The following is a 288,358-nucleotide window of genomic DNA, read 5'->3' on the forward strand; positions in this document are numbered from 1 at the left end:
GGCTACTCGGGGACGGGCCTTCTCCGCTTCTGCCCCGAGGCTTTGGAATGCGCTCCCTAGTGAAATAAGAGCCTCCACATCTCTGACAGCTTTTAAAAAGTCTTTAAAGACACATCTTTTCACTCAGGCTTTTAGCTGATATTATTTTGATTATTTTTAATGTTGTTTTAGAATATTGTTTTAAAATTTTTAAATTGTTATGTTTTAAATTTTTTCTTTTTGTTTTTAACTAATGTTTTACCTTTGTTTTTATCTTGTTGTAAACCGCCCAGAGATGTAAGTTTTGGGCAGTATAAAAATATGTGAAATTAAACAAACAAACAATCTTTTAACGTTTATGAACTCACTGGCCAACATCCAGACTAACCCTGCACCAATGCACCAGGGTTTTTCCCCCCATGAAGTTATGTGGTGTGCAACATTTGGCAATCTCCCCTTTCTTCTGCAGTTTCCTGTGCTTTCTGGAACTATTTCCCTCAGGGTTCCCCAATGCTCAGGGATAAAGTTTCAGGAAGCACAGACAGCTGTAGTGGGGAAAGGAGATTGCCAAAAACCACACTACCCCCACTCATATAATGGAAAACCCTGGCATGTTGGCAGAGTGTTGGTCTGGATGTCAGCAACTGTGAGTTTTCAGTGCAGTTGACCAAGATTTCCTTTAAATGTAAATTTGAATTTAATGGGACCCATTTACAAAATGCACAAGCTGCCCTCCTCTTTGGAAGTAGAGCAGGCTTCATCTAATCTGACTGTGCAAACATATGCATTTTATTCAGATGTAAGTACTGTTGAGTTCCATGGGATTTACTCCTAGGTAAGCGTGCATAGGACTGCAGCTCATCAAATGGCTGCTGTGCACCTCTCAGGCATTTCTGGGTAAATTGTGCTGTGCCTGCAAATAGGAGAGAAGCAAGGTTGGCCCCAGACTCCAAGGATTAAAAATAATTAAGAGAGAAGTGTCTTGAGGAATGGCAAAGGATCTCAGAGGGAGGTTAATAAAACAGAAATCAATATGCACTCTGCTCCCCTCCCTGCCCTACCATGAAACAACTTGAGGCAAAAGATTAGGGGGCAGCAAATGTACCCTGCCTCCCCTCCCCACCCCATTTGTTGCCCTGTGCCTTCTATTCCTCCCTCTTCTGCTTGGAGGAGGTGGGGGGAGCACATCAGTTGCATGAAGTGGCTGACATATTTTCTCCCCTCCGGCAACAACCACAAGGGGAACTGGGCGGGGAGGGGGGAGGAATTGGTTAGCTTAGTCATCACTGGGGCAAGTTGGTAGGGAGACAGCAGCAGAATGCTCTTGCCCTGCTGCTCTTCTGCTCACCACCACTGCAGGGCGGGCCTGCTTAGAATAGCCACCTGCCTCTCTCCGCTTTCCCCATATGGCTCGCAGGAGGTGCACACCACACTGTAGTGTAGGACCACCTGATTGAATGTATCTCTCGCGTAAGGCAGGCGGTGGTGGGGACCCTGATAATTACGTACAGAACAGTGTTTTCAACTTGCATTGCTAGATGCATGGTTGCGCAACATGAATTATATCCCAATTACCCCTTCAGTTCCCCCTCTTTAAGCACACTTCCAGGGGCCCAGCTCACTTCACATTAACTTGGACTGAATGTTATCTGCCATTGTGTGGCCTATTCACCTTGGAAAGCTCTTTCTGAAGCTCTGCTTTGGATTGCATCATTCTGAATAATTTGGTGTCATTTAATTGCTCACCCTTGACTCTGAATCATTTATGAATAAGTTGAAGTACCAGTTTTAACACAGATCCTTGGTGAATCCCTCCACTGTGAAAGCTGTTCATTTATTCCTGTCTTTTGCCTCTTGTTCTTAAACCTGTTACTTTGCAGCGGGGAAGCAACTTGCCTAGGGAGCAGGAGGCTGTCAGCTCAAATCCCCGCTGGTATCAAGGGCGGAGCCACCATTGGGCCAATGGGTTCAAAGAACCCGGGCCACACCCAATCAGGGGCCACGCCTTGTGGCCCCGACATTCCCCACGTGTCTGACCTCAGACGCGGGGATGCTTGTTTAGCTCCTGAGCAGGGGCCACCCAGCCCCTTCGGGAGCTAAACTAAGGCTGGTGCTGAGAACACAGCGCCAGCCTAAGTAGCTCCTGAAGGGGCCGCGTGGCCCCTTCAGGAGTTAAACTGGGGCTGGCACTGTGTTCGCAGCGCAGCCAGGAGCAGCTTTTCCCTGCAGGGAAGAGCCACTCCTGGCTGTGCTGCAAGAGCAGTGCCAGCCTCAGTTTAACTCCTGAAGGGGCCACGTGGCCCCTTCGGCAGTTGAACTCCAACTCCCGAACGGAGCCTCAAGTTTCTGTTTGGGAGCCAGACCACGCCCCCCGCATCTGACGTCAGATGCAAGGGGCGGGGTCAGCAGGGCCGCCGCCTTGGCCGCACACAGGCCGCCAGCGGTCAGGCTCTGCACCTGGCTGGTATGTTTCCCAGATTATGGGAAACAGCTAGATCAGGCAGCAGCGATATAGGAAGATGCTGAAAGGCATCAGCTCATACTGTGTGAGAAATGGCAATGGTAAACCCTTCCTGTATTCTACCGAAGTCAACCACTGGGCTCTGTGATCACCAGGAGTCAACACTGACTCGACGGCATAATCTTTCCTTTTTTCTTTTTCTCTAAGAGGAACTATTTTATTCCATGACTATTAAGTTGACTTAAACTCTGTAGGTGAGGGCCAGTGTCAAAAAGGCTTTATGGAAGCCCCCGTACATAATGCCTCCTGTCTCACCCCTGTCTCCATGTCTATTGCACTCACAATTTCTAAAAGTATTGGTGGAGCAGGACTTCTCCTTCCCTTTGCTTCATCCTCAGCAAGATTTGTTTATCTAAATTTAACAATACAAACTTTAATAATGCTTTCTGTCAATTCACCTGGAACAGACATTAAACTGAGAGACCTGTAGATGCAGCTAAGATCCACTTTGAAAACTGATGTTGCATTGGTTAGTAAGGGGGCTGATTTTAATGAGTTGTGTATTTTCATTAAAAATGCAGTAATTTCACATTTGAATTATTTAGAAATTCTTGGATTAATGTCACCTGGTTGTGGTGTCTTGTTAATTTGTCAATTGGCTCCAGAACTTTATCCTCCATCACCTCTGACATAGTTCCTGAAAACAAGTATTCTAATTTGGGTCTTTCTCCATCATCATTCACAGAGAAGACTGATGCAAACAATTCATTTAGCTTCTGTGAACTCATTTATTTATTTATTTACCACATATCTATCTATCGGTTGATAGACAGACAGTGTACATAATCCAAGTTAAAACACACTTCCACAGAATAAAAACAATTAACAATTCACAGAGTAAAACAATTAAACAATTTAAAATTAGTTTTAATTAAAAGCCTGAGAAAACAGGTGTGTCTTAAGGGTTGCTTAAAAAGCAATCGGAGATGGAAAAGCTCTTATTTTGACAGGGAGTACATTCCAAAGCCCTGGGGCAGCAACAGAGAAGACACAGTCCCAAGTTACCACCAGACGAGCAGGTGACTCCCCAGATTATCTTAAAAGGCAGCAGGGTTCATAACAAAGAGGTGCTTTCTTAAGCTGTTCAGGGCTTTATAGGTAATGACCACCATTTTGCTTCATGCTCAAAAACATATCCGCAGCCAGTGCAATTCTTTCAGAATCAGTGTTATATGGTCCCTTCAGGTTGTTCCAGAGACCAACCTGCCTGCTATGTTCTGTACCAGTTGTAGTTCCTGCACAATATAAAAAAGCAGTGCCACTAGAATGTATGTAGAGTGTAATGTAGAGTACATTATAATAGTCAAGCTTGGAGATTACCAGCATATGTCCTGTTTTAAGGTCGTTTATCTAGACCTATTTACTGGCTTTAGAGCTGGCTATGGGGTTGAGACAGTGTTGGTCAGCCTGATGGATGACCTCTAACGGGGAATCGACAGAGGGAGCGTGACTCTGCTGGTTTTTCTGGATCTTTTGGTGGCGTTCGATACCATCACCCATCGTATCCTTCTGGATCTCCTGGGGGAGTTGGGCATAAGAGGCATTGCTTTGCATTGGTTCTGCTCCTATCTCTCAGGTAAATTCCAGATGGTGGAGCTTGGTGACAGTTGCTCCTCAAAACAGGAGCTGTTATATGGAGTCCCTCAGGGCTCCATTCTGTCACCAACACTTTTTAATATCTACATGAAACTGCTGGGTGAGGTCATCAGGAGTTTTGGTGCTGGGTGTTATCAGTATGCTGATGACATCCAAATCTACTTCTCCTTTTTATCTTCATCATCAGGAAATGGCATTCGTTCCCTAAATGACTGCCTACAGGCAGTAATGGGTTGGATGAGGGATAACAAATTGAAACTGAATCCAAGCAAGATGGAGGTGATCATTGTAGGGGCTCAGAATTTGAGGGATGAGTTAGAGCTTCACATGCTGGATGGGGTTACAGTCCCCTGGAAGGAGTAGGCATGCAATTTGGGAGTATTCCTGAACTGACACCTCACCCTGGTATCTCAGGTGGAGGCTATGGCCAGGAGTGCTTTCTATCAGCTTCGGTTGATTCGACAGCTACGTCCATTCCTTGAATCTGGGTGTCATCAGTATATTGATAACACCCTGCACAAAACCTCCTGATGATCTCTCCCAGTGGTTTAATGTAGATGTTAAAGAGCATTGGAGACAGTATGGAGCCTTGTGGAACTCCATACAGTAGCTCATGCTTTGCAGAGCAGCAGTCTCTAAAGGACACCATCTGGAATCTTCCTGAGAGGTAGGAATGCAACCACTGTAGAACAGTGCCACCTAATCCCACCTCTCTCAGGCGACCCAGAAGGATACTACGGTCGATGGTACCGAAAGCCACTGAGAGATCCAAAAGGATCAGCAGAGTCACACTCCCTCTGTCAATAGCTAATTGGATATCATCCATCAGGTTGACCAAGGCAGTCTCAACCCTATAGCCCACTTGAAAGCCAGTTTGAAATAGGTCTAGATAATCAGTTTCCCCCAACACCACCCTCTCAATTACCTTGCCCAACAATGGGAGATGAGAGACGGGCCTATACTTACTGAACTCCAAGGGGTCCAATGTAGGTATCCCTCCCCCCACCCCGCCCAAGTAGAGTCTAATGACCACTTCCTTAAGACAAGAAGGCATCCTATCCTCTCTCGGAGAAGCATTTATTATGTTTACCAGACCCTCTCCAATAGGGTGCAGTTATCTACCTCTTCGCTTCAGCTCCCGTAATTCTGCTGAATACCACAGGGCTAATTTTGAAGCACGTCAGAGAGGATGCTTACAAGTGATTGTGTCAACTGCTCTAGTGAGTTTGTTATTCCAAGTTTGCACCAGAGCACTGGCAGAATCATCGGCAGAGCCAATTCGAAACCCTTCCAAGGCTTCTTAGAATCCTATTGGATACAATAACTTTTCAACAAATACTATATTTACAACTCATATGACATCTGTGCTAAGCCTGTTATGGACGTGGGGACAATGAGTTGAGCACCCGTGGAATCATACATGCATCATACCTTCTTTTCATAGGAAATCCTCCGGCATACACTGCTTGGCAGCAAAGCATATGGAAGGTCCGATAGAGATACAGCACAGCTGGATCCAAGAATGGGGTTTCAGACCCTACCCAAAGGGGACATGCATACAAAGCTAGCTTGGTGTTGGTTATTCCAAACTCTAACTTTTAGATCATTAACGCTCAGAGGTTTTTCATAATCTCTTGAGTTGTCTGACAGCTTCCTCAGCCTTAAGCTGCTGGTTCTGATTCAGACGGAGTAATGTTCTGTGGTTGCTCTTTGTCAGAAAGATCAGAAAGAGCATTGTAATAGTACCAGGGGAGTGAAATCACCGAGCTCTTTGGATTTTTCTTTTGCCCAAAACAATCATGTTTTGGTTTTCAGTTTTTGATTTGCTTTTGTCAGGTGCTCTGTCTCTAGGTCGTGGCAAGACCAGGCAGTGGAAAGGTTGAAGCAGCAGAAATGGATGGAAGGGAACAGCTGCAAAGCCTCTGGGCAAGCAAAAGAGCTTGCCCAGAAAAGCAACACAGAGGAGCAGCCCAAAGAAGCTGAAGTGAAGTATTGTGAAGCAGGCAAAGGGGATATCTGGCAGGTACAAAGAGTCATGGCCTTTCTCAGCAACAAGCTGCTCAGGTTGAAGAGGAGCAGCAGACCCGCAAGGTTATATACTAGGAGATGGGAAACGGTTTCCCATTGTCACCTGACTCAAGAGGGTTCTGCTCCGAAATTTCTGATGATCTGCCTGAAGTGCTTCCATTTCCCTTTTCTGACCATCTGTTCTGGTTACACAGTGGAAGAACAGATACCTGACCCTTGGAGTTCCTAGTTTAACCTCTGAGTAGATATGTGCATGAAACAGACTTTGCATTTTGTTGTGAGCTCAAAACAAAATGCAGACAGCTGAAATGTTTAGTTGAAACATCGGTTGACCCAGTTGTTTAGACTGAACAGAACTCAAAATGTTGAGTGTTTCAGCCATAGGGAACAATGGGGAAATTCAAAACACCCCACTGTTCCCCGTGGGTAGCTCCTAGGGACACCAAAGTGGGTTGGATGGTAGGGCCTGATGTGTGCTACCTACCACCCAACTCACAAAAGAAATCGGCAAGCATTGGCAAACCTTTCCTAAGAACATAAGAACAGCCCTGCTGGATCAGACCCAAGGCCTATCTAGTCTAGCATCCCTTTTAACACAGTGGCCCACCAGATGCCTCTGGGGTACCCACAGTTAAGAGGTGAGGGCATGCCCTCTCACCTGCTGTTGCTCCCCTGCAACTGGTATTAAGAGGAATCGTGCTTCTGAGGCTGGAGGTGGTCCACAGCCACCAGACTAGTAGCCACTGATAGACCTGTCCTCCATGAATTTGTCCAAGCCCCTTTTAAAGCCTTCCAAGCTAGTGGCCATGACCATATGTTGTGGCAGAGAATTCCATTAATTATGTGTTGTGTGAAGAAGTTCTTCCTTTTGTCAGTCCTATATTTCCCAGCCTTCAGTTCTATGGGATGACTCCTGGTTCTAGTGTGAAAGAGAAAGAAAAATTTTCTGCCCACTCTGTTCACTCCATGCATAATTTTATACACCTCAATCATGTCTCCCCTGAGTTGCCTCTTTTCCCAATGTAAAGAGCCTCAGATGCTGTAGCTTAGCATCACAAAGGTGGTGCTCCAGGCCCCTGATCATCTTGGTTGTCCACTTTTGCACCTTTTCCAGTTCTACAATGTCCTTCTTAAGATACGGTGACCAAAATTGTACACAGTACTCCAGATGTGGCAGCACTATAGATTTGTATAAGGGCAGCATGGTATAGTGGTTAGAGTGCTGGACTAGGACCGGGGAGATCCGAGTTCAAATCCCCATTCAGCCATGAAACTAGCTGGGTGACTCTGGGCCAGTCACTTCTCTCTCAGCCTAACCTACTTCACAGGGTTGTTGTGAAAGAGAAACTCAAGTATGTAGTACACCGCTCTGGGCTCCTTGGAGGAAGAGCGGGATATAAATGTAAAAATAATAATTATTATTATTATTATATTAGCATTTTTATTTTCAATCCCCTTCCTAAAGATCCCACCCCCCACCCTCTGCTTTTAACAGGCTCTCACAGGATAGGAGCTCTACATTTTGAAACTCCCTCCTTTTTGCTCCCCCCCCAGCCAATGGGGTCACAGTTTCCCATGACAACACTTGATTTGTATGCTAACTAGCCAACGAACCAGCAAGGAGATCGCAAGCCAATTGAAAGCCAGTGCCAGAAAACCAACCAGCAAGGGGAAAATGGGCAGCCAAAATGGCGTTGGAAACATTTCAAACCGAAACAGGGTTGTTTTGTTCCAAGCTCAAAACAGGCCCTTTATTTGTTTCAAGCTTGACACTCAAAGCATCCCATTTCGACATCGAAGCGTTTGGTACATCCCTACCTCTGAGGGGACTCGAACAAAGTCATAACAAGTGAATAGCAAATAATTGTACTGGAAGTACATTTTCCCTGACACGCCTCCCTCCCCCCCCCGCTTAGTCGGGGTAGTCTTTATGCCAGCTTAAATCTTTCAACCCAGGTAGTTGTCAGTGTGCAAAAAAGCAGAGGCTTGGGGGGTTGGGGGGGGGAGGGAGAGAGAGAGAGAGTGCGCACACACATACAGAAGGCAACAATATGCAGGTTCATCCCCCACTCCATATGAGTGCACGTTGCACCCTTCGTGAGACTGCCTTTGAAGAATATTCAGAAACTATAGCTAGTGCAAAATGTGGTACTAGCTAGTATTTTATCTAGAGTTGCCCATTGGGACCATATTATGCACATTCTGAAAGAGCTACATTGGCTGCCAATTTGTTCCCAGGTCCAATTCAAGGTGCCGTTTTTGACCTTTAAAACCCTTAATGGTTTGGGCCCTGGATATCTGAAGGACCAACTACTCCCAAAGGTTTCTGCCCACTTGACAAGATCACTGGAGGGGGCTCTGCTCAGAGTGCCAATATGAGGTAGGCTCGGCTGTAATGCACATGGGACATGCATGCTGTCACACACTCCTCCTCAGTCATTGCCCTGAGGCTTTGGAATGCTCTCCAGGCAGGCACATTCACTCCTCAGCTTCCATGACAACTTCTAGAAAGCAAGTACAAGCATGGCTTTTGACCCAGGCTTTTAGTTGAGTCATGTTCTGCTGCTGTAGATATTGTTGTGCTCTGTTTTATTGTGTATATTTTTAACCAATTTGTACTATATTTTATTGTTCTAAGTGTTTAATATAGTTATATTGTTTTGAAGATACTGTAACCCATCTTGGGATTATTATTTTTTTAAATGAAAGGTGGTGTGCAAATCTGACAATAAATAAATAAAATTATAGAACCAAGAGCCTCACCAGTTCCCAATTCAAATAAGGATGGAGATGTCTGCTTTGAAGAATTGGCGGAACTTACAAAAAAAATACTTCGAATTTGTAGAGCCAGCCGATGACCCCAGTTAAGGATTGCCCCTCTCTTATCCTAAAACCCACTGAAAAGATCTCTCATAAAACTGATAGCCTTTGTACTAGTTGCATGACAACACAGACTCACCCCAGCCTAGTAAGGGGAATCCACACTTGAACCCAGGCTTGCAGCTAAGTAATGCAGATGCTCATCTGCAGTGCATCCACATTATTACATTCATGGCAGTGACCTCCATAGTTCAGATTGAATGTGACTTTTGATATGGATATGCATCCTCATCTGGAGCCACAAGGTGCATGTGAACAGTGCTGGAATTGTGCTACTGTCTTTTAAGGTGCATGCTCAAGATAAGTTAACATGGTTAGTTTCCCCTTCCTGAGTGAAAGTCCCCCTTTCAGTGGGGAATTCTGGCATTCATTATCATCATTCCAAGTATGAAATCAGAGAATAGGAATTACTTTGGATTGATGCCAAGTACAAGGGCGTGATCTGGTGCACAAGAGAATGTCTGTACATCAAGCCCTACCCAGCCATCAACCAGATGTGGTTCTTTTATGTTCAAAGTTGTCCCTCCCTTTTGCTGATCACGTACATGTGCTTTGGTTCCATCAACCAGTCCCTATCAGAGACAGTTTTCAATTGATTTGGTAGCTCAGCAGGGGCGTAACTTTAATTGGGCAAGGGGAGACAGTTGTCTGGGGGCCCACTGCCTTGCCCCCACCAGAGGCAAGTCACATGACCGACTCCCCCAGCCGCGCACCCGCCCGGGCTTCCTTCAGTTGTATTCATCCTCCGAAATTGATGTGAGAGTTAAGACCTGGAGCTACCAGAACAGCATGCCTTTCTCTAGTACCTTTAAATGACTTGCATCATCCACAATTTACAAAACCTTTTAAAAAATAATTTAGGATGATGTTCTATTGTGGCAAATAGGTGTTTTTATCTATCTATCTATCTACACACACACTATGCTTTTTGTTACCACTATTCAGCCTAATTTAAGATTTCTTAACTTCATGAGCTGAGCTTCAGTGAGGGGGCCTAGAACCTGAACTATGCTTGTAATCAACTGTGGGGCCAGAAGAAAATGTCATGTATATGCCCAACTATCCCTACAGATTTTTGCTAAAATAGGCAAAGAGGCCTATTTCAAAGTGGTGGCTCTCTTATATTTAGCGGGGGAGGGGGGGCGACAACTGTCCAGTCTAACATAGTGTCTCCCCCAGTGGCTGTTGCTGGCATTTCCCTGGTGTGTGTGTTTTTTAAATGTTCAGCCGCTTTGGGTCTGGGAACCATTTTCTTATACCATTTTCAATCATCATCGTCGTCGTCATCATCATCATCCCCATAACAAATTGTTCTTTGGGCAGCTCACAACAAAGGATTAAACCATACATTAAAGCATAACAGACAAAAAACAGTGAAAAGAAAAATACAAAATACAATACAGAGCATCTTAAAAACATATTTTAAAATTAGTTAAAAATCAGAACAAATTTGAAAACCCGAATTTAAATGGCCTGAGTGAACAAAAAGGTCTTTACCTGCCATCTAAAAGAACAAAGTGATGAAGCTCACTGGGGAGGTTATTCCATAAATTGAATATATAAACTACTTTTTAAAAAATTGAAAAGCAGTAAACACAACATTATTGAATCTTTGCAATGGATTATAACAATGTTAAGCTGTTTTGAGAGTCAATGTTGGTTGAAAAGCCAAGTCTAAATCCAAGCCAACAGTCCAACACACATAAAAAGCTGAGTATTTAATTTGAACTCCTGAGATTTCCCACATCCAAACCCCATTCTGTAGCTACTGTACAGAACAGTTCAGTAAGAGGCAATTGAGAACTGATACAGCTTGCGTCCATCACCTCTGAAAAACCGTTACCTGTACAGGAGCTCCATGGTGATGCAGTCGCACCAGGAAAAGTTCTTGACCAGATGTACAGGTCCTAACCTTTGCAGGTTTGCATACCACTAATCCTTGGTTCAGGAGACTGCTCCTCACACATGAGCTGGAGCTCAGGGTATGAAACTTTAAGACATAACATCAGCTATGTGAGGAGAACTGGTCTTGTGGCAGCAAGCATAAATTGTCCCCTTTGCTAAGCAAGGTCCACCCTGGTTTGCATTGGAATGGGAGATTTGTGAGCACTGTAAGATATTCCCCTCAGGGAATGGGGCCACTCTGCCAGTAGACAATACTGAGCTAGATGGACCAATGACCGGACTTCCTTTAAGGCAGCTTCCTTTGTTCCTATAAGCAGTAAGAGCAGGGATCCTTCTCATATGGTGGCTTTCTACCATGCAAGATAAGCTTGTGGGTTTTACATGGAGAATTCCCTCCAGGGACGATGTTTTGGGGAGCACTTTAGAGGAAAGAATGTGTACACAAGCTCTTAGAGAGAAAGAGTACCTCAGAAATTACCAGCAGCACAAAAAGGGGAAATACCTTTGAGTAGTGTTTGGAAGAATTAAGAACATAAGAACAGCCCTGCTGGATCAGGCCCAAGGCCCATCTAGTCCAGCATCCTGTTTCACACAGTGGCCCACCAGATGCCGCTGGAAGCCACAGGCAGGAGTTGAGGGCATGCCCTCTCTCCTGCTGTTACTCCCTGCAACTGGTACTCAGAGGCATCTTGCCTTTAAAAAAAAAAACATTTATATCCTGCTCTTCCTCCAAGGAGCCCAGAGCGGTGTACTACATACTTGAGTTTCTCTTTCACAACAACCCTGTGAAGTAGGTTAGGCTGAGAGAGAAGTGACTGGCCCAGAGTCACCCAGTTTCATGGCTGAATGGGGATTTGAACTCTGGTCTCCCCAGTCCTAGCCCAGCACTCTAACCACTACACCACGCTGTCTCTCCTTTGAGGCTGGAGGTGGCCTTTAGCCCTCCAACTAGTAGCCAGTGATAGACCTCTTCTCCATGAAGTTATCCAAACCCCTCTTAAAGCCATCCAGGTTGTTGGCTGTTGCCAACTATTTAAATATTTGTTTTCTCCAATCACTCTGTGGCATTTCACATAGGCATTTTTCACTGTAACTAAAGCAGTGAGGCCCAAAGTTCAATTCATTCTAATAAAACATCCATCATTTTTATTCCGTCCTGCACAAGATATTTCACCATGTGTACAGATTATAGGAAAGCTGGGGCTAATTATGATTTCCCATCCAATGTTCATGTCCCTCCTATGTGGCTGGTGACACCAATGGCAAACAGTACCAGCACTCCTCCTAGCAAGCCACCGGCCTCAGTGCTGTCCCCTTGTCTCCAAAATGGGGATAATAATATTACAAGGCAGTTGCAAGGATTGCTGAGATGATGTACAAGATGTGCTTCAGACACTCAAAATGTGCACTTGCAAGCTTCAGGCACTTCTTCAGATGGAAACCCTTTCCATGTAGGCAATACATAATGTGTGCGGGGCCTTCAAGACAGTACTAGAAAGGATAAATGCTGTCATTGTGGTATTGAATATAGATCCAAGCCTATTGCAAACACCCCATGGCTAAAAATACTTGTCATTAGCACTTATGACCTACTCAGTCACTACCTGCCTGCTCAGATAAAACCGTCTCAGGAACTCTTTTCCTCAGGCTTAGGCTGAAGTCAAATTCCATTCCTCCAGGGGCTGCGGCAGATCAGTAAAGAGCCACACCCTGCCGCTCAGCTCCAGTGAGCAAGCTAGGCGAGGCACATGTGGCGAGACAGTGGCTGAGGTGTCAGCTACACAGGGAAGTACAGTCACACTTGGCCTTGTCCAGTCCACATCCTCTCTCTGCAGGGCCGCTCCCCTCCTTCCCGCCCTCCCAAGTTTGAATAATCTGTCTTGGATCCTCGGCATCCAATTTCACTTTCCTTTCCGATCCAGTCCCTTTTAGTCCTTCTGCTGTGGGGGTCAGCAGGGGAACATCCACGGAATTCCTTAACATTCCTAGCATTTCCAGAATTTTCTCTCAACTCATGGACTGCTGAAGGAGTTTTCACATAAGAGTACATTTCTCAGACAATTGCTGGCACACACTCCAGCAGGTCCAGGCAGAAGTTGTGCAGTTGGGGAGCGCAAAGATTATACTGGGATGGTGGTCCCCCATCACATGGGTCCAAAGCAAGCACAGTCTCTCTCTCTATCCGTTCAGTCGTGTCCGACTCTCGGTCACTCTATGTAGACACAGGCACAGTAGTTAGTGCATAGATAAATAATGTAGTATATGAAGCAATGCAAATGTTTCTAGTAGGGCTACAATGATCAGGTAATTAATTGGGTTAGATTGTTCTTTGCCATTTAAAACATTCCAAGATGACTAAAAGCCTGGCTTAAGAAAATTTGTCTTAAGGGCTCTTTTAAAGGCTGCTAAAGATGTTAAACCATTAATGTTTATAGTAAGCACATTCTCGGTTGCTGCTGCCAGGGACACCTCGTGGGTTATCCTCCTCCACTAGCTCAGAGGCAGGACAGATCTGATTTGATAGAAAAACAAGGCTACGCCCCCTCAGGGCTGAGGGGATAACCCCGCCCCAGTTCTTTCTGTCCTAGCTCACTTCCAGTCAGCAGATTTCTTCTCTCAGCGTTTTTCGTCCTTTCTAAAGTGTTTTGTCTTTGTGAGTCTTTGCAATTTCCTGCTCTTTCACTCCTCTGTCTCCTCTATTCTTCTCTATACCTGTGTGTAAAAAAAACAACAAACAAAAAAACACCACTTAGTGTTTCCCCCAGCTTCTCCTCCCCCCACCCCCACCGCCTTCCTCCGCTCTTCTCCTTCTCTGTTGTATGGAGCGTGAGCATGGGAGGGGGAAAATAGTTTTAGTGCCCCGAGGGTCCCGCCAAGTGATTTTCGGCCCCGGCACCTCCAAGCCCTACGGCCGGCCCGCAGCCTGCAATCCAGTTCCGCTCTGTTCCAAAGCAGCACCGGCACTTGGCGAAACGCTACCACCCTTTCCAGCCGCAGCCACAGCCTCTGCAGCTCCCCAGCCCACCCCGAGTCTCCTGCCTCCAGGCCGCAAGACTTGTGCATCGGCGGCCAGGCACTACCTCCTGTCGGCCTTCTAGAGCACAGCCAGATTGGGTCTCTGCGGATTCCCTTCACCAACCCGCCCCCGACTTCAGTGGAGATCCGGGCTATTTCTCTAGCGCAGCAGGTGTGAAATGGCGGCTGAGCACCCAAAAATGGCGTGAAAGGAGAGTGAGGCCGCCATTTTTGAGGAGGACTACTAGCTCTCTGCAGGGACCTCGCGCACTGAGACTCCATTGAGAGAGGTAACTGGGGAGACTCGGGTTTCCTAAAAAACTAATGTCATGTCTGCTGTGGTGGCAGGGGATCATGTCCCTTCTAGTGCCGGTCCTTCCCTAGCTATCCCTAAAGCAGTGCCACCTGAATGGCAGGCATGGTTCAAAAACGCTATCATAGACACGATTTATCAAGTTAGACCTGCTAAAAAAGACAAGAAAAAATATAAGAAAAGAAAAAGGGCTGTGTCCACCTCTGAGAGTTCTTCTCCCAGTGAGGCTAGGAGTCCCTCCCCTAAAAAAGTCAAAGCAAAGAAAAAGCACCTGAAGAGTACAAAGGTGCCTCTGGGAAAAAGGGATGCAAATTCCTGCCCCCATTCACCTGACATATCTGAACATGACTCTGGGGACCCATTTCCCTCTAATCCCAGACCTCTCTCAAAAGAGGGTGCAATTCCATCCTGTGCTACTGATTCTGATGTAGGAAATAGCCCCGCCAACCCTGGGGGCTTGCCCCAGGATCCTGAACTTCCCGATCAGAAGGAAGGAGAGTGGTCAGGAGGGGAGGACAATGAGGCCACTTCGGTTTCCCAAAGGCTATTTGTAGCCACTGATGTCTCGGATCATAAAGACAATAGGGCTTCACCATAGCATGAGCGCTGACTCTTCCACTTCAGATAAGGGGGATCTAGTTTTCCCAAGAGCCTTGCCTGACCTCTTCGCTGAGGTAGTTAAACAGGAATGGTTGCTTCCAGCAGCAAATAGGAAGCCAATGACTGTGACTAACGAATTCTACTCTTATCAGCAGGAGCCTACTGATGTACTGAAACCCCCCTGCACAGATGCTCCCATTGCCCAGTTGGTCTCAAATTAGCTTGTTCCAGGGGACGGTGAAGTCACTCTGAAGGACCCAGCTAATAAAAAAGCTGAGTTAGCATTTAAAAGAACACACAATAACTCATTTCTCTCCACTCGAGCAGCTGCGACAGCGAGGGCCTCTCTGTTGTGGTTAGATGATCTCTTAAATGATACTTCCTCAGATCCAGTGAAACTGAGGCAGCAATTGGTCAAAGTGCAGAAGGCACAAGCCTTTATAGCAGATGCCACCCTGGACTCTATTAGGTTCACATCTCGGGTGGTTGCGGCATCAGTCCTGGGACGCCACCACCTGTGGTTAAAAAACTGGTCAGTGGACAATAACTCCAAAAATAATCTCACTGCAGTGCCATATGATTCAACCAAGCTCTTTGTAGAGGCCGCCCTAAAGGACGTCCTGGTTGAGTCAACAGACAAACGCAAGACCATGCCCTCAGCAGGGCGCAAACCTGACCAACCCTTTAAGAAAAAATTTCAACAGTCTCAGCCCTTTCGGAGTTTCCGGCCCTTCAGGGGTCGGGACAGAGAAACCAGGCAACAAAGGGGCTACTGGGGTCGACAGCGTCCCTCCTACAGGGGTTGGGGGGGTTTCAGCCTGCTCCTGCTAAGCAAAAACCACATAAATGACTCTCAGTCAACCTTACTGGGAGACCGCCTAATGGGCTTCCTTCCCGCTTGGGAATCTTCAGTAACAGACAATTGGGTTCTAAAGATTATCAGGAATGGATATAGAATAGAATTGGATGCCCCCCCCCCGAGATTCCTTCCCACCCCAAGGTCTTGCTCATGGACAAAGCATTCCGAAGTGTCCCAAGCCATTCATCACTTACTAAAAATCGGAGCGGTGGAACCAGTCCCCTCCCCTCAGGGAGGAACCAGTCCCCTCCCCTATTCTATTCTATTCACCGTCCCCAAAAGGGACGGGTCCAGACGAGCGGTTCTGGATTTAAAATTTGTAAATGAATGGGTCAAGCGGGAACACTTCTGCATGGAGACTTTAAGGCTCATGGCAGAGGCCCTGCAACATCTGGACTTCTTAGCGTCAATTGACCTCAAGGAGGCATATTTACATGTTCCGATCCACCCGGACAGCAGAAGTTTGCTTCGCTTCAAGGATGCTGGCTTCCATTATCAGTACGCTGCTCTCCCATTTGGGCTGTCATCCACTCCCAGAGTGTTTATCAAGATCATGGCACCCTTGGTGGCACATCTCCGGCTCCAGGGGGTCCGGGTATTCTCCTACTTAGACAATTTGCTCATACAGTCGCGTTCCAGTCTAGAGGCCCAACACGATCTGGCACTAACCATCTCGGAGTTAGATCATCATGGATTTGTGATAAACCATCAAAAGAGCCAGCTTGTACCAAGCCACCAGCTGCGTCACCTGAGCATTGTCATAAACACAGCAGATCATCTCTTCTTGCCACAAGACTACTACAAAACTATCAGGGGAGAAATACAGGCTATTCTGGCTATGTCGACAGCTCTTGTTTCATCCCTGGCAAGGCTCCTAGGTCTGATGGTGTCAACCATAGAGATCGTGCCATGGGCCCGTCTACATCTACGACCTCTACAATGGTTTTTGCTTGCACAACAGGAGGTCATTGCACAAAAGAAAAGGATTTGGTTGCATTTCCCATTTCATTGGTGGCTGTCACCAGAAAACCTTTTTTGAGCAAAGGAGTTTCTGGACCCCCCCCGAGATTCATCGTGACCAGCAATGCCAGCGACAGGGGCTGGGGGGCTCACTGTCTCCACCTAACAGCCCAGGGTCTGTGGGACGATCAGGAGAGACGGCACAGCATAAACTGGCAAGAACTCCATGCCATTTGCCTCGCGCTGGAAGCTTTCCAATCCACAGTCCAGGATCGTCACATCTTAATAAAGACAGACAACACCACCGCAAAAGCGCAAGTAAATCGACAAGGGGGAACCCGCTCCACATCCTTGCACTAGGAGGCGAGTCTCCTCCTTTCTTGGGCAGAGGCAAATGTCAGTTCAGTGACAGCTCATCATGTCAAGGGCGAGCTAAACATAGTAGCAGACTGGCTCAGCAGGGAGGACCTCCATCCAGGGGAGTGGTCACTAAATCTGAAAATATTCCACGAAATCACAAGGAGTTTGGGCACTCCCGTGGTCGATCTGTTCGCCACTCTGCAAAACGCACAACTGACTCTCTTCATGACCCGGTTCCCCTGCAGGGAAGCAATCGTCGTGGATGCACTATCGACCCAGTGGCCGGAAGGTCTTTTGTATGCCTACCCTCCAACTCCCTTGCTGGCCAGAGTACTGAGGAGAGTGTGCCTGCTTCGAGCTCAGGCCATCCTCATAGCCCCATTCTGGGCCCGGCGGCCTTGGTTCCCGGAGCTCCTGCACCTGTCAATGAAACCTCCATGGGAACTCCTAGTCAGTCCCAACCTTCTGTCGTAGGGACCTGTGCATTACCCCGATCCGGGCTGGTTAAGGCTTGCCGCATGGAGACTGAGCAGCGAACCTTGAAGCAGTTTGGATATTCGGCAAACATCCTCAAGACCATGCTGGAATCTTGCAGGCCCTCCACTAATCGTATTTATCAATGTACCTGGAGGGCCTTTCTGCATTGGTCGGTGCGTCACTCCGTTCCTAGGGGAAGCACCAAGTTGAAACATCTCCTTCTATTTCTCCAAGAAGGACTGGAAAAGGGCCTGAGACCGAATACCTTAAAGCGCCAAGCAGCTTCACTCATAGGTCTCATCTCAGGGAACCCGAACACATGGCAAACGTATCCACACCTCAAACGTTTTCTGAGAGGGGCTACCCTATTGTCACCTTCAACTGTTCACAGATTCCCATTGTGGGACCTTCATGTGGTACTGAGGGCTCTTCAGAAGTCCCTGTTCGAGCCCATCTCCACCATCCCGCTCAAGGTCTTGTCCTTCAAACTGGCCTTCCTGGTAGCAATTACCTCAGCCAGGCGGGTCTCAGAACTTAGGGCTTTATCTGTGGATAAGTCGTTCTGTGTTTTTTAAAGGAGGCCTTCAGGCTGATTCTTTGTTAGGCCAAAAGCCACCTCAGTTTTCCACCAGTCCCAAGACATTTTCTACCATCCTTTTGCCCTCACCCAGTACACAAGAGGGAAAAGTTATGGCACAAGTTAGATGCAGATGTCTAAAGAAATATATAAAGTGGGCTGCATCCTTTCATTCTACAGACAAAATGTTTGTCTCCTTTCATCCCAGATCAATGGGCACAGCCGTAACTTCCTCGACAATTGCTAGGTGGATCCGGGCATGTATTGTTATGGCATACGAGGTGCAATGGATGAGACCTCCATCTCACATAACGGCACACTCCACAAGAGCTGCAGCTACCACGGCTGCTTTCTCCTCTAACGCACCAGGACAAGACATTTGCAGAGCCGCAACCTGGTCTGCACCTTCAACTTTCACCAGGCACTATAAGATAGAACCCCATGCCACACTTCAAGCCGCTTTTGGCAGGAGGGTCCTTCAGCGGGTTCTCCCTCAGGAATAGGCTAGAGCACTCCCGCCCTATTGGCCAAGGTGTGGTATGACCCATGAGGTGTGCCTGGCAGCAGCAACCGAGAACGGAGCATTGGTTTCACTTACCATGAAGGCGTCTTCTGGTTGCTGTTGCCAGGGACACCTTGGCCCACCCAGTTTGGCGCTCCTTGCCTCTTCCCAATCGGGGTCACCTGGCTCCTGACTCTCAGCCTCTGGAGTACACTTCTCATTCTTACAGGAGTCATGGTTCACCTTTGTACCTATAATTGTTTTATGTACCTTTAATTATTTTACATGCCTTCTAAAGTCATGCTGCCATGCCAGATGGTGTGAAGTCCAGTTCACTGTACGTGTTTTGTTGCTTATTGTTACATGGTTTTTTCACCTGTTTATCTCATGCTGCTTTCATGTGTCTCAGCCCGAAAGAACTGGGGCGGGGTTATCCCCTCAGCCCCAAGGGGGCGTAGCCCATGAGGTGTCCCTGGCAACAGCAACCAGAAGAAGCCTTCACAGTAAGTGAAACCAATGTTCCATTCCATAACACAGGAGCAACTACAGAAAAGGCCTGTTCCTGAGTCACCACCAGACGAGATGGTGGCATCTGGAGACTGACCTCTCTATGACCTTCATGTATGGTGGGGTAGGGATGTGCATGGAACCAGGTGGGGGTGGTTCAAAGGCAGGAGGTGTCAGACTAAGGGTGGTGGAAGGTGCACTTACGCCTCCCTCCACTTTCCCCTCACCAGCGCTTGGTTTTTGTAAAGTCCTTCGGGCAGCATACCTCTGCCGCCCAATCCCCTCTTCGGCCAGAAGTACCTGGTGCATGTGTGTGTACGCCAGGTACTTCTGGACACTTCCAGCTGAAGAGGGGATGAGGTGGCCTCAAATGACTTTATAAAAACCGAGTGCTAGTGGGGGGGGGGGAAGCAGAGGGAGGGTTATGTGCACCCTCCCCCGCACTTCGAACCTCCCAATGTTTTTTATGGGCTTCCAAACAGATTCGTACACATCCCTATGGTGGGGATCATGCAGAAGGTGGCATTCTCCTAGGTAACCCAGTCCTAAGCCATTTAGGGCTTTAAAAAGGTAACTAGCTGGGCTCACGCAGAGTATCTGCATACTAGTTCTCCGGCTGATCCATCCTCCCCTGCCCTAAGCTACCCCCTGCACATGCACAGAGACAGGCAAAATAGGAGGACTCACGGAAAGAGCTTTCGCCGCCTTCATCTCCCCTCTCCAATGTGGGGGTTGGCCAGATGCTGATACCTCCTGCTCCGGCCCCTCATAGTATCACTGCCACCTTGCCAGTGTCCTGATTGGTTTAGCACTGCGGGGGGGGGGGGGCGCAATTGTTTTAAAATAGGCATAATAAGGTCTCTCTGAGAAACCCCAGAGACCAATCTAGCTGCTGCATTTTGGATGAACTGGAGTTTCAAAACTACACACAAAGGCAGCCCCACATAGAGCACATTGCAGTAGTCAAGCCTAGAGGTGACCAGAGAGTGCACCACAATTAGGAGACCATTATATTCAAGAATCCAATGCAGCTATTGTATCAAATGAATTGAATTGGTAAAAGTTGCTCCTGGCCATAGCCTCAACCTGAGAAACCAGAGTGATGCCTGGGTCCGGATACATTCCCAAGTTATGCACCTGATTCTTCAGCGGGAGTGCAACCTCATCCAGAACATGAAGATCTATCATGTCCCTCCAAGTATGACCCCCTACCATGAGTACATCTGTCTTGCTTAGATTCTGTTTCAATTTAGTATCCCTCATCTAGTCCATTACTGCTTGCAGACAGGCATTTAGGGGAGGTTGATCTCAGCCAACAGCTTCATGTAGATGTTAAAATGCATCGGAGATAGGATGGAGCCCTGAGGGATACCATACAATACTAGCTCTCAATTCAGAGAGCAATCTCCAAGCAACACCATCTGGAATCTACTACCAGAGTGATAGGAACGGAGCCACTGCAAAGCATGTTGGAGTATGTATATAAATTAATAACTTGCTATAAAATACTTTGAATGGTTGCACAAAGAACAAACAAATAAAATGATCTATAAGGAACACACATTTTTCTGACAAGTATGTTCTGAAGGAAAATTTAAACAAAGTTTTGGAACATGGTAGAGAAGGATTGAGAAAGGAAACTTGGGGGACAGGTGACAATTTTCCTTCAGAACATACTTGCTCACTTTCTGATCCTTGCTTATGTCTTCACTGTTAGGTAGGAATATTTGTACTTCTTCAAAATGTTGGAACTTGATCCACACAACAAAATTCCATACCTGATATTTTCAACATAGAAGCCAAAGACACCTTGCTATTGAAATACGTTCTGCACCCACTTACACAGCAGATAACCTACACCTCACCTGCAGATAAATCCCAAGTCCAGTTACCTGAAAGTATGTTCCATTGACTGGCACTTGCTCCTTCATAAAAGTTCAAATTTGAATTGGAACGGAGCTTCCTTTGGATTTAGAAGTAAGTAGTGCTGTGAACATCGCCCTAAGAACACACCAACTGCAGACAGGGTTTTGCAACAGCAGCCTCCCATGCAAAGTCAGCATCACTCCTCACTAGTCCAAGCCTCTGATCATAAAAACACAACTTGTAATTAATGAAAACCACAGACAATTGGCAGCAGCAGGAGTGATTTCTTAGTCCACACCCCCTCCCCACCCCAGGCTTGTAATCCAGAACATTCCAAGTGTGAATCTACTCCAAGCATATCCAGTCTTTGCTCATAGTGTGGTTTTGATGCAGTGGAGATGCTCTTCGATGGGCTTATTCAACAATGTTGCAGTCAATATTGAAAAATCTGCCACTACTGGGATAAAGTATTTTTACTACATGAGTCTTTGCAGCAAAATTGTCACTTGGCTGAGAGCAGGAACAATTGGATTGTTCTGTTGAACACAGGTGTCTGCATTTGTTCCTTTTCAGTACAGAGAGCCCAAACAATGGAACCCAAAAGCCATAATGTACTAAATAAGATAATGCAGAGTTAAAATACCTTCCAGCACTTCACCAATGGGGACATGCCTGTGAGAGTAAAAAGGGCATGGTCAAGCAACCTGGGAGGCATGGCTTACTATTTTGAACAAACTGTGCCGCAAATGGAAAGAAGGTAATGAAGTGTATGCAGAGAATAATATTCCAGATTACCAAACTTGTACACTCCAATATTTTGCAGATGAAAATAGGGAGAGACACACTTGACAACTAATTATCCCCAAGATTACTGCCCACACCTCACCTGCAATTACACATTGCTGGAGACTAGACTCCATCTGCTAGATGCTTTGTGCTGTGTAGTGCCTTAGCATTACACACCCATTGTTATGCAGTTGCACTAGAGGCATAGTACATCCACTCACCACTGGGAGATTTAATTTCCAGAGACTTTAGGAAGAGAGCTGAATCCCGGTGGCGGGGTGGGATGAACATTGTATCTCCAAGAGACGGGGGTGAGGGGAAGTGAAAACAGAAAATCAAGAGGTGTGTGCAGACAGGGATTTGAACAGACTTTCTGTCTGTTGAGAGTATGTTCAGTATAAAGCCCAAACATCCAGAAAACACCAGATGAACAAGAGACAGGAAGTCTCAAATTCGTACTAGCAAATGAACCTGAAGTGGAAGCTTCTTCACTAGGGGACCTTCAGTTGCACTTCTTAGAATTGCTAATTAGCAAAACTATATGATTTATAGGTGGCAACTTCCACAGGGTTGCCAAAGCCCATCATATAAGCTTCATGACTGATCAGGATTTGAATGTGCGTCTCACGACATTCAAACTAAGCATTCCAGCCACTACCAGAAGGGTCTGTTTCCCAAGAGTTAATTGTGGAACCACATCTTGGAGGCCATTTAAAGATGTGTGCAATGCACATGCTAAAATACTTTTTGGGTCCTCAGAAAAGGTGGCAAGCTGGAATCAAGCCATTCTCCCACTTGCCCAGCAATCCTGCTTAGGAGGAACCAATACTGTAGTCAACATTGATCAGAGGCTTGTCTGGGAAGAGGGGAGAATTGTTTGGAGCATGAAATGTTCAAGTAAGAGGAAGGGGGTTGAGAATACTGGGAGGATGAAATGCTTGGAAAATGACTGTTGAGATTTGGGGGCAGTTATTTTGTGACACTAGGTCCATTTACACATTATGTTCAACACTCATACAAATGTTATGTTGACTGCAGGTACAGAAGTACACTTCCCATCTGTACCAAGTATTTGAAGGGCCTCTATCCAGGTTCACTTTTTAAAAACCAACACAAGTACATTCATTCACACAAGCACATGTACAAGTACAGACAACTGTACATTCATACCGTAGTCTAAATCGGACTTGAATCTTGACACTTGGGATGTGAGTAGATCAGATTGTTGGGGTTAGGAACCTGTTAGAAGCGATATTCATGAGATAAAATATAAACATACACCTGAATAAGTATAATAGGCACATTAGGGGACACTGTGTTTTTTTGATCTGTACACAATAAAATAAGTAAGGCATGTCATCTGGTATGTTTGCCGAAGACCCACATATCTTCAAGGTTTGAAATCTACTCAGAGATCTGAAGCAGGTGTTGCTAGGCTGTAACAATTTAGACTGTGTGAGTCAGTGATACCCTCCCCACAAAGTAAATACTCAAGAATCCAGCATATGAGGGGTTACAAATATTCCGACTTTATTATAAATAAGAAATACTGTTTTATACATAAAAACTGCCAAGTGTTGCATTTGTTTTTTGTTCACTGCCCCCAGACAGCAAGACCACAGATTTAAGGCAAAAACTGGAGTGAAGGCACATACGGAGGTGCTCACAGTCAGGAAAAAACAAGCATGCGCGGACAGGTGTCTCTTGTGCACCTGCATGGGTGTTTGTGAGCAGCTGCTGTTGCATCATTGTGTTAAGCAAAGAAATAACTTGGACCTATACAAATGCAATAATGGCTGTTAACGCAGTATTTGTAGTTAAAAGGATTCATATAAAGGTCTTTTTATTTATTTATTTAAAAATAAAAAAATCTGTTAAAACTTGCTTTTAAGAAAAGGGGAATACTAGAAAGACAGGGAATCTTATGGCCAGAAGCACAAAAAGTGAGTGTGTGTCATCATCACCCTCTTTTTTCTTGTTGTTGGCCAAGAGGAGATAATTGTTAAAACGTATTCATCTGATCAGCTTGGCCAGATGAAAAATACTGATGTCAAGTGTGACATGTATCAGCAAAGAAGTCACTTCCAGATAATGGCTTCAGATTTGTACTTAGGTGAGTCGGTTTCATGTAAACTGTTAAGTCCTATGGGTAAGAGGAGGGAGATGAAGAACTGGTCAGAACCTTTCTCTGGGCTTGGAAAATGGTAGCCCCCAATGCTACAAAAACCAAGACCCAAACTGAGCTCCTGTTTTTCTACACAATCGTAGGCCACAGTTTTGAGTCTACAGACCTGCTACTGAACCTACAATGGCCCAGTTTTCACTGAGGTAGTATGTAGGTGTCTGGGCTGTACCACTTCAGACTGCAGAGAGGGGCTCACTTGATGAGTACTCTTCCAGACAAAAGAAAACTAGATGTCTGGGGAAGCGGTCCAAGCCTTGCCTGCTTTCTGACATGCTAGCATTCTATGTAGAGGGAAATAGAGGTGAGGTGGGGTATGAAAGAGTGGTACAGCCCAGACACAGGTTTACTAGCTCAGTAAGAACTAGGTCAGTGTTACATTTCATCTACAAACACAGCAAGAAGCCTATAACCATTCATAAAATCAAATGCGCTCATACATACATAGTGGGATAGTTCAGGCAATACCCCGAACTGGCCCATTTCAACACATGGGGAAAGAGCATGGCCATGCACATCTATCCTTGCAGCACACTGTCTGGCTGTCATCTAACAGCATGCGTGTGTGTGTGTAGGGGGTTTCATCTAAAAGTGTGAATACATAATTTTCTGTATTAGCAGTTAGACAGCAGCAGGATGGCACACTGGGCAACGGAAGAGAAGATATGCAAGTCCACCCTCCTCACTCACACATTTAAATAGGCCTGTTTGGCATATTATCTGAAGAGACCCAAATCAGAGACAAGGGGCCTAGTTAAGGTGATACTTTGACCTCAGAGTGAGACTGGGAGTGGGCCTCAGGCCCATGCGCTTCCTCCCACCCACCCCTCACCACAGGTAGAAGACAGCAAGCAACTTGGGAAACAAATGCAGGATCTCCTGCTTCTCCAATTACCTTTTGTGCACAGTGAAAAAAGCAGGGGAAGGGCAGAGAAAGGAGTACACAGATTTGAGGCCTGCTCTCCATCTCACCCAGGCAGAATCTGAGGGGGCAAAATATCAACTGAAAAGGCTCAAAGAATGCAAATTCTTCATGAGCTACACCTCTCCAAATCCTTTAGGCATCAGTGCTGGCTTTAGAAGAGGAAACAGACAACTTGTCCCTCATCTGACTATACAGGGCAAGCAGGATGATGTTTATACCACAGAATGTTAACTACCACCAACATGGAAGCATACAGAAGCAAGCCTGGGCAAAGAAAATATCTGTCCTGTCCCCCAACCCCAAAAGGAATAACTAACTGATGGGGGGGGGGGGGTAGAATGTGTGTAATATGGTGGTTAAGAGGGAGCAAAGGGAAAACAGTGCCACTCTGGAAACAATATCAAGCATATTTACATGGGGGAAGCGAGTGAAGGGGGGAGAAATAGACTTTTCCTCACACTATAATCATGATTTTAAAAAAGACACAAAAAACACCCACATTCACACAAAAATATAAATTTGAAATAATTAATAGCACCAGTGTGTGTGTCAGGTAATAAATTTCTTCCCCTCTACGCAAACATATAAAGTTGCATAGTGTTTAAGGGTAGGTATAAATGGATTGCAAAAGGCAGGGGGGTGGAAGCATCAGAACAATTTATGGAGGAAGCTGCAGAGGCAGACCACTTCCTCTAGTCCAGGCCTGCTCAACTTAGGCCCCCCAGCTGTTTTTGGACTACAACTCCCATAATCCCCAGCCACAGTGGCCAATAGCCAGAGATAATGGGAATTGTAGGCCAACATCTGCAGGAGGGCCGAAGTTGAGCAGCCCTGCTCTAGTCCAAGATCTGGAGTTTGTGGGAGAGGAGGTGACATGTGCCATCTGCTCCCCAAAAGGAAGCTTCATTTAACGTGGGAGAGGGGGAAATCTCAAATGGGGCACAAGCTGATACTGAGTAAACAGCTCAGTTTGTAGATACTGCAACTCTAAGTTATTTGTCCCTAGAATTAGGCCTTAGCAATTTTTTATTTTTTGCTATAAGAATTGGGTCAACTGTGTTTTGGGACTTCTTCTTTCCAGACAAAAGGTTAAGCCTACCATGTGAAATGAACATAATAACTCGCCCGGGGGGTGGTGGAGTGGGGATTTCACAGACCTCTTCCCCCCCCCCCCCACCAGAGAAGATTATGCCTTCTTAAAAATTTCACAGGCAAGCTTAGCAAGCAAAGCTCTCTCTGGGTGGCTGGTTTCTTTCCTTCAAAAAAGAAAAAAAAGGTTTGTTTCACTTATTGCAGGAACACAGAGAGAGAGAGAGAGAGAGAGAGAGAGAGAGAGAGAGAGAGAGAGAGAGAGAATCATCTGTATTAACCCAGCTGCCCCTGGAAGGTATCTTCTGGAAATTCCTAATGACTGGCTGGTGAAAGGAACAATTCTGACCACAAGCAGGTTCTTCCAGCTTGAAGAATTGAACTTCTGCCTTTGTTCTCACAGGCTGCAGAAGACACAGCTGCTTTACAGGCCAAGGTATAGCACCATGGAGACCTAATGCACCATTCATTTCCCATGACTCCCCAAAAATGTTTCTGAGAAGCTGCATCTTAGACACATGATATTCATACACATATTGCACTAGAAAGGTTCTTAAAAAATGACTGCTGGCTACCAAAGTGATGGTTTGATTGGCCACTAATTTATAAATAAGGTTGGCTTTCCCCCCTTGCTTTAAAGTCTGGCTATTGTCAAGGCCAGCAGTGTTTCTTAAAAGTGTGGCTATACTGGCCATTACTATTTAATACTTTGGTAGCCAAACTTTTTCCTTCATAGAAAAAAACAAACCAGAACAGATAATTTGACAGGGTGGGGTGGGGTGAAATAGGGAATGAAGAAAAAGCCTGTGATTGCCCTCACTGCACATCAGTTTCCATGGTCACTTCTGCAATTCAATACGGCAGTCCAGAATATTTCACATCATTGTGTAAAACAAAGGGTTGTGTTTTGAGAGGGAGTGGGGGAGTAAATGGAGTGTGAGCAAAAACAACTGCATATATTTTATGTCTCAAAACCCTTTTGATTCCCAAAAGGCTGATAATTAATTTGCTTGTCATTCAGAAGCTTTCGTAACCACCCCACCTTTGAATTGGGAAAGAATGAACAACTGAGAGCTGTGTGGGAGGTGAGGTGGGGGGGTCCTGAAGAAGGTAATCTAGGAATTAAGGCACTCCACAGCCCAAAGAACTGCTCCACCAGTCACTGAGGGAATGCCCCCCTGCCCTTTGCACACCCTTAGGGTTTCTCAATGGCCGGGGTGTTGAAACAGCCGGTTGGCAAGGACTTCTTTATGTCCTCTAGATTGCGAATGTCTTTCAAAATGGTGTTAATGTCCCTGTTGTATTCATCAATGGCGCTGGCTTGTTTTGCGGCTGCCTTCTCTAGATCAGACACTTTCTGGTCCAGATTGTTGTCCCTCATCTGGTTTTTGGCAGTATTTAAGGTCTCCTCAATCTTGCTCAGCTTATTCAAGTCTACAGGCTCCACACGCCCTGCAACATGAATAAAAAAATCAGAATGGCAGTCTATCTCATTATCTGTTGTTCTAGTAATAAACGTTTAATTGATGCTTTGCATGCCCATGCTTCCAAAAAAGTTAATAAAATGTTAAATAGAAAATGTTTGTTTATCAGGTTACACTTCATTCTGTTATATAACCAAATTTTGCTCAAACAAATTCAAAACAGGAGGTGGGATTTCTTATAGCAAAATAAATTAAGTGCATTAGGTCCATTTGCACTTTTTCCAGTACAGATATTTCTAGGCTGCCAAGTTAGTTCTAGATTGGAAATAATTTTCATGTTGCATTCCATTATGAAATTTTAATTTTTAATTTTGACAACTTGTGTCAACACTCTGATGTTATGAACTTGAATTGTCATGCATTCCCAGATTTGCTTTCAATTCAGTGGCGTAGACCAAACCATATGGCAAACTTTTTTTCAGTCTTCCATCAGTTTCAAAAGCCTTTTGCCATGCTGCTGCTCAAAGTCAAAAACTCCCTTTGGCTCACAATTCTAGTTTCATGGTTCTCTGGATACTGGCAAGTGAAATTTCTATCGACAGGCATCATAAGCACGCTTGACACCTGGACTTCTGTCAACATCAATTGTGGTGTCATTTTTGAATGAGCTTACTATGGGATCATTGTAATTGATATGAAATAAGTTACTAGCCCTAGAACAATTGTTTTTCTACATTATCTATACTGTATATTCAATGCATGAAAATTGCTACATATTTTGTATACATAGAACATATAATACATAATATGCAGGAGGTACCATATTTTTACACTGTTAAAATTTGTGCCTATTGTCTATCAGATATTCATTTATGTCAGCTCAAACCACTGGGCACAATTGCATAAATCAACCTTGCAACTAAGTCCAAAGAAGTTACAAAACATTTCACATGCCCTCATAAACCTATGTTAGCCGTTTATGGCACAACAATGGCCTGAAAGAATTAACAAAGAAGCAGCTAGTTCATAGAAGATTACCACCCTCAGGCAATATTCCAGTGAATCCCATTCACTCTCATTCAGGGTGAGAGAGCAGAACTTGGTACCAATTTAGCAGTGAAGGAAAACTTGTGAAGAAGATACATACCAAGCTTCTTGAGAAGGTCATCAATCATGTTGAGCAAGCTGGTAACAGAGTTCTTGGCTTTCCTTGCATTTTCCTCTGCTTCCTGAGCAGCTTGTGAAGCCTGTGAAAGAGGCAACATGCAAGGAGAAGTGATGCATATGTGAGAATTCAGTTATATCACTCCATGCCCAATGACATGCTACTGAACCACTGCTATTGAATGACACAGCACTGCGTGGCAATATGAAGCGTCTGCCTGTGGCATTTGACTTGTCTCAGCTGCTCTAACACTAGTCCGAGGTTGATGCAGAATTTGTCAAGTGAGAAAACATGCATGTGTGAATTCATCTTCTGACACAACAGTATCATACAATGCCATTTCCACAAAACAAGGGTGAGAGGGAGGCAGAAAGCAGGAAAATTATTCTTGAATGGTTAGGGACATCTGTGAAGGAGAGATACTCCCGCTTTATCTTCTCTTTAAAACAGATGTGCTGATGTTTATTTATTTATTTAAATTTTCTTATATACCACCTCCTCCAAAGACTTCAGAAAGATAAGATCTTCCAAAGATATGCAGATAAGCATTTGTCCTTTCATGTACTCTTCATAAAACAGTAATGCACAATATGCAATCTACACTGGATGAGTGTCTTGTAAACATCAATAATAATAGCATTAAAAAGTGATTAAATGCAGCCCAAGTAACTTACCATTCCAGCCATCATCATATCTTGGTCTGCACTTTCCTGTTTCCTCCTCAACTCTTTCTCTGCTTCCTCCAGTTGTTGCAACATGTCATCTACTTCTTTGTCCAACTCAGCAACAGTGGAGAAAGTCTTGTCAGCATCAGCCTTTGCTTCAGCAGCATTCTAGGATTGCCAGAAACCAAAGGGTATAAAAATCAGGGCAAAATAAACATGTAAACTAATCAAGCGTCAGACCACTGGTCCATGCTGCCAAGTACAAGGTCTCATGCATGGTCTTCCTGGTCTTACTACCTGAGATCATTTACCTGGAGATCCTGGAGATGCTGGGATGAATCCTAGAACCATCATATAACACAAGGGATCCCAACCTGTGGTACTCCAGATGTGGCTGAACTCCCATTATACCCAGCTACAATTTATTTGTAGCTGGGGGTGATGGGAGTTGTAGTTCACAACATCTGGAGTGCCACAGGTTGGGAATCACTGACATAACACATGTACTCTACTACTGATTTATGGGCCCAGCCCCACAATAACTGGACAGGGGGGAAATGGATTGTCACAATAATTGGCCCTTCTATCTCTCAGAAATGTTCTCTCCACTCTGGGTGATGTGGAATCAAACACAGAATTGAGAACAAGATCGCTGAATGTGCTTCTTTATCCATCTTTTGTTAGTAGAGGAATACAGGGTTTTAATTTTTATTCACTTGAAAGTTTTAATTAAAAAATTGTGAGTCAAAATACTGCCTTCTGAATAAACAAATATATTCAATGGAAGGTAACATCTTGTCTATTGTACATCACTTAGAGCTGATATAGTCAGAACCATGTTATGCAGCTTTTTCTGGGACTGTACCATTTTCAGACTGTAGATTGATTGCCTCCTCCCACACAGTACAAGACGATGCCTTTCAATATCTTCCTATATCACTGCTGCCCAATATAGTGCCAGCGGGGATTCGAACCGGCAACCTTGTGCTTGTTAGTCAAGCATTTCCCCACAGCGCCATTAGGTTGCTTCTGCTATGTGTGATTGATTGAGTGCTGTCAAGACAATGTTGACTCTTAGAGACCACATAAATACTCTCCAGGATGATCTGTCTTCAGCTTGGCCTTTAAGGTCTCTCAGTGGTGCATTCATTGCTGTTGTAATTGCGTCCAACCACCTTGCTGCTGGCTATCCTCTTCTTCTCTTTCGTTCAACTTTCCTCTGCATTTTGGACTTCTTCAGGGAGCTGGATCTTCGCATAATGTGTCCGAAGTATGATAGTTTGAGTCTGGTCATTTGTGCCTCAGGTGAAAATTCTGGATTGATTTGTTCTATGATCCATTTATTTGTTTTCCTGGCTATCCATGGTATCCTTAAAAGTCTTCTCCAGCACCAAAGTTCAAAAGCATCAATGTTTCTTCAAAGTCCAACTTTCGCATCCATAGAGTGTCACGGGGAAAACTATTGTCCAGATGATTCTAATCTTTGTAGGTGTAGACACGTCACAGCATTCAAATATCCTTTCCAAGGCCTTCATTGCAATTCTACCAAGTGCTAGTCTGTGGTGTATTTCTTGCCTGCTGGAATCTTTATTGTTGACGGTCAATCCTAAAAGGCAGAAGCTATCCACCACTTCAATGACTTCGTTGTCGATTCTGTGGCTGGTTGTTATACCAGTTGTCATTAGTTTAGTCTTCTTTACGTTTAGTCGTAGTCCCATTTTTTTACTGTGCTCCTTGACTTTCATTACTAGAGCTTGCAGATCATCCGCATTCTCAGCTATCAGAGTGGTGTCATCAGTGTAGCGTAGGTTATTGATGTTTCTTCCTCCAACCACGCTCATCTTCTTCCAATCCCGCTTCTCTCAGTATATGTTCAGCATATAAATTGAATAAATAAGGAGAAAGTATACAGCCTTGTCTTACTCCTTTGCCTATCTGGAACCAGTCTGTTTTACCATGTTCTCTCTGGACTGTGGCTTCTTGTCCTGTGCATAGGTTTCTCATGAGAACAATGAGGTGTTCTGGGATGCCCATTTTCCTAAGGATATTCCACAACGTAACATGGTCAACACAATAGAAGGCTTTTCTGCAGCCAAAGCACATATTGACTTTTTTCTGGTATTCTTTGGCTTTCTCAATTATCCAGCGTGCATCAGCAATAATGTCTCTTGTTCCCCAGCCTTTTCTGAAGCCAGCTTGAAATCTGGCATTTCCCTTTCCATATAAGACTCTAATCTGTGTTGGATGATCCTGATCATTATTTTGCTAGCATGTGAAATTAAGGATATTGTGTGATGGTTTGTGCAATCTGTTAAGTCTCCGTTCTTTGGTATGGGTATATAGACTGACCTCTTCCAATCTGTTGGCCACTGTGTTGTTCTCCAAATTTGCTGGCAGAGTTTGGTTAGAGCCTTGACTGATTCTTCTTCTGTTGCCTGCCATATTTCTGTAGCTATTCCATCAATTCCTGTAGCCTCTGACTTGGTAATGTCCGGAGTGCTAATCTAACGTCATCTTCCCATACTAGAGGTTCTTGCAAGTAGGGAATATCTTCTAGAGTATCTTGGATGTTGACGTCCCTGCTGTACATATTTTCAGTATACTCCTTCCATCTCTGTTTGATCTTCTCAGAATCAGTTACTATCTGTCCTTTGGCATCCCTTAACATACCAATTCGAGGTTGGAACCTCCCTCTGAGTTCAGAGATCTTTTGTAAAACTTGCCTTGATTTTCCAAAAGATCTCTGAACTCAGAGGGTGGTTCCAACCTCGAATTGGTATGTTAAGGGATGCCAAAGGACAGTGAGTAACTGATGCCAAATGACAGATAGTAACTCTCCTCTTTTTGGCAATTTCCACTGTCTGTTCTGACATTCATTTTGCTTTCTTCTTTTTCTTGGTCTTTGGTAGTCTCTTCACATTTGTCCTTAACAACCTCTTTGATTTCATTCCACAGTTCCTCTGGTTCCCTATCAATGAGGTTCAGAACTTCAAAGCGGTTCTTGATGTTCTCCTTGAAAATGGTGGGTACATTCTCAAGATCATATCGTGGAAGCTGGATAGCTTTGTTTTTCCGCTTTAGCTTGACTTGGAACTTGCACATGAGCAGTTTGTGATCTGTTCCACCGTTGGCCCCCATTCATGTCTTTGCTGTTATAACTGACTTCCACCTGCTTGCACCAATAATGTAATCAATTTGATTTCTATGTGCTCCATCTGGTGATGTCCATGTGTATAGGTGCTGCTTTGGTTGTTTGAATAATGTGTTAGCAATGAAGAGATCACAAGCTTAGGAGAGACTAATAAGTCATTCTCCTGCTTCGTTTCTGTTTCCTAGGCCATACAATCCGACTGTGTTTTCCTCCTTACCTTTTCCAACTTTGGCATTCCAGTCTCCAACAACCACCAGCACATCTTGCTTGCATGTTCTGTCAGTTTCAGACTGAACTTGAGCATAAAACTCATCAACTTCCTCTTCTTCTGCATCAGTCATTGGGGCATAGACTTGAAGAATTGTCATGTTAAAGGATTGTCCACGAAATCTAACTGATATTAGTCGGTCACTGACCGCATTGTACCCATTATACTGTCATTGCTATATCCTTCCTGACTATGAAAGCCACACCATTCCTTCTTTGTTTCTCGTGTCCTGAGTAGCAAGTGGTATGATTTCCTGAGTGAAAGTGTCCCATTCCTATCCATTTTAATTCACTAATGCCCAAGATGTCAATCTGTAGTAGATTCATTTCATCTTTCACTGTGTTGAGCTTTCCCATATTCATGCTTCTTACGTTACACGTTCCCATTGTAATTCTGTCTTTACAGCTTTGGATTTTCTTTTCCCGCACGGCAATGTCACCTGCTAGATGTCCAAAAGGCTTTAGTCTAACAGCATCGGTACTCTGAGAGATCCTCAGCTCTTCCTCAGTAGCTTGTTGAGTACCATCTGACCTGAGGGGCCCATCATCTGGCACTACATCGACAATCATTCTATTTTGTCTATCCATGTGGTTTTCTTGGTAAAATACAGGAGTGGTATACCATTGCCTTCTCCTGCACTGTATGAAATGATGCCTTTGTTGTTGTCACTGAAGTGATTGTCCACCTCCAGCACCTTCCTATATCGCTGCTGCCTAATATAGGTGCCTGCTTGCTTTAGCTTGGCAGCTGGGATGATCTTCTCACTTTGGGTGACCCTAGTGGGAGTATATCTCCTGGCGTACTTTGATCATCCCTCCCAGGAACACCCCACCCCTCACTTCCACGATGAGGCAGCATAGCAGGACTTGGGTGGGGGCTGCTATGTGTAGGTTTGTTTATATCAGTACTCTCTGAAATACAGTAGCTTTTGTGTTACAAGCATCACTTCACAAGCAGGGAACATACACGTTCAGAGAATTTTGGATCAGCAAGACATTTCATTCTCACTACTCCATGGAGGGACATTTGAATATATGAAGCTGCCTTATATACTATTAAATCTCTGGCCCATCTAGCCCAGCACAATAATCTCCTCTTGACTGGCAAAGGCTCTCAAAAGCCTCAACCTAGACAGGCTGAGATCCTTTTAATGCAAGTCTGAACCTGTAACCTTATGCATGCAAAACATGTACTTTACCACCAAACTACGGTCCTCCCAACACTCACTTTTTGTACAGAACCAGCAGTTTTCTCAGCATCATCAGCTTTGTTCTTTGCCTCCCTGGCATCAGCAGCAGCATTGCCCAGTGCAATTTCTGCTTGCCGTGTCTTATTGTTGGCCTCCACAATGATCTGAGTAATGGCAGGGATTTTCTTGAGAGCATCTTCAGCCGCAGTCTTGTTATCATTCACACGCTTATCAAAGTCTGAAAGAACATAAAAACCACTTGATTTTCTATGCAGAGGCCTTTGTTTTGTTTTGACATATAGCAGCATTCAGTCATGGGACTGTTCTACTATCGTCCGACACCCCAGCACAGTTTTACCACCACACTAAGATCTAGGCCATAGTCCAAGTCCTTTGAGAAGTGGGAAAACTGCTGGTACGCACACTGCTCCCAGGTCCAATTCAATACACATCTAGCCAAATCTACTCAGACTACTGTCTATTTGGCAGAAAGAAAAATGTACCATTGACAACAAATTGTGTATACATGTTCAGCAGCAGCTTAGAGCGTCTTGGACTGGAAAGACCAGTCCAAATATCTGCACAACTATGAAGCTTTCTAGGTGACCTAACATGCCTACAAGGTGAATTTGGGCCAGTTAGGCTCAGCAGAGAGGGTTGTGAGTGGGAGGTGGGATAACTACAGGTATTCAGTTCTTGAAGGGTGATCCATCAATGTCTCCCTCCAAACGTACACACAGCAAAATATTAGGAGGTAAGAGTGCTGTAGGACACATACAAGCACACTACATGATGAAAATGTTGCTTCACTTTTTACTTTGTTTTAATTTGTCTTGTCTTGTTGTATTTGCATTGTCTTCTTGTACTGATTTGTATTGCCCAGAGATGTCAGTTTTGGGCGGTATACAAATGTGCTAAATAAATAACTCAGTAATAAAACAGAGCTGCACAACTTCGGCCCTCCAGCTACAACTTGAACTACAACTCCCATCATCCCCAGCCACAGTGGCCAATAGGGATGATCTAGGAGTTGCGCGCAGGTGGACCAAAGTTGTACAGCCCTGTTCTAAAACATGAAATTAGCTCGTTACTATTCAAGGGCCTGTGATTGGACTACTAATGAGGTATGGTGAAGCAGAAGTAGCCAGTCAATCACTTCCACTGGTTCACTGCCTCACCAACTGCTTCATCGGTGGGCAGGTGATTGCCTCTACTGCCCTGCTGCCGCCGCCAACCTCCTTCAGTTCATCTATTCCACTCCTAGATGTTTGAAGAGGCAGGGGCAGGACACAGAGCAAGGGGAAATGGGGGAGCGGGGGAGGAGAACCATGTGTGGCAGCAGTGGTAACTGCCACTACCTTGGGATAGGGGATGGGGACAGAGAGATTGGGAGGAATCTGGTGAATAGTATGCTTTGTTTGACATGGGGGTGGGGGCTCATCAAGCTGCCTCAGGCACAAAAGGGGCTTGGATTGGACCTGTAAAAGACCAGCCAAGATGTGACTGAGAACCAAGAGGAGGGGCTTTAATTTCAGAAATAAAAAGAAAGCAGATTTAAACAAGACATTAGGAGGAATTTTCTAATTGTATGAGCTGTTTGACAGTGAAACCACCTGCCTTGCACAGTAGCAGGCTCTCATACATTGGAAGCTTTTCGAACAGAGACTGGACAGCCATCTGTCGGGATGCTTTCGTGCTTTCCTGCACTGAGCAGGAGGCTAGACGAGAAGAGCTCCAAGGTCCCTTCCAACTCGGAAATTCTATGACTTCTACCTTCAGTGCAGCTTACAGATCCCTGTTCCTTGTATGCCACCATCCCCAATCTGAACAGGCCCAGACTGACTGCTGGGAACAGAGGCTTCAGGTTCAGCACCTCACACAGCACTCTGCACTACAAAACAAAAAGTTTTGAGGCCTAGGCAATCTCGATTCTGTGTCAGGAAATTTGTGCTTTCCCTGGCACTTTCAGGCACAGTTCTATAGCCACAATGGCTATGCCTTTAAAAACAAAAAACCCACTAGTCACACATGTATAAAAGCTACAAATAATTATGAAGTGGCCTCATATTCAGCCAGACCTTTGGACTATTTCCGAGAACATTGTCTATTCTGACTGGCCATCTAGGACATACTGCATGCAAAGCATATGCAACCAACAGGCGATTGCCCCTTCCCCGGAAGCACACACACACACCCCGACACCTCCTTGGGAAGCTGCATTCTACACTCCCACAGAAGCATGACAGACACATAGCCCTGGAAACACACATGATTGAAAGTGTTACAGCAGCACTGTTGGTAGTAATTGGGACAAGACATTTTGTGGAAGAATATCCTGACTCCCACTCAAAGAGAGGAAGCCCGAGTTACTCAAGGAGGACAGCCTGTCACTTTGCAAAATGACTCATTGGGAAGTCATGCCACCTACCTTTCAAATTGCTGAGAATGTCATTGGCCTCCTGGAGTGTGTTGTTCCCCTTCTTGGCAGCTTCTTCAGCCAGAGCCTTGGCAGCATCTGCTCGAGCTAAGAGCTGATCAGCCGTCTAAGCAAACACACAGCACATCATAGCATGCTCTGTCCCTCCTGCTCGGCCATGCCCTTATCTAGCCACAATAGACAGCACTAAACTAGACAATACACAGCATTAAACTATACAGTTGATTTCAGCCCCTTTCTTATTTATAGCCTCTCCCCTCCCAAAGGCAGAGGGTGGGTGCCAAAAGCAAAAGCTAGAATAAGGATTAATCTAATTCAACACATCTAATTCAATGACATTACGTTGCCTTTTCCACCTTAGTTCTGAGGCACCCCAAGACTGGCTCAAACACGATTTTGCAAAGAGGCCCTGACAATCTCTGCTCCCCAAACCATTGTGGTAAGGTGGCAAACTAGTCTGTATAACCTAGAGCATGTATAACTGTTATAACTGGAGCACCATGGACCCCCAGTACCACACTTGACCATGCTTGACTTCTCCCCACCAAAAGGGGGAATGTAGCATCCGCCTGGTGAGAGACCAAGCAAAACTTTGTGACTAATTCCAAGACTAGACCAAACACTCACCCCTTATTTGTGGTGGCCTGGGTGGGGCAAATCTCCCAGCATTGACAGGAAAGGGGAGTTTGGGAAAACCACTGAAGAGTAAAGTATTCCCCCCAGAAGAAAACAGAGATGGCCTCAGGAATGGGGTGGGTCTACAGCACTTTCATTCTGCATTCAGTGTACAACATTTTATATAAGAATTTGTCTCATCCTTTAACACTGTGCTCACCAATACCTACATCTTCCATTTATAGGGATAATTTCTCCCATGCTTGCTACTCAATGCCCAGCTGTCCCTTCAGCATTTCCATCTCCTAAGCATTTACCCAGGGTCCTAGGGCCCACACTGTTCCCCTTCCACATGTTGGCACAGCTACACCACAGACATGCACTCACGATCTTAAAGTAACATTGCCACGAAGAGTCCTAAATACCTGGCCATCCCACTTCTCCAAGACATGATAAAGTATGCCATCCCTGCTCTCACATAATGTTATAGTTTCCAACAGAGGTGAGAGTCAATACAAAAGTTGAACTGACCTGCTGTTCAGTCTTGCCTTTCTCCAAAAGGTTCTTGACTTCCAGCTCTTTCCCTTTCATGTCTTCTCTCAAGACCTCATAATCCTTCAGCTTCCTGTTAATTAGCTGATCCAGATCTCTGGCTTCTTTCTTGATCTTATTTGCTTCATTCTGTACATAGAGAAGAAACAGGAAGATGAACAGCTTCCATGAAAGTGGCAAAGTGACTGAACTGGGACTGCACAGTATATTTTCAAGTGACTGCAATTATAAATCTAACATTCAATTACCTAATTGGCTCCTTCTTTTAAAAAAGGACTCCAAAGCAGGAACAGATCATTTTGCAGAACACCCTCCAGATGCTTGGCAAAAGAATCCAAATTCCAAAGTAAGTGTTGAGTGGATTGGACTTCACTGCAATGTCAATACAAGATCTCCTTGTCACTTCCCCTTCCTCCTAATTTATTGAGATGGTGGGAGGGGTTCTTGGGTGTTGCAGCAGAGCCTCTGTTAGGCACTGGATGCTGCCATGAATGTGCCCAGCAGCACCCAAAGATAATGGCAACCACCCAAAGACAATAGCAACCACATGCCCAGCAGCACCCAAAAGGCAATGGTACCCAGAAAGGGATACCAGAAGACAGGCACAGAAATACAACCCCTCCAGCAAGGGGAATCTTTGGGTAATTTATAGTAGAATTTCCATGTCTGTGAATGTGCTTTGTTCTGTGTAATTTAAAATACCCAAGGGATGTATGTTTGTGTTTTTAATCTACTGTGCGTTCTTTCTTCTTGTTCAGATTTGTCAAAATGGATGTATTTTTTAAAAAAATCAAATTGTCTCTTAGCTAAAGTTAAAAACTTGAACCATTACTTCCAGGGTCGCCTACATAAGGGTGTTAGAACAAGCCATGGCAATTGTTGGATCAAAGGTTGGCCAGACATAATGTCTGACGCACTGTTCAAGATGCTTAACTCAACATACCTCTAGCTCCTCAGCATCTATAAGTGGTACTTTGGTGAGGTTAGCATAGATCTTCAGAGCTTTTTCCCCAGCTTCTTGTGCTTCCATATGGACCTTGTCTGCCTGCTTTTCTAGATCTCGGGAAATGTCTTTTGCTTGATTATACCTAGGAAGCAAGATAATCCAATTAATATTCCTGCCTGCCTGACCTGTTGGTCTAAAAGGTATAATTTCCTGCCTTAGGCAACACTGTTTGAAAGGCAATTCAGAAGTTTCAAAAGTAAAAGTTAATGCAGAGGACACTCTGGAATAAAGCATGGTCACTGCTGCTTTTCATTTCAGACTTACTTTCTGTTAAGGTCACCAATATCATTCCCTGTTTTATTCTCTCCTGCCAGAGCATCCAAAAGCAGTTTATATGCCTGCGATGATGTATCATTTGCATCTTTGGCTATCTGCACAATATCATCAGCTTCCTGCTTGTGCCTAGAGCAACATTAGAAAGGAAAAGCAAGTGATTAGAAAACTGTCACTGTTTCTTGTTTTCCTTTCCAAGCATCATTTCTTGAGGTCTAAATATGAGGCACTTTTCAAAGCAACTGACAATGTGTCATCATTCTTCAGTTTCAACAGCATTGCTTGAATGGCCTCTGAACATTTAGCCACCACAGACTAATCCTAAACCAGGGATAGCCAGCATTTTTGGCAGTGCACCGCACAGCAAGTTCCACGTATGACACAGAACCACTCTAATACATGCTACAGCAGATAGACAATCCTGTGGCTTGGGCTGGTTTATACCTCTTGTCTACTGAGCTGCAAAGCAAGCAAGGTGCAGAAACAGATCTAGAAAAGCAGGCAGACAAGTCTGACTCTGTGCCATAGCCAGGCCCACTGGGCCTTCCTGCTGCCACCCAGGAGTGCTGCAAACTCTCATTGCCAGTGCCATCTTGTAAAACCACAGCCACAGGTTAGTTGTCCATGTGCTAAACTCTGTAGATGACTGTACTCCACCTGTTGGGAAGGACTGATGCAACTATTCCCTCCCATGTCTTGCAGAAAACTGAGTCTTTCCCACTAGTCAACAAGAGGGCTCAAACAGGAAGTGACTAATATAACAAAGAGGGGACAATGCTTGAGGCCTACTGCTAGCTGATACATGCCAATGTTATCAGACTGGAGGACAAGAGGACCAACTGATGATACACTCCTTTCAAGTAGCTAGTACATACAAGTTTAACCAACTGGAACACTGGGATTAGGACAAAGACATGCTGCATATTGAGGCTGGGCTCTTGCACCCTTCAGGGCCAATTAGAAATCTTTCTGAAGTCAAGTTCAGATATATGCGAGCATGAAATACATACACAAGAGTTATGAAGCTTTTGTGTGAGTTTAAATAATGCATTTCCCCTTTAAAATAAACACAGCTGGGGGCCTGAACCTTTCCCAGTTGACACACATATTTTAAAGAGCTACTATTTGCCCTTTCGGATAGGGAAGTGCCCTTTCATAATCAACATAGTGCTGTACGTATTGTGTATTCTGTACTGCGGTCAAGATAAACATGCCCTCAAAGAAGCAGCTGACAAATACTTGAATAAAAGTAGAAGCATCAATCCAATAAGCATAGGAGTATGTTTTGTGACTGCTTCAGTATTAGGCCCCAGTTTCTATCACTGACAGCTCTTCTTAAAGCAGGAGGAGAGATGAGAAGCAAGGGAAGGGTGCAGCGCTCTGGGGGATGGTAAACAAAGAGGAAATTGAGGGGTTGGGGAGCTGTTCCCACGAAGGAGTGAGCAAGTGTTTGCATATGGGGTGTGGGCTGTGCAGTAAGGTAGGCATTGGCGGGAGATAAATGTGAGAATAAAAGGGGGAGACAACCAAAGTGGAAGGAGAAAGGGCAGTCTTGTGTTTTCTGATGATGTTTCACCATACATTGTTAGGGTTCCCATTGAGTGTCCCCACCAAACACACTGCCTGAAAGGCTATAATGGGTCTCACCGTGCAGCTAACTGACGGGCCTCTTCTGCCAGGAGAGTCATGTTGTTGGGGTCGCTGGTTGATGTCGGAGGAGTAATAGACTAAGGAAGGAGCCAAATGTACTTTCATGAGTCACATATTACATCTGATTTAATGCTAAACAAAAAATACAAGTAATTGTTAACTCATACATTTAGAGCATATTGGTTTAAGAAACAACAGTAAATTCTTAGTTTGGCCATGCATATGCTTCTAAAAACTTGAATAGCAGCTGGGTTAGGATTGGGGGTTGGTTAGGATTGTGTCCACAACACGGGGGGTGGGGCTTTAACCCTTTGCCTCCATCCCACCATGGTCCTAATCTGAACTGCAGCTCTTCTCCTGTGGCTGCTTTTTGTTCTGACAGGTGTTCTTAACTTTTCTGTACCTACGGACCACCTAGATCAGGGGTAAGTAAGCAGCTGTTGCTGAACTACAGCTTCCACCATCTCCAGCTACAATTTATTGTGGCTGAGGATGATGCGAATTGTAGTTCAACAACAGCTGGAGGGCAAAGGTTGGCTACCTAGATCCTCAAGTATTACACATGGATCACCACCCCATTTATATTTTAATATAAGCTCCCATAAAGATCAGAGAAAAAAGTATACATAATTCTCCTGACCTAATTTGATCATTTTTATTAAAGGAGTGTTTCAAGACTGTTCTGTTTCTATAGTAAAAGGGTATTGTCATGCTGTTCATTCTTATTGCAGAGAAAAACTAGTGAGGGTGGAGGGGAGAAGATACGTGCAGCCAAGGCTAATCATATTGGCTTGGAAGTTGAATGCCACTGAGTTCACTAGGGAATACCTTCAGGTTAAATGTGCACAGGACTGCAGTCTTAGGGAAAGCTCTTTGACTGAATCTTTATATTTCACATAACCAGCTGATCCTGCTTGCTATGGAGAGGGGCAAGCCTCTACTAGACTAATGGAAATCATATTCAGCACACTGTTTGGCTTCTGCAATTTAACTAGAAGTTGCTTATACCCTCTGAAGCAGAAATTTCAGAATCCAAAGGGCTAGTAGCATGCCTTTCCCACCTCCAAAGCCACGATTCATCTACGAGTAAGCAGAATTGCTGAATACACATAGCCTTTCCCATTTCAAGTCTAAAAGTGTGAACCTTTAGTACAGAGCACAAGAACCACTCACCACATTGGCAACTGCCACTCTTGCTGCATGCAGCATATTTGAAGCTGATTCAATTAGTCCCTCTGTGTCGTCCATCCGAGCTCGGGCCTGTTCAGCAAGGTTTTCAGTCTCTCCCACTGTGTCCTGGATATTCCTTAGTCGGCCAAGTTGACTGGACAGGGTTCTGTTAATGTCCTGGAGACGATCCATCAGGCCCTGATCCACATCTGAGACAGGCAACATGAAAAGAGGAGAGAGTTTTTTAAATTAATTAATTTCACGCAAAGATCGACAATCATAAGAATAAAGCAGTGTCTCTCAAAATGCTTTACTGATAAGATGAAAATGTCAGAAATGCAAGAAGGAGGAAGATGCAAGTTTCCAAGAGTTTGCTGGGATACAGGCATTTGCCAAAATCTTGGAAATGGTCAACTTGAAAGAATTCAGAATTATGAAAAAGTGTTTCAAGGTTTCTTTACAAGCAACAACTCTATCGGGACCATATACAATGCCATTAAATCAGAATTCCTCAATTCCTTCACCAAACCTCTTCTGTGAAGCCCTTAGCTCTCCTCATCCCCAACTGGAAAAGCATTTGTCCCGTTACCATTTCCTCTCTCTTTCCCTCTTTTTGCTTTCCCCCCCTTTTTCTTCTGCTTTAAAAAGCAACCCACCCACCTGTGGTGCTACAGCACCACCACCTACTACTACTACTACAAATTAAAAGGGTGGCTTTTGTTCAACTTCTTCCAACTGCTCACAGGGCTAGGGATAAAAAACAATCTGACACAGACACACAAAAATGCTTGGCAATTCCCACAGCTTCTGAGATGACAATGTGTGAATAAGATAGCGAACCAAGTAGAATAACGCCATCATTTGCCTTCAGTGAAAAACACAAAGTATTCTGTGTTGCAGGGACATCAAACAATAAATTGTCCTTCATGGATTTCTTTGTATTAGAGCACTTTTTAAATATTTGGTGCCTCACATATAAGCAAACAACAATAATACTGTCATCACCCCGACTCCGAAGCATAGATCCATCAATATTATTTTCAAAGATCCCACCTCTTCTGAAAGACATTAAAGGCTAATAAAGGGTAAATAAATGGTAAAAGGTGCTCTTGGGACAGGGCAAAGAAGCCTGTCCCATGGCATCCACCTACCTTTGCTGTTTTGGGCATCCCGGAGCAAGTTCATGACATCTCTCTCTGCTTCTTTCAACCTGTCTTCAAAGGCCTGGTCCGTTATAGTTTCCTCACCAGTTCCAATACTGGCTATAAGATTTTCCAGGTCTCTCAGTCTCTCCCGCTGTTCTGCCACCTAAACAAGGAGGACAAAAGGTTAAGGAAAGAGGTTTCTATCCAAGCAATGTCAAGGCAGGCCAAGTACAAAGCATCTAAAACTGAAGGAGGAGTCACTTCGTGGTCATCAGTGTGCCTTCCAAGCAGGGTGGATAAAAATCAATGATTTTTTTAAAAAAATCAAAAATATTGGATTTTTTTTATTTAAATCAGATTTTTTTTATTTAAATCAGATTTTTTTAAAATAAAATGCTTTTTGAGGAAAATATATTACCATCCAAAGGTTATTCCATCATGAAATAAAGATTAGTTTTTTTAATTATGTAGAATAAGGCTGTATATGTTTAATTTTTTTGGTAAATAAATTCCATTAATCCATTCACAATGTCATGCTCTTCCAGAGGTTTTTGTAAGATTATTGGGCAGTTTCTCTGCCTACAAGATATTATCACAGATGCTTGGTTTACTTTTGCAGTTCTCAAAACTGAATTTGACTCAGCAGAGATCACTTGCCTCTTCTTCACAGCAAAAATGTTATGACATGAACAGAGTTGAGAAAAAGACCTTAATCCTATTGTTCTACAAACCTATGAATACAGAATCAACCCCTTCAGTGCTAATTTTCAAGAAGTTCAGTGAAATAGAATAGAAACAATATTTTTCTGATTGTTTGGAGTGGAATAGATCTGCACAAGAAGAAAGTGAAACTAAGTGTGAGGAGGGAGGGGCAAGCAGACAAGCAGTACAAAATGGAAGTGAAACTTTCTGAGCACAATACTGCATAGCCACAGACAGACAAGTCTTTGGATCTTTTTGTGTGTATGACCTGAGGTTTATCACATTCTTTCCTTGGAGGAAAAATCCTATAATGGCAGCAGGCCGTAAGAGAGACCCAGTTTGGCAATATTTTAATGAAGTTCCTTTACCTATTGGTAAGGCAGGCATGCGTGCAAAATGCAAACATTGCAACAAAGAAATGCAAGGCCTGGTGGCCCGAATGAGGCAACATCATGAGAAGTGCTGTGATGAAGATGACCAAAGAAACACATTTGAACAGGCAAGATCTTCAGGTTGGTAAACATTTTTATTGAATCATATAATATTTCTAAAGACTGCCTTGAACTGTCATGTTTGAGCAAAATTATATTTCTTATTGTTACTGCATGTTACTGTCATTTGGTACAGTTATGAAGAAAAGCAAATATTCCTTTTGGGGCAGTGCTGTGTACAATAAGCAGAAATTGTATAAACAATAAAATAACAGCATTGACTTTTTTGTTTAGGGGAATTCATGGATTCTGGAAACTATTCACCTTCAAGATCACCATCCTCCTGTTCTACAGTTTCAGAGTTATCCATCCAGGATAGTGCTTCATTAGCATCATCATCAGACACCCACAGCCACATATCACTATCACCTAAAAAAAAGAAAAAATCCTTCCCTCCTGGAACCACCATAGATAAGTTTGTGATAAAAACTAGCAGATTAGAAAAAGAGTTAATTGATGAAAAAATTGCCCAGTTTGTTTATGCAACGAACTCTTCTTTCCGTCTGACTGAGAACCCACATTTCATTAATATGGTTCAGTCACTGAGACCAGGATACAGTCCACCCAGCAGAGCAGATGTTGCAGGGAAACTGCTGGATAAAGTGTATGACAGAGAAATGGAGCAATGTGCAACAGCTCTGGAGGGTAGAATTGTTAACCTAAGTATTGATGGGTGGAGTAATGTCCACAATGATCCTATTGTATGTGCTTGTATAACAATTGAAGAAGGGAAAGTCTTCCTTGCACAAACAATTGATACGTCAGGAAATGCACACACAGCAGAATACTTACAAGAAGTGGCAGTAAAAGCTATAATAACATGTGAACAAAAATTCAAATGTCTAGTACGCAGTTTGGTCACAGACAATGCTGCAAATGTATCCAAGATGAGAAGAAATTTAGAAGAGCAGGAAGGGAATACAAAGCTAATAACATATGGTTGCAGTGCTCATTTGCTGCACCTCTTAGCCAAAGACTTAAGTGTTCCAGAAATAAAGACTAATGTTGAAATTGCTAAATACTTCCGTAACAATCACTTTGCTGCAGCAGCTCTGAAAAGGATGGGTGGAACCAAGCTAACGCTCCCACAAGATGTTAGATGGAACTCTGTGGTGGACTGTTTTGAGCAGTATATAAATAACTGGCCTATTCTGATGACAGTTTGTGAACAAAATCGAGATAAAATAGATGGCACTGTCACGGCCAAAATCCTCAACATTGGGCTTAAGAGAAATGTTGAACATATGCTGAGCATCCTGAAACCCATCTCTGAATCTTTAAATAAAATACAGAAAAATAGCTGTTTTATTGCTGATGCTGTTGAAATTTGGAAGGAACTGAGTGAACACTTAAAAACAGAACTACACATGGACAGAATTAAATTACAAGCATTAAAAAAAAGAATGGGACAAGTACTGTCTCCAGCTCATTTTTTGGCAAATATTGTCAATATCCAGTACCAGGGTCAAAACTTAAGTGCTGAGGAAGAGGAGTTAGTTATGACATGGGTATCCAGCAATCATCCATCTGTAATGCCAACTATAATAAACTTCAAAGCTAAGGGGGAACCATTCAAGAAATATATGTTTGCTGAAGATATTTTAAAGAAAGTCACACCAGTGAACTGGTGGAAGTCACTTAAGCACTTGGATTTAGAGACTGTTCAAGTAATGATTTCACTTTTAACAGCAGTTAAAATAAAGGACCCGATAAAGCAGGAAAGCTTGTTTTTCTTTTCCAGATTATGAACAAAGAAGAAGATGAAGATGACGAGTGAGCTACAGAGGACAGTATTTAAGTTTTTCATGTGTAGGCTGGGCTGACAGTCTAAGTTTCTTAAAATATATATTTTTTGTTTAGCCAAATTAGTTAACAAACATGGATGTTTGTTTAAGCAAATAACATATGCTGTAATGTTATTGTTTCAGTTGAATAAATCTATTTAAATTGTTATTATTAAGGTAATGATTATTTTTCTCCTTCCTAAGTACAACAGAAAAGTTGTCCAAATATGAATGATTAACCTATTAAACTGGGGATAAAAAAATATGAAAAGTTGTTATTCTAAAAATCTTCATCTACTTGCATATTAAAGTTATACCAGCAAGAATTAGTCTTTATGTAGAAAACTATGATTTAAATCAAGCCTTACTGACTAGTGATTTAAATCGTGAATTAAATCAGTTTGATTTAAATCAAATCCACCCTGCTTCCAAGGTGTGCGCAAATGCATGAGCTCAGAAGTTTTTTGTGTGTCTGCTCAGTCCATTTTAGATCTCACTCAGGTTGAATCAGGAAGGCCCGACTGAATGTACATGTGCGCGCACAGATTGCCTTGATACTGCCTCCCAGAACAAAACCCATTCGGCACACAGATGAAAGAAACAGAGAACACTGACTGTCATGCACGAGGGCTCTACAGAAATGAATAGGGACAGGAAAAATATGATTCTTTGTGGTTGCGATAGTTGCATCTTTAAACATGTTTCTGATTAAGTTAGTGGATCCTAAGAATGTCATCTTCTCGGGTTTCTTGTACCCATGCCTGCGATGAAAAAAATCTTAGAGCATTCTGACAGTTTCTGACAAAATGCAGAGATATTGCATTCTAGGAGGGGAATTCAGTGGAAATGCAATCACTTGATAGAGCTCCTAGTAACTTGCAATGGCCTCTAGACGAATTGATCTTCTCTTTCCACAACTGTCAAACCTTTTCCAAACTAATCAAAGACAAACATGTATAAAGCCTCAAAAGTACAACAAAACATACAACTGGGCAAATATATTATGAATTTCTGAGAGTGACCATAATATAGGAGCTAACAGACTGAGCTATGAACCAGTCCCCAGTTCAAATCTCAAACCTGCCATAAAAGGGAAGAGTAAAATGCTTCTGGAGAGAGAGCATCCAATTCACAAAGCATGGTTTGCAAGGACCTAACATTTAATTTGCATAGAGGAAAAATTAACAGAATTCAAGAGTTAAAACCACATGCTGAAATTGTTCCTATCAAAAGGCTGGGGTGAGATAAAACATTTTGACAGCACTGAAGTTGCTTGGTGGGCCAATATGTAATAGTTAAGGAAATCTGAGAACTGAGATTGCCCATGTGGGTTTTGTATAGCACGGAACTCATGTTCTCCTGGCCCCTGCTTGTACCTTAGCCCCCTCCCCTGACTGGCTTCCCTGCCTACAAAAGTAAATAAGCCATAAACACACAATTTTTCTTGTAGGTCTGACCTTATCTTTCACCAGTCTGTAACATGCAGGACACTCTTGACAGCTTGGCCGGGAACGGTTGTAGAAATAGTTCTCTTCACACTGGTCACAGCGGTTCCCCACAAATCCTTCTTTACACTCACAACGACCATCCTCTTTGCACTGAAGAGAACGAGAACCCTCAGGGTCACAGTCACAGGCTGAGGAAAAACAAGGTGTAAGAATCATGATGTGATAGAGGGAAATGAAAAGCAAAACCAACCTGTGTGGACTTATTCCAGGATATACATAAACAAAAATGTCTTGTGGAACTTTGAAGATAAATGAATTAACATATTTAAAGATGTCACAGGATTAACAAATTAGCATGCATTAGTTTTCAAGGAATCACAGGATGTTAGTGTTTTGTAGCAAAATTAATGCACACGGCTACTTATCTAGAAATAGTGCATTCTCACAAACAGCAATTGGTAATAACCCTGTGCCTGGACTGTACCATTTCATATGCCAGGTGAGGACTTGCAACACTGAATACTGTTCCACAGAGCTGGTATGAACCTATTGAGGGCACTTTTGTCCTTTTTCTAGATGGCAAAGATGGTGGGGGGAGGGGTGCGTACAAAACTTTCAAACATTTTCAGGGGATGGCTACCAGCAACAGTGCTTATTCTATCTTTTTCTGAAGACGCCGCAGTTTCTGTGGGTGGCAGGAGTAGCACTTGAAGCACTGCTGTCCTCCCAATGGCTAGCTATTGCCAACAATAGTTTCCCACTGTCCACCATTTTCACAATTGGCAGAAATGGGATGTGTGAATGATCAGGCCAACACTATGGTGCAGCATTCAATTATGCACATCTCCTACCTGCAATATGAAGTGGTACAGTCCAGACACAGGTTTACCATCTCAGCTACTATTTCTGAAAACAGGGCCACATAAAGAGAGTTTGAGAGCTGCTTCTCATGCCAGGTTTTCAAGAATGAAATCCATTCACATGAGGTCATATCCATGTTTAACTGTATAAGACACAAATGTAAGCCAACATTGGTATTTTATTCTACATTTCTACATTTCCATTTTATAGCCCGCTCGTCCTCCAAGGAGCCCAGAGCGGTGTACTACATACTTAAGTTTCTCCTCACAACAACCCTGTGAAGTAGGTTGGGCTGAGAGAGAAGTGACTGGCCCAGAGTCACCCAGCAAGTATCCTGGCTGAATGGGGACTTGAACTCGGGTCTCCCCAGTCCTAGTGCAGCACTCTAACCACTATACCATGCTGTCTCTTCATTTAGAGTATCATGGCTGAAGTCAGGTCTCCCCAGTTGTAGTCCAGCACGCTAACCACACCACCACACTGGCTAATTCATGTTTTAGGTATATTTTCACACTTAAATATACTTACCATTGCAACAGTGTGTCTCCTCACTGGCCCCAATGCTGGATCCATCAAAGCCATGGTTTCTGTACCGGGAGCCAACCACAAGAGTGCGTGCTCTCTCCCACCCACAGAGCAATTCTCCAATCTGCCCTTGGTACAGGCAACTAAACTATGGCTTCAATCTCTAGTTTGCATATAAACTATTGTCTTCATCAGTGCATGTGTCAACACAAAAATGTGGTTAATCCTGGGAAAGGAGGAAGTGGTGAAATTGCTCTGGAGAGGAAAGGATGCAGCAGAGCAGTCACACTAAGGCTGGTTCCCAGTACACAAAACCCTGTTTTGCAGGCAGCCATCATTACATCATCTACTACTACTATAGGCAGCCAGCACTACATCATCATCAGTGGTCCCTCTAATTTTTTTCATCTCTGTACGGAATGAGTTTTGTTCTGGGTGGCAGTATCAAAGCAGTGTGTGTGTGCGCATGTGCATTCAGAATGGGGCCTTCCTGATTCAACCTGAGTGGGATCTAAATTGAACTGAATGGACATCCAAAAACTTGTGAACGCATGCACGCCTTAGAGAGAACAGTGATCATCATCATCATATACTACTACACTGCTTTTATTGTTATTGTTATTTTCAATGGATGTTCTCAAAGCAATTTACATAGGAAAAGAATGATAAGGAGAAGATGGTTCCCTGTCCTCAAAGGCCTCATAGTCTACAAGAAACATAAGGGAGACACTGGCAACAGCCACTGGATCAATGCTGTGCTGGGGATGAATAGGTCTCCACTGGACCATGGGTGGATATGGCACTAGCCATATCCACCCATTAGTAAAATTTAATTTGTTCTTCAAGTATTAGGGAAACAGAGATGGGAGGATTTAGATACATTCCTATTTATGTCCCAATTTTACACACTTTGCATGTTCTCAAGCCTGATTTAGCAGCTAAAGGCCACATTCCAGAGTAAAGGCGTGGGAGTATAACAGCCAGAAAACAGGTCAGTTCTGTGACAAAATTCAGAGCAAGTGTTTATGACGAAGAGCAGCAGATGGTCTACGAGTATATGCAATTGCAGTGCCCTAGAGGTGGAAAGCAAGATTTGTACAACTTGAAAAACATCCTCACTGGACTTGAAATACACAACGTGCAGGAAGCAGACAAAGGGGAGTGGGTGGGAGAGAACCTCTTGTGACATCCAATGCAAAGACACTAATGGTGACAAGCAAAACAAGCAGATTCTCCATACAGAGGGAAAGGGCAGTAAGGCAGATGCAAGTTGAGTGATGGGACAGAAAAAATTATGCTCCCCACTCCCCCTTACGTTTGCAGCCTTCAGGCCCAAATCCAAAATGGTTGGCCTCACACCTCTCACAACGCTGGCCAGTGATGCCTGGCTGGCACTCGCACTGCCCAGTCTGTATGTCACAGTGGCCATCAGTGGAACCCAATGAATGGCAGTTACACCTAGAAGAGAAGGAAGGAACAATATATATGTTTTTTTATTTCTTTTAACATCAATGCACACAGTTAAGGCAACGAGATTGCATGCAACTGTCACATTTGATTTCTGCACAGTGCAATGAGATTCATGCCTTCCATGAGATGTTTCCAACAATGCTACACCTACTGTGAAAGTATGGGATACAAGACAAATGGCGTTTGACTATGAAATCTCTAGCAACACATACATTTGATCAAAAAGGAACTCTTTCTCTCTCACACACACACAGTGTCTAACCAATGGTCTAAACTTAATGCCATGTGTTACATGACTATAACATGTAGATTTTAAACATATTAGTACCTTTCAAGTCCTACACAACAAACAGAATGGAGCATCTCCTTGAGTAGATTATGCTTCTCCATGTGGCTCTTTAAGGCAAGGCAATGTAAATTAGAGTATTTAAGAGGGGGAGGAGCATAGCCCCACCCAGTTCTTTTAGGCTACGTATTGCTGCTGCAATACAAGGGTGTCTCCACAGCCCTATACCCAACCTGGGGGGAACACCCCTTCCTACTCCGAAGGAAGCACCTGTTGGAGCACTCGCCTCCCAAAGGCTGCTTGGATGGAGGCAAATGAATCCAAATTATAATAATGCCTAGTAAAGGTCAAGGGGGCCTTCCAAGTGGCTGCCCTACAAATATCCAGGACCGGGACATTAGTAGAAAAAGCAGCCGAAGTGGCTGCTGCCCTAGTGGAGTGAGCAAGCACCTTTGTGGGAAACCTAAGGTTCTGAGATCCATAAGGTAAGGCTATACATGCCTTGAGCCACCTAGCTATGGTGGTTGTGGTAACTGCCTGACCGATGATTTATAGTAGCTGCCCCTTTAGGAACTGTGGGTTGGGTAGACCATCTGAGGAACACCCTCCAGGTGTTTTGATAAATCCTGATTGTGGAAGAACGTCTAGAGACCAGCATCATGTCGAGCACTCTTGGAGAGTAGCCATGCTGCTTTAGGAGGCACCGTTCAGTCTCCAGGTGGCTAGCTGTAAACAGCTGGGATCTGGGTGATGTATTGTGCCATGCTGAAGAAAGCCAACCTTGACTGGTAGCATCAGGTGTTCTGAGATGGTGAGTTCTGCAAACCAGGGTCTCTGGGGCCAGAACGGTGCCACTAAGATGATGTGAGCCCTGAGGAGCTTTATTCTTTGGAGAACCCGAGAGAGTAGTGGCATTGCGGCGGGTGGGGGGGACATACAGGAGATCCACTAGTGATGGAGTTGACAGTGCATCCATTGCTTCTGCTTGTGGGCAAGGAAACCTGGTGAAGAATTGTTGCACCTGAGCGTTGGCCAGAGTGATGAAGAGGTCTACTGACGGCTGACCGAAGTGCCTCATGACCAATTGGAAGTTCTCCGGATCCACTCTCCACTCCCCTGGGAGGAGCTCCTGTCTGCTGAGCCGGTCTGCCCCCGTGTTCAGATTGGCCTGTACCTGATGGGCTGTTATGTATGCCATTTGTTGTTCAGGCCACCGAAATAGGAGAACCGCTTTTGCCTGTAGAGACTTTGACTGTGTTCCGCCCGGATGATTCACACGTGCTTTAGCCGTGGGGTTGTCTGTGCGTATCAGCACGTTTGTGGATAATAGGTTGGAATGCCAGGAGTGCCATCTGAATTGCCCTGAGCTCCAGCCAGTTCATGCTGTGCTGTCTTTTGGCAACTGATCACCTTCCTTGAGCCAAATGGTGAGAGCAGTGGATGCCCCGTCCTTGCTTGCTGGCATCTGTGGTGATGGTGACCTGTGGCAGGTCGAGAAACTCCTTTCCCACTGAGAGGTGTCATCAAATCAACATAGGGATTATACTATGTCTCCACACTGGAGACAGTATGGGCACTTGTCTCTTGGTCTTCACTGAGATCTCCAGGTGAAAAGTGAGCAGGAACCACTGTAAGGGTCTCAGATGGAAGCCAACCCACGGAACTAATTCCAAGGATGCCACCATTACTCCCAGGATCCCGGAGAGGGAGAGGAATGGTAGCAATTTCCTTACCAGGGCCTGTTGAACCTCGTTCTCCAGTGTGCCTCTGCACTCTGGTAGGAGGAACAGTTTGTCCTTCTGTGTATCTATCATGATGCCCAGGTGTAATAATTGGTGAGACGGGTAGAGCTGTTTTTTCTCTTTGTTGATCAGGAAGCTGTGGTTCTCCAGGACCTGTAAGGTGGTCCCGAGGTCCTTCTGGACAGTCTGCAGGGGCGGAGCTTTGATCAACAAATCTTCTAGATAGATAAGGGAAAATCCTGAGAAGGGGCTGAAAGGAAGTGCCCTGTATTGGTAAAGTACCCCTGCATAGAGGAAGTGCAATGGGAGCAACTGTCTAGGTGTGTGGGGATGTGTAGGTAGGCCTCCTTTAGATCTATTGAGGCTAGGAAGTCAAGATGGTGCAGGGCCTCCGCAATCGACCTGAGAGACTCCATGCGCAACATTCTCTTTTTTATGAAGCAGTTGAGATACTTTAAGTCCAGTACCGCTCGCGGGAACCATCCTTTTTGGGCACAGTGAAGATGATGGAGTAGATGCCTGCTCCCTGCTGTTCCGATTGACAGGAGAGATTGTATTGCCACCTTGAGACCCTTGTGTTTTGAGGAGAAATGGGAGATTGGGGTGGGTAAGAAGCGGGGGGGGGGGGTTGTGACCAGCTCTATAGAGTAACCTGTCTTGATCACAGCAAGTACCCAGCAGTCTGAGGTGGTGCCCCCCCGCCCAGAGGCACCCTGCTCAAGTCAGGATTGGTGTTGTGTTTTGTTTGTTCTGGGCTGTGAAAGCTGCCCTATTTCCAACCCCCTTTCTGGGGGGTCTGGATCTGTTCCAGTAGGCTCATTGGGATCTGAAGCCTCAATCTCTGCCCCCAAAGGAAAATCAAAGGAATGAAAAGGTTGGAAGTACTGCCTCCCCTGGGGGTCCTGATTCCACCAAAATCTCTTTTAAGGCCTCATCCTCAAAAGGTTTTTCCCCATCAAAAGGTTCAGAAGCCAGGTTCGTCTTAAGAGCTGGCATCCACCTGCCAGTTCTTTAGCCACAGGTTTCGGTGGCCTAGCACAGCAATCAATCCTGCCCTGGATGCAGATCTAAGCGAGAAGGGTGGAATCATAGATAAAAGCCTGTGCTTTATGTAATCTGAGCTGGGTTTGCTTCAAGTGAGTAGGGTCTGCGGTGGGGTCCTGTATTAAGTCATCTAGCCACACGAGAGATGCCCTGGCCACCATGGAGGCAGCAGCTGAAGCCCTCATCACTAAGGCTGCTATGTCATGTGATTTTTAAAGAGACCCTTTCATGCATTTGTCAGTGGGGTCTTTTAGGGCTGATTCCCCATCCCAAGATAGGATGGAACGGCAGGCGCATCCGTGGGGGGGTTGTATTTCTCCCCCTTATTGCTGGAAGCAATAAAGTTTGTTGGCTATTGCCACTGCCTTTCTATTCGATGTGGAAAAATTCCATTCCCCTTTGGCAACCTCCACAAATTTAGGAATTGGGAGTGCCATATTGCTTGCTCTTGGACTGGGGAAAACCAGCATCCTTTTGCTCAGAGTTTGGGATTCTTGAGTGGTAGGAGGGTTCAGACCCAATACATGTATAGTTGTGGAAATCAGGGGCACAAAGTCTAACAGATAGAAAAGTCTCTGGGGAGCTTCTGGACCCTCCAGTTCCTGTCCATCTGACCATTCCCCCTCCTCCCTGTCTGCTTGCTCAGGTACAGTCTCCAGGAGATCTACCAGGTTTTCTGAGGGTATTCCCTAGGAATAGGTTCCTTATTTAAAGGAATAATTGGACCCTGGGGAAGTAAAGGTCTGTTTGGTGGCTGCTGAGGAGTCCTGCCTGGGGACTTTCTAGGTGTGGACCCTCTGGGATCTGGATAGCCATGATATGAGAGTTCGAGGAATGGGCATGCTTTTCCCTCTGCTTAGACTTAGACCCCCTCCCCCCCCCCTTTTTTGGGCCTTTTTAACATGCTTGTGCTTCCTCTTTGCCTTTTTAGGAACTGGGGCCTCAGATATGGATGACAAAGCACTTGAAGAGGAGGATGCTTCCCTCCTATGCTGCTTTTTCTTTTTTGATTTTAGTTTGTCGTAACTCTCAAAAGAACATGCCAACATATCTTCAAACCATGAGCGCCAGGTAGGTGGCATATCAGAGGGCATTTGGTTAAGTGCTTGAAGGGCTGAAGTGGACTGGGACAGGCCAGGAGCCCCCGAGGGCCCTGGGGTGTGTGTGGGGGCGGTTAGAAGAGTCAGAATCACTGTTTGTGCTCCTGTTCCTGCTGTTTTGCTCCTGATGACCACAGTCCAGGCAGCAGTGGTCAATCTGGCTGTTCCTGGGTCCAATCCTGCCTTTCCTGATGACATTGAGCGCTGTGAGGTGGTCCGGTGTTTATTGGGCACTGCGCTCTGTAGGCCTATGGTTGAGGCCATTGTAAACAGCGGGGGGTTGGGCCCAGCTGTCGTGTGCTCACAGAATGGCAGAAGAAGTGGTGCTGAAGGAATCAAGGGCACTTGACCCGGAGAACTGGTGGATGGCAGAAGTGAGGACAGGTCATGGTCCCCTGCACTGAGAAACAGCCAACAGAGCTAGCACTGCCTGTGAGACACCGCCTATCAGCTGTTGAACGGGGCGCATGTTCTTAGGGCTCTCTTTCTTTTTGGTCCGTGCGGCTTCGTGGCCTCAGGGGCGGCTTGCCAGCTGTCTTCAGGGCCTTTGGCAGGCCTTCTTGGTGTCTCCCTTTAGGAAGTGTAACATGGATCACTCTCCTAGTGTGGTCCATACAGTGGAGGCCAGAAAAAAAGCCGAAAATAGCCCAGCGAGGCTACCACAAGGGTGGAAGGGAGTAGAGACAGAGCGGAGGTTGAGAAATGAAAGTTGAAAGAAAAAACAAGATGACAAGGACTTTTAAAAAGTGTTAACAAGGGTACAGCAGGGAGAAGGGTGAGAAAAATAAAATATCCAACAAGGAAGGGATCTGAAGAGATGAAAGGAAGGATTAGTCAGAGATAGCTGAGAAGATAGTGCCTTGGAGCCATGCAAGACTAAAAGAACTGGATTGGGCTATGTTCCTCCCCTAACTAATTTACATAGTCCTGCCTTAAATAGTCACGTGGAGAAGCATAACTCATTCAAGGAGATGCCCTTGTATTGCAGCAGCAGAGAACCTGCAAATTTGTGTCAATAAGTACATTATAAGAACATAATTACAGCCCTGCTGGATCAGGCCCAAGGCCCTCTAGTCCAGTGTCGTGTTCCACACAGTGGCCCACCAGATGCTGCTGGAAGCCACAGGCAGGAGTTAAGGGCATGCCCTTTCTCCTGCTGTTACTCCCCTGCAATTGGTACTCAGAGGCATCCTGCCTTTGAGGCTGGAGGTGGCCTATAGACCTCCAACTAGTAGCCGTTGATAGACCTCTCCTCCATGAAGTTATCCAAATTCCTCTTAAATAGTGATGAGTGCAGACCATTCCAGAGGCCATTCTACAGGCCTCCGGACCGGTCCTGATATGGGCGGTTCGGGTGATTCGGGGGGGGGGAGTGTCTTTAAGAGCGAGGGGAGGGTTTACTTACCCCTCCCGCCGCTTTCCTCCTCCGGCGCCCATAGTTCTGTTAATAATTGGGGCGGTCCTGCCACCCCAATTATTAACAGAACTACAGGCACCGGAGGGGGAAAGAGGCAGGAGGGGTAAGTAAACCCTTCCCCGCTCTTAAAGGAACCCCTCAGCCCAGCGCCGGACTGCAGTTCCGTGCACACCCCTACTCTTAAAGCCATCCAGGTTGTTGGCTGTCTCCACATCTTGTGGCAGAGAATTCCACAAGTTGATTATAGTACTTCCATTTGTCGGTCCTAAATTTCCTGGCAATCAATTCCATGGGATGACCCCTGGTTCTAATGTTATGTGAGAGGGAGAAGAATTTCTCCATATCCACTTTCTCCAAACCATGCATGATTTTATGGACCTGTATCATGTCACCCCGCAGTCATCTTTTTTCTAAACTAAATAGCCCCAGGTGTTGTAGGCTTGACTCATAAGAAAGGTGCTGTAGGCCCCTGATCATCTTGGTTGCCCTCTTCTGCACCTTTTCCAGTTCTACAATGTCCTTTTTCAGATGTGGTGATCAGAAGTGTATGCAGTACTTCAGGTGTGGCTGTACCATAGTGTTGGATAAGGGCATTATAATATTAGCAGTTTTATTTTCAATCTTCTTCCTAATGATCCCTAGCAAGGAATTGGCCTTTTTCACAGCTGCCGCACATTGAGTGGACACTTCCATTATGAAACTCCTGGTCTCTTTTATCCTCCCCTTTCAGCCCCAGATAAATATTTTCATTTTATCATCAGGGCTCCTTGCTCCATCTGCATTGCCTTGGAAGTTTTAACCGCACAACCTGGTCATACAGTATATTTGGAATAGTGAACACCTCTCTTTGGCTCATAACCACCTTTGTGTGCTTCTGTTTGCTTTTATTCATGTTATTTTACGGGAAAGAAAACAGTAAACAACAAAACAAATAAATAACCAACACTACAACTACACTATCATGTGTATTATTATAGCAAGGTTGCAAGGAAGAATGGGGAGCATAAGGTCCTTTTTCCTCAGTGGAACTCAATTTATTAAAAGTGCCCTTTGAGGTATCTACTCTCTGTGGCCACCCTCCTGTCCATCCAGGCCACCATTCCTCCCCAAAGAGCTACTGTGCCAATGCCAGAGTAGAGAGAGCTGCTCACCTCTCACAGCCATGCCCACTTTGCAGGTTGTAGAAACCAGGCTCACAGGAGCTGCAGTCCCTCTCTGTGACGCGAGGAAGACATTCACACTGCCCTGTTACTTGATTGCAGCTTGTCTGCCGGCTCACTGTGCCATATGGATTACAACTGCAAGCTGTAAGAGCAAATGGAGATGGTCAATGTGCATGCTTTGGTTAACAAACATTCAGAAAGCAGATTTAGACAGGTTAGTGCTACAGGAAGGCCCAAGAAGAAGACCACCTTGAGCTTCCTACCTCCATGTTTCTGCATCATGTCAGAAATAGAAACGTCACATTTCCCTTGCAGAGCTGGGAGGGGTAAATGAAGTGGTCTCCCACAGGGGAGAGAGGGGGAATTTTGCATTTCAGTTTTTTTGTTATTCAAAAACTCATTACATAGATGTGCAAGAAAAGGGCATGGGGGAAAAAATCCCAGTCAAAATAAAATATTAAATGAGTACAGAACACTGTTTATTTTTTAATTATTTGTTTATAAAGATGAATTAAGGGACCCACTGAATTTTGAAAACATCTCAGGTTTGGCCAGTCTGTCTCATTCTGAGATGGTAAATCAATCTGACTACCTTTGTAACCTCCTAGACTTTCTGCAGCTATTTACCAGTGGAGGGAGTCCTTGACTTCCTCCATGCTCATCTTTGCTCTTATTAATGTTAACTCTTTCTTACTTATTAGCGCTTTCAAACATATCTAGAAATCTGTCAAAGATGCCTCAAGAGAAGTGTCAGAGGACCATACTGTACTAAGATCATTAAATTCATACTATTACATTAGTTGCCACTACCAAGGTTTCACTCCTTACAAAGCACTGTAGGCTATGTCGACTAAGAACAGACACAATGGAAATGTGGGGAAACATTTTCTGTCTCTCTCTTATACCATCACATGCAGCCTGACTCTCCTAAAGATCTACGTCCCTTTGAATCATAGTCGACTGTCCAAGCATCCTGGCTTTAATATACCCATGTACACCTCACACAGGAAAGAAGCTTACCTTTGCATTTGTCCTCTGGATTCTGAGCTAAGGGATTCCCAAAGAATCCATCTTTGCACCGGTCACAATAGAAACCAGCTGTGTTATAGATGCACTTGAGACACTCTCCTGTCAAGCGATTGCAGTTCCCAACAGCATTGGGGTCAATGTTATCACTGCACTGGCAAAGGCGGCACAGCCTGACAGGGCCATTCTCGCCAAGAGGATCTCCAAAATAGCTGTCATCACACAATTCACACCGTTTACCTGCAAGGGCACAGCATATATGCACATTAGAAAATATCATGATCAGAGTTATTTTAAATACTATTGGTTCATGCAGGGCATATATAGATGTTTTCTGGAAAAGTGAAAGGATTCAGCTGGCAATGAACACCAAGGATTTGGCAGTAACAGAGAAAGGGCAAAGATGGGAAACAGGTGTTTTGATAAGAAGAAAACCAGACAAAGATTGTGGAGGAGAGTAAAGAGAAAGCAGAGTTGAAGTAATGCATGCAGTCTTAAACTGAATCAAAGAGAGAAAGGAGCAAAATGCAAAGGAGAAAGACATGATTAAACTGACAATCCAGAAAGAAAAACTATATATAGAACAGGGGAGGAGGAAATAGTTTTAACAAGGCAAGAATGAAGACCAGTCAACAGAGAACTTTGGTACATGAACCTAGATCAGGATGGAACCATGCCATGCTACATTTGAAAATCATGTGTAGCTTAGAAGACGGACTAGGAGTTTATGTTCCCTCATTTTTGTATTTATGTTGGCAAGAAATGCACTTCCCAAGTATCAACTGAAATGCTCAGCTAAGAAAAGCTTCAAGAAAGCTGCTTCTGCTCCACAGTAAATTCATTCATTTAGCTTCTGCTATATTTCCGCAAACCCAGCACTGACTAGTTATTGTACATCTATCCATCATTTGATCATGGCAGGACTAAAGCTAAGCAAAAGCTGAATTTCAGATAAACAAGATTCCAAGTCTGCATAGTGGCTGTTCAGACTAAGGAGAGAAGGGGAACCTCCACAAATCGAGCATTCAGAAACAGTGTAAAATTTCTTTTGTGCATGTCTGCATAACTCCTACAAGCTGAGACAGAAAACTTGAACAATTATTCAGAGGCTGTCTTCTGTGAGGCTGAATCATTAGACAAGAATGGCAAATGTTTACACATCTGGGGTCCAACTTTAACTGAGCAGCAAGTCACGAAGACAACAGGGACTGCATGTATGCAAACTCTTTGACTTGATGCAGTGGCCAATAGGGTAAAGTACCCCACCCCCTCAAGGAACATTCCTTATTTTCAATGCACATTTCCTTTTGGATCCCTGCCACCCCCAGTTCTTCAAGCAGGACTGTCACACTCAAAATGGGCTGGAAGGCCAAATTCCCCAGTCAACAAATACACATATTCCCATCAGAATTCACTCATGCTCTGCACTCCACTCTTAAAGTACTCATTGACCTCATCTTCTAATTTACAGGGCAAAAGGGCAGGATGGGAGTAAGCAGGTTCAACAATTTGTGCTGTGTCAGAGATGCCCGAAGGGCCAGGTAAAGCCCCTGGTCGTTAGATGCAGGCCCACATGATCTTGCACTCTCCCCTTTTGTCTTGTTTCTAGATCTGGCATGAGAATCTACACTTCCAGTTTGGCTGCATACTATGATTATTAATTATTAACTTTGGAAAGACAAGTCGTTTTTCTTTTTGCATTTGAGAGGCTCAATATAAATATTCATAAAGCCCAGGGGTAGATACATTAAACAAAAGTCATATGGAACATGGGTCACCATTTCGCCTTACTCCCCTACCACATAGCACAAAAGGCCTCTGGCAAGTCACATGGGAATGAACATAATGCAAGTTCCACATAAGGCAACATACCTGTGGTCCCAGTAGGACAATTAGTGCACACCACCTCCCTGGTTTTGGGCACTATGGCACAGCTTGAGCCCCCTGGACATGGGCATGGCTGGCAGTCTGAGGAAGTGCCCACTGTCGCATCTCCATAATAACCATCAGTGCACTTCTCACAGTGAGGACCTGCTGTGTTGTCCCTGCAGTCACAGGCTCCTGTATTTGGTCATGAAAAAAATGAGGTTTATTCCCCAACATGATACAGTCATGCTTCAGGGAAGGCTGCTGATCTACAGCAGCCTTCCCTGATCTAGCCTTATAGTTAAGCATGTGGTTGTATCTAGAAGTGGGATGGGGAAAGGGATGGTCTAAGTAAGCAGAAGTTACTCTGAGTAGGAATAGTCTTAGGCAGGCTGCTTGTGTTATGCCTTTGTAAGGTGCCAAGTTCTTGAACCAGGAATTCCTGAAACCAGACCTAGGCACCTTATTCTCTGTACCACTGTAGCAGCTGGCCAGAAGAGGGAGCTACCGGTTTATTCTCTGCAGTCAGGCATTGCCAGTGCAGCTGGGCACAAGACAATTTTGTAGCTACCAGTTTCAGCAGTTATCAGGAGACATGAGCATCCAAGACTAGGGCCTACCTGGCCCTAGACGGTCTCAGATTCAGTTGCCAAGGTAGGAGGCAAGTTTTGGATACAAGGAGATCTCTTGGGCAAGCACCACATTCATTTTGTTTCTATGCTTAATGACTACACTAGAACAAAGTACAGTGCCCTCTGTACACTTGAGGTCTCTCTTACCAGATTCAGGGTCGCAGGTCTCACTGTGTCCATTGCAAAAACATGGGACACATGGACTATATGGCCCAAGACTAGGGGTCTCCCTCCGGTAGCCCAGGGCACATCGTTCACAGAACTGGCCGAGATACCCTGTCGGACACGTACATCTCTCCACCCAGGTTGCTGTGATCCCAGGCCCAGGTCGAGCACTCACAATAGTGACATCATCAAGATATCCAGCACCTGGAAAAGTTGCAGAAAAGCTCATGTCAATGTACATGAATATAATTAAGACAAACATTTATTTGAGATGTAGAGGTTTGGAAGAGTCAACAGAGAATTGTCATGGAAGCACAGAACCTCAGTCATATCAAGTACATAGAGCGGGAGAAGGTTTATCTCCTTTCTCCAAGGGCCTAATTAGTAACCAGTTTCCCTTGAGAGTCGTATGGGGGGCCAGCATGTCAAGTTCCACTCTCTAGAATTGTCCATCAACAAATGTGGTTGCCACTGATGCCATTTTCTTTGCACCCTAAGTTGGCAGATGGATGTGGAAGTGAGGGCCTGTCTAATCTAATAACATAACAACTAGGGATGTGCACAAAACCACCTGGCCTGGTTTGGTTTGAGTACTTCGAACAGAGCTCGAACTGCACCGGGCTAGTTTGGTTTTGGCCCCCTTCGAACCCCTACCCCCACCTAGTTCAGTGGGGGGGGGGCGGTTCAAACATTTCTTTTTAAGAAAAACATTAACATAACCCAGCCATGCATGGTCCCACTGTGCCAAAGAATAGACACAGAAAGGGTTGAAGGCACCTGAACCGGGTGATTTCTAATAGAAGGAAGGCTGGCAGGGGGGGTGGGGACCTCCATGGACACCACCCCCGCAGCCACCTTGGAGAAGTCCCCCGGAGAAAACAAAGGAAGAATTATTTTTTTAAATGTTCATTGAACCCCCAAACTGGGTGTGTGTGTTCGGTTCAGGGTCGAGCCGAACTGGGGATGGTTCTGCTCGACCCCGAACCTTTGAACCAAACTGGTTCAATGTCAAACCAGTTTGGATTCAAGACTGTATGCATACCCCTAAAAAGAACACTGTTTCCTCTAAGGTGTGCACACTCACAAGTTGGTGTTTTTTTTTAATGTCCGCTCAGTTAATTTTAGATCCTGCTCAGGTTGAATCAGGAAGGGCCCCCTCTGAATGCATGTGTGCGCACACTACCTTGATACTGCCACCCAGAACAAAACTCATTCCGCACACAGATGAAAAAAAATTAGAGTGAACACTGAACAAGAACAGACCTGCAGGATCAGGTCCAAGGCCCATTTAGTCCAGTATCCTGTTTCACACAGTAGCCCACCAGATGCCTCTGAGAAGCCCACAGGCAAGAGATGGGGGCATGCCCTCTCTCTTGCTGTTGCTCCCCTGAAATTGGTATTTAGAGGCATCTTGCCCCTGAGGCTGCAGGTGTCCCATAGCCACTAGACTAGTAGCCATTGATAGGCCTGTCCTTTTATGTATTTGTCTAAGACCCTTTTAAAGCCACCCAAGCTAGTGGGCATAATCATAGCCCATGGCAGAGAATTCTGTAGATTAATTATACACTGTGTGAAAAACTACTTCCTTTTGTTGGTCCTAAATTTCCTGACCTTCAGTTTTATGGATGACCCCTGCTTTTAGTATTGTGAGAGGGAGAAAGATTTCTCTTTGCCCACTCTCGATGTGCATAATTTTATACACCTCTATCATGTTTCCCCATAGTCACCTCTTTTCCAAACTAAAGAGCCCCAGATGTTGTAGCCTTGCCTCATAAGGAAGGTGCTCCAGGCCCCTGATCATCTTGGTTGCCCTCTTCTGCACCTTTTCCAGTTCTACAATGTCCTTCTTAAGATACAGTGACCAGAACGGTACGCAATACTCCAAATGTGGCTGCACCATAGATTTGTATAAGAGTATCGTAATATTAGCATTTTCATTTTCAATCACCTTCCTAATGATCCCTAGCATGGAATTGGACTTTTTCACAGCTGCCACACACCAAGTCAACACTTTCAATGAGCTGTCCTCCACAACCCCAAGATCTCTCTCCTGGTCAGTCAGTCACTGACAGCTTATACCACATCAGTGTACATGTGAAGTTGGGGTTGTTGTGTATGTAGAATAGAACCACTTCCTCTCCTTAATCAACTAGCCTTGACGGCACAATGGTAGTATGTATCACTTTACACTTGCTTACATCGAACCACATCTGCCATTTTGTCACCCACTCACCCAGTTTTGGGAGATCCTTTTGGAGCTCTTAATAATCTGTTGTGAATTTCACTATCCTAAATAGTTTAATGTCATTTGTAAGTGTGGCCACTTCGCTGCTTACTCCAATTTCTAGATCATTTATGAACAAGTTTTTTAAAAAGATGGATCTTATCTATGGGCAAAATGGGCGGTGCTCACCTTAAATTTCTCATTCAGCCATGTTGTCTCTGCCTCCATTTTGTGTGCCTACTGCCTCGCCCTTTAAGAGTTGTGAGGTGGTTGACAGTAGCATCAACCTCAAAGAATAAATGAAACGTTTATATAGCTTTATATCCTCAGATGTAAAGATGTTTATCTTAATGGTGATCCAGTATCCTTCACAATGTGGGCAAATAGCGAGCTCTCCTTGAAAGGAGGTGGCTCTAAAGCTACAGAAACTTTTAAAATACAGCCCACAAAAAACCAACCTCAGCCAGAGAGCAGATGACCAGGGCATAGTGTTTTACAAAAGCCATGTTGAAAAACCAGATAGCAGCTTTCCATATTTCAGAAAAGGCAATGCTGGATAAGTGAGAAGCAGAGGTGGCCCTGGTGGAATGGGCTTTGGTGGTCTTAGAAGGCTCGACACCTCGCTTGTCAGAGCAGATAGAGGTTAGTTAGACCAGCCATTCATAAAGAGTTTGACAAGATATAGGTTGGCCCTTGACAAGATATAGGTTGGCAACCTTCGAAGGGTTCAAGTCTATTGAGATTTTCTAAAACTTTTTGTCCTATCCAGGTAGAAGAGGAGCACCCTTCAAACATCCAAGGAATGCAGAGAGCACTCCAGGGGGTGACAGGTTTCATGAAAAAAGTGGGAGGAACAATGTCCTGGTTAAGGTGGAAATCTGAGACCACTTTAGGTAGAAAGGTGGGGTCGGTCCACATCATAACTTTATGGGGGGGGCACACAGTAAATGGAATATCAGCTCATAGAGCGGTGAATTTGCTAACCCTTCAAGCAGTAGTAATGGCAATTAGGAAAGCCATTTTAAACAAGAACAGTTTTAGAAGCTGAGGGGGCTTCAATGAGGGGCTTCAAAGGGGGCTTCGATGAGGGTGGCGAGCACTAACAAGACACTCCAGGGTTCAAATAGTTTCTTAAAGGGGGGGGAGAGGAGAGGAGAGAAGGGTTGAGGCCTTTTAGAACTCTTTTGCAGCTGGGATGCAAAAATAAGGTTTTAGAGTTCCATCCTTATTGAAAATTGAGAGTTGGGTAATGATGGTGTTCATGCATTTGGTGAAGACATGTGGGACCATGGAGAGGCCAAATGGGAAGACTGTATATTGGTAGACTTCATCCCCCATGGTGAAGCAGAGATATTTCCTGTAACTCAGTCAGATGCCCATGTGAAAAGATGCAGCTTTGAGCTCCAGCATAGCAAGCCATTCTTCTTCTGCTAAGAGAAGAAGGAGTTGCTTTGAGCATTCAAAATTTCTGTGTGTGGATAAAATTGTTGAGGGAACATAGGTCTAGTCTGGGTCAGAGACCACCATCCCTTTTGGATACCTGGAAGTACCTGGAATAGAAAGACCTGTCCATTGGTCCATCTCTGAAACTGGCTCTATTGCCCCCTTGGACAACAGTATTTGCATTTCTGTTAGTAGGGTAGGAATAGCCAGATGTGTTTTATCCAGAGGGAAGGGGGAGTTTTATGCAACTCTATGGTATAGCCAGTGGAGAAGATACTTAGCACCAATGTGTCAAATGTGATAAGATGGCCAGGTGGAAAGGAAGAGTGCTAGTTTGATGGGGACAGAAGTTATGACAGATAGAAGGACCTGGAAGTCAAAGATTCTGTTTGGCTTGATCCTGATGTTACTCCTGTTAGGGAAAAAACATTTCTGAGAGTACTGGAAGGACATTCTGTTATCCCTTTGGACAGATTGGTTGTACTGGTATCGAGATCTATTATCTTAATCTCTTAAACCTCTGGAGTAGAGGAGGATGTGAAGATTCTAGCTGTAAGCTTTGGCCTTTTCATCCGTTGCAGTTTTGTCTGAGAACTGAAGAGGCCTTCAAAGAGAAGAGATTCAAATTTTGCTTCATATAACAGGTTGCAGAGAGGACAAATGGAGCCAGGCATGTTCCTGTAGAGAGCTGACGCTAGCCAAGGTGTGGGATTCTGTTTCCCTACAATGTCTGGTGGTACTTAAGGTATTTGGAATACAATATCTGCTGATTTTGAAAGTAGTTCTCTGAACCTAGTTTTGACTGCTTCAGGAACGTCCTTTAGGTAATCTCTGAATCCCTCCCAGACCGAATAATGAAATTTAGCCATGCAGGCCAGATAGTTAGCTATGTTCATGGAGAGAGATGAAGACGAATAAATCTTCCAGCCAACGGAATCCAGCTTTCTGCCTTCTTTGTCAGTGGGAGCAGAATGGACTTTTGGCTGCTCATTGAATAGTCCACAACAAGCAAATCTGGTGGAAAGTGTTTAAATAGAAACTTGCAATCATCCTCCTGGACTGTGTAGAAATTTAAGCCTTTGGGGAGGTAGATGTGGCAGTAGATGGAACATCCCACGTAGATTCCCCCCCCCCCTCGTTAGTGACTTTAGTTTATTTAGAATGTAATTTTAATGCTGTCTTGTTTTGCATGTTTTTATACACCGCCCAGAGTCTTTGGAATGGGCAGTATATCAAATGTTTCTAATAAATAAATAAATAAATAAATAAATAAATAAATAAATAAATAAATAAATTTTGCTGAATTAATCAGTACTGGCAGCGTGGGAAATGTCATGGACTAAGAGTTTGTAGCAGAGGCAACAAAATCAAAGACTGGATCCTTATCAGCTGGGGCTGGAGGTTTTAGTTCCAAGCAAGAAGTTTAGTCATTTTGGCTATTTGGATATGACTTTGTCTCCTCAGTTGGAGAGTTGGGTTATTTGGCACGTTGTCATCAGGGGAGGGATCTGATGGGTTTTCTGTATGTATGGATTCAGTGTCTGAGTCAGAGGAAGAAGTGTATTCAAAATTGGACAATTACTTTTCCTGAATAGCAGATGCCCCCACAGTGCTTGTAGAGGGCGTAGCTAGCTTAGCAGGAGAAGCTAAAATGGATTGGTTCCATAGGTAGTGGCGAAACTAAGTCAAAGGGGGTTGTGGTGTGGTGTGGGGTGAGGGTTCAGTGGGCATCTGACATAGTCAAATAGGATCCTGAGGAGGAACACTAAGCATCCGTTAACATCTGCCAATTCTCCCCTGCAAATGCCCCCTCACCTACATATTATTGTTACAGGGCAAAATAAAACTGTATGTGCCCTGCTTACTGAGCAAAGAGTCACCTTTTAAAGTGATTATTATTTTATATTTAGCAGGGATGGGAGAGAAACTGGCCCTATCCAACCCTAGCAAAGCATCCCTCTAGTGGCTGTTGCTTGTATCTGCCTTATGTTTCTTTTTAGACTGTGAGCCCTTTGGGGACAAGGGACCATCTTATTTATGTATTTATTTTTCCTATGTAAACTGCTTTGTGAACTTGGGTTGAAGAGTGGTATATAAATATTCATAGTAGTAGCCGCTTCCGAGTGCTACAAAGAGCTTGAAGTCCTTCCACAGGGACTATTGCACTGGTGCAAAGCCCACGTCGTGAACGATATCAAAACACCATTAAGATCTGCAAGGTAATACTGTTTGATGTGATTATGACTGAATGTCAAAAAAGTTTTCTCAGGTAACGGGAGGGTGAGTTATTTCCTACTCAGTGACAAACAGCAGCCACGTTTAGGGCCAGGAACAAATCTTATCCAGTTTGGCTAACTGGGGGGTGGGGGAGAGAACTGCCCTCTTTGATAGCATATAACTTAACCTGATTCCTTCAACTATCTAAATTGGTCTTAATATGCTGCAGAGCATTGCTACTTGCACTCTCTGTAATGTACTAAACAGGTTAATTTATGTAAGATCTTTTATTAGGAAAGATAGTTGGGGTATAAAACCTTCAATACCTTTCGGCCTCTGACACAAATCCTCTTTGATACCATCAACAAGTATAGCAAAATTTCTGCATGAGGTATCTATTACGCAATGTCTAAGAGAAAGATTGCATAATAGTTTTAACAAGAGCTATTATTACTGCTTGGATGGCTGTGGAAAAAGGGAGTTGAGGCTGACACAGATTTAATGCTGACTTCACACACACACACACACACACACACACACACACACACACACACACACGTACGTTTGAATTTTGGAACCTGGCCTTAAAAATGCATGCTGCCCTCTCTATCTCCTCCACTTTCCGGGGTGATTTTCCTCTTTCCATTTCCAGCATTCCATGGTTCCACATTAGATGTGCACCAAAACACACCACGGCTAATGCAAACCATGGTATACAAAGCTACTTCAGAACTTGGTTTCAATTTCTGTTTTGTGAAAATACTATGACAGGCATCAGTAGATCTGAAATGTGAAATCATGGTTAAAGTACAGGGGGGATTACTCAAGGTGGGTGGTGAAGGAATGTATATTCCCAAGGCTGGCTCCTGATTTGCAAGCTATGGTATGCAGGAAGCCAACTTTCTCTCTGCATGTAATGTCAAGATGCCAAAGCCCTTTGGACAGCAGGGCTAAGAGACATGCAGATGGCAATTAGCCAAACATCCTCCTTGTAAAAGCATGGGAGTGGGTAAAGAATGCAGCTTTTACTACCATAAAAATGTATTTGCACACATCATTCTTTCTGCATATATGGTTAGGAAAGAACCCAGAATAACTCTGACCTCAGAACAGCTCAAACCCCTTCATTCCTCAGTCCAAACTAACTAGATTTTTAATACAGTGGTCCCTCGACTTACAAACTACTCGACATAAGTATTTTTCGAGTTACAAACAGCAGTTTTAGATCCGGTTTTAGATGCGGTTTCCTCGACTTACAAATTTTTAGATGGGGTTTCCTCGACTTACAAATTTTTAGATGGGGTTTCCTCGACTTACAAATTTTACATGCGGTTTCCTTGACTTGCCTGCCTGTTTACTGCCTGTTTATTCTTGAAAAGAAATGTTCCTGTGCAGTTTGCAAGCCTTACTGGGGGTCTGGGTCTTTTTTCTAGGCTCCGGAACGCATTAATCCGTTCCCAATGCATTCCTATGGGAAACCGCTTTTCGACTTACGAATTTTTCGACTTACAAATGTGCATTCGGAACGGATTAATTTCGTAAGTAGAGGGACCACTGTACAGGCTTTATATATGTATATTGTGGGCCCTCCAGTAAAGACATTTTCCTAGATAAAAGAATAGAGGAAGAAATTCTTCACTCACACAGATTCATGAATCTCCTCCAAATGGACCTGCCATTCACACTCTAGTAATTGCTCTTAGGAAGGGCTCTGCTTCCTGCACACAGCAATCTTTATGAGGTTATATGTTGATGTAAGGATGTTTACATTTTGGGTATCAACATGACTCCAGTTACAATCCCAGGCACCCCTATGTGTTAGTAATGAAAGGAATGTTAATTGCACTACTTTCTTTCTGCATTTTCCCTCCCTCAGTAAAGTAATTCCCCTGAAGTATGTGTAACTTCGCAACACTTGCCAAAATTCCATACATTTTAGAAATATTTAGCTTTTCACATTACAACATTATGCATGTTATGGAAAATTTCCATTTCCATCAGTTGATTAATCCACATTTAATTCAGAAAGTTCTCCACTTTATGTGGGGAAGCAGGAAAGTGTTGGTTGAAGTCAGAATTATCTTTTAAAATCTGTTACACCTCGGATTTTAATGCACGCAAGTTGGTCTATCTGATCTGGATAACTAAATCCACATATGCATTATCAACATGGTCAGGTAACTATGTTTTGTTCAGGCTCACGTGCAGAAGAGATGAACCTATCACTGCAGCTTTCCTAACTCTTGTATAATTCATTGAGGGTCCAGAGGTATCTTGTCTAGCACTGTGCCTGCCTCCATTTTTCTGTCTCCATTTGTCGTTCACGACGAGTGAAAAACATGAAGGTGTCACTTATGTAAATGCTTCTTGCATCTCCCCTCACATTCAGAGTTCTGGGAAGAAGACTGTCTGGTTCCACATTTTTTAATTGTATCCAGTCCATCCTAGTTCACATACGTTTGTGTCAGAGCTGAATAAAATTAAAAGCTAGTATTTTGAAAGATCACAAAAAAAGAAAAAAGTAAGGCTATTTCACACATTATGCAGAGGCAGAGCTGCTGATAATCATAGCCTCTTTACCAGTAGGAAAAATGTGCACCCCATTCACACTTTAGGTTTTCAGGCACATACCTAGAAGATTTAATGAGAGATTGGCTCACAATGGGTCTCTTGTTTGTTTGTTCTTCCTTCCTTTCTTGGTCCATATTAAACAAATAGAAAGCTGGAAGGAAGCCCTCCATCATTGGCCTTTGCTGATGATTTTTGGAAATGAAGTCTCATAAAAGATATGTACAGAGCCAGAGTTCACTGACTGGATCCTATCATGTATATGTAACAGCAAATTTCAGAATCTTGGTGAATGTTGATGTTTACTGGTAATTCTTAAAATTTTAAGTCCAGTAGGAAGGATCAGAAATGTGTGTGTGTGTGTCATGAGGCCTCTTTCTGACATTTGTACCTGTAGCATGGAAAACTTCCTTTACCAGTAAAGAAAACAGATGGAAATGAGAACTTCTGGGCATTTACTCATTTGGCTTTAAAACTGACTGGTAAACATTAAAAGACTGAACTAATGACAACGGGCATAGCAACCAGCCTCAGGATTGATAATGAAGACAATGCAGTGGTGGGTGGCTTCTGCTTTTTAGGATAGACCATCAACAATAAAGGATCCAGCAGTCAAGCAATATGCCGCAGACTCGCATTTGGTAGGGTTGCAATGAAGGCCTTGGAAAGAATATTTAGATGTTGTGATGTGTCTATACCTACAAAGATTAGAATCGTTTGGACAATGGTTTTTCCCCATGACACTCTATGGATGCGAAAGCTGGACTTCGAAGAAGCAAGATAGAAAAAGTATTGACGCTTTTGAACTTTGGTGCTGGAGAAGACTTTTGAGGATACCATGGACAGCCAGGAAAACAACAAATGGATTGTAGAATAAATCAATCCAGAATTTTCACTTGAGGCACAAATGACCAGGCTCAAACTATCATATTTCGGACACATTATGCGAAGACCCAGCTCCCTTGAGAAGTCCATAATCCTGGGAAAAGTTGAAGTAAAGAGAAGAAGAGAGCAAGGTGGTTGGACTCAATTATGACAGCAATGAATGCACCATTGAGAGACCTTAAATGCCAAGTTGAAGACAGATCATCCTGGAGAGAATCGATCTATGCGGTCGTTAAGAGTCTACACCAACTTGTCATCACTTAATCACACACTTTCTTCTGGGCCTCTTCATACCTTAAGAATTACTGAGTTGGGGGGAGGGGAGGCAGGAATCAACATTCACCAAATCACCATATACAAGCCACTGTCATCCTGCAAGAATATAAAGCCTGACATACATTCAGCCTGATCACGCAACTATTGTGCTGACTTACTCCTCTCACTGTAAGTCCCACGAATCTTGATTGATGTTAAGTTATTGAGCAGCTTCTGGAACTCAAATGAGGTGAGATGCGGCCTCCAGGGGTAATCAGTTTCTTCATGGAGCCTATGGAAAGAAGCATAACACATGTTGAAACCTCTAAAGAATTAGATGTGTGAAGGTCATGTTTCAACAGACCAGCTCAAGGAGCTACGTGATGTCACTGTGCTGAGGCACCTGTTTACAATTCCCAGGGAAGGAAGGGTGGGGCTGTGGTTGTCCATTGCTTCTACACCCTCCAATCAGGTCAACAGGTTCAGGAACCTTCATCTGTGTTCTCCTGCTCCCTCCCCGCCCCCCAGTGTTGGCAGCCCAACAATCCTTTAACAGGGTTACAATCACTGCAGCCTCTCCAGGAAAGCTATAAGCTTGGCCATGCCTTCAAGAAACCCTGCCCAAAGCCACCCAAATGCAGTAGTGCCACAGGAAGTCCCAACAAGCCTCCGCAATCATTGACTTCCCATCATCCCTCAAAGCACCCTTGTAGCAAGTGCCAATAGGCATGTGTTTGAAATTCTGCTGGCCTGTGACCGTACAGCAAAATGTCACATCTAGATCTGAATTATATACATGCAGGGCAAGACTATTTGCACCTTTTGCTCTAATTTACTGCATTTATATACCACCTAAACAAAACAAAAAAATCTCAAGACAGTTTTCAAGATTTTTAAAAAATTCCAATACTACAATTAACACAAATCAATTGTACCTTTAATATGCATAGATGAAGAGGAAGGAGGGACATTAGAGACCAAAGGACAGGACATGTTAAAAGCATAGGATGGGACAAGGAACTATATGCAATGAAAGAATTAGCCACACAATAGGCTGAAGACCAGGATGCAAGTTTTGTTGCTGAAGATAAGTAGAACTCAACATGTAAGCTGCCTGGATGGGAGACCACCTGGGAACCCCTAGATGAGGTGCTTTGAGCTCTTCAGAGGAAGAACAGGTTATACAAGTTATAAAATATGAAGCCATCATGTCTCCTAATCTAGGGCCACTGCCCTTCAACTCTTCTAGTTAGGCTTTAAATTTTAAGAATACAGACTGCACATTTTCCAGTCTTTATGCATAACTACATGAGTCAGAAACCTTCGTCCATTTAAAAAACAAAAATTTGACTGTTGGTTCTAAAGCAGAGCTAAGCACTTTGAAGTATTATTGGTTTAAACTGGAAAGTTAAACCACCACACTGCTAATTCTGTCCCATTAAAACCATTAGGACTTCAAAGTGCTTAACTTTGGCAGGATAGCAGCTCCCTCCTTTTTCCTTTTTGCTGGCCACAAAGCTTAGCATTTTTAGCACAAGACTCTACAGCAGTGATGTCACTGTTTAGGTGGCAGGGGATGCCGGTGCAGACCTCTCTCATCGCCAGCACGCCCCACCCCATCCCTTCTGTTGAAGGCCTGAACTTGGCCCAGGGCCCCCTCAGTGGTACAAACCCCAGTGGTGAGGGGAGAAGGCATGCACTGAAGGTGCTGGCCAAGCATCTTCTAGTCTTCCCCTCTTCCTGCTGCTGCTTAGAAGCAGAAGGTGCGCGGGAGTGCGCACACCTTGTTGGCAGGAGCTGGCGAGGCAAGTCAGGGGCTACCAGATTGTGGCTCTAATTCTCCTAGTTATAGTCACATACCATTGTTAGGGCTTCAGTTTTAGAAGTTAATGGGTAAGTTTAATTGGTTATTGAGATGTGCCAATTAATTGGCAGCAGATATTTTAAAATAAGGATTCAAGAATAAAAATATGTGTAAGAACAGTAGGCAGCTGGAGTCATCTACATAAGAACAGCCCTGCTGGATCAGGCTCAAGGCCGATCTAGTCCAGCATTCTATTTCATACAGTGGCCCACCAGATGCCTCTGGGGCGCCCACAGGCAAGAGGTATGTGCATGCTCTCTCTCCTGCTCCCCTGCAACTGGTATTGAGAGGCATTGTGCCTATGAGGCTGGAGTTGGCCCACAGCCACCAGACTAGTAGCCATTGATAGACCTGTCCACCATGAATCTGTGTAAGCCCCTTTTAAAACCATCCAAGCTAGTGGCCATCACCACATTGTGAAGCAAGGAATTCCATAGATTAATTATGCGCTGTGTGAAAAATTACTTCCTGTTGTTGGTCCTAAATTTCCTGCCCTTCAGTTTCATGGGGTGCCCCCTGCTTCTAGTGTTGTAAGAGGGAGAAAAATTTATCTGTCCAATCTCTCCACTCTATGCATAATTGTATACACATCAGTCATGTATCCCCTTAGTCACCACTTTTCCAAGGTAAAGAGCCACAGATACTGTAGCTTAACCTCATAAGGAAGGTGCTCCAGGGCCCTGGTAATTTTGTTTGCCTTCTTCTGCATCTTTTCTAGTTCTACAATATCCTTCTTAAGATACGGTGACCAAAGCTGTATGATGTGACCGTACCATAGATTTGTATAAGGGCATTATAATATTCGCCGTTTTATTTTCAATGATTTGAAAATAAAATCATTGAAAATAAATGATCTATTTTAAAATATAAAATAAAAAGAAATCATTGAAAATAAATGATTTCCCCCTTTCTAATGATTCCTAGCATGGAATTAGCCTTTTTCACAGCTGCCGCGCACTGAGACGACACTTTCAACGAGCTGTCTATCACGACCTCTCAAGATCTCTCTCCTGGTCAGTCACCAACAGCTCAGATCCCATCAGCATATATGTGAAGTTGGTGTTTTTTGCCCCAATGTGCATCACTTTACACTTGCTTACACTGAATCGCATTTGCCATTTTGTTGCCCTCTCACCCAGTTTGGAGAGATCTTTTTGGAGTTCCTCACAATCCGCTGTGGATTTCACTACCCTAAACAGTTTAGTGTTATCTGCAAATTTGGCCACTTCACTGGTCACCTCAACTTCTAGATCATTTATGAACAAGAGCATTGGTCCCAGTACCAATCCCTGGGGGACTCCACTTCCTACCTTCCTCCATTGTGAAAATTGTCCATTTATTCCTTCTCTGTTTCCTTCAACCAGTTAGCAATCCACACATGAACCTGTCCCCTTATTCCATGATTGCTAAGTTTACTCAAGAGCCTTTGGTGTGGAACTCTATCAAAAGCTTTTTGGAAGTCCAAATATACTATATCAACCAGATCACCTTTATCCACATTCCTGTTGACACTCTCAAAGAACTCCAAAAGGTTAGTGAGACAAGACTTTCCCTTGCAGAAGCCATGCTGGTTCTCCTTCAACAAGGCCTTTTCTTCTATATGCTTAACAATTTTGTCCTTAAGTATGCCTTCTATCAATTTACCCAGCACCAAGTTAAGCTGACACACCTGTAATTTCCCAGATCCCCCTGGATCCCTTTTTGAAAATTAGAGATTCACACTGGCTACATTTTTGCTAGGAGAGCGGCAATTTCACATTTGAGTTCCTTCAGAACTCTTGGGTGGATGCCACTCAGGATTAAATCCAAAGTCGCCATCACTTTGGTTGGTTCAGCTACTAACTGTTCTAAGGCACAGTCATTTAGCATGTCTAGAAATTTGGCCCCTCTTTCATTACCTGAATGTGAATTTACCTAGTCTATGTGTGGGTAGCTGAAGTCAAAGTCACCCATTATCACTGCTGTCTCTCTTTGATGCCTCTCATTTGTTTCTCCAACTCCAGGTCACACTCAGCGCTTTGATCCGGAGGGTGATAGCATGTCCCTAGTAACATTTCCTTTCAATCCTTGTAATGTTACCCATGATGATTCTGTGGAGGACTCCAGTCCACCTAGGTTTTCTAGCTTATTGGAATCTATCCCTTCTTTGATATACAGTGCCACTCCTCCCCCAATCCTCCCCTCCCTTTCCCTTCTTGAGTTTTTATATCCAGGAATAATCATGTCGCACTGGTTCTCACCATTCCACCAGGTTTCCGTTACATTACACCCACTATATCTATGTTTTCATTAGTAACCAAGTACTCCAGCTCATCTTAGAAGAGTCATTGCCTTCTCTCTCTCTCTCTCTCTCTCTCTCTCACACACACACACACACACACACACACACACACACACACACACACACACCTCTTCTATGATACAGCACACTGCCTTCATCCAACTCCACAATACAATTCCAAAGCAGCATTATGAGAACAGGCCCATATCCTCGAAATGAACTGGCCATGCACAATAGCCACAAGCCAGTTTTGACCTCTTGAAACACGCCATTTTGTCCCTGAGCATTTGCAGATGCGGTTTGCAAACGCCAGCTCATTTACAATTTGAGTTGAGGACATTTTTGTGCATCTTTAGACATAGCTAGAATTCCAATCACAAGAGCAAGCTTTTGCTATTTGTTAGATTCTGGTTCAAGTAGTTTACTTCTCCTTCAGACAACCCCAAATTTTCTCAAGATTAGTACACGAAACTCACACACACACTCACCTAAAAGCATATTTCAGTGCATTGTCACTGGGATAAGAATTGCCTTGAGCAATTAGAGGTACGGACACTCTCAGTCCATCACCTTCAAGGACTACATCCTCAGCAGAAAGGCGGGTGTCTCGTCTATCAACCCGAAAGGAGAATGTCAGATTTTGGCCGTAACTCAAGATTTGATTTCCAAGGAACTTGCCTAAAAGGAAATGGGAAAGGCAGATAGTTTAATGGCAAATAAGGATATACTACTCATGCATGAAAATAACCACACCACTTTAACTATATACTTGGTGCAATGAAGTAGATGGGGAAAGGTGTGTCAGAGATCACCGATATCTCTTGGGTGTTAGCAATCCACTGGACTGAGATTTCAGATCCATCCTGCTGTTCTGCATGCCACTCTTCCTTTCCTGAAAGCCACAAAAAGCAACATGTCATGGGTGAAGTAGCCTGCATTATATGCATTGCTAAGGAAACACTTATTGCAGTTTGATATATTAGCACATTAATCTGCTTTATAAAGCCCATGATATGACAGAGGAGTGGACCTCAATGGCTACCAGGAAACTGAGCAAAACATGCTGTGGTACAATCTATTTCAGGTTAGAGCAAAGAGGCAGCAAAGGGACAAGCTAGATGCTGTTGGAGGCAACCATGTTTGCTTATACAGATGAAACTCGGAAAATTAGAATATCGTGCAAAAGTCCATTAATTTCAGTAATGCAAATTAAAAGGTGAAACTGATATATGAGACAGATGCATTACATGCAAAGCGAGATAAGTCAAGCCTTAATTTGTTATAATTGTGATGATCATGGCGTACAGCTCATGAAAACCCCAAATCCACAATCCCAGAAAATTAGAATATTACATGGAACCAAGAAGACAAGGATTGAAGAATAGAACAATATCGGACCTCTGAAAAGTATAAGCATGCATATGTATTCAGTACTTGGTTTGGGCCCCTTTTGCAGCAATTACTGCCTCAATGCGGCATGGCATGGATGCTATCAGCCTGTGGCACTGCTGAGGTATTATGGAAGACCAGGATGCTTCATTAGCGGCCTTCAGCAATTCTGCATTGTTTGGTCTCATGTCTCTCATCCTTCTCTTGGCAATGCCCCATAGATTCTCTATGGGGTCAGGTCAGGCGAGTTTGCTGGCCAATCAAGCACAGTACACTGTATACTTTTCAGAGGTCCGATATTGTTCTATTCTTCAATCCTTGTCTTCTTGGTTCCATGTAATATTCTAATTTTCCTGAGATTGTGGATTTGGGGTTTTCATGAGCTGTACGCCATGATCATCACAATTATAACAAATTAAGGCTTGACTTATCTCACTTTGCATGTAATGCGTCTGTCTCATATATCAGTTTCACCTTTTAATTTGCATTACTGAAATTAATGGACTTTTGCACGATATTCTAATTTTCCGAGTTTCACCTGTACATGTGCCTCTCCCATTCATGTATGACGCATCAGTGGGTTGGATCTAATTTTTACTAATAAAAGGTGTGGAGAGGTGGGTGAGGAGAACTGAACCTTCCCCACCCACCCTTAACTCCCTCTTCTCCATAGGAAGAAAACACTTCCATAGTGGAGACAAAGTTCTTTAGCTTCTATAGCGGAGTCAAATTGGAAGAAAAGTGACAAATGACGGGTCATGGACCCCTCCTCGCATCTGTATACCCCTCTTGATAAAATTAGATCCTCTTCTCCCAGTTTATATGTGATTGAGGCAGTCACATGCACAACCAGCACGTCTAGTATGGTCCAAAGTTTATTAATTTCTGCCACCAGGCAAAGTCATTTTTTGCTGTATACCAGGATTAACAGACCTATCATGAAGAGGTGCTTTAATCCAAAACATTTTGGGTTACAGCATTTTCCAACATGTTTTCTTCCACCTGTTGAGGTCTTCTTCTCATCCCACCCACCCCCACTCACTGATAGAGCTGTCCATTTTTAATTATTAAAAAGTCTACTAAACACAGGAGTAAAGGATTCCTACTTTTAATGAAGTTAAACACATGCATGCTATTCTCAACTTTGTAACATCTGCATAGGGCAAGATAATACTTCAATTTTGTTTTTAAAATTTAGTGTTATAGGTTTTGAATCTATAAGGGCTTCCAAGCTGATCCACAATATAGTTCTAGCACAAATACAATACTTAAACTAACCCAAAAACCAGCAGTGCCAAAATAGTAGCATTAAGAACAACCAGATAAAATCTACTGATCCCCTTTAAACCTCTCTAGATCTCCTGTAGAATAAAAAAAGTTTTATTGCCATTCTAAAATGCTTTAGGGAGCAAGCCTGATGAGTCTCCTGGGTTGGTGAGAAAGGTCCTCTGAAAATCACCTATTCATTGTAACCACCAGCCTGGATTCAGGAAGTGAAGCAGGGCTCCACTCATGCTAATCATCAACTGGAGGGCAGTAATACTGTCATTTGTTACTTGCTTAATCATCAGTTCCTTGGAAAGGGAAAGCTATAAAGGCTGTGTGGTGTCCTGTTTTACTGGGGAACATCAACATTTATGGAAATGCATCTGTTGCACAGTTCATTCCACTTCCAAGAAGATTCAGTTCCCTGCATAGCACCTTGCACCCGTCTGTTGTGAGGACAGAATAAGTAGAATTAAACAAATTTGCTTAACTCTGCTTAAGTAAGTTATGCAAAATTTGCTTAAACTTGTACAGGTTGCAGAATTTTGCTTCTCTTGGCACAGAATTTCAATTTCTTTAGTAGCACAGAACAACAACAGTCTTGCTTATTATGAGTGAAGAACTTGACATGTATAATGGGGGTGGGGGAGAAAAGAGAACAAGCTATCTGTAGTTAGACAGATCCTGGGCAAACACAGTTGAGCCAGGAATGGCTAACTTCTGCATTCTCAACAGCCACTCGGATCTCCAAACAGAAGTCCACGGGTCAAAACTCTCCAACGCTGAAGGGTGGTCAGCTCAATAATAAAAGTTGGCACTAGAAGGGGATCAGATGAGCGCGACATCCCTGATTATGGTGAAGCGGGGTGGGGAAGTGCTGCAGACCAAAAGGCCTTCCTGAAAGATGCCCTCAAGAGACAGACTGGCAGTAGTCCTTTACCTTACCGCAAAGAGCATGAGAAAGGCAATGCAATGAAATGCATATGAAATATACAGGTGATTAGTTGGTTCTTTTCTCTACAAAGTAAAACTGAAATTTGATTTCCACAACTTGATCAAAATGTGACAAGTCAGATAAAGCTGCTTGGGACGGGGGTGAATTCAGCTCACATTTGACCAATCCTAACTTAAGTTATTAAGAAATCTAAACTGAAAGTTGAAAGCTGCAAAATTCAACCAATTTCAATGAAGAGTTGGCTAAAGTTATGGCAGGTTTTTTAATTAAAGCGCAGCTCATTAAAGTGTATAAATTATGTGGTACTCCCAATTGCTTAACAAATTGAGTTTACTGAAATTAACATTGCCAGATTAATTTGCTGCAAAGCCTAAGCTATTCATGTTGCCATCTTATCAACGTATACTTTATCTTGACTTGATTTATGTTACTGGAACATCGTAGTACAGATGGAATGCAGCACTGCTCCTGTATTAAGTGATGATAAATTATTTAAAAACTTTGTGGCCTGCACAGTATAAAAAAACGGTTTTGTTCAAGTCAGCCTGAACTTACCAATCTGGAAGCTGGAAGTAATTCTGTAAATACTGTAGCCAATGTCATTGGTACAGACAGACGAGTGCCCATAACAGAAGCAGGGAGTACATCCCTTAGGATTGGCTGGATCCATATTAAAAAAACCAGGTTTGCACCTAAAAACAAGAACAATGAATTTTGATAATCCATTTCCCACAACTCATCTTCTGCCTCTTCATCTATGGTCAAACTTTTAGGAAAATCTCATTTAACTGGGCTAGACCACTCATTTAACTGGGCTAGTGTGGAAAAGTGCCGCACCGTAACTCCACAGCACTTCCCTCCATGTAAAGTAACAAGCCAGCATCCTAGAAGAATAAAAGGTGAAACTGAGATGAGAGAGAGGTTGCCCTTTCCCTGTGCTATTGTTGCTATGGGACTGGACTTCGGCCAGAAAATCTGGGTTCAAATCACAAAAGAGGCTCCTCGCTTTATAATCAATTGTGTATGGTTATTAACTATTTGTCATACACAGCTGTGGATGCTGAATATAAAGTAAAGTTGTGCTGTCAAGTCGGTGTAGATTCCTGGTGACCACAGAGCCCTGTGCTTTTCTTTGGTAGAATACAGGAGCCCAACCTGCACACAAATATATGAATAGTAATTTCCACAGACATGTGCTTTTCATAAATAGCTAAATTCACACTTTATGTCTGCTGTAGGAAACACTGATACTATCCCACTATTGTCACAGAAACACAGTGGATGAGGTGATAACCCTCTTTTTGAGTGGTACCACTCCAAAATGCAGGTGGAACCTCACGTGACTGAATTTTCCTTTATATAAATACATGTCCTGCACATAGAAAAATGGAATGCCAGACAAAAGGTTCAGTCTTCAGCAAACTTGTTTGTATGGAGGAGCATTCTACTGAGAGCCCCGCCATGTGATATGGTACAACCCAGACACAGGTGTGCTACCTCGTCTGCTGTTTGCAAAGAGGAAGGAAGTCAAAGCGTGGAACTACTCTCAGCTATGAAGCTCACTGTCTTGGACAAATCACCACCTCTCAGCCTAACCTTCCTTACAGGACTTTTGTAAAAATAAAACTTGAAAATGTGTTGTCTGCCCTGAACTCCTTGGGAGTAAGCATACAATACAAACATGCAACACTGATAGACATAATGCAAAATGCATAACACAAACAAATTACCTCTCACAGTTGAACCCTTCTACATGGTCTTTGCAAGTGCAGCGTCCTGTTTCCATGTTGCACTCATCTGTGCTGCCAGCAGGATCGCAGGAGCACCGCCTGAGGGAGAACAAAGAAGCCTGGTCACAGACTAGAGTAGAATGATTTCTACAAAAGTTGGCATTTGTTGGGGTGTGTGTGCGTGTAAATTATTTATTTAACATATTTTTATATCACCTGACATGGATATCTCCAGGCAGTGATGTTAGGAAATTAGTGGCAATCAGGTGTTTTCTAGATGCTTTATCTAGACCAGACTATCAGAACACTTGGGGAGAAGTGGGGAAACTATGTTCACCCTTGATGCGCTATTTTTTTCATTTATGGGAGCAATTAATGTTTACCTGCAACCAGCCTCTGTGAGAGAGTGGAAGCCAGGTTGACACCTATCACATTTGTCACCCATCACACCGGGTTTACAACTGCACCGTCCATAGTTGTCACACTGTGTGCTGAGGGAGCCTGTGGAAACAAATAAGATACTGTTTTAAAATGCACACACACACACCCAGTCTACCGTTCTCAAGTGCTGTAAAGAGTGAGGATAAGGATGCAGAGTAGTCAGAGAAGATCACACTAGCATATTTCTTACATGATGGCAAGGACTAGAGTGATATTATCTAGGTTAAACAAGCTGAAGCACAATTTGCAGCAGTGCATAGTGTACCAAGTGTTACAGGTCTTACCAGTGAACATAAGAACAGCCCTGCTGGATCAGGCCCAAGGCCCATCTAGTCCAGCATCCTGTTTTACACAGTGGCCCACCAGATGCCACTGGAAGCCCATAGGCAGCAGTTGAGGCACAGCCTCACTCCAGCTCTTACTCCCCCACAACTTGTACTCAGAGGCATCCTGCCTTTGAGGCTGGAGATGGCCTATAGCCCTCCCACTAGTAGCTGTTGATAGACCACTCCTTCGTGAACTTATCCAAACCCCTCTTAAAGCCATCCAGGTTGTTGGTTGTCATCAAGCTACCTCCATTTACTGTTCCTAAATTTCCCAGCAATCAGTTTCATGGGATGACCCCTGGTTCTAGTGCTACTCAAAAAAAACCAGGCCAGTTGCTACATTCATGCTGTGACCACCTGATATTCAACACTTTGCATGTGTGTAGTGCTTTAGAGTGTTCAAAATAGGGCACATGCATTTAAATGCAAAGTACTAACATTCTGGCTCTCTACTTGCTCTCTCTTCATCTCCATTTTACTGCCAGTGCCATCTAACTTGCATCTGAGACCTCATAGCAGGTCATGGCCCTGTATGCTTATTTGCAGTTCTGCTCCTCAGGCAGAACACAGAGACATGTTGTTTAATTTTCCTTGATTTACCACTTTACTGCTTAACATTTGGCACCTCAATCCTTCTACAGCTAAGAAATCTTAAAAGCCCATGAGAAAAGGGTATTTGTATTAATGGTACTGTCTCCCAGGAAACCATCCAGTCATCTGCTACATTGAACTCAGAGAAATTTCTATATGCAACAATATGTTTTTCTTTTATGGAGGATCATTCTGTCACATGAGCTCCCACCTGAAGTGGTATACCTAACCCTAGTTTTGCCTGCTCAGTGAGAACTAGGCCAAGCAACACACCAATAGCACCAGCAGGTTCACCAGTCCAAAAAGGTTAACACAGGAAGGATTGGGATCTATTTCCCCCCCTAAACACGAAAGGTCAACTGTCAGACTTCACCTGGGAGTTTATTCTATAGCCTCAGAAGATGGAATGGAACTCTGATTATCTCAACAGGTTTTGTGAGAGGCACTTTTTGAAACAACACTGGTGCCAATCTGTTAAAGCACGGGTCATTGTGAGTTTTCCTAGAGGGCTACTTTGATAAGTGACCATGGGGTGATGGACCACTGTCTCACCCATCTCCTGAATTGTTTCGCCAGTAAGTAAGTAAGTTTTATTTATGGTCTTAGACCAGCAAAGCAAAAAACAGTGAACTCAATTGCTGTGGTTTGGCTGGCACAAGGGAGTTATTTGCACTTGGCTTCAGGGTAAATGTTGAGCGAAGCCACTTCGAACTACACTCGTGGCATTGAGGGAAGTAGCCCCTCCCCTCTGTTCCCGGTTTTCTTTTGAAACAAGTCCACATGCAGGTGTCAGTGTTTTCCGTCTAGCCAATGGTGTGTGTGTGTGTGTGTGTAGATCTGCATTTGTAAAGAGAGCATGCCTCCTACACTCTCTTGTTCTACGTCAGTGCCTCTCCCTGTTTGCTCCAGGGTTTTCAGAAAAAGTAGCTTAAAGTCAGCATTTTTAAAATCCAGAAATACCTCGAGATAAGCTAGAATTTGCAAGACAAAGCCTGACTTGTGTGTAGAGTGAGTTCAAGAATCTCGACAGAACTTCAGGGTAAGTTTGGCCTGTTTGTGAACCCACACACTCTCTCCCGAAGGAGATTCGGGGCAGAAGCCCTATGTGTAAAGCCTCCCGGGGATTAGGCAGCTCCTGTAAGGGGCTGGATATGGCCCAAGGGCTTCCAATTACAAACGCCTACATTAGAGCTTTGCAAATCAAAACCAGCTGAATAGAACCCAGAAGCTAACTGGCATCTAATGCATGGATATCAAGGGTGCCTTCAAACCAATTTAGCTTTTCAAGCAGGAGGATAGCTGAAACCAGCCTTTCCTTACAGCAAGAATTTACTTCATTTTTAGGCTAGAAAAAGACTGAGGGAACAAATCCAAAAGCTTAAAGAGGATTAAACAAAGCGAGATAGTTTAGAAACAAAGAGCTCGCAAGAGCCTTTACCATATACAGTTAACATTCTTCCATCTAGTCTATAATTATTTAGAAACAATTACTCAGATAAAAACATCTTAATACACACAGACACACACACTATACACTGGTTGCCTGTGTGTCACTGGATATTTATTTTATTACCACATTTTTATATAACCCCTTACACAAGTCCCTGGGCAGTTCATAATCTAAACACACAATTAAAACCTTAATACAACTAGAACAGTTTAAAATAAAAATTAAAACCTCTAAAACTTTAAACTTTAAAACTATAAACTAAAAGCCTAACTAAACAGGTATGTTTTCAGGTCCTTCTTAAAAACATCCAGAGAAAGGGAGGCCCTAATTTCATTAGGAAGTAAATATCAAACTCCTGGGGCAACCCTAGAAAAAGCCAAGTTTTGAGTCGCCACCAGCCAACCCAGTGGCAAAGGCATCCGGACCCCTCCAGATTATCTCTCACTACCTCCCTTAATAGGCAGTGGGGTACATGAAGGCGTTTTCTTAAATACCTTGGACTCAAGTCATTCAGGGCTTTATAGCTAATAACCAGCACTTTGTATTTTGCCTGGAAACTTATTGGCAGCCAGTGTAGTTCTTTTAAAATGGCTGAAATATGATCTCTTCGAGTAACCCCAGAGACCAACCTGGCTGTGACATTTTGTACCAATTGCTGTTTCCAGTCTACATACAAAAGCAGCCTAATGTAGAGCACTTTGCAGTAGTCAAGTCTGGATGTTACCAGCAGATGCACCACTGTTAAGATCATTTATCTCCAGAAACGGACATAGCTGGTGTATCAGCTGATGCTGACAGAAAGCCCTCCTGGTCATTGCCTCAACCTGGGAGAGGTTTGGGTCCAGAAGTATTCCCAGACTATGTACCTGCTCTTTCTGAGGGAGAGCAACCCCAACCATATCAGGCAGATCTAAGCCACTTCCTAAGCTGACATGGAGAAATACATTTGGGCATCATCAACTTATTGATAACACCCTGCACCAAATGCCCTGATCATTCCCAGCGGTTTCATGTAGATGTTAAAAAACATTGGAGATAGAATGGAACCCTGCGGGACCCCATACAATAGCTCTTGATTTGAAGAGGAACAATCTCCAAGAGACACCATCTGGAACCTACCCAGGAGACAGGAGTAGAACCAGAACCACTGCAAAGCAGTGCCTCCCACGCCAACCGAGTCACACTCCCCCGTCGACACCTAATTGGAGAACACCAACAGGCTGACCAAAGCTGGAAGAGGATACACTACAAAGTTTTAATACTGCTTATCAGGCCTTCTAAATTTACTCTCAAATACTGTACCTGAGCTTTCAACTTTCATTGCTGTGACTCAATGTGACATTTATACTTGGTAAGGTTTTGCCTCACCTATCAGAAGGCACAAGGGAAATGTAGGAATGAGACTAGGCGAGAGAGAACAGTAGGAAGCCTTTCTGAGTAAAGGGCTCCTAATTTTGGGAAACCCAGTGCAAAAGCAAACAAACATAGCACAAGGACAGGGAGGAAGAGTCCTGAAACACCTCCAGTCTGTTTGAGAAACATTTCACAGCTTACATTAATGTATGAATGTGCACACCTCACCTTTATCTCCTGTACAGAACTTATAGCTCAAAAATGATCACTGCATAGGTGAATGCAAATCTGCTTAACATGAACATTTTGTTTTAATTTTTTAACCACAATTATATTTATATATTACTTTATGTCCAACAGAGAAATTCTTTTTCTAAGTCACACTCATGTGACTAAAAAAATAGAATGGCTAAAGCTGTCCCTAGCATCATTTTACCCAGGAGTAGACAGCAAGTTAAATTAACCCCCATTCCCAATGGAAGTTGTAAAGTGTTGTACTTGGGGACACTGTTGCCTCTTCCAAGAGCTGCCTTCCACCCAGTCACACTAACAAGGACCATATGCAAGGGTGTGCAAGCAAGAGGTCTGCATCCTCTTCCCCATCCCCTGGGACCCATGGCGGATACCTGCTAAAATTTTAACATGATACACATACATCCTATAAATTACTTCCCCATACCATTTCAAGGCATGATGCATTACTACCCACACCCCTCTGTGAAAACAGAGAGATTCAGCATCTCTACCACTCACCAACAGGGTTGCAATTGCATGGCAGACATGATTCTTCACTTCCAAGACGGTAAAAGTTCTCCCGACACCTCTCACAGCTGGGCCCAGCAGTGTTACCAAAACAGCCTGTACAATGGCCACCATGGCCCGTGGAACGGTACAGCTCAGAATCAAAGTAACACTCCTGCGATCGTCCGTTGCAGTTGCAGGCTATAAAAAAACACAAATACAAAAAGCATGTTCATTTATAACCCACCACTACATCTTCACCACAACAGTTCAGAACTAAATACTACAAAGATTATAATGCTGTAAGACAAGTTGTTCAGTCCAGGCACATAGAATAATATAAAAAGCAAAAGCAAATGTCTGAGGAATTACGAATGGGGTAGGGATGATGAAGAGGAACCAAAAATTAAGCAATTATTTCTGTCTGTCTGGGGGAAATCAAGTTAAGAGTTTGTTTTCTGTATAGTAAAGATGGAATCTTATCTGAACCAGGGGTGGGGTGGAGGGGACACCAATCTATACAATCTTCCTTTCTAGTCTACCCTTTAAAGAAAAAAGCCAGTAGAGAATTGCCAAGGAAGTCTAACATGGACATTTTGGACTTCAGAAGAGGTAACCTCTCTAAAATGAGGAGTTGGGTGAAAAGAAAGCTGAAAGGGAAAAATCAGGAGGGTCAATTTGCTCCAGAATGCATGGAGTTTATTTAAAATCACAATAAAAGAAGCTCAGAATGTATACCAAAAAGGAAAGATACCACAAAGTCCAGAAGAATGCTAGTGTGGCTAACAAGTGCAGTCAGTGAAGCTATAAAAGGGAGGGAGGGAGGGAGATAGACAGATAGATATTGGGGTGGGGGACTCCTTGTCCCAAAGGGCTCATAATTTAAAACAGAAACAGCCACTGGAGGGATGTTGTGCTGGGGATGGATAGGGCCAGTTGCTCCAAAAGGATCTCTCCAAACTGGACAAGTGGGCAACAATATGGCAAATGTGGTTTGATGTAACTAAGTGTAAAGTGATGCACACTGGGGCCCAAACAAACCCAACTTCACATATACAGTGATGGGGTCTAAGCTGTTGGTGACTGACCAGGAGAAGGATCTTAGGGTTGTGGTGGACAGCTCAATGAAACTGTCGACTCAGTGTGCAGCAGCTGTTAAAATGCATATTCCATGCTCAGGATCATTAGAATGGGATTGAAAATAAAGCTGTAATATTGTAATGCCCTTATACAAATCTATGGTATGATCCCATCTGGAGTATTGTTTACAGTTTCTGGTCTCCATATCTCAAGAGGGACATTGTAGAAGTGGAAAAGGTGCAGAAGAGGATGACCAAGATGATTGGGGCCTGGAGCACCTTTCTTATGAGGCAAGGCTACAATATCTGTGACTTTTTAGTTTAGGAAAAAAATGATGACTAAGAAGAGACATGATAGAGATCTATAAAATTATGTATGGTGCAGAGAGAGTGGGTAGAGAGAAATTCTTCTCCCTCACTAACACTAAACCGCCCTGAGCCATTTTGGAAGGGCGGTATATAAATCTAATAAATGAATAATAAATAATAAAACCAAAACTGATGTCCAGGAAATTTAGGACTGACAAAAGTACTTGTTCCATACAACACATAATTAATCTTTGGAATTCTATGCCATGGGCTATAATGATGGCCACCAGCTTGGATGGCTTTAAAAAGGGGCTTAGACAAATGTATGGAGGATAGGTCTATCAGTGGCTACTAATCTTGATGGTTATAGGCTACCTCCAGGCTCAGAGGCAAGAAGCCTCTAAATAACAGTTGCAGGGGAGCGACAGCAGGAGAGGGGGCATGCCTTCATCTCTTGCCTGTGAGCTTCCCAGGAGGTAGCTGGGGTGAGGTACTGTGGGGAACAGGATGCTGGACTAGATAGGCCTTGGGTCTGATCTTGCAAGTTGAACTCAGGTCTTTCCCAGTCAAGGTCCAACCTTCTTCAAACTCAGTGAGCTTCACTATTCTTTTTCAAGCAGGGGTCACTTTGGTTAAAAAAAACAAAACCCAACCCTTCAATATGAGAGCCATTTCCCACTGTACTGACCTCCACACAGCACTGCACTCTTCTCAGTTCTCGGAGGGGCCTCTCAGAGACACAGAGCACTCTTAAGAGCTCAATGAGGAAAGCCGGGGAAGGGCAACACATCCCTTGCATTCTATGCACACCTTCCAAGATGCTGCAGGCAAGAGAACTCAGTTTCCCTTAAAGAAGCCCCCCACCACAGACCCCCAGGGCTGGACAAAGTGCAGCACTGCACAGTGACAATGGACATCTCCCCATTATGTCAAGGGGATTGTGCAGAATATTCAACTTTGCCCGAAAGTTCACTCAGGCCCAGTAAACCATTAGTCAGGGAGCTGAAGAGGGACACCACTGAACTCAAGGCTTTACAATAGAGAACGCTGCTCTAACTGCTACATGATGCTGGCTCTCCCTGACCCCCATACTCCTACTCACCTCTAATGTAAGGTCAAAGCCACCCCAAAACAAGGGAAGGAGTGAGAGCCATGATTGTACCAGAATGGCAGTCTGTAGGACTGACTTGTGGCTCATTTGCCATGCAAGGTTGGCCACCACTGTTCTAGTAAGTGGAAGCAGCCTTTGGAAAACAGGGACAAAGCAGTGAGATTGAGATAGCAGACAGTGTACTAGGATTTTCCACCTGGCTGTCTTTCCAGCTGTGCTCCAGCCTTCCCACAGCCCTCCCACACAGTTATGCTGCTCTTTGGCATGCAAACGGCAGGAAAAGATAACGGTGAGACCAGCCTCCCCCAGCTGCATCCTGTGTGAGAGAGAAAAGTTTCTGCTTTCCTAAACACAGACGGACCTAATTGCTCATGTCTAGGATGCAAGGCAGAACAAGAGGCATCAGTTTTGTCAGGCCTTCGACTCAAACTACAGATTCACATGGACAGCTGAGAACGTTTGGGTATGTGTTAAAGTTAGGAAGAAGGACTGTATTTTGAAGACACTCCTCCCCTCTTTCCAGACAATTAGCTGCTGATTCCAACATTGCATGACAGAACACACTAGTATGCAATAAGAGGGGCTGAACTGTGGCTTCAAAAATCAAGCCAGGATGTTGGTTGCACCTATCCATCTATGCCCCTCACAGTGGGGAATCTCTGTGAAACACTCATTCTGCACAGTCTGTGTTGCATGCCAGCATATAATCTCAAGTATGGTACAAAGGACACAGCAGGATTTTCTGATGCAGCCTGTGCTACAGCTAAGAGATGTGGGGGGAATCCCAGAAACAAAAACACTGCTAAGAAAACATAGTCCCCCATTCCTCACCAACTGGGCACAGAGAAATGCAGAATCCTGTGAGTGATCCCACAGTTATAATACATTCCAGCTGATCTCAAATCTGATAGAGAGTGAGAATATAATATAATTATATTCAAATGTATGTATGTATGTATACCTATATCGCTCTCCTTGAATGCAAGAGTGATGTGTGTCTCCAACTTGAAAGTTGGGGAAACAAACCCAGAAAAGATTGGGGAAAGACTGCCACAAGCGAATGGAAATAGCCATTTCATACTGGTAGGATAAGCAGGCAGGTTACTTTATGCATTATATTTATACCTTAAGCTTTACTCAAGACTCCACCCAAAGTACCTTACAGTTTTTGAATCCTCCTGCCAAACCTACTTTACCTTCCAGCAACTGTCTACCTCCCCACATCTCAGTCCAAGCAAACTCTCTTTGCAGTGTGTGTGCAAGTTCTGACAGGCCACTATGTGCAGTCTCTTACTGCAAGCGAAAACCTCTGGACTGCAGTGAAGATCATTTTAGCAAAAGTACTCTCTTATTCTCCTCACCCCCATCCCTTTGCCTGGCAAAAAGCTATTCTAGACATTGACTGAAGGGTTGATACCAAGCTGCTCCCTTCTTCCAGCTGTTTGTGGTGGATACAGTCACTCTGGAATCTTTGAGCTAGCACAAATCTAAGCTATCTTGAAGGAGGTTGTTTGCTCTGTATCAGCCAAGATGGGTATGGGTACTAGGGCTATTTTTGATAACCATTTCCAATCTCAACAGTATCATTTTTACCCAACCCACCTTAAGACCAGGAAATGTTTTTCCAGTGTCCGGTTCACAGCAGTTCCTTGGGTGACAGCAGGACCTTGCTCTGATGATTAAGGCCCAAGTCTCTAGACCTCACTTCTCATTGGGAGTAAATAAATCCAGATTACTGCCCTTTTCTCAGACTGCCTCAAAAGCTACATTTTGGAATAATTACCAAGGCTGGGTATGCACCAAAATTCTGCAAGAGCTTAGACAAATCAGAGGCTGTAACTTCATGCAGGATTCGGCTTCCTAAAGATCTCAGTTTTCATTTAAAAAGCAAACCCACACTTGTGGCTGCAAAGGTGTGCTTGAAAAGGGGACAATACCAGGGAAAGACTCAGAAGCTAAAATAATTCTATTTCAGAAGCTGAAATAGAATTTCCAAATGTCAGAGGACAAGGTTTCAGTGCCTTCTACATAGTTCTGTACCACTTCCCCATAATTAAGAGTAGAATTATGGCAATTTAGAGAAGTGAGCAAATATGCATTATTTTGCACAATCCGTGTAGGTTGCAGGGGGTCATTCTGGCACAGATTATTTTAGCATACAAGAGTCATGGTCCTGGTACTAATTAGTTGAGTCTACAGTACTACACTAAATTAATGATGCATGAGAGAGAAATACGTTTTTCAGCTTGGTAAACATCTAGGAATGCCAACAATAATCATAGATAATAAACCAATAGCAGCCAATGTAATATGGAACTGAGACAGAAGAATTGCTCCAGCCCCTGCAGGATGAAATACATTTCTACCACGTTTTATGTGTCGAGCAATAACATGAATGCCAAGACACTGGGGGCAAGTTTAAAAATGTGTTAGGCTCCTGCATTAATGCAGGATGGCAGAGACAAGAAGCAACTGGAGCTTGCCAGGAGGAAAAGGGAAGACATACAACATACTGAAGGGAATCTTAAAATTGGCTACCACCCACTTGACAGTAGGAGGTGGTGAAATAATTGGCAGAGTGTTTTTTTGTTTTTTCTTGGACAAAGCCAGATTATTTAAGAACAACCCCAACACACACTTACGCAAACATTCGCTGGCACTCTCTGCTGTTGCTCTTCGCCAAGGCCGGTCGTTGTAAAAAGGGAGGCACTTTTCACAGTCAACCCCGAAGGTATTGTGCTTGCAACTGCAAGAGAGCTTTCCATATTCATTCTTCACACACTCGCTCGCGTGGCCGTTACACTTGCATCTGGAAGGCAGGAACAGACTTCAGACAAACTGTACATCTTGTGCCTCAAACAAGTCCAAGCCTCCTACGCAACCCCAGACGGATTCAAATCCCACAGAGGAGGGATTCCTGGGATCTGGCTGTTCCTTCTAAGAGGGAGGAGACCCTGAAGCAGTGGAAATTACTCTAACAACAAAGGAAGTAATCTTATTTTATCAAAACAACTTATAAACACCCAGTACTATAAGACAGCAATTTGATGTTTTTAAAAGGAGGAAAATCCTAGTGCATTTCAGCTGAGGATTGAGATTCTTTTTACGTTCCCTAATGAAGAATGGCAACCAGCAAGACCACAGATGGCAACCAGCAAGATGGCAACCAGCAAGACCACAGGCCCAATCTAGCCTCCAGTGGTGTACACCCATCGCCCAGGCCCTGCCTTATGTAATCACATCTGATATCTCCTAAGCTAAGACATTGGCCAATGGCTCTAACCACCTTCTCCACAGTATGAATGCTGACAGAAGTTTTGACAGAGCCCTGCCACTATGCACCTCATCTGCTCACACTGAGACACAGACAAAGCATTCCTTCACTCCACAATTCCTGCCCTGAACAAATTAGTGTTGGGATGTAACTCCCAATGTAACTGTAAGAGTTATCCACTTACCAGGAAAAACTACTGGCCCTCTCTCTCTCTCTCTCTCTCTCTCTCACACGCACGACCAAGACACACAGAAGTGAGGAGCTGAAGTACGTAAAAATGCTGACCAAGGCTCTGAGGGGGAAGCTGCTTAATGGGTCTTTAGGCATTGCCCTAGTTCATGAAGGAGTGAGCCAGTGGATGGAACCAATGCTGCTGGCACTTCCAACCTTGCTCACCTCCAAAAAGGGCAACATTTTAAAGATAGCTGCTGACCTGGGATGCACATTGAGACTTTTTTTAAAAAAGTCCTTTAAAATTGTTAAGCCAGCCAACTCTGCCACTGATAGAGCTACCTATCATTTACACAGCATTTTAGAAACATTTCAAGTGCTTTACAGTCTTAGTTGTGTTTGCCTTCACAACTTTGTGTGAGAGAGATCACTAGTATTTTTGTTTCACAGACAGGGGAACACAGACTGAAGGACTATGACATACAGATACGGGATGCTACCTTATCTGAAAATAAAGGAACTACTTGCTGGGAGAACAAACATGATGAAATCATAAAACAACTTCAAATTAAAAGTGCTACATAAAACACTACTACCTCTACTAGTAGTGCTAAAAGTTTAAGAGATGGTGCTGCAAGAGTCAGAAAAATCAACTTTATTTTACTGGTGACCTTACACAAACCATTCTCTCAACATTAGTCCCAACATTAAAACAAAATTACACGGATAAAGTTACTAGCCTACTTTATAAGGTTATTGTGAAAATTACTGACTATTTTGAACAATTTTGAAAAGCACTGTATTAAACACAAGTATTCCTATGATATTGTTAAGCTTCCAAAAGCTGTTGTCTATGAATCAAAGAGAGCAAGAATTATGGTAGACATGAAGTTGCAATTTAAACCTTCTCCCAATCTAGCAAGACATTTTTATTTTTCTTGGAACTGTTACATGGTCACATAATTGTCATCACATAATTGTGATGAAGAGTAAATTCACACGGCCATGTTTTTCATCCACTGACAACCTGTCTTCTTTCACAGACAAGCCTTTCACAAAATGCAATTAGGAGAGGCATATTTGCACTCAAACACACCACATGAGCTTGTGGTGTAAATCCACTGCAAATGAAGTTGAAAGATGAATTAATAATTTTGGAAAACTCCTTGGGCCTGTTAAATATCTGTGTATGGATCAATAGGTTCAGTAAGTATGCTCCCATTTTAAACTACTTTTTTAAAAAAGGCACAGGCTCATCATAGAAAAGCAGCCAGTGCCTTCAGCAAATAACTAAGCTACTCAAATTAAGGGTGGTTTAATACTTACCTGCCACCCACAGCAAAGTCAGAAATGGCATAATAGTAAGACTTGAGAACTTTGGGGTCATTAAAAACTTCATCTCCAAAGGTGTTCAGGCGATTGAGGCTCACTCTGATATCAGTAGCGGTTACCCATTCCTTAAAAAGAAAACAGAAGTGAAATCATGCCACGCTAGGCACATAAGAAAAGTCACAAACTCAATATGCATAACATGTCAAGGCTTTCCAAGGGTGAGAGAGACAGGGGCATTTAACTAAGGAAAGTGTGAGCAAAGGCGAGTAATAAAAAGGCAAAGACAGACACAAAGCAAATGACAGGATGATGACCAGTCTCCTCGGATGGCATGGGAGAAAATTATGTATAGAGAGAACTCCTTCTGAACACAGTTAAAAGTTGTTACCAATATTAACAGAGACTTTTAAAACTGGGGTGTTCACAGTGTGTCATCCTATTTCAAGCAATTATGTTCAACTATGGTGTTGCGGATTAATGCTTTTATCTCAGAGCAAGCTCACGTGAGGGAAGGAAATGCTGAATCATCCCTGCTGAGCTGCCTGGCTAGGCTTCTCTCCTAAAACTATTCTGCGTTGTTGTTAAGTTCAAAATGCTGCCGCCACCACCCCTTTTGTCTACAGAAACTCTCTGGGATTGGGGTGGAGTAACCCAGAAAAACACTCTTAACTGACTCTTGGACAAGTACAAAAACCTTCCATGTGCAAGCTGACATGTGGTGAGAAAACCTATAGTGGCTGAATGTTTGAGGACATGTTTGCATCAGAGCAATCCCCCCACCCCTTTTCCTGAGTTAAAAACACAACTCAGAGGCTTGTAAAAAGAAAACAAAAAACCCAGTTTTATTCAATTACTATAGACTGCTTCCGTCTGAGGCTCTCTCAGCTTTTAGATACACTTAAGAATACTTAATCGGATTACAAAGATAGGTTGTCTTAATGCATGCTTAAAGGTTTACAGAGGCTTTTGCAATGCCCTAAGTGTGTTGAGCGTAGGCTAGTGTTTCTTATTTCAATTATGTTGCAGGTAAACAATACTAGGACAGTATCAGGGATATACAAAGCACACATACAAAGAAATATAAGTTTCTAACGCAAAGTTTGACTAAAACGTTCCCCTAAATTAATCTTCCCAAAGCCCAAGCCCTGGCTCCTTGCCTTGAACTCACCAAACTCCTGATGATAATTCAAACTTCCTGCCCTCCTGTCTTTCAAGGATCTGCAGAGTTATTCTCCGGCAGCCAGTCTCCAAGGCCACATGTCCTCCTGTGCTCCTCCAGCACTGAACTTCCTTTTTTGTTCCCAGAATTCCCAGCATCAGATCTCTAGGTCCCACCCACCCCCAGTGGACTAATTGGGCAATCTCTGTAGGTCACCAGCCCGTCAGTCAAGACAAGGGTTCACTTCTGGTTAACTCTTTAGAGGGAGAAGAGACTGATCACTACATATGGACATGAACTTTAGATGTCAAATCACTTTGTTTTGGAAGTAAAAATAAATGTGAAAATTTATTATGTATTCCTAAGGTTGTAAGATCTCAAAAAGTTCTTATTTTAAATCAGCCACTAACTAGCATGAACAAGCACTGTGATAAAGCAGCTAAAAAAGTGAATGTTGTTTTAGGTTGCATAAACAGAGGCATAGTGTTAAATCACGAGGAGTAACACTTCCATGCTAATCTGTGTGGAGATTAGAGTGGAGCACTGTACCATAGTACTCCACTCAGGGTCAGGGGTGTAGCAAGGTTGGAGTGGGCTCAGAGACAAGATTGTAAAATGCCCCCACCCCCACCCCCACCCCAGCTCATGAAGTAAAGAAATCTTAAATGAGGCTGAATAGTGGTAACAAAAAGCAGTGTGTGTGTGTGTGTGTGTGTGTGTGTGTGTGTGTGTGTGTGTGTATAAAAAACACATTTTTGTAAATTGTGGACGATGCAAGTCCCTTATTGGTACTAGAAAAAGACATGCTGTTCTGGTAGCTCCAGGTCTTAACACTCACATCAATTTTGGAGGATGAATACAACTGAAGGAAGCCCAGGCGGGTGCGTGGCTGGGGGAGTCAGTCATGTGAGTTGCCTCTAGGGGTCACCCAAGGCAGTGGGGCCCCAGACAACTGTCTCTCCTTGCCCTATTATAGTTTCGCCCCTGCTCAGGGTACCACACTCAGGATACCACATTTTGAGAATGTTGTAAAACTACAACAGATTCAAAGGAGGGCAACAAAAACAGTGAGGGATCTGGAAACTAAATTCTATGAGGAACAGTTAAGTGAGCTGGGTATATTTCACCTGGAGATGAAATGAAAATCTGAGGAGTTGTCCCACAGAAGGAACAGCAGCTTTATTCTCTACAGCTTCTGAGAGCAACCAATGGGCTGAAATCACAAGGAAGCAGATTCAGGACAGAAAGTTCTCAGACAGAGGCTGAATGGCCATCTTGCAGAGATGTGGTAGCAGATTCCTACACTAAACTGGACTAGAAGACTTCCAAGGTCCCTTCCAACTAACATAACATTCTATGATTCTCTGAACCAAGGAAAAGCACTACAACTGATCTCTATTTGGCAGAAGCATTCATCATGAGACCTGCTTCTCTAAAGAAAAATGGCCACCATTAGAGTTAGCAGGCTGCATCACTATATATATGCACTGTAGATTGGAGGTGGTGAGATGCTGGACACATCTGCATACAATATGCTGCTGCATGTTGCATGCAGCTGGTGGGCTACTGTGTGATAGTTACTGGTGGGCCACTGTGTGAAACAGGATGCTGGACTAGATGGACCTTGGACCTGATCCAGCAGGGCTGTTCTTATGTTTACATATAGCACTACAAAGTGGGGCACCATGGGTATTGCCCTGAGCTCACTGCAGGAGAAGCAGAATAAAAAAATGTATGGACTAAGAACTGATGACGCTTGAGAGCCCTAAGAAGCTACCACAGGGGAGGCCGACTGCTGTCTCTCTTAATGGTCTGCTGTTCTGTATTGCCTGCTTCCAGTCACCTAATCAGGAGGCATTCCCAGACCAGTGGCTCACACATAAATACAGATGTGGGTGGACTCTTCAAAGTGTAAGGTGTTCATAATCCAATACACTCGAAAAGTAAGCCTTTTTGGATGTAAAACTTGCCTCCAAATGCAAGTTTGTTTTTTAAGCCCCTCAGACATCATTGGGCATTTGAACATGAAATTCTCATGGCTCTGCAAATCTATCAACAGAGTGAGAGGGTTCAGGGGAAGAGACTCCCATGTCCAAACATGCCCAGCCTAGCCCACTGGATACTTCTTATATATGGTAAAAAGTGTTGCAAGGAAGCGCAAGACTTTCACTAGGTTGGAAGCCTGTGCATTAAAACGGCCAATTCTGATAAACGTGTATCACCACCCCAGTGGTGTGCAGTTGCGTGCACCCAGCTCTGCTCAGAACCTGTCATTTCCAGTGCCTGGGATGCCCCTTTTATAGAACCAGAGCCCATAGGGATTTCAGGAAAGTGTAGTTCCCCTCTCCCAGTGCTTTGTCCCTGCATGCCTTCCCAGCTGTCCCACAGCCTCTGAGTCCATAAAAGCCCCACCTCACCCTGAGTTCCAGAAACAGCAGGTATTGCATAGAGCTAGCCATGCTGGTAGTGCCTGCTTCTACACAGCACTGAGGAAGTGACAAAATACATTTTATCAGAATCTCACAGTCTGAAGCACGGACCTACTAGGTTGAGATTCCTCCCAGGAAAAAGTAACAAGTGAACAAGGCCTTAGAACACCAATAAATGTTTTATAACACCTTTATTTACTATAACATCTTCTCTTTTCCTTTAGAATAAAATCTTCAGCTCATCTGAAGTCATCCCCACCCCATTTTCTTAACTAGGACCAAGTCTCTATTCTAATGCTACTTTTTATTTTTGAAATACAATTCATTCATATCAATAAGCTGTGACCAGAGATATTTTCAGCACCTGGGGCTGAAAATATCATATGGGGCCTTCCAATTCTGTATTATTATTACCTTATGAATTCAGCTCATTCATCACATTTCCCCACTTTCTTATTAGGTCCTACTACAGATGAGGGCTTAAGAAGTCGATTTGAATAACGTTTACAAAATCCTAAATCAACTGTGCATTCCTTCTCCAGTCAACCCATGTTGCTACTGCTCAGTGCTATCAAAGCCATAAAGTTACAAATTCAACAGATAAAAACAATGTGCAAGAGAAAGTATGAGTGCACATGTGTGTGGGGGGGCGGGGGGAGGGAAGCTTGTGTGTGTTAACATCCCCAACTTTGGCAAGGAACCTAGATGACATGTGTTCATTTGAAAAGTTATACAATGAGACTGGAGAATGGGTTTAGTTTGTAATCATACATATCCAGATATAGAAGGTCGGGGGGGGGGACCACACACACACACTTTTCTGTGTGTGAATGTGTCTGGAAAGGAGAGGCAGACGGAAAGACAAGAAGATGTCATTTAGCTCAATAGCTTTTCATATCTATGTTGCACCTCCCAATACCATATCCTAACTTTAGCCAGAGTCATAAATCATACTGCAGAGACTGTTCTGAAAAGCGAGAGCTAAAGTGTGGGGTTCCACAAGGCACCATACTGTCTCCAATGCTTTTTAACATCTACATGAAACCGCTGGGAGAGATCGTTAGGAGGTTTGGACTGGGATGCTATCAATATGCTGATGACCCCCAGCTCTATTTCTCCATACCAACTTCATCAGGAAATAGCATGACCCCCCTAAGTGCCTGCCTGGAGGCGATATTGGGCTGGACGAGGGATAACAGACTGAAGCTGAATCCAAACAAGATGGAGATACTGTCTGTAGGGGGTCAGGATCCAAGAGATGGTTTAAATCTGCCTGTTCTGGAAGGGGTTACACTGCCCCTAAGAGATCAGGTTCGTAGTCTGGGAGTGCTCCTGAATCCCAAACTCTCTCTGGTTTCTCAGGTTGAGGCTGTGGCCAGGAATGCTTTTTATCAGCTTTGGCTGATACGCCAGATATGTCCATTTCTGGAGCAAATGACCTTAAAATAGTAGTACATATGATGGTAACCTCTAGGCTTAACTACTGTAATGCACTCTACATGGAGCTGCCTTTGTGCATAGTTCAGAAATTACAATTGGTACAGAAGGCGGCAGCTAGATTGGTCTCTGGGTTTACCCGAAGGGACCATATAACACTGATTCTAAAAGAACTGCACTGGCTGCCAATATATTTCTGAACAAAAGTGCTGTTTATTATCTATAAAGCCCATAACGGCTTAGGTCCAGGGTACTTAAGAGAGCGCCTTCTCTGTTGTGAACCCTGTCACATATTAAGATCATCTGCAGAGGTATGGTTAAGGTTGCTGCCAACTTGTTTGGTGGCAACTTGGGACTGGGCTTTCTCTGTGGTTGCCCCAGAGCTTTGGAATGCACTCCCTGCTGAAATAAGAGCATCTCTTTCTCCGTTTGTTTTTAGGAGGACCCTGAAGACATACCTACTTACCCAGGCTTTTAACTGAAATCTAATTAAAGTTTTAATGTGTTTTTATCTATTGTGATTTTTATCTGTTTTATGAATTTTAAATGTATTATATTTTATATTATGTTTTAATCTGTACACCACCTAGAGTAGAGTTTTCTATATTCGGCGGTATAGAACTTCAATAAAAAACTAACTAACTAACTAAATACTTCATATCAATCAAAAACTGAAGTTGGCCTTAATTCACTTTTCTTCTATCCTGCAAACCGTTTTCTGTCTCCTCAAAGACCAGCACAACCAACATATGGATGCAAAAGCATATATAACTGGGAAGCAAGCTCAGCAGAGCCAGGGAAATGCATGCTGTACATTTCTATGGATTTGCCATATAAGCGCAGAATTTACTGTCTGACATACAATTCAATTAATGGGTTCAGATACAATGCCAAGCCATGGTTTGGCATTATTGCCGGAGCTTGGTTGGACCCTCAAACTTGTATGCTTCTCGCCTTCTCACATATGGCGATCTCCTAAGTACTTTCCTGGTTTGAGTGGGGGGTAGGTGACTACAAGCTATGGTTTGCCTCAGATCAAGAAATGTAATGCCAATCCAAGGATTAGAATTACATTTAAATCCCAATATCTCAACTTTCATATAAAAAACCAAAACAAGTTATAACCCTCATGGATGCAAGAATATCTTGGGAGTTGTCTATGCCACTGTTTCTCAATGATTTTGGAGTCATGGACTGGTACATTATTCATGTGCAGTTTCTGGGACCAATCGTTAGTAAGGGGGTCACCCCCTTCATCCCCAACCCTACACCCCCAAAAACAATTTTGGGCAGCTGTCCAGAGCTCATTTCCAGGCAGCCCTCACTGCTGGATAATTTTTATTTCGAGGAAGTGAAATGAATGTTATCCAGCAGCGAGCGCTGCCTGGAAATGAGTTCCAGAGAGCTCCCGGTGGCCACCGCTGGCTCAAAATTGCTTTTTGGTGGGGGTGATTTTTATAAGTGATGCCTCATGGACCGGTACCCAACGCCTCGCGGATCGGCACCAGTCCACAGACCAGTGGTTGAGAAACACTGGTCTAGGCCATACCTCTCACTCCTTTCCTTTCAAATCATTTGGAATGTTTTGTAAATCTGATTATAGGAAGCAGGGGAAAATGTAAAAGTTCAACAAAGCATGCATATGTGTTTAGGTTGCAAGATGCTTCCCAATCTCAGAACCAGCTGAGCTTGTAGAATACAGACAATGTGCCATATCATAAACTCCCATCACACAAGGGAAACAAGCATAGCTTCTCCAGAAGAGATTTCCACCCACAATGTTCCTTGCCTTACAGAACCAAAAGTCAAATTTGGCTTCGTTTTCCACTGCTAAAGGCTGCATTCACTTACATGATGATAGGGGAGACATTATGAATAACCATCACTGTAGTCATAATGGTCATAGAACCCAACATTTTCCTGTTCATTTCATGTAAAAATGGTTTAACACCATGCTGATCGTACTTTGAAAAGAAAGCAGGTGAATCCCATGCGGGGCGCAGGGTGGGGGACAAACACCCCAGGCAATGCAAATGCCTCTGCTTTATTTCCCTTAAAAGGAAAATGTCTGGCTTCCTCTTTAGAAATGTGAGACAATTTTACTGGCGAGAACAGCAGCAGTTTCCCCTTCTAAAGAATGGCAAAGGCTGTATTGTGAACCATGGTAGCCATTAGGACAAATTCCCAAGCTCGCTCTCATTGTAGCTTTTAATAATTGTGTGATAAGCATAATGAAGAACAATGCATCCCATTCCTTCCTCCCATTAATATGGACTGCATAAGATAACTTGCTAATAGATTGTGCCTAATGGTCCAGATCTCTGTTCCTACTCTGCCCTTAAACCACACATACTTCTTTGTAGTACTTCTTCATGCTGCCTTGTGCAAGAGTTGCAACTGGCTGGCTGTTAAGAACAAACCACAGAAAGTTCCTGAACAACTAGGCCATAGAGAATTTCACCAGCTAAAGAAAGCCGAAGCAGTCAGAAATCCAAATACAAGTAACCAGAGAAAGATAGAAGAGAAGAAGTCTGGTGTCTAGTTATATTTGAAATGGACTTGGGAGCCTTGGAAACTAAGAATCAAGGCACGTTTGTTACAAACTCTTAGCCAGAACTGACTCACCTGTAAGACAGGGCTGTTATCAAAGTTATAAGCGCTGGGTCTGCCCTCCAGCGTTGAAAAGGCCACGTTGCCTCCGGTGAGTGGAGAGATGTCACTGAACTCATCTGTGCAAAGTGCTTGCTGTTCATCCTCCCCAGTCCTGATAAAACCCCGATTGGATTTGCGGTAGGTGTTCTCACAGGATCCACTATAGTACTGGTAAGGCACCCATGGACCATCCTCCTGAGTGCGCTTGTAGATGGCAAAGCTCTCTGGCCGGCTTGTATGGAATTTCAAGCGTACATATGTAATATCAAAGGCCTTTCCTGTAAATAAGATAATAAAAGCAAGTTGAAGAGGTGACACCCAAGCATTTGAATGTAGAACATTATTTGTTCTTTCAAAAGCCACCCTCATAGGCAGCAGGAATATTTTTAAACCAGTCATTTGAAATGATTCTACTTTTATTAAACTGGATTGAAGAGCTGTGTTCATCACACTGCACACTTGCAAACAGTCACTCTATATCCTTGTGGAGAGCTAGAGAAGTTTTTGTAAGCTGGATTTTTCTCCCCACACACACCTAGGCTGTGGATGGGTCACAAATGCTTTACACTACAATGTATACACAAATGGGTTAGTAACCTTCATCAACTCATGTACAAGGCTGGACTATTACATAATTTAAAATTAATCATGAAGAACAGCATGACTTACCAGGGTATAGAAAGACTGACTTTTTAAACATCTTTTTTTAAAAAAAATCAAATCAGATGCAAAACAAACGTGAATAAAATGCTAAATTTCTCACTTAACACACATAAGTTAAATGTCATCACAAACATGCAACACCTACATTTACGATCTCTTAAATATGAATTAATGGTTCTCTCATACACATAGCGTTACCTACTAAACACAGGCATTCGTTTCAGTTCCATCTCATGAAAATGGCTCTAGTCTGCCGGGTACTGCCCAGTAACTACAAGCTCTTGTTTCTGGAAATTTCTGGGCTTTTCATTTCTGCTTCTAAGCAGGCCAAAGCCACATGTGCAAAGAAACACACAGGCTAGATAGTAGGATTGTTTGTGGTGGGACTAAGCCAAGGCAGAGGAGTTAGCCGAGACAGAGAAATAATATAAAAAAGGAGGCAGAGTAGAAAGCAACAGTGGGAAGCAAAGAGGGAAATGTTCAGTAAAATTACCATGGGAGTGGGGGTGAGAATTAAGTTCTGAAGTTTTTAAGGGCAACTTTTAGTGCTGTGATGACTTGTCAGAGTTAACATTTGAAAGTAAAGGGGGAACAGAGGCAATTCAGGAGACCGCTGTGACTGCAAATGTTGAACATGTTAATATTTGAGATTATTTCATTCAGGGGCTCCCAACCCTTTTAAAACAAGTGTACCCTTTCTGTAAGCCACATAATGGCACAGTGGGGAAATGATTTTACTAGCAAGCCAGAGGTTGCCGGTTCGAATCCCCACTGGTATGTTTCCCAGACTATGGGAAACATCAATATCGGGCAGCAGTGATACAGGAAGATGCTGAAAGGCATTATCTCATACTGCGCAGAAGGAGTCAGTTAGGGGTGTGCACAGAACCGCCACACTGCGGTCCGGCACTGGGGTGGGGGGTAGCTTTAAGAGCAGCGGGAGGGTTTACTTACCCCTCCCGCCGCTTTCCCTCTCTGGCACCGTAAAGTTCAGAGTAATTGGGGCAGCAGGATACCTCCCTGCCGCCCCTTCCTTGCTGCTCCTCTGCAAACTTCCCAATAGTCCTCTGCGCATGCGGATGATGGGAGTTGTAGTTGCTATTCCTTGCTATGCGCGCGCGCAAAGGACTATTGGGAAGTTTGCAGAGGGGCAGCGGGGAAGGGGCGGCAGGGAGGTATCCTGCCGCCCCAATTACTCTGAACTTTACGGCGCCAGAGAGGGAAAGCGGCGGGAGGGGTAAGTAAACCCTCCCGCTGCTCTTAAAGCTACCCCCCACCCCCGAACTGAACCACCAAGGTCCAGACCGGTCCGGAGGCCTTTTCAATGGCCTCCAGACCGGTCCGGGCCCATCCCTAGAGTCAGTGGTAAACCCCTCCTGAATTCTACCCAAGACAAACACAAGGCTGTACAGCCCTGTACTCGACACTGGCTCAAGGGCACATTTACTCAGTGCTAATTTTCTGAAGCTTGTCAGACAGTCTGAGATGACTGGTACACTCAGCTTCAGGATATACGTAGCCAATCAGGAGCAGAGAAAGAGAGTCTTCACCCAACTCTCTCCCCATCTTGGGCAGGCATATTGCTGAGGATGCATCTGCTTCAAGCTGGTAAGTCTCAGATGGGGAACAAATAGCACGGTTGCAGCCTAGGGAGGCAGGAGATCTTTTGAGTGCCCCTACTGGGAACACCCGATTACCACTTTTTCAATGTCTGCATAAGCAAGTTTTCAAACCAATATTATATACAATATATCCACGGGCTATAGTAGAACATATATAGTAGAACATCTACTATAAAGCCACATTTTTACAAAAGCCTTAACTATTGTCAATAGTATCTGAAAAGTATGCAAAATACGTCAGTAACAGAACTAGAATTTTTTGGACATTCTTTCCTCCACTTAATGCAATTATATGCATATGCGGCCCAATGCACAATCTTAGACAACTATTTTTTCCTGTAGCCTATGGCGTCCCAGCCCTGTACTCAAGTTGTAATATCCTCTCTAAGTAAACAGGCATACTCAAGATCATGAGGAATGTCATCTGCTTTAAGAGCCACATGATGTGAAGGTGGCAGGATTTGGAAGCAGGGAGAGGTGGGAGGAGAAAGCAAAAGGAAAGAGAAGAACACGACTGTGATTCACTCAATGGCACAAAGGCAAGGAATTCTGCTGAAGTCTCTTGACTTAGAGAACCATTTTAACAGCTTCAAGATCTGTCTGTGGGGGTGGAAAAAAAGGATTTTCTGAACTGGAAATGAAATGAGTGTTCATAAGCCTCACTGTTCAAGAACACTAGCACTTCTGTTAAGAGACGCCTCGAGGAATCTTCAGCAAGGACTTGCGAGACAGCCTCTCCCCGCCCTCCGCCACCCCCCTACAGTGAAGCAACAGGGGACAGTGCTTATCTTTTTCAAGTTTCACAGTGATGCAAGATGGAGCTTCCTTGCCCTCAACCTAGGTTTAAGAGCAGAAAATATTTTTGACCAATAGCCTTCCTAATGCTTAAGGCAAATGTTTTGTGTGCTACTCACAGCCCACTAGGTGGTCAGCTTCCAAACAGGCTCCCTTATCATTATGTCCTGGTGACATCAGAAAGAACGACAGGACAGTGAATCTGCCCAGTAGCTGCCTCTGGGGTGCCTGAAGCAGTTAACTGAAATTACAACGGTGGGAAGAGCCTGTAAAATGCTTCAAGTCACCTTCCTCTCAAGGCTTCTTGGCTACGAGAAAAGTTCCCAGGAGGAGGTGTACAGCTGCACACCAGCTGTTATTTTTTCACCTCAGTGGGCAGGATTGTATGCACGCGTGCACACACACACACAGTCTCACCATAATCAATGTGTTCCACAGCCAGGCAATCACACACAGAGAAGAAAATGCTGTTTGTCCAACACGAGAGCAGGCAGGAGACTTCTAAAGGCACTATGCAAAACAAAAAACGAATAACTCTGTTTAGAGTACGGCTGTCAGCACAAGCTGCATTAACTTAGACTTTGAACAATATTTTTAGTCACCTGACAGATCATATCTCTTACTACTGTGAGCTACTACCAAGCACTTTTTCTAAGGGAAAACCAGATTTCAGCAAAACACAACAGAATCTTGTAGCTCCTTAAAATCTTAAGAGAAATATTTATGTAAGTTGACATGTGGCAAAGTTGTCTTAATGACTGCAGAAAGGATTTTGCCTTCTTAGAAGCCACATACACGACACAGCACTGGCTGAATACCAAGGACACTATTTACTATAAACATACTGGTGAATTTCCTACATGCTAATGTCCTCAAGCTTACCACTTGCCTGCATTCACATGATGGAAGCAAACTGTCTCTGTAGCGACAATTATACATAAACACACACACACTTTCAATTTGCATGGTATTTTCTCCATCAAGTACACTTAGGCAATAGAGTGGCAATGTGAGACTGGCCCATATCAGACATGTACTGAAGCCACGATAGTATGGAAGTCCAGACTGCATTGTGTGACAGAAGTAATGCTTACAATAGGAACAGTATGATCACCAAGTCAATCATTTACGGCACAGAACTAAACTGCAAGCCACAGGTCAGCCTTCAAATAAGGACAGCTTCATGCTTCCTGGTTTTTGCTTCTGTTGGGTTAGCTGCCCTGGAAAAAGGGTATATCAAAGGCAGGGTATAAACGTGACACACACTCAATATAAACTGGTTAATCAAATACTATAGGCTAAGATGCAATGGGCTGCACATACAAAGGGGCTTTTTGACCTCCCTTTCTCAGCAGCAGCCTCCATTTCCCCTTGAAAACCTTCTGCAGAGGTTGTGTGAGTCCCTGGAACAGTATATGATCAGGTATGGACAGACTGACATTGAGAAAGAAGATGATCACCATGCACACACCATGACATGTACCAGTGTGGAAACTGTGTACATAAGTTTCTCTAGATTCTGGACACTTATTAGAACCAGGGTTCATAATGTAGTATACAGAAGCTTTCAAAAAAAATATCTTTTTTTAATAAGTCATTGAGACTTTACATGACTTTACAAAGCTTTCTGCCTTCAGGAACCTTTTCTATGCTGACCTTTCTTCTGCGGAACCCCTTCACACTGTGCAAGATTCACATGAGGCTCTTGTCAGGCCTTCTCTGTTGCTATGCACTAAGGCCCTCCTGGTGATGTTGGACAACTTCCATAATCTCTGACAGTTGGCCTCTGGGGCTGGGGATGATGGGAGTTGTAGTCAAACAACAGCTGGAGGGTAGAGGTTGTATAGCCCTGCTCTGCTTCTTAGAACTCCAAAACCTCCCTGGAAGAGAGTCTAAAACTCTGAAAACCTCTGATTTATGGCAGATCACAAGAATGTAAAAGCAAACTGACTTATTGGACTGTGCTAAAAAATAAATAAACCCCACAAACCCCAATATTAAAATTTGAAGTCGGAAGGCAGCAAGAGGGAAATTCAGTCTAATAACTAAGACAGTTTGCTGTAACCTTGTTTGACTTCCCATTGTTATTACAAGGATACAGCTGATACCACCTTAGTGAAAGGATGTAAGAGAAACAAGCATCTTGGCAGTGAGGAGTACAAACATCTGTTTTAGAGAAACCATTATCCTAGTAAAAGGTGATGAGTTTAAAAACAGGGTTTAAAGAACAGAAGGTATTCATCCTGCAAAGCTATTATTAATATAATGCGGAAATCATCCAGTGGTCCAGGACAAGAACACAGGCTTAAATATATAAAAGGCAGTAAACAAGCAAGAACAGAAGAGTTTATAATGAAACCTGAAAAATGGATTTGAGGTATTGTTTAGCAGCTTAATCACAGAAGTCGGGCAATCCAAAAGGTCTAAAGCGAGCTGTGCTGCTAAATGACTGTCAAGAAAGTCATTCAAAACTCGGTTTTTCCTCTCCTATATGCACCACCGGATCTTGGAAAAATAGCAGAATAAATTAACATTGCTAGAATGCTTTGAAGTTTGCTGTTTGGTGATTACTGGTGAGAATAAAATAAATAAGCTTTCTACTCCCACACACAATTCCCTAAAAGCCAACTTCTGACAAAAGTGGGATTAGTAGCTTGCTCTAGAAATATTACCCATTGACAAAAAGATGAAAGGATTTTCATTAAGGATCAGATTAAGGATCAAATGATACAATCCTTAACACACATGGTTTATTTAAAAAAAAACCTGGAGAGCTGCCAGATTGCTCCCCTGCAGATGAGCATCAGTGGTGGCCTTTTAACCTTATGCCCCTCCCTGCCACCTTCAGATCATTTCCCTCCACCCAGCAATTAGCATAATGGGCAGCCCCAATCCAGACCTTGGAGGGATGTAGGAGGAAAGGTCCCAATTTGCAGGAAGCCTGATCCAGATGTTATTTAATCTTAAAACCTCAAATCTGTAGTTTGCTTTTCATGCATAGTCTGGCGACTATATCTGATAAAGAATTTGGTAAACCTTTGTGCATCACTCCAGGACAGACAACTGATGTGCAACTTCTTCTCATCTACCTTATATAGCAATTGCCTATGTTTCTTTAGCCTGTTCTGCCCTGTCCTTTGGGAACATTGAAACATGGGGAAACACCAAATACTGATTCCCAGTCAGTAAAATGGCTTATAATCATTTGCCAGGGTATTCTGGTATGGCAATAATTCATTCTGGAATACAATTTTATTTGCTGTGCCAAGAAAATTAAGCTGTTGAATAAAGGCACCAGCATTCATTAAACATTTAGATTTTCTTGTCTCAGCCAATGAACAGCTCTAGTTATAAATACACAATTATACAATGTATATACTACGCAACTTTCCCCCCTCATCCATCTATTCACTTGTTGACCTGTGGTTTAGCTTGTCAGATTCACAAGCCACTTTGGGTCCCCAAACCAGTGTTCTCTCTAATTTTTTTCCATCCATGTGCAGAATGAGTTTTGTTCTGGGCGGCAGTATCAAGGCAATGTGTGCACGCACATGCATTCAGAGAGGGGCTTTCTTGACTAAACGCGAGCGGGATCTAGAACTGACTTAGCAGACATCAAAAGACATGTGAGCACACATGTGCATGCTAGAGGGAACACTGCTCTGAACCAGGGGCAAAGCTACTGAATAAGGAATGGGGGTGAGGGAGAGAGAAATGTCCCTGAGGGAGATGGGCCCTCCAGCTAAGCAACAGCTTGCTCTTCAATCCCCACCTCCCACCTCTCCAAGGAAGGATGCAGGGGCCCATCTTCACTTTTTGTCCCAGCATCCACGCCAACCTTGCTATGCCTCTGTTCGGAACATGTTACCATTGAGTAGATATCAAGAAGTCAGTTGCTCCTGAACTAAACATGGCTTCATCAGAATTCTTATTTAGCTCCTTGGTTTCAACTAGGCTAGAGGAATATCTTGGGGGTACTACTTTTAAAGAGTACTTTTTGGTGCAGAGAAATGGTGTCCTACCACACACTACTACAGCCAAGAAGTTGGCCCATCAGTAACGTTTGTTGCTGTCCAGCATTCCAAAAGGAATTACTTTCACACAAGTCCCTTGACAAACCATTATATACCATTTTACCCACATATGGCCAGTATCTGGTGTTCACTTTCAAAGTAAACCTAGCTGCTGACACATTTAATCCAGCCAGTAGGTGCAAGACTCACTTGCTATCTCCTAATGAGCCTCCAGGGAGGTTGTCTCTAACCCTTTTTTAAACTACTGCAGGAAACCTGGTCAAACCTCACCTAATTTGCTTGTAGAAAGAGCCTAATGGGACCAGTTTGTGGCAATTTTCACAACAATAGACATTAGCAGAGCAAGGAAGCTGTAAACACAGTCATTTTATGGATGGAGTAAAATAAAACAAGTGCCAAAAAGGCAACAAAATGAAGGCTATCCATTTCTGCTAATATGTTGAGTAAGAATTTGCAGCTCTCAACTTTGAAGCGTCTACTGCTATGAGCAACAGTTTTATCTATTTTATTTTCTTGGGAAGCAATACCAAGACAGATGGAGAAACTGCTATGAGCTGAAAATTATAAACTTATTTTAATATTAACGAATTCAAACACGACAATGATTTAAGGCTGTGATCCTAGGCTACAAACCATTTAAACATAGCCAACACATTCTTTTCCAAATTGACATTTGGAAACAGAAGGAATATAAAGGGTCTAACTACATGTTATATGCAAATGCATGAAATCTCTCAACAGCATCACTTTTTAGGAAAAGCCATTTGGGAAGCAACTTGGAACAGAGGAGTGAGACGTGAGGAAAGGGTTAGCAACACGTACACATCACTTTCCAATAAAAGTTGCTCCCTCCCAAAGCAGTTTCTCCTAAGGGGGGGGGGGGGCGCTATCAGAATTCTGTTCCATGAGTTTGCATTAACATGTAGCTGAGCTATAAGGGTTGAAATACACACGATACTAGTAGACATGTTTATCAAATAAGTGTCTGTGGGCTACTGTGAGTGCAGGGGCTAGGGGCATTAACAGAGGTGTGTGTGTGTGTGTGTGTGTGTGTGTGTGTGTGTGTGTGTGTGTGTACACACACCTACCTCTTACCATGCAGATGGATTGATTCCAATCATCCACTGTATTTTCGCACACATACCTAGTGGGTGAGTTATACTAGCATGCGGAGTATATTCATGAAAATATAGTGGTCCTAATGATAAAGCACAATCTGCAAGAGGTTTGCTATAGACTGAAGGGCTGCAGGTAATAGTGGCATGGATATACTAGTCAGAACTGCTGATATCTTAAAGGGTTGCTTTGTTACATACTCCACTTTGTCAGACTACAATATAGAGGCAATAAGGGGGCAAGGTAATATACACATTTCCCCTTACTCTAGAGTAAGAATCTAAGTGTTCTTATTATGGAATAAGGAGGAATCCTTGCTCTGAAGCAAGTTTCCATGTTCCGAAGTACGGGAAAGGAACATTGGACTTATGGTAAAGTGTTCTTTTCCCCTGTGACTGGAGCTCATCAGTACGTGTTGTACACTGAGCATGCTCAAGAGACAGGACCAAAACAAGTGAGGCTAGTTTCCTGTTGCCAGAGGGTGCTATATCCCCAGTTCTGGGACTGCAGCGTAGAGTGTGACACATGTAGAAAGAGAGAAATAGCCTAGAAAGGCAACAGGTTAAATACATAAGAATCACGGAGGACACATACTAACGCTGTTATGTTCTGGAAGGTGGCTCCATCCAAGATACGAAGAACCAACCCCAGTAACTATATACATCTGGAGGTGGGCCTGATGAGCTCCAGTCACAGGGGAAAAGAACCCTTTATGGTAAGTCCAATGTTCCTTCCCCCCCCCATGCTGGAACTAATCAGTATGGGACATGCCCAAGCAGTATGCAAAAGAACAGCTGGGAGGGAAGGATATATTCAAAACTACTTGTAGGAGGACCATGCGCCCAAAGGTCACCTGTGGTGTCTACAATGAGAATATTTATAGTGATGAATAAGGAGAGAAATGGAAGAGCAGAATGGCTGCTATACCGTATCCAAGGAGTGTGTGCCAAGAAGGCCGCTGTGGCTGCCCTGGGCGTAGAGAGAGCTGTAATCCTTCTAGAACAGGTATTGAAGGAGACAAAGGGAGGTCAGATATGTGAAATACCTGACCCATAGTGAGCCTGATATAAACGTGTAGAGCCCAGCAAATGTGTAAGCCAAGTCTTTCTCTGTGGTGAGGTAGGGAAGGACAAGGTCATAAGGAAGGAGGAATCAGGTTTAAGTACCATGTAGTCAAATTGGACATTCAGAGTCCTTATGTATAATAAAGCAGTCAGCACAGACACTGTGCGGGACAAAGATAAAGCAACTGCAATGACCTAGTATGGCAGAAACTAGAGAGAGGAAGAAGATTCAGGTTTGAATGGTGGCAAGGGAATGGCATTAAAGGCCGCATTCAAGTACCCTGATAGTAAAAAACGCTGGCAATAGGGGAAGCCAATCAGAGGCCCATTAGAGAAAAAATGGGCGCTGTGGGGAAGTTGGACAGAATTACTGTGCTCTGAAAAGCTCAGGATCAAGGCCAGAACAAAGATATGGCATTTGAGAGAACTGGAACGCAGACCAAAACTCTAGACTGGTGGAGGCAAGGACTTCGGCAACTCCAGTGGCCAGTGGGTTGGTCATTTTCTATTTTCAGAAGCTGTCCATGTCGTCCTAAGGGCTAGATGGTAGATGGATGCTGGGAAGTCAAGATGGAATGATGTGCAGCATGTGAGTAGCCCTCAACCCCCAGATGTATAGTTAGAGCCATACTGGGACAGATGGGCAAGAGGCCCTTAAAGAAGAGGATCCTTGTGGTGGGGGAGACACCAGGGGAGGTACACCAGTTGTGAGAACCCAGCCCTCTGGAGCCTATGGGATGCCAGTAGGATCAACTCTGACTGCTGTAAGAACACTCCTCTGAGGATCTTATGAGGATCGGGCTCCACCATTCAGGTTCGTGATCTGGACCTGGCATGCATGTTTGTGAGTGACTCTGTGAGTATTGTTGTCTGAATGTATTAACACATGATGGCCCTAGAGGAGAGGTGGAATTGGATGAGGGCCAGGCGGGGTGCCTCTAGTTCTAGCCAGTTGAAACATGTTATTTCTTGGTGGTAGAGGAGACCAAAGATCTCGTGCTTATTGGGTTTTGTAGTGAGTGCCCCACCCTTTCGGGCTGGCATCCGTGATAACTGTGTGTCTTGGCGGTTCTGTTAGAGGGGAGCCTCTGCTGAAGTTGGGGAAAGCCCCCATAACAGGGAGTGGGAAGCAATGGGAGAGAACCAAATCTGATTGTGAGTGGCCACCTAGATGAGAGCCTGCAACAGAGCAGAAGCCATTGAAGAGATGGGAGTGACATCTCGGTCAGGGAATGCACTCCATATACAATACCATCAATCTCCTAGATATGGGAGAGAAGCCTGAGGTCTGTGGGGTGACAACGTGAAAAAGGCCAGGTGAGCACAGAGACTGTGACCCTCTTTTCCTGGGGAGCAACATGAATGAATGAGTGGTATAGAAAGTCCTCCCAGGTAGAGACTAAGACAAGCAAAGATGGCCCTTCTCTGTGTGATGGTGAATCATAAGTACATGTCCAGTGGCATTGGAAGATGCTTTCATGCTTTCCGGAAGATGGAAGGTCTGATCAAGGATTGTGGGGTGTATGTATCTGCTCTACAGGTGGGAGGTACATTGAGTGTCACCATTACCTGCAGAAATACACGGGGGACAGATGACAGTCCAAACTGGAGCATGGTGTACTGGTAATACAGATGGCTGTGCGAGCATCTTAGGAATCTCCTGTGATCTGAACGAATTGAGAAGTAGTAACAGATTTCCGAGATGTCCACTGATGCCGTGAATACACTCGCGCAAGTAGTCACCTATATGGCATGAGGTCCTTTCTGATGAACTTGTTGAATTTCTAGAGGTCTAGAACTGCCTCCAAAGAGTCATTTTCTTCGAGGCGATGAATAAGACAACACTTCAACATATTTCTGTCGAGGGTACTGATTCGATTATCCAAGTCTGTAGGTGATGACAGATGGTTAGAATATCTGGAGGAGTGGCAAGAAGGAACAGGGAATAGGCCTGAGAATGGTGATTATGACCCAGACACCTTGGGTGGTGGGCAAACATGTGGAAGCAAAGTTGAGGAGTCTGCTTACTACTGGGTTGGAGACATAGTGTCCCATTTTGCTGCGGATTGGGATGACCGTGAGAGACTCTTGTATCCTAGAAGCCTTCTATAGCTTGTTCCCACAGGGAGCACCCCAACTCCCTGAATCTGGTGCCCCGGTAGAAATAGTTGCCTGAGATGGGTAGGCTTTTATTTTATCTTATTTTACTTAAAATCCCTACCATGGTCTCTACCATGATCGGGTCCAGAAATGGTTTGAGGAGCTTGGCACCTGCCAAGGGAGAGGACATAAGTGCAAGTATGGACTTTGTGTCAACCTTCCAGAGTGCTAGCCAGATAGAGCTGTGTACCGTCAGTCCGGGTGCTAAAGGCTTGGAGGCATTTTGTATACAATTTTAGGCTGGAGTCTGCCATCAGTGCTGCTGCTTTTGCCAAATATTGATTCCTTGGAGAAGCTCAGAGTTCTCAGACAAAACAAGAGAAGTGAGTTCCTATGCACCAGAATTGAGATTCTCGCAAGGAAGGAGTTAGTGGTGTTTGACAAAAGTAGTGGATGCCTTGTGGGCATTCCCAAGGAGTAAGTTGCAATTTCTGTTCCCTAGCAGCTCCAGCAGGTATTGCCCTTTGGAGCCGAAGGGTGATCCTGAGGCCAATTGTTCACCAAGGGTGTCATCATGGGGAATGGTGAGGAGAGCCATAACCTCTGGCAAAAGTGTGTCATGTCTCCCAGGGAACTCTCAACCAACCCAGAGGGGCCGGGTTGTTACCATGCTGCCAACAAGACCCTGTGAAAGAGGGGTAAGGGACGGTGGCAGTAGGGACAGAAGAGGAAGGAAAGAAAGGTTTGATCAAGTCCTGTTGATATAAACACAAAAACCACAACTGACTTACATATGTAGTCTCCCATCCAAATGCAAACCAGGGGAAAAACCTGCTCAGCAAGAGAAGCAACCCATGCCTGCCACCACAAAACTGGCTCTCCTAGTTGAGCATTTTTAATGGAGAGATGTTAATAACCACCTACTTAGCTTGGTAAGTTAGATCCCAAATGAGAGAAATAGGAAGGGAGAGGAAAAGATATTGTTCAACTACCTCCTCTTCAGGTAACACTCCTTCCTCCCACAGGATTGTTTGGGTTCAAGGAGCAAACTGCGAGGCTTCAGGATCAGATGCAAGTAGCCGGTTGCTCACATGCGAACTCCTATGCAAATGCACATCGGGGGACCCTGCTCAGCAAAGATGACAATTCATACTAGCTGCCACAAGACCAGCTCTCTTCCTGTGGCAGGCTTTGAGCAGATAAGGAGAAAATGGGGATAATGCAGTGGCAGATGGGGGAAACAGAGGAGCAGGCAGGAACAACTGCAGAGTTATATTGTAATCTCCCATTCCATGCAACCAAGGTTAATCCTGCTAGCGAGGAACAAACCATGCCCGCCACAGGAGATCAACCCACCCTCCTTGGGTGCAACACAGAAGCATCTGGTTGCTAGTTCTGTTGGGCAACAGAGAGATGCCTCAGAGGGGAGGAATGTTAAACCCTCTGTGTTTAAAATCAGAACTCCTGGGTGCTAAATGGCCATGCTCCAAAATGGAAATGGCCTCTCCTCAAGGACTGTAGCCTGGGAAGGAGGAGGGCAGTCGCCTAGCAGAGTGTCAGGTTCTGAGAGAAAGAAAGGAGCAATGAGAGGAGGTGTTGGGGGTGGGGTGGGTGCGTTACGCTTATGCTGACACTACCCGGCCAAGAATTTTGGTCCAGTTGGCTGCGCCTGGTGGAATACAGTGGTATTGAGCCCAAATGTGAGAGGGAGGCATTACTTACAGGCTGCGCTGGGTAGGTTCGCCACAATGGTTTCCAGCAGGCTCCTGTGGTAGAGAGCTTGCCCTTATGAGTCGTGGGCTGCATGGGCTCAAAGGGGGCCAGCTGGAACAATCAGGAGTGCTGGGATCGGCAGTGGGGGTGGGCAGGAGGCACGGACCAGCCAGTTCCCCCTCAACTGCCATTGCTGTTTGTGTGGTTTGCTTAGATGCCAATAGTTCGCCCAAAGGATGATGGTCGTCATTTTCTCCATGCCCTGCTCCACTGAGGGGCAAGGAAGACAGCAAGAAGAGAAATAAAAGTATAAAAATGGAAAATGAGAAACTAGCCTGTCTTCTTTCTAAAAAATGCTGGAGAGCTTTCACAGCCCTGTTACCTCGAGCAAGACAGGACCGGAACTGGGGATATGGCGCCCTCTGGCAACAGGAAACTAGCCTCACATGTTTTGGTTCTGTCTCTCAAGCATGCTCAGTGAACAACTCATACTGATGAGCTCTAGCACAGGGGGGAAATTGTATGTCACCCACTGCTTTTTACGTTAAATAGGAAATGTGTTGAAATCCAGGTTAGTAATTAAGTATAGGTTAGTCTGTGTAAAGTCCATCTCCCTAAACGGTCATTAAGAAACAAAATCAAATTACACTTACACTACTTTAAAGTCCTATTTTGTCCCTTTGTTTTATGCGAACCTTGCTTATTTAAGTTACAGCCTACACAGAAGACTCCTCAGCCACAGAATCCAACTAGGGTAGATTTCTGCCTGTTACACAGTTGCTATGGACTAAGTTACAAACACAGAAGGTAAGGGTGTTGATGGAACTGTCCAATGCACTCCTCCTCTTGCTGCAACACTTAAATACATGCTGCCCAAGATTCAATTCACACCTTCTTTTAAGCCCACTTATTTCACAGACCTTTCTTTCAAAGGAATCCTTCCCCCTCTACACTGCTCATGATTTTAACATAAAAGTCATGGACAGGTGAAACTGGATCCAAGACAGCATAACACCACAACTTTAATTATCTGTTAAATAAAAATCAAAGAACAATGCTATTATATCAAAATGTCAACATGTCAGAAAGCCTTTAAAATAATGGTCTATTTCAAAACTGCAGCAGAGGTCATTACCTCCTTTGCGCCTTTAGTCAATTGCCAAAAATATTAAGGTTGGGTCAAGGATGGGCTGAGTTTATACTACAAAAATGAAGTTTCAAGTTTTATACAAGTACAGTATGCTCTGTCTCAGTACTGGCCGCACGTACACCTCCCTTTTTCACACAAGATACTGAAGCATAGAAAGCAGCACACGCAGCTCACGCTTCCACTATCACCACTTCTGTAGACTGCAATAAGGCTACAAACATATTCCTAAAGTCATGGCCAAAGGCTAGAGCTCACAAGTCTTTGCAAAATCAAATCCAAGCTCTGTCACTGCTGCTTTAGAGACCACCTTGAAGAACACAATTACAAATGTCTCTGCTTAGGACCCTACAGAATAGAAAATTGGAACAGAATAATGGTTTGTCTAGTCAAGCACCCTCTTGACACAGACATGCTTCTGAATAAGTCGGTTATCATTGTGTATTTCAACTACTTTTTCCTTTTACCTTCTCTCCCCTCCAACATCCTCCTCCTCTTGTCTCATGTTTGTTTTTTTTTAATTAAGGCTTAGTCTATGGGTAGGAACTTGTGGTTGTTTTTTTGCATATTACCTGGAAAAAAAATTAACTGCTTTTATAAAGGAGGAGTGGTCATGGTTCGGCTTCATAATTAGCATCACCTAACAGTAAGGGCTCCATAAAACTGAACACACATGAAGCATCACATACAAAACCCAAAGACAGATGTAGCATGAAGGATGAACTGTTTCTATCTCTTAACACTTTTTCTTTTTGGTGGAGGGAGTATTCCCTTTTTCTTACAAGTGAAACTAATCAAAGTAACATTTTACCTCACATCTTGATTTAAATCTGGTATGTTGCCAGCGGCCAGTTAAACTGGGCCAGGTACAGCCCACAAACTGATCATTATCCCAGCTCTAGAGTTTACCAAAAATATTTGCATTTTAACCATAAGCTGCTTGGAACTAGTGCAGAATTTAATAATTTGTTATTTGGGATGTGAATGTGAGGGCTGTTCTGGTGGGGACACACTTAGTGACAAACAGCAGCAAACTAGTATACATTCAGGTGGGACTCCTAGTATTGTGTGAAAAGTGTATTCAAACAGGGACCAACACAAGGACTGTTCTGGAAAGTTCTAAACCTGCATTGGCTTGTAACTCAATTCTACATATTACACCTGCTTTGCCATAAGGTGTCTAAAACAGTCTTCAGTAGCAAAGAATGCTGGATTGAAATGAGGGAGGAGGTTTCAGTCATGTTCATCTTTCTGAATAAATACTAGCAAAATTAACAAAGTGCTACAGCCTTGAATCTATGAATACACAGAGAAAGGAAATAGTAAGTAGAGGCCATTTAAGTAACTAAAAGGGGGAAGCCCCTCCCTTGTCCTCAAAGTACAAAAGCCCCCTTTGTCCTTTTGCTCTTCAGAACGGATGGCTAATTTATATCACAAAATCTCTCTGCCAGCTGGCACTCCTGCTACAAGTGCCAGATTTGTAAGATTGCCTTGATGTGGACTTCAGTGTGGACTGAAATTCTCTCACTGACTCCTTTCTCTGTATCTGAAAAACTTTGGAATTTTCACATCCTCTCTCAGTATCCAATGTACCCAATATAGTACAGTTGCTAACTCTCTCTTGGGGTAATAAAGCACATCCAAGGACATATGGGCAACAGGAGTGGATATATGGTGTGTGGGGGCGGGGAGGAAGAATGTTCCCTTGTTAAAAGAACATCCAACAAAAAGCTTCCTGTTCACTCAGTGCAGCATGTTAGCACACAACCAAAAGCAAAGGAAGTGTCCCTGAGAAACGCAGACATCTTCCTTTTCTCTTTCCCCAACGTCAGCCATAAAGTTTCCATGGCTTTCCTACAATTGGCTCTGTTAGATATAGGATTGACTGGGGATAAACATGAGTTGCAGCCCAGTTTGCATTGGTGGAAAACAGCATGCACTCCCTAAAATAATCATGCAAATTCCCACTCAAATACAAAAATTAATAACCTGATTAATAGCTCCAAAAGGCAAGCTGGCAACAAGTTTACAGCAAATAATGCCTCCAAAGACACAGGAAAGCTTCCCATCTATTCACACATTTGGTAAAACCGTGTGTGTGTGTGTGTGTGTGTGTGTGTGTATAAAAAACTTTTCTATACAAGATGCATAAATTGATTTCCAGAAAAAGCAAAAAGGATATATAAAAACACACACACAATATTAACACACAAATCACGTAATAAATGAACCACTGTGAACAGCAGACAAATTTCCGTCTCCAGTTACCAGCGGTACATCTGATGGCGACTCAGAAACGGGCCTTCTCTGTAGTTGCTCCTGGCCTATGGAATGCACTCCCAGCAGATATCCGCAGCTTAGGCTTGCCATTGGCCTTTAAGAGAGCCCTAAAGACTTACTTGTTTGGTTGGGCTTTCCAACTTTTAAAAATTGTTTTAAAGTATTTAAAAGCAGCAGGCGGATGCAGCCCATTTTGAAGGTGGAGGCGGAAGCTCCTTCCCCCATCCCTCCACCCTCCTTCTCAAATGAGCTATTATGAAACGACTGTCCCATCCATTTGGGGGACAGGCCAGCGGGGATGGTGGAGGCGGTGATGGGAGCTCCTTCCCCCATCCCTCCACCTTCCCAAATGATTGCTCTGGTCAGTTGCAGCCCATTTTGGGGCCTCTCTGTGGACGTGCTCTTCATTCCGCGCTGCAGAGTGGCACATTTTAAAGGGTTTAAAAAAAAAAAAAGACTAAGAACTTTCCTTCCCCGCCACCCACCAGCCCTGCTGAAGGGAAATCCTTCTCTGGGGACAGAGAGGAGTGACCAGTCTTTCATTGCCTATAGGCAGCAGAAAGCTTAATCCGCCCCTGTGTGTAGTGGAATCAGTAGTGGGGGAACAAGCACAAAGGAAGGGGTGTGCTGAGAGATAAATTCAGGTAAGTAGGACAAGAAGTGGGTAGCCACCCTCTGAAAAGTTGTAACACTGCCATGACACTTGGATACAATGTTGGTTACAAGACCATTTTTCAACTGTGAATTCATTGACTAAACAAAGAAACTTCTCTTCTGTAAGTCATACCACATCCTTTCATTCAGGAAAAGCACTGTAATTTCTCAAGCCCCAACAAAAATGTTCTATGCCTGACCATAGCAACAAGACACATTTTACCTCTCTGGGTTTTTTTAATTGTTTATTTTTGGATCACAGCCAAAGAACATCCCCTCCTTCCTTTAATCTGCTGCCAAAGATCTAAAATTTCCACCTACTGATGCAGGAATCCCCTAGGGAGTCAGATCCCATTTGGGAAATGAAGGACTAGATGAGAGTTCAAATAAGGTTCACCTGGTAGGTTGTCCTCAAAGTCGCACCCATCAAACTAAATAATCCTGGTCTATTAGTGTCACCATTCTGATTACAGCATATGTATTATTAGCTGATAAAAAGCACATTCGTCCCCTCTCTATTATTTCTTGTGTTGACTACTACACTGCTTTGTACTCCAGAGCTCTGGGGATGTTATGTGGGATCAGGCTTAATCCTAGTTCCAAACTGCATCTGAACCAGTGGGCAGAAAAATGTCAACTGTTCACAGAAACATCTAGATTATAGTTGGTGAAAATTCAGTTCACTTGGAACATTCAACTCACATGTTTATAAAGTGCTGTTCCCAAAGAAAGGTTACCACACTCCTATGAATAAGTGTGTCTAACATTTCTAGTGAGTCAAGTGCTTCACTTGTTGTTGCTCCTCACAACCAGTGTGCCCTCTAACAGGGATTCCCAGATGTTGTTGACGACAACTCCCAGAATCCCCAGCTGCAATGGCTTTTGTTTCAGGATTATGGGAGTTGTAGTCAACAAGATCTGGGAATTCCTTTATTTATTTATTTTTTAATACTGCCCCAAACTCACATCTCTGAGCGGTTTATAACAGGCAAACAAAAACTTAAAACAGTAGTTAAAATAAAATAAATGATATAGTAAATGTTAAAACATTACAACTCAAATTCAAACAATGCTAAAACTGTTAAAACAATATTTAATTAAAAGCCTGGGTGAATAGGTGTATCTTTAAAGACTTTTTAAAAGTTGTCAGAGATGGGACGGCTCTTATTTCAGCAGGGAGCATGTTCCAAAGCTTAGGAGCAGCAGGAGAGAAGGCCCGTCCCCTAGTAGCCACTAGACAAGCTGGTGGCAACTGCAGACAGACCTCTCCTGCTGATCTCAGTGGGCGGTGAGGTTCATAATGAAGATGTTCTCTTAAATACCCAGGGCCCAAGCCATTTAGGGCTTTATAGGTTACAACCAGCAACTTGTATTTTGCCCAGAAACCTATCGGCAGCCAGTGTAGATCTTTCAATACAGGAGTAATACGGTCTCTCCAAGATGACCCAGAGACCAACCTGGGTGCCACATTCTGTACCAACTCCAGTTTCTGGACTACATACAAAGGCAGCCACACATAGAGCGCATTGCAGTAGTCAAGTCTGAAAGTTACCAGCATATGTACCACTGTTCTGAGGTCATTTATCTTAAAAAATGGATGCAGCTGGTATATCAGCCGAAGCCGATATAAGGCACTTTTGGCCACTGCCTCAACCTGGGACACCAGGAAGATGCTTGGATCCAGAGGCACCCCCAGACTGTGGACCTGTTCCTTCCGGAGAAGTGTGGCCCCATCCAGAACAGGCAGATCAAAATCATCTCCCAAGTTTCAACCCCGCACAATGAGTACCTCCGTCTTATCTGGATTCAGTCTCAGTTTGTTATCCCTCATCCAGCCCATTACCGCCTCCAGGCAGGCATTTAGGGAGGTTATGCCCTCTCCCAATGATGTTGACATGGAGACGTCGATTTGGGTGTCATCAGCATACTGATAGCACCCTGCACCAAATCTCCTGATTATCACTCCAGCAGTTTCATTTAGATGTTGAACATCGGAGATAATACAGAGCCCTGAGAAACACCATACAAAAGTTCAGATTTCGAAGAACAGTCTCCAAGGAACACCATCTGAAACCTGCCCAAGAGGTAGGAGTGGAACCACCGCAAAGCAGTGCCTCCAACTCCCAATCCCCTCAGATGCTCCAGAAGGATACTATGGTCGATAGTATTGAAAGCCACCGAGAGGTCCAAAAGGACCAAGAGAGTCACAACTTCCTCTGTCAATTCCCAATTGGAAATCATCCATCAGGCAGACCAAGGCAGTCTCCACCCTATAGCCCACTCAAAGGCCAGTTTGAAATGGGTCTAGAAGATAATCAGTTTCTTCCAAGACTGTCTGGAGCTGGGAGGCCACCACCCTCTCAGTTACCTTGCCCAGCTATGGAAGGTTGGAAACAGGCCTGTAGTTGCTCAACTCTGAGGGATCCAAGGTAGGCTTCTTCCGAAGTGATCTAATAATTGCCTCCTTAAGGCAAGGAGGCATCCTGCCTTCGCTCAGAGATGCATTTATAATATTTACCAGGCCTTCTACAACAACCCCCCTGCCAGATAGTATAAGCCATGTCGGGCAAGGGTCAAGAGAACAAGTGGTAGGTTGCACCATTCCAATCAGCTCATTCACATCCTCAGGAGTCATAAACTGGAACTGATCCAACCTAACCACACAAGAGTCATCACTGGACACCTCCACATCAGACATTGAAGTAATTGTGGAGACAGAGTCTAAATTGGCCCGAATACAAGAGATTCCCCCCACAAAAATTTCATTAAACGTGCCACAGCAGATAATCAATGGTTCCAGAGTCTGATTCAAGTGAGGAGGGGCACATACTAATCCTCTCACAACCCTAAATAACTCTGCCAGACGCGAACTTGCGGATGCAACAGAGGCAGAGCATAGATCTTCAAATGTTGTAATCTGTTAGATTAGAGTCTAGTCTTTCTCCATGTGCGCTCCAGTTGTCTACCTTGTCGCGTCAGCCCCCGTAGTTCTTCCATATACCAAGGGGCCAGTTTTGAAGCAGGTCAGAGGGGACGCTTAGGAGTGATCATGTCTACTGCCCCGGTGAGTTTGCTGTTCCAGTTTTCCGCAAGGGCATCAAGAGGATCGCCGGCAGAGCCAACAGTAAATCCCTCCAAGGCTTCTTGAAATCCTATTGGAACCAATAACTTTCTTGGGTGGACCATCCTAACAGGTCCCTCACCCCTGTGAAGGTGGGAAGTGACTGAGATTCCAACCTTAACCAGATGGTGGTCTGTCCATGACAATGGGAAGATCGCCCGAGTCCCCACTCACAGAACATCACCCTGATCAGAGTGAAAGACCAAATCAAGCGTGTGACCAGCAATGTATGTCAGTCCCGAGACAACTTGGGATAGGTCCATCGTCTTCATGGCCACTATGAGCTCCTGAGGTGCCCTAGACAAATTGGGCCTGAAATGAACATTGAAGTCTCCCAGCACCACAAGCCTGCAGGACTCCAACTCCAAGCCCGAGACCAAGTCCATCAGCTCAGCTAGGGACTCTTGAGCAGCGAGGCAATCGATACTCCAACAGAAGTCCCAGTCTATCCCTGGTCCCCAAACTTAAGTACACACATTTGATATGGTCTGACACTTCAACAAGGATCCTGGTAAGGGAGATATTATTCTTATAGACCACAGTCACTCAAACTCCCCACCCACGGTCCTTCACCTGCTCCTTAAGAGAGTACCATGGAGAAAGAAGCTGGGACCAGACCGGGCCACCAGCCTTCCCCAACCAGGTCTCTATAATACATACCAGGTCAGCTCCTGCATCCAGAATCAGATCATAGATGGTTTCTGATTTTTTCTGGCCCGACCTGGCATTACAGAGGAGCAAGGTGAGGTTTTAAGGGTGTCTGCATTGCTCCCCAAGGTCAAAGAGCTTGCAGGACATCCAGAATGGGAAACAGCTATTAGATTTCTAATTCCCCTTCCCCTTTAATGGCCCGCTGACTTGCCAAAGTTACTTCTTCTGTTCCCCACCATCACCGGAATTGCTGCCCCGCAATTAGTGGATACACCTCCTGTCTCTCCATCGCCAGGTAAGTCCAGACACATTCTAAAACAATCTCACCCAGGACTAATTAAAACAGAAGCCCCACTATTAAATACCCACCCACATGCAAATTCTTGGGCCAGGAAACCTGGCCCTCGCTGTCCCCAGAAGTGGTTCCCCCAAAGGGGCAACTCCCTTTGGTGTCATCCCTTCAGTGGTGACCCCGCCGCCACGGGCAGCAGCCTAAATAGCCGTGAGCAGCAAGCTCTGGCAGATCGAGGAAACTGCCAAGTCACCCCCTGGGAGCCAGTCCTGTAAAGCCTCGCCACAATTCGGCAGCCAGTCCTGAGCAGCAGAAGGAGATGTAGACAGGCAAACACCCAGTCTCCCACCCTGGGGTCTGCCTGGGAGCAGATGTTGTTCCTCCTCTTCTCTCTCCTACAGGCTTCCGTGTTAGAGGGAACACTACTCACAACAGTATGACCCGGGCAGTTTTACAAATCAGGAAGAACTATAGTGATTTTTCCAGTATCATTCAATATAAGCCCATATATAACAGGTATGTTAGATCAGGACTAGCATCCAAGATTCTACTCACCAGACCCAGATCGGCATATAGCATTCCTCAGCAATTCCTCTACAGCAATCAAGACACAGAAGAGTACCCCTTAACAGCCAATTCCTTTTTTAAGAAGATCCTTGTATTTTGGCTACTATAAGGTCTCAGAGGATTGAACAACATGCTGTTCTCACCCCAGGGTTGCTGTGGGGGGGGAGGGGAGCCCTAGGGAATTAAGAACAAGCCACAACTCCCAATTACATCTGAACTTGGAACTGTGGTTTGATCTCTCCAACTTGTCCCAGCTATAGTTTGTTAGCAAGCCACAGTTCCTTGGGTTCAGGTGAAAGTGGAAACTTTCACTCTCCTCATGTAAAAGGGAGGAGGAAGAGGTGAGCAGGGGGCTCCTTTAGGTGAGGCTGTTCATAGGGGGCGCAGGGACCAGGACAAACAAGGGCGCTGTGGGCCAAATGGGTCATTCCAAATTTAAAGGCCCACATGCCTTTGTCCCTCCCTAGCATGAGGTGCCCCTGGCCCTGGCCAGGCAAAACGACAGAGATTCTTGCCTGGGGTCACCCCACCACAGCTGACCCTAGGGCATGGAGGCCACTGTGGCAGCTGCACTCTGATCCAACAAGGCCCCTACAGTGTGCTCCGTTCAGCTGCACACAGCAGCTAGTCTGCACTCCTCTCTAGGCAAACATGGAAGAAAACCTTGCCTGGAAAGGAGTGCAGTCCAGCCAGAGCTATCACTGTGGGCAACTGTGAGCACGTCTCAGGGGACTGACTGGGGTGGAGAGCAGCTGTTCCAATGAGAGCCATGCTACGGGGCCAGCCACAGTGGTGTGACTCCAGGAATCTTTGAACCACTGACACTAGTCACTCTGAGCAACTGGGGAAGCCCCAGACAGAGGGGGTATGATATACAGGGCTTGGCAATGGCCCCAATTCATCACCACCATCCAGAAGAAAAACCCAAAACCAGGTTTGTCCTTGGGCTCATTAATGTAGCACTAAACCATATATCTGAATGGGGCCTGCAGAGTGGCGTAAAAGATTATAATACAGAAATGATGCAAACAGTAATGATACAGGGTTGCCATTTGGGCTGAACTACACATTACACTCAAAAAGTTTCATCAAATTTCTGTCACTTGCTAATGTATAAATTAATGTTTAACACACTGCAATAGAAGTGGCATTTGCTCAATTGCAGGGCAGAGAGTTTTTTTAATATACCTAATAACTTCAAAAATAGTTTTAAAGGCATAAAATATTTGTACTAGAATAGTATTTGACAGAACAAACTTTTTAAACTAATTTCATCTAACAATAAGTTCCATCTGGTAAGGACATTTCCCCTTTAAAAAAATAATCCTAATAGTTTATTTGTCTGATCAATTCCAGGTCTTCGTGTGAAGACATTATAGATATAAAGTTTCTTCCAGAGCAGTTTTCAAACAAGGTTTAAATTAATTACTTCACCAATTTGCATGTTTTCTTGCCCCTGAAGTCAATCACCACACATTTGGCATGTTCAGCATCTCAATAAATCTTATTTCCTAGGTTTCTGCTGATGCTGCTCCTTTGATGGAGAAGATGGTCAGGACAATGAATCTATAAACAACTGCACAAGGAGATAAGACTCTACACAATCCTTAGTACTTAAGAGATAGCAAAGGTTTAACAGCACAACTGCACAAATATATTCAGCTTTTTCAAGCTACAGTAGAAAAAAAGACAGCAGTTATTTTGCATAAGGCAGGCATCTTTGGAATACAGCAAAGAAGAAAATATTGGGCAGCATCCAGACTAGCTCTGCTTGTACAAGAAGCATTTCTCACGCAAAAAAGAGAAGGGCGATTTTCACCTATTCCTCCTTCCCTCTGCTACCTGCGGCATGCATCCTCCAAGAACATGTCCCTGAGGATTGGGGGACCGTTAGGGGTCAGGAATGACCAAATCAAGTCACCCCTTCTCCCTTGCACAAGCAGAAGTACTAGTTTGGATGCTGCACATTAGTTCTGGAGGGCAGAGTCCCAGCACAGCATCTCTTTAGTGGTTGTTGCTGGAGTCTGTCTTTAGATTGTGAGCCCTTTTGGGACAGGGGACCATCAGTATTTATTATTTACTGTTCTATGTAAATCATTTTGAGTACTCTTGCTGAAAAGTGGTATATAAATAGCTGTTGCAGCAGCAAGGGCAGGTATGCATTATTAAATAGGTACCTTTATTTCACTGCACTGGTAATTAGCTATAGTAACAAAGTCACACCAAGATTTAAATTAGAGGGCTTTTTTTCATATTTCAAATGTAATTCCCAGCTGGTATTTAAGCTTTCCACACCCAAATCACACTTTATGCTGATAATTATCCCCTCCCCTCCATGCTTTCCCACTCTGATGCATGGACAATCTTGTCCAGCAACAGCTTCAGGATATTTTATTTTATGTACCTCTGCATATGAAATAAAAGAGAACAGAAGGGGACAAGATTCTCTACCATATTTGATCTGCAAAAATACAAGTGCAATCTTGCAAAGTGCCCTCAAAGTTAGTAGCCCAGAATATTTTAAGTTAGCCAGTCTACCCACACATTTGCCATTTGTGAGATAAGTGTGGGTTTTTTTAAAAAAAGAACACACTTTACAGAGTTTTCCTGCCTAATAGCCTGCTTCCACACTTCTCACTTGCCACAGGTGACCAAGTAAGCAGTTATTTGCAAGCATGCAACTCATAATTGTGCTAGAGGAATTTTTTCAAAAACTGGTAAAAGACAGAACACCACTAATGATATTCTGGGAATAGTACCACCCTATTTCAGCACAAGATGCAAGTTGCTGAAAAACAAGCAGGCATTGCTCTCCTTTGGGAAACAACAACCGCATGCATCTAGATAAGGAATCCTTATGGTTCAGAGCAGAGCCTGTACTATCTACAAGTTCTGCAACAAGGAAGGGTGCATGAAATATTAGGACCCTCTGGGAAATTTAGCAAGGCTTTTAACACACTGGAACTAAGCTAAACTCCCACCACCCCATTAGCTCATGCATTCTTGTAATGCAGCCTGGAACAAAGACCCTATTGATTTCTGTATGTAGGCGGCCCAAGACAGCACATGGCTATGTAACATATTATTCAGTAAAAGTCTCATACAAGGCTAAGCTACTGATTCTAGCCACTTTTTCTTACAAGTGCCTTTTACTGTTACACACTAAAAGGGCTGCCTAGCTCCATTCATAGAAACACGCTCTCTCTCTCTTCTCTCTCTCTCTCACACACACACTTTAAAAGCCATGAAACAGCCACTAGGGAAATGGAGAGAAGCAAGCTTTTAATTTCCGTATCTTTGATTTTTAAACATCTTACTATATAGGAGGAAACTCCCAACAAATCACCCATGTTTATTCGCCAGAGATTAGCAAGATAAGCAGCAAAATGTGTAGGATGCTTTTAACAAAAAGGAACTCATCTATCATATCTGAATTCTAAGAGACAGATGATTTCACTTTACAAATGGTGTCTGTAACTAGACGGCAGCCAATCAGGAATCTGGAACACAGAGGGCGTGGAGAAGAGGGACTTTCATCAATACAAGGATGAACATTATGTTAGCAGAATGGTTGCAAATATACCAATCGGCTTCCCAACAAATGTCCTTAGGACAGAGGTTGGTTTATCCTTCACATTACAGTACAAATAATTTCCATGTAATAACAAACATCTTCCTGCAGGAATATTACCACTTGGCTAGGGGCAGGGGTAGGAAGAAGGGCTGAAGCATAAGCCAACTCTTTATACAGACTTAAATGATCAGTTCACACACTCACACAACTTTCTCTTTTAGACTTTTCAGACAACACCAAGATATTCCTTTTGTGCTCCTCCAATCCTGTTGCAGTATTTTTATGAATTAGCAGGCAAAAACAAATAAACATAATACCAAGCAGATTAAAACCCTTCCCCAGTCATAAAAACTTAAACACACACACAAAGAACTTTGTATTATACAGCTAAAATTTCCTCACAATTTTTACCTTATAAACTGGATAAGTGAATGAAATGTTTTAAAGATATTCCCTTATAAAGGTATTCACTTAATTTATCTTGGAAAATTACCAGGTCTTCTATCCACACATCTACATGGCTGGTCCTATGCATGTTTACTTAGAAGTCCCATTTAGTAAAATGGAATTTACTCTTGGACAAGGGAATATTAGAATTGCAGCTCCATTTGGGGCACACTGTTAGCCCTGAAGTGCAACAGGGAGAGACCCTCAATACCTCCTCTTTTCCAGTTTACACAACTTTCCCTGGCTTGCTTCAGGCATTATGCTTCGAGAGATCAGAAACTAGCATTGTGCTTGCATGCTCCCTTTCCTTCCTTCGTGCTTAGCTTAAAAAGTAACTTCCTGGCTTGATCAAAACAAGTTATGGTACCCAGACCAGTAAACTATGGTTTGTGAAAGGCCTCCAAACCAGGCTTGCTTGCCACAGTTCAATTCTTGTTTTGAGCACTGACAAATATCAGTCTGCCATAAGCACAGGGCTTGTTCTGAGGACTGCATATGTCTGAACCATCCCTCCGCCTAGTAGCCTAGAAGCCATCATCACTTGGAACAAGCAACTAGTGAAACACCTTTTACAAGCCTGCCTTAAAACTGACTAAACAAAATACAGATTTTCCAGCAGCAGATTCACACTTACTGGCAGAGACAAGAGAGACATGTTTTCAGATTAAGATGGCATATTTTATTCAAGGATATGAGGTTTTATTTTACTTGGGGCTAGCAGGCACCTCTGTAGCATGACTGGCCACACCTGAAGCAAACAGTGTGGTTGCAAGTACTATAAGGTCATCAATAACAGGGGCTAGAACACACACCCGGGCCAAACCCAAGATTAAAGTTGGGGAGATAGATGGTTTGACCTCAGATCAAACAGACACTTCCATTCTCAGAGGGACTCCATGTCTGATCTTCCAGAGATCATGCCTGTCTGAAAGCACCAACCCATTCACATTTTTCACTTCCTGGGACTTGAAGGACTTGGATTGCAGCCAAAAACCCATGTACTTAACTAACCCCATTGTGGGGAGCCACCTGAAAAAATCCATATGGCATAATATGTGATGAGAGAGGGGCCACTAGTAGGGTTGGGTGCTGAGAGCATCCATGGATCACATTAGGGCTGCATCCTCTAAGGAACTATGTCTTCTGCAGCCCCTGTCAGATTTTGCTAACTCATTTCGTGATTATCTAGCCAACTCCTTGTTCACTATTAAGAAAGCACTATCCCTTTAAAATAAACATCAGTTTCCAGGCTTAAGGAGGAAAGAAGAATTATGACTTCAGAGGAAAGTTTTTTTAAAGGCAAATAATTAAATGCAAGTCTTATCTTGAGTCACTGATATCACTTAGTATCTAGAGCAAACAAGCTGCTATCACTATACAGCACGAAAGACCAGACCTGGCAGGCGTCATGCTTGGGGAATTTCATTTCCAACATTAACAATGAATCACACCAATACAACATCAATGCCTTGAGTCTCATCTTATCCTCTGAGCCCAAATGGAACTTCTTATAGATTCACATCACTTGCAGGTTTCTGAGTCCTCAGAGTGCCAAGCACACACCTACCCCCCGCCACCACAAATCATATGTTTGTGAATCTAAATGAATGAATGAATAAATGAATAAGAGTTTTCAGATATGGTCACCAATTATCCATTTTTTGCAAATACACATTAGTTGGGGGGGGGAGCATAAGAACTCTGATTCCTTCTGTTAGAGAGCCTTATGTACACACATATTGCAACATGATGGAGCACCAACAGGGCTATAATTCCTCTCTCTAGTGGATTCATGACGATACCATGGAATACTGGAATTCATCTTCACTCTGCCTCACTAAGTGCAAGGTGGACTAGGATTTCTCTTGAGCCCAGCAGGGGTTAGAATTGCATGACTACCAGCACCATAGCTTATGGCAGCAGCATGGCAGAATCATTGTTATTCATGCATTTGGATAATAACAGTATATTTCAGTGAATATTCAGAATCTGGAGAACTTCAGCATTCAAGTGGGAACATTAACAATCCTAGATGAACTCAAAAGTACAGATATAATGGGGATTTTCAGTCACTTAAATAGAATTGAACAAGGGGAAGGCAAGGTAGGATGTGAGCAAATACACTTCTATGTGGTGAGGCTGTATCAGTCAGGCATGAGGACTAAAGGGTTAAGACACAGGATTCAAGGAAGAGGTGAAGAGGGATTTGATGTTATCAAGCAGATCTGAAGTCACCAAGCCACCACAACTCCATGGTTTGGTCTAATGTTACTCTGGTAACAGATTTTATCTGCAGAAATACTTAACCACCACAAAACCAAATACATGAAATAAAACAGAGCCAGCTGGGATTGACTATTATAAAACATTTCTAGGGACATAACTGTGGAGCAGTAATGTTTCCTTTTTGGTTTTGGTTTTATTCCTTCTTTGAGTTTGTTTTCATCAGCGTTTCTTTTTCCTCCCCTTCTTGGTTAACCATCAGACTATTTCAGCTACTTCCTGTCTCTGCTCTTTTCTTTAGTTGCCCCATCTTCGGAATTAATTGCCAGTCAACATTTAATTTGTTGAATCCTTCCCACTGTTTAAAATGAACATCCTTAGGACATGTTTGTTGAGGTTCTTCACAATTTGTCTTTATTTCACTCTCCTTTCCCGAGTTTTTGTTCTAGATTGTGAGTCTGTGGGATTTTATCTTTTGTACGGCATAACATTGTAGATACCTAATAACACAACTTGATACAGCCTGACCATATTCACCATAACAACTTGCAGGATTACTTGATCTCCTTCACATGTTACTTGACCACAATACAAGAGTAGTTTGTGCACCCAATGGCTTCAATGGGATTACATACATTTATTAATCACTCCCTAGGCAACATAAAGGAGACTGCAGCATATGGTCGCAAAATGCCCTTTAAAGGAACAGATGCTATTTATTAAATTCAAACTGTAGTGGACCCTCTTTTGATTACCTTCTACATGGCAACTCTTACTACAATAAGAATACATTAATAAACAGTCTTGACGTAACAGTTTCACATGTTTCAGTTTTAACCAGGGGTGGGTTTGTTTGTTTTTTAAATTATTTTGTTTTAGAATGCAACTTTACTAGTACTGGAATCTAATCTATCAGTCACACACAGCTTTGGCATTCCCATTCATTTGAACATGGTTGTAACCTATATATGTATTTTTTTGTAAATTCAAGAACATACAAGCTTCATCTATCATGCATAGCATGAAGATAGCCATCCAGATGCAAGACAAAGGGAAGCCCGTTCCAAGTTTCTAACCCCTTTCCCAAAATTAGAAAGCTGCAGCAACTCATACCATACAGAAAAGAGTTTATTGGGTGCAGGATCTTCAAAAATTCCCTGCATTCTATAGCTTGGAGCAATGAGAACTAGAATTAGATGTGCTGTAATACAGGAAAGAGCAAGACCAGTTGCAACATGCTACGATGAGGAGGTTCATTCACATGAAAGAAAATCCATCTCCATTAGCATTCTACATTCTAAGGGATTAAAAGGTAGAAGTGCGTCCTCGAGTCTATTTTGACTCCTGGTGCCCACAGAGTCCAGTGATTGTCTCTGGTAGAATACAGGAGGAGTTTACCATTGCCTCCTCCCACGGTGTGAGATGATGCCTTTCAGCATCTTCCTATATCACTGCTACCCAATATACAGTGGGTATAGGAAAGAATCACCCCCTTTGATAGACCTTAAATTCTGGTTCCCTTACATCCTGAAATGTAAACACAAAGAAAATTCCCTTCACCAGCTGTACTTATCCAATGCAACCTATAACATCCAACTGAAAAACATCACAATTACAGTCCAGAAAAAGTGTCAGAAATAAAAAACAAGAATTACTGAGATTGAAAAAGGATCACCCCCCCAATGTCAATATTTTGTTGAACCACCTTTTGCTTTAATAACAGCCTTGAGTCTGTTGGGATACTTCTCTATCAACCTTGCACATCTAGACAGAGCAATATTTGCCCACTCCTCCGTACAGAACTGTTCAAGTTCGGTCACATTGGATGGTAGGTGTTGGTGGACTGCTATCTTCAAATCTCTCCACAGACTTCCTATGGGATTTAGGTCTGGGCTCTGACTGGGCCACATGAGGACGTTCACTTTTTTCTCCTTCAACCACTGTGTGGTCAATTTTGCTGTGTGCTTCGGATCGTTGTCATGTTGAAAGGTGAATCTTCTGCCCATCCTCAACTGTCAGGCAGAGGGTAGCAGGTTTTCTTCCAGAATCTGACGGTATTTTGCCCCATCCATTTTTCCTTCTACCCTAACGAGAGCCCCAGTCCCTGAGGCAGAGAAACACCCCCACAACAGGATGCTGCCACCTCCATGCTTCACTGTAGGTATGGTGTGTTGTGGATGGTGAGCTGCGTTGGATTTACATCAGGTGTACTGTTTGGTGTTGAGGCCAAATAGTTCAATCTTGGTCTCTTCTGACCATAAGACCTTTTTCCATTTGGCATCAGAATCTTCAAGGTGCCTTCTGGCAAAGCTCAAACGAGCTTTAATGTGGCCTTTCTTGAGAAGTGGCTTTCTCCTTGCGACCCTCCTGAACAAGCCACATCTGTGGAGCGCTCGTGAAATTGTTGTCACATGCACAGAACAACCACTCTTTGCCATGAAGTCCTTTAACTCCTTCAGAGTGGCCATTGGCCTCTTGGTTACCTCTCTTACCAGTTTCCTCCTTGCTCTTCCATCCAGTTTGGAGGACCGACCGGATCCAGGGAGGATAGCAGTCCACCAACACCTACCATCCAATGTGACCGAACTTGAACAGTTCTGTATGGAGGAGTGGGCAAATATTGCTCCGTCTAGATGTGCATGGTTGATAGAGAAGTATCCCAACAGACTCAAGGCTGTTATTAAAGCAAAAGGTGGTTCAACAAAATATTGACATTGGGGTGGGGTGATCCTTTTTCAATCTCAGTAATTCTTGTTTTTTATTTCTGACACTTTTTCTGGACTGTAATTGTGATGTTTTTCAGTTGGATGTTATAGGTTGCATTGGATAAGTACAGCTGGTGAAGGGAATTTTCTTTGTGTTTACATTTCAGGATGTAAGGGAACCAGAATTTAAGGTCTATCAAAGGGGGTGATTCTTTCCTATACCCACTGTAGGTGTTTCCCATAGTCTGGGAAACATACCAGCGGGAATTTGAACCGGCAACCTCTGGCTTGATAATCAAGTCATTTCCCCACTTAGCCAACTATATTACTTATAACAGATTACGACATAGAGCACATTTAAAAATCTATGCTCAGGCAATACGTGTGACAAAGAAGCAGTTCTTTTCTGCCCGTATTGCCTCTGCGAGTTCATGTCCTGTGGAGTTGTTTAGGGTTGTGAGTGGACTAGTATCTGCCCCCATCCCTTGAACCAGAATTTGGAGTCATCAGTTACCCACTGCGATGTGTTTTAATAATTTTTCACAGATAAAATCTCTCGGATTCGGGCCGACTTAGATGGAGACTCCAGAATTAATTTGATGTCTGAACTGGAGGTGTCCGACAACTCCTCTTATGTGACTCGACTGGATCGGTTTCAGTTTGTGACTCCTGAGGATGTGGACAAGCTGCTTGGGGTGGTGAGGCCTATCACTTGCTCTCTTGACCCATGGCCAACATGGCTTGTTCTATCTAGCAGGGAGGCTGCTGTAGGCGGCCTGCTAGAAATCATAAATGCCTCTCTGAGGAAGAACAAGATGCCTCCTTGTCTTAAGGAGACAATTATTAGACCTCTTCTAAAGAAGCCTGCATTCGATCCCTCAGAGTTGAGCAATTATAGGCCTATTTCCAACCTCCCATTGCTGGGCAAGGTAATTGAGAGGGTGGTGGCCTCTCAGCTCCAAGCGGTCTTGGAGGAAACTGATTATCTAGACCAGTGTTTCTCAACCGCCGGTCCGCGCCTTTGCGAGTGCAAGTGCAACAGTAACTAGATATCGCTTGGCTTATTTGCGCGGTAATTAGATGGGGAGGGGGAAGAGCCCAGAGACCCTGCTTTCATAAGCTACCTCAGAGTTTACTGCGAGGCAAGAGGAGAGGACGGAGCTCGACTACGAGGTTCGGGCCATTAACACGTAAAACTGGGGGCGAAGGGAGCGGAAGAGGCCGAACCTTCTTCCCTGATCCTCATCCTGTTCGCGTTCCTGCAATCAGCAGAGGCGTGTCCCGTTAGGGCCGCCGTATCTCCTATCGATGTGGCCTGCGCTCGGAGTGCTTCCACGTCAGCTGGAGCAGGCAGCGGAGCCAGGAGGACCAGGAAGGCGGTGGGGGGACGAGCCACCCCGGTGAGTTTAGGAGGTGGCCGCGAGGAGTCAGTGACCGTCTTTCGAGTCCAGGACGCCGCGCTGAGGTAGCTCCCTGTGCCTGAAATCCGCTTGCGCGCCTGGGTCGCGCATTCGGTTCTAGCGGGGCAGGGGGCAGGAGCAATGCGGGGCCCAGGAGGCGCCTGGCCGCTGGGGGCGGGGAGTCCTCCCGGGGCTCCAGTTGGGCAACGACAAGGGTGACAACAAGGCGGAGAAGGCCTCCTCAGCGCCCTTCTAATCAGGTCTTCTTCGCTCAAGTTCAACTTTTCCCGGATAGCGGCACAGACTCAGGAGGAGGCACCCTGAATCATTCCATGGGGACTGCTGGCTAAACAGTGGAGGTTGAGACTGGACCCCTTTCTTGAGAAGATTAGCTCAAGAAGGAAGAGACTAGTTGCTTGCTCCAATCCTCCTATCCACCAGGTACCCTGTTGTCCTGAGTGGGGTCCCTGTTGCCACACTTTCTGTCTGTGCATACTTGGCCAAATGGATATTTTGCTATTCGTTAGGCGTTTTGCATACAGAAGCTTGTGAGATGGGATTTGCTGGATTAATTAAATCAATACACAGTGCACTGTCATGAACATAGGTTAACTCCAATCTCTCTCACCTCTGCAGGCCCCAGCCACATGCATCTCACTTACATACCCATTTTCTCTCTGGCCTTCTCCCCCTGCCCCCCGCCCTTCTTCGACTGCTTCCTCAGCTTAACATCCTTTCCTAGGCCTGTCAATTCCCTTGTTGCCTACACAGGCTCCTGCCTAATTTTGCTTTTTCTATGCCTCTTTACCTAGCTCCTTCTGCAAGATCTGAGCAGCTTATAGAGACTTTCTCTCTCCCCCTCAAGCCAAACCTACCTATCCTCTTTCCATTTCTTTCTTTTTTAGCTTTTTCTCTTTCTTTCTCTCCCTCTCTCCCTTCAAGCCTGCTCCATCCTCTTTTCCTTTTTCCATCCCTCTGTCTCTCTCTCTCAAGCCAAGCCTGCCCCATGCTCTTCCTCAAGCCAAGCCTGCCCTATTCTTTCCCTCTTTCTTTCCCCGTCTCACTTTTCTCTTTCCTTCTTATAAAAGCCTGTGTGGTGAAGGATCAAAGTATAATCTTATCAAAAATTAAGAGAAAAACTTATCTAATTTTTTCCTTAGAAGTGCTCTGTGTTAAGTGTGATGATTTGGCAGAGGTTGAAAGAAAGAACAATACATTTTATTATTATGTATTTTGTACAGATTGTATTGTATTTATTTTATTAGAATTTTTAATTCAATTTATTTTATTTTAATTAAAATTAATCTTGGCCTGCTAGAACTTCAAAAATTAAATTTTGATTAAATTCATTTTAATTATTTTCACTTAAATTAAATTAAATTAATTGATTGATATTAAGTATTACTTTAATAATCAGAACCCTAAAAATTGACGTCACACCCCATGAGCCAAGTCACGATCAGTTTTGGCCCACCAGGTCATTTGAGTTGTGCATGCCTGTAATATAGTACTAATAGATAAACTTGAAAGCCCTTTACTAAATGCTGGTCCGGGAAACTGTGCATGAAGAATGTAGCGGTCCTTGAAACTCTGCACGAGGGATGGTCCTTGACTCCAAAAAGGTTGAGAAACACTGATCTAGACCCATTTCAAACTGGTTTTTGGGCGGGCTATGGGGTGGGGACTGCCTTGGTCGGCCTGATGGATGATCTCCAATTGGCAATTGACAGAGGAAGTGTGACTCCGTTGGTCCTTTTGAATCCCTTGGCAGCTTTCGATACTATCAACCATAGTATCTTTCTGGAATGTCTGCGAGTGTTGGGGGTGGGAGGCACTGTTTTACAGTGGTTCCGCTCCTACCTCTCAGACAGATTGCAGATGGTGTCTATTGGAGATTGTTGCTCTTCAAAACCTGAGCTTAAGTATGGTGTCCCTCAAGGCTCCGTACTTTCTCCAATGCTTTTTAATATCTACATGAAACCGCTGGGAGATATCAGGGGATTTGGAGCTGGGTGTTACCAGTATACTGATGACACCCAGATCTACTTCTCCATGTCAGCTTCTTCAGGAGCTGGCATATACTCCCTAAATGCCTCCCTGGAAACAGTAATGGGCTCGATGAGGGAGAATAAACTGAAGCTAAATCCAGATAAGACAGAGGTACTTATTGTGCGGGGCCAGAATTCTAGAGATGATTTTGATCTGCTTGCTCTAGATGGGGGCACACTTCCCCAAAAGGAACAGGTTTGCAGTCTGGGAGTACTTCTGGATCCACACGTCTTCCTGGTATCTTAGGCTGAGGCGGTGGCCAGGGGTGCTTTCTATCAGCTCCGGCTGATACACCAGCTGCGCCTGTTTCTCGAGATCAATGACCTCAAAACAGTGGTACATTTGTTGGTAACCTCCAGATTTGACTTCTGTAATGCGCTCTACGTGGGGCTGCCTTTGTACGTAGTCCGGAAACTTCAGCTGGTTCAGAATGTGGCAGCCAGGTTGGTCTCTGGGTCATCTCAGAGAGACCACATTACACCTCTGCTGATGGAGTTACACTGGCTGCCTATAGGTTACCGGTCAAAATATAAAGTGCTAGTTATAACTTATAAAGCCCTAAACGGCTTAGGCCCTGGGTATCTAAGAAAACGTCTTCTTCACTACGAGCCTCACCGTCCATTGCGGTTGTCTCTGGAGGTCCGTTCCACTTGCCGCCAGTTTGTCTGGTGGCCACACGGAGATGGGCCTTCTCGGTTGCTGCCCCGGGACTATGGAATGCACTCTCTATTGAGATATGATCCTCCCCATCTCTGACAATTTTAAAAAAATATTTAAAAACCCATCTTTTTACTCAGGCTTTTTCAGCTTCTTAATAATGTATAGGTCTTTAATTCTGTGATTGATTTTTAAATTGTTAGTTTTAAATTGTTTTATGTGTTTTTATATGTGTTTTAACTGTTTTATCATTGTGAACTGCCCAGACACATGTTTGGGGGGGGTGTATAAAAGTGTAATAAACAAACAAACCTCAATCTACAGCAGAGACTGCTGGATTATCCATGCAATCCTAAAAAGCACTCCCCCCCCCCAAACACACCCAAACCATTTTCTTCCTTTGTATCACAGCCTTATCAGTTTTGCTTTCAAGAACAGTGAAGGGAAGCTGACACGGATTTTAAAAAAACAAACTCAGAGGGGATTCATACTCAAGTAAATGTGGGCATCAAGAAAGTATTTTTTTAAATAAATGATAAAAAGAAGTGTATCAAATGATGGGAAGCACACACAGAGTGAGCAAGAAGTTTGCTGGTGTTAAACTGTCCTGTTTTAAAGGGCCTACATATTAATACGAAAGGAAAGTACTCATTTTAAATATTTTATCAACAATTAAACATGTTGCAATGTTCCATATGATGCAATATGTCCTCAATTATAAACTATCCAAAATGAAAAATGTTATGTAAGCTTCATATCACGTTTTTATCAGTTAACCTCAACTCAATTATTTAATTAAGTCCATCTCTCAATGAGCTTCTGACATGAACCCTGTCACCTATTAAGATCATCTGGAGAGGTTCGGTTACGGTTGCCGCCAACCTCTTTTGTTGGCAACTCAGGCCAGGCCTTCTCTGTGGCTGCCCCAGGGCTCTGGAATACACTCCCTGTTGAAATAAGAGCATCTCCTGCTTTGCTTGCTTTTCAGAAGACCCTCAAGATGTACCTGTTTTCCCAGGCTTTTAACTAAAATTAAAATTCTAATGTTTTTATTCACTGAGATTGTTTTATCTGTTTTATGAATTATTTGACCAATTTATACAGTTAAAAACAGTGAATTTGCCCTCACTGTATCTCTAAAATCTTTCAAGTAGCCAAGGAGAAATTAGACATGGAAAATATTCTACAGAAAAATAAAGGTGCCTCGCCCCACGCCCACAGGTTTTCCACCCCACAATTCTACAACAGAGGCATGTAATATCACCAACTATACCATCTGTATGCCACAACACTAAAAATTTGTTCTTAGCAGCTGCCATCATCATCAGCTGCCCCAAAACAGAACATCCATTAATTTGCATTCCCTTACATTGCAAAGTCAGCATTGTGATGTGACTATTTAGCATATCCCATATGAATTGGAATGTAACGGTTTCAATTGTACTGTATTACTTATACTTTACTGGGTTGAAGCAACACAACTTTAGTTAACAGCTCAGTCAGTACTGAACAAGTACTGGGTTGGAACAAGTTTGACTCCCTGTTTTGAATACATATTGAGATTAGTGGGTCTTATACCGAGGAAGTATTTGTAAGCTAATATTTAATTGAACTTAAGTGAAACAAGCTGATGTTCCTGGTGAGATGGTTCTTTTATATGTTTATGCCAAATTTCAAAGATTCTTTAAGTAAAGCATTTTAATTATTTTCCGGTCCATTTGTTGGCCAATAGACCAGATAACAAGACTCAGTCTTAAAGCCACAAATAAATCCCTGACCAAAGCCTCTCTCTACCATCCCATGTTTGAAGAGCTCACTTCCTCTAAAAATTCTCACGCAGCTCATCTTTAAACAGACATATGGGAATGCAACCCAATCCTCTTCCCAGACACCTTTGCATGCAAAACAAGGAACTCTGGAAGAGGAAGAGCCTCAACAGGAGAGAGAAAAGTGTCCCCACTGCCTTGGAATGTGCAAAGCAAGCACAGAAGCTTACTATTTCCACATTCACTCCTGAACAAGCAGCTTAAAAGATTTAAAGAGTTGTGCAAACATATGTAACTGACTCCATTAGGTATACATTGTACTTCACACATAGTGCATAATTAGCATCCAGAATTCATGGGCAGAGGGTGCTGCAATGGCCAATGGCATAAATAAAATACTTTAAGGCTTTTTCTTTTAAAAAAGAAAAGAAATAATCAGCTATTGTTAATAGAGTCAGAAACACGATTTCCCTGTTCCAGGAAGGTATATCTTTAGCTACCAGATGCTGCCAAGTGGAATGCATATTGCTATCTAGTCTCAATTATTAATTTCCTTTATACTAGCCACAGCTTGAGACACAATGCTAAGTTAGAGGGAACACTGCCATGCTGGATCAACCATCGTTCTACAAGTCTTCAATTCCCTCAATAAAAATGCCTCCAGTCTTGTCCCATTCTGTCATTTTTATCTATCAAATCTGTACACTGCCCCAAACATTCATCTCTGGGCAGTTAACAAAAACATAAAACAAGTTAGAACATATTAAAAAAAAAAACTTACAACAATTTAACAATTTAAAAATCATCCACAAATTAAAACCTTAAAATTTTAAGGAACTGAAAAAGCTTGGGTGAAGAGGTGGATTTTCAAATGCTTTTAAAAAATTGATTCCACAGTCTTGGGGCAGCAACCGAGAAAGCCTGTCCCCATGTGGCCACCAACCAAGCTGGTGGCAACTGGAGACGGATCTCTCCGGATGACCTCAATGGGCGGTGGGGCTCATAATGCAGAAGACGTTTTCTTAGATACCCAGGGCCTAAGCCATTTAGGGCTTTATAAGTTATAACTAGCACTTTGTATTTTGCCCGGAAGCCTACTGGCAGCCAGTGTAGCTCCATCAGCAAAGGAGTGTTGTGGTCTCTCCAAGATGACCCAGAGACCAACCTGGCTGCCACATTCTGTACTAACTGAAGCTTCCGGACAATGTACAAAGGCACACATAGTACAATGTACAAATGTACACATAGAGAACACTGCAGAAGTCAAGTCTGGAGGTTACCAACAGATGTACCACTGTTTTGAGGTCCTTCATCTCAAGAAATAGACTCAGCTGGCGTGTCAGCCAAAGCTGATAGCAAGTCCCTCTGGCCACCGCCTCAGCCAAAGATACTAGGGAGACGTGTGGATCCAGAAGTACTCCCAGACTGCAAACCTGTTCCTTTTGGGGAAGTGTGACCCCATCTAGAACAGGGAGATCAAAATAGTCTCTGGAATTCTGACCACGCACAATAAGTACCTCTGTCTTATCTGGATTCAGTTTATTCTCCCTCATCGAGCCCATTACTGCATCCAGGCAAGCATTTAGAGAAGTTATGCCATCTCCTGAAGAAGTTGACATGGAGAAGTAGATCTGGGTGATAGCATACTGATAACACCCCGCTCCAAATCCCCTGATGATATCTCCCAGTGGTTTCATGTTAAAGAGCACTGGAGAAAGTATGGAGCCTTGAGGGACACCATACTTAAGCTCAGATTTCGAAGAGCAACAGTGTCCAATCGACACCATCTGGAATCTTTCTGAGAGGTAGGAGCGGAATCACTGTAAAACAGTACCTCCCACTCCCAACAACCTCAGACGTTCCAGAAGGATACTATGGTCGATAGTACTGAAAGCCACCAAGAGATCCAAAAGGACCAACGGAGTCACACTTCCTCTGTCAATTCCCAACTAGATCATCCATCAGGCTGACCAAGGCAGTCTCCACTCCATAGCCCGCCCAAAAGCCAGTTTGAAATGGGTCTTGATAATCTGTTTCCTGGAGCTGAGAAGCCACCACCCTCTCAATTACCTTGCCCAGCCATGGGAGATTGGAAACAGGCCTATAATTGCTCAACTCTGACGGATCGAATGCAGGCTTCTTTAGAAGAGCCTCCTTAAGACAAGGAGACATCCTGCCGTCCCTCAGAGAAGCATTTATGATTTCTACCAGGCCTCCTACAACAGCCTCCCTGCTAGAAAGAACAAGCCATGTTGGACAAGCGTCAAGAGAGCAAGTGGTAGGCCTCACCATTCCGAGCAGCTTGTCCACATCCTCAGGAGTCACAAACTGAAACCGATCCAGTCAAACCACATAAGAGGAGTTGCTGGACACCTCCAGTTCAGACATCAAATTAATTGTGGTCTTCATCTAAGTTGGCCCGAATCCGAGAAATTTTATCCGCAAAATATTTAAACACATCACAGATGGTAACTGACGGCTCCAAATTCTGATTCAAGGAAGTGGGGGCACATACTAGCCCCCACAAACCCCGGAATGGAGAACTGGACGTGAACTCACAGATGCAATACAGGCATAAAAGAACCGCTTCTTTGCCACACAAATTGCCTGAGCATAGATCTTTAAATGTGCTCTATGTCGCAATCTGTTGGATTCGAGTAGAGTCTTTCTCCACTTGCGCTCCAGTCGCCTACCTTGCTGCTTCTGCCCCCGTAGATCTTCCATATACCAAGGGGCCAGTTTTGAAGCGGGTCAGAGGGGACTCTTAGGAGCAATTGTGTCTACTGCCCTGGTGAGCATGTTATTACAGTTTTCCATCAAGGCATCAACAGGATCACTGATCAGAGACAACATTAAATCTCTCCAAGGCTTCTTGGAATCCTATTGGATCCAATAACCTCTTCAGGCAGACCATTCTAATAGGCCCCTCACCCCTGCAGAGGTGAAAAGTGGTTGTAAGCCTAACCTTAACCAGATGGTGGTCCGTCCATGACAATGGGGAGATCACAGGAGTCGCCACCCACAGAACACCACCCAGAGTAAAGGACCAAATCAAGAGTGTGATCTGCAATGTGCATCGGTCCGGAGACCACTTGGGATAGGCCTATAGTTGTCAGGGCCACTATGAACTCCTGAGCTATCCTGGACAAACTGGTCCTGTAATGAACACTGAAGTCCCTGAGCACCAAAAGTCTGGGAGACTCCAACGCGAGTTCCACAACCAAGTCTGTGAGCTCAGTAAGGGATTCCGTCAGGCAGCAGGGCTATCAGTACACTAACAGAAGTCTCAATCTATCCCTGGTCCCCAAACTCAAGTACACACATTCAATATGGTCTGCTACCCTAACAGGGACCCTTGTAAGGGTGATGTTATCCTTATAGACCACAGCCACTCCACATCCCCACCCAAGTCTCCTCACCTGCTCCTCTACAGAGTATCCTGGTGGGAGAAGCTGGGACCAGACTGGACCACTAGCCTCCCCCAACCAAGTCTCAGTGATACATGCCAGGTCAGCCCCTTCATCCATAATCAAATCATGGATGAGTTCTGGTTTATTTTGGACTGACCTGGCATTGCAGAAGAGCAAGGCGAGGCTATGTAGGTTGTTGGCAGTGCTACGCGAGGTTACAGAGCTGGCAGGACATCCGGAAGGGGAGACAGCTTTTAAATTTCTGACTACCCTTCCCATGGAACAGCCTACTGACCTGCCATGTTATTACTTCTATTCCCCACCACCACTGGAACAGCTGCCACACATTCAATGAAGGTACTCCCTGTCTCCCCATCTCTAGACAAACCCAGACATATTACAACTACTTCAACCTAATCTAATCAACAGCCACCTGCATGACCTACGCTGCACCATTTTACCTCTTGCAATCACAAGAACATTTGTTTTGTCAACTCTCCTGTTCTCCCCTGGTGCTCCCTATGGCTGGAGTTCTCTCACCCCAGACACTTGTGTTCTTTCCCCCATTGGGCCCATAGAAGCAGGGCTTTCTCCAGCTTACTGGAATGACTTCTCCCAAGAAGTCATTTCATTCTTGGGAGAAGTCCCTCCCTCTTGGCCTTTACACTTCTATGTAAGACTCGTCTGTTTAGAATGGAGTCTTGAATAGATGGGTAGAGAAATAGGCAGTCTTTTCTCTAATTTGTAGGGATGCATAGATCCTCCTCCTCTGGTGAGGGACATTCAGCAGCTCACACCCCTTCTCCAAGCTCTCACATGCACTAATGTTCAGAGACCTTAAGAAACCTCAGGAGAGACTCCTGCTGTGTCTTACTCTCTTCATACCCAAAGAACAAGCAAGAGAGAACTCCTTGCCTCTCCATCGTGCCCTGTGCACATGGCCAGAGGGAGAGGGTTTGTGGCGATCATAAATAGTAGCTGGCTAGCAAACCAAGTGAATATTTATGGGCCTTTGCTCATTGGCTGGTTTAGGTTGCTGTTTGTGGTTTGTTTTTATGAGTTTGTTTTACTGGATCATTTAAGTTTCAGATAATGTAAAAGCTGCCTTGAGAAAGCCAAACTAAAAAACATCAAACTATAAGTAGGTGGTGCAACTGTCCTATTTGTCTGGGTGGAAGCAACTTTCTCCTCCTCTTCACCACCCATTCATCATTGGGACCATTTACAAGACCACTTTTTAAAAAGGGTTTTTTTTAAAAAAGCTATAGTTCAAATTGTGTAACTGATCTTTTCAACAAGATATAGAAGGTAAAGTGAATATAGAGAAACACAATAGGTCAACAAAAATTAAACAAATTACATCCAATTTTGAAACAAATATGTAGCAAAATAGGAAGCGAAGGTTACTATATAAATTAAACATCAAGCCCATAGAAATATGTTTGGGCAAATGTGCCCTTCCCAAAAGGCTGATGGGCTAAAGGAGGCTTAGAAAGAGAATGGTCATGATTAATGGCTTCTGCTATGTAAGCCAGTGAGAACTTCTTGCTGAAAAACCAACAGGGATACCAAACATAACATAAAACACCAGGTTTTATCAAGTCTCTGGTAAGAAGTAACACAACATTGTTCAAAGGATGTTAATGAGAAAAACCCGTCTTCACAGGTGCACAAACCATGGGTGGGACTTTTCCACAGAAGGACTGCCAAGCTCTTACTCTTATTAACAGAGCTGCTACATCTGTTTGCTGGCCTAATATCTGGACATCTGATAAAGCACAAATTGTCCTCTTATTTTCCTACTTGGTATGTGCGCGTGTGGTTTTATTTCCCCCTGTTTTTTGGGTATCACAGCTGCAGCTAGAAAATGCTCTCTCACTGTAGAAATCCCAGTGGGCATTGGGCTGAACACCACCATGGAAAGTACATCTCATTGTCCTTCCCACCTCAGGCAGTCACATGAACATGTTACAAAACACACATCCCTATCCATGAACTCAAAAGCCCTAAGCCTAAGAGGATAGCAAAACAAAACAAGCAAAACATATTTTTATGGGTTTTTTCCTTTTTCACACAGTGGCCCACCAGATGCCTCTGAGAAGCCCACAGGCAAGAGGTGAGGGCACGCTCTATCTCCTACTGTTGAGAGACGGCATGCGACCTTAAAAATTACCTGTTACACCCCTGAACTTTAAGAGGCACACATTTTTCAGACCTCTCACAAGGCGGATACATTTTGGACCCATTCCAGCCAAATGGCAAGCAGTGTGAGGCCCCATTGACTTCAGTGAAAGGGATTTAACTACTTGCTTAACTTTCCCACTGAGAATCAATGAGATTTCAAAGTGCTTAATTTTGGCTGGAATGTGTCCTTAATATACAACCAGAAGCCTAAAATCCACAATTGTGGCTTAAATGTGTGAACTACAGTGCAAAACAAGGTGGCAGACAGGGCCAGCACTTCCTAGCTTCAGAACTAGTATGAGTGAGGTCTTGGAGAAAAGTTGGGCTGGAACTAACTTCCCTCAGAAGACATGCATACCAGGCAAAGACTACTCTTTGGGGGTACAGACCTGTGGCTCCAGAACTGGCTAATAACCACCATTATATGTTTTTATTAACCAAAATAATTGGTTAATAAAAATCATATTAGTCTTATTCAATACCCTTAAAGTCTACCCTGATCAAGGATGACTATTTTAAGAGTAGCTGTGGTGGCAGTTATTGTGCCACCACAGCCCTAGTTTGTCAATTATAAACAGTCAAGATTTGTTCATCATCTCTGCTTGCTGAGGTCCAGTGTGACAACAGAGCAAAATCAGCCAGTGACATCAATGGAGGTAAGGCAGGCAGAAACATTGAGGCAACAGCTGAAGTAGGAGAATAAGGATCTGGGTACAGGAACATGAGAGAGAAATTAAACATGCTTAAACATATTCTGAGTTGTTCATACAAGACACACAGGTCTATAGGCTATGAACAAGTTAATATAAGCAGACAGCAAGCTTTTCAATTACACCACTGATGTGAACATCCTGAATAAAGAATTCACATTTGATAGGCACAAGAGGCTAATTCACATACATTCATCACTTGATGACTGCAAAATCTAGTAATTACTTGCATGTGCGAATGCACCACCCACAGAGAGTGTTCCTATTATCAGATATCACCAAACACAATTCTTTTCAGAGGAGTCATATTTAGCTGCCAATAATCAAGTATGTGCAAACTAGGTCAAAGAGCTCCATGGATCCAAGGAGTTAAATCAAAATGATCATCAGTCAAACTGCAGCACTGAAACCAGCAGCAATAATGAGAGTCTTGTGATTATCCTTGAGGGCAAAAATTAAAAGTGGAAAGATTGGAGAAATTAAAATTAAAATGAAATTAAAATGTGCATGCACATCCAGCTAGGGCAGTTTATCCTGCACTGATATTTTTAAAAGCAAAAAAGCTGCGAGGACTACAAATAAAACAGAACAGAATTCAATTCCAAATCCAGACCAAAAAAGGCAGAGTACATATTTAGCTTATGTGCCAACAATATTTGAGAACAAGACTGAATGCTAGGGTGATCCTGCCCTCAGGAATGAGCAATGTCACAACAACTCACCCAACTCCTCCTCATACTCTGGCAACACTGAAGAATATTAATTTTTTAAAAAGAAAGAAGAAGCAGCCTTATACAAACCATTTCTCTTAATGCCTATCCATAGTCAGACAGCAGAGAGTGTTAAGTCATTGATCCTTAAGGGTTCCTTTAAATACCCCTACAGGGTATGAGAGTCATTACAGCTTTGCTCCTTCACACTTTCCCACAGAGGCGTATCTAGGGAAAATAGCGCCTAGGGCAGGCATCCCCAAACTGCGGCCCTCCAAATGTTACTGAACTACAATTTCCAGCATACCCAGCCACAAAAAATTGTGTCTAGGGATGCTGGGAGTTGTAGTTCAGCAACATCTGGAGGGCCGCAGTTTGGGGATGCCTGGCCTAGGGCAAGCACTGAAATTGCACCCCCTGTCCAAACATCTGACACCCATCTTTCAGATAACTTTACTATAATATCAGCTGAAAAATATAAGTCAAGCTCATTAATCTTTTAAAATTTCAAAAACTATTTAGCAGTGGACGTAACCAGACCAAAAAATGCTGGGAAACTACAAATTTCAGTATGCTGGGGCTCATGAAATACCCAAATACTATGTGGAGGTGTACTTGGAAAACTAAACAGAAGTGCCTGTCTAATTCTCTACTATGCATTGTAGCATCACTATTACATAAGTTTTAAAAATAAATGGAGAATTTGGCTTTTCCCAGATACTCTGAAAATAATTAAAGGATATGCAGAGTAAACTCTGTCACTGCTTGGAATATATTCTAGTATTTCAGAAAGACAGTTAAAATGAGAGAAAGAGAGCAAGCAACTCCCAGTGGGCCTTAATACTAAGGATTTCACACTGATTCAAAGACAAACTCACCATTAATAACCATATTATTAAGACACCACATTTAACTCACTTATAAGAAGCAAAGTAAGAGTAAATGAATACAATCCTAGCTCATAAGCTTCAGCTCAGTATTCACAAGCCTTGATTCTCTGTACATAGTGCCAAACTGAATATGTGTACAGTGACTTATATTAAATTAATTTTTTTAACCTGTAGCCCCTTTGGGGCGCTTCCTATAGGCTGGGGGGGGTCTGCAAAGGTTACCTCTCCCATCGCTGGCCTCTAGGGCCTCGCAGAGACCATTTGAGCATGTGCAGTGGCTATTTTTTAAAATAATTGTTGTTGTTTTTTAAATGGCCGTGGAAAACAAAATGGCCACCACGCATGCTCAAATGGCCTCTGCGAGGCCTGGCATGGCCTAGGGCCTCACAGAGGCCATTTGAGCATGTGCAGTGGCCATTTTGTTTTTAGTGGCCTTTTAAAAAAAATTAATTTTAAGAATTTGCGCCCCCTTCAAGTGGCGCCCAGGGCACGTGCCCTGCCTGCCCTACCCTAGATACGCCCCTGCTTTCCCAAGAAAGGTATCAGCATTGATCCTGCTTCTAAGTGTCACTGGCATGGAAAAGGACTCTGCTGGTGGCCCCTCTTACATTATTTGAGCCTCCAGCACTACCTCAAGTAGCAACGGAGAGAGCTATGCTGCAGTAGTTGACACACCCCTGGAACAACTCTGAAGGGAATCTCTAGAAGTATATCAATGATTTCTAGTGTCTCAGGAAGGGGGTCTTTCTCAAGTCCCCCTACCCAAGCCTATTTTAACTGGAGATGCCAGGAACTGAACCTAGAAGCTTTCATAGCAAACCATGAGCTTTTCTAATAAGCTATGGACGCCCAAGCTTCACCTTCCTCTTTCTGCCAAAGCCATGGGTAGTCATTATATAGCCCACAAAACCACAAGACAATGTTTGGCAGACTGCATAACAGAATCATGCACCACATAATAAATGCTGCTATTTTAACATGTGGCCCAAATCGTTTTGCTAAGAAACATTTGTTTTACCCGACCATCCACCTGTGGGTGCAATTATTGTTCCCATAGCTCTGGCCTATCATACAAGCAGGGCAGCTTCTCATTTCCTTTTTACATACAAATGGCTATAGATGTTGCATAACAGCAAAGACATGGCCGGGGGCCGACTGTAGAATCGATCATGAACTGCTCATGTGCAAGTTCCAAGTCAGGCTAAAGTGGAAAAACAAAGCTATCCAACTTCCACGATATGATCTTGAGAATGTAACCACCATTCCCAAGGAGAACATCAGGAACCGTTTTGAAGTTCTGAACCTCATTGATAGGGAACCAGAGGAACTGTGGAATGAAATCAAAGAGGTTGTTAAGGACGAATGTAAAAAGAGACTGCCAAAGACCAAGAAACAGAAGAAAGCAAAATGGATGTCAGAACAGATGGTGGAAATTCTCAAGAGAAGGAGAGAAGCCAAAGTCAAGAGAGATAAAGACCTGATAAAGGAACTTAACAGGGAATTTCAGAAAGCTGTTAGAAGAGACAAGGAGAAATACTACAATGACATCTGTAAAGACCTTGAGGATGGAAATAGACACGGAAAAACAAGGCAAGTTTTCTAAAAGATCTCTGAACTCAGAGGGAGGTTCCAACCTCGAATTGGTATGTTAAGAAATGCCAAAGGATATATAGTAACTGACTCAGAGAAGATCAAACAGAGATGGAAGGAGTATACTGAAAATCTGTACAGCAGGGACGTCAACATCCAAGATACTCTAGAAGATATTCCCTAGCAAGAACCTCTAGTACGGGAAGATCAAGTTAGATCAGCACTCCAGTCATTACCAAGTCGGAAGGCTACAGGAATTTATGGAATAGCTACAGAAATATGGCAGGCAGCAGAAGAAAAATCAGTCAAGGCTCTAAACAAATTCTGCCAGCAAATTTAAGAAAGGAGACTTAACAGATTACACAAACCATCACACAATATCGTTAATTTCACATGCTAGCAAAATAATGCTCAGGATCATCCAATGCAGATTAGAGCCCTATGTGGAAAGGGAAATGCTGGATGTTCAAGCTGATTTCAGAAAAGTCCGAGGAACAAGAGACATCATTGCTGATGCACGCTGGATAATTGAGAAAGCCAAAAAATACCAGAAAGAAGTCAATATGTGCTTTATTGACTACAGAAAAGTCTTCGATTGCATGGACCATGTCAACCTGTGGAATATCCTTAGGAAAATGGGCATCCCGGAACATCTCTGTTCTCGTGAGAAATCTATACACAGGACAGGAAGCCATAGTCCAGACGGAACATGGTGAAACAGACTGGTTCCAGATCGGCAAAGGAGTAAGACAAGACTATATACTTTCTCCTTTATTCAATTTATATGCTGAACATATACTGAGAGAAGCTGGATTTGAAGAAGATGAGCGTGGTTGGAGGAAGAAACATCAATAACCTGCGCTATGCTGATGACTCCACTCTGATAGGTGAGAATGCGGATGATCTGCAAGCTCTAGTAATGAAAGTCAAGAAACACAGTGAAAAAATGGGACAACTAAATGTCAAGAAAACTAAAGTAATGACAACGGGTACAGCAGCCAGCCTCAGAATCGACAATGAAGTCATTGAAGTGGTAGACAGCTTCTGTCTTTTAGGATTGACCATCAACAGTAAAGCATTCAGAAGTCAAGAAATACTCCACAGACTAGTACTTGGTAGGGTTGCAATGAAGGCCTTGGAAAGGATATTTAGATGTCATGATGTGTCTACACCTACAAAGACTGGAATTGTTCAGACAATGGTTTTCCCTGTGACACTCTAAGGATGCAAAAGCTGGACTTTGAAGAAGCAAGATAGAAAAAGCATTAACGCTCTTGAACTTTGGTTCTGGAGAAGACTTTTGAGGATACCATGGACTGCCAGGAAAACAAACAAATGGATCATAGAACAACTCAATCCAGAATTTTCACTCGAGGCACAAATGAGCAGGCTCAAACTATCATACTTTGGACACATTATGCAAAGATCCAGCTCCCTTGAGAAGTCCATAATGCAGAGGAAAGTTGAAGGAAAGAGAAGAGGACGACCATCAGCAAGGTGGATGGACTTGATTACGACAGTAATGAATGCACCACTGAGAGACCTTAAAGTCCAAGTTGAAGACAGATCACCCTGGAGAGAATCTATCTATGTGGTAGACAAGAGTCGACAACGACTTGACGGAACTTAATCAATCAATAGATGTTGCATAGGACTGAAAAACATGAATCATGGTTAAGTGATCATGTTTTTAACTTTTCTTAGTTGTTCAATGGATGGTGTGGCCTTCTCCATTAAACACTACTAGCTAAGCAGACCATTCAAAAGAACAGTATTTTGGATGCAACAGGATTACCACCAGAGGCATTTCAAGCCTATTCTTTACAGTTAGGATGAAACAGAAAAGCTGCCTCACTATCTCCTTCTTACAACGGAATACTTGACTCAGCAAAAGTTATGCGCAAAAGTTATGCACATTAGGCGCAAACACACAGCAGATAGTTTGGCTGGCAAGGTAAAAACTGGAGAAAATGCAACAGCTAATGATGCAGAACCATAATAATTTGAAGGGTGGAGGGAGGTGTCTACTGTCATTTCATCACTTATCAGAGTGGGGGATAAAAAAAACAGATTTCAAAAGAACTGATTGAACAGGACACTGAAACTAAGAAGCAAGGATTTCAGAGTCTTATTTCACACTAGTAGAATCAACAAAAAGGACTTGAGTGCCAGTCAAGTAATTGAGTGCTATTCAAGTAGTGAATTGGCCACCTGTTTGTGGGCAAAGCTTGTCAATCCTATGAAGTCAAGCATGCTCTTGGATAAATGGTAGTCTCCTTTTTTAATTGCATCATAGTGTTAACTAACAGAAATAGACCTGAAGGATCAAGGTTGCACACCTTATATAGGAACAAATGAGCCTGCCCACATTCTCCAGGAAGTTTCAGCCTCCTTCACTCCCACTTATCCTACAGGGCCTAGCTTTTCCTATTGGCCATCTGCTGTAACTGCAAGCATCTCTGGAAAAGAGAACAGGGTTCAAGGGGGAAGCAAACATATTCAAGTCATCATCACACTTGGTAGAACAATCTCCCCTGAGCCCTTATGGTCTAAACCTGAAATTGTTTTACACTCAAGCATCTGACGCAAAGCATATAGGGTTTTTCACAAGAGCCACTTTGGCCAAATAAATAATAATAATAATAATAATAAATCTTCTATCCAAGAGCCATTCCCCCACTGCACTAAACTCTGCACAGTGTTGCGCTTTCCCCAGTGCTGGGGTAGTGCCTTTACAGGAAACATGGCCCAGTTGAGCCCCAGCCATACAGCTCTAGGGAAAGCACTGGAAACGACAACACTTCCCAATGCTCTGTGCACACCTTCCCAGATGTCACTGGGGCCTGACAAGGCTCCATTGTGCTTAAAGCCCCTTCGCCCCAGCACTAGGAAAAGTACAGAACTCTGCACAGTGCTGGTGGGGGGCAGTGTAGCATATTTGGCTTTGGCCAAACCTTTTCACAGTCTTAATAAACCATTTGTCAGGGACTGTACTTAGGGTTGATGGGAATCACTACCAGCTCCAAGACTGTTCAATTAAGAAAATACTACTGGGGTAGTGTATTCTCTGCAGCCTAGAGATGCATATATCAGGTGGGAAGGAAGAAGAACGCGCGCGTGAGAAAGAGAGAGAGAGAGAGAGCGCGAGATGCCACTCTACAACCATACTGAATAATGAACAACGATGGCTTTTCATTTTTTACTGCAGTTTAGGCTGCATAATCACTAATCACTTATTAGTGATTAGCCCCTGGTGGCGCAGTGGTAAAACTGCCGCCCTGTAACCAGAAGGTTACAAGTTCGATCCTGACCAGGGGCTCAAGGTTGACTCAGCCTTCCATCCTTCTGAGGTCGGTAAAATGAGTACCCAGAATGTTGGGGGCAATATGCTAAATCATTGTAAACCGCTTAGAGATCTTCGGCTATAAAGTGGTATATAAATGTAAGTGCTATTGCTACTATTGCTATAATCCCTTGCTTTAAAGAAATAAAAATGCTACATTCCTTGACTAGAACACACAACTATTTTATAGATGAAATATTTTATGCCAATTAGACCAAGTTCCAGAAATGTATTTGGTGATAGTTTAGATTTAGGTGGAGTACACATCTTAAAAAACAGAGAAGATAAACATTTGTCACCACTTATTTCAGTTGCATAGTATGTTTGGATAAGCATGTTGAAGCATTTGATATTAATCCAATTTTGCATTTTTAAAAATAGCACATAATAATTTAGACTTGTTCAGTAATGTGGGACAATAATGTATAGAGTTTAAGGGACATGGGTGGGAGAACATGGAAAAGAACCAAGATCTGTGCTAGATAAAGTAGTAGTAGTAATAAGTAATAATAATAATACACTTTGTTAGCTGCCCCATTACAAATTATTCTCTGGGCACAACAAGAAATAAAAACCAACACCTTATATCATAACAGACCAAAAAGCTACTCTTTGGCTGTTGGAAGCTCTGCACAGCAATCCACAATTGGATTCCAACTGTAGAAGTCCATTTTTACATAAATACCCACCACAGCAAGAATTAAAAGACCATTAATGCCATACTGGAAACATATGGGGACAATGGTCACTAGACTGGATGCTGCAAAGACATAGTTGTGTAGAGAAGCATTTACACTGAATGGAACAAAAAATCTGCCTAAAAACTGCTTGCCGTGTTTTTAATACTTTGACGTAGCTCCTGTAATGCTACCCACTGCCCCCGTACAAACCACAAGTAGTCTGAGCTGCTGTTTCAAATGTACATTCTGCTACCGTGTCACACTGCCAAGCATGCAGCTCATAACTGTAAGACCAGTAGCTTGAGAGCCACGAAATGCATGCTGAACACTGTATTTGAACACTCATTAGGTTACAAAGGAAGTGTGCTTCTAGAGGTAACCCCATCTACCCCTGTTTATAGGATACTCAGTTTCAAAAGCACTGTCAGCCTTACTCACTAGTGCTACAGAGTAAACAGTCCTGTAAATACAACTGAACGTAATTGCTATTAAAAGCTCTGGGGGTGTGTGAGCACATGTTATTTGAGGTTTATGCTACATCAGCTACCCCACACATTAATCCCACTCACACTGGGATAGGGCTTCCTTGTTCTCTCTGCTCTACAACATTTATTTAAAGGCGCACTACTGTTCTGTGGCATATTTTCGGGCAATTTACTTCCTTACAGAATCCTATTAAATTCTCAGGTGTATGAGCACTAAAAAGAGTTATCCTTCATCTTCAATCTGAAGTGGTATAGTTTTCTACCTCAGTCTAACTATGCCATGACCCAAGCAGTAATCTTACCACAAGTGGTAAACACAAGTCCAAATCACTTCTCCACATTCAAGTTAGAGAAGTTTTAGTATTAATACATATTTTGATTAATCTGGTTGGTTCTTTCTCCAGGAGCTCAGAATTCCCATCCAAGTAGTGGCCAAGCCTTGATGAGATTTACTCCTACATGTACACCACTTAATGACTCACAGGTGAATGTGTGAACTATTGAGAACATTACAGTAAAAGATAAATCAAAGATCCACCACTTGATATTGCAGTCAGACAATAAGCATATTTGTGTGAACCAGTCCTTAGGAACTATATCAGGCACCCTAAACTCATTCATAGACCAGGACTTGACAATTGTGCTTTGGATCTAGGATCCCACCAATAGACTCTAGGACAAAACTATCAGTTTTAGGAATGCATGTTGTAGAGGGGGAGGGTACATGGGCTTCTCTTTATCCCGTTTAACAGAACAGAAACAAGGCTGCTGCCTGGGACAAATAAAGACTTGAGGAAGTGGGTGGGACTGGGGAAAGGGGAAGCATTTGCAGACTGTTGCCCCTATTATCAGCTAACAAATTGGAAACTGCTCCTGCTGTCTGTCTGTTCCCCAGGTATACAAGGGTGTGGCCTACAAAGCAGCACATTGACATTGTGCTTGGAGGTGGCTAGGAGGCCAAGGAGAAGACCTCTGAACCAGTGTTCCCTCCAAGGCATGTACACATGTGCCCGCTCACAAGTTTTTTTATGTCTGCTCAACTAATTTTAGATCCCACTCAGGCTGAATCAGGAAGGCCCCACTCTGAATGTACATGTGTGTAGACTGCCTTGATACTGCTGCCCAAAACAAAACTCATTCCGCACACAGATGAAAAAAATTACAGGGAACACTGGTCTGAACTAAGAGTGTCAAGATACTGAGACACTGCGACATTGTTAGGATTATCCCCTGGTTGCTGTGCGGCATTTTGTTTTGCAGCAACTGTGGAGTCGAGTAACCTGGAATGGCCTTGTAATAACTTTATCTAGGTTTTGAGATTGGTAAGGTTGGTATGGGTAGGAAAATAAGTTGACAAAAATAATAATTCCATACATCAGGTTGCTGTTCCTTTGAAAAAGCAACCAAGAATAGAAACATTTCCTAATGAGGGAAACAATATATCTGTAGTGCAAGTGTCAGTGAGTAATACATTGCAAGCTTTGAATCAAATTAGAATTAGAGGAGGGTCAGGCTGCTTGCTTAATCCAAGATGGCAGAAAGGAGGGTAAGCATGTACAGGATATATCCTTTACTCCCATTTGGAAGGTTTAGGTTTTCAACATAAACTGATGGGTCAGTCAGTAGAGTTGACTTGGCAAACTTTTGCTGAAATGAAGAATAAACTTAAGATTCTGGGCAAGGAGATAGTTAAAACCGTGGGTCATCTTGAAGATTAGAAAGTGAGATCTTGGTATTTTTCCTCCTGCTGGCTGTTTGTCATCCCATAAGCCTAGTCTTGATCACCCGACAGGCGAAAAGCCACATGAGTATGAGAACTCAGGCTAGTTTAGAGGAGGGTAGGGTTGGTTAAGGGGAAGATTTTTGACCTGTCCAACAGAACATTTATAGATTACTTTTTATTTTATTTTTTAAAAAACACAGCCATACTTCTGAATACCCTAGTCTAGGTGCCACAGTTAAATTTCTGTCTTCTGGGCACCTAGGATTTGTAAAGCCCTGTTCATAGATAGGAGCAGCTATGTTTTCACAGATCTGTATATATTCCACATTAAAGCTAAATCATTCAGATCCCTCAAGAAGTGTTCAAGCAACATGAATGGACATAGTTTTAACCTATTACTAAATATTCTTTCCTCCTAAATTGTAAAGATGCAATACATGTTAGCCCATATATCTTCCAGATGATGAACTAACTGATTCCTTGACTGCATCTGAATGAAAAAAGCAGTCAAGGAACAAATTAATTAGAAAAATACTAACACTAGGAAAAGAAAAGGACAGATCTAGATCCATGAAGCCCAAAAGACCTGGATAGTACCCCACATAAAGTGTGTGCACCCTGTAAGACACGCCGCAGAATCTCTTGCAATGCTCAGGGTTTTGCAGCAGATGCTCTGGGATACTTTGTCAGAGATCAACCTAGAAAGTGCTCACCATGGGTGGAAAATTTCACACACAAAATATTTTCAGAGTCACCAATAATCAGATGGACATAAGCAACTATCTGTGTCAAGGAAAGACAAATGTTGTATCAAAAAAGTTAAATCTTGTTCTGTAGAATGTCACAAGTGTATGGGAGTCTATTTTGCTGGTAGATAACATGGGTTATGAATTCAGTTTACTTACGTATTAGTAGCCTGCTCAGGGTGGCGTACTGGATTACAATATTCCTTGTGAAACAGGATAGGCTGAAATGTAGTGCACAACATCACCTAGTAAGGCTTATGATTGTGCAGAAGTTCAACAAGGGGGTGCTTAAATTTTTTTTTAAAAAGAAGATGCCCTGCTCTTCCTCTAGAGAGCTCAGAAGTGCTTATGTCCAGCTCCCAGATCATCTCCCATCCAGGCCGTTTACTGGACCAGATCTGTTTGGGTTCAGAACAGCAGCACTACGTGCCTTCAGGCCGTTCTCTAGATCCCCACACCCTACTCCAATACTTCAGCCACTTCACAACATTTGTGTCATTTGCAGACTTTATCACTCTTCTCTCAGCGTGTTGTTTTTTTTAAATCATGTGACAGCAAGAGAAATTGCACGGAGCAAGAGGAAATAGGTATGGTAAGTATTCATCTAAAGAACACTGAAGCCCAGATCAGAGAAAATATGGGGATTTTTTTTTCAGATTTCCCATGTTTAAGCCTAGTTTTCAAAGCACTCATATCTTCCCCGTGCTAAACTGGAGCAGGCAATGGTACAGAGTGTAACTCTCTCACCCCCATACAGTTTCCTATGCAAGTGGTCCTCCTCCCTGCCACTCAGCTGTCATTCACCACACTGCAAAGTTTTTCTCAAACAGAGCAAATACTCCAGCAACTTTAGAAGGTGGATTTAAGCTGGGAAGAGGGGGGTTAAGTTTCTGCCTCAAAGCTGCTGTGCCATTCCAATTTGTTGCCCTGACCAGTGTTCCCTCTAAGGTGTTCACGTGTACACATGCAAGTTTGAGCCTGCTCAGTTAATTTTAGATCCCAGGAAGACTGAATCAGGAAGGCCACATTCTGAATGCACGTGTGTGCACACACTGCCTTGATAATGCCACCCAGAACAAAACTTATTCTGTGCACAAGTGAAATTAGAGAAAACACTGCCCCTGATCAACACATAAATGGCAATTTTTAAACTAAAACATAAACATGTCTCATGTTTCATATGTGTTGATTACAAGGCTTTTTGCAAATGTGGCTTATAACCCTACAGCCACAAGTGTCATACAACTTGCTCATAGGGATCTGCATCAGAAATTAAACCAAATAAAGCAATCACGTCTATTCCTAGACCAACACACCAATTTTAAATGCAGACTTTGACCCAGTAAAGGAGAGATCATAATGTGTGTCTGGTGAATTAATCACATTTATAATAATTAGCTACGTGAGTTTTCTGGAAAATTAAAGCCTCAGAAAATTTTCCTGTTCATAAACAAGTTATGGTCTCATGTGGGATATTTGACACATATATAGTAAACATCACTTTAAATACGTTAATTTTATGTGCTGCATAACGATATAAAATATTTTTCAATAGCCATAGGTTTTTGAACTGAAATATCTGATTAGACAAAAATGCAATAAAGCACATTTAAATGTGGTTTAAATTCAAATAAATCCAAAACACTGGTGGTGGTATTTTTTTACAGGAATATGTGGGAAAGTTTAAAGACACCAAATAGTGTTTTCAACAAAGACTTCCAATCTTCGCAGCTCAAAAAAAGAAATAAGACACTGCTCTGTGCATTTCACTGCAAGTGAAAGCAAAACTAAAACTGTGACTCATTTTGGTTTCACTCCCAGCAGCAGTGGGAAATGTTTTTAGCTTTGTTTTAATGTGACTTCCACAACCATTCTAGTGAATTCAGAATGATATTTGACTTGGATTATTTTTGGTCGGTTCAAATGTCATGTAGAACTATGGTTAAACCTTGGTTCAGCAAGACATCCCCGTGCCTCGGGAGCACATGCTTTCCTCTTTCCTGCTTACGTGAGCCTCATAGGAATTCTACTTACAACTGTGCTGAAAAATAAAATAAACCAAGATCAATTGCAGTATCTGAACCTACCAATATTGGTTTATTCCAAGAATAAACCAAGATTGGTCAGTTCAGATATCACAACCTTGGCTGAAATAAGCCAAGATAAAACCACATAAAACCTAAATTTCAGATCTCTGTTTAGTTCAAGTGTTAGCATAAACCAAGATTGGCCAATAAGGACATCACAACTGACTGTAGTTTGTTTCTAACTGGAATTGGAAGCACAAGGCTCATGTAGGCAGACAAGGGAGGAGTACACATTCCAAGGCTAGGATAACTTCTTGAAAGACATCAGAAGCAGAAAACCTGCCAAGGGACTGTTCTGAGTGACGTTATACTATGTTACATTTCCCACTAAATTCTATAGCTTTATTGCAACTCCCAGTCTGGGACAGATTTCGTTTTTTAGAAAGAGAACTTCAGATTATGAATGAGACTAGAGTGAGTGGCAAGTCTACAATGTGCACAATGATGTAACTGTGGGTTAATTACTTTAGGCTTTGACAAAAAAAAATTGGATCTAGGAGCCAGCCCAAATGTTTGAGAGCTAGACAATGGACACTTGACAGAACTACACAACTTACTGATAGACATTGTGGAGGTAGAGGGTAATTGTGCTTTTCTTTATCTCCTTTACCAGTAACATGCTTGTAACAAAACAGAAACAGCAGGGCTGCCTGGGGCCAATAAAAATCTTACTAAATAACTCTACCTCTGAATAGTCTAGTCTAGGTGGAACAGTAACACTTCTAGGTGCCATGGCTCCCCGGCGCTTAAGATTTGTCAAGCCCTGACATTTGTTTAGATTAACTAGTTGAATTTTTAAAAATCAAGGTCAAAAATACCAAACTTAATAACTTATCAGTATTTCCCTATGTTTTCCATTTTAAAATACAAAGGGAGGATATGACACAACACAGAATCCAACTCTTATCACCCTCCTGTTCCATTTGCATATATCTGTGTTTACAGTCAGAGCCAATATTCATCTTCTGTACCAAGTCAGCAAAATCAGTTGAGATTCCCACTGTGTGCAGAGGACTATAGACAGGAAGCAATACTGACTTCAGATGTGGGTTTTAAGCCTCAGATGTGGATTTGCAAGAGAACAATTTTTTAAAATGCTCGGAGCCAGAAGATCATGCATGTATGTGCACAACCTTTAAATTAGAAGCCACATTAATTCAATGTTTGGGGGATTAATCAGATATCAAATACAGGAGACAAGCAAGCATCAATAATAAGACACCTACTAGCCCCCCCCTCATGAAGGAGTCCTAGGTTTATGTACAGATCAATTTAATAGATCTCTCTCACACTGTGTTCAATTTGTGCCCAATACTAGGGTTTACCTTTTGGCTTGCTCAATGTTAGCTAATGAAGGATAATGCTAGCAAAAGCAGGGATATAAAATATTTATACCCCGCTCTTCCAGCACACTACTGCTCGGAGTGGCTCACAATAAAATAGATACAATATACAATAAAAGTAATAAGATTAACCACATTGGGTAAACAAGTTAAAAGTCAGGTTAAAATCCACAATAATAATAATAATAATAATAATAATAATAATAATAATAATAATTCAATTTCTATACTGCCCTTCCAAAAATTGCTCAGGGTGGTTTACAAAGAGAAATAACAAACAAATAAGATGGCTCCCTGTCCCCAAAGGGCTCACATTCTAAAAAGAAACATAAGACACACACCAGCAACAGTCACTGGAAGTACTGTGCTGGGGGTGGATGGGGCCAGTTACTCTCCCCCTGCTAAATAAAGAGAATCACCATGGTAAAAGGTGCCTCTTTGCACAGTTAGCAGGGGATAATTAGTATCAAGTTCAAATTAAAAAGTATTTTAAAAGCGAAGAACAGAGTTATAAAAACTAAAAGAACCTACCAGATATAACCAAAAATGGAGCATTAAAAAGCCTCCTTTAAAAGGTGTGTTTTAAGTTGTTTTTTAAAAACACAGGAGCATGGCGAAGCTCTTCAGGGAGGGCATTCCAAAGCTGAGGGGCCGCAACCCAAAAGGCCCTGGTTTTAGTCCCCACCAACTGGATTTCTGTTAGTGGCAGGGCCGTGAGCAGGGCCTGAGACAATGAACGGAGGACCCTGGCAGATTCATATGGGCGAATGTGGTCCAAAAGGCACCCCGGCCCCAAGCCGTGTAGAGCTTTAAAGGTCAAGACCAGCACCTTGAATCTAGCCCAGAAGTGGACCGGTAACCAATGAAGCTGCTGCAGGATGGGTGTGATACTCATGAAATGACTTGCACCCACAAGCATCCTTACAGCAGCATTCTGGACCAGCTGGAGCTTCTGAACAGTCTTCAAAGGCAGCCCCACGTAGAGCGCATTGCAGTAGTCCAATTTGGATGTTGCCAACGCATGAGTGAATGAGGTCAGGTCTGACTTCTCCAAGTAGGGTTGCAGCTGGCAAACCAACCGTAGTTGGTAAAAGGCGCTTCTGCACACCATCGTCACCTGAGCGTCCAAGGACCAGAAACACCCCCAAGCTGCGGACTTTGTCTTTCATAGGGAGTGTGACCCAGCCCAAGTCCAGATTTACCTCATTACTTCGATGATCAGTTCTACCAAACCAGAGCACTTCTGTCTTATCTGGATTAAATTTCAGCTTGTTTGCCTCTATCCAGACCAGTCTTTATAACATCCATGTTTGTAATAAAAATACTGTATGCCATATAAGAGCGAGAGCAGTGCAGTGGATAGGAGCATTAGTTTTAGATCAGGAAGAACCAGATTCAACTGAGCACTCAGCCATGATGCTCACTAGGTGACCTTGTGCTAGTCACCCTTTCTTGGGCTGATCCACCTCACAAGGTTGTTGCAAGGATAAAATGGGGTGGAGGGTAGGGAAACCATGCACACAGTCCTGAACTTTCTGGAGGCAGAATGGAATACAATAAATGAGAATGGAGGAAAGGGGGGAGTAAACATAATTTTAACCTAATGAATTGGAAATATGAACCTCACTTAAATCCCATGCATGAACAACTGTTCTTGATTAATATGATGCTTGGGGGCAGGACAGCACTGCTCAGCTGATCCCAGAGCAGGCATATGAGGGTATTTTTCCAGCTTCTCCCAGATCCCAACCACCCCAGCAATTTCAGACAAGACATTCCATTGCCAGCATTGTGCAGGGGAGAATCAGCTCATCTTATTTGAGAACTGGATCCTGAAACTTTGTAACTACATGTTGCATTCTTAAAAACAGTCAAAGTAGGAGAGCAAGATAACTAAAATTATGTAAACATCTATAGCATCTGTGAAAACATGCTCAGTTGTGGAGATGCCTTTCCCAGACAAGAGCAATTCCCCCTTCCTGTGGAGAATTTTAGGCCAGAAGCCGCAGTAACTGAATGATGTGGTTTGCAGCGTCAGAAAATAAAGCAACAAAAAAGCAAGCAAGCAAGCAAGCAAGCAAGAAAGAAAAGATCAATGCATCACATAGTGGTTAGTGCCAGAGCAGGCTGGGAGACCCAGATTCGAATTTCTATTTAGTTATGAGACTCACTGCCTACAGTTTAGCTATTCCAGTGGTTTAGCAGTTTTGCATGAAGCAAAGCCATATTTAGATAATATCCAGGGTGGGGATGGGGAGCAGGAAGACCTGGATCATTTAACAGCTGAACAAGATTTAGAGAGGAAACTTTGCATCCAAAAGCAAAATAGTCAACAACCAGGATTTTGGATTCTTCCCCAGAAAGTAAGTGTTTCTTCAACCTAAGCTCCCTGCAGAGGGGAAAGTCACATGATTGTATAACCAAAGGAAGGACATTCACCACAATGTGTGTTATACATTCCCCTCCATCCTTGAGAAACCTCCCTCCTCCCAGAGTCAAGTAACATTAAAAAGGTACATATTGTACCTGCCACCCGCATAGCAGAAGCAGCTTGGAGTCACGTAATGAACACCAGCCAGGCAGAAATGCTCACTGAAGCCATGGATTCCTTTCATGAACAGTCACTTGGGTTGGAATTCCTGCCCTACTGCCTACTCTGCAAAAAGAAAAAGTGTAGCTCAGGGGTGTTCCTCCTCCTTTTCCTATCATTATGCAGACAGGGAAGGGCGTAAAGGAAAGGTTAGCTACGGTAAAGACCGCCTCAGGTGTTCTCCATCTGCTATTCCATGCCTCAAGGACAGCCAACAGATTTATTCACAGCTTCCACAGGGCTGCCCATCAGAGAAACTGTATGGTCAAAGGGTGCTTCAGAAGTAAACTAAAAATAGTTTTACACCTTGTCTGAACATTCTAAGTTTCGCTGTACTAGTTAGAAGTTGCCAACGCAAGCAGAATTCTCATCTAGAAAAGAAAAAGGATTTACAATACAGACAACTCACAATTGCTCAAATTACATGCCTTTATTAAAAAACCATAATGAAAGGACTCAGTGATTGACCTTTTCTTTTTTGTTTGTCATATACATGACATTTGTAAGGATCACCAATACGGCTATATTCCATAATTAACGTAATTCAGTGAGAACAATACCAATAGACTTCAACTTAGCAGCATCCAAAGTGTTTGCTTCTCCCGCACAATGTTCTTTCCACAAGATGTAAACATTTTAAAATAACTATCTGTTGGGGGGAAAGATGTCATTTTATCACCCATTCTAATATAATCTGTCTCCATAGATATAGATAGAGTGAGTGAGTGGCTTAGCTGCAAGCCAGAAGTTCCCCATTCAAATCTTACTTCAACCATTACCTCACATAGGTCTAGTTCTAAGTGAGGTGGAAACTTGCATCTGGGCTGTACCACTTCAGAATACAGATGGGAACTCACATAACAAAATACCTTTTCATACAAAAAAGCCCTTCAAATAGAAACCTAGCATGCCAGGGAAACATTCGGGTGTACAAAGTTCTTAGTGAGAATAAAGTCAGAGTGACCTTAGACAAGTTACTCTCTCAGCCCACTACCTCTAAGGGTTGTGCTATGCAAGAGTTTCAGCACACGATGGTCACAGGAAAAGCCTAACCCTCCTGTCAATTGCTACTTTTCCTGGAGGACCACTATGAGAAGTGAGTGGTGGTGGTGGTAGGCCAGATCATCAATTCCCACCCCCGAAAGTACCCTATCAGCAACATGTCTTCCATCTACAGGCTGCCTACCATGTGACAAACAAGAGGGGCCAAATTTCACTCACTCGCCCTCCCCCCCCCACAGCTCACTCGCTCTCCCCTCCCCCCCGCAGCTCTCCACCGCCGCCTTCCACCTCCTCCTCCCTGCTGGTAGGGCTTTGTCCACCATCTGCCCACCTCCTCGCCACCGCCATTATTTCTCCCTGCCACCGCCTCCTCTTCCTGGCCAGTGGGGCTTCTCCTGCCATCCACCCACCTCTTCTGGCCGGAGGAGCTTCGCCTGCCGTCCCTCCACCTCTGCATCCTGACAGCCGCCATTATTTCTCTCTGCTTCAATGCTGGAACTCTTGCATGCTCGAGCATCTGCGCGTTATCGGCCGAAGCTGCAGCTGCCTATACCCAGAGACCTCCCCAGCCTCACCCGAGCCCCGCTCCTGCTCCTCCCCCAGGAGCAGCAGCGGTGGTTGACCGGGCCGTTCCTCGCTACTGCCACCACCATGGCCTCTCATTCCCCTCAGGCCGCTGACAGACCTGGGCCCATCCCTTTGTCTGCCTCCCTCTGACAATGGCCTCGGTAGCCCCAAACAGCAGCAGTGGTTGACTTGGCCCTTCCTTGCTGCTAGTGCATGGCCGCTCGTTCCCCTCAGGCTGCTGACTGGCTCGGGCCTGTCCCTTGCCCTTCCTTATGTCTCTCTTCCCCCTCCCTTTTTCTCTTTCTCTCTCCTCCACTCGCTCTTCCCCACTCTTTCTTTCCACTCTCTTCATGTTTTTTATCTCTCTTCCTCCCTCCCTGAGTTAACAAATTTTGTTCATCTTGTTTCCTCATTTAATTCACACAACAGCATCCTCCTTCTCCTGAAGAGGCTCCTCCCTCCCTCAGGACCCAACCTTTTGCAGACCCCTGCCTGCTATCCTTTTATATATATAGATTCCTCTCTACAATCAAGAACATCTTCCGACCAGTAACAGTTGCATTTCAACTGACCTTAACCATCATAGGCTCCTCCTCCTTATCTGCATAGGGAATCCCCACTACCCAATCACCACAGTGCCACAGGCTCCTCTTCCCTATCTGCATATGGAATCCCCACTGCCCAATCAGGTGCTTCTGCTTGCAAACTGTCAGCCAATCACTTCCTTTCTACCACGTCCCCACACATGGCCCATCTTGGAGAATTAATAACATAGATGGTTCATAGCTGCAGCAAGCATCATTGAAAAACCTGTGATTTTTAGCATACTTTCCAGTAGACTTATGAGATCACACAGCATTCTGTGTGCATGCCCATATGTGTGTGTGCCCCCCCCATCAACTTCGCAATGCCTGAACCAATATGAACCAAATTGGGTACATTTGGAGGGACACATAGCGACACCTCAACAGTGTAGTTTGTGAGGTCATCCACTCAAATTCAAAATGGCATACTTGTAAACATTTGAGACATAAATGGGCTAACCGATTTGAACCAAATTTGGTAGAGTTGTAGGGATGGTGAAAGGAAAGTAGGCAGACTAGTTCTTACTAGAACAACTTGCTCTATTATTTATGTATGCAGTTTTTAAATAGGCAGGCAGAGCTGTCCTTATAAACTTCAGAATGCATTTGTTCTCCACATCTGTGGCTAGTCTATTTTACCTGTGGGTTATATAGATGTATTTGCTTTTATATGTATAGCCTGTGCTTCCTCCAAGAAGCCCAGTGTGGTGCACATGGTTACATTAATCCTCCCAACAGCCCCATGAAGAAGGTTATGCTGAGAAATAAGTGACTGTCCCAGGATCACCAATTTTCATAGATGAATGAGGATTTAAACTTTTGATTTCCTGAGTCTAGTCCAGCATGCCAACCACTATACTACTATGGCTCTGAGTTCCTTCTTGTCGTTAGTAGTAGTAGTGTATTCATTTTTTAAATAATCAGGCACAGAGCTGCCCTGGCGACTTCTGAATGCATTTACTCTCCACAGAAGCAACCTTTTGTAGCTGGTCTGTGCTTTACAGTTGTGTGTGTGTACGTTTGTGTATTGATCCTTCCGTGTCAGACACAGATCTACGCACTACTGTAGTCTTGTTAAGCACTATAAAACAACTGATGTTAGGAGAGGAGAGCTGGTCTTGTGGTAGTAAGCATGACTTGGCCCCTTAGCTAAGCAGGGTCTGCCCTGGTTGCATATGAAAGGGAGACTAGAAGTATGAGCACTGTAAGATATTCCCCTCAGGGGATACAGCTGCTCTGAGAAGAGCAGAAGGTTCCAAGTTCCCTCCCTGGCTTCTCCAAGATAGGGCTAAGAGAGATTCCTGCCTGCAACCTTGGAGAAGCTGCTGCCAGTCTGTGAAGACAATACTGATTGAGATTGACCTATGGTCTGACTCAGTATATGGCAGCTTCCTATGTTCCATATTTCTCTGTATCTCTGCTGATGAGCAACTGAAGTGAGTGAGTGAGAGAGAGAGAGTGTGTGTGTGTGTCTCGATACCACTCGTATCTCGATCCCACTCCCACCCCAAATATATACTTTGCCAGTTATTGCTAAGGCACCTGCCTAGTTCTGGCTCCACCTCCACAGCTGCCCACAGTTAGCACCACCTCTCACTACCCTTGGCTCCATCCATCACCTGCCCTGCCTAGCACCCCTTCCCGCCCCCATCCCAGAGACTACCAGCCACCACTGGCTACAAGATGAATTTGGCAAGTGGAAGTGCGCACACACCCGACTCAATGCTGGGGTGAATGACTTGCAGTTTCAGTATAGGCTTTTCTATACTTGTTGAAGCCATCGTGTAAACCAGCCCATAGTTGATTCAAAGTTCCACTGCATCTGTGGTTTCAGATGTTCTGAAGCAACAGGACAGTAAACCCAGAAGCAAGCTACAATTCCTCTGCTCACATTTCTGGCACCATGTATGAAAAATAATTTTCAGAGTTTAAATGGGTAAGCAGTTTCTGTACTGTGTGCTTGCACTTTTAAACTCTGCAAGTTCTTTTTCATAAGTTGTGCCAAAAGTGTGGGCTGAGGAACTGTAAAGGCAGATGCATTTATTTGAATCATCCAAAGCTCCCTCACTGAATTAGGAGATATGAACTCTAGGTTTGTTAAATTCGACAGAGAAAGGTAGCAGTGGGGTTGTTGTTTTTTTAAGATGTTCCATTATCATTTTGTGAGACACTTTATACGCCCCTTGTTACAGAATAAAAATCAGGCCAAGTTCCAAATACTTGGCTTAAGTATGAGACCCTAGTTCTATGGGCGTATGCAGGCATTATTCTGGATTTCTCTCAAACAACTGCCCCCATGCCCAAGGCTGGCATTAGCATATGACACCCTCAGGCATGAGTTAGAGCCCAAGTATTCTACTGCTGATGCCTGTCCTGGCTCCTGGGAAGGATAGCCATAGTAGTGGTGTGATGGTGGTAGTAGTAGTGCCACCTCTGGCAGCAATAGACCACAGCAGTATTCTAGATGCCTCCATGTTTTTCTGCTATAATGCCCCCATACCATCATACGTGGTGCATAACCATACAGGTGAAACTCGGAAAATTAGAATATCGTGCAAAAGTCCATTAATTTCAGTAATGTAAATTAAAAGGTGAAACTGATATATGAGACAGACGCATTACATGCAAAGCGAGATAAGTCAAGCCTTAATTTGTTATAATTGTGATGATCATGGCATACAGCTCATGAAAACCCCAAATCCACAATCTCAGAAAATTAGAATATTACATGGAACCAATAAGACAAGGATTGAAGAATAGAACAATATCGGGCCTCTGAAAAGTATACAGTGTACTGTGCTTGACTGGCCAGCAAACTCGCCTGACCTGACCCCATAGAGAATCTATGGGGCATTGCCAAGAGAAGGATGAGAGACATGAGACCAAACAATGCAGAATTGCTGAAGGCCGCTAATGAAGCATCCTGGTCTTCCATAATACCTCAGCAGTGCCACAGGCTGATATCATCCATGCCACGCCGCATTGAGGCAGTAATTACTGCAAAAGGGGCCCAAACCAAGTACTGAATACATATGCATGCTTATACTTTTCAGAGGTCCGAGCCTAGGGCGATGAAGCAACTCGGACGACGGCTAGAACGACGCTGGAGGAAGAGTCATCACGAATCCGACCGAACACGGGCTAGAGCCCATTTTAGGGACTACTCCGTGGCGGTGGGGGCGGCGAAGAAATGCTTTTTCTCCGCCTCCATTGCGTCTGCTCAGTGCAGACAAACAGAGCTGTTTCGTGTGGTGAAAACCTTGCTCCACACATCCCCCCGGACAATGGGGGAGGAGCCATCTACAGCTCTTTGTGATCGGTTTGCCTGTCACTTTGCAGATAAAGTCACTTGCATCCGTGCTGACCTGGACTCCAGAGTTTTGGCAGTTCCGGCAGACGTGCCTTTGGTACCATCTGGTCCCGTTGTGTTGAATTCTTTTCAGTTGGTGCGGCCTGAGGATGTGGACAAGATCCTGGGCAGTGTGCGGGCGACTTCGTGCGCGCTTGACCCTTCATGGCTAATAAAAGCTGCCAGGGAGGGAACAGGTAGATGGTTGGAGGTGATCGTTAATGCTTCATTAAGGGAGGGCAGGATGCCATTGTGCCTTAAGGAGGCGGTGGTAAGACCTCTATTAAAAAAGCCCTCCCTTGATCCCTCCAACCTGGACAACTATAGAACTGTGTCTAACCTCCCCTTTTTGGGCAAGGTGACAGAGCGTGTGGTGGCGTCCCAGCTGCAGAGGGTCTTGGATGATACGGATTATCTGGACCCTTTTCAATCTGGCTTCCGCCCTGGATATGGGACTGAGACTGCCTTGGTCGCTCTAGTGGATGACCTACGCTGGGAACTAGACAGGGGGAGTGCGTCCCTGTTGGTTCTGCTGGACCTCTCAGCGGCGTTCGATACCATCGACCATGGTGTCCTTCTGGGCCGCCTCTCGAGTATGGGAATCGGAGGCACTGCGTTGCAGTGGTTTCGGTCCTTTCTTGAGGGGAGGGTTCAGAAGGTGGTGCTGGGGGACTACTGCTCGGCCCCGTGGCCGTTGGCCTGTGGGGTCCCGCAGGGATCGGTCTTGTCCCCCATGCTGTTTAACATCTACATGAAGCCGCTGGGAGAGGTCATCTGGAGATTTGGACTGAGTTGTCAGCAATATGTGGATGACACTCAGCTCTATCTCTCCTTGTCATCTGATCCTAGGGAGGTGGTGGATGTCCTTAATCGGGGGCTGGAGGCCGTGATGGGTTGGATGTGGGCTAACAAACTGAAATTTAATCCGGATAAGACAGAGGTACTGTTGGTCAGTAGGAGAGCCAATCGGGATGAGGAGATTCTACCGGTTCTGGATGGGGTTGCACTCCCCTTGAAGGAGCAAGTACGCAGCTTGGGGGTACTACTGGACCCAGCTCTGCTTTTGGAAGCTCAGGTGGAGGCGGTGGCCAGGGGTGCCTTTGCACGGCTTCGGCTGGTGCGCCAGCTGCGTCCCTTTCTCGAGAAGGCAGATCTGGCCACGGTTACCCACGCCTTAGTCACGTTGCGGCTGGATTACTGTAATGCACTCTACGTGGGGCTGCCCTTGAAGAATATCCAGAAACTGCAGCTAGTGCAAAACGCGACAGGGAGGGTTTTATCCGAAGCTGCCCATTGGGAACATATCACCCCCATTTTGAAAGAGCTGCACTGGCTGCCGGTTCGTTTCCAGGTCCAATTCAAGGTGCTGGTTTTGACCTTTAAAGCCCTAAACGGTTTGGGCCCGGGGTATCTGAGGGACCGCCTGCTCCCAAGGGTTGCTGCCCGCTTGACAAGGACATCTGAGGGGGCCCTGCTCCGGGTGCCGACAATGAGGGAGGCCCGGCTGTCGTGCACTCGGGACAGGGCCTTCTCTGCTGCTGCCCCCAGACTCTGGAATGCTCTCCCAGTGGCCATTCGTTCCTCGGACTCCATCACGGCTTTTAGAAAGCTTTTAAAGACTTGGCTTTTTACCCAGGCTTTTACATGATCGTTTTCTACTGCGGCTTCTGTGTTTTTATTTGTTGTATTTGTTGCATTGTTTTTATGCCTGTTTTTATATGTTTTTATACTTTTAACTTGATGTTTTTATTGTCTTTTTATTGTATGTTTTTAACTTTTGTAAACCGCCTTGGGGTTATCTTTTTAACGAAAGGCGGTATATAAATGCAAAAATAAATAAATAAATTAAAAATATGTCAGATGTCCAATCTAGTGTAGGTAGGGTCCACAAACCTCCATGCTTGTGGAAAAAATGTGGCTTGTTCGGGAGGGTCGCAAGGAGAAAGCCACTTCTCAAGAAAGGCCACATTAATGCTCGTTTGAGCTTTGCCAGAAAGCACCTTGAAGATTCTGATGCCAAATGGAAAAAGGTCTTATGGTCAGATGAGACCAAGATTGAACTATTTGGCCTCAACACCAAACAGTACACCTGATGTAAATCCAACGCAGCTCACCATCCACAACACACCATACCTACAGTGAAGCATGGAGGTGGCAGCATCCTGTTGTGGGGGTGTTTCTCTGCCTCAGGGACTGGGGCTCTCGTTAGGGTAGAAGGAAAAATGGATGGGGCAAAATACCGTCAGATTCTGGAAGAAAACCTGCTACTGGTGGTGCAGTGGTAAAACTGCCCCTGGTGGTAAAAGAGCCCCTGGTGGCGCAGTGGTAAAACTGCCGCCCTGTAACCAGAAGGTTGCAAGTTCGATCCTGACCAGGGGCTCAAGGTTGACTCAGCCTTCCATCCTTCCGAGGTCGGTAAAATGAGTACCCAGAATGTTGGGGGCAATATGCTAAATCATTGTAAACCGCTTAGAGAGCTCCGGCTATAGAGCGGTATATAAATGTAAGTGCTATTGCTATTGCTATTGCTATTGCTACCCTCTGCCCGACAGTTGAGGATGGGCAGAAGATTCACCTTTCAACATGACAACGATCCGAAGCACACAGCAAAATTGACCACACAGTGGCTGAAGGAGAAAAAAGTGAACGTCCTCATGTGGCTCAGTCAGAGCCCAGACCTAAATCCCATAGAAAATCTGTGGAGAGATTTGAAGATAGCAGTCCACCAACACCTACCATCCAATGTGACCGAACTTGAACAGTTCTGTATGGAGGAGTGGGCAAATATTGCTCCATCTAGATGTGCAAAGTTGATAGAGAAGTATCCCAACAGTCTCAAGGCTGTTATTAAAGCAAAAGGTGGTTCAACAAAATATTGACATTGGGGTGTGTGTGTGTGTGTGTGTGTGATCCTTTTTCAATCTCATTAATTCTTGTTTTTTATTTCTGACACTTTTTCTGGACTGTAATTGTGATGTTTTTCAGTTGGATGTTATAGGTTGCATTGGATAATTACAGCTGGTGAAGGGAATTTTCTTTGTGTTTTCATTTCAGGATGTAAGGGAACCAGAATTTAAGGTCTATCAAAGGGGGTGATTCTTTTCAATACCCACTGTACAGAACTGGTAGTTGCATTTAGTTTGGCTAGTCAAAAGTTGTACAACTCTGACCCAAGCAAAGCTTTAGATTCCTACATATCTTATGTTGAGGGCAAAGTAATATATAGGCTGTATAAAAGCACATACTACCTCCCTCTCCCTAAAGCAGGGCTTAACAAATCCCAGGTGATAAGGAGCCACAGCACCTAAAAATATAATTATTGCACCCTAGACTAAAATATTCAGGGGAAGAGTTATTTAATAGAATATTTGTCCCAAGCAGCCTTGTTTCTGTTCCAAGTAGGTTACTTGTAAAGGGGATAAAGTAAGCCCGTTTAATCTCCCCCTCCATCATATCCATCACTAAATCTGGCAATTTTGTCAACTGTCAATTGTCTGACTTCTAAATTTGGGGGCTGGCTGCTAGATCCAAAGAAAATTTTTCAAGGTCTGCTCTAAAGGTTTAGATGGGAATAGTGTGCCCTTAAGGATGAATATGAGAAGCAAATAGTTCATCTAGTCTATGCCTTACAATTAGTGCACAACCCAGGGGGCCGATAGCTATGGTGTTGCTGACCACTCAAGATGGCATCCGCTCATGCTCCAATGCCATTTCTGTGATGATGGTGCCCCGAGCACTGCTTGGAGCAGCCCTGCGGGATGGCGCTTAATACCAACAGCACCGCACTGGGGTGGCAGAGGGGCCTTGGAGGAGCAGGAAAGACCTGCTTTTCTCCTCTTCAAGTGCTAGCTTGCCCCCACCAAAACAATTCGGCAAGGCAAGCTCGAAGCATTTTGGCACCTCAAAACAGAGATGCCGAAATGCTTTGTGCACATCCCTACTTATAACAGCATTTCTTGCAATAGTGGAGGCACTCCCCCCCACCCTTGAATTAGGAGCAGAGGCATATTTCACTGTTACAACTGAATAAATCCATTTTCGAGGATATGAATAAAAATCACGTAAACCAAATGAAGTTCCATCTACTATGGGGTCTGCACAAGAGTTATGGTCACACCTCATAAGAAGAAAGCAAGGTTAGGAGTAATTTAGATATAGAGAGAATGAGTGACTTATTTAGGACACATTCTCACAATCAGGAATCCCCAAGCTACACACATTCCCACAGAACACATTGTCTGAATCCAGTGTTTTACTGGGAATCTAGATCCGCCACTGCAGGAACCCAGATCAAGCCCAGATCAGATCCTAGATTAGGGCTCAATCCAGGTTCACCACAGCAGCGAATTTGGATCCCTGGTAAAATGTCAGGTTCTCAGAACATGCACTACAAGAGTGTTTGTGGCTCAGGGATCCTAGATCTCTACTTCAACTTACATCATTCTGATCATGGCAATACGCTCACAGAAAGACAAAGGTGGATAATTCTGCTCTCTAGAGCAGTCACTCCCAACACAATCACATGCAGTTGAAACAATGCTTCAGAATTACCCTTTTCCAAAGGAAGCTGATAGGAAGGAAGCAAAACTAGAGCAGCTAATCACATGGAGATGCAGCAGGTAGTTCCTTCCAACGAGGTGGGGGGGAGGTATTTAAGTCACTGATGCTGTTAATTATTTCTAATAGCTGTTGCCTCATCAGTTTGAGAATGATTGTCTTAGAAAGAAGATAGGGTTATCAATTTCAGTTAATACAACTCTATATGGGGAGGCGGCAAATGCAACACAACGTTTTTCTTGCACAGAGGCAGAGGGCAAACTTGATACTATTGTTAAAAAAGTTGTGAGCTAGCTTGCTTTGTTAATGAGCAGGAACCACCTAGATAGCTTCAGAGTTTTTATCTGTCTTCTCTGGCTATCTTTTAAAACTCTTATGCAACAGATGCCTGCCACCCAAGCTGGTTTATATCTCACTCATCACTACAGGGGGGAAAATACTAATCCATTAAGAAAACTTAGAGCCTCGTTTTTCAAAGCTTGATGATGAAAGCAGATCACCCACTAACACTAAGCATCAGGGTTGGAAGAGCCTTCCTTTATTCTGAAGTATAATTTTTTTTTAAACTTAAGATGAATGGCTGTATGAAGTTTGCCAAAGTGCAAAGTTTAAAATTATGCCATTTGAACATGCTACCAAATTGACATAGACCTAAAAGCTTCTTAAGTAATCAAAGAATACCAACTTAGGGTACAACTAGACACAGAAGAATGGAGGAAATCCAATTGAGAACACAGCACTAGGGGAGAGAAACAATATCCCAAAGGTAACTGCCTCTTCCAAAGCAATTTGCCCTGTAGGGCAAAAGGGATATGTATTTGTGTACAACTTGCCCTGTAAAGCAAGTAACAACCTGGCAGGGGCAATGTTCAACTGAAAAAATGAAACTTGGACGGGGGGGGGGGCGAACAGGAGAGTTATACGCTCTCTCCAAAGCTACTGTTTTCATAGTTGACCTCCCAGGCCCATGTGCAACCTGCCCTCCCCCATGTGACATTTCCCCCCTTCCTTTTTTTTGTCTACATTAACCATAGGGCAGTATCATGTGTCTAAGCTGGTCTAAGGACCATAATAAACTTACTATTACTGACTACTGTCATAATTAATTGGTTTGCAAACTATAGTTTAAAGCAGGGCTGCTCACAACTTTGGCACTCCATCTGATTTTGGACTACAGCTCCCATAATCCCCAGACACAGCAGTGAATAAATAGCCAGGGATTATGGGAATTGTAGGTCAACATCTGAATGAGGGCCAAAGTTGAGCAGCCTCAGTTTAAAGTGAGCTAGTTAGTTTCTGTACAGATGAGACACTGCACCATAGTTCATGACAGGGTGGATTTGATTTAAATCAAACTGATTTAAATCACGATTTAAATTACTAGCAGGGTGGATAAAAATAAAAAAAATCCGATTTAAATTAAAAAAAATGATTTAAAAATGATTTTTGATTTAAATCGGATTTTTTTTTATTTTTATCCACCCTGCTAGTAATTTAAATCATGATTTAAATTGTGATTTAAATCAGTTTGATTTAAATCAAATCCACCCTGGTTCATGATGACAAGAGAAGGAGGGGGGAGGGCCTTAACCATAGCCACTAGATTCAGAAAATGTTACACTTCCACCATGCTCAGGGGAGTGGTGTAGTGGATGGAGTGGTCAACCTGCAACAGAGGATGACCTGCATTTAAAGCTCTTTTAGTCATGAAGCTCACTAGGCGACATTGGGACAAATGTCATATTACAGCCTAGCCAAATTACAGGGCTGTTGTGAAACCCAAGCAGGGTAATTCCCTATGAACTTGGCACAAAAGGATACAAACGTGACAATATAAAGAGAAATTTTGACAATCCCATAGCCACATATGAAAACAAGTATAGCCATCTCTTTAGTTGAAGCACTTGCTAGTGCGGCAAGAATATCAGCTCACGTAAGTCTACACCAGGCCTGCTCAATTTAGCCCCCACCCCCATATCCCCAGCCACAGCAGCCAATAGCCAGGGATTATGAGAGTTGTAGGCCAACATCTGCAGGGGGGCAAAGTTGAGCAGCCCTGGTCTACACCAAGAGAAAGCAGCCCAACGAATACAATCACCTCTTTGCTATGGCATTTTCTAAGAGCAGCATGGCAACAACTGTTTACACACGTAATTACCATGCAACCGAAGCTATTTAGTATCTGGATACCAACATGACAGATTTAAAATGTTACTTCTCTTTTACAACTCAACAGCAATTATAAAGCTTTACTGAGATTACTGTGCATTTAGCATACCATGGATATTCATTCCTGGGCAGAAACAGATCCAGGACCCCTGGGTGGAGCACAAAGCCCTCTTTTCTCTCACATTAGACAACAAGCCTGATTAGTACTTCACCTGCACAGAGTGTTCATCTCACAATATACTTCCGAATCCTCTGCAACATGCTGGGGGGTTCCCTGGCAGATAAGCTGATGTGCAAAGAATTTCCTGAAGATAGGAAGTTTGAGAATTGCTGCTCTGGAGGACAGGCTGCATAATGTTGTCTGCAAGAATCTATACATCAGGTCAAGGAGGAGGAAACTTTTCTCTTCCCCCATCTGTCTCTCTTCTTTAAAGCAGGGGAAAACTTCCAGACAACAATGCTTTGGGTCAACTGTGCATTTGCAAGGATAAAAGGAAGGGGAGTTTCACTGCTGTGAAGAGGGCCTGCTATATAGTCAAGCACAACTTAAAACATCCTAACACACATTGCTAGCAACAGATCAACTCACAAATCTCTGTTCATTCTGCTACATACAATCAGCCCTTTCCACACCCTGCAAGCAAACAAGGTAGAAACCTGTTTACTTTTGTGCCACTTAGAAGCATCTCTTTGTAATAACAGTAGAAATCACTTAAGGCTGTTTAAAAAACCCAAGACATTTTCATCATGTGAAACACATGTATTTCAATTTTACTGAATGTACATGCAGCAAGACAAAGACTTGTGCATTTTGTCACATGTTATGAGCTACAAATAGGAGTCCACAGAGTTTCCTACATGGAAATGGTTTATATGTAGGAAATTTCATCTTGTCTGAAGCAGCCCTTAGGCTGCCATTTGAAGCACACACATATCTGGAAGGGAAACAGCAGAACTTCCAAAGAAGTAAATTTAGCACCCAAGAGCCAGACACACTTATGAGAGTTATGCTAAGCCTTCTCTTAGAATTCCTACCCCAAACAGATAATAATCAGAAATATCCAGCAAGAAATCCATGCTAAAAGCAGCAGCAGATTCCTTGCTAACAAAAACATGTCCAAGGGGCATACTAGTTTGTTAATGCTATGGGGCGATTGTACAATTGTGTGCCCCAAAGTAGTCAACAGATGGGGGTTTTTTAAAGCAGACAAGTGCAGTTACACTGGGCAACTAGGATGGAAAGAGAGGGGCAAAACATTGACCAAGCTCATGTAATATATTGAAAGTTTTTAAGCTAACAATTCTATATTGCTTTTTTATTAATATAGATTAAGCATATTTGCTTAAAGTCAGAAATCAGCTAGCTAAAAGGCATAGTGCGCCAGGCCAGAGAAGCAACATTACATCTCATTAGTTTTGTGCCTGCAACCTAACACAGTAAAGCACACCCAGCCACTGAACACTGCCGACAGGGGAGAAGAAGATCTGAGACATGCATCATTGTACATATCAGCAGCCATCAGCTTCTTTTTTCCCCCCCTTTGCACAGATTTTGAGCAAGAACAGCCTGAAGAGGAGAACTTGGAATTTGGAGCAAGAGTGTTTTAAGTCCAAAGCATTCTTGATTCACTCTGGTGCTAGTTTCTGGAAGGGAGGAGGGGGGAAAAAAGACTCAGGCCTCTACCAAGAACACTGAAATGACGGGTTGCAGCAATGACACTGGGGAAGGGAAGGGTTAAGTCAGAACATGTTCAAATAGAGTTAAACTATTCTGACTCAAATGCACCATGTCAATGTCCTCTACAAAACTATGTCAAATCTACACCAGAGAACCAGCAAGGACTTGCAAAATAGTTCTGTAAGGCTTGTAAACAAAACACCAAGTTTCCAACAGCAATTGCAATACCATAAACAGATATTCCTGCAGCTGCATCACAGCTGATCCAAACAACTTTCAGATTCCACTGTCAGGCACAATGTGTTACAAGAACTCCACAAAAGTTCCCTCATATAAATCTGTGCATTTTAAATACCACAATGCAGGTCTAATCCTCATCTCCTTGATGTTCATCTGCTTTTCACTGTCCTGTCCATTAACCACAGCATACAAATCCAACAGCTTCCGTTTTAGTGAAAACAGGGTGGGGGGCAAAGCAGTTCACTGAACTCAAAAGTATGCAAGCTGGTGATAAATTACCCCTTCACTATTATGCCACTGTGTTGGGGAGAAGCTTCTCATATTTTCATATAACACAAAAAAAGCTACTAACAATATAATATCTATATTTAGCAATGGGGGGGGAGGGCTAATAAGCCAATAGGTCTCCAAGGGAGTGTGGTATTCAACTAACTCAGTAAGTTATTTCCTGGAATTTTGTAATTTCTTGAAATAATACAGATGTTAGCTGCTAAGAGAGCAGCTAGAAATCAGCTTTGAAGAAAATAACTATTTGTTCAAACTATAATCCAAACACCACAACTTTCTCATGGTCTAATATGTTTCAGCAACCATTATTTCTTCCATCAGTGGGGTCGAGTGTGTGTGTGGTGGTGGTGGGGAGGCAATTACAATTTACTCAAGATCTACAGAGTACATTCGGGGTTGTATGTGCTCTGCAACAAAATAAAAAGTATGTACACTCAGGAGATCCAAAATACCATATTTACCTGAATAGGAGACTCTGAATTTAAGAAGATGCTTTAAAAGACAGAGGTTAAATACAAGTTTTACCTGTATTACCTAAAAGAAAGAGAACTCTCAATTTACAATGACCCCCTCCATATTTCCCCCAGGAAAGAACCGGGGGGGTGGGGGGGGGGGAAGAGAGAAATCTCATCTTAGATTTGGGTAAATATGGTATGCATAAAGAAAAGTAGACTTTTGCAGCCTGTATAAGTTATGCAAGGTAAAGTGTGTCATAGTGATGTGCCCGGACTGGTCTGGAGGCCATCCTACAGGCCTTCGGACCGGTCCGGATAAGAGAGGTTCAGGGTTCGGATGGATTGGGGTGGGGTGTTCCTTTAAGGGGGGGAGGGTTTACTTACCGCTCCTGCCGCTTTCCCCCCTCCGGCGTGCATATTTTCGTTAGTAATCAGGGCGGCAGGATACCTCCCAGCCGCCCCTTTCCCTGCTTGGCTGCAAAAAACACGTGCAACGTGCGCATGCGCAAAAGGCTTCTTGAAGCCTTTTGCAGGAAAGCAGGGAAAGGGGAGGCAGGGAGGTATCCTGCTGCCCCGATTACTAACGAGAATACACGCGCTGGAGGGGGGAAAGCGGCGGGAGGGGTAAGTAAACCCTCCCCCCACCCTGAAAGGAACCCCCCACCCCAGTGCCAGACCGCAGCTCCACGGTTCCGTGCACACCCCTAGTGTGCCATCGAGCCAGTGTTGACTCCTGGCAACCACAGAGCCCTGTGGTTGTCTTTGGTAGAATACAGGAGGGGCTTACCATTGCCATTTCCCTGTGCAGTATGAGATGATGCTTTTCAGCATCTTCCTATATCGCTGCTGCCCGATATAAGTGTTACCCATAGTTTGGGAAACATACCAGTGGCGATTCGAATTGGCAACCTCTGGCTTACTAGTCAAGTCATTTCCCGCTGCACCATTAGGTGACTCATAAATTATGCAAACTTTGAAGATAATTGAATTTGCATAATTTATTCTGTTTTTGCTAGTTATGTAAATCCACAGCTATGGGAAATTCTTATTCAAGCCACATATATTCGAGTGTTTCTTTGTGGATATGAAGAAAGGCTAGAAATGTAGGTGTTTTTTTTAACAAACCAACCTAGCATTATCTCCCTTAACAGTGTTTTATTTTAACTCAAAAATCCAAAACAAGGATTTATTGGGAGATATCCAATTTTGGATAAGTTATGATCTCTGCACTTTTAGATAAGTTAAGACCTACCTCCAGGGAGGGAAATTAAATCATATTCTCAAATTAAGTAGTAGATGGGAAATAATAAACCTTGAGTTCAATATTGTTAAATTAGACATATAATACAGATGCTCATTAGATGTTATGGTGTTCCTCATAAGCTTACCAATTATGAATCTATGCTTTCAAACACACAAGAGGGTGGGGCTAAGTCACATATACAAATCACTGACTAACCTTGACACAAGCAGACACCAATATATGTTTAATTTTGATAACGCCTTTCACAAGACATCCCAAGGTGGTTTATAAAAGTTAAGATACACTAAAACTCCATAAAGATCACACTTAAAACCTTAAAAACATTTTAAACAAAAACCTCAACACCCCCCAAAAAACCCATATCAAATCAAGTGGGAAGCAGATATAGATCTTATTATACTAGAGGCAACATGGACTTGGTTGTGGAAAGTACCTAATTTTCCATAAGTGTGAATTTAAAAGAATTATTAATGCACTCATATGCAACTCCCAGAAGATGACATTATATTTATCTAGCATGTACCAATCAGTGCGGGAGATGTGGAAAGTATATGCGCCAATTTAATTCATATGTTTCAGCAATGCCCAGTAGTGGCTGGATTTCGCAAACCAATTGTTACCAGCATTAGTGACATTATGGGTTATTTTTGATCCACTGACCATCCTGTGCCGCAATATCAAATCACCAGTATACCCTGAAGACAGGGAAATTGTCCTATATCGTTTAACTGCTGCTAGATTGATAAATCAGTAAAAACTAGAAAACCCCTACCTCACCAACCTGGCAAGATAGGATTATTAAACTTTGGGGCATTGTGGTTTGTACGAATTTAGCTGTAGTAAGTGGCAAGGTAGTGTCTGGCTGGAAGACAGATTTATTCATAACTGGAGTTTATTTGTAGTATGCTGGGATAATCAAGTATCAGATCATATCCACCCTTTTTGGGTTCTTGGCATGATACACATTTATGTGCTGTATGTTGCCAGAAAACTGAGGTGTAGACTTCAAGGTTAGATTTAGGAAGGTTTATTCATTATTTTGTTGTAAACCACCCAGATATGTGAGTTTGGGGTGGCATACAAAATATAAGTTAATAAATACATATTCGATTGTGCTGCTCTATGCTTCCCCCCTTTTAATTATGATTTTAACACTATCATTACCAATATATTTTCCCAACAATGTGTTGTTTAATACTGTTAAATTCTGTAAAATTGTTTTTTGAAAACTAAAAAGCTGAGTATATATGCTCCAGTCTTATTTTTCATGCTCATGGAAGAGGGGCATACAGGCATGGTCCTGAGTATATTCTCTCTCAAACACAGACACAGAGTTGGTACTAGATGTACTCCAGAACTAACTGAAAGAGTACTTGTACTATACCGTTTTCCAAGACAGCCCCTTCCAGAAGTAATTAAAAGCCACTTTTGCTTTTCTCCCAAATCTCACTAAAGTGGTTAACCCTTGTTTGGGCTGTACCATTTCAGACTGCAGGTGAGAGTTCACATGTTGGAATGTTCCTTCATAACAAAAAAATCCCTCCGCACAGAAAACGAGTAAGTCGGGGCGGTGGGGGAAGGGAACATTTTACCATGAAAGCACTCCATGATACACTCAATCACTGCTCTGGAATGCTTTTAGACAAAGTTCAGTTTCACATTCAGTTACAAATCTCACTGGATGTCTTTAGGCTAGCTGGCCACACTCAACCCAATTTTAATATATGTGACTATAGATCGTTTTTGTCCCACCTTTTTTCCATCAGGAGCTCAGGGCAACATACATGGTTGCCTCCCCAACTCCCATTTTATACCTAGAAGCTTGTGAGGCAAGTTAAACTAAAAGTTAGTGACTAGCCCAACATCAGCCAGAGCGTTTCACAGCTGAATTTATAACTGAACCAACTCTATCTGGTTTAAGGCCAACATATTCCACCACATCACACTGGTTCCTCAACAATACATTCATGACATATCACATCTCTTCAGTGCTCTTTAGAACCAGACAGGTATCATACAAGGTGCACTGGTATGCCATCTATGCACCATGTAAGAGACATACAGAGTAGGGATGTGCATGGAAGCATCCATCATTCCATTCTAATAGTGCTGAACCAGTTCCGGCAACCGGTGTTCAAACTCATTTGGAGGGGGTGGGGTTGCTTTAAGGGGCAAGGAAAGCACTACCTACATGTGAGCCCCCACCCCGCTGCTTCCCCCCCGCTGGCGCTCTTCCAAAAAGCAGGCACACAGGGCTGCAGTGTGCCTTCTTGCAGCTGGAAGATGGTTGACGTGCATGCTGCAGCCCCGCGTGCCTGCCTTTCGGAAGAGAGTTGGCGGTGGGGGAAGCAGCAGAGCAAGGGCTGGCAGGTAGGTAGCATCTTCCCTGCCCCTTAAAGCGACCCCCTCCGTCCTCCCGGGAGTGGACGGAACTGGTTACACGCACATCCCTAATACAGACAAGTGTTTCCAGTGGCTGCACCTCAACTGTGGAATTCTCTTTACTTCGGGACTCTCAACAGCAGGGCTGCTCAACTTTGGACCTCCTGCAGATGTTGGCCTACAACTCCTATAATCCCTGGCTATTGGCTTGGGATTGTGGGAGCCTAGGTGCATGGGATGAAGCAGAATCTAATTAAATAATAAATATCCAAGATACAATAGGACGAAGGGGCAAAGGAAGTAATCAACATCATGCAAGAGCTGTCAACATTGTAGAATTCCCCTCTCATCAGAAGCACATTTCTCTAATCCCAACTTTCTACCAGGAGAATTACAGGAACTTCCTGTCAATGGGCTAAATCTTGTATGGTTTATCGTGTGAAATGGCAGGGTAAGAGAAGGCTTAAGAATTTAAATCTTATTTATGCATTTCTGACTTTTACTATGTTGTAATCTAGCAGAGTAAGACAGAAATTAAATGTTGCCATGCCACTACAGAGGCCCATCTCATCCTAAATGGATTAAAGCCTGAAAAACTCAACTTTTTTTGTTCCAACGTGGATGAACTGATCTTTTTCTCTCCACTTCCATTTGTATAGCCTTTTTTAATTCCCAGATGCTCCACCTACATTATCTTGCTGCAATATTTACACCAAGCCTGAAAAGACAGGTCAGTTCCCATGTTGTAGATGGGTGGGTTAGGGTTGTCTATTGAGTTATGGCAGAAGTGATAAATTTGAAGGCTACTTAGTTCATAGTTTGGACTCTTGACCACTGAACGACACCAGCTAATAATAAACACATCAGAATAAAAGTGAAGGACTGAAACTAAGATTTACTGAAAACCAGCTCTAAGTCTGAAAAGTAACCATTCTTCCTGGCACTGGATTTTATTCTAAACAAACAAGGCATTTTGTTTTGTTTTTGCTAAATAGACGTAATTATTATTTGTTTCAAGTCATCACATTATACCACTATTTTCCATTTAATTTTTTAAGGAAGGGGAACTATTTGAGAAATATATTTTTTAAATGATATACTTAATGCATTTTCAAACATCAGCATCCCCATCTACCAAAGTAAAAGGTTGCTGTTTGTCCCACATGGCTTTTGTAACAGAAGTTTGAATATGCGACTGATAAGACCTAAAATCCCTTTTGGTCCTTCTATAAAACACCATGCTCTCTAACCTACATTATAAGCCTCTGAAAACATTGACACACTAAGCCTAAAGAGAATCCTACACAGCAAGGAACAAGACCAAGTATGTGAGAAAAAGGTTTCTCAGGGTGTGAGAAAGTAGCTATCTGTATGTACAGATGTATATATAACCAGCCTGCTTAAAAAGCAGAGGAGCAATGATTCGTGTAATTTAATTTAATAAGTTAACTCATGCTTGCAGAGAATGCTGGGGACGGGCGGTGGGGGGGGGTCAACCACTATTTCAGAGCCCTAGGCCCCACATGTGACCAAAAAGCACTGATATATATTCTTCCCTGGTTATGTATACAGAGTTCTAAACTTCACTTGACGCACATTATAAAGCTGCAACATTTTGCTCACTAATCAACTAAGATAATCGATTACAACTTTTGAACAGTTAAAGAGTTGGCTCCGTGACTGGGTAACAGGATGTGTTTTTGCTTCAAATTTAAGTGCTTACCAAACAGTAGAGGTGGGAGATAGACAGCCTCCAGCTTAGGAGAGGTATTCCTCCTTCCCACTTACCCACATACACTGGAGGAAATGCTTCTATTATATTGTGATGCTTGCTGTGACATGTGCAGGAATTATCTAAAAATCAAACGAGTATTTTTCCCTTCAGATTTATTCTAAAGGATTTATTTAATAATAGATGTATTTTCTAAGCCAATTAACTATTAACACTTAACCAATTAAGGGTTTTTATTAAAAAAAAATTGGGTGATTGCCCTAAAATAATTAAGCATAGCCTGAACACCAGATGCACCACACTCAAACTGGGTTGGCAGATCAAATTAATCTAGAGACCACATCCATAATTGTTTGGTGAGGAAAGTATCAGTAAGATACTAAAATTAGAAAAGAGAACTGTTAAAAATATTAGACATTCTTAGACATTAACATAATCCAAAAGTGTCATGCACATATACCAGGCCTTGACAAATTCTCTTTGGATCTAGCAGCCAGCTCAAAAAATTAGGAGAAAACAATGGACATTTGGCAAAATTGCCAGACTTGGTGATGGGAGCTGGGAAGGGGGCAGAAAGAGGAGGTAGACAGACTTCTCTTTATCTGCTTTAAAGAATGGAAACAGGGCTGCCTCGCACAAATTCAAATTTTATTACATGATTCTGTCTCTGAATATCCTAGTCTTGGCACCACAGTTAAATTTCTAGGCACCATGATGCCAGGAATTTGTCAAGTTCTGACATACACATTTGCTTTGACCCCAAGACAAGCATTCCCACCTTGCAGAAGCCAGTTAACAAAACTCACCAATGGCTAGTGCAACATATAGTAAGCTATTGGCAAAACCATTCCTTTTGCCCCACATTTTCCTAGTTCTGACGGTGGTTCAGTGAACAAGGTAAGACTGCTGCAAACCAGACTGGAAAGCCCTTATGTTTGGCATCTCTCTCTTTACAGGAATACTCGAGTGTTAGCATATTGTAGAGTCAGTGCCAGTCTGCTCTACACACAAACACACACACTCATTCAGTCTATTCAGATACAGGAGCACTGCAATGAGAGAACTCCAAACTTACAAGAACAGTTTTCCTCCCCTTCAAGCCTGCCGCCATGCATATCATTGGAACCAACTCAGAGTGGCTAAGAATGTTAGCTGGGAAGACCCTGGTTCATATGCAGTCTATTACCTTATGTCAGGGCTGCTCAACTTTGGCCCTCCAGCTGTTTTTGGACTACAACTCCCATAATCCCTAGCCACAGTGGCCAATCAAGGATTATGAGAGTTGTAGGCCAACATCCGCAGGAGGGCTGAAGTTGAGCAGCCCTGCCTTAGGTGGATGGTAGAAGGGAAGGCACATGACCACCCTGCACACCTAAGGATTGTCATCCAGTTAGTACAGGAACTGGGCCAGAATTCTGCTATTATGTCAGCATCATGGTACAGCCAGACGTGTTACCAAACTGCAAAGGGGCGGGGGGGGGGGGTTGCTGAAGTAACAAAGCATATTAAACAAACCATACATGTTTAACTTAACTTTATTAGTCTTATTTTTACATTGTATCTATTTTATTAATGTTGTAAGCTGCTCTGAGCAGTAGTGTACTGGAGGGACGGGGTATAAATATTTTAAATAAATAAATCTCTCATAAAATTGTTCTCCAATTTAAATGATGTTCCATGCTCTAACTAGAACAAACAAAGCCACAAAGGCCCATTATACAACATACCCACAGATTAAATGAAGAGACTGAACTGAGACATTATGTCTGACTGTCAAAAAAGACTGCCATGTTTAATACTGTATAATGAGCTCCCACACATATAAATAATCTGAAGCCACCAGCTGCTTTGCAGATGCCTTTGGAGTGTAATGCACATTTTTGTCTCCTGCTATCTTTGTGGCATGTTATGAGTCATGAACGATGTCCAAAGGAACATTTGGTCCAGTCTAGTCTTAGAAGGAAACCATGGCTTACCATTACATTGGATTCATGGTCCCCTCCCTTCCTCTTAGAGCAGGAGATTTAAAGCTTCCACTTTCCATTTGAACTAAGTCATTAGTTCCCTTTTCCTTACAAACTTGGAAACACTAGCTTAGTCAACCACTGTTGGATAACAAACCAGTATCCAAAAATCATGACTTAATTCTGGTTTTGCTTGTCAAGTAAGCCACTGTTCCCAAGTTCATTCATAAATAAGAGCCTGTAATTCAGTTCAGATTGGAAGCTTTAACTCTGTTCCTCTCCCACATGAAAGAGGGGAGGGAGAGGGCATTGTTATTGCCATAGTACACTCACAGCTCTCCAAGGCTCATTCTCATAGTGACAAACCCGAACATCCAAACCAGACCTATGAGTCTACATGGTTAAAAATATTGGAGGGAACCACACAAATGCTCACACATACACACACACCCCTTTTCTTCACTGCTACCCACCCTCTGTCCCACCCTGTCTTGCACCTGAAATCTTCAAAACTCCTGAAGCTGGCCAGACTACCAGTATTGCAAGTTTCCCCTGCAGCTAGGAATATGACCACTACTTCCATCTTGTAATGAAATAAGAAAGTGTTCTGAGGAGCAGGAAATTTTAACAGGAACCCAGCAAAAGGAACAGGATGGCTATGTGCTCTTTATGCTGTGAAACTCTTAATTAAGGCCCACCAGGGTTTCTTCTCCATAGTTTACTTAGCCTAATTCAAGAAGTCCAAGTCATAAGAGAATTATTTTCAAGTTTAACAGCCACTCATCACAATGTGAAGAAAAAAACTATTTAATGTTTTTTACAGTTCCTTACACAGTACCTAGACCTCCATACACCTTTGGACAACATGAAGCAAAAAGCAAAAGTCAAATAGCATGCAGATCCCTAGTTACCCAAGAAAGCTGCTTCTTTTGTAGTCCTCTTCCTCCTGTCTCACCTCTCGGGTGTTGTGCCCTGTGAGGAGATAGATGGCCATGATGGCCACTGGAGCTGTGGTTGCAGCTGTTCCCAGTAAGGCTCCCTCCTGGCCTAGCCGTGGTCTGCAGTGGAACAGGAAGCGAACCTCTCCCACTCTTTTCTTTTTTTATTTTATTTATTTATTTGATTTATATACTGCCCTTCCAAAATGGCTCAGGGCGGTTTACAGTTAAAACAAACCACTAAAACAGTAAAGAGCTAAAACAAATTAAACACAATATAACTAACGATTTAATAACATTTTAAAACAATTAAACAATTACAGTAATTTAAACCGCCAAAATTAGGTTTTAAATTTTAAATAAAACAGATTTTTAAAAACCCCAAAATGTAAGATGCTAAGTAAGCATGGGTGAAGAGGTGGGTTTTCAGGTGTTTTTTGAAAATTGCCAGAGATGGAGAGGATCGTATCTCAGCAGGGAGCGCATTCCACAATCTCGGGGCAGCGACCGAAAAGGCCCGTCTCTGTGTAGCCACCAAACGAGTCAGAGGTAACTAGAGACGGATCTCCTCAGATGACCTCAATGAGCGGTGGGGCTTGTAATGAAGAAGACGCTCTCTTAGATACCCAAGGCCCAAGCCGCATAAGGCTTTGTAAGTTATAACCAGCACTTTGTATTTTGTCCGGAAACCTATTTGCAGCCAGTGTAACTCTCTCAGTAAAGGAGTAACATGGTCTCTCCGAGATGACCCAGAGACCAACTTGGCTGCTGCATTCTGAACCAGCTGAAGTTTCCGGACTACGTACAAAGGCAGCCCCACGTAGAATTACAGAAGTAATTCTATGCATTACAGAAGACCAGTTTGGAGGTTACCAACAGATGTACCACAGTTTTGAGGTCACTGATCTCGAGAAACCGGCGCAGCTGGCGTATCAGCCGGAGCTGATAGAAAGCACCCCTGGCCACCGCCTCAACCTGAGAAACCAGGGAGAGGTATGAAACCAGAAGTACTCCCAGACTACGAACCTGTTCCTTTTGGGGAAGTGTGACCCCATCTGGAACAGGTAGATCAAAATCGTCTCTAGAGTTCTGACCCCGCACAATAAGTACCTCCGTCTTATCTGGATTCAGCTTCAGTTTATTCTCCCTCATTCAGCCCATTACTGCTTCCAGGCAGGCATTTAGGGAGGATATGCCAGCTCTTGAAGAAGTTGACATGGAGAAGTAGATCTGGGTGTCTTCAGCATACTGGTAACACCCAGCTCCAAATCCCCTGATGCTCTCTCCCAGTGGTTTCATGTTGATGTTAAAAAGCATTGGAGAAAGTACAGAGCCTTGAGGGACACCATACTTAAGCTCAGATCTCGAACAGCAACAGTCTCCAATCGACACCATCTGGAATCTGTCCAAGGGGTAGGAGCGGAACCACTGTAAAACAGTGCCTCCCACCCCCAACACTCTCAGGCATTCCAGAAAGATACTATGGTCAACAGTATTGAAAACCACAGAGAGATCCAAAAGGACCAACAGAGTCACACCTCCTCTGTCAATTGCCAATTGGAGATCATCCATCAGGCCCACCAAGGCAGTCTCCACCCCATAGCCTGCCCGAAAACCAGTTTGAAATGGGTCTAGATAATCAGTTTCCTCCAAGACTGCCAGGAGCTGAGAGGCCACCACCCTCTCAATTACCTTGTCCAGCCATGGGAGATTGGAAACAGGCCTATAATTGCTCAACTCTGAGGAATCTAATGCAGGCTTCTTTAGAAGAGGTCTAAGGATTGCCTCCTTAAGACAAGGAGGCATCCTGCCTTCCCTCAGAGAAGCATTTATGATTTCTACCAGGCTGTCTACAACAGCCTCCCTGCTAGATAGAACAAGCCATGTTGGAAGGGTCAAGAGAACAAGTGGTAGGCCTCACCGCCCCAAGCAGCTTGTCCACATCCTCAGGAGTCACAAACTGAAACCGATTGTGTAGAATCGCATAAGAGGAGTTGCTGGACACCTCCAGTTCAGGCATCAAATTAACTTTGGAGTCTCCATCTAGATCGTCCCGAATCCGAGAGATTTTATCTGCAAAAAACTCTTTAAACACATCACAGCGGGTAACTGGTGACTCCAAATTCTGTTTGGGGGGGGCGGCGGATACCAGTACCCTCACAACCCTGAACAACTCCGCTGGGCGTGAACTCGCAGAGGCAATACGGGCAGAAAAGAAGCACTTCTTTGCAGTACGTATTGCCTGAGCATAGATCTTTAAATGTGCTCTATTTCGTCGTCTGTCGGATTCAAGTCAGGTCCTCCTCCAATTGCACTCCAGTCGCCTACCTTGCCACTTCAACCCCCACAGATCTTCCATATACCAAGAGGCCAGTTTTGAAGCAGGTCAGAGGGGACGCTTGGGGGCAATCGTGTCTATTGCCCTGGTGAGCAAGTTGTTCCAATTCTCAACCAGGGCATCAACAGGATCACCAGCAAAGCCAACAGTGAATCCCTCCAAGGCTTTCTTGGAATCTTACTGGATCCAATAACCTCTTCGGGCGGACCATTCTAATAGGCCCCTCGCCCCTGCAGAGGTGGAAAGTGGTTGTAAGTCCCACCTTAACCAGATGGTGGTCCGTCCATGACAACAGGGAGATCAAAGGAGTCCCCACCCAAGGAACACCACCCTGATCAGAGTAGAAGACCAAATCAAGTGTGTGACCTGCAATATGTGTCGGTCCAGAGACCGCTTGGGATAGGCCCATAGTTGTCATGGCCGCTATGAACTCCTGAGCTGCCCCGGACAAATTGGTCCCAAAAAGAACACTGAAGTCCCCCAGCACCAAAAGTCTGGAAGACTCCAACACAAGTTCCGTGACCAAGTCCATGAACTCAGTAAGGGATTCCGTTGGGCAGTGGGGCAATCGATACACCAAAAGAAGTCCCAATCTATCCCTGGTCCCCAAATTTAAGTACACACATTCAATATGGTCCGATACCCTAACAGGGACCCTAGTGAGGGAGATGTTATACTTATAGACCACAGCCACTCCACCTGCCTGCCCATGTCTCCTCACCTGCTCCTCTACAGAATATCCTGGAGGAAGAAGCTGGGACCAAACTGGACCACTAGCCTCCTCCAACGTAGTCTCGCTAATATATACCAGGTTGGCTCCCTCATCCATAATCAAATCATGGATGACCTCAGGTTTATTTTGGACAGACCTGGCATTGCACAGGAGCAAGGTAAGGCTAAGTGTGTTGTTGGCAGTGCTCCCCGAGGTCAAAGAGCTGGCAGGACAGCCGGAAGGAGAGACAGCTAATACATTTCTCACTACCCTTCCCCTGGAGCAACCTGCTGACCTGCCAACGTTTCTTCTTCTATTACCCACCACCACAGGAATAGCTGCCCCATAGTCAACGAATGTGCCCCGTTTCCCCATCTCCAGATGAACCCAAACACATTGCAGCAACTTCAACCCAATTCCCAAACAGCTAAACCTAATTAAACAGAAGCCCTCTAGCCCTCACCCTCGTTCTCGCCATAAGTGGCTCCCCCAAAGGGGCGACTCCCTTTGGTGGCAACCCCGCTGGTGGCGGGCCCACCACCATAAGCAGGCTCCTATAAAGCCCAAGACTGAGCAGATGACCCGAGGAACAGCTGAGTCAATCAGGGGCTGGTCCTAGTCCTGCACTCACTCCCCACAGACGTTACCTACAGGCAACAGCCCCACAGGGGAAGCAGGAGTAGGCAGGCAGGCAGCAGCAGAAGCCCCCAAGCCCCACCTGGTCTCACCTTGTTGCACCTTGAAGGCTCAGTAAGTTCCTTCTGAAGGGCTCAGTTGCCTCCCCACCCACCCACCCCACCCCACCCCACCCACCCCTACTGTCCTCATCAACAGCCAGGTAGCACTGGTTGGAGCAACGCTGTCAAACGTCTGCACCACCTGCCACTCAAAATTTAAACAGCTATGGGATAATAATTCTGACTTATCTTACAAGGTGGTGGTGGTTGTTTTTGCAAGGATTACTGAGCTAATTTACATGAAAAGCTTTGACCTATCTAAAGCATTATTATTTATTCTCCATTTGTACCATGAAGTGTAAAAAAAAAACACAGTATCTCAAGAGGAATCTGAGCTAAGCTGGATAGTGGGCAGGGGACTTCGAAGAGAGGCGTCATGAGGGAGGAAAGAGCCCCTTCAGGAGAAGGAGTCTGCCACTGTATGAATTAGATGAAGAAACAAAATGGACAAGATCTGTTAACTCAGGAAGGAGGAAAGAGTGAAAGAAAGAAAAAGAGGGAGAGAAAGAAAGAGAGAAAGAGTAAAAAAGGGAGGGGAAGAGAGAAAGAATGAAGGGTGAGGGGCGGGCCCGGGCCTGTCAGCGGCCTGAGGGGAATGAGCAGCCGTGGCAATAGTGAGCAAGGGCCCGGTCAATCACTGCTGCTGCTGCTCCTCCTGTGGGGAGGAGCAAGAGTGGGGAGGTCTCTGGGGTTAGGGGGCTGCAGCTTGGCCAATAGGCACCAGCAACGCTGCAGCTGCAACCAAGAGGGGTGAGGGGGATAGTAGCAACCAGATGGAGGAGGAGGAGCAGGAACACAGCTCAGGTGAGGGTGGAGAGATCTCTTAGGTGAGGGGGGCTGTGGCAGGGGATGAGGGGAGCAATCAAGTTCTAGCTCGCAGATGCTCTGGATGGGTTAAACTAGTATCCATTATTTTAGCTGGCTCATTGGCAGAACCTGGCAATAAACAGAAATACATCAATTATTTCTTTAACACACAGTGTACCAGATGTTACTAGGGTGGGGTTTTTTTGGGGGGGGGGTAGGGAGAACTGTGCTTCAGTCATAGGAGCTAGGCCATTTTATGTTCTTAGTTTTTTTAAAGTTTACAAGTCTGCTTCAAATCTAAGTTTATTTTATTTATTTATCAAATTTGTTTAGCGCCCCAAACTTATGTCTGTGGACGGCTTACAACAACATAGTTAACAGCAACCTAAGTTAACAGCAACTTGCTTGAAGTGAGGAGTAATCCTCTCCAAGCAACGAAGTAGGTTGTCATCGTATCAGAGGATAATGGGTGTATCATCCCCCTTTGGGCCACTAAAGTTAGTCATTTGCAGCAGACCAGATTGGCTGGTATGATCCCAAGGTGACCAGAATAACTCATACCGGTTTGGAGGTGCTGTTGGGGAGAAGACAAGAAAAAGTTTAGAACTCGTTGTGTGGAATTTGGCTAATTGACCTTGAAGAGGGACTGAAGTGAACCATGGACAAACTGAAGGAAAAAGAATGCGTGGCCTGAAGAACTGAAGGCAGCCCAGACTGCTGTTGCCTTTGGATGCATTAAATAGGCCGATCTCTCCCATAAGAGAATCAATGATATTTTCTTTCTTTCTTTCAGCATTACACCTGTGCTTTGGCAGTATTGAAGCTGGATACTTTGCACTGGATACTTTTAACCACGCAAAGGCAGCCACTCACAGCACAACGCCGTGTGTTTCCGATGCAGGAAGCGGGCTGGTTTACAAAAAGCAGAGCCCCGGCAGTGATGGCTGGGACTGCATGCAGGGAGTTCTGGAAGGATTACCTCTCCCATGCTCCCTGGATACCTCTCCCACCATGCCACCCGCCACAAGCATACTTGTTGGGGCAGTATGGGGGTCTGCATCTCATGAAGGAGCCCCCCACCCCATGCCCCAGAAATGCACAGTACAGTGCAGAGATGGCCAGGCTACAAGCCACCACCACATGGTACCAAAACAACAGTGCAGCTTATTTGGCTTCAGCACTGCCCAAGTACAGGTCTGTCAGGCAGCTATGGTCTGGTACACAAGCTAGGAAAAATGTTGGCAGCAGCTAGGTTTATAAACAAAGGTAGGTTTATAAACAAAGCTGGCTTGGAAGTATTTTCAAGGCTCTGGTTAGTATTAGACATAGTTAAGGCTAGCTCCAACATAAATCTTAAACATCATTAAGACAAGTAGAATAAGGGCATCCGGAAGAGAAGGAAATGGTAGGAGAGAGTATACAGTGCAGAGGCCAGTCTCAGTCTGCCTTCCTTTTAACTGTGTCTAAGAGAGCCTCACTTTGCTTCAATTCAGGTATCACACTAAATCCTGGATAAGGAAACCGAATCATTACTTGGAAGGACACCTCAGTTGACAAGGCATGGCTTTCAGCTAACCAGCAAGTCAGAATCGAGAGCTATAATTTGAAGTAACTACGATTTGGCATTATTTCTGAATTGACAAGTCATAGCTCCATGTCTACAGTGCAATAGAAATGTGAGTGCTGAGCAGACAGAAATAAAAGCAAAACAAACTACTGTAACACATGAGTTCTGAACGAGGGTTAGCACAAACCATGGTCTGGTGTGAAATCTGAAATGAGCCTTGTCTTCATTGGCCCAAAGTATCATATTTGTTATACACAACCAGAGCCTCAAGCCCTCTGCATAAATCACAAAAGTATTAAGAGCAGGCAATAACTAAATACTAAAAACTGCAGATGAGACTGCTAGAAAGCACCAGCGCCAATGGTAAATCCCTTCATGACAAGTCTGTCCAAGACCACAAATAGCAGCTATTTTGTATAGCAAAATGCCACACAGTCCCCAACTCCTTCTATCCCTTAAAATAAATACTCAGCCATGTATAGTATTCCCAAGTGTCTCCTACAGTGGCACCAGTGCTGCAGAAAAGGGATGCAGGGAGAAAGGAATTAGGTTTTCCTCTGAGAGTTTAAGAAGAGTAAAGGGTGGTGATAAAGAGCTTTACAGCAGCTTTATATAACTGTGCTGAACAACTGCTGGTCATTAAAAAACTGATCTCTTAACTACTCAAGTTGAAACCTGCAAAATGTAAATCAAGCCTTTGTGAGAGACTAACTAAAATAGAGTCCCCTCAGGGCTCCACAAATACCACAGTGAAGTCACTGAAGTGTTCAGCAAGGTATTCCCAGGCCTTGATTTAACAAAGTCCTGAAAGGATTTCCTGACAAATTGCACAGTTAGAGTCACAGTTCTCAGCCAAGAGATTTCTTCCAGATTATTTAATCTTCATTTTGAAGGGATCTATAAAAAAGTATCTATTGACAAGGTGACACAATTTGCCTATTAAAGCACAGAAGCCAGCATTACAGCTAGGTGTCTCACCTTAGCCAAAAAGAACTGTCACTTTTCTGGAATTTCCACAAATACAGAACACCATCACAAGCAAATTGTATATTCATTTAAAACCTCAGCGTTTTATGTCAATACAAGTCCCTGGTCCTCAGTTTTGTGTGAAGATGCATGTGAAAAACTATGATGGATCCAACATGTGGGGTGCCAGAATAGTTGGTTGTTCTACTTATTTACAAACTGTGACCATATCCCCTCTTTCTTCTGCCCCAAACCTGCCACCACACTACTACTATAAAATTTGCCAAACTGATTATGACAAAAGAACTATGCAAGTTTATACATTAAAAGCTGCTGTCAATAGTGACCTGTTCAGAACCAACAGAAGGCTATAGAAGTAGAAATGTCTATGAAAACAGGAGGCAGAAGAAACAGGATCCAAAGGAAAAAGAGAAGGAAAGGACCTGACAGAGGAACAGGCCAAGAAAAGCAGAAAGGCCTACGAGTCGGGATGGTCCAGATAAATGAGGGGAAAGGAGACTGCTAAAGAGTGGGATCTGTAAGAAGTATTAGAACAAGGAAACTGTGAGTGGACAGAAGGGGGGAAAGCTTAAGTTCAAAGACTGATTTGGAAGAACTATCTAAATAATTGGCTGAACGCCTGTAGTAAAGTAGGAACATAGGAAGCTGCTTTATACCATCAGACTATTGTCCATCTAACTCAGTATTGTCTACTCTGACTGGCAGCAGCTTCTCCAAAATTTCAGGCAGGAGTCTCTCCCATCCCTGTCTGGCAATGCCAGGGAATGATGGGTCCAGGGTTTTTTTAAAATATTATTCAAAGAGAAAAGGTACAATCTCTCTATGTGGGTTTATATCTATGTTCTATCCTTCTTATAAGGCTATAATTCTGAAAATATCAGGAGGGCCTTCCGAAGAAGACGTGAGCCATTACTTGGGCAGCTTCAAGAAACCAGGTTTGTTATCCTGAGCTGCTTGGAGGAAGGGTGGATAAGAATGAAATAATTTTCACACAATTTTTACTCCAAGAAACTCAGAGCAGCGCACGTGCTTTATTGATAGTTAAAGTGTTCTGAACTCTAAACTCTTGTAAATGTTAAGTATGATTAAGGGGAGCCAAAATATTCTTAAGACTACCTTTGATTCTGCCTCCCTCACCACATACCTGTCACAGCTAGAAATCCCAAGCTACAGAAGGGCTTATACCCTTGCCTGTTGTCATGCCCTTCTCTCTGTAGTAAATGTAAAGTGTGCCGTCAAGTTAATTTTGACTGGAAGGCAAATTCAGAAAGAACCCAATTACAGAAAAACTTTGTCCTTGTGACACTGGGGAGGCAGAAACCACAGAACATGTACTCCTTTTTTGCCCCTTTTACGGAGACATTCAGACTAGGTTTATATTTCCGCTATTTTGCAAGTAACCTGGCAGCTCAAACCATGACTATACCAGGTTGCTGCTCTCAGATGAAGATCCGCTCTTCACGTATAACACTGCCAAGTTATGCATGGCAGCGTGAAGGATCCACCAGGTCTTAACTGCCAGGCCATTTCCCTGTATCAGCTCTGCACAGTTTTTCTCTCCTATTGCCATAGCATAGAAAATTATTTAGGTGGGCCAACAGACCCACAGTTGATAGACAGTGGTTTATCAACAGTTTGTGAATTCAGACAGAACATGTGGTTTGCAAACCAACTTCAAGCCATGGGTTCAGTCACAGTTTGTCAGTCTACAATAAACCATGGTTTGATGACCAGAACCGGTTCAGAAGTTGTGCATAACCCCAGTTAGAGTGAAGGCTTCATACAACATTCCTAAGCCTTGGGAACACTTGCTCCCTTCTCTCATCCTTGTGCAAACGTCTACTTCCTATCTAGGTTAAATTAAGCCAGGATTTGTGGATTCAGACAATACAACCAATCTCAACATTCTAATCTAATTGATTCAAATAGCCTATACACAAGGTTCAAGGCGAGTTACAGATATTGTAGCCTAGATAGGAAGCAGACATTCACACAGGGAACAGGAAGGGAGCGCACATTCCTCAAGCTCTGGGACATCACATGGAGCCTGGGTCTAGCCCAGGTCTAACCCAGGTTTCACATGACATTCAAAGTAATTAAAGTTAGACCAAAAAACCATGGCTCCCAAGATATGTCTTAATCAGCCAACTGTGTTGTACTGTAGGGAAGGTAGAAGACCTTCCACCCCAACATGGAGTCAGCGTGGTGTAGTGGTTAGAGTGGTGGACTAGGACCAGGGAGACCCGAGTTCAAATCCCCATTCAGCCATGAGACTTGCTGGGTGACTCTGGGCCAGTCACTTCTCTCTCAGCCTAACCTACTTCACAGGGTTGTTGTGAGGAGAAACCTAAGTATGTAGTACATCGCTCTGAGCTCCTTGGAGGAAGAGCGGGATATAAACGTAATTAACAAACAAACAATCCTCTGGTTTTATCTCAGAATTTCCATAATGCCTTTTCTGTCACCATGTGTGTGAATCACACACACGGATGGTTATATATCTGCTTATAATACAAGAAATGCACACGGTTCTTGAACTCTGCATCCTAGAGTCCTCAAAATAAAGAAGTCACCTGAATTGAAACAGAGAGGGTCAACTGCAGTCACGTGAAACATTTTGCCTCAAGAGCTCTGGGATCTATATTTGTAGTTGAGCTATGCCTATCTCAATATTGCACGTTTTCTATAGTTCTAACCTAGAATAATAATCACAATAGCAGAACAGAGTTTCCAGGCAACACCAAGCCCATTGAGGACAGATCTGCCTCCACTATTCATTTTCTACCATGAAGACAATCAATTTGTTAACCTGTACACATAGCTACTGTGGATATTGTTACAGTGAGCTACTCCTCCTGCCCTTCACAACTTATTTTATCCTGCCTTTCAGTTTTAAGATAATTCACAAGTCATTCAAAGATAGGTATAGCATGTCACACAAGATATTAACATTAAAAATAAAAGTTTGAATATCCCATTTCTGATATGTTTATATTTAATAGCCCAAATAATCCAGATATAAGTGGTTCCAAACTTATGTCTTTTATAAGGACAGCTTGCTTAATATACAATACATGACACTATACGGCATCTGAAACATTTAGCTATAGAAATGATGAGCATCTGAAACACTACTTGTACAGAGATTCTTAGTTGCCTATCCAACAACATATAGGTCATTATAAAGACACAGATTATTACACCACTAAATCCTCATCAAAATGCTCAGCAGAAACCAGCAAAAGCCATTCAGAGCAAAGCTATTTTAAAACCAGCAGAAGCTAAATAATCTAAGGGAGCGAATTCCCTGAAGTGAGCAGCACAACAGAGAAGGCCTGCTCTGCATCTTCTCTGATCTAATTACAGTAAGTTACAGAATTCAAAGAAAAACTTCAGTTACCTTAATGAGCAAGGAGGTACCTAGTAGAAGGTACTCCTGAAGACACACCAAACCTAAGCCATTAAGGGCTTGAAATGGTAAGAACCAGCACCTTGAATCGGGCCTGACAGACTCCCTTTATCAACCAGAAACTGAATAACTCCATCATAGACCAACTGAGGCTTGTAGGCAAGTCTTCAACGGCAGTCCCAAGAAAAACTAGTTATAATTTTACTCTATGCTAAGTAACATCTGTAATAAAGTCATCCTGAACGCCATAAGATACTCCAGACACGCTGGATTCTCTCACCATCTCCATCAATACTGTCTAAAACGTTCAAGTGTTCAGTTCCCTCTTTAAGAATATGTTATCATCATACTCATTCCACAATACCATTCCATCATTTTGTCCCTGAGCTTTCCAAATCACAGATAATTCACTCAGTATTGATTAAAAGCATGTTAGCAGTATTGACCATTTTGAAGCAGCAGCATCTTATTTCACTACCACATCAGAAGTGCTATGAGAAAGCAACTGGTGACCCGAATTTCACAAAGTAGAAAGCTTTCACAATATAATTCGGCTCAAATATGCTGAATTAACATTGAGTTAATCAGTGTTAATCCAATAAAATGGGACCACATTAGTCTCATTTTAAGACAAATCCATATGCAGTCTTCAGCATTGCCACAGAATATAATCTTTGACACCTTTCTCCCTTGTTCCAAATTTCATATGTAAACACCAAACAAAGCATCTCCTTATTCTGCATATCCCATTTAGTTCAAACAAAATGACAATTTTCTGTACTGCGACACACCATTCAGTCTTATTCTATTTTACCATCAAATAGCAAAAGCTACTCACATCTCATTTTTCCCAACTTGAAGTTTTCACTTCACAAACAAAAAAAGATTAATTGTACAGGGTAACAGGCCGAATAAACTAATTTTCTCTTCATCAATTGTCTTTTGCTACTACCGGTATAATAAAAAAAATCTCAGAATTTAGACTTACTGCCTCACAGGTGCACAACATTCGATCATTTACAGACAGGAAGTGCCAAAAGGTTACCACACTCAGAATTACTTTGTCAAAAAATTAAATAAAAGGTTGCATGCAGACTCCAAAATCCCAGCTCCACCACACACATTGTTCAAAGAAGGGACAAATCCAGTGAGGAATAACCTGTTAAGATACTGCAGAAATCAGTCTCTACAATTTACTACTGTTTGAAGCCAGCGCATTTACTTTTTGCTTTTCTTGCGACAGGATTAACTGTGAAACTGCTTTGTGACCTTTTTAAATTATGTTTGACCATTACAAAGCAACAATTTAACCCTGAGACAGAACACTCCTTTGAAGTGTTTATTTCAAGTCTCCAGATATATAAAGGCAACATGGCATTGAATACGGAGCATATTTTTTACCACTTCACTCCTTCAAAAGCTTTCAATTATTTTTCCTACTTTCATTATGCACTGACCTGTTAAGTGAACGGAATCAATCAATCAATATTTAACCTGAAAAAATCTTACAGATCATTTCTTTTCAGGAAGATACAGAAATGAACCTTCTTAGAAAGCACACTCTAAAGAACACCCTTGCACCATCTCCAAGTGAACAGGAGGAGTGGGTGCGATTAGGCTGAAGGCTAGGAAAGAAAAATATCCATTCCACATTTATTAAGGGGTGGTGGGAGGGATAAGAAGAGGAAACCGAGTCCTTTTATGGGAAAAGACGAATGCATATTACACTAGCACAGAAGGTGGGAGAGGGAGGAAGCTTACTTTGCTGAAGACATCCAGAAAGAGCAGATTTCACAACTTTAAAAGCACAGAGAGCAGAACTGCAAGTAACTGCTAATGTGGGATTATGAAGGGAAGGGAGGGGAAACAGTAAAGTCCCTTGTCTAGCCACTGAAAAGGAAGTCTACTGTGTCAGTTTAGGCACAAGGCTCCAATTAGCTACACAATACATGCAGGTGGTGAAGAAGCTATGCCTGCAGATGTGTTCTTAACCAGAGAAAGATAAAAGGCAGGTAATGCTATCTCTAAACCCGCTCCTCCCCCAGACCAAAGCAGATTTAAAGAAGGAAACAGCCCACAAACTTCAATAACAGGCTATTATTAAAACATTAGAATGCACTCAAATGCCAAGTAAACCTTACATAGGGCAGGGGTACTTTTCACTAAATTCAGTAGGACTATCTTCTGAGTAAGTGTGCATAGACCACGTGCTAAAATATGCACCTGTATTTGACATCTACTTTCTGCTCTCACCCTGCTAAATAGTAAGCCTTTACAATTAAAAACAAATACTGTGTCCCCACCACCACCCATCTTCACTCTTTCGGACTGGCACTTCTAGAAAGTTCAAGACAAGAATTTCTGCCGCTCTCTCTAAAATAGATTGCTCACATGTAAGGAAAATACTCATATAAGTACCTGCTCTTAGTCATTCCATTCTGGAACTAAACCAAATTGCTGATAAAAAAAGATGCCAAAGTGTAGAATTAGCATGCAATGGAAGAAGGAGAAAGGAGAGGTGGTACCAGATGCAGCTGTGTCACCACAGTTGCAGTCCAGATTATTGTGTGTCCCTTATCCAATAACACCACCAATTGTAATCACTGCAGACAAATAGGTGGACCATCAGCCTTGCCTTAGTCCTGGGACACACAAGAAAGCTCAACCATGGACTCACCAGAAGGCCTTATATCTCACCTCATCTGCAAAAATTAAGCACAAGAGTCAATTAAGCACAACAGCTCATCTCAGACTGTTGTGCTGATGAATACTAATTAAAGACTCATATCTGGCCTCAGCTTTTGGGACAAGGCCTCTAACACAATATATGCCACCATAGATAACACAGATACTTTTATCAGTTTAACCACAGATCAAAACAAGTACAAATAAGATGTTCAGAACAGTAGGAAAAAACCCTGCATTTTTTAAAAACCACTTTTGCTCAATTGTTATCACCAACAGCAACAGGACTGACCCCTCCCCACCCCCCCCAAAAAATCTTGGTAGCAGCCAAGGCAAAACTCACCTGTCAACAGAGTTGCCTTCCGAAAACATATCTAGGCTTAATTGCAATGGCTAATCATTTCTCATGCCTGGCATTGAGTAGGGCATATACTTGTAATCTCTTCCACTGGACTAAACAAGTTACAACATGTCCAGATGCTTCTCTTAACTAGGGGAGTGGCTGTTTCCACACATCCAGTCTCTGCAGTATACATGTCCAGGATGGTTCAGTCTGTTTCTGGCTCTTACACACCCATTTATGAAGCCGACTGTAGTGCAGAATCATTGCTTGAAATTCAATCCAGCAGTTTTACTAGATAGAGGCAGGACTGTCCTTAGGGCAGGGCAACTGCCCCAGGCCTCACTCTTTTAACCTCCATTAAAATTAACTGGAAGGAGGCCCCCCCACACTGGCTGATTCGCCTCAGGCCCTGCACCCCACCAGAGCTCTCTAAGGATGGTCCTGGAGAGAGGTATGGAACTAAGTGCCAATTCACATGGGATGTTTTGGCCACTGGCCGTAAAAAAAATATCTATCTATCATGGGGTGAGTGGGGGTGGAAGACCTTCAGTGGTGATAGTTGATCGCCACTTTAAAAGTGAGCAGTCTTGTCCTCCAGGTCCCACGACAATAGGCTAGAGCTTGCTATGGTAAAGACACACTGCACTTGCTCTGAGGAATGCTTTTTCCATTACTAATTACTATGCATGAGCTACACCTGAGTCCACTAGTAATGTCTTTTCAGACCCATGATCATCTGAATTCTGGCTTCGCTCTCAAGCATTGGGAAGAAAGACATCAAGTCTTCAACAAGAGCAGCACAGGGGGAACAGCAGCAGAAGACAATCCCCCTCTCATCATGAAGCTACAGGATGGCAGCTAGGGCTCAGTTTGACCAAGGCTTAGCTCCCAGGTCTATCACAAGTCCAAGGTTCAGTCCTACAGAGCGAGTAACAGGCACCAAGTTACTTCCCATCAGCACTGAGAAGTCACTCCAGCTATCTGAGATTGGTGAGAAAGACTTCCAGACACAAGTCGAAGGGCACAACGCATGATTTGCTCTCAAAAGATGTGAGAACAGCATTAAAAATAGATTAAACAAGCTTACAGAATAATGACTATCCATCCTGATAACTAAACAAAACCTCCATGGTCAGAGGCAACATACCTCTCAGTATCAGATGTGAAGGAAACTGCAGGGGGCAGCCAACCCTTCACATCCTGGTTACAGCCTTCCACAAGCATCTGGCTGCACGTTGTTCTTATTACTACTATTATAATAGCACCACCAAATGTACACGGCGTACCAGAAAACCAGACAAGCAAAACCAGACAAAAATCCACAGTCCCCTGCCCCGAGGAGCTTGAAACCTAGTTGTCGACAGCAGAGAGAAGACAACAAAGAGAGCAAAGAAAGGCAAGAGTGGAACTCAAATGCTAGACTCGATGAACCTTCACGCAAGTCAAGCCTCTCGTTTCAGGAGTCGTTTCATCACCGTGGGGCCCCCAGAGTCATCCAGTCTACCCCAGCCCCTCCCCAGCTTGCGCCACTCACTCACCGAGGTGCAGGGTGAGATTAATGGTGCTGGGGTACTGGACCCCGGCCAGCATGGTCTGGCTTTGCCACCAAGTAGTGTCGGCCTGGTTGTTGTAGTCGGTAAGGAAGGCGGCGTCGTGCTGCAGGTGAGGCTGGGAAGCGTCGCACAGGTGGCAGGATTTGGTGACCCCGGTGACGCCGGTCTGCACGCAGTACTCCTCGGCCGGACTGCCGCACGTGTTGGTGGCCACCACAGTGGCGTTGAAGGCGGCATTGACAAACTCGGGCATGCAGCGCTGTGGCCGCCCGCTCTGCTCGTCCGCGCACTCGTCCATGGCGCCGCTACACAACCCGCACAGCAGCAGCAATGAGAACAGCCCAAGGCGCAGCCGGGCAGTCATTCTCGCTCCGTTCCTTGCTGTTCCTTCCCCTTAAAGTAGGAATACTCCTCCCCACCTCGAAAAGTGGTCTCCAGCAAAAGCTGCCTGCCGCTCCCTCCTCGCCTTGCAGCCTTCCAAGGAAAGCGGACGCGGGCCCGGCTGGTTGCAGGAGGAGGAGGAGCAGCAGCAGCAGAACAGTCACATACAACAACTATGCATGTAACACACTCACTCTCTTTGCTAAAGGGTGGGGGCACCCGCATTGCACGCTGGGATACGCAGCCCTCCGGTGGAGGAGGGGGAGGGCAAAAATGGGGATTGACTGATTTGACTGGGGTCCTAAGCTAAGAACGCTCCTCCTTTTCTGCCTCCTTCTTGGAATGCTTTGAAAGGGGAAGAAAGAATTCCCGCATGAGAATGTATTGCAAAAAAAGGAGCCCTCGGGGGAAAGAGGAGGAGGAGATCGCAAATCCTGAACTTCCTGCAGTGCCGACAGGATTCCCCCCCCCTTTCCTTTGAAATATCTGCAATTCACACGCACACACTAAAGTGCAACTCGCGGCAAGCGCGGCGATCGTAGGGACGATTTTTACTGCTTTTCGTCCTATTTCGTGTTATGTGAATGTTGCTTAATCAGTGCCGGCTCAAGGGATGGTTCTGGGCCGGTCAGGTATCTCTCAGCCTAACCTACCTCACAGGGTTGTTGTGAGGATAAACATGTGCACCGCTTTGAGCTCCTCGGAGAAAGAGCGGGATATAAACGTAAAAATAAATAACGAGATTGTGGTGCCCCTGGCCGAAGTAGTCCCCTGCGTCCTTGCAGGGGCGAGGCCAATACTGGGGAAGGGGCCGCCAGCCAGCCCCTCAACGTTTCCCAGTCAGCAATGAGTGGAATTGCTGAGGGACCTGCTTTCCCCCCCTGCCTCCCAAGGAGTGGGTATTCCAGCACTGGCAAGGAAGAGCACACAGCCTTCAAACCTCTCTTTCTTAAAAAATTCAGGCTACACAAACACTCTGAAAAAGCATACAATTTATCTCCACACACACACCTTCTGTAGAGCAAGATTTTAAAAAGTTCTATAAAATGGCAGAAGCGCTGAGAAAATAAGGGAGCAGGGCGCCTTGATAAAACCACTCCCCAGCTGTGGCTCTAACTTGAAACAACTAATCGCGCAGCCCTAGGAGAGCACAACCGGACTGGAGACTGAGTGGAAAGGAACTACCACTGTTCGGGCACGGGGTGGGGAGCCGGTATTGACACCGACCAATCCTCCGCCAAGAGAGTGAGAAGAAAGAGCTTTCACGAAGCCACTTTTAAAAAAGACTCATCACACAGGAATTGGGGAGAGACAGTTACTGGGCACTGGGCGGCTTAAGGGGCTGCTGCTTCAGCCGCTCGCTTAATCTGTTTTCTCTGCTTCCACCGCCCCGTGGCCTGACCTGGCCACCCCCTTCGCTACAGAGGTTGCTGGGAAATGTAGTCTGGCCGACAGAAAAGCCCATGGTGAAGAGGCTAGGGATGTGCAGGGAACCGGTTTGGAGGCCTTTTATGGGACCGGTGGGAGACATGATGGCGGGCAGCACGGACGCCGCAGAGCCAGCGAGTGTGCTCCTGGCTGGTGCCATTTTGGCCCCTGGCTTAAGCCAGCCCTGAGTCTTATTTGCAAGTAAATTCCACTGATTTACTTCCCAGTGTCCTGAAAGTCCAACAGCTAAGCTTTAATAAAGTGCTTCTGGGCATATGCAGAGTGGCTTTTCCTCACCACAGAGTAAGCACACAACAGCCCTAAACATACTTGCTGGGCAGCAAGTCAGACTGACATACGGTACTTCTAACCCAAAGAAGTCCACTGAACTGGGTAGGGCTTACTTCCAATTAATCATGTTTAGGAAATGGTTGTAAATATGTATGGACAGGATATCGTGACTTAGTGAGAGAAGGGTACTCTGCATATGGTTAGGCAGCATGCTCTTCTTACAACTGTGCATATTCCAAAATGGAGCCCCACCCAGAATGAACCAGATTAAGTGGCTGCATCCTGGCACGATTAAATCCTGAATGGACCATGTCAAAATACACTATTTGCTGCACTACCAGCATAAGTTTGTAAGTTTAAACGGGGTTGGGGTTGGGAATCCCAGATATTAGTAGCCTTACAGCCCAATTGTATGCATGTTTATTCAGAATTCCGTCCCATTGAATTCGAAGGGGTTTAATCCCAACTAAATTTGCATGTTTAGCTAGGGATGTGCACAGAACCATTTCAGAGGCCGTCACAGGAGTGTTGGTGACTTCTGGTCATATCCGGAAGATGATGGCAACAAGGCGGCAGGGAGGTATGGTGCCACCCCGATGGGCTTTAAAAAAAAACTGATGCTAGCAGGAGGAAAGCAGTGGGAGGGGTAAGTGCACCCTCCCCCCACTCTTAAGGGGAGGCCCCCGTCACCTTCGAACCACCCCGCCACGATTCCATGAACATCCCTATTTGTAGCCCTAGTCTGGAGTGTGTAGGATTGTAGCCTGAAAGGCATATCTTGCTGTCTCAAGCCTTAAACATGCTAAAGGGCTCTGTGGTCGTTGCTTCCTCCTGTGCAGTGTGAGATGATGCCTTTCAGCATCTTCCTATATCGCTGCTGCCCTATATAGGTGTTTCCCATAGTCTGCGAAACATACCAGCGGGGATTCGAACCGGCAACCTCTGGCTTGGTAGTCAAGCCATTTCCCTACTGCAGCATTAGGTGGCTAACCCATTAGTAAATCCCACTAAGATAAATCAATAGTACCCTAAAGTGATTAGAATTACAATATTAATGGAATTACTTGGGAAAATACCCAGTTGAATGAAGGTAAATTTCCTCTACAAACTGTGTCACTAAAAACATAATAGGATTTCCCCCCCTAATTGAGAGCATATGTTTTTCTCCTGTATATGTACTACATACAGTACACCCTTGCTTTCTTTCAAATTCCCATGGGGATTGAGGATTCTAGGTTCAAATTCTATCCATGTTCTTATGGCATTGATTCCAGGCAGCTGCTCCCATTTATTTCAGGCCTACTTTTGGACCAAAGTATTTCCTGCTGGACCAGAATAGGTATGTTTCTGTGACAGCCCCTTGCATTGGTTGCTCCTTACCACCAATGCCTTCCAATAAACTACTATTCACTGCTGGAGGAGGAGTTTTTAACTGCTGAGTTCAGTTTCAAGAAGCCTCTCCAGAGGCTTCTTGTGATTTTTAAGAAGTTTTGCCAGTCACTAAAAGCCCAAATCCCCTCAAGCTAGAAGGATTTGACTCCTTTAAAATGTATCTGAGCTACTTCCTGTAATTAGCTTCTGGGGATATCAGGAATAGAATTTGTAAAGGATGTAATAAGGCAGCTAAGAATGCCTTGTTTCGCTTCCATCCATAAAAGCAACCATAAGCAGATGCACAATATTTACTTTATAGTGCTGTAAATTTCATTTAGCAATTATATATCACTCCAACTTATAATTGATTGATTGATGCAGATACAGTTTCATAAGCAAAAAAAGACAAGTCCCACTCCCTGCCCTAAACAGCTTATATCTAAATTTCAAGAGCGGGATAAGACAACAGGGGGAGTAGAAGGAAGGAAGAAGTAACAAAGAAGAGAGAGAGAAAAGTAAAGGCAAGGATAACAAGGGATGGATATTAACAAATGCAATCACATGTATTTATAGTTCATTTCAGTTGGGGATGAGAACTAAGGGCAGTTTCACACATAATGCAACAGCAAGGCCAGGTGCGCATCTGAAATAGCATTACAAAACATATTTTCTTTTTGGTGTACAATTATGCAGCATGTTTTCAAGTTGATACATAAAGAATCAGGCATCCACTTTCCCAGAGGCTCAGTGTGGGCAGTGGACTAGGGAATAAAATAAAGGAGCTCAATGGGCTAAAGACAGATTGTTGGTAACTGGCTTTTTAATATAGGGCTTATTCAGATGTCACACAGAACCTTAGTTAAAGCTGGGTTCCAAATGTCTCTGAGCCTCAGGAACACCTGTTCCCCTCTCCCATGCCTACATGAGCATCTACTTCCACTCTAGGTTAAAGTAAACTGAGATCTGTTGTAACATCCAAACCCACCTATTTTGGTTTACAATGATAGATTGTAATACAATCTTCTTTTTCAGAGACCTCTTTAATGCATAAATAAAAGAAAAACAGATGTCCAAAGCTAGCAGACGTTTCGATGTAACACATCAGCTTCAGTGCTATACAGTAGTAGCTGAAATGTGCTCTTAAACACAATAACTCAACATCATGACTCAGCAAAACTGAAGCAATTAGCCAATCCTGTTACAGTGCCAATGTCAACAAAACCCTCGATGTCTCATAATAGAAAGGAAAGAGTAAAAATATCCATTTTGACATAATAGGAGGAAGAGAGTGGAAATTCCCATCCTCACTCAATAGCCAATGAATTTCATTGCTTCCCTCATTTCTTCTTTTATGTTTATGGTGAGACCAGACGCAGCTGTTCTATGTACATAGCTCCCCTAATTTTCTGCTTCCTCACACCTGCCTCCACAGCCAAAGTGGGTATCTGTGTATTTACTGCTCTCCCTTGATGTTGTTCTTTAACATGCACTGCCCACAGTTTTGTTCTATCGTTATGCTGTATGTCTGCCAGATGTTCCTTTTATCTTTTTTATCAAAAGTCTGCCTATCTCCCTGATATAAAAATGCATGCATTCCATGCAAACCATTTTCTACACCACCCCCTTTGAATGACACCTTGCTTCATTGTTCACCCAAATCTGGGAATCCTCCATTTCACATCGGTTGCCATAAAATCTTGACTTCACTAAATGGTGTCTTAAGGTCATGGGTCTGTACAAATAACATTGAATTCCAAAAATTTGCTGTGCCTCCCAATTAATCTTGGTTTATTCAAGCCTACTTCACAGCATTGGCCCAGTACCTCTGTATGCCTGAGGCAGGACACCAAAGACACCCCCTTCCTTTTTTCAAATGGCAGAGTCAATAGGCACCGCTTGGTTTTTTGTGTGTCCCTCCTTCCTCTACAGAACTTTTCCAGTACTCCATTTCCTCTTCTCATTATCAGGTCAGCAGCAAATCATGGGGTGGGGGTGGGGGTGAGGTGGCAGCAGCAGCAAAGAGCAAGAGGTGGTGGTGGTGGTAGAGGTGGAGGAGGAGATGGTGGAGACAGCAGGGGGCATCTTGTTGTTGTCCCAATAATTTGCCGCCTGAGATGACTGCCTCATTTTAACTCATGGAAGGGCTAACCCTGTACAGCTTTGAAGCTTCCAACCTCGAGTACAGATCTCAGTTTATTTGAAGTAAGAAGGCCAAGATCAGAAGACCAAGATAAACCAAGATCAGAGGTTCTGGATGGGAGAGGGAATACACCCCCCCAAGGCTGCATATATTGCATGGAGCCTGGTTTTTTACCAAGGTTTCACATGACATCTGAACTGGTCTGTAGATTGCATTTATTTTAGTTTGTTTTTAACTTTTTCTGTTTCCTGATTCTACATTGTGTGGCTTTTAAGCAACAAGGTAACCCACCATTGTTTAAAAAAAAACCACCAATCAATCTATAACAAGTATGAGCCTTGGATTGCTGTTGACATTATGAGCATATAAAAATTAAGCAAGCTGAAGCAGAGAAAAGAGAAAACATTTCCTTATCTTTATTCCTAACCTTCCTCAGCATGATTTATTTTCTGAATCATGTTATTCTTAATGCTGACATGAGTCAGTCTTGCCAGACATGGCTAGGCACCCGTTCTGATTTATGGGCTCTAAGAATGAGACAACTATCACCAAGGGATCTTCCCAGGCCTTTTGAGATTCAAGAATGCAAATAAAGGTTGGGCTGGCTCTTGTGGAAAGGGAGGTTGCCTTTTAGGGAGGCAAGGGTGAGTAGGAAAGGCAAGCTTATTTCCACACACTTCTTTGTTTAACCAACAATCACTGAGATACAAATTGATGTGGGAACTGTAGGCAACGTGTCAATTCTCTTTTGTGAGCAGTATGAGGCAAAAGCTTCCAACTGTCAATCTAAATTAATGTATAAATGGAATGGCAAATCTGTGCTTTCAAGTACACTATTTAGGAGTAAAGAGTCACAAAATATGTTCATTTTACTGATTTAAAAAAAAAAATTTAGAAGGATGTTCAGATCTTTCAACACAGTGAGGCTAATCCCCATTGAATGAAATAAATATGGTTGCTTTATGTTAACATGGATGTTTCCTTCAGCAAATATTTAAAGTGTGAACAACAGGCATGCATCCTTAAACACCAGTGTACATACATGATGAAATCACTGTCAGGGTGACAACCTGGATGTCTGTATCATGATTCTGAATGGTGAAGAGAACTTTCTTTCTGTATCTGATCAGAAATCAACAGACGCACTGTATTTATCTTCCATTTGAAGCATAAAGTTAAGCTAAATGAATTATTTTTGACAGTCATCACTGTGGAAGACATTGTGCATGTACCCACACCAGAAGTGCTTTCAGAGAGGAGGGCCCACCTGAAAAACTGTCAAATAGAGGTAACAAGAGGAAGTTCTAAAGCTAATTCACACATTAAACATAGAGAACTGAATGACATTCAGTCCAATTTTGTTTGCAGTTATGGTGGCTGGGTGGGGATACAATCGCTATTACAGTCTACTGCACTGGTAGAGTGAGGAACTATGCTAGCACAGTACATGCTGGTGTTACAAGACCCTTGCCAGTGCAGCAAACATCTGGGTAGATTTGGGGTGTGCCAACAGGAAAAGTGTGGGTCTTAGTTCAAATTCTGTACTCCCTTGGGCTGGTCTTCAGGGAGAAATGCTGGAACATAGGAAGCTGCCTTATACTGAGTCAGACCACTGGTCCATCTAGCTCAGTACTATCTACACCGACTGGCAGTGGCTCACTCAGGTTTCAGACAGTAGTTTTTCCCAGCACTACCTGGAGGCTTTACACACATGGCTTTTACTTTGTATCCCCTTCAGAATGGAGTGTGCCAGTCCACATATTAGCTGCATTTACCCCCAAGTCCCCGCAGGCTATCAGGGACCAGTACAGACATGATTCTGTTTCTGAACTGAGGCTACGCTTTCTGGCTTAGCCTGAAGTATGTCCAGCTTAAAAAAAAAAAAAATCCTTTATTTTAAGCAGCTTTATTAAAAAAACAAAAAACCCCGAAGTTTCTGTTATGCCCTGCAGTTTCTCTGTGATGTGTGGATTGGCCATTGGCAGTAATTTGGTATTTTTCCAAACTCAATGAAGGGGAGTTTGACAGTTGTGTTGGGTATGGTCTGTTCTTAGTGATTTGCAATTGGGGGGGAGGGGTTGTAACAAATTGGTGAAATTCTGTGGAGGGTGTCCAGAAGGGGAGGGGGAGGGAGAAATTCCTGAGTTAAATGCTTATATCTTTACATATGGAGCTTTACATATGCAGAATGGAGTTCCAGTATAACTTGAGCCCCTTGTGTCTGAGCAGATTCCATCAGCTGCAGTTTTCTTCATGACAGAAAGAAAGCAATGGTTTCTGCCTCTAAACCTGCCTCTAAACGTAAAATCACATTAGGCACACAGCAAGGCACCTGAAATAAGCTTCTAAAAAACTGTGCGTTGTTTCTAAGGATGCAAAATTGGAGTATAAGGTGATTTGGGCAGCAAATAGGAGATGGGCTAACACTTTAGTTTCGTATAATTTGATAGCAGCCGGGATAAACTGTCCACCTCAAGTTTGCAAAAAAAAAAAGAGCCAAGATTGCTGAAATACTTCTTTGGGCATTGTGCATTACAAATACCTTATGTACATTTAAATGACCTTTTGCTCGGGACACTACCCCTAAATATTTACAACAGACAACTTGCTCTATTCTAAATCCACCGATACTCCAATTCAACTTCTTAGGGGATTTTACAAATGCCACAATTTTAGTTTGGTACCTAGCCTGCAAGGGATCTTCCCTGCAGTAACATGCAAGAGCCCACAATGCTCTTCTTAACCCAGTGGAGGACAGGGATAAAATCAGCATAAAGAACCGCAGATATGTGCTTAGACGCAAATTTTGGAAGATGGTGATCTAAATTACTTAGCACCACACAATTAGTGTAAAAGGATCTGAAACTAAGAATTCAAATCACAACCCAACAGATAATGATGCAATAAATGGTGGTGGTGGTGGGGAGATACTCAAAAGTCCAGAGACTTTTAAGGAGTAAGGTTACAAAATAATTTGGATGTGCTGCATAATAAAAGAAGAGTTGAAGTTCCTTATGAAGAGTATTTATTCCATGCCTTCAAAAGGTTTTCCCAAAATGGTTCTGAAGTCACAATGAAGATATGGTTGGTGTTCATGGGAGACAATACAAACTTATACATGGACACTTGATGAAATAGTTCAAAACAGCTTATCACTGGGTTGCTGTTGTCTTGGCACATATCATGGACTACACAGTTCTCTTTTGCTTGGATGTTGTTTAGTGCATTTTTACTTCGTATGATCTATTACTATTGATTGATTGATTAAGTGCCGTCAAGTTGGCGTCGACTCTTAGCAACCACATAGATAGATTCCCTCCAGGATGATTTGTCCAACTTGGCCTTTAAGGTCTCTTAGTGGTTCTGTCATGGCCCAGACCTCTGAGTCAGAAGAGTCAGAGGAGCAGCGGGAGGATTTGGTTGGGAGAGCAGGCTTAGAAGCACAGCAGGAGGATTTGGCTGTGATAACAGATTCTGAAACTGAGGTGGAACGGCAGCAGACAGGGGAATTGAACAACTGGCAGAGTTGAGGGCTGAGCAGACTGATCAGGTGGAAGCTGGAATTTCACCTGTGTTAAGAAGACATCTCAAGAGAAAGGCTCAGTGGGAGACATGCAGGCGTAAGATCTCATGGGAGAGGGAACAGAAATGCTGAGTCAGGACAGCCTGATTGGCTGCCGGTTATCTCGAGTCCTATATCAAGCAAACGCTGTTCCTGAGGTGGTACTGTCAGCAACGTTGCCAACCACAGACAGTGTTCCTTGTGCTTATAATTGTTCAACCTTTCTTGTTTCTGCCTGTCCTTGTTCTGTTCCTTCCTTGCTCCTTTATTTCAGTTATTGCTCAGATATTGTAGAGGGGGGTACCTAGTTTAGTTTCAAGGGGACTTTATTTTGTTTCTACTACTTTATCTTTGAGAGTCATCCTTTGCTTTTGTCCGTGCGGCTAAGCTGCTACTTTCTTATCTACAGAATTTCTATCTTGACTCACAGAAGTGGAGCTGGAGGGACCATAAAACCTGTCCAACAGGTTCATTCATTGCTGTCGTAATCAAGTCCAACCACTTTGCTGCTAGTCGTCTTCTTCTCTTTCCTTCAACTTTCCCCAGCATTATGGACCTCTCAAAGGGACTAGGTTTTCGCATAATGTGTCTGAAGCATGATAGTTTGAGCCTGGTCATTTGTACCTCGAGTGAAAATTCTGGATTGAGTTGTTCTATGATCCATTTGTCTGTTTTCCTGGCTGTCCATGGTATCCTCAAAAGTCTTCTCCAGCACCAAAGTTCAAAAGCGTCAATGCTTTTTCTATCTTGCTTCTTTAAAGTCCAGCTTTCGCATCCATAGAGTGTCATGGGAAGAACCATTGTCCAGACAATTCTAATCTTTGGAGGTATAGACATGTCATGGCATCTAAATATCCTTTCCAAAGCCTTCATTGCAACCCTACCAAGTGCTAGTCTGAGACATATTTCTTGACTGCTGGATCCTTTACTGTTGATGTCCGATCCTAAAAGGCAAAAGCTATCCACCACTTCAGTGTCTTCATTATCAATTCTGAGGCTGGTTGCTGTACCCATAGTCATTAGTTTAGTCTTCTTTACATTTAGTCGTAGTCCATTTTTTTCACCGTGCTCCTTGACTTTCATTACTAGAGCTTGCAGATCATCCACATTCTCACCTATCAGAGTGGTGTCATCAGCGTAGTGCAGGTTATTGATGTTTCTTCCTCCAGCTTTAAAACCACGCTCATCTTCTCCCAATTTAGCTTCTCTCAGTATATGTTCAGCATATAAGTTGAATAAATAAGGAGAAAGTATACAGCCTTGTCTTACACCTTTGCCGATCTGGAACCAGTCTACCATGTTCCGTCTGGACTGTGGCTTCCTGTCCTGTGTATAGGTTTCTCATGTGAACAATGAGATGTTCCAGGATGCCCATTTTCCTAAGGATATTCCACAACTTGACATGGTTTATGCAATCAAAGGCTTTTCTGTAGTCAATAAAGCACATATTGACTTTTTGGGGGGTATTCTTTGGCTTACTCAATTATCCAGCGTGCATCAGCAATAATGTCTTTTGTTCCTCGACCTTTTCTGAAACCAGCTTGAACATCCGGCATTTCCCTTTCCACGTACGGCTCTAATCTGTGTTGGATGATCCTGAGCATTATTTTGCATGCATGTGAAATTAAGGATATTGTGCTATGTTTTGAGCAATCTGTTAAGTCTCCTTTCTTTGGTATGGGTATATAGACTGACCTCTTCCAATGTGTTGGCCACTGTGCGGTTCTCCAAATTTGCTGGCAGAGTTTGGTGAGAGCCTTGACTGATTCTTCTTCTGTTGCCTGCCATATTTCTGTAGCTATTCCATCAATTCCTGTAGCCTTCTGACTTTATAATGACTGGAGTGCTGATCTAACTTCTTCTTCCCGTACTAGAGGTTCCTGCAAGTAGGGAATATCTTCTAGAGTATTTTGGATGCTGATGTCCCTGCTGTACAGATTTTCAGTATACTCCTTCCATCTCTGTTTGATCTTCTCTGAATCAGTTACTAATTGTCATTTGGCATCCCTTAACATACCAATTCGAGGTTGGAATCTCCTCCTGAGTTCAGAGATCTTTTGGAAAACTTGCCTTGTTTTTCCATGTCTATTTCCATCCTCAAGATCTTTACAGATGTCATTGTAGTACTGCTCTTTGTCTCTTCTAACAGCTTTCTGTAAGTCCCTATTAAGTTCCTTTATCAGGTCTTTATTTTTCTTGTCTTTGACTCCTCTCCTCCTCTTGAGAATTTCCACCATATGTTCTGACATCCATTTTGCTTTCTTCTGTTTCTTGGTCTTTGGCAGTCTCTTTTCACATTTATCCTTAACAACTTTTTTGTTTTCATTCCACAGTTCCTCTGGTTCCCTATCAATGAGGTTTAGAACTTCAAAGCGGTTCCTGATATTTGCCTTGAAAATGGTGGGTACATTCTCAAGATCATATTGTGGAAATTGGATAGCTTCCCCCCCCCACCCCGCTTTAGCTTGACTTGGAACTTGCACATGAGCATTTGTGATCTGTTCCACAATCGGCCCCCAGCCACGTCTTTGCTCTTATAACTGAGCTCTTCCACCTCCTTGCACCAATCATGTAATCAGTTTGATTTCTCTATACTCCATCTGGTGATGTCCATGTGTATAGGCACCACTTTGGTTGTCTGAATAATAAAAATAATAATTGTTTATTTGATTTGTATACCTCCCTTCCAAAATGGCTCAGGGCGGTTTACAATTAAAACAAACCACTAAAACAATAAAGAGCTAAAACAAATTAATAAACAACATAACAATTAACAATTTAAAAACATTTTTAAAAAACAATTGTTTTAAAAACAACAACAATTACAAAAACAACAACAATTAAAACAACAACAATTACAGTGATTAAAAACCCCAAAATCAGGTTTTGAATTTAAAAATAAACCAGAAATTAAAACCCCTGAAATTTAGGAAGCTGAGAAAGCTTGGGTGAAAAGATGGGTTTTCAGGTGTTTTTTGAAAATTGCCAAGGATGGGGAGGATCGTATCTCAGCAGGGAGCGCATTCCACAATCTCAGGGCAGTGACCGAGAAGGCCCATCTCTGTGTAGCCACCAAACGAGTTGGCAGTAACTGGAGACGGACCTCCTCAGATGACCTCAATGGGCAGTGGGGCTCATAACGAAGAAGACGCTCTCTTAGATACCCAGGGCCTAAGCCATTTAGGGCTTTGTAAGTTGTAACTAGAACTTTATATTTTGTCTGGAAACCTATAGGCAGCCAGTGTAATTCCATCAGTAAAGGAGTAACATGGTCTTTCCGAGATGACCCAGAGACCAACCTGGCTGCCGCGTTCTGAGCCAACTGAAGTTTCCAGACTACGTACAAAGGCAGCCCCACGTAGAGCACATTAGCAATAGCAATAGCAATAGCACTTACATTTATATACCGCTCTATAGCTGGAAGCTCTCTAAGCGGTTTACAATGATTTAGCATATTGCCCCCAACATTTCTGGGTACTCATTTTACCGACCTCGGAAGGATGGAAGGCTGAGTCAACCTTGGCTGAGTCAACCCATTACAAAAGTCTAGTCTGGAAGTTACCAACAGATGTACCACAGTTTTGAGGTCACTGATCTCGAGAAACCGGTGCAGCTGGCGTATCAGCCAGAGCTGATAGAAAGCACCCCTGGCCACCGCCTCAACCTGAGAAACCAGGGAGAGGTGTGAATCCAGAAGCACTCCCAGACTGCGAACCTGTTCCTTTTGGGGAAGTGTGACCCCATCTGGAACAGGTAGATCAAAATCGTCTCTAGAGTTCTGACCCCACACAATAAGTACCTCCGTCTTATCTGGATTCAGCTTCAGTTTATTCTCCCTCATTCAGCCCATTACTGCTTCCAGGCAGGCATTTAGGGAGGATATGCCAACTCTTGAAGAAGTTGACATGGAGAAGTAGATCTGGGTGTCATCAACATACTGAAGTCTCCAACCACCACCAGCACATCTTGCTTGCATGTTCTGTCAATTTCAGACTGAACTTGAGCATAAACCTCATCAGCTTCCTCTTCTTCTGCATCAGTCGTTGGGGCATAGACTTCAAAGACTGTCATTTTCATTTGTCCATGAAATCTAATTGATATTAGTCAGTTACTGACCGCATTGTACCCAAGTACTGTCATTTCTATATCCTTTCTGACTATGAAAGCAACACCGCTCTTTCTTAGTTTTTCATGTCCTGAGTAATAAACGGTATGATTTTCTGATTGAAAGTGTCAAATTCCAGTTCATTTTAATTCGCCGATGCCCAAGATGTCAATCTGTAGTCAATTCATTTCATCTTTCACTGTGTCGAGCTTTCCCATATTTATGCTTCTTACATCCCACGTTCCCACTGTAATTCTGTCTTTGCAGCTTCAGATTTTCTTTTCCCACGTGGCAACATCAACTGCTAGACATCCAAAGGGCTTTAGCCTAACCATGTCATAAACACCACCAGTGAGATCCTCAGCTCTTCCTCAGTAGTACCATCCAACCTGAGGGGCCATCATCCAGCACTACATCAACAATAATTCTATTTTGTCTATCCATGTGGTTTTGTTGGTAAAATACAGGAGTGGTTTACCATTGCCTTCTCCCGCACAGTATGAAATGATGCCTTTGTCATTGTCACTGAAGTGACTATCCTTCCTATATCACTGTTTTCCAATATAGGTGCCTACTTGTTTTAGCTGGGCAGCTGGGATGACCTTCAGGCCTTGGGTGACCGTACTGGGAGTATACCTCCTGGCTTACTTCACTCATCCCTCCCAGGAATACCACCACCCCCGCCACGATAAGCATGCCTTGTAAGTACCTATGCCAACAGTAAATGTGGTTGAATATTACTATTACTATTTCTATATTATTCTATAATTTATAATACAGTCAAATTTATCTATTTTCATTTCTTATGGGTTGTTATCTGAGATCTAAATTACTTAGGCTCTCCAAGGAATTTATATAAAAAATAAACAAAAGTGGGGCTAAAATCCAACCCTGCCTTATACCTTTCTGGATAAGAATATCTTGTGAAAGCTGTCTATGTGCATTGCATCTAACTCACAAATGGGTGTTCTCATACAATTTGTAAATAATAAAAAGTTATCTCTGATCAATTGAGGAGGCTTTATGTTTTCTCCATAGTTTCTCCTGTGAAATTAGATCAAAGGCACACTTAAAATCCACAAAGGTGTCATTTAAGACCAAATGAAAATTTTGAGTATATTTTTCTACCAAATGATGGACCAAGCCCTGCCCTAAATGTGAACATCTGGACCTAAATCCGGCTTGTTTCTCCACTAGGATCTCTTCAGTCTCAAACCAGTCAAGCAGTTTCGCATATAAAATGGCGGGCATAACTCTTACTAATGATGTTTAATAAGCTTATCGGGTGATAACTGACTGGATCAGCTCTCCTGTTATCTCTTGATTCTGCCAGTATTGTTCTGCATTGCTGCTGAGAATGCATAGGATCAGGACAATATTATGTCAGCATAACTCTGTGGTATTCCTGGCATAGTGGCCATCAGCTTCAGTGGAGCCAGAGGATCGGCCTGCCTATTACCATCTCCTCCTCTGCCCCCAGTCAATGTCCTGAAACCCCACACACATACCTCTTGGGCCTCTGACAGCAGCATGTTAAATGCTTCCAAGCTGACAGGTATTGCACAAATCATTTTCTAAAGGGGTTGTCCTTGGTTAGACCATCTTGTCCAGTCTATGTACAATGCACTTTGTGCCAAATCCCATGCATTTTCAGTGTAGATTATATCAGAAGGATGGAGGCTGATTGTGCAAAACAGCTTATTGAAATCAGGCACCTGAAATAACCACTGAATGTCATAAAAGTACACAGAGATGCTCTATATGTTTAATAGCCCAGAATGACTATTTCCTGCTATAGCATAGAATCACTTACAGATATTTTGAATTGCTGTGGCCACTCGTTCTCTTCCCCTTAATGCATCAGGGACAGGACTGCATGTTGCACATGTACATGTGGGCAAAACCCACTGTAGAATCTGGGAATTTCAGAATAAAATGGATGAATATAAATAGCCCTTTCCAACTATCTGGTTAGTGATATGTGCATTATCCAATATCACTTGGATAATATGTTTGTATGCAGACAGGATAGCATGTACATACAGTACATGTGGATAACTTTGGAGGATTAATATATCTGCATGGGTTTTTAAAAAAACTTTAGCCACTCCTCCTGTGCAGTCTTTTAATTTGCCAACTATCCTATACCATAAAAGCCTTCGGCGTGCGGCCGTGCTGCCCGTGTCTTTTTGGCCCATTCTGGGCATGCGCGGAGCGGAGCGCATGCCCAGATCGGGCCAAAAAGATATGGCCGCCCAGAGACGGGCGGCCATGTTGGCTCTAAGCAGGGAAAGGCGGCGGTGGCAGGAAGGACTGGCCCTGCTGCCGGAGAAGCCTGGCCCCGCTCACGGCAGCGGCGGCCGCCGAGAAGACTGGCCTTGCTGGCGGTGGTGGCGGCCGCCGAGAAAACTGGCCCCACTGGCGGCGGTGGTGGCCGCCGAGAAAAATGGCCCTGCTGGCGGTGGCCGCCGAGAAAAATGGCCCCTGGCTGGCGGCCGAGAGGAGGAAGAAGGGGGGGCCTGATCCAGCGCCCCGGACCGACCGGGCGCTCTACAAACGGGCGGGCGGCACAGCAGCGGGATGTACGCCCGCCCCCTTCCCTGCCATGTCTCTGCTCTGCAAAAGCGTTTTGGAAGGAAGCCTTCTGCGCGTGCGCGCGCAGAAGGCTTCCTTCCAAAACACTTTTGCAGAGCAGAGACACGGCAGGGAAGGGGGAGGGTGGGAGTACATCCTGCTGCCGCGCTGCCCACCCGTTTGTAGAGCGCCCGGTCAGTCCGGCCCGAGACTTAAGGGGGCGGCAGCTGCAGGGGGCTTCAAGCGCGAGAGGGGTAAGTAAAGCCCCCCCGCCCTAAATAGAACCCACCACCCCCATGCCGAAACAAAACCACCCCAAGTCCGGGGGACTGGGCCCGCTGGCAGCCCAAGGTGAGGCTGAGAGCAGCACCCCCCCCCACTAGAGCCCGTTATTGAAACGGGCTTAAAAATACTAGTTGAACATATTACTACTACTGCTACTACTACAACTACCACCACCACAGATATTTATATACTGCTCTTCAACCAAAGTTCTCAAAGTGGTTTACATTGAATAAATAATACATAAATGAGCTGGTTCCCTGTCCCCAAAGGGCTCACAATCTAAAAAGAAACATAAGCAGATACCAGCAACAGCCACTGGAGGGATGCTGTGCTGGAGTTGCATAGGACCAGTTGCTCTCCTCCTGCGAAATATAAGAGAATCGCCACTTTAAAAAGGTGTCTCTTTGCTCAGTCTTATTATCCACCTATCTCATTTTGTCAATAACGTACAACAACCTGAGGATCTTTTTCTAAGAGAGAGTAAGTGCAACTGTGGAGAGACTCCTCTCAAGAATGTATTCCAGACCTCTAGCAGCCCCTTTAGGTGAGAAGAACTCCTAACAGAACTAAATTTCCCTTATGGAGACCTATGTATTCCTTCCACATCCTTACTAGTTTGTTTTTGTTTTGTTTTTTGTCTTGGTTCCATTCACATTATTTAATATCCAGACAGAGATGCTTGTACCCCTAGACTTATGGGCCGAAGTCCAGGGCCTCCACAGCTCCTGCGGCTCCCCAAATCCTCTTTAGTCTGTCCCAGGTGATGTGGTCACCCAGCCCGGCAGGATGATGCTTAATTTTCAGGAGAGTGGGGCCTCCAAAGGCCTTAAGGTCCAGACTCCAAAATTACCTTGGTACACCTCTGTATCCAAGGCAGACAAAGCAGTTGTTACTATGTTCTACTGAAATCAGAAGAACTCAGATTCCTGATCCTGTGCACATTTACTCAGAAATGTCCCATTTACTTCAGTGGGATTTATTTTAAGAGTTTCCTCAAATTTGAGAACAACATTTCAAAATATTAATATTTTTAAATTAATGACACTCCATAACTGTATGCTGATATTTGGCCTGTTCATAAATTGGTGTGGTATGGAAATTGTATGCAGCTAGACTCAGAGCATGAACTGAGGTCCTCTAAGCTTATTGCAGGTTTTTTATATGCCTCCCAGTTTTAAAAGGTTGCTTTTTGCTCTTAGACACTTCCTTAAGAACATAACAGTCCTTAGCCACATCACGGCTGGATTATTGCATGGCGCTGTCCTTGAAGAATATTTGGAACTGCAGCTAGTGCAAAATGTGGCAGCTAGGATTTGATCCAGAGCTGCCTGATAGGATCATATTACACCTATTTTGAAAGAGCTACAATGGCTGCCAATTTGTTTCCAGGTCCAATTTAAGGTGCCGGTTTTGACCTCTAAAGCCCTCAATTCTATTTTATTCATTTATTTAAAATATTTATACTCTGCCCCTCCTGTACATTACTGCTCAGGGCAGCTCACGACATTATAAAATAGTTACAATATAAAATCAGACTAATAAAATTAACCAAATTAACCAAGTTAAAAATCCAAGTTAAAACCACAATCAGAATTAGCTTTTAAAATTTCAAATTAAATTCTTTAAAAAGCTAAAAACTAAGAATTATAAAAACGAAAGTCAAAAGAACCTAGCAGATATAAGCAACAGGTGAAACATTAAAAAGCCTCTTTAAAAAGATGTGTTTTTAGTTGTTTTTTTAAAAGCACTGAGGGAGGGAGCATGGCGAAGCTCTTCAGGGAGGGTGTTCTAAAGCCGAGGGGCCACAACTGAAAAAGCCGTCTCTAGTCCCCACCAACCGGATCTCTGTTAGTGGAAGGGCCATGAGCAGGACCTGAGATGATGAGCGGAGGGCCCTGGCAGGTTCATATGGGCAAATGTAGTCCAACAAGTACCCCGGCCCCAAGCCATGTGGGGCTTTAAAGGTCAAGTCTAGCACCTTGAATCTAGCCCAGAAGTGGACTGTAACCAGTGAAGCTGCCGCAGGATGGGTGTCATATCAATGATTTGGGCCCTGGATATCCGAGGGACCGCCTGCTCCCAAGGGTTTCTGTCCACTTGACACGTTCACTGGAGGGGGCTCTGGTCCATGTGGCAACAATGAGGGAGGCATGGTTGTCATGCACACAGGATAGGGCCTTCTCAATTATTGCCCCCCGACTGAAATATTCTTCCTGTGGGCTTCCGCTCCTCAGTGTCCATCATAGTTTTTAGAAAGCAAGTTAAATCTTGGCTTTTTACTCAGGTCAGGGGTGTAGCTATAATTGAGCAGATGGGTTCAAAGAACCCGGGGCCCCCAGCTTCACCCCTCCCTATTTTCTTCATTATCTTCCTAACTCGAGAGGCCTCTGGGGAGAGGGGTGAACACAGGCCCCCTCTCCCCTAGTAGGGGTGTGCACGGACCACTCCAGGGCCATGCAAAAGGCCTCCGGACCGGTCCAGAATTCGGCCGGTCTGGCGGGGGGGGGGTGAGTGTGGCTTTAAGGGCAGGGGGGTAGTACTCCCCGCACGCCGCAACGGGCACATGCGTGGTGCCAGCTTTTACTGCTTGTAAACTTGGAAGACAACAACGGGGGCAGTGGCAGCAGGGAGGAACTCTGCCGCCCCAAAAACGTTTTAGAAAAGTCCAGCGCCAGAGGGGGGAGAGTGGGGGGAGAGTACTACCCCCCTGCCCTTAAAGCCATACTCCCCCCAGTGCCAGACCACGCCTCTGTGCTTCCATGCACATCCCTATCCCCTAGCTATGCCCTTGATTAGTGCTTTTATATGACTGTTGTTTTTGTTGCTGTTGCTCTGTATTTTATGGTCTCATTGAGTATGTTTTTAAAGCTTTTAATTAGATTTGTATTTTTATATTCCAATTTAATATATTTATTATACAACTGTTTTATAGTTTTATATTGTTTTGTAAACTGCCTTGAGATTGTATTAATGAAAGATGGTATAAAAATCTAACAATAAATTAATAAAATAAGAACAGCCCTGCTGGATCAGGCCCAAAGCTTATCTAGTACAGTATCCTGTTTCACAGGCAAGAGGTGAAGGCATGCCCTTGGGGGTGCAACTAGATTCCTGGACAGCAGGATCAAGAAGATAATTACATGACCTGAAACCATTTTCACTTATATAAAGCCATGTAAATGATTCCAGGGCAATTCTATGGATGCAAAATGTTGCATCAGAATTGGCCCCATAATCTGTTATTTAATAACAGGCAATGGACCAGATTCTACATTTTTATTTTTATGTTCTTGCCTTTGATCTAGTTGAAACTCTTCCAGGCTCTTCCAAGAAATTTTACAGAAAGAGAGTTTTAGGATGGGGAAGACTGTGATCATAGATAGATAGTAGTTCTCCATGGTATCATAGTTCTCTTAGAGCAAATATTGCTACTCCTATAATAGGAATCAGCAGCTGATGAACCTGAGTGGAATCTGGTGATTTGAAAGGAATGAGTTGTACATTCAGAGGCAAAGAATGGGGGTGAAGGGAACAGCAATTTTGACCCCAGAACTTATAACAACCACTTTGGAGGATGGAGAAAGATTTGGACTTCCATCCCCGACCCCCTTCCAAAAGTTGCCCGCTGGCTAAAGTAGTTGCTGACTGGGTTTTCCAGAAACATTATCCTGGATTACATTCCCCACTGACCAATACAACTTACACTACCTTGAACTTCATAGGTAAATTTGTGTTTCTGTGATCCAGGCTGTGGATAAATTATAGAAATAATCATTGCAGTTTATAAAACATAGTTTTAAACTCCTGTGGATTTAAGAAGGGGTTCTAATCTACAAGTGTAAGAAAGCTCTGCTTCCAGAAGTTCCTAGCCATTTTTGTGTACTGTATGTTCTAAAAGACGTCCTGTTTGAATGACTGGGAAACACTTTGAAGATGTAAAGAGTCACGTATAATGCATTATTATCAGGGGTATTATTTCAAGACACTTGCTTCATAATTTTTCCATTTGACAAAATTATGAAGGAAGGAAGTGATATTTTTAAATGGAGTGTGCATTAGAAACAATGGAAAGAAAACTATACAATTGTATTAAAAATAGGCAGTTTCCTTTTCGAAGACTGAAATACCTTGTTTGCGTTTCAAGTGCCAGCAAAAGTGATTTAGATAACAGATATTGTATTTAACTCTTCTTAAATGCAATCAGGTTTAGAATAAAACTTCTCAGTTCCATACATTATTTCCTGTGCTCAGATCTCATCACACTCAAAAGCATAAATCTTACAATGAAAATATTTTTAGAATACTTCACTATTCATAAAATAGGTGTCCCACATGTAGATGTGCTGGTTTCCAAGACAGGCCAAGAAGAAAGGCAAGAAAGGGTTCCTTCGAACCATGATACAGAGGGAAATCTGTTGTAGTAGTAAAAGACCCCAGCTCTCAGTCAAAACTGACAGAAACTGAGCAGCTCATGTAACTTCCATGTAGTAGACGATTAATTAATAGATTGTTCAGTGGTATTTCAGTACCACCACCTCCGTCATATATATTATGAGGCTGTTAAATAGATGGTTTAACTAAAAGAGCATTGGTATCAGTTATATCCCAGTTAAAGTTAATGGGAGAAAACTCACAAATCTTACATATTGGAGAGACTAAATGACTCTTTAAAAGGACGGAAACTATAATTTAACAGTTCATGTTGATGAAAATAAAGAGATGTTAAGATAAGGAGATGTTAACTACTCAGTATGCTCCTTTTATTCATACCTCCAAGATATTATGTTTTGAAGAGGAAAGTGCATGGGTAAGGTATCAAGGGCTTGTGAGATGATGGCAATGACTAAAACAACAAAAATATATAATGCTTTTCCACAAAAGTGCTCAAAGTGGTTTACATAGAAACAAACAACAATAATAAAGTGATTCCCTTTCCCCAAAGGGCTCATAGCCTAAGACTCCATGTGAATTAACACTGGGTGATATTACAGACCACAGATACTGTTCCTATACTGTATAGTTTTACTTCTGCACTAAAACAATAATCCAAATTTTCCCCCATTAAAATTATTGTCAAATTGACTGATTAAGTGCCATCAAGTCAGTGTCGACTCTTAGTGACCACGTAGATAGATTCTCTCCAGGATGATCTGTCTTCAACTTGGCCTTTAAGGTCAAATACATTTTAAGGTCAAATACATTTTTAAAAATGTATGGCTGAGAGCCAAACTGATGATGAAATGTTTAATCCAGGCCTACAAATAAGTATATAAAAGTTTGGTTCAGGCTTCTAAACAGAATGTAAGGCCAGTAGGCCAGAATGAAATTGTTTGAGTTTAAGAATGTAAGGTCTCTCTCTGCCAAGAGGTAGCAAATACCAGAACCTGACAAAAGATACTGTATGTAGCCAAGATCATGAGACAATTCTCCACTCAGCAGAGAAAGAAACATAGCTGGGACCAGAAGATACCAATAAGGAGTAGGGAGGGCGGATAGGCCAAACAGTAGCTCATGTCCAAGGCTAGTTGGCACCTCATGAAAACATCTGTTTATTCACAAAGACATGTATTGTAGGATTTACTGATTTGCTTGCTTTTTTTTTTAGTCTATATAAGCTAGCCACTGCATACCCTCGGGGCCCAGTGCTTGTCAGACTTTTCTTGACCTGTACTGTGCATGATCATGAATAAAAGCCTTTTTGAGCACATGCCCCTTGTTGTATTGACTCAGTTCTGTCAGGCAATGAGTTCTATTGAGGGAACCTGGCCTAATCCTCTTTAGTTCAGTAAGACGCCCCATTCTCTGTCAAATCTGATGGAAGTATGAAAGCAAGGGACTGAATTAAACAGGAGGGCAAGTTTCCAGAGGATTTTCCCGCAACAAAACTATATCCAACAGGATAGATACCTAAATTTTATCCATGTGTCTGACCCATTCATAAGCAGTGTTCTCCCAGTCTAGCTCACTTTTGTGTTGAAGCTGGGCTGGGCTAGAACAATGATTAAAGCAAGGGAACACAACTCAGTAAGGTAGGGGAGGAGGAGGAGGAGATTTTACCCAGGGGTGCAGATCCTTCTGTAAGTATTTAGGGGTCCCCCCTTATTTTACTGAACTCCCACCACCAAACCTATTAATCCATATCTTCAGTCCCCAAACTGTATTTTTATCTCTTTATCTCAGAATTATCTTTCCTCCCCGCCGCAAAATGTCCTCAACCTTTCCCTCTGTATCCACAATTGGTTTTACACCTCTCCTTCATATGCTCCATTTCATGAAAAGAACAAGTCCCCCGCACCACTGTTCTACATGTGAAGAGGGCAGACATGTGAACCTTTGCCCTGCCATCTCTAGTTTGGATATCAGTGGGGCCTGTTTGACCCCAATATCAGATTAGCAACATCACATGTATAGGAAGGGAAGGCTAGCATATGGAATTTAAGTTGAGTAGTAGTAAGGAGTGTGAACTTAGGTGTATATGTAAAGTTCACAAATGCAAACCTTGTAAAATTTACAACTGTGGGAATCACAAGTGTGTTCAAGTATACAAGTCTTGACCTTCTAATGGATGTATGGTATAGCTCTAAAAGGACATTCTGTCCATAATTCATTAGTTCATGCTGAAACTCTAGGAGAATAAAATCCTCTCTTCTTTTAACAGTTATTAATAAGTTATAGCTTGCAGTGCAAAAGATTTGGTTTCAGAAGAAGTGATTTCACTTAGCAGGTTTTAATATCAGCAGATGCAACTACAGTAGAGATAAAATAAGCAGTTTGTCCTTGAGCTCACTTTTCCTCGACCTTCCATTGGCATCAATAATTATTAATTACTGCAAATGCATTTTGGATCAAATAGAAGAGACATTTAAAACTAACAATTTGTGGCTCTTCTGACCCTGCATTACATTACATTATCAAAAAAACTAACCTTAAGAACTAATGTGAAAGCAAGTCTGAGACCATTATCTTGTGGAGCAAGTGTCCATACAAGAAGATAGAGCCAGATGCATAACAGAAATAACTGATGACACAGAGAGTCCTGAAACTTGTGTCAGATTAATTGAGCTCCCTGGTGTGACAGTGTACTGCCATCCAAGGATTAGCAAAAGGGTTATGCCAACGTCTGGGCTGATCTCTCTTAACACCCTGACTCTAGTAGGCACATTCTCTAAAACTAAGTACCATTCATTTCAGTAGAGTAAGGAAAAGTTAGGTTCACAGTTCTAAACCTGACACAAGGCTCCTAGTTGGAAGAGGACAAAAAGGAAACAAGGAAAGGCCAAGGTAAAGAGAGTTTTTGTTTAAACTACCAAGGATCACCACCCCTTCAAGTGGTTACATGGGTCACAAGCCATCTTTTAGGAAGGAGTTCATTTCGCTACAAAATTGGAGACAGTGCCAGGTTTCAGGGGGGTTGGCAAAGCCCATGGCACACTTGGAATTACAGTAGTGGCACTGAAAGATGACTCTTCTCTGTCTACAGCCTGATTAGCTTTCCTGACCAAGAACCATAGTGCACAGATGATGCGTTGCTGGGAAAGCTCATTAACAGTGTGTGGTTGAGAGTCCTCCTTTAGCAGCACCACTCTGTTGCAGTCCAGGAGGATGACTTGAACTTGCTGCAATCCACCACCATTCAGTAAGCTTCTCTATTGAGCCCTAGCTTACCAAGCAATGCTGAGGAGAAATGGTAACAGCAGACCATCCTCTTCCTTGGTGCTGTTATCACACTTGCTCACACCCATGTATACTACACATGCACCAGTGGTGTAGCTAGGGGAAAGGGGGCCTGTGTTCATCCCTCTATGCACATACCTTTAGGCCAAGCTGGAGGAATTTGATCAAAATCAAACTTGCAAGCATGAGCAACAAATGGATCACAGTCTAGACAGAGGCAAGAAACATTAGGGTACCCTAGAGGAGCAAACAGATCAGAGTCAAGACTTTTGAAAACAAAGAAATAAAGTTGATTTTGTATAAAGCAGAGACACTGTCAGGAAACTGAACCATGGACATAAGTCACCAGGAGGCCCATGCCCAAAGCCAGGACTGGGAAAGTGAGAAATTCATCAGGAATTACAGCAGACAGTCACAATTCAGGAGGATCAAGACAGAAGCCAGGAGACAGGGACACCCAAGGGTCAACTCAAGTAGCAGTCAGAAGCCAGAGGGTCAGAGAGAAGCCAGGAACACACCAAGGGTCACACCAAGTAGTCATGAGGAGCAGTGTTCCTTCTAAGGCGTGCACATGTAAACACACATACACACAAATGTTTTGATGTCCACTCAGTTAATTTTAGATCCTGTTAATGAAACTGCTCCAGGGTGATGGGCGAACACCCCGAAATCTACCTTTTGGGCTCATGTGGGGAAATTAGCTCATAAAAGGAACAGTTTCACTTAAGTTAGAATTTGGGTAAAGTTGTGGACTCAGGAAATAAGTGGACTGAGACAAGATTTAAGTTTCAAAAATAGAAAAGAAGATATTTATTGTACAGAGAGGTACAGAGGAGAGAAATGTGTGGTTAAAGCAATATTACTATCAATAATACATTTAACTGCAGTGAGGCATTTTAGCTTAGAGTCCTAATTGTGTAAGTTCCCAGGCAGGCAAGAGAAAGAGGCTTTAGAGAAGGAAGCGGATGAATTTAAGAAAGGAGGGTAGAGATAGATTTTGGGCCCAGGGAGGGGCAAAGCTCATATCACCTGGTCTTGATGAAGGGCTCTGGGAACCACTGATGAACCTAATTCCTCAGGAACAGATTGGGACAAAGCGGGTGCAAGAAGGTTGGAGGGGTTAGTTGGTAGAGGTGAATCTAGGAGGGTGCTTCCTCCTTGGCCCCAGCTTCCTATGTTAGAGAGGAAGACTGGGCGGATCAGGCTGGGCAGGAGAGCCCATCTGGAGAGTGGTACGAAGTACTGAACATAGCCTTGCGTGATGGCCTGTGGACAGTAAATCACCCAAAAAGCTGTTGGTAACCCCAAGGTAGCTGGTGTGTAGAGAGCACGAAAATCCCAAAGACCACACTAGATCATGTAATTGGGGGTTCTTATACTCAAATACATGTGGGAATTGCCGAGGTATGCCAAGGCTTTTGTCATGAAAACAGAGTGCATAGATGTGAGAAGAGGAATCTGCATAGATGGAAAAGTCTAGTAATCCAATCAGTACTTTAATGGGTGAATCTCTTAGGTTTGTATTGCTTGCTCTACCTCCTGTGTGTTTGTGTGGGGGGAAGATTTACCTCCGCAATCCTTATCTGTGTTCTTCCTGTTGAGTTAATTGGCACATTAGCTGGCTGCTATCCTTTTTGAGAAAGGCAGGGAAGACAAGGCAGTTCTCTCAGAGTGGCCTTGACAGAGAGTTAACCTGCTTGTAGTTAACTTCTGGGGTCTACTCAGGATATCCCAGTATTAGGGAGGGCGTGCATCTGCTCCCCATTTCAATTGGCTCGTTAGATACTGCCTTGATACCACACAGAACAAAACTCATTCCACACACAGATGAAACAAATTAGAGCGAACACTGATGAGGAGCCATCAGGAGCCAGGAACACACTAAAAGTAGCTATCAAGAGCCCAGAGGGTCAGAGAAGAGTCAAGAACGTACCAAAGGTCAAACCAAAGAGTAGCCAGGACCAAGACAAAGCACCAGCTAGGGGTGTGCATGGAACTGTTTTTTGAGGCTTGGTCCAAATTCAAACCAGAATACTGGTCTGCAAATTGGTTCAGTCGAACCAACCAGCAGTTCGGTCTGTTCGATCGAACTTAGTCGAACTGGTTCAACCCAGTTTGACAGGCTATGCTTCGAAAGGGGAATCTGGTGAGGATTCCCCTTTACAAGCATAGCGGAATCCTGCTTTTAAAAGGTTTCTAAGGCCAGTGGTCACCTTAAGTGGTGCACTGGGGAAATGCTTGACTAACAAGCAGAATGTTGCCGGTTTGAATCCCTGCTGGTACTATATCGGGCAGCAGTGATATAGGAAGATGCTGAAAGGCCATTATCTCATACTGCGTGGGAGGAGACAATGGTAAACCCCTCCTGTATTCTACCAAAGAAAGACATAGGGCCCTGTGGGCGCCAGGAGTCGAAACTGACTCAGTGGCACACTTTACCTTTACCTACGGCCAGTGGTGGGGGGCAGTGAGAGGGCACCTTACCTGCGGCTCCAGTGGCTTCTCTAAAACCTGGCACTCCCCCTCCTCCCAGCAGTGCGGTCCAAGCAGTGGTGCAGTTCCAGCTTCTGCAATGCACAGAAGTCGTTGGCGTGACCTCTGTGTTGGGAATTCTCTCTGGTAGGAGAAACCCTTTTTCATTACAGCAGAGTGCACAGAGGCACAACACAGTGGAAATTTAGTTAGGCATGTGTGTATGCTGAGAGTAAAGTAACTTGGAGCCAGTTCATAGTTTCAAATCAATATATATGGCATTTATTAAATAACTCCATTCTAGATAGGAAAGTGAGGAATTAGGATCTCTAATCTAGCTAGCTAGCTGGATGCAGATGGATTCTGCATCTCTGCACACATGGTGCAGGGAGAGGAGCTTGCATGTTGCAAGGTAGAAGGAAGAGAAGAGAGGAAGAAAGTGGCTGGAAGGAAGGAAGTCCCCTGAGAGTAGCAATCTACATTCTAAAGGGATAGTGTCAGAGCAGTAGAGAAGGGATGACCAGTGTCTTGATCCTCTAGCCCTCTGACTCACTAGTCTGTCCTCCATTGTCTTTGAGACAAAAGACAGCACATAATCCTTCACTTCCAACACTCTGCACATATGCAGAGGCTGGAACCATGCTGCTGCTGCACAGGCCATGCTGCTGGGAGGAGCACTAGGGTTTCAAGAAGTTGGTGCCGGTAAGGTGGCCTCTCACGCCCCCCCCCCCCCAGCTGCCTTTAGAAGCCTTTTAAAAGGCATGATTCCCCTTTGCTTGTAAAGAGGAATCCTTGCTGGATCACCCTTTACAAGTATAGCCCGTCGAACCAGTCTATAAAAGAATGGGCCCAGCTTGGTTCAAATGCAGACCGCTGACTTTTTTTGAGGCTAGTTCGGTTTGAGTTTGAACTGGGCTGGTTCAAATTGAACTCGATTCTGCGCAGCCCTAACACCAGCACAAGCAGACCTTGATACCAAGGCAAGATCTGCCTCAGCCAGGGAGTCTCTTGCTAGAGGAAGAAGGCCAATTAGTGATTCCCCAGGGCATGGCTTGCTCAGGGCTTCAGAAATCTTGAAGTCTGCTTGCAAAACAGCAGGCTGCCACAATGGGTAGCAAGATGCAGGGCCATGACAGTTACAATGTAAACAAGTCCTATTTGTCAGCTTTAGTGCAATCTTGTTTCAGCAGGAAGTGAAGGCGATTCCCAGGGAGCAATAAGGGGAGGGAGGGAATATTAAGGCTTTAATAATGAGGCAGTTAGTGGGCACTGGAATGCAGAGGAGAGAGGGGGAGATACCTCTCTTTTGACACCTGTCCTTAACCAGCCATTTCGTGAATGAAGCCAAAGAGGTTAATCTCTCACTGGAGGAGATTCATGGGTTGCAGCCACAGAGGTTTTGCCAGAGCAGCAGGCAAGGAAATATAGGGTGATGGCTTGGTACCAGGTTCCAAGGGCTATGGCACTTAATGTGCCACAGCTAGCAATGGGGTTCACTGGGTTTTCCAAGACAGTCAACTGTAAGGGTAAGTCCACAGCAAGCCTACATGGGAATGAATGGCCCAGCCTCAGTGGTTCCATTTCAAATTTCAGCGATTTGGCTATGAAATATAGGGGGGATTCCCAGGCACTCAGGTATAGGGATTATCCTGTAGCAAGTCCACACAGAGAATGACCCAAGGACTCTTATGTCCAAGAATGGCAGATGTTCCAAAGCAGAGAAGATGATGTAGAAAGAAGACAGGAAGCCTGAAAAATACTTCAAGGTATCAAAGAAGTAATGTCAAACATCTTCATCTGTCTTATTAAATTAAGCATTGGGAGATACTATAACTCAGAGATTTGTTGCCCTACGTCATAAAACTAGAATTTGGGTTCACCAAAGAAATTGATTTCTAGTAGGTAAAGATCAGGCAGAAGTATTTCTTCACAAAATACTAGCTTATAATAAAAATAAAAAGCAGCAAGGCTACCATTTTCTTCTTACAAAGCTCCAGCATTTTAGGAGCATTTAATTAAAAACACATTATGTTGGTTATGGGTTCCCTTTTCTTCCTCCCTATGCAAATTCAACTGTGCAAAGTAAAATCTGAAACATTAATCCAGTCCTGTTTTTAAAAATAGTGAAAAGCACTAGGGTTATCCCTCTGCAGCAAGACAGCTGCTACAGGAGTTGCATTAGATCTAGTGTGCACATAGTACAGACTACAGAGAATAAAACATTTTGTTTTGTATCAACTAAAGAGGTCCAGAGAGTCTAACCAGATCAATATCTTTTTGGATCAAATTTTAAAGGGTTATAGGACAATAGCAGCTATTTGTTCTTATTTTATAGAGAATAGAACCAGCTGTTTTTCTAGCAACATCTGGATTTTCAATCACAAGGGCTGGAAGTAGTATGAAGGGGCAAATACATGATTGACATCTCCCATGAGATGCATTACTACAATATACAGCTAATACTTTTCTCACACTGTTTCCAAATACTCAGCATCTCAAAGATTCCCTTCACATGAGAATATGAGATGGCAGGTGTTTTCCTCTTTTATTGTCCCACTTCTCAGAACATTATGACACTATTGCCAATTTATTTAGGTTCAAGAATACATTCAGGAATTAGTTCAACTAACACATTTCTAGTTAGAAAAATGCTGCCAAATTACCTTGGATAGTTTTAATAAGAACACAACAGTGGCCCCAAGTAGAACATTGTGTTTAAAGATTAAATACATACTGCCAAAATTGTGGTTCTGCTATGAAAGTAAGATAAACTACCAAATTTGCTAGACTGACAAGAGTGCTAGAATGTGAGGTTTAGCTGTACGAAATCTAACTCAGGGATATCGTTTATTGTATAACTCTAGATAGACAAGCCACTATCTCTCAGCCCAGCCTATCCCAGAAGCTTGTTGAGGCTAAAGCACCACTCTGAGCTACTTGGAGAAAGAAGGGGAAACATATCTAATGATAAAATAAGGAAATAGATGCATTGTTTATTTCTTGTTATGCATAACATTTGCATATATATAAAGCCAATGTTATATAGAGGGTTAGACTGAGATGACAAGATTTGAGTTCAAATCTCTGTTCAGCTATGAAGTTCACTGAATGGCCATAGTCAAGCCACTCTCTCTCATTGTAACCTGTTGGTGGTGGCTTATTTTAGTGCTGTTTTTGTGTGCATGCAATTTATTCTAGTATTTGTTTTTAATATATATTGGTTTGCTGTGTGTATATTAGTGGCTACGAGAGTCTTCTGGCTGGTAAAAATGTGCAATAACAAAAAACAAATAATTTATCTCACAGGGTTGTTGTGTGGAATAAAGGGGGGTAATCTTAGGTATGCTGATCATCTTTGGAGGAGGGGCATGATACTAATGTGTTACATAAATAAAATGTAGGCTCCTCCCCCTATCTGCATATGGAATCCTGACCACCCAATCAGGTGCTTTTGCTTGTGAACTCTGGTGAGAGCTGTCACACACGGGATTACCCACGGGTACTCCTTAGAGATTTTGGGGGTGGGGTGGGGCGTAATTTGATTTTTTATTTAAACATAAAGGAAAGGAAATACATAGTCACGTCTCGAGCTTCCAGATACAGTAATTATATACAACTTGATACAATAATCATCCATGGTTCCCCCTTGACCCTTCTTCCAGCTCTGCCCTAAAACAAAAGTTACAAACCAGTATAAGTAATAAGTAAGCCAACCTTTCATGTTTAAAAAAGCCAAGCCTAGGGTGCAGATGCAAACCTTGTGCTATATTAAAGTTTATAAAAGGCTCCCAAGTTGTTACAAATGTTTCTAATGAGATATTCTGCAGGTAAGCTGTCACCTTAGCCACTGAAGCATATTCCCATAATTTTAATAGCCAATCATCTAAGGTTGGAATTATCTGTAACCACCAAGTAGCAGCATAAAGAATCCTAGCAGCAGTAATCATGTACAAGGATAGCTCAGTATATTTAATATACCTATTAAATTTAGTCATGTTTAACAGAAAGAGTTCGGGTGAATAAGAAAAATTTATATTCAAAATTTGTTGCATCTTATAGTGGATTCCCCCCACCCCCCAGAATTGTTGTGCTTTTATGCATTTTATTACATGTGGTAAAATGTCCCTGGATGCTGCTTACATTTCCAACAATTTCCTGTATATGTACTGTCCATCTTACTGATTGTCATGGGAGTTATACACCAACGGAAATACATCTTTTACCAGTTTTCTCTTAAAAGATTATTTGCCGTAAATTTGATATTCACTTTCCACTGGTATTCCCAATTTTGCATATCAATTGTTTTATTTAAGTTTTGCATCCATTTAATCATACAACCTTTAACTTGTTCTGTTAGAGAATTATATAGATAATCCAAAATCACACATTAAATATCCAGTAAAGTAACTTGCTCTTATACAAACACATGTGAATTCTATTAATAGGTATATGTATGGTGATCAGGCAGAAACTCCAGTCAGTATCGGCACACACGACAACAGAGGTGCCCTGGTACCTGGTTTTGATAGGGATAGATCTCATGCTTCCAAATGTGCCCAACCTAAAGTGCTGATATCTGTCATACAGATATGCCTATAGTGAGAAAAAACAGGCACACATAGAAAGCTTTGACCCATATCCAAGTTTCAGATATATCACAAAGAATGTATTGGCACATTCACATCTGAGGTTTAAATCAACTTTAAGCCTCTCTTGTACTGTTTCTGTTAATGTCTGATAAAGAGGAAGGTGAGGAGGTTATTATAATGTGCTATGTGCATGAACATTGTGACCAGTTTATATTGGACTGGGCAAGGCTGTTTTATGTATTTTGTGTGAAAACACCCCATGAGTGAATTTCAGAATATGAACTACATTACTTTTTACATAGGTAGGTAACATATGTGCTCCCCACAGTGGAAAAAAACAGAAGATATGAAAACAAACACCTGAATCAGACATAATACTGTACTAGTCTCTGTACACTCATGTATTTGTGTGAATGACTGTACCTGTGTTTATTTAAAAAACTGAACCTTGATACAGGCCCTTAAAATGCATGGTACAGATAGGAAGTGTACTTCTGTATCTGTATTCAGTATAACATGTGAATGACTGTACCTGTGTACAGATCTGTGCCTGTGTACACTGTACTGCACGCTCATAGTATGAGTGTTGAATGTAACCTGTGAATGGGCCTAAAATGAATGTCCCTAAACATTTGGGAAATAAGTGGTGGGAACACTCCAGGGAGCTGGAATTTGATACAGGCCTGTAACTCTTGTCCACTGCGTTCAGATATATGCCTCTGCTTGACTATGTATGAGATGTAGTATAAGTCAAGTGTGTAGCTATAACTGAACGGATGGGTTCAAAGAACCCAGGCCTCCCAGCTTTTGAAGGCCCCCCAGGTCCACTCCTCCCTATTTTCTGAATTAACTCCCACTTCAAGGGGCCACCGGGAATTGAAGTGAACAGGGCCATAGTATCTTCCCCAGCTAAGGTCGTTAGGCATACTCACAAGCAGTCACTTTGTTGGCCTGAACTTGGGTCTGAAGGAACAGAAGACAAAGTAGGTTTAGAAGCCTTCTTTACTCAGACAAGACTGCAACAAACTCTGGCTCTGGACAGCTTGCATGCATTCAGGAAACAGAAAGCTAAGTCACACCCAACCAATCACAACCTAATCTTAAAGAGACAGGACATCGACAACACTACACAGAAAATCCTAGTATGTCACCTTAATATGTCACCTAGTAGCAGGTTTCTCCTGGTACGAAACCTGCCACCATGTAGCTCTGGTTAGCGATTGCACACGTGATTTAGGATAGGTGAATGACGACTCATGATAAACCACCTGTGCTCTCATTAACAAAAAGCCACCGTTGATTGCAGCTTCCTGCTAACTGAAGGCAAACTGGAATGGGCTCTGGAGCAGGGTAGGTCCTTGAGTTTCCCTTGCTTTGGGCAAGAAAGTCCAGTCATTCCTAAGCACCCACAAACGTTCAGGATGCTTTGTGCATGAAAAACTCCTAAAAGAGGCACGTGACGGTGCTATTTTCAACAGATGGGCACAGCGGAGGAAGACCCGCGAGACAGTGCTGAGCGCGGTGAAAAGACCTTTGAAGCCGTAACGGTCATTTACGACTGATTAGAACGCCTCTTCCCCCCTCTACTTTCCCATTGGCTGCTTGCCTTTCGGCGCGCGATTGTCCATTGGGCAAGGAGTTCTTGTTGAGCGGGTAAAGTTCCGTAACGACCTCGTGCGCGCTTAGAAGAGGTGGCGCGGCCAGGAAGGCGGCCGCCGACAAAGGCATGGCGTCGAAGGTCCCTGAAAAGCAGCAACAGGAAGAAGATAATGAGGAAGCCGGCACCTCCTCCGGAGCCTATTCCATCTTGAACACTGCTGGAGGCTCGCCTCGCAACGCGAAGAGTCACCGTCTTTTTTGTTTGAGCCCGGGAGTGGATGGCGAGGAGGACGAGGCCGGGCCACTGCCGGTGCAGTATCCGTCCTACCTAGGAGCCCTGACGGGCAGGGAGAAGGTGGCGCTGTACTGTGACGATCTCCTCAAGGACTGCAAGGTGAGCCTCCGAACAGGGAGAGAACGTGAGACCACGCTCTCTCCTCGGCAGCGCTCCGTCGCCGGAGTGAGCGGGCTCTTGTGCGCGTGTGCGCGCTGATTAATCGTTACTAAGTCGTGTGTGTGAAGAGGGAAGCTGGCATCATCTCCCGCCCTCTTCCGCGCCAAGCGCAACACCAATTCACATACCGTTGTGATTCGTGTGATTTCACCCGCACTGCTGCCTCCCCCTCGCTCTGTCCTTGCTGCCTTTTGAACAATCCTACCTTGATCAGAAGATTCCCATCTCGGCCCACTGCAGCTCTGGAGAGGGTGGAGATACAACTGCTATTCGACCTTATTTTGAGTGGATAGGTCGGAACGAGAAGCAGAGCAAACAGGACAGGAGAGTGTAGGTTTGTGTGTCAACACCGCCCAGAACCTTTGGATGGGGCAGTATAGAAATGTAATAAACAAATAAAACAAATACAGTGTAAATGGGGGGGGGGGGTTGGGATCCTGTTTTTGCAAATGCTGTTTTAGAGCCTCGTTCAATCTCATTTAACGCCATCCTTTACTATCTATAGTGACTCTTCTAAAAAGGGAAAAAAAGTGGGCTACATCCTATGCATACACACACACTCTCACTCTCTTGGGAGTTGCAAAGGAGTTACTACTATGAAATGAAGGATCCATTCCTTTTATTTGTAGCTTGCAATTATTTCAGCGGAGACCAGTGAAATCTATTGGCATTAACAGCTCCCAGTTTTTCTAGTATCACTTCAGGTAGCTCCTCCTGTTTTCAGTGGGCATTTTTGTTAATTATTGTATGTCCCACTAAGAAGCAGGATTTCCTTGCAGGGAAGGTGGTCTCTAAGGTTCGAGTCCTGGCATCTGTCTTTTTAGAAATTAAAACACAGTCTCTTCTTCCATCTTGCTTGACAGCATTCTGATATCACAATGAAAATTCTTGTTTGAGGGCTGGAGGGGTGGGGCAGAATCCTTTACAGCCTATAATAGCACTCCTGACCCACCATTAAAGCTTATGCTGTTACATCCTCCCTGCTTACTTTCACCACTAGATTCCCACTTTTTAACTTAAATTATGGACAGTCACTCCATCACTGAGGCAAAATGACACCAGAAGGGCTTTGTTACATTTGCTATATAATCATTAGTTTTACTTATGCTATTTATGGTGAAGCTGTTCACTAATGATATATTGTCATTATACTCCCTTATCATATACATCAGTTCCAGTTTTTAGAGTGCGTGCAGCGGGGAAATGCTTGACTAACAAACAGAAGGTTGCCGGTTTGAATCCCCACTGGTACTTTATCAGGCAGCAGCTATATAGGAAGGTGCTGAAAGACATCATCTCATCTTGCGCGGGAGGAGGCAATGGTAAATCCCTCCTGTATTCTATCAAAGAAACCCACAAGGCTCTGTGGGCGCCAGGAGTTGAAATGGTCTTGACAGCACACTTTACTTTACTTTATACCAACCAACCAATGTTGCCTCTAAGACATGTGCATGTTTATTTGCACACAGATTTTTAAATGTCTGCTCAGTTAATTTTAGATCCCGGTCAAATTGAATAAGGAAGGCCCCATTCCAAATTCACATGTGCACATAATGCCTTGATACTGCCACCTAGAACAAAACTCATTCCGCGCACAGATGATAAAAATTAGAGGGAACTTTGCAACCAACACAATATTTCTACAAAGCTCAGTGGTAGTGTTCCCTCTAATTTTTATCACTGGTGAGTGGGAAGAGTTGTTCTGGGCAGCAGCATCAAGTCATTGTGTGCACATTTTTTAATCTCCCCCAGGCCACCACCTCTCTTTTTTGCAGCTTATTAATCAACACTCTTATCAGAGATTATGGAAAAAAAAAATCTGATACTTGTGTTAAAAACTCTTGCTTGGCAGAACACATTTCATTAGAGTTGGTTCTTTTAAAATGTTCTGAGAAGTAATGATGTTTGTTATAATGCTGTTAACAATTTGGCTTAAATTAAAATAATTAAATGTCAAAGTCAGAGACTTTCCTACATCCTTAACCTAGCCTTTATGTCTTTAAAAATAATAGTGGGAGAAGTAAAATAAAGCTTCCCTCAAGACTTCGGACTCAAAAAGACAAATTAAGATAAATATATTTCCTTGTAATTGTTGTTTCCCAATTTGTCAGAAGAGATTCTTTAATATTGATAGTTGTTGACATGGTTGTCCCAGAGAATAGGGTAAAATTTAAATTGATGCATTACACAGTGCCCATATGGAGCTTACTGAAAACCACTTCCCTTTGGAACTCATCCCAAGCACCCTTGCCTCAGCCCTTGCCCCAACCTATAACATACCAGTGCAAAATAGTCTGTCTCCCATTGAGGCTCAAGATGAGTCCTGTTTGCTGCCGCCGCCATGTGCACTCTTGCCAGGGCAAGATTGATCTTGTCCTGGCAAGTGCAGCCTACGCCTCCCACTTTTCCCTGCCCACTGCTCATCTGTCTGTGAAAGCAACCGTTGGAGTTGATTCCACGCACTGAGCAGCCTGAGCAGCGGGCAGGGAGAAGCGAGGGTGGGAGGGAAGAGAATAGCCAGTCAGCAAGGATCGGAGTCCAGGCAAGGATTGGAGTCTGAGGCAGTGGGGGAAAGTGTCTGGGACGGGGGAGTGCAGCTGCCACAGAGGAAGTGACTAGGAGGGCCAGGGAGTAAATGGCTTTTAAGGATTGCTGTGTGCGGGGCTTGGAAGGTGTGCGTATGCAGCCGCACACCTTAGAGGAAATGGTGCTCAGTGGTAGTTCAGTGGTAAAGCATCTTACTTTGCATGCCAAGGTTCAATCACTGGCATCTCTAGGTAGGGCAGGGATAGACTGAAATCATGGAGAGCTGCTGCCAATCAGTGTAGACAGTACAGTCATCCCTTGCCAACCACAGTTTTACCAACTGTGGTGTTGAGTATATGCAAATGGGAAATTGTGGCAGGTCTTGCCAACCGTGACCCAAGTATTTGCAGTTGGCGAGGTTTTTTAGTGACGGGCGGGGATGTTTCAGTGATTTGGACGGGTTCAGAGGCTTGATTTGCTCATTCCTCTTGGTGACCCTTGCTGTCCCTTGCCAATTTAAAATGCCTCTGAATGATTTGAGGGGGGGGGTTTCAAAAAATTTCCAGAGGTCTGATCTGCTCATTCTTCTTGGTGACGCTTGTCAATATTCTGAGATTTTTGGTGATTTTTAGCATTTTTTCTATTTTTTCCTTTCTTTTTGTGGCCATTGTTCCCTTTTCCCCATAGACTTTAATGACTCGCCAACCACGAATTTGCCAGTGGTTAGGTAGGTTGACAACACTTGTTATTGCTCTTTGATTTCTCCAGAAGCAGGCAAGCAGCATTTTTGTAGAAAGTCTACTCAATGTATCTGTTATTCCTGAGGATGTAAAAGCAAGATCTCAAACTATGCACACTGTGGAAAAGTGCTGAATCCAATACCGTGGCTTTTACCTTGGTAGGGAAATCAGTTGATATCATGTGAACACAGGGTTTGTTAATATGGTACAGGAGATCCTCGTTATCCGTGGTTTCATGTATCTGCAGATGGGGCAATTTCCGCCTATCCACAGTTCCTGAGTAGCTAGAAATGACTTCTGATGTCATTTCTGGCTGCTGGGTTTTTTTGTTTTTTATTTTGTTTTGTTTTTTAAATCACAGAGCCATTTTCTCCTCCCCCCCCTCCTCCTCCAAGCAAAAAAACCAAGAGGGTTTGGGGGGCATTCCTGGAGACCTGGAGAACAAGGTGCTATGCTTTTCTATCTTTACTTCTGCTCCCCTCCTGCTTTTTAGACTTTTTGGGGGGGGAGTAAGGAACCTAATCCCTGGATTCCCATAGGGATAAGTTTTATTTATTTGCAGGTTCCACATTCATACTAATTGGCAGGAATGGAACCTCTGCAAATAAAGAGGGCCTCACATATTACATCACATATTGGACTGTTCAAAGCACCATTGATATGTGAATCATATATGCTGCTATATTTGTTGCAGCTGGCTTGAGTGTAAGTAATCTATTGCCCTGGTAACTTTTTGTTTTGTGAGTGGTCTATGAGTGTACACTGAAAGTAGTCATTATTATATTAATATAATCCTAGAAACAATGTTAAGAATGGGCGGGGGTGCAAATAAGCAAAAACATACTGAATGGGTTGAATGTGTGTTTGTATTAAAGGCAGCTAGAAACATCCGGAGAGCAGCTTCCCATATTCCAGGTTGGACATTTGAATGCAGGAAAGCATTCTAGGGAAATGCAAGCTAAGGAATTTACTCTCTGTACAGAGTTAATTAAATGATTATCTCATTAAAAATAATCACTGCTTCAGCTGTTTCAAATGTGCAGTGAAAGATTAGATCAGCAATCTTTAGAGGGGGGGAAGTCATAATTATAGCATCAATCAATATTTTGTAAGTGAGCTGAACCTGTCAAAATATCAGCAGTCAGTTTTGTAAGAGCACCACAGGTTCTTACTTCATTGTCTTCAACTGTCACCTCAATTAAAGTATCTTTTATGCTGTGCTGACCTTCCAGGGGAAAAAAGGTGAGTGGAAACGTAGTTATGAAGGTTATAACCTCCCATTGAGTACTGCGATTGCTGAGACAGTTGACGTCAGTTCTGTGGACTTCATTTAGTACAGAGAGCAACTTCCTTAGAGCCTTTCAGTAACTTGGTCTTATCTAGCAAAATAATTCCTATATATTGTGATAACGTATGTTATAGTTCGATTTGTGGTGGCTAGCAGTTCTTTGTATATGTTTGGCCGCATGTTCATACAATTTATCTTATTTTGTACATACATGGGATATAATATATTCATGGGTTTGTAGTCATATTTTTATTGATTTAGATGGTTCAATTTTTCTTCTTTGGTGGATTACCTTTCTCCTTGTTTTTGTTTCTGTATTGAGATATAAAATAAAGACAAGTTTCATTTTCAAAAGTCCGCTAATATGGTTGAAGCCTGTTTCTTTGATGCATCAATAGCATTCCATTACATAATATCCAATCTATCGGTTGGATCTAGACTTTGTGCAAGAATAAAGAAGCTTGCAAAAGAGAACTTTGGTTCTCCCTTCTCTCTACAGCAGCCTCCTGTGCCCCTTGAAAAGCAGCTTTTGAGGGCTGGAGGATGTTCAGGAACAGGTTGAAATAGGATGCAGGGGAAGAGCAGTATTGCAGAAAATCAGACAGCAGCACCTTTTGTGAGCTTGCACAGGGGTCTAGCTTCAACCTTGTATTTTTCTCATTTCTACAATCCTTATATAAGCCAAATGTTGCCAAAGAATGAGACCATAGATTATTTCTGTAGCAAATAATACTATCATCTAAACTGGAATGTGAGTGGTTTCAGATGTTAGGAGGTAATAATCCTGGAGGGGGCAACATTTGGTAGCCTGCAGAAAAAAAGAGATGTTTCTTATATTTCACTATTGTAGAATGCTTTTATCTTTCTCCCACTTATTTGTGGTACAGGTGGACCTTGTTATCCTTGGGGGGGGGGGTCTGTTCTTGGCTACAACCGCAGATGATGGAACTTTTGATAATGAGACATTGATGCAATGGCAATCAGGGATTAGGTTCCTAGAGGTGGGAAAAAAGCCTTAAAAAGCTTTAAAAGGCAGAAATTAAAGAAATAATGTAACGTGCCAAGCTGTGCAGGTCTCCAGCTGTACAGCAATGCCCTCCAAAAGCCCCAATTCTGGCATTTTCCCACGAAAAGTGGTGGAGAATTTTCCCCCCAAGAAAGAACAACAAAATGGCTTCTTTCAGCCAAATTCTAGCCATTTTGGAGGTAATTTGCGGCCACCTAGGAACTGCAGATATGCAGATTTTAACCTTTTTAAGCTGCATATGCAGAAGTCAGTTCTCTAGTGCCTGATCACGGATACGTAAAACCACAGTTCAGCAGCATCCATCTATACTATTGATAGGTTCTATGTGGCTAGCTGTAGACATGGTGGAGTCTAAAAGATTAATCTATTAGAAATCAATAATGCAAGATAATATTTTATTAATTTTAAAAATCTTTTCAAATCCATTTCGAACATTGGAAAAGAGGTGCAATTTGGATGATGTACATTTTCCCTTCTATTGTAAAAGGCAGAAGATGCCAATGAGGCCGTAAGTAAATACTTGTTGGCAAAGTTGAAAATGAAGGAAAAATGGCTTGGAGTGTGGAAGACCAATCCAGAACTCTTTTTTGTTAATTCTGAAGAAATTCCTATACCATATGTTGGTGTGCTTGTGAAGGTAACAAAATTCATTTTTAGTTTTGTAATTTAGTATTTAAATAACTCCACTGACAAATACATGCTTGTGTTTTAATTCATAAGCATTTCAGAGTGATGGAAATTAATTTTAAATGCTTTGATTGCTATTAATGATAACTTGAATATTTATTTAATTAAGAAAATTTTATTTTAAAATAAAATTTCAGTAAACCTGTTTTTTGTAACAAGTTTGAAGACATAATATAATGTAAGCTAAGTTCTCATGAGTCCACCCATCTCTCTGCATCTTTATCCCAAACAACATATTTGCAATTCTACACCTAAAAGCTGAAAACTTTATCCTCTTTTATTTTTTCTTTCTTTCAACTACTCAAAATAGCTTACAAGTTGGGGGATATCTATGTTTGCAGCAAAAAAAACCCCAAACCAATAAGGTTATACTGAGTGTGCATGCACTCACCAGTTTTCTGATGTCCGCTCAGTTAATTTTAGATCCCACTCAGGTTGAATTAGGAAAGCCCCACTCTGAATGCATGTGCACACACAAAGCCTTGATACTGCTGCCCAAAACAAACCTCATTCCGCACAGAGATTTAAAAAATTAGAGCGACCACTGTACAGAATAAAATAGTCAATAGATCTTGCACTGGTTATTACCTTTCAGGCACAATCTTTTAAATATTGGATTGAGTGGTAGGTGTTCTTGTGTTCTGGGTGGTGGTTTTTTTTTTTAAACAATTTTTACAGCTACTGTTTCTTTCAATATAGTTTTTTAAACCAGAGATAAGTCTCCATTATGCTGGTGTAATGCTACACCCGCATATTTGCACCTCCAGTATAATTTTGGCCAGCGGAAGCAGAAAATGGGGCAGGAAGGCATGGAAGTCTTGTGCTTGAAATGAGGAGTTGGTCTAGCCAAACCCTATACCCCCTCCAGACACTGAACACTCCCCCAAACATGGCCTAATATTATGCCAGTTCCACGAGTGGTCTAAGTAAAAAAGAATCTGCTGAAATTGGTGGAGAGCAAAAAGCCACTGAAACTTGCCACTGCTGCCTGCTTTTTCCAGTCTGCCATGACAGAGTATAGAATTTAAATTACCTCTGCAACCAATCACAGCACACCTACACCTGTTGCTGACAGAGGTTTATCTCCCCTCCCCCCTACTATTGGGAGACACCCCCTCATATCACTCAGCCACATTAGCCAAGTGTGTCTTTTCTCTTCCTGTTACTGGCTTGGTGTGGTTCTCCAAGGTTGCATTGGAGAAGATTGCAGACAGGTGATGGAGTTGCCATGGACACTGGGGTGTGGCTGACAGATTATTTCCTGCTGTGCTGCCTGAGTGACACTTTTCCTCCTTCCCATCCATAGTGGACTCGTATAAGATCCTAACTACATCCTTGCATAGCCAGGATGCTGGCCTATGTGACCCAAGCACTAAGTGGTCTGGACCCTTTATACATTAGGGAATGTTGCTAATCAGCAACATTTTCCAGTTGTTATAGGTTATATATAAATAATCTGGTGTTTGAAAAAGTTGATGTGTCTTGGTTTTATCCCCTCTAACTACTTTTTATGATACTTGCTGGGTGACTCTGGGTGAGTCACTTCTCTTTCAGCCTAACCTACTTCACAGGGTTGTTGTGAGGAGAGACTTAAGTATGTAGTATACCGCTCTGGGCTCCTTGGAGGAAGAGCGGGATATAAAATGTAAATAATAATTATGAAGAATTGGAAAACAGTGATTTACTGGACAATATTCATATATTGGAATGGTCATCCTTAATCCTGGAAGGAATTATGAAGTCATATGTAGAAATAACTCAAGCACTGGATCAGAATAGATTTCCATGGTTCCAGTTTGTGCAGATTAGGCACATAGGAAAAAAATTGCTTCAGACTCATGGGCAGATACAAGAATGAATGTAGTTTGAACTAATAAAAGATAAAAAAAATAATTTAAAGGCACATTAAGTACATTAATCTTTTAGAAACAAAGTAACGGCTATCAAACAGAATTGAAAACTGATTAAGTTGTGATACTAGATGTAATGTGGAGTTAACTGCAAAATATTCCTATGTTCACATTGAGTGTACATCTAAAAAAAACACAACCCACCACTTTGATAAAATGATAGGTATTGTGTTGGAGACTTATAGAAAAAACTGCAGGAACATAAACTACCATTAGACCTATTAATTGTTCAGAAATATTAGAACAAATGTGTGAGTGGAGGATTGGGAATAAGTTTCTTAGTTATTGATGACAGCTAGGTTGTTAATTGGCAGGAAATGGAAATATCCTGATCCTTCTATTTGAGGTGAATGGTTGAACAGTGACCGATTATATCAGGACAAGAGGAGGAAGACAACCAAATGATAATTTTGTGAATAAATGTTCTCTCTTCATAAACTATTGGAATGACAAAATACAAGACAATGTGAATCCATTTGCTTTATTAGGAACAATCTAAAAAAATAGTTGAACAGTAATTACTACATGAGGATGTCTTTATTCTTTCAACTGGTGTTTTAACAAAACATTTAAATTTATTACAAACTGGTACATGATTTAATAACTGTGTTTATCATTCTGCGTAGTTTTATTGTTTCTGTATAAAAATAAAAATTAACATCTAAATATAATGAAAGTAAACTGGATTTGGGAACATATTGACAAATGTGAATCTTAATATCTTTTTAGTGAGTAATTATTTATTTCTTATATTTTAGGTTACTTGCAAACTGCCCAAGAATCCCTCTGCTAATTTTAAAGTTTCTGTATCTGTAGCTGAACCCTTTTCTTCTAATATTGCAAATATTCCTAGACAATTGGTTGATGAAGTTCTTCAGGAAATGGATCTTTGTGTGCCCCTTTTGGAAGTCTATCCTGTTGAGGGGCAGGATAGTATAGTGTTCGATATAGCCAAGGCTTTGGAAGTTGTGAGGTATGTTCTTAAATTTGAGGATATGAAATAGAAAGAACTGAAAGATGATTTACTAATATAATATTACATTTGGTTAAAATTTGCCAGTGATAAAATATTTCAGTGAAATTTATACACTTGTATTTTTTACTGACGCTACATAGTCCTACAGTCTTAAAACCTAACTTGTCTGCTGATGATCTGTTAACATATCCAGGCCATTCTTCCCTACTGTATATTTGATTTGGATCATAATCTGTTGTCTTTCATAAGCCTACACAGGATCTCATGGATGGATTCCTCAAGCTCCTCGTGGTGCTGAGATCCGCCTCACGCAGACAGCGCATTTGTTAATTTGGCAGTTAGGTGCCATCTTATTCAGTTCCTTTGTGACTGCCAAAGCAGTAGTACCTCGGTGGCTGTGGCTCCTCAGTTTGGTTTGGTTCTGTGAGAGTGAGTTTAATTTTCACTGTTTCTGCCTTTGACTCTGACTGATTATTTGACTATTCTTTGGACATGGATGTCGGCTTAGGTTTTTTTATTTTTATTTTTATTTTATTTCTTGATCTGTTACTTGGTTATTCTTTGGATTCGTACATTGGCTTTGTTACCTTTGGTCACTCATGGACATTAAAAAGACTTTTAAAATGTGTGGGAATTGCAGTGGCAAACTCCCATCCACAGACCGCCACGAACTTTGCCTTTTGTGCTTGGGGGGAACCACAATACATCAGCCTGTGAGATTTGCACTTCTTTTTCACATCTCATGCTGAAAAACAAAGTACTCAGGCTTCGAGCAATGTTGTACAAAGAGGTGTTAAGATCTTCACTATTTATGTTGACATCAAGATTGATGTTGCGAGCTGCCACAATGGCACAGTCCAAACCCTTGACATCTGGAACTTCAGTTGCAGCATCTGAACATGTCTTCAAACAGCCGTTCCACCGTCAAAAGAATCCTCTGAGGATTGTGATGCCCCCGCCTCGAAGAAACATTGACATCAGAGCTCGGCTCCTCCAATGGAATCAACTGTTGCTACTCCATCTCCTGACAGATCTTCAGTGTACATTTGCATCCCCATTAGCATTGGGGACGACGCTGGAATGGAACTGCTCCCCTGACATGTCTTTTGGCACCGTGCTGACTCCTGAGCCTCTGCGACATCCTTTCGTGTCATTGTCAACGCCCATAAGTCCTTTGACATCGGCCTCTGTATCAGGTGACGGTCTGTGTTCAAGATCATTATCACTGGCATCTACACCTTGTCAGTCACCATTGACACCAAGAGAAATGACTCTTCAGTATAAGAGCTGCGGATTTGGAGGTCAGCTTGGACCCTTTGACAGCGCGGTCCCCATGATCTCTGCTAAACCCTAATGGGAATATTTTGCCTGCCTCCACCTTCAAAGGTTTTCTCAGCCAGGGCTTGGATGATACCAATGTCAAGGAAGTGCCAGTTACAGTACCAAAGACCCTGTCAATGTCTGACCCGAGATTTCTCAACTGGTGCTCCCTCTGCATTTCAGGTCCCCTTGTGACCTTCAGCAATACAACTCACCATCAGTCATTTGGTTACTTCTTTCTTGTGCTCTACTTCTTGGAAGTTCCCAAAAGATTACATGGTGTCTCAAGGACTATTATCTGAAGGTGGTTGGGGGGATGTACCTTGCTTTTGTAGTGTGGAATCCCCTGGCTTCCCTTATTACTATGGATACAAATTATGGAAAGCATGGCAGGTGTAGACTGTGACCCAGGTTACACCTCATACCCTCTTGGGGTCGATGGGCCATTCTGCGTTACCACCAACCACTACAAAGCCTCTTGCACCAACCTCATCAGTTGCAAAGTAGGCATGTGCTTCTGCTAGCACTCAGACATATTCAGTGCCCACAGTTTCTCATGCCCCTACTATGTCTCCTATTGCTTCGACACATGCTTCAGCTCCTGATACAGACTGCTTTCACAGGAGGGCATGCAGCTGGTCAACTTTCCTCAGATGAGGAGTGTAATGAATGGGGACTTGGCAAATGGCGGATTTAAGCCTAGCCTTTGTCTCAGAGCAAGTCCACACGGGGGAGAGAAAAATGCTGATTCATTCCCGCAATGTTTGCTCAACAAGGCTATCTTTTGGGTAAACGCTGCCACCACATCCAAATTATTACAGAGTTTGCCCCCCCCCCCCAATCTGGGTGAATGTCTAGGGAATTCTCTTCACTTACCCAAATGTAAAAATACAAAAACCTCCCACATGCAGCCTACATGTGGTGAGAAAACTTGGTAGACTGCTGAACAATTAACCTTGAGGCTTGTCTGCACCAGAGTAAACCCCCTTTTTCCTGAGTTAAAAAAATCCACTTGAGACAGGTGAAATTACAAAGAATAAAAAGAGAAAACTTTATTCAAAAGATTACAGACTGCTTTGGACTGAGGCTGTAGCAGCTTCCGTTACAGGAAAAAGAAACACTCAGTACTTGCAAGAATACTTCCACAAAGCACTCCAATTGATAGTTGGAGTGGTACACTTTATAATCTTGGTTACGCAGTTGCAAAGATAATTCAAAAAGCACCCGCAGTTGTAAGAAACCTTTAAAGGTTACAGAGACATTTGCAGTGCCCTGGATGGATAAAAAGTGCACAGGTACAGCATTCTTACGTTACAAAATAAAACACAATAGACCAGTTGTAAGGATCTGCAAAACACTAAAATAAAGAAATCTGACACCAGCTACCTAACACACGGTTCCTTGGCTAAACCCTTCTCTAAAGCCAAGCCCTGGCTTCTTCCCTGAACTCATCAAAACCATGGTAGAGACTTCAGGCCCCTGCAGAGTTCCTGGTTGCTGCCATGGTTTGGCCAGCCAATCAGTTGCTTCCCCTGCCTGGCTCCAGCTGCACAAGGACCCCTTCACTTCCTGCCACAAGGCCCTTTAAGTTCCAGTCACCGTGTGCTGAGTGGCTGATTCCTAGAGGTCATTGCCTGACAGGACAGGGTTCCCTTCCCGTTCACTCTTTAGGGTAAGGGAGGGGCCAATTGCTACAAGGAGTATGATGATTCCACTTCAACTGATAGCGAATCTGCCTCTATGAAACATACACCTATCTCTCCATAATGTAGCTTATCACCTACAGGTTGCATAAATGACAGAGGCCTTGGGACTTGAAATAAAAAAGAAAACCATGGATCTTAAAGATCTGGTATATGACTTTATGGCCACCTCCCAGTTCACTCAGCCTGTATCTTTACCTTTTCTGCCAGTCATCTCTAAAGCAGCTCAGTCTGCCTGGAAGGTCCTCCAAACATCGACACCAACATCCAAACACTTGGAAAGTCTATGCTGAGTACAAGAAGAAACAATGAGTACTTATTGAAACACCGTTCACCAAATTCCTTGGTTATAGACTGTAGGGATGTCCATGAACCAGTTCAGCGGTCTATTAACAGACTGCCGAACCAGTTCGGAGGCGGGGAGGGGGTTGCTTTAAGGCACGGGGAGGGTATCCTTACCTCCCCCACTGGCGCTGCTCTCAAAATTTCTGGCGCAGGGTGGCTGTATATTCCCTTGCTGCCCTGGTCAACTTAATACCGGAAATGGCCAGCGTGTGTGTGCCACTTCTGGTATTATGTTGACCAGGGTGGCATAATACCAGAAGTGGCTGGTGCACCCCCCCCCCTCTCCCTCTCTCCCTCTCTCCCTCTCTCCCTCTCTCTCTCTCTCTCACACACACACACACACACCACTTCTGGTTTTATGCTGACCAGGGTGGCAAGAGGGTATACAGCCACCCTGTGCCAGCGATTTTGACAGCAGCTCCTTAAAGCAGCCCCCATATTGTCCCAGGAGTGCACGGAAATGGTTGCTGAGTCACCTGCGTAGGTTCTTATGAGGCACCCTAATAGACTGTGCTACCTATATTAAGTCTGGCCATTGCCATTCTACACCAGCTGATAAGGAATGGAGCAAGCTTGATGTGTTGGGCCAAAAAGTCTATTTAACTGCTTGCTTGTTTGTAAAGATTGCCAATTATGCTGCATGCATGGCTAAGTACGGTCATTTCCTCTGGGATAATCTCTTCTGGGACCATATTTCCTTAAGGCCTGATGAGTTCAAGAGATGCTTCATCGATGCCTACTCAAAAGTTCACATTGTAATGTGTCAGCAGCTCAGCACTGCTAAACATTTAGCAGAAACTGAATCCAGAGTGATGACTACAGCTATCTCCATCTGTAGGCATGCCTGGCTGCACTCCGTGAGTTTGCAACAGGACACGAAAGACAAATTGAGAGCCTGCCATTGATGGCAAGGGTGTTTTTAGTGATGATACTGATTCCACAATATAGAAATTGAAAAAGTCTAAGTTTACGGTGAAATCCTTCATGTCCACTTCTGCCTCCTATGCTACCTCCTAGATATTGTCTGTATAATCGGAGACAACCTTCTTATAAGATGACTGAGCACAAGGACTTCCATAACCCATATCAGAAATTCCAGTGTAAATCTTAAGGGTCAAACCCAATATATTCCCAGGAGTCCCACTCTAAACCTCAAGACCAATCCAAGCAGCATCTTTGATCTGCAGGTCCATCCACTGACATTCCTCCTAATTACCACGTTTTCCATCAAATTGGCAAGCTATGCATCTGCATGGCACCACATAACATCCAACCATTGGGTCTTATGCATAATCAACACAGGTTATGCGATAGAGTTCAAGTCCCTGCCAGTCTTTACAGGCATAAAGTACACACCTGCTTCGCCAAACTGATGGAAGAAATGTCCACAACTTGCATTTTGGTAAGCCCTTGGTGGCCATGAAAATCTTGTTGTCCTCTGCTACTCAGACTTCTGAAAAATGAGTACAGGAGACTGTCTCAGTATCCTGATCTCCTGTCCGGAGACAGATGTTAGTTGCTTCAGCCAAACCTGGACACATTAAGACTAACAGCATAGAAGATAGGCTTCTAGACAGGATACTTTTAAATGTCAGGAAAATCTCCATTAGAAGGACTTAGCATTGAAAATGGAAACGGTTTCAAACATTTGCAGTGGCACATGGCTTTGAACCGGACACTGCTTCTAGTAGGCAGGTATTGCTTTACTTAACAAATTTTGAAGTCTAGTGGCCTAGCCAATGTTTTGATAAAGGTCCATTTGGCAGCTATACCCTCTGGTATGTCAACCCATAGAGTAATGGAGTTTGTCCTTAGTGTTAGCTGCTCTGAGAGGCCCTTTGAACCTCTGACAACAGCCTAGCTGGTTGCTCTTAAAACCACCTTTCTTGTGGCAATAACCACTGCAAGGAGGGTTAGTGAGTTTGACTGCTAATATGGATTGACATACCTTATACAAGGTTTTATCCTGACAAGGTACTTCTATGAATGGACCCTACATTTCATCCTAAAATTGTTTGATTTCCATATAAATCAGGACATAGTGTTTCCTACTTTCATCAGTGATCATTCTTTGCCCCTGGAGAAGTCTCTGCGTGCATTGGTTGTCAGGAGGTCTCTCCTGTTTTACTTGCAAAGAACTAGAGACTTCTGTAAAACAAAGCAGTTTGTGGCCTACAAGGGTAAGCTGAAGGGCTGCTCTCTCTCCAGACAACGGCTATCCCACTGGCTGGTTGAACTGACCGTCTTATATCAGCCATGGCTGATGAAAAACATTGTTCCCCTTGGGGTTTGATTTGATTCTTATTAATTTGATTGTTCTTGATTTGGAATGGTAAGTTCCTGCTATATATTAACTGCTTTGACTGATGGCCATATTACTTATTCTTTATAATACTGTACTATTTCCAGGAGATTCTCAGCAGGTACTATTCAAGCATTGTACTTCATTAGTGCTATAGACTTTTAAGGTTTTATTATAAGTAAGATTTTAAGTGTTTACACAAACTGAATTTCTCTTAGCTAACCTCTCTCCTTCAAAAACCAATAATTGATTCTGCCGTTTTTGGATAATTAAAAAAGCAAGATGCCAGAACAATAGATATTTTAATTGTTCTGTAATATTTGACTGGTAGAAGTGCCTGCATTCATCATGACAAATAGTTAATTGTCATTGTAATGGTATTATGGATTTTATTTAGGTTTTTCTATGACTTTCTTTGGCGAGATTGGGATGATGATGAAAATAGTGAGACCTATGCTGCACTGATAGAAGAGAGAATTAAGATGTAAGTATACTTACACAGTATGATCCAATTCAGCTTATATGCTAGTGGAGTATTGCCAAGCAAGTCCAACACTGATACGTTGGTCTTCAGAAGAGGAATCTTTTTGAAAATGAGGGGACTGTTAAAAAGGAAGCTAAAAGGGAAAGTCAGGAGGGGTCAAATCATTCCAGGAAGCATGGAAATTATTTGAAACCACAATAGTAGAAGCTCAGTTGGAATGTATACCAAAAAGGAGGAAAGGTACCAGCGAGTTCAGGAGGACAATAGCATGGCTAACAAGTAGAGTCAGGGAAACCATAAAAGGGAAGGAGACTTCCTTCAGAAAATGGAAGTCCTATCCAAATGAAGATAACAAAAAGGAACATAAACTTTAGCAAAAGAAATGCAAGGAGACGACAAGGGATGCAAAAAGAGAGCTTGAGGAGCGTATAACGAAGTGTCAAGGGGAATAACAAAAACTTAGATAGATAGATAGCAGAAAACCTGCCAGGGAGGCAGTTAGACTGTTGGATGATGAGTGTGAAAGGGATTATTAAGGAGGTTAAGGAGATTGCAGAGAAGCTGAATGAGTTCTTTGCATCTGCCTTCACAGCGGAGAATGCTAACCATATACCCTCTCCAGAACTCAGTCTCAGAGGCTGAAGAACTGGGCCAATTCGAGGTGATGAGGGAAGATGTTCTAAACTGTCTTGAAAAATTAAAATTGAACAAAATCTCCAGGGCCAGATGGCATCCTCCCAAGGGTTCTGAAGGAACTCAAATGTGAAACTTCTGATCTCCTAGCAAAAATATATCCCTACAGTCAGGCTCTGTTCAAGAGGACTGGAAAGTAGTTACATAACTTCGATTTTCAAAAAGGGATATAGGGAGGATCCAGGAAATTAAAGGCTGGTTAGCTTAACCTGTGCTGGGCAAATTGATGGAAAGCATGCTTAAGGACAAAATTGTTAAACACACAGAAGAACGGGTCTTGCTGAAAGAGAACCAGCATGGCTTCTGCAAGGGCAGGTCTTGCCTCACTAACCTTTTGGAGTTGTCTGAGAGTGTCAACAGGCATGTGGACAAAGGTGACATAGCATACTTAGATTTCCGAAAAGCTTTTGACAAAGTTCGCCACCAAAGGCTCTTAAGTAAACCTAGCAGTCATGGAATAAAGGGATAGGTTCATGTATGGATTGGTATCTGGTTGAAGGACAGGAAAAAGAGGGTAGGAATAAATGGACAGTTTTCACAATGGAGGGGAGTAAGATCCTGGGTCCCCCAAGGATCTTTTATGGGACCAGTACTCTTTAACCTGTTCATAAATGATCTAGAAGTAGTTGTAAGAAGCGAAGTGGCCAAATTTGCAGATGACACTAAACTATTCAGGGTAGTGAAATCCAAAACAGACTGAGGTGCTCCAAAAAGATCTCTCCAAACTGGGGGAGATGGCGACAAAATGAGCTTTTCAAGGTTAGCAAGTGTAAAGTGATGCATATTGGGGCAAACCAACCCCCCCCGTGTGTGTGTGTGTGTGTGTGTGTGTGTGTGTGTGTGTGTGTGTGTGTTGATGGGGTCTGAGCTGTCGGTGACTGGCCAGGAGAGAGATGGTGGACTGCTCATTGAAAGTGTTGACTTGGTGCACGACAGCTGTGAAAAAGGCCAATTCAATGCTAGGGATCATTAGGAAGGAGATTGAAAACAAAAATGCTAGTGTTGTAAGGCCCTTATACAAATCTGTGGTGAGGAATGCTGTGTTCAGTTCTGGTCACCGTATCTTAAGTAGGACATTGTAGAACTGGAAACCAAGATGATCAGGGGCCTGGAGCAGCTTCTTTATGAGGCAAGGCTACAGCATCAGGGGCTCTTTAGTTTGGTAAAGAGGCAACTGCATGGAGAAATGATAGAGGTGTATAACATTATGCATGGAATAGAGAGAATGGACAGATAAGTTTTTCTCCCTCTTGCACAACACTAGAGAACCAGGGGTCATCCTGTGAAACTGAAGGTCAGGAAATTTAGGACCAAACCAAAGGACTATCATATCTGGGCTGAACTACACTCCACAGTTACTACAGAGTCAACTACATAGAGCCAGCGTGGTGTAGTGGTTAGAGTGGTGGACTAGGACCAGGGAGACCTGAGTTCAAATCCCCATTCAGCCATGAGACTTCCTGGGTGACTCTGGGCCAGTCACTTCTCTCTCAGCCTAACCTACTTCACAGGGTTGTTGTGAGGATGTAGTAAACTGCTAAGTATGTAGTAAACTGCTCTGGGCTCGTTGGAGGAAGAGCTGGATATAAATGTAAAAATAAATAAATAAATAAATAAATAAAACTCTGGAGGTATACAGCAATTCCTCTTATGGGATTAGATTGGATCATTTTCGGTTTGTGACTCCTGAGGAAGTGGACAAACTGCTTCAGACTGTGCATCCTACTACCTGTACTCAAGACCCTTGCCCAGCTTGGCTTATCTCATCTGGTAATCATATTATCAGAGAGGGTCTGGTAAATATTGTAAATGTTTCTCTGAGGGAGGGCAGGAGGCCTCCTTGTCTTAAGGAGGCTATTTTGAAGAAACCAGCATTGGATCCCTCAGAGTTGGTTAATTAGACCTGTTTCTAATCTTCCATGGTTGGGCAAGGTGATTGAGTGGGTGGTGGCCTCTTAGCCCCAGGAAGTTCTGGATGATGCAGATTATTTAGATCCATTTCAAACTTGCTTTCGTGTGGGTTATGGGGTTGAGACTGTCTTGGTTGGCTTGATGGATGATCTCCAATTGGCTATTGACAGAGGGCATGTGACTCTGCTGATCCTTTTGGATTTCTCTGTGGCTTTTGATACCATCAACCATGGTATTCCTCTGAACCGCCTGAGGAAGGTGGGATTGGGTGGGACTGTTTTACAGTGGTTCCATTCCTACCTCTCTGGTAGATTCCAGATGATGATACTTAGAGACTGTTGTTCTGTTGAGGAGAATTAAAGTGTGGAGTTCCACAAAGCTCCGTACTGTCTTTAATGCTCTTTAACATGTATGTGAAACCGCTGGGAGAGATCATCAGGAGGTTGGGTGCAGGGTGATATCAATATGCTGATGACACCCAGATCTACATCTCCATGTCGACCTCATCAGGAAATGGCATGTCCTCCCTAAATGCCTGCCTGGAGATGGTAATGAGTTGGAAGAGGATTAACAAACTGAAGTTGAATCCGAAAGTTGGAGGTACTGACTGTAGGTCCACCTTAAGTGGCACAGCAGGGAAATGCTTGACTAACAAGAAGGTGGTTGCTGGTTTGAATCCCTGCTGGTACTATATTGGGCAGCAGCAATATAGGAAGATGCTGAAAGGCATCAGCTCATAGTGCACGAGAGGAGGCAATGGTAAACCCCTCCTTTATTCTACCAAAGAAAACCAAAGGGCTCTGTGGGCGCCAGGAGTCAAAACCGACTTGACAGCACACACTTTACTGACTGTAGGGGGTCAGGACCCAATAGATGGTTTAGGTCTGCCTGTTCTGGATGGGGTTCCACTCTCTCTGAAAGATCATAACTTGAGAGTGCTTCTGGACCCAAAGCTCTTCCTAGTTTCTCAGGTTGAGACAGTGGCCTGGAGCACTTTTCATCAGCTTTGGCTGATACATCAGCTACATCCATTTCTGGAGGTAAATGGCCTTAAAACAGTAATACGTATGCTGGTAACCTCCAGGCTTGACTACTGTAATGCACTCTAGGTGGAGCTGCCTTTGTACATAGTCCGGAAACTACAATTGGTACAGAACGTGGCAGCCAGATTGGTCTCTGGGACAGCACAAAGAGACCACATAACACTAATTTTAAAAGAACTGCATTGGCTGCCGATATGTTTTCAGGTGAAATACAAAGTGTTGATTAAAGCCCTTAACAGCTTGGGCCCAGGGTATTTAAGAGAGTTTCTCCTCTGTCATGAGCCCTGTTGTATGTTAAGGTCTTCTGGAGAGGTCTGGTTACGGTTGCCACCGGCTTGTTTGGTGGCGACCCAGGACTAAGCTTTCTTTGTGGCTGTCCCAGGGCTTTGGAATATGCTCCCCACTGAAATAAGAGTATCTCCTGCTGTTTTCAGGAAGACCTTCAAGACTCACCTGTTCTTGCAAGTTTTAATTAGAATTTTAATAATTTGTTTTAATAACTGTTTTATGTGATTGTTTTTATTGCGTTTCTTGGATTTTAATCTGTGATTTTTTAAATTTTGTGTTAAATTTTGTACACCACCTAGGGATGTGCATATCAAATGGTATAAAAATATGATAGATAAATAAAAGGAAGTACTTCACACAGCACGTAATTAACTTATGGAATTCTCTGCCACGGGATGCGGTGGTGGCCACTAGCTTGGACAGCTAGTCCAAGGGGCTTAGACAAATTCATGGAGGACAGTTCTATCAATGGCTACTAGTCTAGTGGCTGTAGGCCATCTCCAACTTCAGAGGCAAGATGCCTCTAAATAACAGTTGCAGGGGACCAATGGCTAGAGTGTGGGCAAGCCCTCACCCTCTGCCTCTTAACTTCTCGGAGGCATCTGGTGGGGTACTTTGTGAAACAGGATGCTGGACTAGAGGCCTTGAGCCTGATCCAGCAGGGTTGTTCTTGGAGGTGGAGTAGCACTGTATGTTAAAGAAGGGATAGAATCTAACAAGCTAGAAAAACTAGGTGGAACAGAGTTCTCCACAGAAACCCTGTGGGTGACAATACAAGGCCTGAAAGGAAATGCTACTGGGGATGTGCTATCGCTCTCTGAACAAAATGCTGACAGTGACTGGGGGTTGCAGCAGAAAATCAGGGAAGCTTCAAGGAGAGGCAGGGCTTGTAATAATGGGTGACTTCAATTACCCACACATAGACTGGGTAAATTACAGTCAGGTAATGACAAAGAGGTCAGATTTCTAGATACACTGAATGACTGTGCCCTAGAACAGTTGGTCTTGGAACCAACCAGAGAGAAGATGACCTTGGACTTAATTCTGAGTGGCACCCAGGACCTGGTGTGTGATGTCAGTGTCATTGACCCTTTAGGGAACAGTGACCATAGTGTGATCAAATTGAGCATATGGGGGGGAGAGAATCACCAAGGAAATCTAACACAGACATCTTGAATTTCAGAAGAGGAAACTTCTCCAAAATAAGGAATATGTTGAAAAGAAAGCTGAAAGGGAAAATCAGGAGAGTCACTTTGCTCCAGTGTGCATGGAGTTTACTGAAAACCACAATACTAGAAGCCCAGTTAGATTGTATACCCCAAAGGAAGAAAGGTACCACTAAGTCCAGGAGGATGCCAGCATAGCTAACAGATACCGTAAAGGAAGCCATAAAAGGGCAGAAGACTTCCTTCTGAAATTGGAAGGCCTGTCCAAATGAAGAGAACAGAAAGGAACACAAACTCTGGCAAAAGAAATGCAAGGTGACAATAAGGGAGGCAAAAGGAGAGTTTGAGGAACATTTAGCTAAAAGTATCAAGGGGAACAACAAAAATTTCTTTAAATACATCAGAAGCAGGAAACTTGCCATGGAGGTTGTTGGACCATTAGTCAATGAGGGAGTGAAAGGGATTATTAAGGAGGATATGTAGATTGCAGAGAAGCTAAATGAGTTATTTGTGTCTGTCTTCACGGTAGAGGATACTGAGCATATAAATGTTCCTGAACCAGGCTTTTTGGGGATGGAAGCTAAAGAACTGAGTCAGATAGAAGTGACAAGAGATGATGTTCTAAACTCTCTGGAAAAACTGAAAACTAACAAATCGCCAGGGCCAGATGGCATCCATTCAAAGTCCTCAGAGAACTCAAATGTGAAATTGCCGACCTCCTTGCTAAAATATATAACTTATCCCTGCAATCAGGCTCTGTAACAGCGGACTGGAAAGTAGCAAATGTAACACCAATTTTAAAAAGGGGATCCAGGGGCAATCCGGGAAATTACAGGCCAGTTAGCTTAATGTCCATTCCAGGCAAATTGATGGAAAACATCCTCAAGGATAAAATTGTAAAGCACATAGAAGGACAGGCCCTGCTGGGAGAGAACCAGCATGGCTTCTGCAAAGGTAAATCTTGCTTCCCAAACCTTTTGGAGTTATTTGAGAGTGTCAACAAGTGTGTGGATCAAAGTGATCTAGTTGACATAGTCTACCTGGAATTCCAAAAAGCTTTTGACAAAGTTCCTCATCAAAGACTCCTGAGGAAACTTAGCAGCCGTGGGATAAGGGGACAAGCACATGTATGGATTGTTAACTGGTTGAAAGACAGGAAACGGAGGGTAGGTATAAATGGAGAGTTTTCACAATGGAGGGAAGTAAGAAGTGGGGTCCCCCAGGGATCTGTACTGGGACCGGTGCTTTTAAATTTATTTTTAAATGATCTAGGAGCAGGGGTAAGCAGCGAGGTGGCCAAATTTGCAGATGATACCAAACTCTTTCGGGTAGTGAAATCCAAAACGGATTGTGAGGAGGTCCAAAGGGATCTCTCTAAACTGGGTGAGTGGGTGACAAAATGGCAACTGCAGTTCAGTGTTGGCAAGTGTAAAGTTATGCACATTGGGATGAAAAACCTCAACTTCAAGTATACGGTGATGGGATCTGAGCTGTTGGTGACTGACCAGGAGAGGGATCTTGGGGTCATGGTGGACAGCTTGTTGAAAGTGTTGACTCAATGTGTGGCAGCTGTGAAAAAGGCCAATTCCATGCTAGGGATCATTAGGAAGGGGATTGAAAATAAAACGGCTAATATTATAATGCCCTTATACAAAACAATGGTTCGGCCACATCTGGAGTACTGCATACAATTCTGGTCACCACGTATGAAAAAGGACATTGTAGAACTGGAAAAGGTGCAGAAGAGGGCAACCAAGATAATCAGGGGCCTAGAGCACCTTTCTTATGAGGCAAGGCTACAACACCTGGGGTTATTAAGTTTAGAAAAAAGATGACTGTGGGGAGACATGATAGAGGTCTATAAAATCATGCACGGAGTGGAGAAAGTGGATAGAGAGAAATTCTTCTCCCTTTCCCATAACACTAGAACCAAGGGTCATCCCATGAAATTGATGGCCAGGAAATCTAGGACCAACAAACGGAAGTACTTTTTCACACAACACATAATCAACTTGTGGAATTCTCTGCCACAAGATGTGGTGACAGCCAACAACCTGGATGGCTTTAAGAGGGGTTTGGATAACTTCATGGAGGAGAGATCTATCATCGGCTACTAGTTGAAGGGCTATAGGCCACCTCCAGCCTCAAAGGCAGGATGCCTCTGAGTTCCAGTTGCAGGGGAGTAACAGTGGGAGAGAGGGCATGCCCTCGACTCCTGCCTGTGGCTTCCAGCAGCATCTGGTGGGCCACTGTGTGAAACAGGATGCTGGAGTAGATGGGTTTGGGGACTGATCCAGCAGGGCTGTTCTTATGTTCTTATACTTACAGTTCTCTCAAACAGCGGAGGTTTAGGTAGTACCACTCAGACGTTTGGTGGATGCTTACATGTTGGAATCCTTCCTCACAAAAGAACACTCCACACAGAAAACTAGCATATCAGGGAGAAGGCTAGACAAGAAAGAAGCCGATTACCTGTCATGCTAGTTTTCAGTACATAGGCATGTTCTGGGTTTTTTTGTAGCAGAAACAGAGGTTTGCTACCTTAGCAGTAGTTTGTGAGATTTGAGGATTGGTTTTTTTTGTATAAAGTTTCCAAGAAAGAAGTTCTAACTTCCTTAATTCTTCATAGTTGGTGTGATATTCAGAATGGGATTATCCCTGCTCCAATTGCTCATCGTTTTAGAAGAAATCTGGAAAAGTACAAAAGCATGCATTTGGAATTGATCCATTACCAAAGTAATATTAAGGAAGAGCCTACAGCAGAAGAAGCTGTTGAATGTTGGAAAAAATATTATGAACTAATAATGCTATGTGGATTGTTGAAAATATGGGAAGATTTACGCCTCAGGTAATTGAATTTGACATTTAAACCTGTCAGAGTTAAGGCTACAATTCTGAACATATTATGGAGTAAGCCCTCATTGAACACACAGAGATTTACTTCTGAATAAACATGTATATAATTTCTCCGTAAATAATTTCCCTTGTACAAATATTTGCTCTTACTAGTTATTTTGTTTATGTATAGTAAATATAGTTAGTTTGCTAGGGAATTGGAAGTTTCTGTGTAATTTATTACTTTAAATAGCCTACATGTGGCTGCAGTTGTGTACGAATTGGCTACTGTTGCAGTAATACCTTGTGCATTCCTATTATAAATGGTTGCTAGGAAAGATCTTGCAAAAGTGGAATGTTGCTAGTTCTGTTGTGGCTGAAGTGCCTTCAGGAGGAGCCCAGATGAGTTCCTTCCTGCCTTAGTCCGAAACACATGAGCAAGAGTTCTTCATTACATAATATCTTATTAAGGAAGCTGTGACATTGCAGCCTGACCTGTATAATTTTTCATTTATAATCTGCCTTCTATCATGGAACCCAAGGCAATATACATAGGGTTTCTAGACAGTTAACCATCCAGGCACTGACCAGGCCTAGACTTGCTTAGCTTCAGCAAGGTGAACTGTATTGAGGGGCCCTCAGACCATGCTCCGGGACCAGTTCTACTAGTATAACAGATTGGACCAAGTAGGCTCATACTTGTTGGTTGTTGTAAATGGCTCCCAGGTTTGGAGCTTTGAATACTTGTTTGTTGTTTTTCCCCACTTCAGTTTTCTTCATTCCTTCTGGTGACATATTATGTCAGGTGCATAATTTAGTTGGGAAACTACCACTGCTGCATTTGTTTCCCTTTTGTGTGCATACATTATTTTATTGCTGAGCAATTCTTGCTATAAATTCCTGAGTACCTACTTTGTTCTCATTTTTTAACTTTATTCAGTGGGCTGAACAAAGATAGTGAGTCTAAGTATGGTTATCAGAAAGCAAATTCAGTTGAAATGGCGGGCAGGGTCGGGGTGGGGGTAGGACTTCAGCAAATGATATTAGAATGGCACTCATGCAGAATCTAGATCAAAAAGCCAATATTGTAAGTAACACAGACTACTTATTAGTTAAGATTGTTCTTATAAAGCCAGTGTGGATTCATCTAGCTCAGCACTTCTTGTAGCTTTGTAGCTTTTTGAAAAGGAAGAGCCCATCGTTCAGTGGAAAGCTCATGCTTTGAATATGAAGTTCCCAGGCTTATTCGCTGGCATCTTCAGTTGATGGACCTCAGATAGCAGGGCTGAGAGTGCTGATTCCAGTGCTTTGTGTTGTCACAATTAGGCAATTCAAACTCACTGTTTGATACTAGCAATGTATTTCTTCTGCCTTTTGATTGTTCACACTTTCATGAATAATATATAGGAGGACCACATAGGTTAGTAAAATTCCCCTGTAAATAGAAAACCTATTAAAATACAATTTAAGTAATTTGTTCATTTACTGCTAGAATATGGGTTAGACATAATTATTGGTGGAAGAGCAAAATTGCATGTTCTGTATCTCTTGTGGTTTGAAAGATGGCAACCAGTGTATTTTATTTTAAAAGGTTTGTACCCTTCCTTTCCTGCTCAGGTGATCCAATCAGTCCTTTCCAGCATTCATATTTATAACATAAATTAAATTCTGACTCGATGATGGTATATTTTTAAAAATATTTTAAAATGTAAGTGTTCCATAACCAAGCAAATCATGGAAGTTACTGAAGTCAGGGAACATGAGAACTTTTAAAAATCCATTTTCTTTGGCCATGTTAAAATGTTAGCTTCATAATCCCAATAATCTTTGACACATACTTTTGAATTGATGTACCCTTCAGAACGTCTTGTAAGAACACTTTCAGACAGCTTTGTCACAGGATTGTCATCTTTAAAATTAGCTGTTTTGAATATAGTTCAAATAGTTGAAATTCAATTTTTGTTCCTTTTTAAAAAAGAACACACATCCCAATAATCGTGACATAGATTTCTAGAGACTACAGTGCATTGTTTCAGTTGCAAATGTAACTAGCACAAAGTGCAGAAATACTGAATACTTCAAACTTTGTTCCCTTCGCATTTTGAAGGCTTTCTGGTGCCAGAAATTTCTGGCATGTTTCTCATGTATAGGGATATTGTTTAGGTTTAAATGTCTGTATCTGTTTAAATCTGAAACAGATGCAGCATTAAGTGTACTTGAAGTCAATTTGCCTAACATACTTTCACATAATTTTTTTGTCTAAAACTATTTGTAATACAGAGTTCATTTTAAATTTCAGGGCACATGGACCTTTGACTCCAAGAATATTGAAACGTAGGAAAGGACACAGAACTGATGGCAAACCTGTAACTTATATTGTTTCAAAAACAATGACAGAAACGGTAAGGAACATTTGAATATGCAGTATTTGGCAGGAATCACCTGGTGTTTGCTATAGATCTGGGTCGTGGTTCCAACATTCATAAGTAGTGAGTTCTGCGCCTGCACAGATCAGCTTCGGGCAGAATTTGTGAGCTCCTCGCAACGCCTGCAACCTCCATTTGCACATGCCTGCAGTACCTTCTAGTGGCGGTTGGGAGGCCCTTCATTCAGTTTTCTTTCTGACCGCCGTAGTGATCAGACCTCGGAATAGTTGGCTCCTCAAAATATCAGATTTCAGTTTGTTTCTCTACTAAAAACCCCTCTGACTAATTGTGCTGCCGACCTTTTTCCACAATCCTACGACTCCACTGAAACGGGCGGTGCATTCGCTGGATGTTCGTAGGGCGCTGCTCTACTATTTGAAGCCCACCTTGTGTGTCTGTAGGACAAGGCATCTGTTTGTAAACCTTCAGGGCCGCCGGAGGGGATACTCCCCCTCACGCCAGAGACTGTCCTCCTGGTTGGTGGATTTGATCAAATTCGCATATGACCAACAGGGTATCAGCCCACCGGCCTTCATTAGGGCACACTCAACGAGAGCATATGCCTCATTGGTAGCACATCTGCCAGGCATTCGCTTCAGTGACATCTGTATGGCGTCTCATCAGACATTTGTAAGGCACTATGCCATAGATCTCCGGACAGCGGCCGCAGTGGAATTTGGACAGGCGACACTGAAACGGGTGTTACAGTAACTTGCGACACATGCCCCCCACCATCAGGGCAGCTTGTGATTCACCCACTACTTATGAATGTTGGAACCACTACCCAGATAAACAGGTTGCTTACTTTAACAGATGATCTGGTAGTGGTTCCATACATTCATAAAACCCGCCCATCCGTCCCCACAGCTGAGGGGGCAAGCTACTGTATCACCATGAGCCAAGATGACAAGTGCCATCGAGAAACTAGTCGGTCATCAAGAAACTGAATGAAGGGACACCCAACCACCACTAGAAGGTACTGCAGTCATGTGCATTCGGCGGTTGCAGGCATCGTGAGTAGCTAACGAATTCTGCCCGAAGCTGATCTGCGCAGGCGCAGAACCCACTACTTATGAATGTATGGAACCACTACCAGATCATCTGTTACAGGAAAGCAACCTGTTTTTTCTAACTTAATTGCTGCATGCAGCAATCTGCAAGTAGCTGATAACTCTTCTCCATTGTTGCTTTTTCTTCTTCAACATACCTTTTATTACTGTCCTTTCTCCTTTCCTCTTAGCTATCATTGCTTCTCTTTTTTTCAGATCTTAATATGCAGATTTCTCTTATCTGGTTAGCATGGCTGCAAGAGGATAGAATATCCCTTGCACAGATTAGCATCTTTAATTTATTGGATAGATACATCAGAATGTGTCTTACTTTGACCCAAAAGACAATACTTTTGTCTGTCCGTCTGTTTAAATCTGATTTGGTACTCTCATATACTTAATTTATAAAAGGAATCTGCTCAAATCTCCTGTGTGTCTTGTAAGAAATGCTGATGACACATGTGAAGAACAGTCTGGGTTAATACAGGTGTAACTAGTGTCTAGTGCCCCTTGCTGACTGATCAAAGAGGCTCCTTTTTAAAGTGGTGTGGTTGTCTTAAATTTAGCAGGGGGGTAGTGACTGTCCCTGTTCAACCCAACATAGCATAGCATCTCTCTAGTTACTGCTGCTGGTGTCTCCTCTGTGATTTTAAAAAGATTGTAAGTCTGTTTGAAACTACTTCCTCATGTTTTCTCTTTCCTTTTGTTAGGCAATCCACTTTTTGACCTTTTTTGGAAAAGCAGGGTATAAATAGTCTTCATAATAATATTGGCTGACATTCTGACTAATGGAGTGTGTGCGTTTTGCGGGACTGCAGGGATAGGCTGGGAGCCCTCACACAACTCCCCGCTGTTGCACCAGAGCCCTTAAAATGTGAAGCGCTCTGTAATAGAAGAAACATGTTGCTGACCCGCAACAGTGTGTTTCCGATCTTACAAATGGTGGGGTATACACTGAATTGCAAGAGCTATCTATGGCACAACAGCATGCGTGTCAGACTGTGCGAGTTGTGTGAGAGCTCCCTGTGTGTCTCTGCAGTCCCTCAAACCACCCATATTTATATTTGGTTAGGATATCAGCCACTGTAAACGGGGTAAAACATGCAAGACTCACAGTTCCTACAAGTATGCTGCAATGGAAGCAGCAGTGTCGTGGTTGGTTTAAAAAGGACATCACTGACCTCTCCAATCTAAAAGCATCTACAAGTGTTTGAACCCATAGGTGCCGTTTTGACAGAAGCCAGCTTGGAATGACTAAGGGTGCTGCCTTTAGCTCCAAATAGTTTCCTTGAAGGATTTGAAAAAAAGACAATTCCAAAACCTCCTTAAGCAATTTGATCCATTATTGTATTCCCTTTGTATCTAAGGATGTCTTCCCTAAGTATTCTCCTTCCCTGTTATTTAAATTCATTGCTTAGCTGGATAAAATGAATACATTTTTCTCTTTTTCTAAAGCAGAGCCAGATCCTAGCTGAATTTCCTTTCCTACAAGATGGACATGTTTGCCTGCACTGATGCAGCCTTTAGGTAGAGAATGCTACAGCAGATTCTGTAGCATGCCTGATAGCAACAGTTCGTACCTAGGATGGGACATGGCGACAATACCTCCCTTCACAAGATGTGAAGGAGAGCAGAAAATTGGGCATACCATGAGTGTTCCTTCTCCTTAGAAACAGGATGACATCCTGATCTGCCACTTTCAGGTAGTCTTCAGGCAAGGCTGTAGAATATTGTTCTGATTGTATCTCATGCTAGGCAAGAACCTATTTGCTTCATCTGGTTTTGATCTCTTATTTATAGTATTGTTCTAGGGCACCCTGTTGGGTACCATTTTTTTGGTGGTTTTTAAAAAAGTGGCTCAGTTACTGTTGCATATCTTGAACTGGGAAGGAACTTCCCCTGCTGATTGAGACAGGAAATTCAGCTATGTTGTACCTCTGAAGACTGGTGAGAGTTGTCATCCTTCATAGGATATCTTCTTATCTTTGATAAGAAGGAACACTAATTGTCAGATCTTTTACCAGAAAAAATGCGAACTTAAAACATCTCAGTCAACTTTTTTAAAAAAAAAATCTGAAGTCCTAGTGTGGATATATATCTGCATCTCAACAATGTGAGATAGATTAGTCTGAGACATATTACAAACTAAGATTCATGTCCAAGGCTTTGTGTTCTGGGTATGTGTGTGTGTTGAAAATATTTTACAGCAACATAATTCAGATTCCAAGAAAGCTGAATTCTAAAGTGTATACATTATGTAAATTAGCAGATAATTTATTCAAGTCATATTAGTCAAGGTCAGTTTTTCCCCCCAATTGAAAAATGTCAAAATATTGATTTTGACATGCTCACTCGAATTTATTTTATGTTGTATTTCTCCCATATGTCCAGGTTAAAGAAATATCTACTGATGTAGTTTTTCAACAGCATGATAACTTAAACGTGGCTTTGGACAACTGTTATAGTGGAGATAATGTGCTTATTTTCCCAGGAGAATATAAAGCTGCAAGCCTTTCCATGTTGACTGAAGATATTATTATTAAAGGTTATTAATATACCTTCCTATTCCTTTGTGTTTACAACTGCCAAATTAGAAATAGCTGCTATGAATTTTATTACATGAATCAAGAAAATATTGATGGGATAAAGATAGGTTAAAACATGAGGATCTCCCAGGTTTTCAGAATTCAGAGGAGAGTGAATTGCTCTATCAAAATGGGAACATTTTCACCTCATAGACATAGCAGTTCCAAAATACATAGGCCCTGATCAAATAGCAGGTATGTGCAGCACTGGTGAGATCATGTGTGATAACACTTAATGGATGGGCAGGAGGAGATCAGATCCAGCTCCCTGCTCTGCCCTCCTACTTCCTTTTGAGGACAGCTGTTGCTGATTATCTGATTGGGGCGATGTTTGTGCAGTCCTGATTACCAGATTAGGCCAAGAACTGTATGTAGCACCTATTAGCATATGCAGCTCTTTGTCCAGAGGCTTCCATATGTATTTGCATCAGATAGATTGGGACAGTGGTTTCTATATTAGGACCAAAAAAAGGCATGGTCAACTCTATGGCTTCTTTGGCCAGCAGCTAACTACTGAGCTATGCCACCAAAATGTACTAACCTCTAGCCAAATAGGTCTGGGAGTGGAAGGAGCAGGGAGGACTGTAACATCTACTCTAATAATTAGTTTGGAATCTCAGGGAGGGTTTAATAGGTTGGGTTTCATGGATTTGGAAGGCACTGTAGGTAGCCTTCCCTTGGAGGTGAAGGGCCTACACGTTCTTTAGACTTGATGATTCCATAAGTATAGCAGAAATTGGGTTTGTGTTGTTTTTTGAGGGATGGTGTAGGTGATTGTGAAAGAGTTGTATGACACATCTGCCCATGTTGTTATAAACATTAAGTTGTCATTGACAAACTGTCTTAAATGTTACCTCCATTTTATAATACTAAAAAATCTCACTACCAGTCACTGCAAAATTGCTTGGCCACTTGTGTATACAATCTCTCCCTCTATTCCTTTTTTACTACCTTTTCTTTTCTCCCCCCCCCCCCACATTTGTGCAGTCTTAGTTTTAACAAGGCTTTCCTCCCACCCTCATTTATTTAGGAGTTGGAAGACCAGAAGAAGTTGTGATTGTTTCAGAGCCTGCCCATGAGAATTTTGTAGTGTCGAGGGCCCAAAATGTGAAACTAATGAACGTTACTTTGATACAGCAAGGGACTGTCGATGGTATTATAGTAGTTGAATCTGGACACACAGTTCTGGAGAACTGTGTATTGAAATGTGAAGGAACTGGTATCTGTGTACTTGCTGGAGCTTCTCTGACAGTTAAAAACAGTGAGATTACTGGAGCTCAGGTACTCTTTATATAAAGGTATATCTTTAATAAAGATAGTGTGTATGAAAATATTTTGATACAACAGTGTGGGTAAGACTGACTTGGTTTACTTGAACAGGGATAAGTGGTGATGAAAAACTATGTGCCAGTTGCAACATATACACAAATTTCAAGCTTACCAAGGCAATAGCCTTTTGAAAAACGTATCTAAGTTTTCTATAAAAGGCATGTACAATATTAGCTAACTTTTTGGCTAAAGTTGTAAGGCAGTCTATTGTGAAGATTCAGAGTTCTCAACACATGAGGCAATCCTCCCAGGAATGTTTTGGTGGCTAATCTACTGGGAATATCAATTGGTGGCTAATCTACTGGGAATATCAATTCTGGATATATGCAAAGCAGCTACCTGGTTTACAGTACTGCCATTTATTAAATACTATGCATTAGATCAGGGTTTCTTAACCTTGGGAGCCCAGATGATGTTGGACTACAACTCCCAGAATCCCCAGACTTGGACTTTGTGGCTGAGGATGATGGGAGTTGTAGTCTAACATCTGGTGGCCCAAGGTTAAGAAATCCTGCATTAGAAGTCAGTTCATGGAAGGATGCTGCATTTGGGAGAGTTGTATTACAGCAGAGTCTACCATAAGCTCATCTGCACTCTCCACCAGCTATGTAAGTTCATTACTCTTGCATCAAGGTGGATGCAGAGAGGACCATGAAAAAGATAAACAGGTTGCTTACCTCCTAATGATCTTTGAGTCATCCTATGTGCATACACATGGCCTGCCTGCCCGCTCCACTATAAGCGGAAAGGGGAAACATTTAAATCAGGATACTTAACAAATATCTTAAATCTTCATTTGGATGCCTGACTACAGCAGTATTCATACAGGAATTGAAGGAGGACACTCCAACCACCCTGCCTTAATAGTCACACCCAGTGCATGAGGACAGTGTTGCAGCATCTCAAGAAGCTGTTGAAATGCCCTGGCTGCTGGTCTGCACAAGTACATTCCCATAAATGTGTATGCATAGAACCACTCAAAAATAATCCATTACAGGTAAGCAGCCTGTTTTTTCAAGATTAAAAAATCCATACGCCAAAGGGATGAAATGCCTTTGTAAGCAAGAATGTGATACATGAATAATCCTGTAACATCTGTAAATTAAAGACCAACAGCTGATTAATGAACCAAATCAGTGGGGCTTGTGGTCTTTCCATCCACTACTCCAGTGGAGCCCCCTCTGTAAGTTGTTAAGCAAGACTTCAAATTCTCTACATCAGTCTGCTTGTATTTATTTCTTCTCCCCCGTCACCTACAACGTGCACTGAACTGGTCTATGTTCTTGTTAACCATAGTAAAAGTAAGATACTGGTTTGTTTTTTTAATCCAGGGGGCTGGCATTGAGTTATATCCAGGAAGCACAGCTATGTTGGAGGATAACAAAATTCACCACTGCAGTAACTTCAGAACCAGTGATCCTTCACGGGGTAGCTTTGGTGCAATTAACATTAAGGTAAATCATTGCCACTGTCTGATATTTATCTAGATTTATGGAAGAGAAAGAGAGACTGAGGAGCTTGAAAATATTTTGTAAGTTAAAAAAAGTAACTTGACTAGGTTGGGGAAAACAAAACATTTATGAATCATTTTTTATTATTTAACAGGTCCTTCCTGCTCCCAAACTAAAGATGAAAAACAATCATATTTACAGTAACAATGGCTATGGAGTGACTATTGTTAAGCCTTCTGAACAGCTGTGTGCTACAGCTGATGGAAAAGTGGAATGTGCTGCAGCAGGAGATGGAGAAGATTCTATTTCCAAACTAATGCAGGAATTGAGCCTTGAGATAAACAGTAATACGCTAGAAGATAACACTAAAGACATCAGTATAGTTAACTGAAGCTGTGGACTTCCCAGTTACAACCATTTGCTGTGGCAGAAGAAAATTTGCTTTTATTAAAAAACATTACTAAAAGTTGTTTGTTAATATTGTTAAAATAGCACCATAAGTACTAATTTTGAGTATAGAGGAAGTGTTTCAATCTCTCCATAGCTTGGTATGAATAGAATATATAAGCTTAACTTCCGTTTAAAAGACCTTTATAACAAAATTACAGAGTTAACAGCCATATAGAAAAAAGGTTTATAATTTGGTCTTTAAATTGAACACTGTGCTTACTTTTCTAATTCATGAATATGTTTGTAAAAAAAACCCCATGTAACAGGTTGTGTTATTGGGAAATAACTCTTGTGAAGGTCAGGAGAGAATTTCCATCTCGAAAATTGGTTAAATTACTGATTTATCACTGCATTTGTATAAGCTTGTCTTCATTTTCATTACTTTATAAATAGTAGTCCTGCATGCCAGGAATTATGTATGACTACCAGTTATCCTAACATACTAGCATAGTATTAGAAGGTAAAGAGGGGTGTGAAGCAGTAACTTTGAGTAGGAGCTAATTTTGCCAGTCTTGCTAAAATTGAGTGTGTGTGTTGTGCACAAAATGGATTTTGGGTTTTTGTTTTGAGCTTGGAACAAAATGCAGATTGCCAAAATGTTTCGTTGAAACAGCAGTCAGTGGAACAAAACCCAAAATGTTTCAGGTTTTTTGGCCATAGGGAACAATGAGGAAACACCCCATTGTTCCCCATGGGTAGCTGCTACACACACACACACCCCAAAGTGGGTTGGGTGGTAGGGCATGATGGGTGCTACTTACCATCCAACCCACAAAAGAAATGGGCAAGCAGGTGATTCTAAACCAATTTTTAATTTCCCCCATAGGATCCTTGTCCCCAGACCCCAGCCCAAGAAGACACGTAGACTTTTTTTGGGTGAAAGGGCCACAACTTTATTAACAGGAACAGGCATGGCGGACTGGAACGCCAGGTGATTAATCACCCTTAGAGAACAGTGCGGGCCCCTAGGCCCGGGCTAGGACTCTAATGTCCTACCCATCGACTTACTGGGCGACACACCCTGGCTCAGGAAACAGGCAGGTACACCCCGCCTAATTCCTTCAAAGCCAACCACCCCTTTAGAAGAGGGGATCTGGATACTTCAAGGTCTTCACCCACCCTGGACCGCACAGCCCAAAGGTTGGTGAAGTCCTGAATCAGGTTTCATGGCAATCCATTCTCCCCATGCTGCACAGGCCACAAAGGAGCAATTGACCAATCAACCTTTTGGAACAGCGGAGGAACAAACGGGCTTCCCCCTCCAAAAACGACAGATTGGAGAAACACAAACAGCAGTCCCTGGGAGAACCCTTGCTCCGTGGTAACAACTCCCTGGGACGAAAGGCACCAAAAAAGGCGACCAAGATCGCTGCTTGAAAGAGGGAAGCTTCCCAGGGGCTCGCACAACAGCCCGCCAAGTGACCCAGCATGGTGGCTACCGGATCCAACGTAAATGGGCGTCTACTGTCACCTCCTGTAGGACCCCCTCTAGACCAGCCCTCTAGCATTCGCCTCACCCGGGGGTCGATGGAGGAGTCCTCAACCCCCCTGACCTGGGCTTTGAAAGCCAATGTGGCCAGATAACCTCCTAAGGTAGACTCAGCGCGCTCTGCTCTATGTAAGAGCACCAGGAACTGCTGCAAATGACCAACCGGTACTGGCCAAACCTCTGCTAAACCTTCTGCCCTCCGAAAAAGGGAAAATGCCTCGATCTTAGACGTGTAGCTCGCCCTGGTGCTGGGCGCCAAAGAAGCCGCTATGGCCTGCTGGGCTTCCACCTGCCAAGATGCCACATAAAGGCTGGCATGGGGTCCAGGTGCAGTGCTGCCTCGGGCGCTAACTCCCTGAACCTGTTTACCTGGAAACAAGACAGGGCGTCAGCTATGTCATTCCGGATCGGCGGGACTGGAACAAGATGTTGGCCCAAAGGCACTGCAGCACAAGGGCCCGCACCAGCCCCATAACCGCCTGGTTATTGCACCAGAACCTAACTGACGAGTTAGAAAACTCATCGGCCCAAATGTGCACTGCAACTACTATGGGAAAAAGCTCAAGGAATGTCAAGTCCCTGATGATCCCCTGTTCTACCCATTCTACGGGCCAACGGGCAGCGCACCAGCGGCCCCCAAAGTAGACTCCAAACCCGGTCCCCCCAGCGGCATCTGAGTGGACCTGTAAATCAGTCTCTAGGAGCTGCTCGCTCCTCCAAAAGGCAACTCCGTTAAAGCCCAACAAAAAGGACTTCCAGAGTGCTAAGTCAGGCCTAACTCCCTCAGTGATCCGAACCCTGTGATGAGGAGCCCGAAGGCCAACCGTTAAATCACAGAGCCGCCTGAGAAAAGCCCGCCCAGGGGCCACTACCCTGCAAGCAAAGTTAAGGTGCCCCGCTACTACCTGTAATTCCTTCAGAGTAGCCTTACGGGCATGCCCCAAAGCCCTAACCAGGTCCAAAAGGACCTCTAGCTTTGCCTGCAGTAACCTTGAACAACCCGCCACTGTATCTAGCTCGATTCCCAGGAAGGAGAGCTGCGTGACAGGCCCCTCAGTCTTATCTTTTGCCAGAGGAACTCCCAGCTCCTCCGCCAGCTCTGTAAAGGAGCGCAGCAAATGCAGACATTCCCCGGAATTGCCCCTTCCAACAAAAAGAAAATCATCTAAGTAATGAGCGGTAGATACCAGGCCCGCCCTCTGCCATACCGCCCATTCCATAAATGTACTAAAGGCTTCAAAGGCCGTGCAAGAAATAGAGCAGCCCATTGGCAGGGTCCGATCAAAGTAAAATTGTCCTGTGAAGGTGAAACCCAGCAGCTCAAAATCATCTGGATGGATGGGCAGCAGGCGGAAGGCGGACTCAATATCGCACTTGGCTAAAAGAGCCCCTACTCCCCTACTTCTGACTATCCAAACCGCTTCATCGAAGGACGTATACCGCACTGAACACAAAACGTCGGGGATGCCGTCATTGACAGACGACTCCCTGGGGTGTGAGAGATGGTGAATCAAACGAAATTCACCTAGAACTTTCTTAGGTACCACCTCTAAAGGTGACACCAGCAGACTGGGAAAAGGAGGGCTGTCAAAAGACCCCAGCACCCTACCAGCCGCAACTTCCTTATGAAGTTTCTTAAACACCACTGCCTCCTTTCCTATAACGGATTAAAGGTTGCGGGACCTCTCTAACTCCCACTGGGAGGAGGACAGGATCCTAAATCCCTCCTGAAAACAGATAGGCTGCAGCTGACTTGGGGTAGTCCACCAGCAGATACTCAAGCACATCAAGCCTGATGGGGTTGGGTCCCTTTACCTGCAGGGGGTGGGGGAGGGCCCCCCTTTCTTTTGCCACCTGGCCGGAATTTAGATCCGGGACTCCCAAACCTAGCTCTGGGGCAGGCGTTACTGGGGTGCTTCGCCCCACAGAGACCGCATGAATGTTTAAAGCGACAGGGAGACCTGGAACACTTGCCATTGTTGTTGTATTCCCAGCAGACCAAGTGGGGTTGAACCCACTGTTGGCCCGCCCCTGAAGAAGGCGAGACCCCCAATGGTCTGGAAAGCAGATGTCCACTATCAGACCGATTCCCGTCAACCGGGCGGGCCGGGGACATGATCACTAACCAGAGCTCTTGAAGGGGGGCATCCCACGGTAAAGTGGGATCCAACGTGGCCCGCATGCGGAAATTTTCATCGTAGCGGATCCAGGAGGAGCCCGCAAAGTCAGAAACAGCCCTATGAATGATGTCCATGTATTTTAGAAGTGCTGGGCCCCGGGCCGGTTGAGCCTGCACTATGACTCCCATGTAAGTGGTAAAGCCTGACAACCAATTGTTCCAAGTCTTCTCGATCAGTTTGCGCTTGGTCGCCTCGTGTTCCTTGCAGGATTCGCCTTCTTTGTGTTTGACCTCAGGCTCCCGAAACAATAGGCTAAATATATCAACGTATTCACCTTTAAGTATCTTCTCCCTCGTAGCTGGGAGCAAGTAATCATCCAGTGGAAGCCCCATGCCGCCATAGGGGGCGTGTTGTGTAGAAAGCAATATGCCCATAGGGTAGAAGTCCGCCTGTCCCCCAGTGTTAGTAATTGGACTGGGAACAGCCCCGGAAGGTGGTGTTAGTGGACCTGAAGTGGGCCTATTGCCCAGCCACACCTGTTCTGCTGTCCCTTGAAGACCCGCGGTGACCCCTGGAAAAGCCAAGGGGAAACCCAGACCCCACAGTTGTGTGTAAGGGGACCAGTACGGTGCTGGTCCCCAGCCCCCCATGGCAAGCATCGGCCAGGGAACAGAAGGCCACTGGCCGGTGCCGCCGGGGGGTGTCAGTGCTGCAGGCTCACCCGGGGCCAACGGAGTGGCTGGGTCCGCAGGGAACTGGTCCACTGGCAAGGCGGGCTGGGGAACCATCGGCGAAGGTAGCACTGGAAACGGATCAGCAAGCAATGAAGGCAGCGGCACTGCAGGTGAAACCTGCCCTGGAACTGGACCACTGGGTGGCGGCGCATCTGGATCACCTGGCTCTGTGGGAGGAAATGGGCCAGCAGGGGCCCTGCCTTTCTCCAGCGCTTCCAACCTGCTGGAGAGAGATTTTAGTAACTGGGTCCTGAAAGTTCCCCAGGTCTGGCGAGGAACCTTGGGAGGCGGCACACACACACACCCCACCAGGTGGGCCAGCACCCTTATCAGAAGGGACAGCCCTGGCTTTTTCCAGCGCTTCCATCCTATTGATTAAGCCCCTGATGAGCACCATTTCCTCATCCGAGGAAGAAGGCGGGGGGGGCAGGCCTCTTGGGCTGCCGGATGAGCCGCCCCCCTTTCCTTTCTTTAGCCTTCTTGGGCATTTGGTTCCTCTGTGTCCTCAAATAGAGGGAGCACACCACAAATACTATAGAGTGAATATAAGCCACTAAGCCAACCCTTAAGGAGCAGAGAAACCCCCAGGGCCTTGGTAACCCAAACAGGAAAAAACTTCAAAGTAAGCAGCTAACAGGAACAAACCCTCGCCAGAAGCCTCTGGTGCTTGAGCAGTAAAACCAAAAAACTCCACAACTATAGCCGCTGCCCACCAGCTAAACCCACAGCCCGAATGGGCACCAGTACTCCCAAGACACCTCCCCAACCCAGCTAAGGCCACCACCTTACAGCCCCAACCAGCAGGGATATCCCACAACCAGGAGTGAGGGGGGGCACAAACCGATGGGCTAAAGCCCTCAACAAGCAGGCCCAGGCCACCAAACAGAGGCCACCGAGGAGAGAGAAGGAGGGGAGAACAAACCCGAGGGCTAAAGCCCTCAGAAGACGAGGCCCACGAAGGCCCAACGGCCGAGCGTCGCTCCATGGCCGGGATGCTGGTGCGGCGGCGGCTGCTTCCTCCTGAAACTCCCACGGCGAACCTGAAGGCCCCGCCGAATGCCGGCCTCGCCCGCTATTGGGTGTCCTCGCCCGAACCGCCCACTAGGAAGGAGCTCGCAACAGGAGCTCCTTCCTCTCCGATTGCCCAGGCCAAACTGAGAGCTTGGGGCATGGATCGGCCGATTGCGGCCAAAACCACGCCCCCAATTCCGAAGTGGCCAATCGGCCCGCTTCTTGGGCCTCGTGCAGGGCAGGGCTGGGACAAACTCCCTCCCCTCCGCACGAGGCCAAGGGGAGGGGGATTCATTGTTAATAGCCTATCATAGGATAGGATCTCTGCATTTTGAAACTTCCTCTTTTCGGCTCCCCCAGGATCGCAAGTCAATCAGAAGTCAGTGCCAGAAAACTAATTGGCAAGGGAAAAACAGGCATCCAAAATGGTGCTCAAAACTCTTTAGATAGAAATGGGTTGTTTTTTGTTCTGAGCTGGAAACAGGCCCTTTATTTAAAGGGTGTCTTGTTTTGAGCTTGAAACTGCCTGTTTCAAGTTGAGTTTGAGTGTCAATGTTTTGCACTTTGTGTGTGTGCACATGTGGGGTGGTGGGAGAATGATAGCAGTTGTGGGGAGTCCAATCAGGATTGGAACTGTAGTACACATGGAGGTGTTGTTTACACCTTTTTGGGGCTGTGTTGTGGTTGTGACAAAAATCACTCAAAGTGGCTATTGGCCTAGGCTTCCAGTGGTACCAATGAATGCTTTCCTCCCAGGGTTAATGGCATTAACTTTGGAAATTTAAATTTTGTTGAGGTGCTTTGCGAAAGGGTTAAATACCTTTTTCCTGTAAACTGGGGTCCTGATTAGGCCCCATATGATTATTTAAATAGGTTGCTTACCTGTAACTGATCTGGTAGTCATCAGTTGTCATTCATAAGTAAGGGGTACTGTGCCTGTGCAGGACCTCGCAGATGGATTTGCTAGCTCCTTGTGGTGCCTGCTTTCTGGCTTGCGTGCTTCGCATGTTTGTTACTTTTGGCAGCTGGGTGCCATTTTGTTGTTTCCTGGACGACCACCATGAATAGATAATCATCCCATGAGTAAAGTCACTGGTAGGGGTGTAGATGTGTACATATATTCTTTAGTAGTACCTTGGACATTTGTTGTTCTCCGCAGTGGTGAACCTGTCAATATGTGTTTATATATACACTAGTGGGCCTGGATGCAGAACATCTGCGCCTCTAGTTGGGCCCAGCTGCCCCTCCCCCATGCCAGCATACATGGCTTTCTGGCTGGCCGACCGGCTGCTGCCCCCCCCCCCCCCGGGCCAGGCCGCCCCGTCACCGGCAGCCAGGTTAGGCTGGCCCACTGCTGCTTCCTCCATGTGGAAGGCCCAGGGGCCACCGCTGCATCACACCCGCTGCCTCCCGCCTTCTCCTCTCAGCCGGCAGGGCTTCACCTGCTGTCCGTCCACCTCTTCTGACTGGTGGGGCTTTGACCACCGGCCTTCCGCCTCCTGGCCGCTGCCATTATTTCTCTCCACTTCAGTGCTGGACTTGATTGCTCCCCTCACCCCCTGCCACAGCCCCCGTCACCTCAGAGATCTCCCCACTCTCACCTGAGCTGCACTCCTGCTTCTCTTCCATGCCGTTGCTTCCATCCCCCTCACCCCTCTTGATCGTGGCTGCAGCTTTGCTGCCGCCTATTGACCAAGCTGCAGCCTCAGAGACCTCCTCACCCGAGCCCTGCTCCTGCTTCTCCCCACAGGAGCAGCAGCAGTGGATCACCGGGCCATTTCTTGCTACTGCTACCACATGGCTGTTCATTCCCCTGAGGCCGCTGACAGGTCCAGGCTTGTCCCTTGCTTGCCTGCCTCCCTCTGACAATGACCTCGCTAGCCGCAAACAGCATCAGTGGTTGACTGGGCCCTTCCTTGCTGCCAGTGCTGCCATGGCCGCTCATTCCCCTCAGGCTGATGACATAACATCTTCTGACCAGTAACAGTTGCATTCAAACTGACCTTAACCATCATACGCTTCTCCTCCCTATCTGCATATGGAATCCCCACTTCCCAATCAGGTGCTTCAGCGGGGGCGTGGCTTGCCACATCTCCACGCATCCCCCTGGTCCGTCTACGGGAATTAATAATATGGATAGATATAAGCTTTCTCAAAGACCTCTTTAATGCTTACAATAAAACATGAAACAGATGTTCAGTTCGCAGACATTTTGATGTGACACATCAGCTTCAGTGCTATAGACTAGTGGCTGAAACATGTTCTTGAATACAATAGCAAGCAAAACCACCCAATGTCTCATAATGAGTATGAAATTATACACACCTGTAACTGTTGATCTCGTAGTGGTCCATTGCAATCCATAAGAATGGGTTCTGCACATCCGGAAGCACTTCATGACCGAGTGCTCTAGCTCCTCTAGGTGCTCATGCTTCACCTCACGCGCCCAGCATGGAAGATATAAAAGGTGGTCTGGGTGCAATTTTCTCCAGTTCTTGGACGATCGCCAATGTAGATGATCACCAACAGTACTATAATAAGGTGAGTTCTCACACTAATCTTCCTAAATTATAGACCTGTTGCTACTGCAGGGAGGAGGTTGGTTGGTTGGTTTATTTATTTGATTTCCAAAAGTGGCTCTGGGCGGTTTACACAGAGAAATAACAAATAAGATAAACAAAATGGATCCCTGTACCCAAAGGGCTAACAATCTAAAAAGAAACATAAGATAGACACCAGCAACAGTCACTGGAAGTATTGTGCTGGGGGTAGATAGGGCCAGTTACTCTCCCCTTGCTAAATAAAGAGAATCACCACGTTAAAAGGTGCCTCTTTGACAAGTTAGCAGGGGTTTGGGAAGGATTCCAATAGATCACTACCAGATCAATAGTTACAGGTAAGAAATCTGTTTATCTGGACTGTGATCCGTTGGAATCCATAAGAATGGGTGTTTAGTCAGCTACCTAAAGTAGAGGGTGCACTAGCTATTGTATCACCCTTTTTAACACACTTCTCCCAAAGTTAGCTTCTGCTGCAGAGTGAAGGTCAATGGTGTAGTATTTTACAAAGGGCAGTTCTGTGGACCAAATTGCCACTTTGCAAATGTCTTTGAAAGTTATGCCTGATATGTGGGCTGCTGATGCAACATAGGCCTGAGTAAAATGAGCCTTGATGGGTTTTGTGGGCTCAACCTTTCTATACCAGCAATACAAGTACCTCAAGCCAGTGGGATAGGAGTTGTCTCAAAAAACAGTTCCCTTTTGCCTTCCCTTTGAAGTAGACAAGCGTTTGGCTAGCTGGAATGGTTTTGTGCGGACTAAGTAGTACAAGAGAGATCTACATATGTCAAGAGTATGCATTGCCTTCTTCAGAGAAGTTGTTGGTATTCCGAAGAAGGTGGGCAAAATAATGTCTTGGTTTAAATGAAGGTCAGTGGCAATTAGACTGGGACTGGGAAGTTCAAATTCCCATTCAACCGTGAAATTCACTGGGTGACTCTGGGCCAGTCATGTATCTGTGAGGCCTAATCTACCTCACAGGGTTGTTGTGAGGATAAAAATAACCATGTACACTGCTCTGAGCTCCTCAGAGGAAGAATGGGATATAAATGTAAATTTTTTAAAAAATGATTACTTTGTGTGTGGGAATAACTTAGTAAATGGTGCATATATTCGCAAAGCTGCTAGCTTGTTTACTCTGTGAGCTGTGGCAATTACCAATAGAAAAGCTGTCTTTAATGACACCAGTTTGAGAGATGCATGGGCTCAAAAGGCCCTAAAGTCAAGGCTAAAAGTACGAGCGATATACTCCAGTGGGAGACTGGTGGTTGCACTGAAGGGTGTAAATTGTTTAGACCTTCCAAAAAGCCCTTGCAATCAGGATGTGTGAAGTGACCTTCCCTCCCATCCCATCCCAGGTGCGTAGAAGATTGGGCAGCAAGGTGTACTTTAATAAACACATTTGCCAAACCACTGGATTTCAATGAAGTCAAGTAAAGAAATATCTCTCTGATCGAGTCTTTGGCTGTTTTAAAGTCCTTACTCATGGCATACTTCCTGAACCACTTCCACCTACTAGCATAGCTCAGTCTAGCAGACGGCTTTCTCTTATTCAATAGAATCTCATTTAGGAGCCTATCCACCATGCCGTGAGGTGCAATGTGTCTATGTCTGGATGCAGAACCATTCCCTGGCAGTGTTCCCTCTAATTTTTATCATCAGTGAGTGGAAAGAGTTTTTTGTTTTGGATGGCAGTTTCAAGGTATTGTGCACACACAATTAATTCATTCTCATTCTCATTCTCACACACACACAATATTTTTTAAATCTCCCCCCGCCCCACCTCTCTTCCTCTGCCGCTTATTAATCAACACTGAAACTAGTTATTCATTACTAAGCACCATAAATATGGAAGGAAAAAGTGTATTTTCCAGCTCTCTATTTTATTACAAAGTATAATTAAAGCAAGGCAATAGTGCAGCAAATAGTTCCTGGAAGTGATAATACTTCAATATTCAAATTAGTATGGTAGAAATAGTATTATCACACCGCAGATTTTTGCTGCCCCCCCTGCTGTCCAAAATCGTTCTTTTTTCTGTCTTTATTGTTCTTCCAATATTTATATATTTTGTCAAGGTCTATTGTTCCACCACTAGAAATGTGAAATTTAATCCTCATCAGCATGTCCAAGTGCTTTTCCTTCAGTCTGTTGCATGAATTGGTTTGGATGTTGTTCATAAAGTTGAAACCATGCTTACAATAAGCACTTGAAGCCTGAAAGGTTGTACAGATATCCACCAGTTGAGATATTACATTGTATTATTCAGAATTTTGGAGAGTAAAAGTCGCACTGTCCTGAAAATTTCTCAACTACTTTGCTTCACATTTCTGTGCAACTAAGAATTTATACTCATTGTATTGGTTTAGACTGTACTCTTCCCCCAACATCATCCTGGTGCTATCGGCAGAGGAATGCGCTTGACTAAGGTTGAAGATGTCTTTGTATTTGTCCACTAGCTTGGCAATGTTCTCAGTGCCAAACTCATAGCTGATTTGCTGTGGTGAAAGAGAAAGGAAGTCAAATGCTACCCATTCTTTTAGTTCATTTTCAGGAAACGCTTTGGACAGATGGTCATACAGGAGGAATATAAACTGAGAATACGTCCGCCACTAAACTGTTGTTCTCAACTTTGACGCAATAAGATTTTTAACAGTCTCACTCCAAAACACTTTTTCCAAGATACTGAGCAGCGTGCGTGTGACGTATGCGGCATGCGTGCTTTTATTACTGCTTCTTCCGGGCAACGACGGGGCAGGGGCGGCAGGGAGGATCGCTGCCTCACCGAAAACTTCAATTTAAAACACAGTGCCGGAGGGGGAAGAGCGGTGGGAGGGGTAAGTTCTACCCCCCCACCCTTAAAGGTAGACCCCCCCTCAGTGCCGGACCGCGCCGCGTGGTTCCGTGCACACCACTACTCCTCTGCAATGCCAGGTCAGTCCAAAATAAGGCTGAACTCATCCATGATTTGATTATGGATGAAGGGGATGACTTGGTATGTATTACCGAGACTTGGTTGGGGGAGGCTAGTGGTCCAATTTGGTCCCAGCTTCTCCCTCCAGGATATTCTGTAGAGGAGCAGGTGAGGGGATGTGGCCGGGGAGGTGGTGTGGCTGTGGTCTATAAGGATAACATCTCCCTTACCAGGGTCCCTGTTAGGGTATCAGACCATATTGAATGTGTGTACTTAAGTTTGGGGACCAGGAATAGATTGGGACTTCTGTTGGTGTACCGATCGCCCCGCTGCCCAATGGAATGCCTTACTGAGCTCACGGACTTGGTTGTGGAACTCACGTTGGAGTATCCCGGACTTTTGGTACTGGGGGACTTCAATGTTCATTTCAGGACCAATCTGTCTGGGGCAGCTCAGGAGTTCATAGCGGCCATGACAACTATGGGCCTATCTCAAGTGGTCTCTGGATCAACACATATTGCAGGTCACACACTTGATTTGGTCTTTTACTCTGATCAGGGTGGTGTTCCGTGGGTGGGGACTCCTGTGATTTCCCCATTGTCATGGACAGACCACCATCTGGTTAAGGTTAGGCTTACAACCACTTCCCACCTCTGCAGGGGCAAGGGGCCTATTAGAATGGTCTGCCCAAAGAGGTTATTGGATCCAGTAGGATTCCAAGAAGCCTTGGAGGAATTCAGTGTTGGCTTTGCCGGTAATCCTGTTGATGCCCTGGTTGAGAATTGGAACAACTTGCTCACCAGGGCAGTAGACACGATTGCTCCTAACCATTCCCTCCGACCCACTTCAAAATTGCCCCCTTGGTATACAGAAGATCTACGGGGGCTGAAGCAGCAAGGTAGGCGACCGGAGTGCGAGTGGAGAAAGATTCAACTCGAATCCGACAGATTACAACATAGAGCACATTTAAAGATCTATGCTCAGGTGATACGTGCGGCAAAGAAGCGGTTCTTTTCTGCCTGTATGGCCTCTGCGAGTTCATGTCCAGTGGAGTTGTTCACGGTTGTGAGGGGACTAGTATCTGTTCCTCCTCTCTTGAACCAGAATTTGGAGTTGCCTGCTGCGATGTGTTTTTTGCAGATAAAATCTCTCGGATTCGCGCCAACTTAGATGGAGACTCCACAATTAATCTGATGTCTGAACTGGAGGTGCCCAACAACTCCTCTTATGTGGTTCGACTGGATCAATTTCAGTTTGTGACTCCTGAGGTTGTGGACAAGCTGCTTGGAGCGATGAGGCCTACCACTTATTCTCTTGACCCTTGTCCAACTAGCTTGTTCTGTCTAGCAAGGAGGCTATTGTAGGCTTATCCAGATAAGACGGAGGTACTTATTGTGCAGGGTCAGAACTCCGTAGACTATTTTGATACACCTGTTCTAGATGGGGTCACACTTCCCCAAAAGGAACAGGTTTGCACTCTTGGAGTACTTCTGGATCCACACCTCTCTCTGGTTTCTCAGTTTGAGGTGGTGGCCAGTGGTGCTTTCTATCAGCTCCAGCTGATACACCAGCTGTGTCTGTTTCTTGAGAGATCAATGACCTCAAAACAGTGCTACATCTGTTGGTGATCTCCAGACTTGACTTTTGTAATGCGCTCTACGTGGGGCTGCCTTTGTACATAGTCCAGAAACTTCAGTTGGTTCAGAATATGGCAGCCAGGTTGGTCTCTGGGTCATCTTGGAGAGACCATATTACTCCTTTGTTGATGGAGTTACACTGGCTGCCAGTAGGTTTCTGGGCAAAATGCAAAGTGCTAGTTATAACTTATAAAGCCCTAAACGACTTAGGCCCTGGGTATTTAAGAGAGCGTCTTCTTCAATATGAGCCCCACCACCCATTGAGGTCGAGCTCTGTCTCCAGTTACCGTCAACTCGTTTGATGGCTACACAGAAAAGGGCCTTCTGAGTTGCTGCCCCGAGATTGTGGAATGCACTCCCCACTAAGATACGATCCTCCCCATCTCTGGCAATTAAAAAAAAAACATCTAAAACCCCATCTTTTTAACCAAGCTTTCTCAGCCTTTTAACATTTGTTGGTTTAATTTTGTGATTGATTTTAAATTGTTGAATTGTTTTAACTTTTTATATGTGTGTTAATTGTTTTATGTTAACCGCCCAGAGACTAAAGTTTGGGCAGTATATAAATGTGATGAATCAATAAATTAATTAAAAAGCCTCCTCAAAAAGGTGTGTTTTAGTAACACATATCTGTGCTTTCATCAATAATAAGCATATGTTAGGAAGACTCACAAATCCCTGACACGACTTCTGTATGTACAACAGCATTGATTGACTCCAAAAGCCCAAAAGAGTAATTTTTGCTGTGCCAGCTTGCTGGTATTTGCCCATATTTTCCAATGTGCTCGTTTATAATTTGCAGAGAGTTCATGGAGTTGTTCATCTGTACTGCAAGCAAGACATCCTCTCTAATAAAACGCTTGGTGTCCATCCGTGCCTCCCTGCCCTGTTCTGGGCATGCGCGAAGCAGGGCAAGGGAGACACGATCGCTGGCACCCGGCAGCCATCTTGGGCGGCCAGAAGCGGCGGCGGGGGAGAGTGACCGAGGCGGCGGCGGAGCCACTACCTCAGCCGAAAGAGACGGAGGCCGGGGGCGGAGCAGAGGCCATGTAACTTTAAAAAAAAATTGCTGCCGCCGCTGCCGCCAACCGCCCACCCTCCCTCCCAGCTGCCGAGTCCCCCTTACCCTGGCCAACTGCTGTCGGCCGTAGACAGCCCTCAATTTAAGAGGCAGAGAGGAGCTCGCGAGCAGAGCTCCTCTCTATGCAAAGCCTCTTGCCGAACTGCCGCTTTGGGCGCAAGGGACGCAAGCGCCCAAAGCGGCAGTTCGGCAAGAGGCTTTGCACAGAGAGGAGCTCTGCTCGCGAGCTCCTCTCTGCCTCTTAAATTGAGGGCTGTCTACGGCCGACAGCAGTCGGCCAGGGTAAGGGGGACTCGGCAGCTGGGAGGGAGGGTGAGTGGTCGGTGGCGGCGGCCGTGGGAGCAATTTTTTTTAAAAGTTACATGGCCTCCGCTCCGCCCCCGGTCCTGGCCTCCGACTCCCCGGCCTGGCGGGGGCAAGTGCCTGGGCCGATTTGGCCCTTAAAGGGGGGGGCGGACGGCGGAGGGAGGGGGAATGGTGGCGGGGGGCCAGGAGCCCCGTTACTAGCGCCCGTTATTCAACGGGCCAACATTCACTTGTTGTCTATAAGAAGTTTAACTTCTTCTGGCTATACATGTTGTCTTTCCATCAGTTCCAGTTTCCTTTCTTGGTCAGCCTTGGTTTGTGATAAGTTTTTCAATCTAGATGTACTACAGTTCCTGCTTCTAAGGATATGAACAGCAGATTCATGACTTATGGTCAATAAGTGCCTCTTCAAGTAGTCCAGTTTCCACCCCTCTTCCCATTTCTTGCCAGTAGAGAAGTCACTGGATATTTTGGCTTCAGCACATGTCTTGCAAACCAAGCCTGTATCATCACTGTGCTGGAATATTTCTCTCAGCTTTACATGAACCTTTAATTCTGTCTCTGCTGTTTCATCCAGCCACTCTGCTTTGAACGAGAAACAGGATTTCTTTGCTTTTGGCCCTTTGCTTGATGATGCCATTGGCTTGTGTCTAGGCATGGCTGGCAAAAAGAAAGTTGTGTTAAGGATTATCATCATCAATTCCCCCACAGGAAAGAAAGGTAATATATTTGATTTTGTATAGAAGCTGCTGCTGGCCAATTTCTTTTACCTGTTTTCTGTCTTAATAGTAATTGGTGGTTAAATTTAGGGGTGTGCACGGAACTGCGGTCTGGCACTGGGGTGGGGGGTTGCTTTAAGAGCGGGGGGAGGGTTTACTTACCCCTCTGCCGCTTTCCACCTCTGGCGCCCGTAGTTCTATTAATAACTGGGGCGGCAGGATACCTCCCTGCTGCCCCTTTCCCCGCTTGGCTGGCTGCTGGAGCTGCAGCTGTGCTATAAAAGGCTTCCATGTCGCGCGCTTCACGTCTCTAGGCAATTTACCTAGCTTAGGCAGCAGTAGTAAAAGATTTCTGCACATTATTTACAAGAACATTCATTATTTCTCCATATGCATATGTAAAAGGCTTCAATAAGACTTTTGCGCGTGCACACATCACACGCGCTTCACCTCTCTTCCGAGGAGGTCAGCAGCAGACTCGGCCCCAGGACAGGGAGGCGAGGGGGCTGCTGTAACTGTGGCTGCAGCTGCGGCGGCGGCCGCGAGTCTTTCGCGCTGGGGCTCGGGTGCGCTCCGCTGGCAGAGGGCAAGGACAAGGTGCTGCTTGCGGTGCTAGGGCAGCGGAGGGAAAGGGGTGCGCTCGGGGCTCGGGCCATGGAGGACTGCGTGCTCCCTTCTCCCCCAAGGTGGCTGGAGGTCTGGCGGCAACAGTGGGAGCACGTGGGGCTGTTTGTAGGCATGCTCAGAGGAGAGGTGAAGCGCGTGCGATGCGTGTGTGCGCGCAAAAGGCTTATTGAAGCCTTTTACATATGCATATGGAGAAATAATGAACTAGTTCAGCTAATAGGTCAACTTTCAAAAGTATATATTAATTTGTTGGGGGTTGCGGGGGGGAAGGAAAATTCCCTTTCATTCCAGATTTGGCATGCAGGTCTCCCCAGAGATTGTGTATTCTATCCACAGCACCATAACAGCAACTACTAATTAGCAATAATTATAATATTAATTTATAAATAATATAAGTCATTTATTAGCAGAACTCTCTCCTACCTCAGCCTTTTGGGGTTCTTTAAAAGGATTGAAAAGGTCGAGCAAGATTCTGAAAGATTCAGTTGCAGCCAGCCATGTCTGAAATGCTCCGTCTTATGCCACCACGCGGTCCTTCCTCCGTTTGGAGCCTGTTTTGTCTTGGCTCACACAGACTTGTGAGGTCACTCACCAGGAAATTCCCTGTTTGTGCTTTGTGTGAACAATACAGTGACTCAGCCCCAGGCGTGACTTGCAGCACTGAAGCTGCGTTCCTGCTCCACACCTCTGTGACCAGCAGCACACAAGCGCAGACCCCCCCCTCCCAAGTTCACTTGTGTAAAACACATAACTCAGAGTGCCTTATTATTGTTGACCAAAAAACAAAACCCTTTTGAAGCCTTTTTTTTTTTTAATTGTTAGGTTTTGGATAGCATTGATGGTCAGAGAATAAGTTTCACTTTTTGTACCTGTTAAAAAGCAACTCTGATTCATGCAGCAGGGAATGATTGGGAGGACTTAGAAGTAGCACAATAGCCTGAGCTACACCCCCGCCGCTGCCAACCGCCCGGGCTCTTCTGAAGGAGGGAATTGTCTCTCTCCGAGAGTCCTGTTCACTGCAGCGGGACTCTCGGAGGGAGACGATTCCCTCCTCCCAAAAAGCCTGAGCAGCAGGCAGGCAGAGGGGCTGCTCTGGCTCGGGGGCAGTAAATGGAGGGAGGCAATTTCCTCCTTCAGAAGAGCCTGAGCGGCCCTGGCGGCAGCAAAAGGAGGGAGATGTTTCCCTCCTTAAGAAGAGCCCACGGTGGGTGGGTGGGGAGGTGGCAATGGGGAAAGGCGGCGGGTGGGAAGCAGCAGCTCTCACCACAGTGAGCAGCAGTTTGCATAAGCTGCGTGGAGGGCTTGGGGCGGGGTGCACAGCAGTGCACCTTAGAGGGAAGGCTGGTCCCATGACAGGAGATCTAGATGTTGTAGCCAACTGTACCTGTGGTGAGATCGTTTGAGTACCAACGGAAACCAGGACTGGCGCGGCCACCAATGTGTTGCTAGGATGCCCAAGACTACTTTTGCTAGTAGCCTGGCTACCACCCTGCCAATCAGTGGCTGTGGTGGAAACATAGAACACGTCTTCTGGGTCCAGTCCATCTGGAATGCATTGCCTTGCGATAGTGGGCCATTTTCTGCTCTCAAGCAGAGTCTCTTGCATTTGGCATTTTGTGATGTAGCAAACAGGTCTATTGTAGGGTAAGCACACAACCTGAAAATTGGCGTTAGGAATCTTATGTGGATTTTCCCACTTCATGGTGGTGTTGATGTGCCAACGACCTGCTGAGGTTATCCACCAGTACATTGTTGGCTCCTTTTACATGGATTATTATTGGATGTACTGTAACAATGTGAATGCACAAGTGCCAAAACTGACGGCTCAGTGTGCACAGTGATCTTGACAATGTCCCACCTTGCCTGTTGATATAAGCAATGGTGGTCGTATTGTCAAGCTATATCCGACCCACCTGACCTTTCAGCATTGGCAGGAAGGCTTTCATCCCCAAGAACACAGTCAGAAGTTCCAGGAAATTGATAGGTAATTTTCCCTGTTGAGGGGTCCAATGCACTTGATGGGCATTGCAGTGTGCCCTGCCCAGCTGGGAAAGTGTCCACTGTGACCCATACTTTTGGCATGGGGTTCTGGAAGGGCATACTTTACAGGTTATTGTTTGGGATAACCCACCAACCCAGAGATCAAAGTATTAGAAAAGGCGCAGTGAGTAGGTACTGCTGACTTGTCCCTATTGGGTCATAAGATTAACAGGAACCACATTTGTAGCTTTCTCATTTTTAACCTTGTGTATTGAACGGTTGGATTGCAGAAGGCCATCAGACCTAACAGATGTTGAATCTGATGTGCACATTGGTCCAGTTGTGTCTGGAAGCTTAACATCAGCTGCCTGATGGCATTGTAACATTCTACTAATAAGTATGCACGTTTCATCTCTGTGTTTAACACTGCCCCTATTTAGGCTATGTATCTTACTAGTTCCGTTTGGTTTCCCCCCCAAATTCACTTGAATTTCTAGTTTTTGGAGGAGAGATAGTATATAACAAGTCAGAATTTAACTTTTCTCTGGTTACTGATGCCAGAGGCCAATCTTCAAGGTACAGGAATATCAAAATTCCTCTTGTCCTCAGACGTGCCACAATTACTGCCATGCACTTTGTAAAAATCCTTGGCGCTATTGATAGTTCAAAGAGTAATACTGTGTATTGGAACACTGGCTCTTCCACAGTAAAATGCAAGTACTTGTGATGATCCTTCCTGATGCCGATGTGAATATAAGTATCCTTTAAATCCAGCGTTGCAAGCCACCACTCCTGGTATAGAAGAGGCAGTATGTCTTGCTGCACTATCGTTCTGAACTTTTCCACATAAAGGAATTTGTTCAGTTGTCACAAGTCCATGATTAGATGAATTCCTCCATTCCTTTTGGGATTTGAAAATATCTGGATTAAAATCAGTCTTTCTTTTTTGTCCACCGCACAAAGGCTTATGAAGCGAACACCTTTGAAAACTGGCAGAGTCTTGAACTCTATTGCATACCCCACAGAAACTATCTTGAGAACCCAACAGTCTGATGTTATGTGGTGCCATGCAGGGGCATTGTTTGCCAGTTTGATGGTAGTGGCAATCTGTGGTGCTATTTGACATGCCAGTAAGTTGGAGTTGGCAAGAAGCCGTTGAAGCAGTGGATGTGCAGAAACCTCAAAGATGCTTCTTTTTGGCCTCAGCCTGTTTGTTGGCCTTGGCTTCCTTTATTTTTCTTTTGGTAAGGACATTTGTTGTAGGGCTGGTACTTGCCAAAATCTTTATGTTCCTGTTGGCAGAAGTGAGGTCTTTGTTTTTGAAAAGACTTATACTTGGATGTATGTAAGATGAGGTAGAGGGAGCTGTAAAAGACTTTGCAGTACACTTTGATTTTTTCATTTTCTCCATCGTAGTATCAGTCTCTTCATTAAATAAAACTTTTCTATTGAAGGGTAGACCTTCAGTCTTGTCCTTCATGTCAGACTGGAGTGATCCAGAACAGAGCCACTCATGCCTGCATAAGGAAGTGGTGGTTGTCATAGTCGGCAGCTCCGTCTCCCCAAGGTGCTTTGCAGTACTTAACTGCTGTCTCGTCACTGCAGTTAATTTGGCCATAGTCTCTGTGAAGCGTTTTTTAAACTCCTTGGGTGATAGCTTGTCCATATCCTGCTGTAGACTTTCCCATAGGGAGTGATTGTATTTTGTCATACAGGCCGAATAGTTAGCAATCTTTATGGAGAGGCAGGCTGTTGAGTATGTCTTCCTCTCGTTACATCCAATTTCCTCCCTTCTTTATCTGCAGGAGTAATACGTCTCTTGTCGGATTTGGATGATGTTGCACAGTCAATGACCAATGAGTTAGGAAGAAGATGCTTGAGTAGGTCTGTATTCTCTTCTTCTTGTGCATGATACAAATCCTCTAAGCGTTTTGACATGGGTGTTGAGGTGTGAATATCTTCCCATGCTGTCTTAGCAGCCCGAGAAATAACTGGCAGCAAAGGGAGAGCCACTGGCTGTGCAGCTTGAGAGGCTGCCATAAAATTGTGGATGACCTGGTTTACAACTGTTGATTGAACCTTAAGGTCTAGGCCCAACGCTTACACCATAGCCTTTACTTGAAAATGATATGTTTTCAGTTCTTCCGTTGGCAATACATGGGTTGCCGGTGGAACATCTTGGAGTGGGTCATCCGGCTCAACACACTCTGGGTCTGACTCAGTCAGATGAACCATTGTGCTCATCCTTAGAAGACAGAAGTGGAGAAGTTGGCTCAGGAGGTTCTGCAGGAGTTGGTTTTTTCTTGCCAGCTGGGACAGACTTGAGTCTGCACTTGCGTCTGTGTCATAGATATTTTATGAGGGACTGCACCCAAGAAACGGATTTGTGTAGTTGTGGTCACCAATAGAGGTTTGTCTCCTGAAATCACAATTGGGGAGAGATTTGTCTGCATGACTGCAGTCATGGCATTTGGCCATGACTGCAATAGCATCACCTGCTGCCCAAGTACGCACTGGTAAAGATTCAGGTAGGCTACTAGCCAAGGTAGCTGTTGGTTTGGTTTGTTGAGCTTCCCATGCTTTATAATCATGATAGTCATATGGCAGCCCTGGTGAAGTCATACTGAATCCAGACTTTCCTGGTAGCCAATAAAGGGGGGCAAAACCACACAAATGTCATTGGGTAGAAGTAGTTGTTGGTTCTATCAGTTGACAAAGCTTGGTTCCCTGGAGAATGAAACAGGCTTTAAGGAGTTTTTTACACCCACATAAAAGGCAGTGAAAAGGTAGCAGTAGATGCAGTGGTGACAATTACCACATCCTGGTTGTCTTCCGGATCTATTGTGGCTTGAGAAGAAACAACCCAAAAAACCTTTGAATGTTGTTGTAGAAGGTATACTGTTGTTTGAATCAAGAATTGAAAGTAGGGTATGAGCCATCAATGGATCTAGACCGGCTTCGATGTTTGCTGTTTTGTCTTCATCAGTGTCTCCCAGCATTGAGGGGTTACTTGTTTTGACGCTGTGATGATGGGCATATGCAGCTTAGGTGTATCCCAATCCCTTGGTGTTGAAGGAGGCTCTCCACACCAATCCATCAGTGTCCATAGTGGCTCTCCATGCCAATCTCTTATTATGAATAAATAATTATTATTATTATTATTAATTTGATTTCTATACCGCCCTTCCAAAAATGGCTCAGGGCGGTTTACACAGATAAATAATAAATAAATAAGATGGCTCCCTGTCCCCAAAGGGCTCACATTCTAAAAAAACACACACCACAAGATAGACACCAGCAACAGTCACTGGAGGTGCTGTGCTGGGGGTGGATAGGGCCAGTTACTCTCCCCCTGCTAAATAAAGAGAATCACCACGGTAAAAGGTGCCTCTTTGCCCAGTTAGCAGGGGATAATCCCTTGGCGTCGAAGGGGAAGGGGAATGGATGGGAGTAACTGTTGGTGAAATCTATGCCTGATGTGGTATTGAGGTCAACTGTGGTAGTACTATAGGCATTGGTGTAAGGGGCCTCGATACTGAAGCATTTGGTGTCAATGGCTTCAAATTTGGAGCTATTGCAGCCCTGAGGGGGGCAGCATCTCTCTGGACTTCCCCTCTTGGCTATCATGCTTTTTCAGAGCCGGCACAAAGAGATCTTCAGCTACAAAGCATGCTTCTTCTCCTCCTTATGTCAAGGAGACGAGCCCCTTGGAGGTTTGAATGATGTAGACTCTGGGGGTTTAGACAGTTCAGGAAGTACAGTCCCTGATGCCGATTGCAACTTGGATGTTGAAGGTGTGGCTGGTCTTGGTGTCAAAGGGTTCATGGTGTCATCATATAGAGTCGTATGCAGCTTGAGAGCCTGATCATACTTTCTTTGTTTTGAAAATAAAGTACATATTTTGCATGTTGTTGTATTATGATATTCTCCCAAACAAATAAGACACGAGTTGTGCTTAGCTTGAGAAGGCACTTTGGCCCCACAATCAACGCAGCGTTTGAAAGATTTCTTTTCCATGTCTGTTCCGAGTCAAGTTTGAGAGAACTGAAATATAATCTAATCCAGTCAATTTAGCAAGAAAATAGTCAAAAAGCAGTCTAAAGTCAAAAGGATAACAATAATTGTTTTTTTTTAAGAGAACTCTACAAATGAACCAAATTGATGAGGAACTATAGTGACGATGAGGTGTGATCACTACAGTGGTTGAAAAGGAACTGGAAAAGATGGCATCCAATCCACCTTTTATAATCTTCCATGCTGGGTGTGTGAGGCGGAGCCTGCGTCCTAGAGGAGCTAGAGCACTCGGCTGCAAGGTCCGTGCGCAGGCACAGAACCCATTCTTATGGATTCCAACAGATCATGATCCAGATCCAATAAATTTCATCACCTCCTCCAGTTCATCTTTTATGTTTATAGTAGGACACAGCTGTTCTATGTATATTGCTTCCCTAATCTTGTTTCCTCACATCTGCCTCCACAGCCAAAATGGATATATCTATTCACTGCTTCACCTTGATGTTTTTCATTAACATGCGCTGCCCATGGTTTTGTTGCCTTTATGTTGTTTGTCTGCAACATAAAGATGTTCCTTGTATCTTTTTATCAGGGGTCTGCCTGTCTCCCCAGTATAGAACTGCATGCATTTCATGCAAACCATTTTCTATGCCACCCCTTGTCTGACAACTTCCTTCATTGTTCTCACAAATCTGGCAATCCTTGATTTCACATCTGTTTTCATAGTCTTGACTTCACTAACTCCTAACTCAAGGTCATAGGGGCTGCACAAATAACATTAACTTCCAAGCCTTGTTTCTTTAAAATCTGCTGTACCTCCCAATTAAACCTATCAGCCACAAATTAAATTCATTGGCTATTGAGAATGGATATGTATTTTCACTCTCTCACTCATTATGAGACATTGGGGGTTTTGTAACAGGATTGGTTGACATGGATACTGTTACAGGATTGGCTAATTGCTATCAGCTTTGCTGAGTCATGATGCTGAGTTACTGTACTTAAGAGCATGTTTCAGCCACTAGTGTATAGCACTGAAGCTGATGTGTCACATCAAAATGTCAGCAAACTTTGAACGTCTGTTTTATGTTTTTGTTTACACATTAAAGAGGAGTTTGACAAAAATTTTGGATTTTGGAAGACATATCTTATTGTGGTTATACATATATATATGAGAGAGAGAGAGAGAGAACTTCAGTCTTCTACAGTGGGGAGGAATGGGAGGGTCAACAGAGCACTGCCAGATCATCAGTTACAGGCAAGCAGCCTGTTTAACTGGATCATGATCTGTTGCCATTTATAAGTATGGGTGATTTACAAGCTTCCTTTAAAGAGGCAGGTGCAGTAACACATGAAATCCCTATTGTAACACCCTTTTCAATACACTTCTCCCAAAACTCGCCTGTGCAGCAGAGTGAAGATCTATTTCTTAATGTTTAATAAATGGCATGTGAGTGGACCAAGTAGCTGCAGCACAGATGTCCTGAATTTTAATGCCAAATGAGCTGCCGACGAGGCATACGGTCTTGTGGAATGACCTTATTTGGATAGTTTGTGGAGGCTGTACATCTTGACGCCTCGAGGTCATTGAAATTAGTTCTACAAGCCAATGCGACGGCCTTTGGTGAGAAATAGCCTGACCCCTAGCTTTGCCTTTGAAGGCCATGAAAAGGCGATTGCTTGTATGGAAGTCCTTTGTTCCTTTAAGGCAGAAGAGGAGACATCTTTGTACAACAAGGGATTGCAAAGAGCGTTCCAGAGGAGTTGATGGATTCTGGAAGAAGGTAGGCAATAAGATGTCCTGATTCAAATTGAAGTCTGTAAAATCTTTGGGCAAAAGTTTGGATCCATACACATAAAGACCTTATTTGGGTAGAACCTAATGTAAGGAGAATCAATGTCCGGAGTCGTTAACTCGGTAACCCTACGTGCTGTGATGATCATCACCAGAAAAACAGTCTTTAACGGTAGCAACTTTGTGGATGTAGTGGCTGGTGAGTGGCTCAGAGGGTTTCTCAGGGTGGAAAGCACCAAAGAGAAACTCAAATGTTCCATAGGCCCCCACACAGGAAGGAATAAATTAATACCCTTCAGGCATTTCTTACAATCTGGATGTGAGAACGCTTTCCCCCCAGCCTTCATGCTTAGAAGAGAGTGAAGCTAGATGTACCTTGATAAAAACATTGGTGAATCCAGAATGTTTTAAAGTAAAGTATAGTAGTACCTGTTGTCTTATTGTTTCCTTACGTGGGTCAAAATCATGAGTTCTAGCATAGGCACAAAAGCGCTTCCACTTAAACAAGTTGTTCCATTTAGTGTAAGATCTTAGTTCCATTAAGTAAAATCTTATTCAGTAACTGACCTTGCATCCTGTCAATCGAAGAGTCCGTAGATTTGGATGAAGTACTTTCCACCCATCCTTGGACAGGAGGCTGGCATGTTGAGGCAGGTGGAAGTTTGTCTGTGTTGACAGTTTGAGTAGCAACTCAAACGATGGTTGACGGGGCCACCAGGGAGTGCTTAGTATGCACTTTGTGTTATCTTGAAGATGTTTTGCTACCACCCTGTTGAGGAGATACAAAGGAAATATACAGCAGACCCTGCAGCTCACTGTGTTAAAATGAGTCTCCCTTGGAGCCCTGTCCATGACCTGCTCTCAAGGGCATTTCTTATTCTCCACAGTGGCGAACATGTTGATTCTCAGGGTTCCCCACATTTGGAAAACCTGTTGAAGGTACTTCTGGTTGAGTTGCCATTCATGATGATGCAGGTACAAAAAAGACCTGCTCAGATCATCCACCAGCACATTGCCTATGCCTTTTATATGTGTGGCAACTGGATGGATCTGATGGGCAATGCACCAGTTCCCAATCTGGAGGCTCAAAGTGCATAGTGAACGGGAGATAGTCCTCCTTTGCCTGTTGAGGTAGGCTATGGCTGTGGTATTGTCAAGCTCCAGCTGGATAACAAGTTCCCCACAATAGAGGCAAAGTGGACTTTAGAACCAGCAACACAGTTTTAAAAAATTGGTATGATGGTGAAATTTCCATGAACCCTGGTCCTGGTGTTCTGCACACTGAGCCTCCACCCTGCAAGGGAAGCATTGATGGTGACCCAATGTGGGGGGAGAGGTTGGAAGAGGATCCACTGTCCATCAACACAGAGACTGTAGGTGGAATGGTCAGATCCATGTGCTGACTGTTCACATTGTGCCAGAATACTTTCAGGAACCATAGTTGGATCTTGTGCATTCCTAGTCGGGCATGACATACAGTTGAATTGCAAGACACCCATCAAGCCTAGGAGTCTGCATGGGTTGTGCCCTATGTGCAATAATATTGTGCAATTAGATATATTTTGGTGAAGCACAGTGGGTTATTTTATATTTATGTATTGTTAAATTCATCAAAACAACCCCAAGGCGGTTAGTTACAAGGGATGGTGAGAATGGCAAAAATCACCCTGTTTTCTCACTGCAGACAGCACAGTGGTGGTCCAGAATTTGCACTACTGTACACTCTAAGTGCTAGTCTACATATTGGCCAATGCATTTTTAGAAGTGGAAAACCACAGAAAAATGAAGTATAGGAGAACTTTGTGTCCCCCAACCCTCAATCTCTGTAGATATGTTCCCTACTCAGAGCTTTTACTTGTTACTTGTCCATGTGATCCCTTGCTGCGGGCCTCAAACTAGCTTTCAGGTGTTTGCTTGCATTTAAGAGATACTTTTGGAATCAACCTTCCATTGAACCCAGTTTACGAAATTCATTGATAGGTGGGAACAAACACCACAAAGTATCCATATTTCAATATTGTGTTTAAGATAGCAAGCTGCAATTTTATCTGTAGTTTTCCAGTCAATTTAATTTTAAGACACAAGTTTTGATAGGAAGCCTGCTTTTTTTCACCAGATGTTGCTGAACTACACTCCCAGCACCCACAGCCACAATTCATAATTGCCTGTAAAATGTTGATTAACTTTGAAATTGCTGAATTTGGGAATACGTTTTGGCTGGGGGGCTGTAGTTCAGCAACATCCAGCAGTCCCCATGTTAAGAACCACCGATGTAGAAAGAACAGGTCCCTCCCCTAAGGACCTCTATGTAAAATTTAACACCAAGATGACAAAAAGATAGGAAGGTAAATGGTAAGGCCAAACAAAAGAAGAATGTGCAGTTATTTAAGTAAACAGATCTAGGATTTGTTACAGTGAGGTATGGAGACTAAAGGGTTTGTGCCAGAGTCTGAAGAATAACCACCAGCTGCTTTTGAGTTGAGGAAAATGGTTCAAACTGAAATGGGGCTGGAGGCCATATTCCCTGTCAGTAGATGCCTAGGAGGCTACCCCTATAATTTGTACTGAAAAAAACACATACAAAACCACTGGTTTCTAATGGGGGAAGGAACCAGAGTTAGAGGCAGAGATTAACACCTGGAAATATCCCTCTTATCCAACCCTAATATTCCATCTTTTACATTTTGTCTCTGAAATCTACTCAGCTGTACCACTGTTGCTCCCAATCACAGCTTTCCCACATGCTCTCAGCTTGAGCATCCCCATGCAGTTCCCATCTCTGCCTCATTTGAACCTCCTCATGTTCCACTGTTGGTCCTCCCAATTTTTCTTGTATGTTGTAGCTGCCAGTATTGGTGCCAGGTTTTGAAGGGTTTTTGGCAAGAAGGTATACATACAGTAAACTTGCCCCCAATTTGGGCACACTATCACAGGCAATAAGCTGTACTAGGTGCAGCTGTCCCCCAAAAGGACAGGTGATGGATTGGTGGCTGTTACCCAGAGTCAACATCACTCCTCACCCACTTGGGTATGCAAATGGTGGCAGCAGACAGTAACTGCCTCTGCCTGGAAGATAGGGAGGGAGAAAGAATGATGCACTGGTGGTTTATTTAAAAATAGGTCCAGATGTGTTTCAAGTATAACTCTTCTTCAGGAGAACTTCCTAGAACACTGTGTACAACAA

General features: G+C 43.7%; 2 protein-coding genes and 1 long non-coding RNA gene across 7 annotated transcripts; 1 reads left to right on the forward strand and 2 right to left on the reverse strand.

Annotated features, from left to right (window-relative positions):
• Positions 1 to 23,237: 23,237 nt before the first annotated feature.
• LAMC1 (laminin subunit gamma 1) lies at positions 23,238 to 197,344 on the reverse strand. Its single transcript, XM_053243832.1, has 28 exons — positions 196,715 to 197,344; positions 99,265 to 99,569; positions 91,609 to 91,739; positions 89,480 to 89,646; positions 84,351 to 84,539; positions 79,820 to 79,937; positions 79,437 to 79,535; positions 78,262 to 78,398; positions 74,866 to 74,988; positions 74,585 to 74,774; positions 70,131 to 70,243; positions 60,342 to 60,563; positions 59,569 to 59,757; positions 57,691 to 57,936; positions 56,659 to 56,812; positions 49,764 to 49,906; positions 47,072 to 47,250; positions 42,644 to 42,800; positions 41,496 to 41,701; positions 40,320 to 40,399; positions 38,664 to 38,801; positions 38,337 to 38,481; positions 37,373 to 37,522; positions 36,218 to 36,332; positions 33,828 to 34,027; positions 29,191 to 29,349; positions 28,499 to 28,598; positions 23,238 to 27,379 (listed from the first exon to the last, which is right to left on the reverse strand). Exons 1-28 carry the CDS (start codon positions 197,091 to 197,093, stop codon positions 27,123 to 27,125), a joined length of 4,791 nt encoding a protein of 1,596 aa, XP_053099807.1. The 5' UTR covers positions 197,094 to 197,344; the 3' UTR covers positions 23,238 to 27,122.
• A 29,195-nt stretch (positions 197,345 to 226,539) lies between these two features.
• Positions 226,540 to 229,190, reverse strand: LOC128322488 (uncharacterized). Of its 3 annotated transcripts, XR_008305736.1 has the most exons (3): positions 228,756 to 229,190; positions 228,537 to 228,567; positions 226,540 to 226,684 (listed from the first exon to the last, which is right to left on the reverse strand). It is a non-coding gene; the product is annotated as an uncharacterized LOC128322488 (long non-coding RNA). The 3 variants fall into 3 exon arrangements; XR_008305735.1 differs by lacking the exon at positions 228,537 to 228,567; XR_008305737.1 differs by having other exon boundaries at positions 228,537 to 229,190.
• Positions 229,191 to 229,236: 46 nt separating this feature from the next.
• Positions 229,237 to 262,541, forward strand: SHCBP1L (SHC binding and spindle associated 1 like). Of its 3 annotated transcripts, XM_053243833.1 has the most exons (10): positions 229,242 to 229,597; positions 235,726 to 235,875; positions 238,594 to 238,808; positions 244,879 to 244,965; positions 252,696 to 252,914; positions 255,201 to 255,303; positions 258,768 to 258,921; positions 259,992 to 260,242; positions 261,622 to 261,744; positions 261,896 to 262,541. In XM_053243833.1, the coding sequence occupies exons 1-10, from the start codon at positions 229,331 to 229,333 to the stop codon at positions 262,130 to 262,132; spliced, it is 1,806 nt and encodes a 601-aa protein (XP_053099808.1). In that variant the 5' UTR covers positions 229,242 to 229,330; the 3' UTR covers positions 262,133 to 262,541. The 3 variants fall into 3 exon arrangements, with proteins under 3 accessions (XP_053099810.1, XP_053099811.1, XP_053099808.1); XM_053243835.1 differs by lacking the exon at positions 235,726 to 235,875 and having other exon boundaries at positions 229,237 to 229,597; XM_053243836.1 differs by lacking the exon at positions 252,696 to 252,914 and having other exon boundaries at positions 229,238 to 229,597.
• Positions 262,542 to 288,358: the final 25,817 nt, after the last annotated feature.

Source organism: Hemicordylus capensis, chromosome 4 (genome assembly GCF_027244095.1).
Source record: "Hemicordylus capensis ecotype Gifberg chromosome 4, rHemCap1.1.pri, whole genome shotgun sequence".
NCBI lineage: Eukaryota > Metazoa > Chordata > Lepidosauria > Squamata > Cordylidae > Hemicordylus > Hemicordylus capensis.

Excerpts from the sequence above, each read along its gene's own strand:
- LAMC1 (XM_053243832.1), bottom strand. The coding sequence starts at position 197,093 with ATGACTGCCCGGCTGCGCCTTGGGCTGTTCTCATTGCTGCTGCTGTGC. Across the intron at positions 74,775-74,865 it reads CATCTACTTCATTGCACCAA|GCAAGTTCCTTGGAAATCAA; the intron begins GTATATAGTTAA and ends ATTTCCTTTTAG. Across the intron at positions 49,907-56,658 it reads AGTGGGCATGGCTGTGAGAG|GTGTAACTGCCATTCATTGG; the intron begins GTGAGCAGCTCT and ends CTTCTCTTCTAG.
- SHCBP1L (XM_053243833.1), top strand. The coding sequence starts at position 229,331 with ATGGCGTCGAAGGTCCCTGAAAAGCAGCAACAGGAAGAAGATAATGAG. Across the intron at positions 260,243-261,621 it reads GTGAGATTACTGGAGCTCAG|GGGGCTGGCATTGAGTTATA; the intron begins GTACTCTTTATA and ends TTTTTAATCCAG. Across the intron at positions 261,745-261,895 it reads TTGGTGCAATTAACATTAAG|GTCCTTCCTGCTCCCAAACT; the intron begins GTAAATCATTGC and ends ATTATTTAACAG.